At 46.5% G+C, this 253,953-nt stretch overlaps 2 protein-coding genes across 4 annotated transcripts; both read left to right on the plus strand.

Moving 5' to 3' along the window:
- Positions 1–8,373: 8,373 nt before the first annotated feature.
- Positions 8,374–78,827, plus strand: PAMR1 (peptidase domain containing associated with muscle regeneration 1). The gene is made up of 11 exons (XM_046017199.1): positions 8,374–8,630; positions 23,144–23,320; positions 28,717–28,845; positions 42,655–42,769; positions 46,920–47,137; positions 49,578–49,685; positions 68,099–68,311; positions 70,049–70,115; positions 73,411–73,643; positions 74,587–74,879; positions 76,148–78,827. Exons 1-11 carry the CDS (start codon positions 8,558–8,560, stop codon positions 76,682–76,684), a joined length of 2,163 nt encoding a protein of 720 aa, XP_045873155.1. The 5' UTR covers positions 8,374–8,557; the 3' UTR covers positions 76,685–78,827.
- A 12,821-nt stretch (positions 78,828–91,648) lies between these two features.
- On the plus strand, positions 91,649–236,341 carry SLC1A2 (solute carrier family 1 member 2). Of its 3 annotated transcripts, none has more exons than XM_046014959.1 (11): positions 91,649–92,234; positions 177,470–177,609; positions 179,468–179,620; positions 181,861–182,111; positions 188,890–189,058; positions 193,401–193,527; positions 202,053–202,286; positions 207,190–207,384; positions 211,102–211,236; positions 223,565–223,796; positions 226,904–236,341. In XM_046014959.1, exons 1-11 carry the CDS (start codon positions 92,218–92,220, stop codon positions 226,973–226,975), a joined length of 1,725 nt encoding a protein of 574 aa, XP_045870915.1. In that variant the 5' UTR covers positions 91,649–92,217; the 3' UTR covers positions 226,976–236,341. The 3 variants fall into 3 exon arrangements, with proteins under 3 accessions (XP_045870915.1, XP_045870914.1, XP_045870916.1); XM_046014958.1 differs by lacking the exon at positions 91,649–92,234 and adding an exon at positions 104,729–104,918; XM_046014960.1 differs by lacking the exon at positions 91,649–92,234 and adding an exon at positions 139,431–139,501.
- The last annotated feature ends 17,612 nt before the right edge of the window (positions 236,342–253,953 follow it).

The raw sequence follows: 253,953 nt of genomic DNA on the forward strand, positions 1-253,953 counted from the left end.
TGTGCCCGACACGTAGGAGACACTCAACAGATTTTCCTAGATTGAAGAATAAATGCTTGTCTTCTCTGTCCATCAGAAAATATTCTCCTGGGTTCGCCTCATCCATCTCCCTATCGCTCCTTCTTCATAGCACCATAAGATAGAGAATTCTTATCAACAAATCAGACATATGAAAAACTTTCAGAAGATAATAGGTACCTGTGGATTCTCCTCAAAGATAAACCGATTTTAACATTGTGCTTTAATTTCTTCAGATTTGTCCTTTGCTTCCTTTAATTTTTTAGCTAAAATCGCGTACCCCATATTTTGTGACATCCTTCATTTTCAACTTTTTTGAAGGTAGTGTATATCACTTCTCTGTATGTTCTAACAGTTTAATGGTATGCATTAAACAATACATGCTATATTTATGTGTTCTGAGATTTTACACAAGTGCTTGCCTGCCAGACGCACCGTCTGGTGATTCAGCCCTGGGTATTAAACATTGTTGTTGGGTCACAGAATTAAATAACACCGAAGCCATGACACCTGTGGGACTTATTGCTAGACGAGGTCATAAAATGCCCTATTGTTTAAGCTTCGTGCACTGGGTTTGCTGTTCTGTGCAGCTAAACCCCTCTGTGATCATCTCATTCTGGGGACAAGTCTCACTGAAGCTCACTCATGCCGGCTAGCAGGTGTACCAGGATACAGATGGATTGTCCAATTCCGAAACCTCTCGTATTTGTAACTGACTGCTGTGTAACAAATTCAGCAGCGTAAGACTCCACGATTTATGATCTCCTCCGGTGTCTGAGGCTCATGAGTCTGGGAGCTGCCCTGCTGGAGGGGGGCAGTTCTGGCAAGGAGGGCTGTCCTGAGGTTGCCGTCGTGTTGCCCGCTGGGGCTGCGGCCATCGGGAGGGCTGCACAGTCCGCTTCCAAGCTCACTCACACCACTGTTGCTAGAGAGTTTCGGTCCCTTTGCACGTGAGACTCTCCGGAGGGCTGCTTGCACAACACGGCAGCTGGCTTCTCCCAGAGCAAGTGATTGGGGAGGGAGAACCGGGGGGCGCTCCTCCAGCACGCCCCCACACACACCCCCATATCCATGTAGTCATCAGCTGGAAGTCACCTCTGACAGCTCTCGCCATTAGTCCCACATACATCAGAATCACGGATCCTATCTGGTTGACTTCCGCAGCGCTTCTCATGTCTGTTGCTGGTGCAGGATGTAGGCAGAGAGAGCTGAGTCTGATGTACAAATCTGACCCAGTCACTGGTCCTCAAACTGGTTCCCATCATCCTGAGAATAAAGTTCATGGTTTTCAAGGCTAGCCTGCATCTCTAGCCTCTGTATTGTTTGGTCCTCTTCAGCCCTTGTCCTCTCCTCTTCCTACCCTCTATTTTTCTTTAGGTCTGAAGCTCCATGTCATGCCCTCAGGGAAACGTTTCTGACCCTCTACCCCTGCCAGTTACATGCTTCTAGAATGTTCTTTCCTCACACATGTTGCTCTTCACATTTGCTCAGTGTCCCATTGCTTTCTGGTCTATAAATCCACAAGGTGAGGGCCCACACAGGTTTTATTCAGAGCCATATTTCAAGGACCTGAAGTGAGGATGGATACGTAGCAGACATGCAGTACATTGAACTGAGTAAGTGAGCAAAGGATTTTTATCTGGTTAAGTATTTGTGCTTTCTTCTGGCTTCCTTCGGTGGACGAAGTCAAGTTGCTTTACATGCAAATTCTACTTATCCCAGTGAAAAATGTAGCAAGACTGAACCAGACACTCAATGCAAGGGACCCTCCCTCCTAGGTTTCTCTGGTCCCTTGACAAAGACTATCTCCTTAACTGAACTTGAGTCAGGATTCTCTAAGCTCCCCCCCCCTTTTTTCACTAGACCCCATCTTGAGTCTTATCCTCAAGAGCAAGAATCCCAATTTAGTGAGAATCTCCCATCATCAGTATCTGATCAACCTGGCCTGCTTTCGGCAAGAATCCTGTCAAATCGTTTTGTCAGAATCTTCCCCTTCCCCCTGAGTTTCCTTTTGGTAATTCTCCCTCGGCTGATCCCTACCCTGTTCCTTAGCTCTATTTCCTGACTTGTCCCTGTTGTTGAGCCTGATCTCTCCCTACTTCAAGGCTCCATTGCTCTGGTCTCTTGAGTAAAGTCTTCCTCGCTGTCTTTAAACAAGTATCAGGATACATTTTCCTTTAACGCCTGCCCCGGGTCCATTCAGGACAGGCCTCTCAACTTGTCTTCAGACAAGTGCACACTCTGTCCCTTGACCTCCAATGAGCAGCATAAATGTACAAGGCAATCTATTTTTCAGACATGAATTTGTTTCAAATTAATTTAGGAGCATAACCTGACGAGACCTGAGGAAAACCGTAGCTGTTTAATTTCAGTTGAACATCTGAAGGGAGGATTTTTTGAAGACTCTGAAGATTCGATGTCCATACATAGTTAAAATAGTCCACATCGACTGAACTACCATTATATACGCCAGCCTCATTTTAATCTTCTCACCAAAATGATAAGGTAGCTATTACCTCCTTTTTCACAGATGAGAGAAAACTACAGCTCTGAGGGGCTGGAGAACTTGCCCAAGTTCCCCTAGCCAGTAGCGGTAGAACCTTGATGCATACCGGGGTCTGAGGACTACACTGCCTTTTTGGTGCCGTGGTACCCTGCCCTGTGGCTTTTGTTTGGACTTATTCTACTTTTGTTCCCTTCTCCGCTCAAAATGGCTCAACTTTACATAATTTTTGAGCCAGCCACTTGAACTGTGGTCAGAATTTTTTTTTTTAAGATGCATTTATTTATTTTTAGAGACAGAGAGCGGGCATGGCGGGAGGGGCAGAGGGAGAGAATCCAGAAGCTGACTCCCCTCTGAGCGCAGAGCCAGATGCCCCGGGCTTAATCCCAGGACCCCAGAGATCATGACCTGAGCCGAAACCAGGAGTCCACCTCTTAACCGACTGAGCCACTCCAGGGCCCCTGTGGTCAGAATTTGTGTCAGTTTTCTTTACAAAGCTTTGCCGTTCAGTTGCATAGGTGACAGCGATTTTTTAAAAAATTGCTTTATAAACACATTTGTGGAAGTCAAGAACAGTTTCCCCAAGTGATTCAGGAGCACTTTGGTTCTGAAGGAGGGAAGCTCCCTGGTTTTCTGCAAGGAGCATGAAGAAAGACCTAGAGCAGGAAGAATGTGGCCAGAGAGAGAACTGCGGATGAACCAAGCCCCTAGCCTGGCTCTCCCGGGGAAACAGTGGAGCCGGGCCAGACCTGGAGACAGAGGATTATTGCTCCTGGTGTAGGTGAATAGCCGGGATTCATTAGCGCTGGAGACTTCCATGGTGGGCAAGTTCTAGCAGGCTCCAGGGGAAGGGCCCTTCGTCTTTCCTGCAGACCTACCCCCTCTCCATCTCTGGCCCTGGTTGACTTGAACTTTTGTGTTTTGCACAGCTGATGAAAACCAGACTTAATTACCCATTAGGCTGAGATGTTTCTATCAGGTTTGCTGACCAGTCCATCCCAGCGGTCCTTCTTCTGCCCTTCCCGGCTCTATGGCTGCCGCTCGCCGCTGATCTGAAGTTGCAGCTTAGAGACTGGGGCGCTGTTGGCGCTCACAAGACAGCCTTCCCTGCTGTTTCCTCCTGTGTACTCACAGGCGAGCAGCCTCCCGGGTGGGACAGAAGAAGGGACAGGTTTTGCTGGAGTGCCTTATCCTTTTGAGTGAAAATGAGTGGGTATTATGACTTGTAGTGAAATGGGTGACTTCATCTACTACAGCCAACGGTTGATTTCTGAGTGCTGATGGTAAGCAGAGAATTCTTAATTCCGGGTACCATCCCCTACTTCTCAGCATGGCACTTTGCCCTTTTCACCCACACCTTTCTAGTGATTTATTTCTGCCAGAGGTGGGTGTCCAGGAAGAGGGCAGGAGAGGGAGTGAAGGGTACTAAAAATAGCCAACATTTACTGAGTGCTTGATCTGTTATAGGCACTGTTCTGAGTGCTTGACTCCAACCCTCTGGGGGCAGGCTCCATTCTTCTTCCCGCTTAACAGATGAGGAAACTGAGGCCATCTGGGTGAGATTACCTGCCCAGGTGTACACGGGTAGTAAGTGCTCCAGCTCGATTCACCAAGAGGCAGTACGGACCAAAGCAAGTGCGTTTAAGGCAGAAATGGTGGGGGAAAGTCAGGGGGAGGACCAGTCCTTCAAATATCCATCGTGCAGTTTGTAGCCTAAACACAACTGCTGTGCATACAAAGCCACTTTCCCCAAATCCAACGAATATTTTGTCAACTTTTCAGTGTCAACTTATGAACACCAGTGATTGAAAATAAGTTGGGAGTTTGCAGATCCTTTCGAGACTTTGAAGAAGGCTACGGCTCCCTCTTACTCCAAAAACAATGCATGCTGGATTTTGTGTATAATTTGCGGAGGTTTGAAGACCCACCCTCCCGAGAGACACCATGCGATCGAGGTTAAGAACCTCTGACTTAGAACAATACTCAACTCTATCAATATGAGAAATTGAGTTGATTATAATAGGAAGAGAGGAAACTAAACTTGTGTAGGAAAATCGAAGTTTGTGTAGGGCCGTATGGCCTCCGGCAAACTCCTGACTTTCCCGTGTTGTAGTCATGGCTTCCCTCTCCCTCTGGGAACCTGGGTTTATTGTGAAGTTCAACAAGGTAATATTGGATCAGGGCTTTGAGTTCGCCAGAGAAATATGTTCTGCTTCTTTTTGAGAATTCCTTTCCAGACTCTGTAGCCCTAGGAAATTCATAAACCCAAATTAGACAGCAAATTAGCAGGGAAAGATTATACTATTGTGGGCATTCCAGAAAGAGGAGTGAGGGCCTGCTTCCAGGTTCCTAAGCCCGGAGGAACAAAGACCTGGCACTGGGAACTTCTTTAGGTTCATCACCTAGAGTCCCGCCCTGGTAGGGTAGAGTTGCTGTAGGAATGAGGCTGCTGGGTGATCTGTTTTGATAAGTGGCTGAGTGTGCGTGTGGGGGGTGGGGTGGGAGGTTGCGGCGGTGGGGGGATGGAGATGAGGGAAGAAGGAAGTGGTAATGTCAGCTGATGGTAGGAACAGACTCCTGAGAGGCTCTAAGACCTTAGTATTTGGAAACTAAGTCACCACATCCCCAGGCCCATTGACAAAGGACTAGGGCTGTTTGGCCAGCAATAAAATGAACCTTGCCTCTTCTCACCTCTGACCTCCACCCTGCAGATATGTGGCCCTTTGGTATTTTCCTGCCTTTTAAAGGCTATTCTTTGTGCTAATTTTAATCAGTTTTCACCTGAATAGGGAAGTTGAGGGTGAGGAAGAAGGCCCATGCCATAGTGTCAGACTCAGGCCCATAATACATATAAGAATATTTACTGAGCATTTAGTATGCGTTAGGCAGTGTGCTAAGGGCCCTATTATGTACATAGTCTCCTTAAATTCTCCTGTCTCAAAGTTTGACGATTATTTCCATTTTACAGATGAGAAAACTGAGATTGAGAGCGTAAGTTAGCTTGGTTTAGGTCATTGTATTGGGAAAAAACAAAACAAAAACCAAAAAACAGACCAAAAAACCATCCCAAGACCCTGTCCTTCTTTCTTCTGGTGTATCCCATACTCTCATATTTCTACCCCACTCACTTTGGACACTTCTGATATGTGTGATTTTTTTTCCCCCACCAAGCAAGTCTTTAACACCAGCTGGGTGTCCTACAGTTGTACTAAATTCTGACAATTCCTGGAGAGGATGTCACATCCCACAGGTCAAGGGCTCAGTCCCACAAGACTGTCCCCCCACTTCAGACACCAACTTCAAATACTAGGTCCTCAAGTTACCCACTTGGCTACAATATGGAGGGTCCCATGACATCCTCCCCCTTGGATTCAGTGACTTGCTTGAAGGGCTCACAGAGCTCAGGGAATCACTTACATTTGCCAGTTCATTAAAGGACGTGATGAAGGATACAAATGAACAGCCAGATGAAGAGATATGCAGGGGAGGTCTGAGAGTCCTACGCTTCTACCCCCGTGGAGTTGGGATATATCATCCCACTGATACATGGAATGTGGAAGCTCTCCAAACCTTATACTATTGGGATTTTTATTGAGCCTTCCTCATTGGAGGCATTACTCACCATTAATTCCATTTTTAGCCTTTCTCCCTTCTCAAGAGAATGGGGGGTGGTGTAGGGCTAAAAATTCCAAGCTTCTAATGGCTTGGACTTTCTAATGACCAACCCCAACCAGGAGCCCACCTGGCGTCACCTCATTAGGACAAAGACACTCGTATCACCTGGGAAGTAGAAGGGTGTCAAGAGCTCAGTGCCAGGAGCTGGAGGCAGAGACCAGCGTATATTTTCTATGATCTCACAGTCAAAGAGTCAGAAAGTGGTGAATCGCGGCTTTGAATACGGGTCATTGACGGCCGAGTTCTAGCTCACAGTCACTTCGCTGAGATGGGCCCCAGAGGCGTGGCTGATGTTCAGGAATTTCTCTCTGAGAGGAGCACCTGTGCCAGACCCCTGCCTATCCAGTCTGTCCTGAGCCCTGGCGGTTCTACCTTCCCTAAGTTTCTCCCACCGTTTTCCCCTTCCACTCCATTGCTTACTGTTCAGGCCACTGTCAACGGTCTCAGGGGTGCTCTTGGTGCCAGCCTTGGCCACCTCCATCCCTTGGTCTGGATGCCAACGTGACTTTTCTTTCTAGATCTTTCCTTTGGGTCCAGAACGTGCTGCTCCTAACTACCAGAGCCCCTCATTCCAACACAGAGTAAAACCCAAACAGTGTAACCACTTGCTTCCTCTTTTCCTGCCCTCTGCCACATCCAAACTATACATATTATCTATGTTGGCTTTTGTTCTGATACTTACATTCTTCTCAAAACTGTTTAAAATACGTTTTGGGGCGCCTGGGTGGCTCAGTGGGTTAAGCCTCTGCCTTCAGCTCAGGTCATGGTCTCAGGGTCCTGGGATCGAGCCCCATGTTGGACCCTCTGCTCAGCAGGGAGTCTGCTTCCCCATCTCTCTCTACCTGCCTCTCTGCCTGCTTGTGATCTCTCTCTGTGTTAAATAAATCTAGAAAAAAAAAAAAAATAAAATACGTTTTAATGGTACACGCTGACATGGATCCTTTGGGAACAAGAATACACATAAAACTGTAATATACACAGGGAAATACTCATCATTTCCCAGTGGCACTGGCCCAATTCAGTCCTTCCTCCTAGAAAGGCCTCCTCACACCCTTCCCTGGATTGAGATCCCCTCTCTCTCAGGCTCCCGGGGAAGCTTCCCCAGTTTAGGTAAATCTCCCACTGCCCCAGGCCGGAATATCATCCACTTCTCCCAACTTTTGTTCTTCATCAGACAGTACAAACGGGGACCAAGCATGGCCTGAAACCCCGGCACTTTCCTGCGTTAGACCTGGCTGTGAACTCTGCTCTGGCACTTCCTGCTGAGGGACCTTGAGCAAGTCACTTCATCTCTGAGTCTGTTTCTGTGTGGATAATACCATCACTGTCCGTGTACGTGTGATTAAATGCCATAATCACAGCATCCTAAGACGTGGTAGAGACTGGTGGCTAGGACGATAGGCCTTAGATCTGGGTTCAAACTCTGGCTCTACTACTTACTTACACGGAGACGGTGCATGAACTATTGAAAGCTTGGTGACTCAGTTTCCCTATCTGTAAAATGGAGACGATAGCCGTTTATTATGAGGACTAAATGAGTTGATACATGTAAGATACTTAAATGCCTGGCACGGAGAAATTGATTTTCAAAAATTGGCTATTATCTTGTAAAGCATCCTTTCTTGTTATTCAAGATTCCATTTGCTGTCCCTGTGCCTAGATGGCCACTGTCACAACAGAGGCAGTGTCTTATGTGTTCTTTTATCCCTGACCCTAATACCCTGCCTGGCATATGCACAGGATCTATTTATGCTGCTGACCACGCCATGATGGGCATCATGGGAAGATGCCTACAGATGCAAAGAGGAGGGTTTCCAAATTGTGCTCACCTGGAATAGATGCTTGAGGTGGGAGGAGAGGAGGGTTCTCTCCCTCCTCCAACCCACTCCAGCGCCGCCCACCCAAGCCATGACCTTAAAGGCCTCAGAGTGCCATCCCAGACTGGACTCCTCTGGTTGGGGTTGGGGTTGGCATTCCGGCCTCACCTGAGCGGCGCCACAGCCCCACCTACCTCTGCCCCAGCCAAGGTGCTGCCCTCTCCCCATGTCCCAGCGGGCTGGCCTCCTGCCCCGGGGCGTCCCTTCCAGCCGCAGCCCAGCCCGGGGGCCTCCCCGCGTGGCCACACCTCCCAGGCCCTGCAAGGGTTAAGGCAGCGGAGAGGAGAGGTTTGGGCTGACGTCGTCGCTCTGGCTGAAGGTGGTTCCCCTCCTATGAGGATGGGAGAGCCTGGCGAGCTGAAACCCGAGCTCCCGCTCAGCTGGGGCTTGGGGAGGTCCGTGTAAGAGCCGCCTGCCCCCGGCTTCCCGCGGTCCCTTCGGCCCCTCCGCAACAGTCGCTCATCTGGGCACCGGCTCGGGAACGATGGAGCTGGGCTGCTGGACGCAGTTGGGGCTTACTTTCCTGCAGCTCCTTCTCATCTCATCCTTGCCTAGAGGTACAGTGAGTGGCGTTTAGGGCTCCCCTCCCAGGGGTATTTCTCTCCTGGGTCCGGTGGGAAGCATGCCTGGGGCGCCCCAAGGGATGGCGCTGGGCGGGGGCGGGGGTGGGGGGGAACCTCCAGCTCTTCTTCTAGTCTAGTCTAATCTTGGGGGCTTGACTGGGGGTGCTGGAGCGTCTGACCACCTGGAGAATGTGACACCGTTCTATCATCCCAACTTGGGGGACTGAACTGCCTCAGGAAGGGGTACCAGCTCCAGCTTACTTTGCTGGTTTTCGTATTATCTTCGGAAAGCACAGACGGACCTCTGGGAATCTGTCCCGTCTGACTCACCCACTCTGGCTGACAAAAGGGAGAAGTTTCCCCCTGGAAAGAGCCCCCCCAGAGGTGAAGAGGGAAGGAGAGAAACCAATCAAAAACAAGGCTGGCAGCAAGGGGGTCCCTCCCGGGAAAGGCTGCTTGGTGAAACGCTGCTCGTCACGCCCTTCAGGACAGAGCCCAGCATGGGAAATTGACCGGCTCAGCACATAGGCACTTCCTTCCCATAAGAATGAGAAAGAAGAAGAGAAAGCCGAGGTTAAAAGTGCAAGCCGTTTCTGGGGACACACAGAGTTTGTTTAGAAAGAGCTCTGGGCTTGTGTGTTTTTCACTATCATTTTCTGAGCCGCAAACCCCATGTTGGATGGCTCCCTGGGCGATTGAGGCTGAAATGAGACCCAGAGCTTTTGGGGGCCTCTTGGCTCAAGAAGGGGATGGGAGGCTGGTCTTGTCATGGCTCGCTGGCAGGCAAGGAAGCAAGGACTTCTTAAGAGCATCTGTCCTATTAGGGCTCCCGCGGGGCAAGGGATCAGGAGGTGGGTGGGACCTCATCAGGGAAGGACAGGCTGACCGGTGCAGGTGTGACAAAACAGAGCAGCTTTGGTAGGAGCGTGGAGCCTGTGAGCATTTGCTACTCGACTTCCGTGCCGGTTACTTGTCACCTGTGTCCTAGAGAGGGACGTGCTGTGTGGCTGCAAGTAGCTGGTACACATCCGGAATGAAACCGGGTCAATGGGGGTGGTGAGGGCCTAAAATCAGTAGCCTGCTGCGTGGATGGGGGCCTTGACCGTAGGCACAGCCCTTCACGATGAACTAAATTTAAGCCAAGATAAATGGGGGGGGGGGGGCGAAACCCAATAAACCCATTTTGGTCAATACTTTCCATGTACCTAGAGCCCGCTGGCCCCAGGTGGAACCTTATCCCTCGAAAGCTGGAGTGTTTCGTTTGAATTTTGCCTGCACGGTGTCTGGAGCAGCCCACAGACAATAAACAATGAAGGAAGAAGGAGCCCGTGAGAGACTTGATAATCCATAAACCTAGATGCTCACCTAGGGGTAGGTTGAGGACTTTGTGTTAGGAAAGTCCTTTCTGTTCCATCTCTGCCTTCTGGAGCCAAGCCTCCCGGGCATGGTGGCTCTAGTCCAAGTCAAGGGGAGGCTGGTTCCTTCCCAGAGCACCAGGGCTCTGACGACTAGCTTCCTCCTCGCCACGACAACGCTTCCCTGCTTCCTTTTTGTTTTTGGTTTTTTTTGTTTGTTTGTTTGTTTAGTTTAGTTTTGTTTTTTTAGTTTAGTTTTGTTTTTTTTGTAATGTGGCAGGTGAGATGGCTTAAACCCATCCAAGTTAAAGAACAAAGCTCACCTGCCCAGGATCTGGAAAAAAGCCTTTACTCCTAACCCTGGAATCTCTTCTACCTTTTGCTATAAAAAGGCTTCAGGAAGGGTGCCTGGTTTCTTGGCAGTCACGCTGCTGACCGAACTGGGGAGCAACTTCCAGCAACTTCACATGTCTTTTTTTTTTTTTTTAAAGTTTTATTTATTTACTTGACAGAGAGATCACAAGCAGGCAGAGAAGCAGGCAGAGAAAGAGGGGGAAGCAGGCTCCCGTGGGGCTCCATCTCAGGACCCTGGGATCATGACCTGAGCCAAAGGCAGAGGCTTAACCCACTGAGCCGCCCAGACGCCCCAGCTTCACATGTCTAGTGAGGAGAGTTTGGTTGTTGTAAGTTCACCCTTGGAGGGGGAGACGGAGGAATAGAAGTGGAGAAGGAAAATAATTCCTCAAATAGTGAGTGAGTCCACTCCGGGCTGGAATGCCGAATCCGGCTGGAATGCCGAATCCGGCCGGCTCTAGAAAAAGCCCGAAAGCAGATTTCGTCTCGTTACTTGTTACTTTTCTTGAGAGGGTTTGCTGAGACGTAAACATCCGCTGGGATGGCATGGGAGGTAGTTGCTCACAGGCACGGGACTCCTGGTGGAGGGTGAGAATGCAAACGGGAGGCCAAGTGATAACCGGAGGTAAACAGCATGTGGGGGAGAAACCCGACTCCACTGACTCCACCAATAGCAGGAGCTCTGCCCACAGGATCCTGCCCAAGAGGAAAAACTCATTTAAAATATGTGGCTCTGGGGAACAAAACCGTAATATGGATAATTTTGCAAGGGTTGCTTCCAACAGACATTAGCTTGCGGCAAAAGAGCCTAAAGGCAACCGGGGAAGAGAATTTGAAGCCCAGATATTCAGAGGGCAGGAGAAGCCAGCTGAGAAAGGGGGTGTGGAGAGGAAGCGAGGGGGAAGGAGTGGAGTGGTAAGAAAAAAATTCGAGGTTGGTTGATAATGGCATGTGCTAGCAAATTCCAAGGAGAGAGTTATGAAAACTGGGCCATCTCTTGGCGAGGGTGGATTTTTGCGGGAACCATGAAGACAGTGTTCCCCTGATGTATACTCTGAGAGCTCTGGCTTCTCCACCAGGAAAATAATTTGATGGTGGCATTGTGGATTTTTGGAGCCGGGAATGACTTTGGAGATCATTTAGTTGGAGTAGCTTAATTTCAGAGGACCCTGAGCTGAAACATCTCTGAACACGGGTGATGGGCCCAGTCTGAGCCAAATGCTGTACACGGACATGCATGTATTCTCAGTCCACACTAATAAGGTAGAGCTGTTATTATCCTCAGTTTACAAATGGGGTTTAGAGAGGTTCTGTGACCTGTTCAAGGATACACAGGCACAGTTTCTCAAAAAATTAAACATTGACCTAGCAATTCTACTTCTGTGTTATATACACCAAAGAACTGAAAACAGGAACTCAAACAGATATTTCGTACACCAGTGTCCTTTGTGGCCTTATTCCCAATAGCCAAAAAGGGGAAACAACCCAAAAATGTCCATCAGCGGATGAACAAAATGTGGTATATATGTAAACAGAAATCTTAATCTGCCTTAAAAAGGAATAAAGTTCAGGCTACAGGGGCATCTGGTGGCTCAGTGGGTTAAAGCCTCTGCCTTCGGCTCAGGTCATGATCCCAGGGTCCTGGGATCAAGCCCCGCATCGGCTCTCTGCTCAGCAGGAGCCTGCTTCCTCCTCTCTCTCTGCCTGCCTCTCTGCCTACTTGTGATCTCTGTCTGTCAAATAGATAAATAAAATCTTTAAAAAAAAAAGTAAAAAAAAAAATTCAGGCTACAGCAGGGATGAACTTTGAAGACATTATGCTAAGTGAAAGAAGCCAGACACAAAGGACAAATAAATACCATATGATTTTACCTATATAAGGTACCGAGAGCAGTCAGATTCATCAAGAAAGTAGACAGTGGCCAGCAGGGGTGGGGGGAGGCGGGCTGGGACACTGTGTGCTTAGCGGGTGTAGAGTTGCACTATGAGATGATGACAAAGTTCTGGAGACGAATATTGGTGTTGGTCACAAGGGCTACCGAATGGAAAGTGATTAAAACGGGAAATTTTACATTACTTCTATTTTGCTGCAATAATGATTAAAAAAAAAAAAAAAGAATACACAGGCAGATGAGCCTGGGTAAGCCCAGACCGTCCAGTTCCTGAGCTCAAGCTCGCCTGGAACCTGGCTGACTCAAACTCACACATCTCACAGAGGGATCCATCACGCCAACGCATAGGTCCACTTGGCATGGCTTCACGACACTGCATGTTAGGGGACGGTCTTGGCTAAGCCCAGTTTCGGGGGCACCGTTGCTCGGTCTTGGGTGGCAGTGGCAAAGAGGGAGACTGTAGAGCTGAAGTCTGGCGGTCTTTGGGTCAAAATGCCTGAAAAAGTATTTATTGGGACATCGTCCTGAAAATGTTTGGAAGCTGAAAGCTTTGAGGTGGGCTGGCCCTCTCTGTGGCAAGACACCCCACCTTTTCAACCCACACTTATCAGCCGCTCCCTATTGGCATTTGAGATTTTGACTGCCATTCTTGAGAGGGTGGAGTAAAAGGGCGAGCGAAAGCCAGAAGGTGGGGGGGCTGAGTGCTGAATGGGGAGAAACGGGAGAGAGGATGAAGAGCTTGACAGGACTTTTAAAAGAGGGAACGTAAATATATTTTAACTTGTGGGTTTTGTAGAACACGTGGAACCTCTGTGACCACCCACTCTTTCGGTCAAGGCTTTTATTCCCATAAGTGTCCTAGAGCATGAGCTTTTGGTGGAAAGGGAGGATGAGGCTGGGTGTTGTGTCTGGGTCAATAAGTTAGGGACAAAACATCTCTGGGCGTGGGAGTGTCTCAGAAATATCCCGAAGTCTTAGGGAATACCACTGGCGTGGGCTGAAGGTTTGATTTAAAGTCCCCTACATCTGGGATATGCTGGCTAGACAGAAACGGCCGAGAGAATGGTATTAGGGAATCTAATGATTGGCCTTAAGTCAGAAATGATTTCCACCTGCCTCACTAGGGGCAGCCAATCCCCAAGCACGAGAAATTCCCTACCTGTCTCTCCTGAGACCAGCTCTAGAAGCTGTGCTCAATTTGGGGCATGTGCAGGCTGGGGGAGGTGTCATTTCAGTGATAAATGAGGGAAGTCTGTGCCCCCTTCCCCCACGTGGGGGAGGACCTGTCACCCTCACTGTGGGATATGTGAAAATCACAAGAACCCAGCTCCCTCTCTCTCTCTTTTTGTTTTAAAGGGGAGAGAATTGCAGTGTTTACATTTTCCAGTTCCTGTTCGGCATAGAGGACCCAGAGGCCAGCTGGAGCTTTGAAAGCTACCAGATCAGTGGCAGAAAGTCTCTCAGATTCCAAGCCTGGTCTGCGTTTAAGGAATTCAATTTGTCAGCCATCCTAAGATCTGGGCGAAGCATTAAGTTTATGGTAGAGAGAAAATGTAAGAAAAAGCAAGCCTTATACCTGTAAACAAAACCACTCAAGGAAGATAGAGAATTAGAGTTGGCTGGAGATAGTCTACTCTCTTCATCAAAGGGACTCCCGGAACTCCCCACTCAGCTTCTCTCTCATTTCTTTTTTCCTTGGGTGCAATTATATGTGAGTTGAAGCAGAGTGGGTAGGGTTTGTACCTCAAAGGCTTCACCCTTGATGATGGGTGGCCAAACAGCCTCCCATCCTATCATAGATAAGGGACCTAACTGTAAGTTTCGCCACCCAAATAATTTGTGGCATTTGTGGTAAGTAGCAGGCACTGTCTTGTAGGCTTTACATTTAATTTATTTAATCACACGTGGAGGAACTTAGGCAGAGGGTGCTTTGCCCAGGCCCCATGGCTGGACATCCGTGTCTTGAACCCAGAGAGAGGGACTCAATAACCCACTCCTTGAAACACTCCGTACACCAACACGGTAAGTGACGGGTCCAGCTCGGGTCCATCTACTGGCTGTATTCTGGCCGAGTCATAAAGGAGCATGGTGTTAGTAGGGAAGTCTGGCTGTCTCTTGGACACTCTAGATGTCCTGAGGAAAACTGAGGCACTGGGCAGACCAAAACTCTAACCAGTTTCTGGGATAGCTGTCCCCAGGATTACGTGTCTTACTCTGATTCAGTGTAGGAAGTGAGAATTTCTCTGTCTCATGGTCAGCTTTGATAATTAGACTCATGTGTCTGTTTGCAGAACAACGGAATTAAGGGTGAGCCATGTTTCACATGTTTCACATGTCACATCCAGCCCTGACACTTTGTAGCTTAGCTCCTTTATGGGTTTATTCTGTCAAGATCATCAATGTGTAAACTCAGACTGTGGAACGGGAGAAGCAGACCTGGAATGAATAAAGGAAAGCATTTTTTTTCCCCTTCTTTTTTGGCATAACGCAGTTGATGGATCTAGCAGGGGACGGAGACACGATCCCCTTCCAGTAAAATTAAAGATGGGTTTTAACCAATTCATTTCAACGTCGAATGAGGACCTACTGTCTGCCTGACACTAATGTCAAGCAGGTAAGAGAAGTGTCCCCGTCAGCTGGGCAGCACGTGAGGATGCATATTTCTGTCACTCTTCTTCTGTCTCTGTAGTTGGGCAAATGTCCTAATCCCTGCAGGGCGGGCGTCTTCATCCCCATCCTCTCCGAGGTCCTGGCTGCTTCAGAGGGCGGAGCCGGTGGTCTGGCAGCAAGTTTCCCTGTGAGCAGAGTCTGGTCAGTTGGTTTGGTGATTGGAAAACCGGGGCTGCCGCCAGAACGGAGTGAGGGACGCATTCAGTCAACGTTAGCTCATGGGGAGACACAGCAATTGTCTTCATAAGCTGAATGCATGCTTGGTTAAAAAAAGATTTCCAGCCGGTTCAATGGAAAACCACTAAATGGAGGGGATGTTGCCCCAGTTTGCGTCAAATCAAATGAATCATTTGAAGACTCTGGGGAACTAAAGTGTCTGTGTTTTTCAGAGTCTCCCTCCACTTATTTCATAGATTCCCTTTGTAGGTGACAATGAGTCCCCTTATGCTGGGATCTTAACTCAGAATCAACAGTGACAGTGGGGCACACTGGAGATGTCCTGGGACAAGGAACCTGAACTTAACCTCCAGCTGGTCACATGTGCTCCCCTCTTTCCCACATGCCCTTGGCTCACCTGGGTGTGAGCAGAAGGAGGGGCTTGGCTGCCAGTAAAGAATCTTTGTTGCAGGACTTCTTGGTCTGGCTTTCTGCCTCCTAGTGGGTGGTTGACTGCCTGCTTCTCAACGGCGCTCAGCCTCCCTTCCGGGCAAGCCCAGCTCCCCTGATCCAGCCCACTGGTGGAACAGAACATGTGAGCATCCCAAGTCTTCGTGGAGATGAGCTACAAACAGCAAGAAACCAAAACGTTCACCAGGAATGGACCCAATGGATTCCTCATACTGCAAAATCGAGACTCTCACAGTGTCCCAGCAAAAGACGTTTCTAACACCACGCTTTGTCAGCACTCACCTTTCCCTGGACATCACATGGGCTTCCCATGCCCACAGTCACGAATTTACTCAGCAGACTTGCTCGTGTCCCGACCAGGTACCAGACCTGATCCTTGGTGCTGGCTGATGCCACAGTGAATAGGGCAAAGCCTGTTTCTGCAGGCACTTGCAGTCCGCTCAAGGAGCTAATGGTCCAGTCCGTTTTCCAAAGTGGGTTTCATGGAATTCTAATGTTGGAAGATCTTGAGCAAAAATAAACAGCCAAAACCTAGGGTTTTAGGATGAACAGAGTCTGGGGGAGGTGGCGAGTGGCAATGCACAAGTCATTTGCACACATTGCAAAGCCCCGTAATAAAGCAAGCTGTGATTAGCATTTTACAAGGTTAAGCCTAGAACCTCTTTTCATATCCTACCTTATACAATCCGGGGGAATGAGTGCTCCCTGGAATGTAGTTTGGAAAACTCTGCTCTCTTGCCCATAATGAACGCGACATTGCAGAATACCTCACCGTGACGGAGGAGAAGGGGAAGGAGGGAATGCGAGCTGTGAAACGCGGGTTTCTCTTCAGACTTCTGCTGCAGGCCTGGCTGGAAGTCTGATGCCCTCATCACTTACTGCTCTCAGAGAAGGCGGAAGAGCCGTGGAGATGCCCTATTCATGTTGAGAAACGTCCTCGCCAGCACTGACCAGCATGGATCATTGAGAAAACCCATTTCTTGTCTCCAGGTTGCCGACAGTAACGCGATCAGTCTTGGATCACTGGACAAAAGGAATCTGATGAGTTGGAGTACAATCGGGGAGTCCCAGGGCTGTGGCCTGACTTCCCAACTCGATGGTATCCTTGGTGCCAGTCACATGGTCTCCCCTTCCCAAAAGAGGGTACTGTCTGAGCATCCTTCTAACCCCCAGGGGCACCGACACCCACCACCCTTCATCACTGTCTCTTCTCCGCTCCACCTGCCTCACCGCACACCCGGAGGCTTGTCCCCAGTTCCCCCATTATTTACCCCGGTGTTTGCCGGCTCTGGTATAAGCCAGTCGCCGGGACCCTGATTTGCACACCCTGAAGCGGTCTGGGCTCTTCACGCTGGGGCCGTATCCCGCAGCGACAGCACGTGACTTGGAGTTTTGAGCTGCTCATCGACCTGTTGTTTGCTGTTTCTGGGAACTTCTTTGTTCCTGCCTTTGCTAAATATTGTTCCCGTTGTCATGCAACGCGGCTTCTCCCTCGGCCCTAGCACGGCCTGCCTCCTCTCTCTGTCCTGACTTGTTTCAGACTGGATAACCACAGTGGCAACGGGTGAGGCACAAAACCGGTTGTTCCTTCAAGGGCCATCCTGCGGAAGTGGACTCGAGTGGCTGTGACCTCAGTGAAGACTCAGCCCTCACGTCCCATAGTTGTGAAGTTCACCTTTGGTATGGATGTGCCCGTGTTTGAATACACAGGCACGCAGAAGAGGAGAGCTGTGGATTGGAGTGTCTGTGTGACTGTGTATATATGTGGGGTGTGCAGTATTGTGGTTTAAAGTATGGGCCAGGGTTTGACTCTGTCACTTATGGCTGCTTTTCTCGAGCAGGTTCCTTAACTTCTTCCATGTGACCTTCCCACCTTCCACCCTGAAGACTGAGGATAAATAGTGTCTTTTGAGTTTAGTGCTGGGGTTAAATGAGACAAGGCTTAAAAGGCTTAGTGGAGCATTTTGCAAAAAGGGAGCGCTCCAGCAACGAGAGCCGTCCCTGCCTTCTACTGTTCTTCCCACCAGCTCACGTTTCACAGGGAATCCAAAGGAAATACCGGGTGTTCTGTCTGTAGTAGGATGGGAGTTACGAGGTCTTGTGTCCCTAACAGGAGATGTTGCCCTTGACCCCCTGTCGTGATTCCAGAGTGGAATCCTCAGGCAGGAAGTTGCCGCAACCTCATCGGGTTCTAGCCTGCAGAGCTGGGGCAGGTAGCTCTGAGGAGGGCTAGCCTGCCCCGTGCTCCTGCCAGCTTAGGGCTTAATGAACCGGACATACCATCAAAAATGCATCATCCTCACTCAGTATCCGTCCACACTTGACCTGTGCTGTTGGCCAGCTGGCTTTGGTAGAAGGAAAATCTGCCTTCTGCCTGGCACAGTGACCGTGGATATGAAGTCAGTAAGACTAACTCTGGAAGCTATTGGCAAGGAGGTAGATGTGGCCGACCCAGACTCCTGTGTGGCCTTGACATGCTCTGATTCAGAAGGAAGGGTTTGGAAGTGTGGGAGATGGGGCTGGCGGGGGCTGGGGCTGGGGGGATGGATAGTTTGTAGAATTCATGGGTCCAGGGAAATCCACACTGGATGGGCTAGCTTAAGTTTTATTGTTTTCAACTTAGCCGTTCTAATGCTTCAGTTGATGTCATATTTGCTGAATTCTATTGCCAAGTGCTTTTAGACGCATTATTAAATGTTTTTCCTAGTAGCCAATTCTACTAAAAAAATAAGATCCAGGCAGCTCTTATTCCAACAATTGAAATAACCCAGAAGCAGCTGTCCTTCAAGGATTTCCAGCACCACAGTTGCTGAGGATAACGGCAACTGGGGATTCTGCCAAATGCCAGAGTTTAGGTTTTGTTCCCTTGGACTATGGATGTAGAATTTCTATTTCTAGATGAGAAACAGCAGGAGGTAAGCCATGTCCTATTTAAATAGGTGTCTGAAGAGGGGTGTTAGAGATCTAGAAGCAAGGGGAGGAGCTCAGGATGCCATGATTTCAGTATGAGCACACTGCCTAAAAATGCCGTGTATGTGTGGGCCTCAGGAGAAGACATTTTACTCACCCCCTTCGCTCCCATAGCCATCTGTGCCTTAGCCCGAGATGGGATGGCTTTGTATCCTGCAGAGCAGAATGGTAATGTCTTGATAAATCTGCGGCTTTCCTTTCAAAGCCCTTTCTGCTCATTGCCTTCTCCGGTCACAGGGACGTCCACAGCCCTATCGACTTTACATCTATCCACTTGCGGCTTCGGGCTAAGGCTCATTGTCTACCACGACAGTCCACCAGCATACAAGAGGGACAGACTCGGGATTAACATCCGGGTGATCTGATTCCCAAATATGTCCACCTCATCAGGGCTGCATTCGTAACACTGCGAAGTCGGAGGTGGGAACCCTCTAGAACCCAGGTAACGTGTTGGAAGGAATGAGACTCTGGCCCTAGAAAGAGGTGGCTTCTGGTCTTTCTTTCACTGGAAACGGAGCCGCGTACTGCACTGCGGTGCCCAAAGTGTACAGTGTACCTGGGGCAGTGTACTGACCCTGTCTCGTCCTCAGTTTCCTCATCTGTTAAGTGAAGAGACTCAGACTTGCTTTGAAGGCTGGCCAGGAGGACTCAATGAGTGGGTATAGGCCCAGGGCTTGGAAGCATTCCTGGGTGCCGGGACCCGGGGTGCTCAGAAGGATGAAGGCAGCGGCACAGTGGAGAGCAGCCTGCTTTATAAAGATGAGCAGGGAAATCAGGTGACAAACTGATTTTTGCCTCCCTGTCCCTCCCCACGGTACACATGCCCCCAAACCAGACCCCTATGGACTCCATTAAAAGTTTTATCACTCCTGGTACGCAGAGGGGGTGATGAAAACCTTGACTGCACAGCTGTCATTATCTCATTAACAAGAGGAGCTGTGGGAGGGGACAGCCAAGGTCAGGGAGGTGGGGAATCCAGCCAAGCTGGCCGACAGGAAGGTTCTCAAAGGTTCAGGAAGACACATGGAGTCTGCAAGCTTTCCCTGTCCCGTGACTCCCAGTCCTGCCTGCCTGGGGTTTGCTTGTCATCAATTCTGATCCTGTGAGCAGGTGGCCTGACCCTGGGGCTGTCAGAAAAGTTGTGGGCTGTGGAGCTGTCCTCAGTCTGGGGAGCGCAGATCCCACCGGAGGAGGGGGGCTGGGAGTGAGGGGCCCAAGCTGTCCAGTTGGATCTCCCGCTGAGGCAGACATCTTTCTTCCTCCCTCTGGTTTAGAATGCAGGATGGCAAAGACTCAGTAGAAGTGTTACTTACATGTGGTTAGCTGGGGGGACCTGGAGGTTTGGGTGGACAGAAAGGAGGAATGGCACAGAATGAAAGCGCCTTTCTTTGCCACCTTCTGGGGGTGGTCTCGGTCTGGGCCTTTAATCTGACAACCGATGTCTCAATCATGCGAGGAACAGGCTGACCTTGTTTTCTGGAAGAATCCTCTGAGGTTTTTCAGATGGACCTTAAAGGCCATCAGGGTCAACATATTTCCTTAAAATCTGGTGTTGAGCTCCTGGCCCTTGGAGACCACGCTCTGGGGGACGCAGTTGCTCCCCGCCATCCTGAGGAGGTGAGCACCTCCTGTTGGAGGGATCCCCTGCCCGCCACCTTGTCAGCTGGAGAGAGACAGATCAGGGCTGGCGGGCCTCCTGGCGGGCTCTCAGGCTGCGGAGGGACCCCACAACATTACCGGTGAAGATGACAGCAGCGGTTTTCTTCCAGCCCTTCATTTATTCGATGGCCGCTTTGTGAAGCCGCGCCTGCCCCAGCCCAGCTCCTCAGCGTGGCCGTCATGGCCTCAGGATTCCCATTGGCAAAGCAGGACCAGGAGGAAGTGCCTTCCAGTTTCCAAAGGAAGTTCTGGAAGAAGCCAAGTGGACCCATGTAAATGGACTCCCCCCTGGCAAGGAGACACCGGGGTGGCCTCTGCCCCACCAGCATGGCAGCTGAGAGGGCCCCCGGGGCAAAGCTCAGGACACCGATGTCCTTTGCAACTCTCTTGCTTTCATTGCCCTGATTTAAGAAAGAGGGAAGGGGATACCTACACACACAGAGTAATTATGCAGCAACTTAAAACCACTCTTGAAGACTACTCAGTGTCAAGAGAAGACATCTCCAATCTGAGGGAAAAAAAGGTAGTTTCTTTCTTTCTTTCTTTTTTTTTTTTTTTAAGATTTTACTTATTTATTTGACAGAAGCAGCCAGAGAGGCAGGCAACCTGGACCAGCTGTTCCAGGTCCTTCTCTATGGAGGGAGAGGTCCCAGCTCTGATTCACCAGCAATACACGAGGGTTCCAGTTGCTCCACATCTTGGCTAACTCTTGTTACTTTCCTTTCTTACAGACATCTCAGTTCTGTGAGGTGGTACCTTTTCATGGTTTTGAACTGCATTTCCCCTGTGACTTGTGACATCAACCATCTTCTTATGAGTTATTGGCCATTTGTTTAGCTTCTCTGGAGAATATCCATGCTACTTGCCTCCTTAAAATACTTGGGTTATTTGTCTTTTTGTGGTTGAGTTGTAGGAATTCTCTATGTATTTTTGATATTAAGCCCATATCAAATATTTAATTTGCAAAAATTTGCTCCCATTTTATAGACTGTCTTTTTATTTCCTTGACAATGTCCTTTTCTGCACAACATTTTAAAATTGTGATAAAGTCCAGCTTATCTGTTTTTCTTTTGTTGTTCATGTTTAAGTGTCATTTCTAAGGATTGATGGCCAAATACGATGGAAATGTACCCTTGTGTTTTCTCCTGCTCTTTTTCACTTTTAACCAGTAAGTTCTCATGTATATTTGAGAAGCCATTCGCGTCATCGGGCCAACATCAGAAACCTGGGAAACCCAGCTAAGTCTGTCCTGGTGTCTGTCCTAGAAGGGCCCACAGAGTAGTGGGGGAAACAAAATTTTGCTAGTGACAACAGTCACAGTAATTACTCCCAGTCATTCCCAAATGCCAGGGTGAGGATCTTCGCTGGTCTGCCGAAGTTTGTGGGAAAAGAAATGAGAGCATTTTTAATATAGCTAAATTTTTTCCATTTAAGGTACTGTCCCTTATGCAAGTGGTTTCTTTCTTTCTTTCTCTCTCTCTCTTTCTTCCTTTAAGATTTTATTTATTTATTTGACAGACAGATCACAAATAGGCAGAGAGGTAGTTAGAGAGAAGGGGGTGGGAAGCAGGCTCTCTGCCGAGCAGAGAGCCTGATGCGGGGCTCGACCCCAGAACCCTGGGATCGCGAACCGAGCTAAAGGCAGAGGCTGTTAACCCACTGAGCCACTCAGGCGCCCCATAAATGGTTCCTTTCTATGATGCTAGAATGTTCTTATGACCTGAGGCTAACAGGAGATGGTGATGGTTTCTCTAGATGCTTCTACCTGACAGATTACAGATGATCAACTCAGTGTCAGACTTCCAAATTTAGGGGAGGAAAATAGAAGACTAAACTGAGAAATTCGAGAGGTTAGAAGCCACCGCAGATGCTAGTGTGGGTTTGTGTGGGTTTGTGTGGGCCTGCAAATCATGTTGGGGGATCCCTGCCCAGGGTTTTAAGGGAAGCCTTCACAGAGGAGCCAGATTCACTTTCTCCCTCAAATATCTGACCTATTTCTTCTTCAATCATCGTCTTTGTGCAAAACTTTGAGACATGGAGAGTGGGGGAGAAAGAATAGCAAATCAAAGCTCAGTCTGTTTCTTGGACTGGGTTCCCCTGGGCAGCCGCCGACTGATTCCCCTTATAGATTTTACCAGATGGTTTTTCTTTTTCATTTACTTAAGGTATATTTTAAAAAAGAAAGAAAGACAGAAGTCCTACCCAGAAAGGAATACTTTTTTTTTTTTCTCATGGGAAAGAACACTCAGTTGTATTTGGGGATTGAATGAAGTTCTGCCAATGACTTCACCCTGGTAAAGCACTGAAATTCTCCCAAACATACTAATTAAGATACTTTTTGTCTTTTCTGTTGGTTTTAGCTTTGAAGATACGATAAAAATGGCATGCTGCGAAATTGAGGAGCCAAGTTTGGAGGAAATGACGTGGTCTTTATTTGGCAGTTAGACTTGAACTTGAATGACCTAGTCTAGCGAAGGTTCTCCAAATTTGTTTGATGGCCCCAGCACCTGGGCTGTGCTGGACAATCGTTCAGTTGAATGGTACTTCCTGGAGTTGTGCAGTGCACAACCTATGCAGCTGTAAGCAGTAGCCTGATATACCCCAGCAAAAATAGAAATGAGCATAGACACTCAAGAAATGTATGCTTGTTTATAAATTATTTTTGTGCATATCCACTTAGATTATATATGGATAAAACATGAGCTCTTTTCCTTGTTTTTTTTTTAATTAAAAAAAATAAAAATGAATACTATTTCCAACAGAATTTCACCTGTGTCCCAGGGGATGGTTTTGGACACCTTTCAGGGTAGGCCACCCTAGTTTGGAGACACCAGCCTATGAAGAATTCACATGGCCTTCTCTATCATTCAGGCAGGGCGATGCATTTGTATGCCAAGGTTGCTTTGTGGCTACAGAGTACTTACTGGTCTAACCCCTTCCTACCAGAACCCCTGTCCTCAGCTGCTGCTTCCTATTTCAGAGTACACGGTCATTAATGAAGCCTGCCCTGGAGCCGAGTGGAATATCATGTGTCGGGAGTGCTGTGAATACGATCAGATCGAGTGTGTCTGCCCTGGAAAGAAGGAAGTAGTGGGTTACACCATCCCTTGCTGCCGGAATGAGGAGAATGAATGCGACTCCTGCCTCATTCACCCAGGTGAGTGTGGAATGGAGGCCTCAGGCTGCCTTCTTGTTTTCTGAGGTCATTGTGAATGGGAAGTGGCCGATCACTTAACTTTGGGCAGGCAGATATCAGGCTGTGATGCCATGATACTAAAAGTGGCATAATCCTGATTGTTCTAACTTCAGGCAAAGGGAATAGAAGAATTAGGACCCTTTTCACCGTTAACATAATAAATCTGTGAATTCATCCACTCATTCATTCATTTGACAAAAAACTCGGCAGCTCCTGTGGACCATATCAGATACTGGGAATACAATGATTAAAAAAAAAAAGGAAGACACATTCCCTGCATTCCCGGAGCTTGCAGCCTGGTGGGGGAGATGGAGAAGTAAGCAGGCAGCTGGGGTACAGTGTAGTGAGCGCTGTGAGAGAGAAGTACAAGGTACCATGGGAGCGTTGGGGGTGTCGGAAACTTCCTGGTGGAGGCAATATGTGTGCCGAAGATGGAAACAGCAAACTGAACAGAGTGGAGGGGATCTGATAGAAAGATCAAGCCATAGAGGAGAGCATGTGCTAAGGCCCTGTGGTGAGAGAAAGCTTGGGGTTTGGGGAATTGCAAGTTCCTTGGTCTGGCCGAAGGTGTGTGTATGAGAGAGAGAGAGAAAGAGAAAGAGAGAGTGTGTGTGTGTATGATGAAAAACAGGGACAGTGATAGACAAAGAGAAAACATCATAAGAGAACAATCTCAGGAAGAGAACAGGGCCAGAGCCTGAAAGGTTTGCGTGTTGCGCTATGACTTCAGGTTATATCCTGAAGCTATTTTAGCTACATCAGAGATCTTTGAGTGAAGACATGAAAGCTGATTTTCTCTGTGGCTGCAGTATGGGGAAAGGACTGGAGGAAGGCCAGGACAGGAGCAAGGGAGGAATAATAGGACCTTAATGAATGTAGAAGCCCTGTGCATGGAGAGAGGTGGAAGGATTTCAGAGATACGCAAAAGAGTGGAATTGACAACAATTTGAGATTGACTGCTTGGGGAAGGGAAGAGCAGAAGTCAAGCATGAGGCTCTGGCTCTGAGCTGGACATTTAGGAGGTGGTCCCAGTAATAGGAGAGCATCTGAAGGTGAGACAGGACCTTCCCAGGTCACAGCCTGCATTCCCTTGCCTTCTTCCAAACCACCATATCTCCCGACAACCAGGAGACAGCAACTGTCCTTTCTGCCTGTCTGCCAGGAGGCCCGTGTGGACACTGAGCCTCAGACTGAAGGTGTTTCCAGCATGATTAGCAAGTCATGGAACAATTTCTAGGTGCTCTCCTATCTGCTGCTTGGAATATCTGACTTTTCCAGGGTGTCTTACATTTACCTTTTAGGCAGATCAAAAGGAGGACATAGAGAGCTTCCAACATACTTTCCTTAGGCTGAAGACCGAAAGGATGTCAAAAGTATATTGGGGGGAATTTCTCTCATTTCTGCCTTTCCCCTTCTTTTGCAAACACACAGCATGACGCACATAACTGCCAGGAACTTTCTTTTGTGGGAAGCTATAGAAGTAGAAAGCAAATGAGACTCAAGTAAACAAATAATACTTTTAAACCATCTTCCTTCTTAGATGAGAGCAATGCTGAATTTGAAAATTGGAGTGACCTCAGTATAGCCTTTGTACATTTTGATTTAGAAAAGAAATCCACTGCCCGAGTTCATGCTTTGTAGGGACATAGTGGAGGAATCCCTCCAAATTTTCTAAGGTCATTTTGAGAGCTCAACCAGGATCTCCCAACTAGGGGCCCTTGGCAGTTGTGTGGAAGTCTTTGAGCAATTTTCAATATTTTCAGGCATCTAGAAGTCACCTTTGAGGTGAGAGTGGGCTCACTCTCTCGCTGGAGAGAGAGCTCCAGAGGTGGTGTCTGTCCTTCTTACTGTATTGTACAGACAGTGGTCACCACCTGCCTCAACCGCACCCGACAACTTCCTGTTACATCATTCTGGAGGTGCCCAACATCACGCCCTTGAGCGGGGCTGGGAACGATCTCTGGATCTTAGTAGAGAAGAGCTAGTTACCCTGAAAGGGAAGGCTACCTAGAAGCTTCCTTTCTTTTTCTAATTTTCAAACCAGTGAGTTGATATCCTAGCAGTCCCTATTGGTGATCAGAGAGTGTGTGTGTGTGTGATTATGAACTCAGGTACTTTTACTGATGTGGTTTAACCCACTGCAATCATGATTCATTTTCATGCGTGTATCCCCCCACATCAGGACCCCAGGGAGCCTCTTGCGTCCCGAGTTCTTCAGATAAGACCACACTAGAGTTTGAAAACTTCCCTGATTTCCTACCTGACAAGATGTTTCAGACTCTTCTTGTGTCTTTTCTGTCCCAGATCTGGAATTGGCCATTTCTCTAAGGAATTCTGGTCTGAGGCCACACTCTGGGCTCCTAACGCTGTCCTTGTTACTGGACTGTCACTGTTTTACTCGGGCTATTATTTATTTATTTCAAGTGGGTGGGACTAAGAAATGGTATTTTTATTTTTACTTTATTTTATTATTATTATTCTTTAATTTTAAAAACTTAAAAAAATTTTTTTATTTGACAGAGAGACATCACAAGCAGGCAGAGGCAGGCAGGGGGGAGGAGGAAGCAGGCTCCCCGCAGAGCCAAGAGCCTGATGTGGGGCTCCATCCCAGGACTCTGAGATCATGACCTGAGCCAAAGGCAGAGGCTTAACCCACTGAGCCACCCAGGAGCCCCAAGAAATGGTGTTTTTAAAAAAAGAAAAAAATGAGTCTATGCTGATACTCGAGTTCAAATGTAATATTCCAAGGTTGTTTAATTAACTTTGTTGACTTTGTATTTGTATATCTCTTCTGTCATGGTGGGCAGCCTGTTTCCTAATAACAGTAACCTGATCACTTGTCGCTTGGTTTTATAGCATAATATAACTGCACAAAATAGCAAGAGCACTGATTTTGTTTGCAGTAGTACCATTAATACTAACAAGACCACTGATGGTGATGACTTTTATTGACCTTAGAATATATCCCACTCAATATGTATAGTCAAAATTCCATGTTTTGAAGCCAACTGATGTCCTTTTGTCTGTGGTGTTATACCACCTACTTGATATGTAGAAAGATTTATTATTTCCATCTGTTTTCTATATTTGACAACATAAGCAAATATATGTTTGGGTATGCACGTATATATCTTTCCCCTTCTTGCACAAAAGATAGCCTGTGAGAAACACTGCTAACTACCTTGCTTTTTTCTCTTGACAATCTCTGCTGGATATCACTCAGTGACAGTATAAAGCAATTTTTTTTCTTTTATTTTTACAGTTGCCTATAGCTGCATTGTGTGGATTGGTGTAGTTTATGAGTATTTGGGTTGTTTCCAGGCTTTTGCTATTATAAATAACACTACAGTGAGTAGTCTCATGCACACATCATTTAGGATTTCTGCAGTGTTCTTTGGGATAGGTCCCTGGAGAGAGATGCTGAGTCAGAGAGAGGGGCGTGTGTCATGTTGCCAACCTTTGCCTTGTCCGCCTTGCACTTGGCATTCACAGCAGCCACACGTGAGGGTGCTGTTTTCCCAAAGCCTGGCAACACAAATCGTGAATTTTTGCCAACCTCAAGGGTGAGAAATGGGATTGCGGCATGGTTTTAGAATTTCTGTTGTTTCTCTCGTCATGGTAGACAACCAACTGTCTCTTTTCCGGTGGCGGTGGTTGCAGGCGGATCAGCATCCATGCTCACAGTCGTGGGGATGTCAGTAGTGACGTCCAGTGGTCTCCAGCAGACCTGGGGCCCTCTCTGCACCAAGTCTGCTGTATATGTTCATGCGGTCCCGGGCTATGTAGCTCTGAACTCGAGCCTCTGGCTTTTGTGGCAAAGCTGTGAGCTCCCGAGTGTCTTTTTGTCATAGCCTTGCTCATCTTCATCACCTGCCTCGTTTTTCTGGCTTGGGACCTAAAAGCCTTGAAGTTACTGTGCTGAGAGTGACTCTGAGTCTGTTTGCTTCCTCAGTGGCGCAGTGGATAGGGAACCAAAGAGGGGCAAGGGCTACGTGGGGGACGATGGCCTTGAGAAGAGCAGTGACTCCACTGGGACCCAGCTGTGGGCCACATGAGCTACTGGAACTGGGTGAATCATATTAGCAGCTCTTTGGTAGGAGGAAGCACTGGGACGGGGAAGCCACGTCGGGGTGGTGTGCAAGGAGAGGACCACGAGCCTCTGTCCTCCAGAAACCACACAGACATACGCTGCATGTCTATACTACGGGTTGAGGAAATCCTCATTTCAGCCAAAATCAAAGACATGTGCTCTTAGCTCAGGGAAACGCCGGTTATCTCAAACAGCTGAGAAGCCCGGATTCACAGCTCATCCATCCAGCCACATGTCCGTCTTACTCATTCACCCAAACTGTATTTACTGAACACTGGCTATGTTGCAGGTATTATATTAAGTGCTGGGGATATGTTGTTGAACGAGATGCAGTTCCTGACTTCGGACTGTCATAGGAAAACAGACAACAGGCAGTTAAGATTGCGCATGTCGTATGCAACGGTGGGGATAAGACGAGTGGAGGCATGGGAGTGCAGAACGAGGAGCACAGTTCACATCTGGGGTGTACGCACTATGTGCCAGGCCCTTTGTATGTGTTAATTTAATTTTTAAAACAACCTTAAGAGGCAGGTACAATTTTTAACGCTTGTTTTACAGATGATGACATCGGGGCACAGAGACCTTAAGCAATTTGCTCAAGGAAACACAGCTGCACCATGGCAGAGCCTGAATGATGCTCTCCATTTTGATAAGTGGGATTGGATTATCTCTTTCATCACAGTCGCCCCTCCCCCGCTCCAAGAGACCGTGTTATAAAAATGACCCTTACCGGGGAACCCCTCAACTCTGTCTGGTGTGACCTGCTGGTGGGGGCAGCCCGGCACCTCCCAGGGTGAGCCCATTATTAGGCATCAGGGTTGTTTCCAGTGCCGTACTTTGGTTATAGAAGTATAGGACATAGAAGAATATTTAATGGAACAGGAAGATACTCTCTATTATGACCTGAAAAAATGAGCGATGAAAACAGAATGTATGGTATATAGTGTACGCCTAGTTGTTCCCAGGCGATGGCCCTTTAGGTGTTCTTAATGTCATTCTATTTGCTTGCCTGGATTTTCTCAATATTCCATGAGAAGCATGTGGAGTGTCTGCCACTGACTTGGAACACGGTTCAGACCACCCTGCTAGACTTCTTGCTGCGAATTCTGGTGACTCTGGCATTTTCCTAGGAATGAGCATTTTCCCCCCACAAGGGCTCTGGCACCTTTCCAGGTGAGGCCCTGAGAAAGTCCAGCTGCTCTCACACGCCGCCCATCAGAACCTGCCAGTGTGTAATCCGACCCCCTTGTGCTCGGACATGTTCCAGGTTGCACCATCTTTGAAAACTGCAAGACCTGCCGGAATGGCTCATGGGGCGGCACGCTGGACGACTTCTATGTGAAGGGGATCTACTGTGCCGAGTGCCATGCGGGCTGGTACGGAGGAGACTGCATGCGTGAGTAGACTCCGCACCCCCCACCCCCCCACCCCCACCCCGCCCTGGTACAGGCTGCTTTCAAGGCTCAGCTTGCAACAGACTGAGGTTTAGCTGGTTGCAATCTGAGTTCTGGAAAGCTGTGGCCAGAGGGCTTTCTAGGTAAGACTATAAAAAACAAAGATGTGTTTCTATCTGCTGGGTGTGGATTGCGGACATCTGTTCGGAATTGGCGGCAGGAGGTTTATGTCTGCTCTTAAATCTTCTTCTTTCTCCTAAATGCAGCCAAGACATTCGGCACACAGCAGGCCTCGTGTCCATTCCAGAAGCAGTTCTGTGTTAGCAGTGGTCAGCAAGCAGTGAATAAGGCTTCAAATATGCTAAGTCCTGTGGTGTGTTTTCAATATGCATTTCTCGTGGTGAATTTCTGGACTCCTGAGTTCAATTCCCGGAACCCACATCAAATTGTCAGCATGCCACTTATCCCAGGAAAGGGATTCTTTCTGGGTTCTCCTTCGTCGCTAAGAATTACTTAATCTTTATTAGGGTTCCCCGCTGAGTTTCAATAATCCTTTGAAAATGGAGTGGAAATCTAACCTCTCAGTTTCAAACTCCCCTCCTCAGTGCGGGGCAGCTGACTATCCCTTTGAGAGTCTGGGGCTGGAGCAACAATGTACAAACTGTTGTTTTGTTAAAGCCTATGTTACATGCTCCCTATTTGAATCAAAGCAGCGGGGGTGAGCTGACAGCCTGAGCAATTTTCCTCTTATGAATGAATGATATTCCCAGTTGGGGGAGATGGAGGATGGAATGCTATTGGTATTCTTTGCCTGATCCAACCAACCTGTAGCAAAATGCCATGAGCTTCGAGTGTCTCAGGTGAAGGTTGACCTGTGTGGTCTGCAACCAAGGACCTGAGCTCTACCTGGAGGAGAAGGAGTATAGTGGTTATTTTCGGATGAACCGGGAAGCCAAATTATCCAGAGTACAGATAATTTTCAAAAGTGCTTGTCTGGGTTGCAGGCCTAAAACTTCAATATCATTTTCAGTGGGTTCTGGGAAACTTAATTTAATAGTTGGTAGGTGATCTTATACATAGGTTAGCTTCCGGATTTAACCCTGGTCTTCCCTTGGCAGCTGTTCTCGGAAGGTGGCCTAACGTAACGATCTAGAGTCAGGAATGATGCAGACCTGGTTTAATGATTTTGCCAGTCACTAGCGTTGTGGCCTTGGCCAAGTCATTTAACCCTGCTCAGCTTCGTTTCCTTTTCTTTACAGTGGGTGTAACGCTACCTCCTCGGGTTGTTTCAAGAATTTGGTGAGATAATTCATGGGAAGTGCTTAATGCTTTGTCTGGCACATAGTAAAGCCTCAACAAATGCAGTAAATATGTCATTATTATTCTGTATGCTCCTTAATTGCCAAGCTGGTGGGTGGTCCGGAAATAACACTACTTTCAGTGAAAGTTTAAGAAAGACATAATTAGAGATATAATGCACCCTTTTAGATTTCACATTGACCTTTGCAGTATCGGAGATAACTTTGGGGTTTTCTCCCCTTTGGATGTGAGAAGTCGCTCTTTTCTTGTGTGAGTAAATGGGGGGAGGGTGGTATGTGGTGGGAGGAGCCATCTTTTGACCTCAGCTCCCCCATGACCTTAGAGGAAGGGCGAGTCGGTAAAGAGCTGAGATGTTATTCTGAGTACACTGGGAAGCCAAGGAAAACTGTGGACTAGGGTATGGTGGAGGGCTCCGAGAACACAGGTAAGAGAACAGCCAATCCCAGGGAGTCAGGGACAGGAGAGGATTCAGAAGGAGGTGATGGTGGAGCTATGCCTTTGCTCATCAGTGGGTAAGACAGGAAGATGCCGAAGTCTGTGTGATTCGAGACCCCTTGTTCTTAACCACAGTAGCATCCTGCCTCCACTGGCGGGGGCCCTCCCACAGCTCTGTTTTCATCAAAAAGTGGGAAGCAAAATCTTTGCTGAGGGTGAAGCGGATATATGGCTACAGCTTGAGAGTATCACAGGTTTGGGACAGCCACAGGAGGACCCAGGAGAGGCACCGGCTCATGATAAATTAAAGCTTGTCCAAGCAAGACTGAGGACCCCCGTGGAGGCTGGATTTCCGCAGAAGTGATGCCGTCCCGACAAGGCTCTCTAGCAGCATGGCAGCAGAGATGAACAAAACCAGTCATTCGGTGGCTCTAGGAGTTGACTGAGACGTGGTTGTCCCGACTGGGACAGACATGAAACCAGAAAGAGCCTGAAGGAGGGATAGGATGAGCAGTGTCAATGGGTTGGAAAAGCAGGCACAGTGGTAATAAAGGAGTCGAGCACGGAGGCAGGAGGGGTGTTGTGGTCATAGAACAGAATTTCCAAGTGGAAGCTTTTGGGAGTAGTGGTGATAATGTGTTCATTTATATTAGTCGCTTTTCTTCCATGTAACAAACCCATCTCAAAAGGACAAATGTTTATTTTCCTTTTTCACGGGTCTGTGGCTTGGCTGGGGTTCAGCCGATTTCAGCTGGGTGGGCCTGGGTTACACTCCAGCTTCCAGGCTTAGCCCAAGGGAGCAGAGCTACTTGGGACATGTTCTTTTCAGGGCGGGTTGCAAAAACACTAGGGCTGGAGCCAAACACACAGGTACATTCAGGGCCTCTACTTGCATCATACCCATGAACTTCCCAGAAAGAAGTCACGTGGCCAAGCCCCAGATCAGTCAGGTAGGGAAGTAGACACCATCCCAAGGAAGAGGGGTACAAATATTTCCTCAACAGTACTCCAGCTGCTCTGTATAAATAATGAGTTTGTTTAGGGGACAGGGCAGAGAAGGGGAAGAATATTTGCCTATAGGAGACTGCTAAAGTAAGCAGTAACAAGACAGAGGATAGCAGGAGCCTTTCCCAATAACACCCATTGGTTGAGTCTTGGGTTTGGCCTCCGTGAAAAAGTTGGCTGCATATGGAGTCTGACTGGTTGGATAGTGATGGTGTCCATATGTAAATTCACGGCTTTCTTGAGGCTAGCAAAACTGGCTCAGGCAACTAGGAAAGAGGAGAGGGAGCATGATTCCTTTTTCTATCCATCCATTCAAAACACACCGCCTGAACGGATGCTCCTAGGTGCTGGGCGTACAGTGAAGGGCAAGGCGGACATGGTTCTTGCCATTCTGGAGCTTGCGATTTAGAGAGGAGAGACCAATAAGTAAATAAATACATAAATAAAAATAAAAAAGAACTGGTATGTGGTCAGTGCTATGAAACAAACAGGATAATGGTCAGATTCCTGTCTCATTCTGCGACGGTTCCGGTACGCTTGTTAAATTTCATTATGTGGTTCTGAAAGCCTCTTTGCACACACTGGGTGTTATTTGATCCCTGCCATAAGCATTTATGATGCATTTCTTACGGGCTGGCCACCAGAGAGAACCGTGAGCCCTCACCGAGTTCACAGTCCATAATGGAAACAGGGCTTGACCGCTCGAAGACATCAATATGATGGTATTAGGTTCTTATCACCAACCCCTCATATTGGCATTAAATAAATGTGATGGGAATTCAAAGGAGGAAGTATTTCATTTCAACCATTTGCTGAATGCCTGCTTGGGGCTGGGCACGCACTGCCTGCTTCTACTAGGAGGGAGCTGAACCCGGGGAGGCCTGTTCCTGGCTGGCGCAGTGCAAGCATTTACCCAGTAGATGGCACCCAAGTGATCCTTTCAGGCTCTTTAATCCTGAAGGATGGCTTCCTGCTGAGCAGCCTCTGTAGAGCCCTGGCATTTTTTCTGGAGTGCCATATAGACCCTGGGAAGGAGAAGTGACAGGCAAACAGCAGAGAGGATCAGACTATTTTATACTTAATTATAGAACATGCAGTACTGAGCCAGTGTTAGAGCACCTTTATTTGCTTGCTGTCCTTGATAATCTTTGTGATCATTAGCATTAGCCTAACTTATGACAGTCTTCGAACCCATTATGTGACGGGGTCACTTATAACTGTTGACAGGTCATATTAACAAAGAGAAGAAGAGAAGAGCCCAAGGTCCCTGAGCCCAGGAAAAGGACTTTACTCACGTCCTCTTGCCCAGGAAAGATTGGTTTAGTAAACTCAGAATATTCTGGCTGTGGAAAGGAGCTGATTCTTTCTTCCTTCTCCCAACTTTTTATTTTGACAAATTTTATATTTACAAAGAGTTGGAAAAGTAGCACGTTCATATACCCTTCGCCTGGATCCACCAGTAATCACTTTCTCACATCTCACTTTCTTTCTCTTTTATGGTGTTATGAACTCATGAATTTACATTTTTTCCTGCATTTTATAATGTGATTATCATTTTTCTTTTTGATGCTCGAATGGTCCCAGAATTGGCCAGTGAAGATCCTTCAAGCCAGCTCCACAGCGTCGTTCTTTAGGCAATTGCTTGCTTTCCCTCTGCTCTCCTCTCCCCCCAAATGTTTCAGGTTCACGTTGATGGTTTATGCCTGGGTCATAGACCAGCCGTTTCTCCACGAATCCTAGTTCCTTTTTTGTGGAATGGTATTTTGGAATTGGGATCTGGATGCTGGTTATGACAGGGACTGATATTTAAAGTCAAAATCAAGGCTTTCTCCCAAAGCTTCGTAAATGGAAAATTAAAGTCTTAAGGGGAACCAGTCCATTGAGCTTCAGAGTGGAACTTATTCAACGTGGGCCTCGAGCTGAGTGTTTCAGCCGCCGAATGAGATGAGCAACGAGAGGGCCTAAGAGCTACCCAGGATAACACACTTCTAGCTCACATTGCAGTGACCCAGACTTTCAGGCTATGGGGAATTTAAGGGATGGAAGGTTAGCCAGCCAACCCAGACGACAGAGGATTTATGGGGAGAGATTATAGACCCTTAATACATTTTATGTTCTTAGCCATCTTTTGGATAGAGCAGAGGGGCTGGCCATGAGCCATGCCTAAAAATGTGGGGCTAGAATACCAGAGAGGGAGATGATTTGTGTAGGCTGGTCCTTGAGCCATAATGGGGAATGATCAAGAGCAAATTTTAAAGAGAGCGAGTGAGTGAAAAACCAGCAAAGCTGTGTATTACTGATATAAGGAGCTGTCTTCCTAGGAAACCGTAGAATCATCTGAGAGCAGTCACTGAAAACTGGCTTATCTTGTCCTGGACTTATGTATCCTGACACTTCCAGGAAAGGAACAAGGCCCATTTGGATCCAGATTGGGAACTGTATTATGTGGTGGTTAACCGTGGGGTTTGGAACCAGTAGGATCTGGATATGAATCCCTTACTCCCTCTGTGACTTTGAGCAAAGTTACTCAATCTCTGTAAATCTCAGTTTCCTCATTTACAAAATGGGATAATAATGGTGGTCCTCTGTGGACATCTGTGAAGTTTCAATGAAGTACTGTCTGTATATCCCTTAAAATGAAGCCTGGTTCGGGCGCCTGGGTGGCTCAGTGGGTTAAAGCCGCTACCTTCGGCTCAGGTCATGATCCCAGCTTCCTGGGATCGAGCCCCGCATCGGGCTCTCTGCTTGGTGGGGAGCCTGCTTCCTCCTCTCTCTCTCTGCCTGCCTCTCTGCCTACTTGTGATCTCGTCTGTCAAATAAATAAATAAATCTTTAAAAAAAAAAAAAATGAAGCCTGGTTCATAGTAAATGCTCACTAAATGGTGGCTGCTGTTCTTATTACTACTAACCCAGAGCCATGAAGGGAGCTCTTCTTTTTCTTTTTCTTGTTGGAGAAGAAAATCAGTGCAGGGCCAGAGAGGAAAAATAACAAAGTAGAATTCCCTAGGGACAAGACAATATATATTGGACATGGGGAGGTAACCTTCTCAGAACAAGGATTGTATGGTAAATAACATTTTTCATTTCATATAAAATTATATATATTATATCTACATACTATATATGTACATATATATATGTACATATATATATAAAATATATAGCTGAAGCTCTGACTCAGGGAATTCATGTCTGAGCCTTTGTGGAGGATTTTATGTTGTCAAAGATCTCAATCATTGCTCAGTTTCTGGCTAAGGTATAGGAGAACAGGAAAAGACCTTCCTTGCTGCTCAAACAGCAAGAAATCACTTGGTAAACCAAAGAAAATTCAGTCTTCTTTAAACCATCAAGTATCTGTGAACACAAAGTCTAGAAAAATCCAAACTCCCGAGGAGTAAGTTCTCCTTGTGTAAGCAGGTGACCCCAGATGCTTCACACCAGGGGCCAGCTGTGAAGCTGAGGGCAGGGCAGGTGAAGGGCGGGATCACCCAGGAAGGAGGCGGGACCAGCCAGAGAAAGAGGAGGGGTCAGTCAGACTTGCAATGAACCTGTGGGTGGTTGGCTGAGCTTCCATCTAAATGAGACCCCAGAGTAGAGACAGTCCTCTCTGCCAAGTACTCTCTTCAGTGAAGTCGTGCTGAGCAAGCAGAGACAAGGGCAAAGCAGATCTTGGGATGATGTCATTTTGCAGCTTCAAAAACTTGGTGATTTCAAAGCCTCCAACACTCATAGTTTCCCAGTCTTACTGACGAAGTTCTAGAACCTAGGTGAGGTTCGGTGGGCTGAGGTCCGGAGCCCATGACCAAGAAAGAATTCTCGAGACATCTTTGGTGCAAAATGATGGTTTATTAAAGCACGGGGACGGGACCCGTGGGCAGAAAGAGCTGCTGCCCCGGGGATGTGAAGAGTGGTTGGTTATATACACAGGAGTTGGGTAGGTGAGAACAAAGGGGATGATGTTAGTCTCTAAGGAATTTTGGAAGCAAGGTCTCCAGGACCTTGAGGGACTAACTATTGTTGGGAGAAAGGTTATTTATTACTAGTAGTAAAAATCTTCTTGTGACACCCTTTAGATGTATATCAGTGGGCCATATGCTTGGGAATGATCTCAACACTATCTTGGAGATCTAGAGATAAAGTTTCACATTTCTCCCATCAAGTGTCCTTGTTAGTGAGATTTGGGTTTTGAAGAAATCTAACTTTATTTAGGGCTTGAGGAACTGAGTTATTTGCCTCTGGAAATTGTGCTATTGTTAAAATAGCCTCCTTGTTGTAAATCTCTAGGACATTTGTAAACCAAGGGAGACTTGGTCTTGCAGGATTGTGATCTCTGCAAGTTAACTATTTGTTTTTCTTTTAGGGCAGTTAGAGGTGCCTGAGGAATGTCACACATATTACCGAGGGGAGCGGGTAGAGAAGGGGATGCAAGGTGCCAGCTTTTGCTTTGTCCTCAGCCAGACTCCTGCTCCCTCATCAATACCATTATGGAGGTGTAGGAAGTGGGGTGCGGATTGCGGAGAATGTTGGAAATCAAAGATGGATTTTGTTGGGTTTCTGGTGCTTGAATTTCAAGACCCCTCTAGAAGAATCAGCTTCGGTCTTACTTCATACTAGCTTAATTTCTGATTGGATCTAAAATGATCAGTCTTCGTCATCTCTGCCAAATATGGGAAAGGATATTACCAATCAAAAGAAAAAAATATTTTTTCTGTTGTGAAGAAGTAGAGAATATAACCTTCAGTCAAGAGAAAAAGAATCAATTGCTTCTCGGCCTTTTGGCTAAGATCAAGTGAAGAGAAACAGAATCAGTCAAAAGAGATAGATCATGCATGATCAAATATTGGAATTTTTCCACAAGGAATTAAAAAAAAAAATAGGGGTGCCTGGCTGGCTCAGTTGGTAGAGCATATGTCCCTTGATCTTAGGATCATGAGTTTGAGCCCCACATTGGGCACAGAGCTTACTTAAAAAAATAAAATAACTTTAAAATAAATATACTAAATGTTCTATAGGAAAAGGTAGAGAAGAAGATAGATGAGGCATTTCAGGGTAGATTTGGGAAGTGTTAAAAAGAACCAAATGGAAATTCCAGAACTGAAAACTACACAATCTGAAATCATAAAATATTCATTGGAGGAGAGTCACAGCCTACTGGTCACAATGGAAGAAAGGATCAGGGGCCTTAAACACAGATTTAATAGAAATCAACCAAACCGAAGCTCAGAAAAAAGGACTGAAATCCTTTTTTATGCAGAAATCAGAATTTTCTGTGCTACCCCAACCCAGATCCTCTCTTTTGAGTTGGATTAGCTCCATTATCTCTCTGCTATTTTTTGTGAAGATTCCAATGACAGCTGAGTGGACAGACCGCTTGAGGCAAAGAGGATGGGGCTTTAAGAATGGTTTGATTGGGCAGGGAGATCTGTGATTTTATCTGGCATAGTCATTCCGTTAACAATTATCTAAACACCCGCTCTGTCCCATAAAGGTGTGAACAAGACAGACAGGGTTCCTGCTCTCACATCATGGGGGAGGCAAACAATGAAATAAACCATCACTGTGAAGTACCCAGTTAATTGGGATTATAGGCCATATCATAGGGCGAGCCATGGAATTATTCACGGACATCGGACTGTCACGACTTAAGACCCGAGCCCCTGATAAAAGCCATCTCTTAGCACTTACTATGAACCAGGCATTCTAAGTGCCTTCGTGTATTAAGTCATTGATCCTCATCAGAATCGTTTTATAGGTGAGGACGCCGAGGCACAGAAGGGTTAAGTAACTTCCCTGTTGTCATACAGCTTGTACGTGTTATGCCCCAATAATGGGTCTGTGATTAAAGGAGCGAGACTGATATAAAGCGAAGGTCAAGCAAAGCTGTATTTCGCGCCAAGCATCAAGAATCAGACCGAACGTTCGGGCCGCACCTCTTACAAGAGAGGACGACCCTCCTCTGTTCCACAGACTAGCTTTTAAGGGCAAAGGCCATGCGGTTGGGCCTGGCCACGCACAGGTGGCCAATGAAAATGTAACACACACAGGAAACTCCACAGTGATGCTAGGTGACCAGTTGAATTACAATTTACCCTAGTAGACATTAGAACCAGCCTATTACACCTTGATTAGGATTGGCGCCAAAAAGGCTCCCAGAGGGCGGGGGGGGGGGGGGTCCCTACTCCTTGGTAACCAGGGAGACAGTATGCAACCCCCCCACTGATCGGATGTCTCCACCTGGCCTGACCCACCCTTGTTCTGGGCTTTGTTACCTGGAGCTGGTTTCTGGGATTTGTTTCCAAGTAAATCCCCTGGGAGAAGTGGAGCAGGGACAGTTTCTAAATATGTCCTTAGAGTACGCGGCAGAGGAAGTCAGATGGCACTTCAGAAGCCGGGCCCCAGAACCCTCTCTCCTCTGTCTCTCATCCTCTCTCATCCTCTGTCTTATATTGTCTCTCTGTGTGGGAGGCACTTGAGGTCCTCACTCCGAGTCCCTGCATGGTGGGATGAACAAAGTCACATGGAAGGTGTGCGCTCCCTTCCAGCTCCCGGCCTGGGATGTGGGTCGGCCTGGGATGTGGGTCATCCCCGTGTCCTCATCCAGGCCTTTGTTCTGCCATCCGTGTGCAGGCTCCTGCATCTGCTGGGTTTAGGGATGTAGCCAGGACCATAAAGAGGCACCTAGGAGCCCTGGAGCACGGGTCAGAACCTGGGATGTCCCTCATGAGTCTTGTGCTAAAATAGTGCCTCAGATCCAGACAAGACTGAAGAGAAATAACACCATTAGTTTACATATAGTGCCATTTATTGAGCATTTATGTATCCAGTACTGTGCCAATGGTATTACATAAATACCTATCTTATTTAATCCTTACAACAAATAAGAAAACAACAACATGGTAGAAGGTACTATTATTCTCTATTCTCATTTCCAACCAGGAAGCCTGGGTCTAGAGAATCTGGAGAACTTGCCTGGGGTCACACAGCTAGTCAAAGACTGACCTGCAGTGCCGACCCAGCCTGGCTTCAGGAAATGCCCCTTAATCATTGTGAGTCATGCCTCCAAGTCATCTCTGAAGGAGGAAAGGAAATGCAAATGTCTCTCTGTGTCTGAATGCTTGCTTTCTTTCATCCTTCCTCCCAATACCCCAAGAGGAAAGATTAAAACCAAACCAAACCCCAACTCCAAAGTGCATTGTGTCTCTTGCTCCTCCCTCCCCACCCCCACGCTGGAGATAGCGAGACTTTTGTCTGAATGCCAGGGTGTTCATTTTTGTTGGGAACCTTCCAGCTCTCTTGCCAGTTTAGGAATTAATGGAGATTTCCCTTCAGCTCTGCAGAAGCAGGGTCTGTCTAGCTGTCTCTCCTGTGTTGGCTTATAACACCAGAGAAGGGTTGGGGGGTGGTGGGGCTGGAGAGGAGTCCAGGATCTGAGAGCCCAGCGGAGAGTCTGGCCTTGCCGGCACCCCCCCCCCCCCCCCGCCATACACACACACACACACACACCCCACTTCCCCCGCAGCAAGACATTGTCAGGAAATCTGAGCACGTTTCTGGGCCCATTGCCTGCTCTGGTCTTTCAGACTCAGGACCACCTGCTTGGTTGGCCACCAGCACTTCCTTGGCGGGGACACTCAGCTGTGTTCACTGTTCTGCCCTAGACAGCGAGGTGCACTTAGTCTGCCCTGCACCCAGACCTCCCAACTCCCCGAAAAGAGGCAAGAGTGGACAGGGAGCTGAAGGAGCCCCTTGATGTGGGAAGGGAGTAGGGCGCCTTCTTCTTCTTCCCAGTGCCTCATACCCTTCCCCCAAGCACATTTCTGAGAAGTGTCCTCTTTGTGTCTGGTTGGTTGGAACTTGTCCACCATCTTGGGGCCAGTTCCTCTCTTCCCCCCCCCAGAGTGAGAAGGGGAACATCATGAAGAACGGAGCTGTGGCATGTGCTTTGGAACCCTGACTACTTCTGAGGGACAGCCCTGGGCCTGCAGGAACAATGGTCTAGAATCTCACGTGGCCAGGGACCAGCGCCTGGATAGGAATGGTGGCCGTCACCTCTCCAGAGGCTGCATGAGATCCTGTGTCTGGCTAAAGCCCAATGCTCCTGCCAGGAAGACCTGACAGGGGTGGGCAGAAGCTCCCCCGGACACAAGGAGAGGCCCAGTTTCCCTGTTGTCTGAAACCAGTTTCCATGTGCTGGGAAGCGGACCGACAGCATTTCCTGCTGGTTCTAACTTGGGGTCTCTGCAGGAGGTTGGCAGTGGGAGCTGGGGATTTAACACCTTGCAGGCTGGGAAGCTGCCAGTCCCCAAAGGGTGGAGGCTGAGCAGGAAGATTTCTTTTTTTGTCTCTCACACCCAAAGATCACTTCCGTAGCCAGCAGATGGGCGGATGGGGGCGATGGCGTGTGAGGTATGCAGGAAGAAGGAACGTGCGCTTCAAAAACTGGAACCGGGAGTGGGGCAGAGGGGGAGAGACGATGTATTTTTCTGGTGGGGTGGAAGAATCCTGCTGCTTCAAAGTGCTATGGGACGGGGCTGGGTCAGGAAGCCCCCAAGACCAGTGTATCAACCATGACCCAGCAGTGGTACTAGAAAGATCCAAGTTCAAATCCCAGCTCTGTCACCAATCACCAAGAGTTAACATTTACTAATGTCTCTTCTAAGAGCTTTCCACCGTGATCTGATTCAAGCCCCACAAAATCATATGAAGTAGGTGCCAACTTTATTCCCATTTGACTCAGGTTTCCTGTGGTTCCCAGAGGGAAAGTAACTTGCCTAAAGCCACGCAGCCAGTGAAGATAAAGCTGAGTCTCAAACCAAGCGCTGTGGGGCTCTGCAGTCTCCGTTCTTACCCAGCGCTTTACAGATAAAACAGTCACTTACAGTCTCTTGACCTTCCAGCCATTTGGCCTTGAGGAAGTCACTAACTTCTTACATCCTTAGTGTTGCACTGCTGGGAAATGGGGGAGATGAACATTTTTCTCCTAGGTTTCTCATGAGCATTAAATGAGAGGATGTTCGCAAATCTTTCAGCCAGTGCCTGACCTGCAATAACACTGTCATTCATTCAATAGCAATTTATTGAGCACATGCTACAAGCCAAGGTCCATCCTAGGTCCACAATCTAGAAGAGGTCCCAGCTCCACTACTGAGAGTAAGCAAATGAGCTAGATAATTTCAGTTAGTCATATGTGTTATGGAGAAAAAGAAAAATAGAGTAAGGACGGTTACTGTAGAGACATGAAGGTCTACTGTAGCTGGGTGGTCAAGGGAAGCCTCTTTGAAGAAGGGGTTGAACTTAATTCCCAAAGAAAGGAAATGTGGAAGAAAACAAACCTTCCAAGCCAAGGGAACAGCAAGGGCAAGGCCCAGAGTTGGGAACAGAAAGGAGGCTAGTTTAGCTGGGCAGAGGCCAGGCCATGAGCATCTTAGGAAGGTGTTTACATAGTGGGAAGCCTTTGGAGGGTTGAATCGAGAGAGTAATGCTTTCTGATTTGTTTATTTAAGAGGTGGCTTTGGCTTATGTGTGGAGAATCAAATACTGGGGAAATGGATTGCAGAGAGAGATGGCGGAGGCCAGGCGAGACAAGCAGTCCTAGTGGATAGTGGTAGACGGTGCTTCCCATTGGTGGACCAGGACCGCCCCAATAAAAATCCGAATGAAGACAGGACTTGTACAACCAACCCAGCAGTAATTTCCACAAAAGTAACAAGCATCAGACCTCACAGATTGCCGAAAGAGGAGCTTGAGCTCTTTTCCTAACATTGTATGAAGATCACCACTATCATCCTGCTATAGAGCAGCAGCCTCTGATGTTAGTATTTTTCTTTTAAACAATGAGAATTTATACTTTTGGGGGGTTATTGACTCTAACTGCATAGCTTAACTTTATGTTAAGCTGTACAGAGCAGGGTTAGGCAAACTTTTTCTGTGAAGGGCCAGAACCACTTAACTCTGCCACTCTCCATAGCTGTAGACCAACCATAGACAAGGCATGAAAAATGGGTGTGGTTCTGTGCCAATAAAACTTTATGTACAAAAACAGGCAGTGAGCCACATTCAGCCCATGGATTATAGTTTGATGTTTCTGGTAGGAGAGATCGTCTATTTATATGGTCCAGATAATTTTTTTTTCTATAAGACCAATTTGAGACCTTTCCTCCAAATCCTTCTGTAAAACTGGGGTGCATATCAAACACCTATGCTTAACACTAGAAAATATGATGTAAGTTAATGATGACTCAGCCCAGTGGTTTCTTGATGATTCTTTGGAGGTGACTCAGGGAAACCAAGGTGATAGTGAGGGTAGAGAACTTTGGACCCCCACAGCTCAAGCAGGAGAACGTCTTGGATGCATGTTTTTTTTTTAATTGGCAGCTTTCAAAAGAATTTGTTTGAGCTAGAAAGCAAACAAACAAACAAACAAACAAAACCAGTAATCCAATTCAAATGGTTGAAGATCATGTCTCTCTTTTGGTCTCATGGGTGAGGGACACATTAATTACATAATTGCCTATAGAACAGACTGACACATACCTTTTCTAACTCGATGGAAAGGGGTCAGGAAAGTTGCTTTGGGGTCATATCTGTGGGGTAGAGGATGTTGAGGGGACACAGGCCAAGGCTCTTATGTAGTTTGAGGCTTCAGACAAAGACCACAGTTATCTACTTTCTTAGGGCGGAGCCCGCAGGTTGGCCTCCGGCACTCTTGGAGAGGCAGGATGGTAAAGTGGCTTGGACTTTACAGTCAGACACAGGTTTGAATCTCTGCTTTACTGTCCTTATTGGCGAGACAAGCTATTTCTTTAACTCTCTTGTTATGCGTTTTACCAGCTGGAAAACTGGAATAATATTACTTCCTTTTTCAAGCTCTTGGGTGGATTAAATGAATTAACCTAGGCAAATTGCCTAATGCATTGCCAGGTGCTTGAGAAAGCAATTTCCTTCTCCACTCTGTTCTCGGGGGTGTGGGGGGAGCTCAAAGAATCTTTGAGACCTTCTACCCTCTCTTTCCTGTTGAATCCAATTTCCATGCCCCAATCTTCTCTTCCCAGGATGTGGCCAGGTTCTGCGAGCCTCAAAGGGCCAGATTTTGTTGGAGAGCTACCCCCTAAATGCTCATTGTGAATGGACCATTCATGCCAAGCCTGGGTTCATCATCCAGCTAAGGTAAGGGGCTGCAGTCAGAATTAGGGAGTTTGGGGTTATAAGGAAACACGGTAAAAGGACTGAGCACCCTAGATCCCAGTGATCACAGGCTAACCATCTGTATTTTATTCTTAAAAGCAGGTAATGTTGGGCACCTGGGTGACACAGTTGGTTAAAGTGTCTGACTCTTGGTTTTGGCTCTGGTCTGAAATCAGGGTCGTGAGATTGAGCCCCAAGTTGGGCTCCCCACTTGGCATGGAGTCTGCTGAGTTTCTCTCTCTCCCTCTCTCTGTGCACCTCCCCTGCTTGCACTCACTTGCTCTGTCTCTCAAATAAATGGATATATCTTTAAAAAATAAAAAAGAAGCTGGAAATGTACACTAGAGCCTTTTTTTTTTTTTTTTTAACCTCTTGGCAATTCCATGGGATGAGGCCTGGTCAAAACCATAGCGAGTTATATGTTTGTCATTCACTGCCCTACAATGGGGGTTGTGGGTTTAGGGAATTTTGACCCAAGCATAATACCAACAAAGCAAAATACTAATAGCTACCTACCCAACCCACAAATCTCTACCAAGTCTTTCTATTCACCCAGTACTGGGCTGGGTTCTGCAGGAGAAAAGGGAAGAAATAAAAGGCACAGATCTAATCTTCAAGGAATTTATACTCCAGATTGAGGTTTACGCTCATCAGCTTCTTTCACTGGTAGTCTCAGGAAACAACCACCACCCCATAACGAATAAACCCAATTTTCACACTTGTGTAGGAGATAAGCCATTTCTTCCTATGGAGCTTTGGCGTCCTCACAAATATTTAATTTATGCCATAGTACAAAGTACAGACCCAGTTTTATTGTAACACGAGATAAACAACACAAGAGAGCCCTGTTCTATGAGAACTGTTCACTGCTGCCACCTAGGGCTGGGAACAGCCAGAATGTCATCAGGCTGACGTGTTTGATGGGGCCGTACACGCCCCAGGAGCCTGAGAGATACTTGTTGCGTGAATAAATGTTGAAAGAACTTCTCCCTGCCGCCACTGTATCTCCTCTCTCCTGACAAATACCTCTCCTTTTCCTCTCCAGGGAAGCAGAGTGGCCCATTCCCCTCTGGGATTTCTAGGGACATTGTTCACTTACTTCTTTCCTTTCTACTCAGTAATGAGGTTGGCAGTGATGGAAATCCCTAAAATCCAAGGGCACATGTTTTCAATAAGCATTTTCTGGATGGATCAATGGAGTTTTCCACATTCCAGCTGGCTCCTCAGATGGCTCTCTGTCCTTCAGGAGGGGCAGCATATGGCACTCTGCCTTGAAAAGATCCAGCAAAAGAGGTCCCCTTCTCAATTCTCCTCACCAGAGCTGGCCCTCAGTGGCTGATCTCCCCATTTCTTGAGGATCTGGAGTTGGGAGTGAGGCTCATTAATTGAACTTTTCTAGAACGAGGTTGGCATAAGGAACACCTGAGGGGTCACACCGTTCTGTTAAGGGGCTTCAGGTGGGGTCTGCCAAGAATGATAAGGGCAGGTGTTAAATGCCACATATTAGTTCAGCACCTTAGGGACCAGGCCAGTGGTCCCCTTAGGAGCCTCTGATGAGCCTTTCCAAGATCCAAGGTGCAAAGGAAATCTCTCCGAAAACAAAAATCCAAACTGGTGGCAGGATTGGACAAGCACATCACATGCCTGGGAGAGGCCCCTAGGGAGGCTTGGAAATATACAGATTTCTTTTCCTTCATCAAACCTGGACCTGTTGGCCAGTGGTAATAATAATGGTACACTAATACACTAATGCACATTTACAATGGTCAGACCAAAAGCTGAGAGGTCATTCCTGGTGCCCCCCCCCCCCCACTTCTATCTTTCTATCTATCACAAAATCTATCTTCTTATGTGTAAAATCCTCTCAAGTCCATCCACTTCTGACTCCAATGCCACTATTCTCCTTTTACCACCATCCTCTCTCACCTTGCCTCCTGACTGGCTTCCATGTTTCCATACTTGCCAGCTCTGCTATCTTCTCTGTGACAAGAGTGATCCTTTAAAATCCTAAATCCAATCATGATTCTACTGTCAAAAACTCCCTGCTCATTCCCAGAAGGCTTGGAATAAAATCTAGATCCCTCACCATGCAGGATCTCACTTCTGCTTGCCTTCCGACCTCAGTTCATATCACTCTCCCCTTTACACTCCATTTTGCAGCATCTCTGACCTTCTTTCAGGTCCTCAAGTATGCCAAACTCATTACTGCCTCAGGGCCTTTGCACTTACAGAGTCCTCTGCCTGGACCTCTCTTCCTCATGACTTTCATATGGCTGGGTCTATTTCATCATGGGAGCATCTGCCCAGATATCAAGTTCACAGAGAGGTCTTCCCTTGACCACATTGTATAAAAAGCTTACCCTCCCCAGTCACTTTTTATGCTCTTATTTGGCTTATTTTCTTCACAGCACTTACTACTCTATGAAATTACCTTGTTTTCTGGTTTCCTTGCTTATTGTTCGTCCCGCAGATCGGAACTACTCTCTGTTGGGGCTGGCACTGGTTGGGTGGGTCTAGTTGGGTCACTGCTGTGTTTTTCAGCACCTAGAACAGCGCCCACCACAGATGAATGTTAAGTACTTGGACTAATGAATGTACAGATACAACTTGTAATATCCCATGTTTTGGTTTCAAACGTAAGCTGTGATCTCTGTTGTGTGGTGGCCTTGTCCCTGCGTCTTCTCTTTTCAGACAGAGACACCAATGTCCAGAGAAAGAATGGATCTGCCAAGGCCCACTGCGAGCTAGCCGTGGCATCTGGGTGAGAAGTCAGGTCCATAGATGTTAGACCACTTTGCACAAGGCATGATTAATGGGCCATATAGTCCCTTACAAAAGGTTTTGTGATAAAAGTTTTGTAAAATAAGTACTAGTTAAAAAGGTGTCTTTTTAGGAAGACCTTTAAATGTATTCAAAATATATTGATTGCCACTGTGGTCCAGTGTTCTTTAATCCTGGCACTTGAAACTTTTACCCAAAGTGGTAGAAGTAGGTCCTTGTCCCAGCATCTCAGATGGCAGATGTGAGCTTTTCTGCCTATTCTTAATTCTTCTCCAAAACATGAGGGAGAATATACAGATATACATTCTGTGACCTTGACATCAAAGCATTCCCTCTGCAATAATCTGAAAAGTGGCTTTTCCTTTCATTGTCTGGGATGTGGCTGCTTCTTATCCTGTCTCTTGGAATTGGATGCTTGGGGTCATCTTCTGCTTTTTGGATCTGATGTATTTAAGTGTTTCCAAACCCAAGATCCTTTTTGGATCTGATGTATTTAAGTGTTTCCAAACCCAAGACCCTTTAAGTTATAGATTTACCAGATCTCCCCCAGTTCTGAAATTCTGATATAGTGCTACCATTTTACTCTTTGGGCAAGAATTATTGCTACCCAGAAGATCATTGCCTTCTCATCCTTCTATCAAACAGAGGAATGTGCAGAGATTTTGTTCTTCTTTTGAGTTTTGCAAGACAATATGTCCTTTTTCCATCCTCCAGTTGTAAAATTAGACCATCGTATCCATTCAACCAACTACTCACCAATATTTGCTTGGCATCTCTGTATGCCAGACACTGTGTTGGGCAGCGTGCACACAATGGTGGAAGAAGCCAGCTGTTTTCCCCTACACTCAAGAAATTTACAGCCTAGTGGAAGAGATAGGCATGTTTACGTGTGCCTGTAGACACACACACGCACGCACACACACACACACACACACAAGATCAAGCACATAAATAAGATAAATTAAAATTTATATACCCATTAGGAAGAAAACAGGGGATCTCCTTTAGAAAGCATTGTCAAGGAAACCTCTTTGAGGAGAGGTTTTTCAGGGGAGGCCCGAGGATAGGAAGGAACCAGCCTTGAACCCTGGGAGGAAGAGAGGCCAGCATGTGCAGAGATGTTCTGGATGGAATAGGGACTCCCTTGGCCCAGGCAAGCACGCACACACTGGTGTCCCTCTGCTGAAAGGAATTCACCTGACCTCACATCGTCCAGGCCCCTTCTTCTTTCCAATGAGGCCAGTGACACCGCTCCTCTAAGACCTGTTCATCATCGGACCTGGAACTTGCTCAGGGATCCCAGGAGGGGCTGGTGCACACCTGTTTCCTGTTGTTCCCTCTCTGCCCACAGGTTCGTCATGCTGAGCTTGGAGTTTGACTACATGTGCCAGTATGACTACGTGGAGGTCCGCGATGGCGACAGCAGTAGCAGCCAGATCATCAAGCGCTTCTGTGGCAATGAGCGGCCAGCGCCCATCCGCAGCTCGGGCTCCTCACTACACATCCTCTTCCATTCAGATGGCTCCAAGAATTTCGATGGCTTCCATGCCATCTTTGAGGAGATCACAGGTAAGGGCCATGGAGACAGATGCAGCATTTTAAGGCTGTGCTCCTGGCAGGTGTTTCCTTTCTGTGCTCCTCTCCTCCTCCCTGCTCAGCCTGATTAAAGCCCTCTGTGCTGGTTTCTTGGAAGCAACCAACATGTTGAAAAGGAAGAAGGAGAGGCAAGGTGTATTTTAGAACTGTTCAGCCAGAGGCTTAGGTAGTTACTACGGATGCCTTTGTACACATGCTGGAGCAGAGGGAGGCCAGGCTGTGTGTCCGAGGTCACAAAGCAGTTGGCTCAGCCTAGGGGGCCTCTCATGGTTAAGGGCATTAGCTTTGGAGCTCTGGCAGATGAAGCCGTGTGACCTGGGGTAATTTCCACTTCTCCAGGCCTCAATTTCCCAATCTGTGAGTAAGGAAGAAAGGAGAGATCCTGATCCAGTAAGGAGGTTCTGGGAGACGAAGGAGATGAAGAGCTTGGCACAGCGTCTGGTACATAGGACATGCTCCGTGGCTGCCCAAGCACCGGGGTGCCCTGGGCCTCCCCCATCATCTGCAAAACAGGCATTAAAAGTGTTTCTCTCGGTGGTAATTGGCACTCACTTTGTGAGTAGCTCTAGGCCTGACTTGAACTCCTGCCCTGTCCATATCAGGAAGTAGGAACGGACCAAACTTAGCGAAACGTGCAGTCCTAGGGAAGGACCCTCAGCTCTCGCTGTTCTGAGATTGGACTGGATCTGACTTTCCAGACTGAGCTCAGGCTTCAAGTTCTGTTTTTTTAAAAATACCCGGTTAGGCATTGTAGTGGCATTTTGATTGCTGTGGCTTCCTACGGAAGGTAGGGTACCAAAGCCTCAGGAAAGGCGGTGGCATCATTGGGATGGGAAAGTGTGGTTGGGGTCAACCTTCTGCAGCCTTGTCCTTTCAGCAGATGTGCCCCACCCCCCACTGCCGCCCCACCTGCCCTTCCCTTAGACTGTCTCCCCTGAGCACTCAGCCACTGCTGCTCATCTGTGGGCCCACTGCCTTCCAAGGATATCCCCTGTGGGAGCCGTGCGGGCCTGGGGGTTCTGGTGGCTGTGATGCTGTGGTATGGGGAGTTGGGTCAGCCTGTGGGTGGTCCTTGCCCTTGGGAATACAGGGCCAGCCACAGCTGCGTAAGGGCACACTTGAGGCATGTATGGGGATCCTGGTGGCAGTCAGCAAGGCCGGCTGTCCGAAGCCAGGAGAAGCAGCAGTGGCCCACCAGCCTGTGACTCTGGGACTGGGGGAGGGTCAGGAGGGTCTCTTCCTCCTTGCAAGGGGGCTTCTCAGCCCCCGCCGGAGAACTTTGGGAAATGCTGGTCTGTGTTGTCAAGTAGAAGGTAGCACTTTCGGTTCCTCAGACACCTGTTCGTGCCCTTATACTTGGGTTTTTACCTCAGGCTAAGGTGAACTCCTCCACACCTGCCTACCCAATCCCAGCCCTCAGGGTGTGTGTCCCATGCGTCTCCCTCTGCTAACCCTTTTCTCCTCTTCCAGTGGGTTATGATTTTGTCCCAGTTGGAGCATCTTTGAACCCTTTCTCCTCTTTCCTGACACTAAATCTATTATGCTTCAGGTGACGGTCGTTGTGTATTTTTTGTCAGAAAGCTCTGGTTTGGTAAACAGAATGTCGGACTCTGGTGCCTCACATGGGGGGCACGCTCCGTACGGGCTTGTGGCACTGGGTCCGGCGGTGTAGTTCCACGTCAGGGTAAGTGAATGTAGGGTTAGAGTGGTTAGCCCGCAGACCTCTGTTTCCCCAAGTGTTCTCTGTAGAAAAATAGTCTTCTGTAAAGACGCGGTCTCCGAGGTCAGATGAGTTTGGGGAAGGTCAGGTGTTATGTGCAGTGCACAGTAGGACTTGGAACAGTCTGCGAAGTTCTGCAGGAAAGAAATCCGGTTAATTATCATTTAATGCCAGTAGTGCTTCCCCACCGTAGCTGAGCCCACAACCCTTTCTCCGCTGAACACATCAACATTTTGCAGGACTAATATGGACAGAACGCGTGCTAGGAAATTCTCAGGGACGTTTTCAACAGTGTCTTGAAGCTCTTCCAGTTTTTTCCCCTCCTTACCCAGAATGCTTTCTTGGAAAAAGATGATCGAAAATTCGCCGAGGCTGCCTCCCTCCCTTGGAGTCCCTATGGGAGGGGTCAAGGCGTGCCTCTGCCCTGATCACATGGTGGACCTATTTGTGTTGGTGTTAGGCTTTTCCGACTATAGGACCATACTCCTGGGGCCTTCAAAAATATCAAATAAGGAGATACGTACCTGTTTCAGGCATTCTCAAACAATGCTAACAGGAATCCAGTAAAAGAAAGTATCGTAAGAGGAAGACTTGAATAGGCAAGCAAAAGACTCTGGTCAAGGCTCCGGGCTTGAAGATGTTGACCTCACCACCGCTCAGTGACTTTGAGGAAAATTGCCTTTTCTCTTACAGCATGTTCCTCTTCGCCCTGTTTCCATGATGGCACTTGCCTCCTTGACAAAACCGGATCTTACAAGTGCGCCTGCCTGGCAGGCTACACCGGGCAGCGCTGTGAAAATTGTGAGTATGCCTCCAGAGTGAGAGTGAGGGTGTCCGTGGGGCTGGTGTGGAGAGGGCTCTGGGAACTTGTGAAGCCTGTTGTTGGTGATTAGCTTGGTCTGTCCAGGGCGGCACGTAATGTGGACAATCCCATGGAGGGTTTCTCGGGGCTGGGCAGCCTCTCTGACTCAGGGTGTCTGGAACCACCCAGCTTCCCATTGACATTTCCAGACCTCCCGTGCTGCTTATACCCCTCAAAAAGATACGCCTTTGATGGCCTCAGATCATATTCAGAACTCAAAAACATGGACAAAGGGCCAACAGGAGAAAGCCACCATCATAGAGGCTCCTGGGGCTCTCATCTGAACCCCCTGTCCACGGTAAGACCTGAAATTTGGAGTTCTGCCCCAGGGTAGCATTCGTAGACTCTGGGATGTTGTTACATGGTCTGAAACCTTGGCATAGAGGAACTCAACACTAACCGGAAGTCATTTCTCAGGGGTCTCTGGTCACCAAGCCTTGAATATGACACAGGTTCTAACAGAGGTTTGAGACCTCACACAGATGTCGTAAACGGCAGCTATCAGTGCAGAGGGAGATGGGCAGAAGAATGAGAAGGTTGAAAGTTTGGGGGCAAGGCAAAGGAGGACAGATAAGAGCCTAGGTAGGGCTTCCCCCCAGCAGATCCTGAGTGATGAGTGTGGGTACAGGTGGTATATTAGGACACAGTCCCAGAGAAGCTGGCAAGGGAGTGGGGAAGCTGGGCTGGGAAGGGAGGGAAGCCAAGCAAAGGTATGATTTCAGGCAAAATCCAGCCTCAGTGGAATCTGGCATGTAAATTACATCTCCGAGTGGGTCCTGGCTTTATAGCAAGGCAGCTGGGCTTTCATAGCCCCCCCGAGACCAGTCATTGGCCAAGAGCTGCCCTGGGTGAGTAGGAGAACATGCCTGACTTTCTATGCATGTTGGCAGAGTGATTTCAGTAAATCCTTGAATAACCAAAGAGATCTCAGGGGAAGGCCATTGGAAGCAAAACAGTGTAGACTGGAGGATGGGGAAGGCAAGCAACATCTGAGGGCAGATCACCAGCAGGGTCTGCTACTATCCTAACTATCATACATAGGTACTTCGGGGTCATCCTGTAAGAGACCCTGGTCTGGTAGCATTCTATACTTCTGGCTTATTTTTCAGTCAATTTCATGACTTTTTCCTTGTAAACAAGGCAGACGGAAGCCATGGTGTCACCAGTGTGTTCCTGGGTGTGTCACTGCATTCTTCCAAAAGCATCCCTTGCTTCGGCTTGGTGCAGCTGACTGGTGTGGTTATGCCCGGTGCTTAGAAAAAGATGTTCTGCTTCATGGTTCCTGCCTTGTTTGAATCTGCTGTGCTGTGTGCAAGGCAGAGAAGAGAAATGCTGCTTTCTCTTTGTTTTAAAAATGTGTGTATAGAGCAAATCTGGAATCTTGACAACGGCAAATCCTGGGCTTTACCCTTTGAATTCAGAGGGAGAAATAAAGGGGAGAAGGGAGAGGCATAATTTCTTGATGAACTAACTGATTGCACAATAACTAGAGCTTTGAAAAAAAAAAGGTGAAATTGGAGACAAGTGAAATATCACCAAATAAGCCAAAATGCTTTAAGAAGCTGGGTCAGATCAGGGCAGGGGTAAGGAATGGAGGGGGGGGGGGTGTGACAGGGAGAGAAATTGATCAAAAATTGTGACTAAAATATTAAGGAGTTGCTTACAAGTTAACATTGACTTCTTAGCATTGTCATTCCATCCAGAGAACAAAGGAAAACAAAACAAGCACGTGTAATGAAAAAGAATGTAAAATGTGTCATTATGAGCTGATTCATAACCTAAGTCATGAAGTGTCTCAAATCACTTCTGGTCTCAGAACACCAGCCTGGATGTAGAATTCCCTCTAGGCACTTTTTAAACCGTCACTCAAAACCCCAAATTCGAATACCGTTATGCTGAAAAAAATAAATTAATTAAAAGTTTAAAAGAAAAACAAAACAAAACAACAACCCAAAATTCCCTTAGTATCTTGTAGTCGTAACTAAGTGAGGGTATTGGTGGTGGACAGATGGTATCTGATGGAGAGGTGCATATCTGAACATTTGCTGGCATTCATGTGGGGGGCTGAATGTTTTATTATTTTTTATAAGATTTAGGTTTGTTTTTCCTTCTAGGAAATTCAGAAGGAGTTCCAGCTAACTCCATGAGGGAAGCATCACAAAAATTGGCTGTGGCAGTTTTATCTTGTAAACTGTAAACCAAAACCTTAGTGGTTTTCTAGAGTAACCTATTAGCTAGAAAAACAAAAGGGGGGGGGGTAATATTTACTTTGTTGTTTTCTTCGTGAGTATACCACTGAACTGGAAAAACATCCCTGGAGGAAATTGCTTCAAAATGAACAAGAAACTCGAGTATTCTGGGATTCTCTAAACTTTGAAATGCCCAAATTGAACCAGGCATTTGTTTTACAAAATTGCTTTAAAAGCACCAAATCAAATATGAATGAGAATTCCATCTTTTATTCAAGCGGTACCAGATCTGACGGGGGAACCGCTTCATAGATGCTGCTTTAACGGTCTGCCCTCCCGAAGTCTTGCGGGAAGGTGGATGGATGTTCCTTTTAAATCCAGATAAAAGATTTAGCAGATAAAGCAGAGAACACAAGTCACCCGTCCCCATCAGCCTCAAAACTCAAGGCTAGAATTTCACAGTTCCCGTACTGTTCACTGCTTCCCAGACACGGTTCTCGCCAGCTGAACAATTGACAAGCTCTGGGCATGTCAGTGTGTCCCATTATCTAGTCCTCTCAAAGGACTTTTCCTTCCCAGGTAAGCTCTGCCTGTCGTTCTTTTCCAAAGAGAATCGCGGTTCTCTGTCTCTTGATGTAGCTATTCTCACTCTTTTCTTGGTATATATTTAAGAATGTGAGTGGGATTGGAATAGAAATAGATTTTCTGCTTACTTACAGAAGAAAGATATACATGTAAAAATCATCAAACAATCCAGCAGTGTATCAAATTAAAAAAAAAAAACACACAAAAACCACATTATTTCCCCTGACCCCTCCTGGTTCCCAGTGGAATCACTGTTATGGTGGTCCTGCTGGACTTTTTCTATGATGTGCAAACCCAAGTTGTTGATAAATCAGTATTGTAAATCACTGATTCTCTGTTGGGATTTTAGCCCCTATTCTGGCCCTCAGGGGCCTTTGGCAACATCTAGAAACATTGTTGATTGTCCTCATTGCAAGGAGGGGAGACTGCCTCTGGCATCTAGAGGGTGGAGGCCAGCCACGCAGACCCAGAGCAGAGAGTGATCTGGCCCAAGTGTCAGCCATGCCCAGTTTGAGAAACCCGGTTTCAGACAAAAGTGGATTAAAGTACACAGGCAATTTTTCAACTTGTTGTTTTCGGTTCCCGCCTCATGGACATTTTCCCCAGGTCAGTCCATGTTGGCCTACGTCATTAAAAACAAGTGATTTTCTGAGTATTCCCTTGTAGGGATGTGTATACCATCGTATACCCTCATCTAATCTCTTAAGATGGACTTGATCCCATACTTAATTTATTACTCTAAAGAAAGGAGCGATGAGCGTCCTAACACCGATTTCTTGATTCATGTGTTAGAGGTATTTTTGTAAGAGAAATTCCTGGATGTTGAACTGTTAGTTCAAAGGGTCCATAGATTTAAACTCTGAAGAGGAACAGCTGAAATGGTCCCCAAAAGGCTTCACCAGTTTACAAGATGAGCCGTTACAATCACCGGTCCTCAAAATAAGAATCAGAACTCACATTTGAGAGACGAGGGTCTCTTCTTGTCAAGTTGAGAATGGACTTTTTTTCAAAGGAAGGTGAATGGGTCTGAGGGAAGGTCTGGTGCCCGGACTCCCTGGGGTAGTAAAGGAGGAGGAAGAAGCGATCTGCACAGGTCTGGCTCATTTGGTCATCAAGAGGCTGACGGTCCCCAGTGCGGTCCGTATTGCTGCTACCCCAGATCTCTCCTCCTGGTGTTTCCCAAGGGGGAGAAAACTTCCTCTGCTCCCAGGTGACCTCCTCTGAGAGCAAAAAACAGGGAGTTGGCCCCTCCTCAGCTCTGGGGCCAAGCTAGCCTCCTGCCAGCAACCTCGGTGACCCCAACCTCCCTGGGCCACCGTGTAAGGAACCACGGGTTCCCCCCCCAAATTTTTTTTTTTTTTTCCTCTACTCTGAAGTTTCCTGTTTCTTTGTATGGAACACAAGGACAAAATAAGTTCTTGAGTAAATGGTGGGAATCTTGTTTTGTACCAGTGGAAAGCGAGGGATTCATTGCCCCGCTCCAGTTTCCATGTTGCCTTTGTTCCCCTGGCCCAGTTATCAATGCCCGGGCTTTCCCCTGCATCCTAATGAAGGACGATGAAACGGGCTAAATCTTGGGGCACAAAGCTCACACTGCAGGCTCTGACGCGCCTTGAACAAAACAAATCGGCTTCCACCAATTAAAGAACACTGGGGAATCCGGATTCGTTTGGGGTTTGGAGCGTCAGGTTTCCCACTAGCCTGTCCCAAAGACTGGGAAGAAAGAGCCCCAGATGAGGGGTTCACTTTATACTTTAGCTTCAAAGGGGCAACCGCATTTCTCATCAGAATAAGTGATTAGGAACTTCAGGGTTTTCATGGGAACCGTAACCCTGGCGCAGTGGGAATGTGCCGAGGCCACCAGTAGGTCAAGATCACCTCTCCCGTGGTAGACGGGAGATGACGGGCTGCGGCAGGATGCGTGCGGATTGTCCCAAGAGCTCTCAGGAGCGGCGTTGTAAACATGAACTGTGTCTGGGCTTTCACACCGTTCCAAGGACCAGTCTCAGCCTTAATTTATGGAGGACAGGAGCCTCTTTGTCCGTAGTGGAATGGTACGTCCTGGGGTGAAGAGCTAGGGTTCTCTGGGCAGAGAGACCTGGGTCTGACTCTCAGCCTGACATTACCAACCAGACGACCTGAGCAGACCGTTTCCCTCCAGCGGGCCTCCGTTTCCCCATTTATAAAGTTCAGAAAGATAATACCACATATTTCTCAGAGCGTGTGTGGGGAACGGAATGAAATCATCCTTACACGTAAAGTGCTGAGTTGAGTCCCAGGAGCCATTACTTTTCTTTTTGGAGTATAGTTGACACAATGTTTTATTAGTTTCAGGTGTAGGACTTAGTGACTCAGTTTCTCTCTAGGTTATGCTAGGCTCACTGCCACTGTAGCTGCCCTCTGTGATGGTATCACTGGCTGTGTTCTGTGCCTTTCATCCCTGTGATTTACCCGGTTCCTACCTGGGAGCCTGGGTCTCCCATGCCCCTTCGCCATTTAGCCCATCCCCACCTCCTTCCCTCTGGCCACCACCCCTTTGTTCTCTATGTTTATAGGTCCATTTCTGCCCCCTCTTTTTTTTTTTTTAAGATTTTATTTATTTATTTGACAAAGATCACAAGTAGGCAGAGAAGCAGGCAGAGAGGAGGAAGCAGGCTCCCTGCTGAGCAGAGAGCCCGATGTGGGGCTCAATCCCAGGACTCTGGGATCATGACCTGAGCTGCAGGCAGAGGCTTTAACCCACTGAGCCACCCAGGTGCCCTTTGTTTTTTGTTAGTCATTTGTTTTGCTTTTTAGATTCCACATCTGAATGAAACCTTGTGGTACTCATCTTTCTCGGTCTTATTTCACTTCGCATACTATATCCTCTTTCGCCCCCCCTGCTACGGCCGTTGACAGTTTGGCAGAAAGTAGGGGGTTCTCCAGATAAGGAGTTGGGGGAGCAACACCAGTTTCTACAGACTAGATGATTATGACACACTTTTCTTGGGGTTCCAGGGTTTAGGAAAATTCTCCCCTCAACTTTCTCAGTTTCCTCTGTGAACTGAATTTTGCAGGTCATTGCCAGATACTAAGTATTTCTTACCATGGCACTTGGGTATAGGCAAGAAGGATCTGTTTTGTTTTTTTTTTTTTTTAAAGATTTTTATTGATCTATTTGACAGACAGAGATCACAAGTAGGCAGAGAGGCAGGCAGAGAGAGAGGAGGAAGCAGGCTCCCTGCAGAGCAGAGAGCCCGATGTGGGGCTCGATCCCAGGACTCCGGGATCATGACCTGAGCTGCAGGCAGAGGCTGTAACCCACTGAGCCACCCAGGCACCCCAGGAAGGATCTGGTTTTAACAGGCAAGTAGACGCTGCCAATGTCCTTGTCATGAGGAATCCTAGATCCCAGGAGAAGACACGCCCACTGGGCATGATGTTAGGGGAGCCTTTGTAACCAGGGCAGCCCAGAGACGGGGCTGTAAGAAATGATGAAGGAGTAATGTCCACGAGGGACTGGATTTGGACACTCCATGGTGGGTTGCCCAAGCATCATGTTATCTGGTCGGCCTCCCTTTTTCTTATAGGGTTTTTCAGAAATCTCTCATTTAACATGGGATGGGCTATATGTCTGTCTCCTGGTGGTCATGTAAGAAACTGGTGCTCTAGACTATCACTGAGATGTTTGATTAGAGGGACATGGCAACAAAGAGAATGAGCAGACTGGCATGAGACGGCATGAGAGGTAGAGAGATAATCCCATAGAAGAGTCCTGGGGATCCATAGCTGTTACCAAGTACTTGATAGCCCAGAGGCTTCAGAAATTGGAGGAGCCCCAAGAAGACCATGAGCTAATGGACAGCTACTTTCTCATACACCTCCTTATACCTAAGCCTTCCCTCGACTTCCCTCTCTAACACGGAAATGAATCTCTGACATCCTTCGTGGTGTATTTAGAGGGATGCCACCTCATTTAGGTTAAGATCTGAAAAGCAAGAGCTATTACTGAATACAGCAGAGGCTGCCTTTATGCAGTTATGAAGGCATTTGTTTGTTTTATAATTCTGGGGACGTGTTGCCTTTTGGTTTGGATCATTCCTTGCTGGGTGAGCCTGAGTCTGCCTCCATGAAGTCACATTTTAGCATTAACCCTGATGGGCTCCACGGGCCTCAAGCCTCTTAACAAAGCCTTGCTATACCCCATTCTGGGATATTTGGTGCTTGGTATAGGACGGGTGCGTTGGGCGAGTCAGCAATCCTTTTCATTATGGACACCGTCCCAGCCGATAATAAGAGGACCTGGGATGCTTCACTATGAACTTTCCAGCCTGACTTCTCCACGAGCTCGGGATGGAGCACCCCTCAGACTGGCAAGGGCCAGACCCACATCGTTTTACTAAGCATTTCCTTCCACTCACCTGCCCCCGACAGGGCCCTCTTGGCTTTTGCTTTGGCAGCTGAGGTCACCGAGGCGGGACCTAACGCCGGAGGCAGATTTTATTTTGGTTCTAGGTGAAGAGGTAATCCATTAGAGCAGGGGTGGGCTGGCTGCCACGGAGGGAAGAGGCTGGAGGGTGCAGAGAGTGGGAGAACGTGACAGCCAAGCAGAACGAACTTCTATTGGGGACAAACATCCCTGCCTTCATGGACCTTGAGACGGACACCAGCCCCTTGACAGAAGCTAGAGGACCCCCGCTTTTCTCTAAAAGCTCCTGCCTCCTGGGTTGTTTACTTCCTTCTCTCACCCTGCTTCAGAAGAGGAAACCTTCCTCTCCACAAAACAGAAGACATGTCCGCTGGCATCCAGGTACTGAAAACAACAACAGTAGTTTCTACTGTCTCTGTTCCCAGTGTAGGTCAGGCTCTGTGCTTTCTGTGACATTGTCTCATTTCATTGTTTCAGCGATGAAACCCACAGGGTAGGTACTGTGACCCTCGCCACTTGACAGATCCATCTAGCCAAGCAGTGTTGAGTGTCTGGTAGGCACGAGGCCCTGGGGAAATAAGGCAGGGCTATACAGCATATTTTTTCCCCTTTTATTTGGCAGAAACATAAAACAACTCCAATCTCAGCCTTTCTCAAGGGCAGGGGAGAGGTCACATACCACATGCTTCTTGGCCACACCTTCCTCTAGGAAAGCCTTGATGATGGTGATGGGGGTGATGAGCGTCACTAAGAGGGCAAAGTCTCTTGGGACTCAGATGGGCTCAGCAGCCCATTGTCTCTATCCCCAAGGCTAAACAGAACACGATTGCCTAGTTCAAGCGATTTCCATGATTTCCATGCTGAATAGTTCTTTTATTTTGAAAAGCTGACTATAAACACTGTGGGGGGACATTTCCCCTTAGTCTTTAGCATTATTATCCACCTCCCATCTCATCCCCAGTAGCTAACTCAGAAACCTGAGATTAGGGGAAGATTGTCACTGGGCCGATCCGCTAGGTGGAGGGCAACTAAGTTTCTACCCGAATACATAGGTTACTCACTTACTCCACCAGATGAGGATGTCAGGTTGATTTTGAACAAAAGTAAAACAGCCAGTACTTTCTGAACATTTTTCAAAGTTGACCTGTCCCTTAGACACAGGCAGTGTCTGCTGTCTTAGTAAGTAGGCTATCCAAACACCGGAAAAGTGGTATCCGAAAGACACAGTGTACCAGGGGCCAAGGACAATACTGATTAAGATCAAATAGCTAATTATGAGCCTCAGCCTCCAAACTGCTGCCGGATGAAGAAAGAGCAGTGTGTGCCATCCAAGCTAATTTCGCATGGATACGGTCTCATTCGCACCCACAGGGGGCTGGGTAACATCGGGGGACAGCGTTCCATTGGCTGGAAAGAGATAAAAAGGGTTTGTGGTGGGGACTCCTGATCGTGTCATTATGCCTGGTGGCGGAGACCTTTGTGGAGGTGAAAGATAATGGGTTTGGCCCAAAGGCACTACACTCAAATATAAGCTGAACAGGAGAAGCGAGGAAAAAGAGAGGGGGCCCATCCAGGGCTTGTCTCTGGGTGTTGCTCTCATGTTCATTCAGGTTTCTAGAATGAACAAAGCTCCAGTCAGAAAGTTAATGCCTTTTCCAAACAGAATGGAAATTCTGTCACAAACTGTTTCCTTGATTTTGGAGACCTGGGAGAAGGGGTGTGTACCAAGAGTGTGCTAAGAATTGAGACCAACATGTCCCTATCGCCCAGCCTCCAAGACCAGCTAGGTAAGGGGTCGCGAATAGTGTTGACTTTGGGATCTGTTTCCTTTGCCGAAATTCTCCAATAATCTTACAGCTTTTATTAAAAAGAGAAAGTAGCACCCTGGTTTCGTTTTTTTAAATTGGGGGGGCGGTCTGGCTTCCACAAGTATTTCATTCATATGCATATCCAGAAAAGAAATGTATGCTTTTTGATATGCAGTTTTTGTAAATGACGTCAAACCATTTCTGAAAGCAAGCAGGGTGTGAGTAATAGTAATGACAAGGAATCAAAATGATTTAGAAGCAGGGCAAGAAGGAGCAAAAGAGAATATTCACACAAGGGTGTGAAATGGTGCTTCCACGTCTTCATGCGGTGAAATGATCGGCCTCGGCTGTCTCTGATTCTGAATTTTCTGGCAGCAAAGGGAAACAGAGAAACGCCTTAGATGGTGTGGCCCTAATTGTATATTAAGTGAAAGTGAACACAAGTTCAGCTGGAGATGCAAATATGACCCATTTTATTATAACCCCTATTCCTTCCTTTCTCCTTATCTGAAGACACATGGGTGCTGGGGAAATGTTTTCCACTTCTGCCTTGTAAATAACAAATTTAACCTCTTTTTATACTAAATATTTCTAAAGGCTAGATCCTTCCACTTTCTGCCACTCCTGAGAAAATAAAGGTAGCTGGGCTTTATTGCACTTGTACCATTCACATGTATGCTGTCCCGCTGGCTCCAACCCCACACTCCCGTACTCTGGGTTTTCTTGGGCTCCCAAAGCCCACTGGCTCATGTATGTGGGCAGACAGGAGGTGCTGAGGAATTAATGTCAATCCCATCATCCTTCCACAAATGACTGATCGCGTTTGGTAGGTAATAATTCCTACCCCTTGATCCTTGGGTAGGATAAGCCGGAGGCAGGTTCCGCTGTGTCTCTACGAGTTTCCCAATGGCATCGACCCTCTGTGCCCCCCGCCCCCCTCCCGTGGCAACTTTCTTGATATGTGAATTTCCCTGTCTCATTACTGTTTGTCCTTCCTGGGACTCCCACCTAAACAAACTACTTGCATTCAAATCTCTGTCTCACAGCCTGCTTCTGGGGGAACTCAGCTTAAAGTACCTCACAGAAATATCTCTTTGAGGGGCTGACTTCATAGAGCGCTGGTACTCAGGTCAGCTAGATCAGCATTTGGTTGTTTCTTTACAGTATTAGGTAAGCCTTGGATCAGGGCTCAATAACATATATTTGGGTTGCATTGTCTGAAGGATGCTCAAAATAGGATTGTATTGTTGATTTTAGAAGATCCAGTGTTAGACCCAAGAATTGAAATCTTGCTCTTTCTTTCGTGAGCGCTCTCTCTCTGTCTCTCAATCTCTCTCTCTCTCTCTCTCTCTCTCACACACACACACACACATAGACACAAGTGTGTCTGCATAAGAACCAGTCCAGCTCTTTATTGGGTGAAGTGGTGGAAGTGAGTGGAGACTCCAGTAGTGTTTGTGAAGACAGCCCATAATATGTCCTGAAAGACTTGGAATCTTCTGAAGGAGTTGAGCAAACTCTGCCGTGTAGCATTTTTCAGACACGGGTTAGAAAGTGTGTGGTCCCAACCTGAGGAAATATTCCTGGGCCTTCACTAATGGTCTCATCTTTCGTAGTCATGCCCTCGATCAACTGCGATATTGAAGGGGATGGGAAAGTGGTCCACTTCCTAAATTAGGGATGAAGAGCGTGGACTTCCTTTTGTCATAGTCGGTGTAATTGACTGACCAGAGGGCACAAAAAAGTGGAGTTATTTGTGTGTACCGAAGAACTGCGTTTCCTAGAAATGTCTCCACGTTATCTTGACATATCTCAGATGTCTCCATCATCATCATGTCCATTCCCTGTAGACCCTCTGGACCTGCTCAGCTCGCCTACCTTCTATCCAGTATGAATCTTAGTGTACCAGTCAGGGGAGAAAAGATGTAACTTTTCTTGCTTTATGTCAGTTTCGATCCAAGTCTAAGATCCATAATTCAGACTTGTGAGAAGTTCTGTCTGTTGTTGTTGGGGCCTCCTCTGTACCTTCGGGTTGTAAAACCATTGCTGGTTTTACCCAGACAGCACCGAATCTTCACCTGGTGGATTCTGGGTCCATGCTGGTTAGTGTGGAGAAGCCTGCTGTCTCAGAGTGCCTGATCCCTGCTGGGATGGGGTGGGGCTGGCCGGCAGCCAGAGCACCGTGGAGGCTGCAGGCTCTTCTGATGAGATCTGCTCTCTTTAGATGCCCAGTTATCATCCTCGCCGGGATCTGCCAGGACCTGAAAGGCATGCAGAGCTTCATGCCCAGGACTGAGAAGACCACTCCTCTGGTGTCTTGTCACCGCCCCCCTCCAGGAGTGCCACCATGGGGAGGCCCAAGGGGCCCTGAAGCCCAGGGCTAAGAAAATAACACTGTCCTTGCTTAGTTTGTTCCCCAGGCCAGTCACTGAGCCAAGGATTTGGGCGCAAATGATTTCTGAAAGGAGGTACTCCCAAGATCAACCAGGGAACTGGGGAACTGGGGAAGCAAGATGGGAAAGAGGAGGAAACCAAGCAAGAGTGATTTCAGTCCAATCCTGTAGGGTGCTGGGGAGTGTAAACGATGCCTTGAGGAACAGGAGTTGAGTTATTTATACCCCTTGCTGTCATCCTCTATGGGCAACCCTGGGGTGGGCATGAGGTGATGAACATCTCAGCATTTTTCAGCTCTTCATATGGGCAAGGTGGTGCCCATGCCCAAGGGCAGTCTTCGAAAGTGGCAGGTGCCAGATTCACGTGTAGAAGCTGACCTGGGGAAAGGATAAGGATGGGGGCACCATTGGCTTTCACTACAAGGGCCATCTCGAAGCCCCCAGATATCTTTCAGTAAAGTGGCATCACAGAGAACCACCTCATCTTGTCTCCTTGAGAAAAAAAGAAGACAGCTAGAGAGTCGTTTTTTAAATGTTTATTGGAAGCAAGAATGCACTCCCAAGTACTGTTTCTGTTCATGAGAGGGTGTATAAAGGTGTGCAAAGCTTAATGGGTTGATGTCCCCGGGCTGGGTCCTGAAAGGACCAGGGCAATGTGCTATTGTTATTAACCCTGGAATATTTTACTTGGCAAAGCAGCAGCTGGGTTCTCCTTCAGGCCAGGGGTGCAGCTCCTTAACATGCCCACTTGGCTTTATGTGAAAACGTCCATCCCGCTGGGGAGAAAGGAAGCATGAAGCCCTTGAAAAATCAGAAAGGAATCAAGGATCTGTTTAATGGGGAGACACAAAGGATTCTAAAAAGAGAGCCCACAGGGGGAATAGAGTGTTTTTGAAATCTAACCCTGGGGAGTAGGCTTTGATGAGATGCAGGTGGGCTGGGGACCCAGCAGGTCAGCATCTAAACTGGAAGAGGTGGGGCGCCTGGGTGACTCAGTGGGTTAAGCCTCTGCCTTCGGCTCAGGTCATGTTCTCAGGGTCCTGGGATGGAACCCCACATCGGGTTCTCTGCTTGGCGGGCAGCCTGCTTCCCCCTCTCTCTCTGCCTGCCTCTCTGCCTACCTGTAATTTCTGTCAAATAAATAAATAAAATCTTAAAAAAATAAATAAACCAGGAGATAAAGAGATGTGCAGAGGAAGTCTTAGAATACTGTTTAAAAGTATCCTCGGAGAGTCCACAGCTTTGGCAAGTACGGGAAATAAATGAGAGAGAAGAGGAATGATGCCTGGTGGAGGTCTGATGCAAGAATAAATTTTAAGGCTTCATTTTGCAGGATTAAGAGAGATGAGTGTTCAGAGACTGTGGCTGATACTTGGAAGTCTAAGTCAACACCCTGAGTCCAGGTCTGGAAGCCCATCGTGCATAGACATTACCAAGAGGCCAGAAAAGAGAGTGGAATATTTGATTTATTTAATTGATTGATTGATTGATTTTTAAACTATAGAAATTTATTTTCTCACAGTTCTGGAGGCTGAAAGTCTGAGATCAGGGTGCCAGCATGGTTAGTTTCTGTTGAGAACTCTCTTCTTCTTCTTCTTCTTTTTTTTTAAAATTTCTTTTCAGTATTCCAGAACACATTATTTATTTTATATCCAAATGGACCCAATAATAGGACTTTAAATTTCCTTGTGGGTTTTTCTTTAAGGTGTATGAATTTGGGGAATTGATTTTTTTTAATGCTTATTTATTTTTATTCTAGAGAGAGAGAGAGAGAGAGAGACAGTATGAGCTGGAGTAGGGAGGTGGGCAGAGGGAGAAGGAAAGTGGATCCTCAAGCCGACTCAGTGAGGAACTCGGCACGGGGCTCAATCCCAGGACCTGGAGATCATGACCTGAGCTGAAATCTAGAGTCACACACCTAACACTGAGCCACCCAGGCATCCTGAGAATTGGGTTTTTTTTTTTTAAGATTTTATTTATTTGACAGAGAGAGAGAAACCACAAGTAGGCAGAGAGCCAGGCAGAGAGACAGGGAAGCAGGCTCTCTGCCGAGCAGAGAACCCGACTTGGGCTCAATCCCAGGACCCTGAGATCACGACCCAAGCTGAAGGGAGAGGCTCAGCCCTCTGAGCCACTCAGATGCCCCACGGAATTGATTTTTAAAAGAAGTTGGGTGCTTTGTAAATAAAGGCAAACAGGGGTAAAGGAGACTATGTATTATGTAAATTATTCCTCAAAACCAGCCCAGCCTGCTAAGTGTTATTATCCCGTTTTACAGACCAGAAAAGCAAGGTTTGGAGAATTATGTAACTTTCCCATGCTCTGGTTCATTAAGTGGAAGAATGAATACATTTTACCCTTACCCCTTCCATCTACTAACAAGTATTTATTGAAGACCTACTGTGTACTGACTCTGGACACTGGGAACCAAATAATTATTTGAACCTATGTCTTCTGATTCTGGCAGCCGTTCTTTGTTCCCCAGAGTCTAGTGAAAGAGCTCATTCCCTTCAGAGCTGGAGAAAAGTTGGATTACTCTATGATGATGGTAATGAGATGGCTACAGAGTGGAGGGTACGGGAATGTCAAACCGTGCATGGCAGACTGAAGGCTAGCTTTATGGGCTGAGCAGGGAGGACCAAAACCATTTTGACTGCTACTTTAAAAAATGAAAATAACGAACAACCACAAAAGCAATAAACAACAAAATTTTATGGTTGCATGTTCTGATTATCAAACATGGGGAAAAAGTATAAAGAGGCAAAAATCATTTTGACGTTACAAGCCAGAGATAATGACTGTAATTATCTCAAAGTATGTTTCTCCCTGTCCATTTTTCTCCCAGCTTTGGCAGCTTAAAATTTTTTTTCTCTGATTTTGGCTTTTAGCAGTTTTGGGTAATAGGTCTGTGTATGGTTTTCTTCACATTTCCCTGTCTTGGGATCTGTAGGCGGATGTCTTTTATCAGTTGGAGGGACTTTTTCTGCTGGTTTTACTCCATTCCTTTTTCCTAGAATGTCAGGTACATGTTTTTATTAACCTTCTCACTGTTTCTTTACATTTTCCTGTACATTTTCCACTTTTTTAACTCTTGGGCTTCATTCTGAATTCTTTCTTGTAAGTTATGTTTCCATTTATTAATATGCCTGAGCTGTACCTGGTTTGCTGTTCTATTCACCCACTGAGCTTTACATTTCTGCCATTGTCATGTTGCAATTCTAGATTTCTCCTTTGGTTAGTTTCTAAGGTTTCCAGTCTTCTACTGAAGTCCTCAGTTTTCTGTTTTATTTCCTGGAGCATGCTCAGCATATTTATTTTCAAGTAGTGTCTGGCAATGATGGCATCCGAATCCTTCCTAAATCTTTTTCTATTGCCTGTGTTTCTCTTGAATTTTAACCATATTTTTTTTAAAGATTTCTTTTCTAAGTAATCTCTACACTTAATATGTGGCTCAAATTTAGAATCCCGAGCTCAGAATCCCATGCCCTTGTGACTGAGCCGGCCAGGTGCCCCAGCCACATAGCCTTATGTCCCAACTCGGAAGCATCATTCGGCACTAGGAAGCAATAACTCAAAATCAGATAACAGTTCTCCATTCTAAGATCTCACTAAGTTTAAGGTGCACTGTTGATTTAATCATAGCTTCTCTGAGAGTTGGAAGTAAAGACGTGCTGCATGAAATGTACACATGTGACCTGACTTCAGACATGTCTCATTATAAAAGAGTAGGCATCTAAGAATTCTAGAAACAGGGCAGAATTCCCCAGCTTGGGCAGACTTGTTTACACATCTTGACTCGGTTTCTCTTTAAGTTTCCTTTTAAAGCCTCATCAGGGAGAATGACAGATAACCTGAATTGTCCTAAGGCTTTGTTACCTCCAAAGGCTTGCAAACTCTCCAGCATTCCTGCTGGTTAAACCTACATTAAACACAGTTAGCAATAGGATCCTCAAGAATCCTGCACTTAGGAAACATGGGGCAGGAGCCTGGAGGACCACAGAGTCCTTACTTCCAAAAGAAGGAAAGCCCACCTCTCAGGCTCACAGTAGAAGAGATTGCTTACCTTCTGCTGAGGCCAGTGTGGCTGGAGTGAAGTTCATTCTCTTTCAGTATTTCAGGACTGGCCTTGAGTATCACCAGAGTTCTTAGCCATGAGTTCTGGCAAATAAAACTCAAATTTTTTTTTTTTTTTTTTTTTTTTTTTTTTTGGAGGAACTCAGCTTGCATTGCACAAAGAATAGCTCTTTGCACAGAGCATAACTCTTTGTGAGGCTAACAGACCACAGAGTCTAGCCCTGCCCAGGCCAGGAGGCAGGGGCTATGGCCAAGGGAAGCCTGCAGCCCCCGGGCCAGCAGACGGCCCCTTCTCAATGGTGGCTGATTATTGCCATGTGGCCATACAGACCCAGGGTTGCCAGATCTGAATGTTTTCAGAAGCCGGTAATACGGATTTTTATGAGCTCCTGGTTTTGATGTTGGTAGTGAATTCCATTTTCTAAAACTTGCAGGTATGACACACCGTGTTTCTGAGATGGTTGCAGCTGTGGGCTCCTGCTGCTTGTTTCTGGGCTATGTGTTCAGCATTCAGTGAGCCTCTGCCTAAGAAGGTAGTCCCAGGGCACTTGGGTGGCTCTGTCAGTTAAGTGACTGATTCTTGCTTTTGCCACAGGCCATGATCTCAGGGTTATGAGATTGAGCCCGACGTGTAGGGCTCCACGCTTAGCATGGAGTCTGCTTGAGATTCTCTCCCTCTCCCTCTGCTCCTCTTCCCACTCATGCGCTTGTTCTTTCTCTCTAACATAAATAAGTAAAACCTGGTTTCAAAAAAGAAGGTAGTCCCATCACTGAAGTAATATGGAATGCTTTCTCCTTTCTCTGACTTCCCCACCGACCCCAACATCATAGAGGCTTTTCTGGAAATACAAGCACTGGGCTTTCTCAGTACACTTGAAATTTCAAAAAGTGCATTGCCCTCCGTAGGCCATGTTGGTATTTTGGAAGACTCCCTCAGTGAAGTCCATTTTTTACAATTAAAATGGGGTTCTGGAGTTTTCTCCCACCATGGAAACTGCTCATATGAAGTAGCCCTAAAGCACGCAGGATATCATTGAAATCATCGGCCACATGGTCTGTGGGCAATCATAGAGTAGACAAACCAGTAATTTGGTTAATATCAGCAACCTTGCCAAGTTGCCCATGGGTAAATTCGCTAATTTTTAGTTCTCAAATATTTTAGAAATGTTATATGGATGGAGATTCTTTTTTTGCCTGGAGGCAAGCACGCATGTTGCTTAAAAGGTAATGGGGAAGTTGTGGGAAGAAAAGCATGTCAGAAGCACGATCACATTGCTTGGGGACTGTTTCACAGGGATGAGACTGTATCTTAGAAGAAATGATTAAAAAGAGACCAGGAAGTCCGACAGCAATTGGTACCCAAACGCAGTAATTAATGACTGAATTCCTCAGGGGTCCTACTCTGTGTCCTTAGGGCATAATAGTCACCATTGTGCCATAATCCATTTGAGAAAAATATGTTATCTGATGGAATCTTTTTTATAAAGATTTTATTTATTTATTTGACAGAGAGAGATCACAAGTGGGTAGAGAGGCAAGCAGAGGGGCGGGAGGGGGGGCGGGCAGGAAAGCAGGCTCCCTGCTCAGCAGAGAGCTGGATGTGGGGCTCGATCCCAGGACCCTGGGACCTTGACCTGAGCTGAAGGCAGAGGCTTAACCCATTGAGCCACCCAGGCACCCTATCTGTGGGAATCTTTCCAGGATTTGTCTAGTATCCTGTTCAGTGCTCAGAATAGCAGGTGTTGCCTCTTCTACTTTGTGTGACTGTCCAACAGGAGTTAGAGAATAGAAATGCCTTTGGGGGGGCGCCTGGGTGGCTCAGTTGGTTAAGCATCCGAATCTTGATTTCAGCTCAGGTCATGATCTCAGCATCATGGGATCGAGCCCCGGATCAGGCTCCATGCTCAGCACAGCGTCTGCTTGAACCTCTCCCTCTCCTGCCCATCCCTGCGCTCTCGTGCCTCTCTCTCAAATAAATCTTTTTTTCTTTTAAAAAATAAATGCCTTTGTAATGAATATTGTTAAATGTTTAGATGGAAAGTATGTGTACTTGGAGATCAGGGGAACTTCTTCGTATCTCTGAATTTCTATCATCTGTTTTTTTTGTTTTTTTTTTTTAAGATTTTACTTATTTATTTGACAGAGAGAGTCACAGCGAGAGAGGGAACACAAGCAGGGGGAGTGGCAGAGGCAGAGGGAGAGGGAGAAGCAGGCTTCCTGCAGAGCAGGGAGCCTGATGCAGGTCCCGCTCCCAGGACCTGGGATCATGACCCGAGCCGAAGGCAGGTGCCTAACGACTGAGCCACCCGGGCGCCCCTCTATCGTTTGGTATTTTTGAACTATACCTTTCAGCACACTTGTGTCCCTGAAAATGAAACATAAAATCTAAATTCATTTCATCTATGCAGCCTTGTCTCTAGTAAATTCTGCTTTCTGGGTACAACGCAAATAGGAAACTGAGGACTCTAGTTTAATTGCCCCAACTTTAGGTTATGAAGGAGATAACACAGCGACACTGGAAAGCGATCATCCCTGTGAACTGATCCTAAAACCTAGGTGCAATGTTTATGCTGCCCAGGCCTGCCCAGCTCCCACAGCTCCAGAAAGAAATGAACAAGACCACAGGAGAGCCAGTTGTGTCGAATTTATTTATATGGGGGAATGAAATACTTCTTGATTTAAGAATAGATCGTTAAAACAAGGGGAGGACATGTCTAGCACATACATTTTCTGTTACGAGTTTTTTCTTGCTGATTCCTCTGGGCACCATCGCTGGCAGGCTCCACGTCGCTGCATTTTTAATTCAGTGAAACATGAAAAGATCCGGTTCTAAAATGGAATGCTTCACACTTTTAATAGTTCTTTTATTTTTCTCCCTTTTATTTTCTTTTTTAGTCCTTGAAGAAAGTAACTGCTCAGACCCTGGGGGTCCAGTTAATGGGTACAAGAAGGTAACAGGAGGCCCTGGGCTTATCAACGGGCACTACGCCAAAGTTGGCACAGTCGTGTCCTTCTTTTGTAATAACTCGTACGTTCTTAGTGGCAATGAGAAGAGAACTTGCCAGCAGAATGGAGAGTGGTCGGGGAAACAGCCCATCTGCATAAAAGGTAATGAACGAGTATTTGTGACATAGATGGTGTGGTTGGACCTCCTGGAAGCTCCCTACACAGGTGTGAGCCCCTGAAAAAAATGCCATTCCCTCTTAGGTTCTCACTGGAACCATCTATGACTCCTAGGTGGAAAGCCATCCCTGAAAACATATGCTTCCCTTTTGGACCTCCAGAAGACCTGGTTCTCCTAATCACCACTTCTCCCTGTGATCAAGAAGAGTTAGAAAATTATCGGAGCAGTTTAGGAAAGATGACAGGGCTGGGTTTTATCTACGTGAACCCAAGGTCAAAATCGAGGCCATCCGTGGGGTCCAATATAGATACATTTATCTACTCTCTATGAAATAGGAAGTTGGTGCAGGAAATAAAAGAACAAAATAGGCACACTATCCCTGCCAGCCTGCGTGGCGGGAGGTTTAAGATGTTAACACAAAGAAAAACATCTTACTAAGATGACAAGACCTCCAGCATTCAAGGCAGAGTTAGAGGAAATGGATGAGCAGTGTGTGTTGAGAGAAAGGGACGATCACTAGTGCTTGAAACAGACACAGTTGTATGCAGCCTGTGTGGGCCAAGCCAATCTGGGAGGCGGGGAAGCGTTCACAAGAGGTGCAGAGCAGCTGGGACTATGTTCCTGTCACAGAAGACAAAGGAAAACAAAAGGTATAGGCAGAAGTGAAAGGATCATGGTAAACTCAAAGTAGGGCCAATAGGAATTCTGGGAAGTAGATTGAAAAGGTTGGTTTGGGACCAGAAAACATGGAACGTTGTATAGAGAATCTTTAAACTTACCCCTTAGTGATGGGGATGCATAGTTTCTTACTGAACCGGGTCAACAGCCCCTGTATTTTGGGGGCAGATCACAATTATCTGGCTGTTTCCTAGGAAGAAAAGCATGTCCTTGGCCTAGATTATCCAGATAATTGCCTTAATCCTCCACTTTCCCTTCTGGGTGTTTGTCAACAACCCAAGTCATGGGAAAAGAAATGAAAGAGGAAGGTTTGTGAAAAGAATAAATCACTTTAGACTTTAGCCAGAAGCGACCTTCCTCCTCACCAACACAGACTCCGATTCTTGATTTCATTAAGTATGGAAACGGTGTTTCATATGTCCTTGGAGATTTTTGTCAACTCTTCTCTTACAAATTAATAACAACCAAAGTTCTCTAGTTTGCTAATTAGATGAATGTTGGCCGCTTGATTGGGAAAGTGAAGAAAGAGACACTTCAGCAAAATTAAGCCTGGGCTTTGAGGTGCCCTCAAATGATCATTAGGAGCCTCGATTTCAGAGGAAGGAACCAGAGGGATCAGCTACCCAAGACTACCCAAGATGACGCTGCCATCTGGTCTTAAATGAGAGCCTTGTAGTTCCCTGTGTTGGGATCTATTTTAGAACCTTCATTTTTGACTGTGACTCCACCTTCCATCAAGGTCACCATGCCATTTGTGGGAACAGATAGTCCCAATCTAATGATGGCCAAGGTTTCACCTCACCCAGGTGGAGTGGCTTTTCAGAAGTGCGCCCCCCCCCCATGGGCATTGTTCAGAGGGCGTTGTCAATTTCGACAAAAGGCAGTGAGCTCTTTTGCTAGGGAGCTTTCCACACCCGCTGGCATACCTCCCCCTGAGACTTCTGGGGGTGTTCAGAAAGGGCGGTCAGGGATGAATCTGAACCAAATGAATGTGAGCAGTTAATATGGCAAAAGCTGATACCCTCTTGTCTCCTTCATTCTAGCCTGCCGAGAACCAAAGATCTCCGACCTGGTGAGACGCAGAGTTCTTCCCATGCAGGTTCAATCAAGGTGAGGTGGAAACACCTGAGCTCTGCTTCCAAGGCGAACGCCTTGAGTGTGTATCCCCTCCCGTCCCTTTTCCCCCACTTGTGTTTGGCCAAAGACAGTCCGGGGTTTCTTAGGGACACTCAGTGCTGACTGCTCATGAAAGAATAGGGCCTGTTAGAGAGAGGCTGATGAGCCAGCTGCCTTTGGCCAAGAGGTAGCAACTGCTAGAACATGGGCATGGTTCACGGGATCGTGGGAAAGTAGGTGGCTGGTGGGACTCGAGACCTGAAGATGATCCTTGAGGAACTGGGTTTTAACACTTGAGTCTTCCTAAAATTGCTCTGTGTTTACTAGGGCAGCTTCTAGGAAGATGGCCTTCCTGCCCCGTGCAACCAGCTATGGCTCAGGAAGATGTTGGTGGTAATCAACTAGATGAGGCAGGTCGCTGGCCCCCAGGAACTAGAGACAAATGACCACCCCTGATGAGGGAGGAGAGCACTCAGATATGCCTGCCCAGACTTCCTCCTGGGAAGACAGAGGTGGAGACCACTGTGGGGGTGAGGGGGGGCAGAGAATCGGCCCAGTTCTATGTCGTCTCTCCTCATTTTGTAGAAGAAACTATTCTCACCTCATCTCCTACTATTCTCTTCCTCACTCTCCACTGTGGCCCTGCAGGCGACCCGACTTGTCCCCTCCCCTTCCCCCCACAGTGCTGCTTCAGAGCCTTGGCCCTTCTGTCCGGACCCCACTTCCGCTGCATGTCCGGGAGGTTTAAAGCCTCGCTCTGTCTGATCCCCGCTCGGTGTCTACCTGGCAGAGAGACCTTCTCTGACTGTCCTTTGGAAAACAAGAACCACCCCCAAATGTTGTAGTACTGGTTAATGTTTTCTCCTTTTGCACTTCGTTTAAAAAACAAAGCCATCATCAACCTCAGAGAATCGATCAATAAAAAGAAGGACAGTTACCCCACCCGAACGCTGGCTGCAGAGCTGGCTTCTGGGCTTTCGTATTTGGTGAGCCTTGGGTCCCAGATTCACTCTCAGCCCTACCTGTCGTCTTACCTATGGGTTTTTGTTGTTGTTGTTCAATTTCTGTCTCCACCTAACCCCACCAAAATAAGTGCGCAAAAGTTACAAGTGCAGGAACGTTTTCTGTTTTGTTCATGTTCAAGTTCTGGGGCCAAGAGCAATGCTTGCTGCAGAGGAGTCACCCCCCCCCCAAATACAACCACCCCAAACAGCGAATGAATGAATGAACGAACGGGATTGACAAATAATGGCTCGAGACTGGGTTTGGGCTCTCTTAAGCACTGTATTTAGTATTCTTTGGCAAGTTCCTGAACTTGCTAAGCATTTAGTCTCCTCTTTTGAAAATTAAGGGCAATCCTGATAACGCCCATCTCTGGGGATTGCTGTAGGGATTAGATGCAGCAGGCGGAGCAAACTAGCACTTACCCTGTGTTCGCTACATGCCCGTTCCTCTTCTGAGTGCTTTGCACCTGTTAGCTTGTTTAATTTTTCCTGCAACCTCTGAGGTAGGTATTACTATTATTGCCATTTCCTGGTAGGGTTTCTTACCAATTTTAGTACCGATGGGTAAAGTAAGGCCAGGAGAAATTCATTAACTCGCCCCAGATCACATTGTGGACTGTAGATCCAGGATGCAAATTCAGGATCTTCATAGTGTTCAGGGTCTTCAGCACTAAGCTGCAGCCCAGACTGATGGAAAGGCTTCAGCAGAACACTTGCACAAGTGAACGGCTGTGAGTAGCAGCTTTTGCTTTCAGAACTGGTCACAATGAATCCCAGTGATTAGAACTGACCCCAGCCAAGTGACCTGAAATACTCCTAAAGCAGGAGATTCCTCAATCTCTTACTTTCCCCCTGGATATTTCCTTCTATCTCTGTCTTTCCCATTTTAGGCCAGGCATTTCCTTGGGAACAGTGACGGTGGAATACAAATTCCATCTTTTCCTGATCTTTATAATTTGCCTGGAGCTGGACTCCTCATTAAGTGGGATGGACCTGTTCTTTCCAACAACACATCCTGTAGAGGAGCCCCTGAACTACTAAAAGACCACGTACTTTGCATTTTTAAACCAATTATAATGGGAGGCTAAGTGACAAGGTGCCAGGTGGCTATAACTTGGTTTTAAGGATCTTTCTGGAAGACAGGCTGCTGGAATGTGGATATACCTATCTCCAGCAGCCTGGTCACCCAAGGACCACAAAAGGCGGTGTAGTCTTTCAACAGATGGACCAGAAGATGACCTAGCTGGTTTGCCGGTTTGGAAGCTCCTTGAACCACAGACCTTGTTATAAACACAAGCTAAAGATTCATTGAATGAAAACAGTGTGGATGGAACGTTTGCTCTGAGGGAAGCACTGAACAGACTCATCAAATAGATTTCTTAAGTTGACATCAGACGGCACAGTAGAGACACCAGGTTGTGAATCCTAATTGCTAAGTGCTGCCTTGAGGACCATCTTAGCTTCCTGTGTGCCCGTCTCTAGTCCCACTTCCCCCTCTGGGCTTCCTTTCCCCATTCATTAAACAGAGGTGAACACATTGTTTCCTAGAGGAATTCTAACTTCTCAGTTAGTGGTCGTTAGGCGCTGATATAAAATGAACGCAGGCTGTCCAAGCGGTGTACATCTCCCCCAAGAATCCCGGAGGGATCTCTGGGGGCTTCAGCTTCCAGGGCTCATTTGAAAGGCCTTTTCACATTTACACACTATGCTCTGAATTTCTGCCAATCAGCGCGCTCTGAGAAAGCCCCACTCTCCGAGGTGTACTAATTACAGACTCTGATTGCTAAATCAAGCTACTGTATCCACACAGTTTAGTTCAAGTCAATTCGTGATATTGCTCCATTATGATAATGTCTGGAGAAAAAAAGACTCCCGGCTTCAGATGAATTTCCTTTCCTGTTTAAATCACAGTTAATTTTTCTCTGTGCGCCTGTATCGCCTACCCTGGGATAGCTGCCCTTATGCCGGATAGTATTCCCTGGTTAAAATCCTAGACAGCTGGAGGCGTGCCAGAAATGGAAATAGAGCACGGAATGAAGGTGGAGGGGTGCGAGAGAATTTACTCGGTGGGAAGTATGTGTGCGTATGTGCTTGAGAGAGAGAGAGAGACAAGGAGAGGACGGGGAGTGGGGGTGGGGGCAGGAGGTATGGACACATGCAGGGAAGAGATAGCCGTAATTTTTTCTGCCGTGATCAGACGTCTGCGTGGGGCTTGGCACGTAGACTACAGGGCCATGGTGACCGTCTCTTGCCCTGCTCTCTCTGGGCCCTGGGTCCCCATGCAGGCAGACACCTTTACACCAGCTCTACTCGGCATCCTTCAGCAAGCAGAAACTGCAGGGTGCCCCCACCAAGAAGCCCGCCCTTCCCTTTGGAGACCTGCCGCCCGGGTTCCAGCATTTGCACACCCAGCTCCAGTACGAGTGCATCTCGCCTTTCTACCGCCGCCTGGGCAGCAGCCGCAGGACGTGCCTGAGGACCGGGAAGTGGAGCGGGCGAGCCCCGTCCTGTGTCCCCAGTGAGTCAGGCCTCCTCCAGGGACAAGGGCCGGGGCGGTGTCTGTCCTAAGCTTCCTCGGCGGGTGGGCCTCCAGCTAATTTCGTAGCTTGGTTATATCTAATGGTCCGCAGCTGGAGCTTCCTTCCTTTGGCACAAACTTCGAACTCAGGAGAAACGGACTCTTTAGGTCTTCGATGAATTTTTTTGGAGGGGCCATACTTCCTTGTGGATCGTTATTTTTTTATTTATTTTTTAAAAGATTTTATGTATTTATTTGAGAGAGCAAGCGCCCCCATGCACGGGAGTGGCAGAGAGAACCATCATGAAGCCCCAAGTGGGGGAAGGGTTAACGGTATCAGAAGACTTCTACTTAGGCGGTCTTGGATACCCTGTCTTGGATAAGCTTTCATGCTTATCATCCCATGGTACTGAATAGGCAGTTATTGATTAGGCAATGAGGTGTTAAGTACCCATATGATTATGGTGATAATGACTAAAGTAATATGTGGAGGTCTCTGGAAAAGGGTCTTGCACATACCAAGTTCTACCTTCCCCACCCGCTTTGTCAAAGGACAACAGTATGGCTTAATTCATTGTGGTCAAGTTTATCATGATAGGCATAATATTTTGAGTCTGTTTGCATAGATCCTCATCCAGTCTCCTCAAGAACCCTATGAGACAGATGTGATTACTAGACCCATTTTGCAGGCAAGAAGACTGAGGCTTTAAGAGATCGGGCAATTTGCCCAAAGTCCTATTGATAGAAAGAGCTTAGGATCCCAAGCTTTCCATCTTAACCCCAGACTTTATAGCCAACCATGTCAAGGTGGCTGATTACTACATAGTGGTCACGACACCCACGGACCCACCTTTCCAGATCTGTGTTCTCTTGGTTGAGCAACACATTCCCCTTTGCATGGGAAGGTCTGAGTTTTTCTTACTGAGCTGGTGTTTCTCCGCAGTCTGTGGGAAAACAGAGAACGTCACTGCTCCCAAGAGCCCGGGACTGCGCTGGCCATGGCAGGCGGCCATCTACCGGAGGGCCAGCGGGGTACACGGTGGCAGCCTGCACAAGGACACGTGGTTCCTTGTCTGCAGCGGCGCGCTGGTGAATGAGCGTACTGTGGTGGTGGCTGCCCACTGCATAACCGAACTGGGGAAGGTCACCATGATCAAGACAGCAGACCTCAAAGTGGTCCTGGGGAAATTCTACCGGGATGATGACCGTGATGAGAAGACCATCCAGAGTTTACGGGTGAGAGAGGGCTGTAACCTGGAAACAAGGTGTTGGCTTAGCAAACTCCGGGGGGCGGGGGGGGGGTGTCAGTGGCGGTGGGGGGCGGTGGCTGTGTCCGGCCTGACGCCTTGACACATTAGCACCCAGCCCAGAGCCTGGCAGGGAGCAGGCGCCCAGCATTTCACATACATACTAGAAAGGCGCATCTAGAAAGACTATGGAGTCTTTTTTTTTCCTTTTGTTTTCAAAATAAGATTATAACAATATCACCTATCACTGCGGTCCTCAAAAGTTAATCTCCTATTATGTTTAGGGCATTGTACGAGGTAGGCTTCGGGACTTAGAAAGGTTTTATCCAAGATACTCCTAATTAATCTTTAATATTCTTCTGTCTTTCTCTGCCTATCTCCCTCCCCCTCTCTCTTCCGTCCACCTACCCACCCTCCTCTCTTTCTGTCCACCCATCTGTCCATCTCTCTGCTCATTGTTGAGCTCCCACAGAATGCCATTCACAGGAATGGATACAGAACTGAGTAAGGCATGGAATAAGGCACGGTCTTTGCCCTGAAGATTCCACAGGCCAGTGAAGAGACAGACCAGCATATTGTGATTAGTTTGACACAAGAGAAACCCCGAGGAAATGTACCCAAATATACTTGAAGTAATAAAACCTGTGCATAAAAATGTTAGACTGTATCACACATGTGAGCTCCTAGAGACCCCCATCAAAGACAATGATCAGCAAGGGTTGGGACAATCAGCAAAGACTGTGGAAACGTCTTGTGGAACATTCTGGGTGTGGCTCTGTTTACCCGGAGCCAGAGGTTGCATTCTGGTAGTCTTTTCGGGGTTTGTGTTTGCATAATGCAAGCACACGTTTTGTTTTTAGCCAGTTATTTGCCAACATTTAAAAATCAAGAGTTTCAGATGAAGATCTGGCATCTCTTTTTTGAGAAAATCAGAAAGTCGGCCCCCTCTTGGCCTGGCAGTGGCCAGCAGAGCCCAGTGGCCACTACCGACTTCGGATGGGTAGGCACCCCTGTTCTCGGCAGCCCCATCTGCCACCCCACTTAGTTAACACCACCTGCCAGGCGGCAGTGGGCATTTCACTCCACAACCCCCCAAATAAAGCCATTGTTTTCTATGATCCCTGAAGCAAAGTCTCTCCAAATCTTTGCAGCTGTCCCCAAGACACTTTGTCCCAGTAATTTAGCCCCAGGGCTTGCCTCTTACTCCTCGTGCGGTGGAGGGGGCTCACCACTGCTGTCCATCTCTTGCATTTGTAGATTTCTGCAGTCATTCTGCATCCCAACTACGACCCCATCCTGCTGGACACGGACATCGCCATCCTGAAGCTCCTGGACAAGGCTCGCGTCAGCACCCGCGTCCAGCCCATCTGCCTGGCAGCCCCGCGGGACCTGAGCGCCTCCTTCCAGGAGACCCGCATCACCGTGGCCGGCTGGAACGTGCTGGCAGACGCAAGAAGCCCCGGCTTCAAGAACGACACGCTGCGTTCAGGGGGGTTCAGGGTCGTGGACCCACTGCTGTGTGAGGAGCAGCACGAAGAGCACGGCATCCCCGTGAGCGTCACGGACAACATGTTCTGTGCCACCCGGGATCCCGCCGCCCCCTCTGATATCTGCACAGCAGAGACGGGAGGCGTCGCCGCCGTGGCCTTTCCCGGACGGGCATCCCCCGAGCCACGCTGGCATCTGGTTGGGCTGGTCAGCTGGAGCTATGACAGGGACTGCGGCCACAGCCTGTACACAGCCTTCAGCAAGGTCCTGCCTTTTAAAGACTGGATCGAGAGAAACATGAAGTGAGCCTCGGGCCCGTGGAGACGCTTTTCGGGCATCGGTCCCATCCAGACGTGTGTGGCACGAGGCAGTGTGGGCCGGAAGCTTGACTCTGCCCGTGAACTTGGCTGGGTCAGGGCTTCTGACTTCAGGATGGAAACTCAGTGGAGAAGGAGCAGAGCTCACCTTCTGGGAGGCCACTGCGACCTTGGCTGCTGAGAGCATTCGGAAGACAGCAGGGCTGCTAGCAAGAACTGAGTTCCCTCCAAAGAGACTATGCAAATAGCAAAGCCGTGGTCCCCATTCCACCAGCCCGGTGGCCCTGCCTGCCTTCCCTTCTGTGGTGTCAATGTCAGGGCCAGCTCTGGTCAAGAGGTGTGGCCAAGAAGTCTGAGATTCATGAGGTCTCTTCCAAGACTCTAGCCTGACCACATTCCAACATTCCAAGGAGCCGCCTGTGGGACCGCCCAGGATACTAGAGCACGGATGCGGCCTTGGTTCTGTGTACATTGCTGCAGTAAAGCGTGGTCCTTCTCTTTGTCAATCTCCTGTATATATTTTAATAAAATGAGGGTTGGCTTCTGACCTACAGAACAAATGGGCTGTTGTTCTGATTCGTACATGCTGCTTCTCAGGGCAGTGGCTTGGTGACAGCCCTTTAGAAGAGATCAAGTTGTCGTTTCCAAACAGTGCCTATGGCAAAACTCATGATGGTATCTTTTCAATACCAGCCCCTGACTGTGCTGGGTTATGGGCTGGAGGAGGAGCGACATGGGAGGCCATCAGATAAGGCACAAACAGAGGAAAATACCAAGGATTGGATGATTGCCAGTGTCCCCTCTGGTTCTCATGTTCTCAATCTAGCACAAAACTCAGCTTTGAACTTCTGTGTATCTCAGTGACACGTTTTCATGGCATCTGAATCCTTATCACCTCTTTACACTAGATTGAGATATGTCAAGAGGTGGAAGCTTCCCTGGTTTCTGTAACTGACGGGATTTTCCTTTCAAGCTCCATCTGGCTCCCCCTGGATAGTGAAGAGGAAAAAAAATGAATTCAGTCCAGACCCCAAAGTGATCTTTTGAGTCACATTCACTTTTGGGGTCAGGGGGATGGGGAGAGATTCACTCTTTTATCCTTTCTTCCCTGCTCTCTTGGCCAGTCTCCTGCCTCCCAGACAGTGCTGGGAGGCTGGGGGACTTCAAGCATGGGGACACAATAGGACTCCCGAGGGCCTGCCGGCTTCTTGGGCGTGGTGGTGGGTCTTTCCGATTCCTGGCCATTCCGCTGACACCGATCTCGGGCACTGTGGCTGCAACCACTGACACTTGAACTGTGTTCTCTCTGCCTCCCTGGGGCCCAGAGGGGCCTCCCTCTGGTGTGGCTCCTCCTCACCCCTGGCTGACACCTCCTGAGATGTGGGGGTGACTCCCTTTGACCCTGGTTTGCGTCTCACTGCCCCAATGAGAGCCTTCTCTGGCAGCCACCCAGCCAGACTCTCGGTGACCTCTGTGGCTTCGCGGGAACATCTCGGTCTTATTTGCCCTTCATGAGGGCTGAGAGCCCAGGACTGGGACAGGGAACCCTGGAAGACATTCACCTCCTATACGCCCCAATAGGAACACTACTCCTTCTCAACACGTTAGAGAACATTTTGACCTTTAGGTCTTTAACCCCAACACAGGAGGTTAAGACGCATTCGTCTTCCAACCTGCCTTGCCATCTCTGTGTCTTTACTTAGTCCCCAGAGCCAGGAGACAGTTTCTGGTACTTTATGTTTCTGTCAGGCTTTCTTGGGGCTTTCCATAGTCTGTACCCACACCTCCTGTCTCATGGCTTAATCTTAGAGCAATGTACTAGTTACCGACTTCTGAGTAACAAACATCTAATGCTCGTGGGTTAGAACATTATTTATTTATTTATTTATTTTATTTATTTATTTTCTCCCAGCTTCAGTGGACCAGGAATTAGGGAGCTGAGGTTGGCATGGGGTTTTAGTCATCTGAAGCCTTAACTGGGGCTGGAGTATTGGGTTCAACAAATACTGGGTTTGACTAGATTGCTCAAAGGTTTTTTTCCTCCTTTTCTCTAAGCCTAGAAAACTTGGATCTTGAAAGGCATAGCAGAAGTTGGAGCAAAAAGATCTAAATTAAGATTTTTTTTCTTTTCTCTTTAAAGATTTTATTTATTTATTTTGAGAGAGAGAGAGAACAAGCAGGGGCATGGGCAGAGGCAGAGGGAGAAGCAGACTCCCTGCTGATCTGGGAGCCCTATGAGGGACTCAATCCTAGGAACCTCAAATGATGACCTGAGCCAAAGGCAGATGCTTAACCCACTGAGTTGCCCAGGCACCCCTAAATTTCTGCTTTTCAATTCATTTTCTGAATGACCTTGGGCGACTTACCTAACATCACTGCCTCATTTTCACCAACTATTAGGCCGACATAATAAAACCAGTCCTTTGTGATAACTGGGATGATCCAGTGAGCTGTCACGTAAAACGTTGAGCAGGGCATGTGGCTTAGAGCTGGTGCCTATGATTCCTGGATCCCCCACCTGGACCATCAATTCCCAACCCTATACAGCTGTGGGCAGTGGTGGGGAAGTCGGTGGGAGGCTGTTGCCTTTGCATCTGGTGTTGAACCTGAAGTCAGTAGGGCCAGAAAGCTGGATGGGAAGTTGACAAAGCAAGGACAAGCTGAGACCATGTGTTCCCTCGCTGTCCCCTATCTCAATGACCTTCAGGAGAAGTTGGCACCCCTTGCACGTAGCTGTACACACACCTGATTCAGGACACTTGGAGAAGACAGAAGAGGATTTCCAGCACATGCTAGAGGAGCTGTGGGCCTGGGTGCTGTCCCTCCCTGGCAAGGCAAGCTGGGGGATCATGACAGTGTATAGGAACTGTCCCAGTTACTCGTATGCTACCACCTTTCAGAGCGTGGAGGTAGCTGCTCCACTCCCCTCTCCAAATATCATGTAAGTTTCTCTGCTTCCAGCCCTCCCTGCAATCACACAAGGAAGGGAATTCTGCAGAGTTCCAGCTTCCCCTAAGTCGACCTAGAACAAAAGCCATCGCAAGTCGTGGAATATGCCTTCTAGGCAAATGTTTGTCAACTCGGAATGTATCTGGGGGGAGCCTGAAAGGACTCCTGCTTCATCCAGAATAGTTTGGTTCTAATTCCTTTTACAGTAGTTCTATTGTCTTTTACGCACACACAGCCTCCTACATTGAACGTTCTATTGGCGAGGCCTTGAGGAGCTGGCCTGGTACTTGCAGCTAGGCTGTGGTGCTCTCCTGTTGAAGGTCACTAATTTCACAAAATGCCAATAGCAGTCAAGATCAACTGTGATTGGGTACCTGTGGCTCAGTGGGTTAAGCCTCTGCCTTCGGTTCAGGTCATGATCTCAGAGTCTTGGGATCGAGCCCCTCATCAGGCTCTCTGCTCAGCGGGGAGCCTACTTCCCCCCTAGCCCCCGCCCCTGCCTGCCTCTGTGCCTACTGTGATCTCTGTCTGTCAAATAAATAAAATCTTTATTAAAAAAAAAGATCATCTGTGATTGTGATGGATGAAGATACCAACAAGACCACATCATCTTGTCTACAAACAGACAAAAGCAAGGTCACCATATAAACTGCAAAAATACCAAGTATTCCCTCCAGTTAATACATACAACCGCTACTTCTGCCAGTTACAGTTTTAGTCTTGAGCTGGTCTTCCTTCCTTTTGGATAAGGTTTATTGTGGTAGCTGTTACAGAATTGCGTCCGCTGACTGATAGGACCCAACTGAGAACAAAACCCTACTTCCTTGAAACCTTCCTCAAATCACCTAAGAGAAGCTCAAATCCTACACATTTCTTCTGACACTATTCTGGTGATACACCCCAGAGCTCCCCGTGATATATATATTCCCTTGTATGTCAAAGAGTAGTTAAATCTGACTTGCTTAACTGTTGGTGTGCTTCTGATGGTCTTTGGCTAGAGGTCATTGAAAACAAAAAAAAAGGTATATACTCACATATATACTTCCACGTATAAAAGGAGAGTCTTGCCTAAATCCTATAGATCTTAAATTTTGTATATCATATGATGACATTTATATGATACATAAAATGTAAGCAAAGTCTGTATGACTTGGGCAAGACTCTTACCTTCCTTAGGAGCGGCCAGGCTTAAGCATCAAGCGAACTGACTGGTCAGCTCACACTGTATCCTCTTGCATAAACTCCCACGGGGACTGAGACCAAGGGTCAATCCATGCTGGCCAGCATTTCCAGTTACCCTGTCATTCACAGGGTTCTCAGCCCCTCAGCTGAGTCTTTGGAGTGGTGGATGGGAAGGAAGTAGGATGTTCTAAGTACAGAAGGAACTTGGCAAGTACATAAGTTTAAGCATGGAGAGGGATGGCCTGGAAAAGGGCCAATTATTTCCCAACACGAGCCCTTTATTACAAAGAAGGGTGAGTTGGCCAGCTAAGGCAAGGGCAGTCAAGGTGAAGTCCATTGGTGGTGGATCTCAAATGCTAGTGTTTAATAATTGGGCTTCTTATTGCCCATTGGCAATATCAAGCTCACAACCATATCTCCAGGAAGGAAAGAGTAGAAGTAGAATCCTAGAAAGTCCCATCTGGCTGGATGTACGGACAGAGGCAGTGGTTAGAAGATGCAGCCTGATGTCTAATTCCAGTTCTGACAAGTTGCACACTATGACCTTGAGTGTGATGCTCCATCTGTCTCCTGCTGTTGCCTCCTCTGTAAAGGGGAGTGACATGATTTGAGGATGATGCATATGTGAATTCAGCATGTAAGATAGTGTCCGACCCATTGCACTCTGTCAACGTTGACCGATGTTATGGTCGCCGTTTTGTTGTTCTTCACGAGCAGGAGATTGGAGATCTAGGACCCCATCCGGAGGAAATGCACAAGGGTCCGAGAGGAGAAGAGAAGTCTTAGAATCCCAGCATGTGGAAATAAGTTTGATAATCTTCGGAGTGGGGTTGATCGCAGGAAAGTGTGGGCAAAAATAAACGGGGCCGTGGGTTAGAAGAACCGAAAAGGTTGAGAACAAGGGCGGATGGGATTGTGTAAGTGGGAGGTATCTGGATACATTTCTGAGATGAAATGCTGGAGTTTACAGTGTTTTGTTTTGTTTTGCTTTTTACTTTTCCCATCTGCATGTGTGTATGTGTGTGTATTGGGACCGAGTGGGACAGAGGGGCTGGATTTATTAAAAGGGACCGGGCTCCGCTGGACGGGTAGGAAGTGTTCAGCTGTCCCACCCCCTCTTCCAGCATCATACATATTGTCCTCTGAAGTTGTGGATATGGGGCTAGCATATGAGTCTTTATGGTTCTTTGAGATTTCAGAATTTTCACGCTGTCAAATCACACCTACTCTAAACTTCATGGACCTTCCACATTTACATCCTGTGTCGGAATATTAGTCGATAAAATCTCTTCCAACCTGAATTCAATAAAAAATTGTGAGTTCATTGATTTTCCACCTGCCTGTCATTGGTTCAAGCACAAACATTAGTAGAGCGCTTACTATGTGTGAAGGACTGAGATGCTAAAGGCAGATAAAACAGGCTCAGTGTTTGCCCTCAGTCGTGTGACCCCCGAAGTGAGAAATCACGGTAAGGACTAGGAAGGAGAATACGAGGTGCCGTAAGACCATATGGCAAGGGGGGCTGATCTAATCTGGAGGGTGGGGTCAAAACTTGCCTCCCTGGGTTGACTACCACCAGTTGGAGAAGAGCATTCCAGAAAGGGAGAAGAGCATGTGCAGAGGTGTGGCGAAGCAGGCCTCCTGGCAGGTTTGAGGTAATTCTAGAAACCAGGAAGGCTGCAGATCAGAAAGCCTGTGGAGGACCATGGTACAATGTGAAGCTGGAGGTGGAGTCCCATGGTCCCTGGCCACCTGGAGGACTTGGGGGAGGAGGCGAGTGGGCACGGCCAGGATGCCCCATCTGTGTCAAAGCCTGTGAATTCCTACATGTGCACTAGCAATTATTAGTGAGGTCATCAACTCGTCAAGTGTAACCTTTGGCTTTGACTTGGGGTTTTTCCACTGCACTTCTAACCTGGACAGGAAGACCTTGAGTGTCATTGCTCTGACACAATCACATATTGTTCTAATAGAGAATGATCGTAAATGGAGGGGAGATAAAAGAAGGCTGACAGCCAATGCAAGATGCAAAGAAGGGAGACACTTCGATTTGGGATTTCTCTCCCGCCTGCTTTGTATTTTTCTCCTTCTTTAAGTTTAGAAAATTTTGCGTGAAATAGTTTGGATCCCTAGGGCTTGGGGAAGTTTATCTTTTCAGGGCTGTTGGAAAGACAAGAACATTTTGGAGTGGTTTGGTAGCAATTTGTGGTTTCTCTTTGCTTTTCTTGGCAGGAGAGCTTGCTCTCCCTGGCAGGCTCTGCCCGGATGTGGCGAGGAGGCCCCACATTTTAAGAAGACAGTCTCAATGGCTGAGTTTTTTAGGGCTCACTTCCCATTTGTATTCCGATTCGCTGAGTGTTTATGCAGATGCTTGTGGACTCGGTCTGAGGGAGAGTGTTGTTAACAAAGAAAAAAAAAAGTAGTAGATAAAATTAGGGAATAGCTTTCTTAGGTGAAGAATAATATTAGAAATTGAAATCTCAGAGGAAAAAAAAACAACAACACAGTGTTCTGTTCCTGAATTTATGGTTTCTAGGAAAAGGTAATTCCAGACCAAAAAGAAAGAAAGAACATCATTACTCCCCATTTGCAAAGAAGAACAGAGTGTGTTACACATAAAACAACATCCATGTGCTAAGAAATGAAACCTCCAAGTGAATTGGGTGGCTTCTCATGTACCCATCTTATGCAAAGGCATAATTCAGACTTCGATTTAAAAAAAAAAAAGATCTCGGAATCTATAATCTCAATTTAGAAGTAATTTCCTAGTTGCTGTCTCTCATTCTCTTAGTAAGGAAAATAGCTTTATAAGAAAGATACTTTTGGGATTTGGTACAAAGTCTCTCTCAGAATAATCATGCAATTTCATATAGATGCGAATAGAGAAAATAGAACTAATCCTATCACTGGATTTTCTGAGGTCACGAGAGCCTGACTTGGGTACTTGATTGAGCCCTTAAGCCAAATCATTTTGCATTTAACCACGGTGAGCTGGTGTCAAGTGGAGAAATCACCTGAAAATAAACAGTTTTCTCTCCACCCTTAGTGCAGCAGAAAGATGTCACTACGGAATCCTGTAAAATGTCCCAGTGGAACAAAAGGAAAGATGTGTAACTGGCATTCTTTGCCATGATTAGAAGAAACTGGGGGGGGGGGTGGAAATGGAAACACTAGGAATCACTTTCACAACGTACTTCCACTTTATATAGGAGCAAGCTACTAAAAATGAGACAGGCACTCTAATTCAGATTTTTATGGTTTTCATGGTGGGCATAAAGAATTTGCGCCAACCCTGACATTTAACCTCCAGCCATGCCGTACTAGGAGATGCTGATATTCCGGAATGATATACCAAGAACTCACAGTTCGTGTCTCCCCATTGTCTCCTTTTCTCTTTCATCCATACCATGAACACAGAATGAAGTCACTCCTCCCATTAGAATCCATCAGGAAGTAAGTGTAGCTAACAAACATTTTCGTCTTCCCGAGCTCTCTACTTAATGAGATGGTTTCTGCCTCAAGAATGGATTATATTTAGACCAAATTCTCAGTCTGAATTGAGATTTCTATGAAGTAACATCTCTTTCTCATCAGCGTAGAGAGCGAGTAAAAATAGAACTCCCTCCTCTTGGACTAATGTGTGTTAACGAGAAAAGAGTGAATGAACTCAATGTGTGTTCATACTGCTCCAAACACCGGGGAGATGAGTGATTTCCTTTCTTCTCTCCTCGGTGACCACAGCGGGACAAACAGAACCACAGGCAGGCTCATCTCTCTCTGTGCTGTGTCCCTGGATGCAAAGGGTCGCCGCTATCAACCACCTTTGAGTGAGGAGAGCAGGGGACAGTAGCTATTGCTGTGTGCCAGGAACAGTGCGGGGTGCTTTCTGGAAAGTTACCTCCCTGGGTTCTCCTCTAAGCCCAGTGGTGGGGGGAGGGTTCATCCCCAACCCATTCTGGAGGATTAAGTGATTTACCCATCCAAGATGGCAAGAGAAATGATGAACTCAACTTGAAGCTCACTGCTCCAAACACAGACGAGTGGTTCCCAGGTCAATCTAATTCTGAAGGCTAAGCTCTAGCTTCTGCTGTGAGCCCCTCAGCATTTTTTTTTTTTTTTTTTTTTTTTTGGAGAGAAAGACATACAGCAAGTAGGGGGATGGGCAGAAGGAGGAGAGTGAGTATCTTTAACAGGTTCCAAGTTCAGCGCAAAGCCTGACACGGGGCTCAATCTCATGACCCTGAGATGGTGGCCTACACCGACCCATCAAGACTGAGACACGTAACGGACTGAGCCACTCAGGTGCCCCCACCTCAGCATTCTTAATACACTGATCTAGGGCATTCTTGGCCATGGGAAAGTTCTCCTCCTACCCGTTGGTTACCTGTCTAAGCCCCCTTCTCTTTCCAACATCTTTTCATTTTCAATTTCATGTCAGGCTTCTCTAGTTTTTCTAATGCTGTTGAGAATACTATAATTCCTCTAAAATAGGAACATTATACGATAATTTTCATTCATCCTAAAAATAGCTCACATATTTGAAAAGTCAGCATACCCACATTAATTATCTGGATGAAAGGCCCCCCAGTATATCCTCTGTGTTAAATATATATATATATTTTTTTTTTTCTTTCTTTCTTTTTTTTAAACCTAACCTAACCTTTGGGGCACCTGGGTGGCTCAGTCTGACTCTTGATTTCCCTGAGTCTTGGTTTCAGCTCAAGTTGTGGTCTCGGGGTCATGAGACTGAGCCTGGTGTTGCGTTCTGTCCCAAGCATAAAGCCTGCTTAGGATTCTCACCCTTTCCCTCTCCCTCCTCCTCTGCCCCTTCTCCCCTACATTCTCTCTCTCTTTAAAATAAATTTTAAAAATCTTAAAAAAAACCCTTTAACCTAAAGGTGTCTAGTCTTGTAGTCTTAATTATCAGACCAAAGCTTTATTTATTGATTTTTAAAAAAAGATTTATTTGAGAGAGAGTGGGGGCGGGGGAGGGGCAGAGGGAGGGGGAGCGGGACAAGCAAACTTCCCACTGAGCCCGGAGCCTGGAGTCCTACACAACACGGGGCTCCATGCCAGCACCCTGAGATCATGACCTGAGCTGACGTCAGATGCTTAACTGACTGAGCCATCCAGCCGTCCCAGTTATTAGGCCACAGTTTTAAAAGACAGATCCAGACGCGCAGCTTAGGAAATTGAGGAAAGCATGGGGCAGACAGTGTGTTCGTTCAGCGTGTGCCATCTGCTTTATAGATACAATCATTGCCGCTGCAAGAACGGCTTCTGTTCTACAGATGAGGGAGTTCAGTCTCCAAAGGCTGAGGTGGCCCACTCGGTGCCATGTGGGGAGGAGCTGGGCTTTGAACACAGGTCTGCCTGACGCAGCACCCACACATGTTTTACCAGAACAACTGCGTGGCACCCAAGAAGGCAAATTAGTTCGCTGGGTGGTTCTGACTTTGCAAAGAGCCCTAGCAGTGGACGGCTCACCTAATGAGATGATGGTGGGTGGTTTTCTCATTCCTGAGTTTTAGGGAACATCAATAATCTTTAAACACATGTCTGATGAAATGGTCATTGCATTCAGGGAACAGAAGTCGAATTTAGATTTCTCAGGCATTACTAAATGGCCATCCCTTTTGGAGGGGGCAACCCCCCCCGGGGTCACTTGGCTGCTATTTCTCTCTCTAGGTCACTTTCTTCTGATAAACTTTGAACATTGGAACATTTCTCCTCTGTTGTCATCATGAGAGGGAATGGGCTTATTTACAGCCTTTTATGGGAAAATGGTGTAGGACTTTTTTTTTTTTTTTTTTTTGCTTTTCTCTATTAAGAGCCTCCCCTACCCCTCACCCTACACTGAGATGCAGTAACCAATCTCAAGCAATCTGAAAGAGAACCAAGACGGGAAATGCATCCCTTGGGAGAACCTAATTGAAGAAGGGAGAGCCTTTATCCCTCCTTTGGTGCAACCAAGCTCCAATAACGATGTAACGATTGCAGAAGAATGCTGAAAACTATGGAAGTTAGGACTGGAAGCTTTGAGGCCACCTGGGGACTTTTCTAGCCAAAGGTAGCTGAGTCTTCTCTGCTGGAAGGTCCCCTGAGTTGGGAGGTCCCTGCATGTCAAGGGGGCAGCCTGTCCCAATGACAATGGCACTGTTATTACCATAAAGAGCACTGCAGAGAGGTTAAAAGAGAGGTTCTGCAGGAAGATTCCCTAAACTCACCTCCTTGCTCCCCCCCCAGCTTCAGCCATTTGTCCTGGGGATCCATCTCCCACCTTCCTCCGTCCTGCTGTGCTCCCCCAGAGACTAGGCTTTTCAAGGACTGCGCCCCGAGATGCTTCAGTGTGCTTTCCAGCTTCCAGCTTTGGCCAATAGGGGGGCCCAGAGGGGAGAGAGGAACAGGAGAAAGGGGGATCAAGTCTGTTATTCCCAGGTCCCTTTCCAGCAGGTGGCTGTGGCAGGAAAGGTGCTGTTCTGCATTCAGCACTGCCCTCTAGGTTCCAGTCACCTTCAGGATGAAGGCAGATAATAGTGCTCTACTGTTACCAGTCCAGGGGATCCGCGCTATCCCTTGGAGTTTCCCGACACCCTTCTCGTATCCTTCTACGTAGTCCCTTTATTACACTCTGCACAGTTACTTAATCTGAATATGCCACCTTATTCTGGCTAACACCTTGACTGATATGACCACTCACTATCTATGTAACATTGAGCAAATTCCTCAAACTCTGTTGCTCTCAGTCTTTTCCTCTGTAAAAGGGGGTTAATAATAATATCTTCTGTAGGAGGTCATTGAAAGGGTGAAATGAGGTTATACATAGTACGGTACTTTGAAGATACAGCAAGGACTCAGTAAGTGTAGGGTACTAGCCACGAACACTGTGCAGTTCCTAGGCACTACCTTGATTCAACCGTGGTAAGTCACTTCTCATAACTTGGGTTAGACCTTAGGTAACCAATCGATAAGGCAAAAGAAGCAAAATCCCTTATGGTAAAAATTGACTTTACAAGTCTTTCAGTCACCTAACAGAGTAGGGTACAGTGTATTGTGTCTGTGTGTGTGTGTGTGTTCAGCCCTGCAGAGTAGTTCTTATTCGTCATATTTGAGAACCCTTGAGCTAGATCTGAGAAAGAAAAATCTATGTGCAAACCTCAGAGCACCCTATGCCTTCTGTTTTAGCCATAACCATGGAGTCCCTAGAGGAGACAAAGAAGCTAGAAAATTCAAAAATGTTCCTGCTAGCTTGTAGGGTTAAGCTTTTTCTCTTCTTTTAAGTCTCTATCAACTTCATGCTGCTGGCTAGGAGACTTGAAAGAGAACCAAGATGGGTCTCAACAGACTTGTTGTGAGGACAGAGGAATCTATGGGATCAGACTTCAGGTGGCTTAGCAGAGGCTAGGTTTCAAGGGAGCTCGGTGGTACGCTGCACACACCGCTGCTCCCATGTGTGAAGGCTGACCCTTGCCTGAGCACCCAAGATGCGCCAAGCTTAGTGCTAAGCATTTCCCACATATTATCCCATTTACTCCCATGGCAATCCTGAGGGGGTATTACTACGTTCTCCAGCTTTTAGGTGGAGAAGCTAAGAACCCAAGGTGCCCAGCCTAAGGTATCTGAGTCTAACATGGGTTCAGGGCAGTATTTAATGCGGGTCCGCCGGACCCAGAGTTGAGTTCTCATCTAGCATCGAGGTCATGTGGTAGAGTGGCTCACTCTCAATGTTCTCTGTGTGTGCAACCTAAGAAGAGAACTCTGTGTTTGCCTGGATAGATTTTTTAATTCCCTGTATGTGAAGAGAGGAGGGTCCCCTTGTATCATGTCTTCCTTGGTTTTGTCTTTCCAAAGGCTAAAACATCAATTACCTCCAAGTACTTCTGGGTGCCATTTTGTTGAATCATCTCTAGTCCAGTGGCTACGGTAGAGTCAATCACCTGGGGAAGTTTTTTTTTTTAAAAAAAAAAATACCAGTTAAGGCCCCACCACAGGCTGATGGGACCCAAATCTCTGGTGGCCTGAGTGTGGTTATGTTCTAAAGGGGCTCTCTCAGTGCATTCTAATGGACGGCCAGTGGTGGAAACCATGGATCCAGTTTGCTTTAAAAAAATGAAGACCTGATGGGAATGTTGGTAAGGGCTCTCCAGGGCGAAGAAAGAGTGTTTTTTCCTCCTAGCTAATGGTTATTATCTAGAATTATCTGCGCCATATTCCAGATGATTTAATAGGCCTTGTCTCCAAGAGCATCTGAAGGCAATTGTGTCTCCAGTGTAGGATGGGATGGCAGGTCACGTATAGAGAAGTACATGGTCATGTATAGAGAAGGTGGAACCACTTTTCCCATGGAATTTGGCCATGCTTGCTTATTCAGGTGCGTTCTCTTAGGTCCTTAACACCGAAAACCCACGAGAGTGGGTTTTCAAGTTTATTTTTATTGAGATATAATGGACACATAACACTGTTTAAGGTTAAGGAGGGCAACTTGTTAATGTGATACATTTGTATATTTTGCAAAATGATTACCACCTCGTGTTAGCTCACACCTCCATCGTGTCACGTGATTATCATTTCTTGTTTTGTGGTGGAAATAATTTATGGTCTCTTAGCAACTTTGAATATATAATACAGTCCTGTTGTCTATCATTACTTTGCCGTGCATTAGATCTCTTGGTTATTTACCTACTGGTAGCAAGTTTGTACCTTAAATAACATCTTCTGGATTCCCTCACCCATGAGCCCCTGGTAACCACTATTCTACTCTGTTTTTATGAGTTCTGCTTTTTTAATTAAAAAAAAAATTTAAAGACTTTATTTATTTGTCAGAGAGAGAGAGTGAACACAAGTGGAAGGGGGAGTGGTGGGCAGCAGGCCAAGGGGGAAGTAGATTCCCGGCTAAGCAGGGAGCATGATATGGGGCTGGATCCCAGGACCCTGGGATCATGACCTGAGCTGAAGGCAGCCACCCAATGACTGAGCCACCCAGGAGCCCCTCACTTGCAAATTATTTCTAAATACATGTATCAGATTGCCTTAACTGAATGCAGATCAATGTATTAATTTAATAATTGCAATTTTAAAAAGAAAATGCAAAATCAGAAGGGTTGTTAAGGGTCCTAGGCTGATGAAGATCTAGATCTGTTGATCTCGTGGGCAGGCAGGAAGAGAGGAGAGCAGAGTTTGGAAAGGGACATGTGGAGCAAGGTATAGACGGAGGAAGATGTTTGGACTCATATTGGGAAGGGGGGTGAAGGGAGGAGCTGAGCAGAGATAGACTTATTTATTTAACTTCTATTTAATTCATTTCTCCTCTTCGTGGTATTTCTCTCATCTGCCTATTCATCCTTGGACACTGTGCTCAAGAAACGTTCTCTGGGGACCCTTAGATTTAACGGAACAATCTTTGAGGGGTTTTAGGAGCTCAGACTTTAAAGCGCTTTGCATATCTTTTACATTTCATTTCCTTCTTTTAGCCCTGGGAGGTGGGGAATGTTACTCCCAGGCTGCTTATGGGATGAGGAGAAGTTGAGGAACTTGCCCCGATCACTCCACTAGCAGGCGGTGACGGACCCAAGCTCTGGCATACCAGTGCCTGGCATGCAACCACGCAGCGGTCCCTGAGGGACTCCGCTCCCCTGGCCCGGTCCCCGGGAAGAATTCCTACAGATTCCAGGTGGCCAGCCGCACCTGGCGTCTGACAAGAGTCCGCAGAGCCGCGGGGCCGAAAGAGCACCTCCCCCAGGGCAGGAATCTGTGGAGGCAGCGAGGCGCTGGGGTTCTGTGACCCCGCCCTGAGGAGCCTGGCAGGTTCCTAGCGACAAGCTAAGCGCCGCTGCCATCTCCAGGGCTCGTTTACACCGAGCAAATCTCTCTATCGAGAGGGCCTGTTTAATTCTCATCGCGGCCCTGCAAAAGGGGTTATTTTTGGTCCCATTTTCCAGACGGAGAAAAGTGAGGTTTCGCCTCCCCGACAGTCACAGCGTGCGGCAGGTGGTGGAGCTGTGCCCCAAAGATAATAAAATCGGCAAGGATTTCGTCATTATTATGCAAAGCCGGCGGGAGGCTCTCCGACCCTCCCTCGCCGGAGCCCATCTGTCTCCGTACGCCGCCCCCGGGACTCAGAAGGCGAAGGCGAGCGCGAGTGGGTGGAGACGCGTCCCCCAGCCGCTAGCCTGGGCTGTCTCCCCACGCCTTGCCAGCCAGCGCCCCCGAGGCCAACCTCCCAAGGCTTAAAAAAGACCACGGCCTCCCCAGCACTCCGCCTGCCCGCCCGCCGCCCCCCGGGAGCTGCATTAATATTAATCCCGATGAATAATTGAAGGCCAGAGATTTATTCGGGCCGCGGCGGGGGAGGGCGCGCAGCTGGGTTTGGCTGGGCCCGGCACCCGGGACGCCGGAGGATGGGGTGGGTGTGTCGCCCGTGAGGGTGAGCGTGCGGGTGAGCGCGGCGCAGCAGCGAGCGTGCCAGGGAGCGAGGGGGAGCGCCGGGGGCTGCTCCAGCGAGGCGAGGACGGAGGGGCATCCCAGGTCTCCGGGCTCCGGCCTGCGCTTCGCCCGGCGCGGGGTGACCCGGGGCCACGATGGCTTGAGGGGGAACAATAGCGACTCCTTAGATCCTGGGCTCCTGCCACCCGCTGCCCAGGCCTTCCCGGCGACCAGCGGGGCCTCCTTTCTTATTTGGCTAATTTATGGCGAGAGGCCTGGGGGGCGGGGTGGGGTGGTGGGGGAGGCACAGCCGAGGGGGGACCGCGTCTGGGGACGGGGGACGAGGGGGCGGCAGTTATAGGAGTCTCCCGAGGCGGCGGCGCGGGTGATGTCAGCTCTCGACGAAAATAGAGAGGGATCGCCTGCAAATCCCCAGCTGCGGCGGGGCTAAACCTCGCAATCCCTCCCCGGCGGCGCCGAGCCAGGGCGCCGCGGCCACCACCGCCTCCCCCGGCGCGCACACACCGGCACACGCGCGCACGCACGCACACACTCTCTTGCACACCCGTGGCACACCCCCTTCCCGGCCTCCCCCGCCGCCCGCCTCCAGCCAGCGCTCGGCCCCTCGCCGCGTCTCGAGCCCCGCGGCACACGCAGGTGGCGGCGGCCTGGCGGCCCGGGGGCGGCGCTGGCTCGGGGAAGACACCCCCAGCCCCCCGAGCGCCCCGCCGAGCGCTGCCGAGGCGGGACGCGGGCGGAGAAGAGCCGAGCCGCTGCTTAGCGCCCGCCGGAGCCTCCCTCGAGGGCTGAGGCGCTAAAGGGCTTACCCGCGAGGGGGGTGGGAGGCGGGGAGACGCTCCCCCTTAAATAGCGCGTTCCGCCACTCGCAGGCTCTCACGCCGCACCCGCTCGCCCCGCGCCCGCCGCCGCCGCCGGACCGCGCGGAAGAGGAGGGGGCGTTCCCAGACCATGGCATCCACCGAAGGGTGAGGGGGCTCTTCTGCGGACCCGCGGGGAGAGGCCGCGCGCGGGGGGGGTGACCCCTCATCCGGGACGGGGACCCGGGGACGTCGGCGCCCGGCCTTGGTGGCTCGGCTGGGGTTGCGGGATGGTGGGGAGGGGATGGGTTTTCCTCGGCAAAGCTAGCTGCTTAACCCTTTGGAGCTGCGCGGGACAGACGACGGTTTTATTTGATTTAAAAGTGTACGGTGAAGGTATGGAGAAGAGTCCAACGAGAGAACCCTCTTGAGGGTACATTGCTCGGGGTAGCAGCGCTTGGAGCGAGGCGCGGGGTGGAAGGTGGGGACCGGCCGGGAATGAATGAGCCGGGACCGGGACCGGGGCGGGGCGAGGACCCGCGCGCGCGGCCTTGAATGTCAGCTTTGCAGAGTCGTGGAGTAGATGCCCGGCCTGCACAGATCGCACCTTGTTCTTGGATGGCGGAATCTCCCTGGGCCGCTCTAAGGAAGAGTGGAAGAGATTTGGGTACTTCCCGGGAAGAGGCGGGAAAAGAAGTGATTTGGGGCAGGGACAGGAGTCCTCAGATGCTAGCGGGTGAAGCGCTGGCTTCCCCATTCTGCCTGAGGCAGCGGAGTCCTCTCCTGCCTCATGAGGCAGCAGTCGGAGTGAGAATGTTCCCAGAGCGAGTGACAGCTGCCTTCATCTAGAGGGAGACGGGGCTGCAAGGGGCAAAAAGATCCTTTGAGTACTCACCCCTAAAAGGAAGGGTCCAGAACAACGTCCCTGGATCAGTATCTCCCACGAAAGTTTTCTGGCTTGGTAGAACCCGAAATAGGGACAAAAGGACCGGTTGGGGAGGTCAGCTCTGGTTAGTTAACGAAATTGTACTGGCTGCTTGCAAGAGATCACTGGATCCAAGCCGGGGGTGGGAGGGGAAGCAGCTCCTCTGGGCACCGGTGAAGAATCCTTGGTCCCGGTCCTTTCCATAATTTCTCTCTAATAAATTTTACTAATGCCCCAGGCTTGATTTTGGGGAAAGGCTCTCTAAATAGGAGTAAAGCTCTGGTTCCAAAGTCAGATCTTTAGATTCCAACCTACAAGCAAAGAAAGGTATTTCCAAAACCATCTCCCTGTGTTCAGGAGAAGGAACTCATCTCTCTTCTGTCCCCGGGAGTCCCTCCGAAGGAGTCTGGCACCTTGTGGTAGCGTGAGATTTCTTCTCTCATTTTATTCTAACATTTCAGCGGTGTGGATTTTTTTTTTTTTTTTGGATGGCTATTTCTCCAAAAAAAGATACTCCAGAAAGACACGCGTGTACAGAGAAGGTGGTACATTGTGCTAAAACAAGGATCTAGAATTAAATATTAAGAACCCATATGGCTCAACCTCAGAGCTTTTCCCTGCTGATTCAATCTTTCATATTAGAGAAGACATAAAGGCATTTCTGGCAGCCTTCGTGGCCCTTCTATTCGACTTACCGCTGCATGTAAAGGCTAGGTTCAAAAACATCTGTGAAAGAGGTGGAGAATGGTCATCTTTCAAATCCTGTACTCAACTCACTCCCTTTTTTGATAGCCGGATAGGGAAAGGAAAGGTTAAGGCAGTAACAAAGACCCCCAGATGTGTGTATCTCACCTCTGCCCTAAATGAGAGCTGTGAAATGTGACATTAAATAAAGAGCAGAAGTGATTTTCAGTATTTTTAAGATTCACACTCAATTAATGCCGTATCTGTGCACCGTGCATAGTTAAGAAAAGATGCCCCCCCCCAAACCTTATATTTAGGAGATGAAAGAACTGAAAAAAATTGAAAGGCTGAGAAACATATAGCAAGATCTGTGACCCACTATCACGTAAGAGCAGTAACTGAGGAGCAGGTGACATTTTCAGAAGCTCTGGTCTTTATCTGTCTCTTCCGTTCTTCCAGCTTTTCTTCAAGGAACATGCACCGAGTACTTGGGTCGACCTCATGTGGAAGGCACTCTACAGGGAAACAAACATATAAATAGTCTGAGAGCTGGCTTTTAGAGGGTCAGCTGCAATCGACGACTTTGATTAGTAAATTGTTCCTGTGGTTTGGTGAGATTCTCTTGCCTCTTCTGACATCTTTGATTAATGTGCCTAAAAACAGAAGTTCACAGAGAATCCTCAGGCCAGTTGCCTTTGTTGGTTTTTGCTTTCCACCAAGGCTGAAGCTGTTGCTTTGAAACACATTGCTGAGAAGGAAGCAAAAATAGCAATACAGTTATATGCTTTCGGTACCTGTATTTTCAGCAAAACTCTGATGGAGAATGAGACATGAGAGTATGGTAAACTGGCCATTCTGGTTACCATTCCTTTGGTGATACGGTTACTTGTCAATTACATATGCCAATTACCAGTTAGAAGCAATAGTGACATCTCATGTTTGTTCAGCACCCACTTGCAAAGCTCATTTATGTATATCATCACATTTGATTCTTCCAATATCTGTGAAGTAGCTCGTCCAGGGAAAACAGACTTCAAGAATACAGGGGTATAGAATGTAATGTCGTCTTTCCAGGAAGATTGCAGGACTTGGCAGAACTTTGGGGTTATCACCTGGAAATGTCAGTTATCATCGATGAGTGTACTAGACTTGTCTAGCGGAGACAATTACTGGCTTTCTCTCAAACGTTTGGCATATACACCCTGCAAACTGCCTTTTGGAATATTCTTGGTATCAGCCTCTGCACTCGGTCTTTGCCTTTGCAAAGTATACTCAAAAGCTGCTTTGGTTATTTGAGGTTTCTGATTATTTGGAACTGGGATTATTAGTATCCAGTTTCCATAAAAGTTAACAGTGGACTCTTTGGTAGTTCCCAGGCCCCAAGAGGTATTTTCTTGTAAAGCAACATCTAATTTGATAGGAAAATACTCCTTCTCTACCCTCCCCCATACCTGGTTCCCCAGACATGGCTAGAGTAACGGTTTTAGGTCCCTGACCCAAATTGGAAAGCGATTATACGTAGCTGGTGGCAGACAGGCTCGGGTCAATTATGGACTGAGTTATACCGGAGCGCCTAGATGTTGTGGAGGTGGGCATTTTAGAAATGCGTTCTGGGGGGGATGAAAGAGTGCTGAATCTCCACGTTTGTCAGGAACCCGCAGCGATCTGTCTTCTGATCAGTTCCCAGGAGCCAAGGGGTCAGAGCGAAAGCCAACCACGAGGGCTCGGGTTTCAGTTTGACTAAGGAAGCAAATGAAACAGAAAACTGCTGACAGCAGAAAAACCCTGGCAAGGGAACCCTCTGGATTTATTATTTCAAGCAAACAAAAGCAAAACAACCATTGCCATCTCCCTCCTCCCCTGGGGAATGAGGTTGAGGTCAGTGGGAGGAAGAGCTTTCGGACTGGACTTATTGGAAAACCAGTGGAGGGCATGGGTTTCGGGTCCAAAGGGGTTTGCGTATTGCATGCCTCGGGCTTCGCTGCCGTTTTCATTTCTCATTTTGAAGAACATAAAAATCAGCCTCCTTGGGTAAAAGAGATAATAATGGAATTATGAAAAAGCCATTTCGTGTTTATTGAGACAGCCTCTTGTGAGTGACTGGAAGCTCAATTCTAACAAGAAACAATTTCCAAATCCAAACGAAACTGGATTTTCACCAATGAAGCGGAAGTGCCAGGGTGTTAAAAAACCAAAAGACGGGTCTGCCCGTCAGTATCAACGGCCCCTTCTTGTGCTCTTTTATATAACACGATTAGGTGCTGTCTCCTTTTGCTTCAAATTTAAGGAGATTGTCAGACGAGGTAAAGTGCCTAAGAGGTAGTGCTTGGGTTGCAGAAACCAGCAATATTTAATAGCTCTGAATGAAATTTCTGGGTCATTGTGCCATAAATCCTGGAGATCCCAGATTGCAAAGCTTTTCCCTGTTTGAGGCTCAACACAGGTTGATTTCAATGTAAATTCCCCGTCCCCACCCTCCTCCATGACTGTCTGACCAATGCCCAGATGTCTGGTTTTCCCCCATTAAAAGGCAAACTAAACAGTTTTCCATGCTGATTTTCCCCCCAAGGGACTGGCTAGCATCTCAGAACTGAATCTACTCTCCGTTTCAATGACCTACGATGATTATTTTAATCGAATAAGACACCAATAATTTAAAACCTTCTAGCAATAGCAGACAGGAGAATACCTCTCTAGATAAAATTTTAGCTTTGCTCACATTTTAAGAACTTGTCCTTGAAGTCTGGAAAAAAAAAAAAATCGAACAAATGCCATATACCGCCTTGCTTGCAGACTTCTCTCCTTGCTCTTAACAGCTTGTTGGGGGCAAGCAGGATGTTTCATAGCAAGGGTTTTAGAACCCAGATTGTGACAAATCTCTTTATTTACCAGATCCCGTGCGTGCTCTCTTCTCCCTCTGCCCACCCCTCACCCCTCAGTGTACCAAGTGCCAAGTCCTTGGAATAAATTCATTAAAGGAGTATTTAAAAATACCTCATTGCTCCCATCTCCACGTGTTCCATCATTGATTGGAGGCAGATGGGCCGCATATTTGTCAGTAGAGTAGAAAAGGACTAGCATCTCGTTATAAATCTGTCTGGTTGGCTTCAAGTGATGGCAGAAAGAACAATGGGCCAGCGGTATCAAAGACAAATGGACATAAGGGAAGATCCTCAAACTTTTAAAAAGAGCAACTCATTTTCTTCGTGTTTTGCTTTTTTTTTTCTCCCCAAATGGTTGTTTTTCAGGTGTTGCTGTTTATTTACTTATCTCTCACCCATGTATCTATTTCATTTTCTGTGTGGATGAGCAGGTACGACTTCTGTCTGCTGAAACGCCACCTGGTGTTTTGGGCAATCTTGGTAGCTCCTTGGGATTGTAGACTCATTGAGCAAGCGTTGTCCTTTAAAGATGGACTCAACTCTATTTTGGTGGCTGGACTTGGTCTGTGTGAATCCTGGCTCCCTCTAGGATACGTGACGGCTCATGTTCAAGACCTTGAGTGAAGTCCCTGGAGACAAGAAGGGAGGTGTTTCCCTCCCACACACCCCTGTGTGTTAGAGCCTTCATTTAAATCACCGAGAGTACTTTCTTCTGTTACATTTGGTCAGAGGTGCCATCTGTCACTCGCCCTTCGTCATCTGGCACGGGACTGACTCGCGTGCGCTCCTGCCGTTCCGGGTTCCCAGGCACTCTGATCTCGGGATCACAGGGCTGGTGGCAAGGTTGGATGGAGGTGGGTCTGAGGCTCATCTGTGTCCCAAGCATGGCTCTTCCGACAGCACTAGCCAGTAGGTACTGGATCCCTGCACACTGTATGCGGCCCCCAGACAAGAATGTTTCGGGTTACATAGGATTTTGAAAATTTTAGAATTATTTCCCTATAAACCTCTTTCACCTGAAAAAGGAATCCTGATTCTGGCTTCTGGCAAACATTGGGAAAGTTGATGGCAGGGGGTCTGTCTTTTGTCTTCGTATAATTTATTGAGTGATTACAGCCCTGTGTTGTTTTCAATATTTTAGATGTATGAATTTATTTACTCCCCACAACAGTGTGATGCATAAGGACTGTTATCATTCCCATTTTACAGGTATAGAAATTGAGGCATAGAAAGATTAAGGAACTCGCCCAAGGTTTCACAGTTAGTGAGTGGCCGAGACAAGCTGTAAATCCAGGCAGCCAGGCTCTGGCACCCTGGGCCCTAACCATTAAAGGGCACTGCTTAGACATACAGGACTGAGGTCCACTGGGGCCAAGTGGCTGTCCCTTGAGATAGGGCACATGCTTTCCGGGTTGGGCAGTCTTTTCTGAGACTCCTGGCGCACGTCGCCTGCTCGACCCCTTACCTCTCCAAGGCAGCCTTTGAGAGAATGAGAGCTTGTGTTCTGTCCTCCTCCAGGATGTCACTGCCCAGTGGTTGTGGATTGGGAGAATTCTTTGAAACCTATCTCAAGGACATGAAAGGTAATTCCAGATACTTTTTCTTGTTAAGCCTTTAACCACTACCTTCTTGTTATTTCCTTTAACTTTGCTCTGGGTTGTTCTCGATGATCAGTTCTTTTGCGATTATTGGTTGTCAGGATGCCAGACACACAGTCTTACCTGGACACAGTGCTCTGAAACAGCCCAGGCCGGGCATGACCACACGGGTCCCACCCTTCAGAACACTGAGCCCTGAACATTCATTTCTTAGCGGCAAATGTAGCCGAGTCTGTGGCAGCTCTGGCGTTTATCCTTTCCTGCGTGATTTCAAGTGTATCAGTTTAGGATTTTGGCTTTGCTTCCCCACTTTCCTGAAACAGCTGTTGTCCTGCCCTTTTAGGAGTAGGGCTGATATTGTCGTGGGTTTTTTTGTTTGTTTGTTTGCTTGTTTTTTTGTTTTTACAACATATGCAGACAGTGATGACTAGAGATGTCTTTTAAGTCGAGGAAAACACTTTCCAGAGGTCATATTGCTGTGTTATAAGCACAGTTTGTTATCACTCAATAGATGGCAGTAGATGTGAGCGCTTCATCCGACTGGTGGTTTGACTCCCTTTGGAAGCCCCCGGGTTCTTAGGGACTCCCAAACCCACAGTGTTCCATTCTTTTTTCATTGGAAAGAAAAAATTGTCTCCACCAAATCTGTCATTTAGTATTTGTGAGCCAACTGTCCTACGTCACCAGTGTTCATAGAGATCACCATAAACAAATATAAATAGGGCCATTCGTTTGAATTTATTCCCAGTCTGTGTGGCTATACATATAAGATTTCATTAAATCCTTGGAAAATTCTTGTGGGATATTATGCTTGTTTTACAGATGGAGAATCTGATGCTTTGAGGAATTTTGATTTTATGCTGTTATTGGGTGCTTTTTTTTTTCACGTAATTCTAATGTGTTTCAACGTATCCACATTTTGCTGTTAATTCACATTTCCTTAAAATTTCACAGTCGCTCCCTATGTTTGTTTTAGCGGCAGCAGATGGATGAAACATTTTGGTTAAAGGAAACAAGATAGCCGAGTGTCCTTGCAAAAAGGGATGATAAAGAATTTAAGAGGCAGTGCACAATGGCAATGATTATGGAGACGTTAACTTAACATTGAATGGAGATGTGACATTCAAGAAGATGCTGCCGCTAAAAAAGAGAGGGAATAAGTTGAGGCAACTGAGAACAATGGCGAGACCCCAGCCAGGACATCAAACAATTTCAAGTTTGAAATTCTCTTGAAACTCAAGAGAATTTCAAGTAGAAGAAGCCGTTGCCTTGCACGGAGGGAGATAAGGTGAAAGAAGACAGATAAAACAAGCAAAGTGTTCTTTTTCTGTTAGGTATCAGGCAAAGCCAACTGCTGCAGACCAAATGCATTTTTGTTTTTGTCTCAGTCTGTAATTAAAAGGGCAGTTGTGATCTGATAACCAGCTTTGTTGGGAAAGTGGATGGAAGTCAATGTGAACAAAGCTTAATTAGATAACTTGTCTAGAGGTGAAATGGACGGATATCAGCTGACAACACTCACCTCAGACACTTGGAGGGGACTCATGGTCCCCAGGGAATGGGTTCTTCTCTTACTGTTTTATAAGGAACATATGGTCTGGGAAAAGTGTCAAAAATAAGTTTGGGACTAATTTCTCAGAATCGAATAGAGAGTAATGGAATTATAGACCGAATCTATTTCCCTGGTGTTTCTCTGGGATTCAAAGTCATCAATCAGCAGACATTAGTAAAATCATTCTAGGATAGAAGCTCCGAAGGGATCATTGATTTTTTGATCATGATGAATTGCTAACATTTCAGATGAAGAGCTAATCATTTGTTTATCTGTTAGTCTGAGAATATTCAAATTTGGCTTCTCTTCAAGACACTGATACATTGGGTTTGAGGCAATGCTGTTGGTTGGCTGGGAGGCACCCCGAGGTGGAGAGGTGGAGACTTGCCTGCATGAAGTTCATTGAGGGGAGCTGGCGGCGTAAATCCCTGTGGAAGAGGGAAGGGAGTAAGGATGGGCAGGGAAACCGTCCCATCAAAGGGCTCAGCCCATCCCAGAGGAAGCTCTGGCTGGGGATGTTTCTTCAGAAAGATCCTGCATTGAGAGAAGAGGTCTGGCATTTCTACCCCTGCATCTGCACTGCAGGCCCCGGCAGGGGGCGGGGGCAAAGGTGGGGGGGTGCAGGGAGGGGAGGGGGAATAAATCTTATAGTCCTGAAGGTGGGGAGCATGGGAGTCTCGGTGGCACACCACAGTATCCATTAGTGACTTCCAATACAAACATTTCAGACATAATAAAATAATGGATACAGTCACCTTCGATCTGAATATCCAGGTCTCCACAAAGCTATTTCTGGAATAAAATGCTATACCTTCAAAGAGTATGTGGTTGGGGGAGAAGGGTGAGGAGAAGATGCGTTCTGGTGGGCAGAGATGGGGAGAACGAGTAGACATCACCTTACCCAGGTTTAGCTGTCACCCACGCAGCCCCCAGGGACAGATGACAGAAGCCCTTCTCTGCACTCCAGATCTGCCAGAGGTTTCTGGAAGCAACAGGAGGATGGTTATCTGAAATTGCTGCCTAGGAGAGGGTTCTCAACTCTTGCTCTTGGAAGGGTCCACAAAGAGCAATAGATCAATACGTAGGGAGTCAGAGTATAGTTATTATTTGATACTTCCAGTGTTGGCAGCAACTGTTTCTGAATTCCTGCTAGTGTATTTCCCATGGAGTGCTTACCTTGGGGAAAGGTGGGCGGTAAACTGGATAACCACTTGGTAATCAATTTGGTTTAGCGCACTGGGTTAGAATTTTTTGTGGGACATCAGGTGGGACCTGAGCAGCTGGCTATAAGAGATTCTGGGGGGCCTTGATGGAGTGGTATTTATGATCACAGTCATAAGTGAGCTCACCCGGAGAGATCCTGAGGCTAGAAGTGCTCGGAGAAGAATCCTGGGATGCTCTAGTGTCTACAGATGGGCGGGGGCGGGGGGGGCGCGATTCAGGAGTTGCAGGGTACTGAGAAATAAGCAGGGAATCAGAAGAGAGCAGGTGTCTTGGAATGGGAGACAGGGCCACACGCTATAGAGAGGTAAAGTAATAGAAGTACTGAAAAGTATCATTGGATCCATCAATTTCAAGGCAATCACTGACCTGTGCCAGAGCACAGTCAGCAAAGTGGTGGTTACTGTTACCATGTTGGTGTGGGTTGAGAATGGATGGAGAAAAGAGGAACGTAGTTGGTTTTTGTTTTTTCAGGAGTGGCAATCAAGGAGAGGATGGGAATAGGAAAGTGGATGCAGGAGAGATTACATTTTAGCTTTTTTTTTTTTTTTTTCAGTTTTAGGACGGATTATGCTAAGGGAAAGGTTTGATTGGTGATGGCAGTGTCTTCTTGGGTTCCCCTTGTGGAAGCTGATGAAAGAAAGTATTGCAACTAGGGTGTAATCATTGCTTGTCCTGGAGGTTCCTGCAGGGGAGGGCAGGGTGGCTCTGTGACACTTGGCCATAGTTCTTATAGACTTCCCGTTTGCCAATCCTACAGCCCATGGTGTGGGGTAGGACAACTTAGCACAGAGGGCGAGGAAAATGTCACCTGCCTGGCCTGTCCAATCTGGGCCTCCCATCCCGGTGATCCATGGAGTGACAGATGGGGTAGACAGCTAGAGTGGGATAGATTTTAGTAATGATTGTCTTTATTTTTTAAGATTTAACTTCTGGAAGCCATTCTAAGTCTTCCTAGCTGGGATTCTTCTCTTCCGCCACAAGGGTTCATTTGTACTCTTGGGGAGCTAGTGAAATATCTTTGGACTCATTCTTGATCCCCATTTTCTCCACTATGCATGCTCTTTGGATCACTTCTTGGGCCTTTTCACACCACATGCATATTGAACACTCTAAAACGTCTATTTCTAGCTCAGACCTCTTCTCCACACTCTGGATTCATATCTCTGATCATCTAATTGACATCTCCCTTTGTGCGATGCATAGACATCTCCAGATTACTGCGTGGACAACAGAACTCTTGATACTTTTTTTCCTGCGAATGTAACCCTGTGCCTTCCCAAGTTTCTCCCTTCTCAACAAAGGGCATTAGCATCCATCTGGCCATTCAAAGTGAGCGTGTAGGTATTCCCCTTGTTTCTTTTATCTCTTCCATCAGCCCCAACCTACAAGCTGTCTCAGTCCCATCTCCTAAATGGATCTTTGCCACAACCCTCACGTCCACTCATGGCTCTACTGGAAACCTTTCAGTGCCTCAACTACCCCCCAGTCCTGTCCACCCCTTTAGGGTTTATTACCTTTGTCTGGACCCCTTCCTACCCTCCACCCACCGCCGTTCTTCAGCAGGCTGGCATCCTTTAATCCTACAGCATCCCTCAGTTCTCCGTGCAAACACCATTTCCCAGAGAGGTCTTCTCCCATCCCTCCAAAACCCAGGTCTCCCTTTCTTAGCTCCATGTCATCCCCTTCATTTGCTTCCTTCACGACCTCAGGAATAGTGTTTAAATATTGTATTTATTTACCTTTTGGCTTGCCTCTACCTCCCTCCTGGCATGTAAACACTGGCGGCTGGTCCATCATCGCCTCCCCTAGATCCTGACAGCATGCACTCAATAAACATTTATTGATTGAATGTGCATCAGCCTCACCCAGCCAGGGGAGGCAGGGAGGGCTTCTCAGAAGAGGTGACATTTGGGCTGGGTCTCTTCCGGGGAGTGTGTTCCCATTACGCTTTGTTCAGCCCTCTCTTAACAGCTCTTCGTGCTAACAGGGTGTGCTGTTGCCTTGTCTATCTGCTCACCATCCTGGTGTCTGAGATCAGGACTGTTCATTTCTTTGTGGCTTGATTTATTACCATTATCACAATGCGTGTGGGTGTAATTGAGTTGTCTAGCTTGGGAAGGATACCTGCTAGGGCATTCAAAGGCCAGAGGAGATGGTTATTTAAAATTTTTTTAAAAAAGATTTTATTTATTTATTTGGCAGAGAGATTAAGCACAAGAAGGGGGAACCGCAGAGGGAGATGGAGAAGCAGGCTCCCCACAGAGCTGGGAGCCTCATGCGGGCTCCATCCCAGGGCCCTGGGATCATGACCTGAGCTGAAGGCAGACACTTAACCCACTGAGTCACCCATGCACCCCCAGAAAGGGATGGTTTTAAGAGGGCATCCGGGACCCCTTAAAATGTAGAGAGATGTCCTTTTGCTTCTTGGGACATGTCCTCTTTTTAAGGTTCTGCCCAGAAATCAGTAACCAGACTTTTGACTGCTAAGTGTTGCTAAGGTTCAGGTAGGTTATAAGAATAACTAGTTGGGCAACAGCTCATCTTGCGAAGCCTCAAATGTATTTGTTATACCCGGTCATGTTCCTGTGCTCTTGTCTGGGAAAGATTACACACTCCTGTCACTGCTGCTGTCTTAAAAATGCAGGAAAGTTGAATCAGGTGAGACCTATGACCCCTAGCTCCCCATCTTTCCCAAGGACCACCTGCCTCCTCTCAGAATGATGTCTTCTCCCCCCTTTTCCTCATGCCTTGTGGAGGAAAACAAGGAGAAGCTAGCATGGTATGATATTCACACACAAAAAAAGATTTCTTAAGTCATAGGTGATGTTTAAATTACATCAGTGAATAAAATCCAAGGTTCATTAGTTCAACTGCTTATAGAACTGATTCAGAAAAAAAAAAAAATTTCCTGAAAGCTGACAAAGTTACTGTTAAATTGATGCTTTTTCACTTTTAAAGAGATTCGGTATGTATTTAATCATCCCAACAGAGTTCTCTCTGGTTTCCTATTGGGGTTGGAAACAAGAGCAAGGAGTCCAGAAATAATACATTTTGTAGTTGATGTATGCATTTTCTGGGAGCCTAAACAAAAGCATTTGGTGTTTCTCTATTTCCTGGAGTGAAGTTCTCCTCTGAAGTTTTCTGGTGGCGGGACACGTTGAGGGGTATTTTTTGTGTCCTTGGTGGGATGAGAGAATGAAAACTCTGGCGTCGTCTTTCTTGACTCTCAGTGAGAATTCTGAGATTGGGGGAAGGGCCAGTTAGTGAAACCCTCTTTCCGAGCCTTATGGGAAAGTCTTCAGCTGAAACCACCCCATCATCCTAATGGCAAATGCTGGATTCCTCCTGGATTCTGGCCAGGGCGCTCACACCCCGGTGTTGGAGGTAAAAGTAGAATCAAAACAGGACATTGTGTTTTCCAGTTTCCTCAGGCATGGAAGTCATTATTAATGGAGAGAAACGAGCAGACACGGATCATGTTTTTACTTTATTTGCTTTCTTTTTCCCTGTGAAGACGCTCAGTGGGTTTCCAGGAAAAGTAAACCCCAGATCCCACGCAATCTGCCCATAATTGTTCTTCGGCGATCAGAAGGACCAAACCAGTTTGTCCGGAAGGGGGCACTGTGGAGCCCACGTCGGCTCGCCAGCCCGAGAGTGGTAATTTTCCTGCAGTGCTGAAGCCAGAGCCAGAGGGCAAACTGTCTCTTTCCCAGGCCAACACCAGCTGTTGTCTTGGTTTTTTTAAAGAAAGGAAACCCTACTGCTTGGATTATTACATTTCAAGTGACCTGGAGTTGCTAAGTCACCGGGGGGGACCAGAACTCCCCAGCCCCTGGGGTTACCCCTGGGAGGAGAGGTTGAGAGAGAGTTGACGGCGTCTCATTTACCATCCTGGTCCGGGGTCCTCCTCCCTGTCATCAGCCACCTGCCTTCTCCCTGAGAGTCATCGGTGCCGATGGAGAAAGACTCACTGGTACCAGAGTTCCGGTATGTCCAAACTGGTTTTGTCTGGGTTGTTGTCAGACTTTTAAGGTGAAGGGGCAACCATGGGGAAAAGGAGAGGCCTTTAACCAGGGAGAAAAAGACACTTGAAGGATTGAAAAGTACATTTTGAAAGGGCTGAAAAGGACATAATAAGCAACACAAGAATGGGAGTATGGCAACAGTAACCCCTCTTTTCAGAAGGTCTAACCGACCGCCCCAGGAGGCCAGCTTGTATTCCAAACCCCATTGGAAGCAGGCAACAAAGTTAAGACAGGCGTGAAAACGCGGCGTGTTTGTTACAGGGAGCACTCCCTTGGGAGGAGGCCGGAGAAGGGTCAGGGACTTGGGTCCATATGCCTGTCGGAAGAGGTCTTCCCTCTCCACTTTGGAGCTAAGCCGCTGAGGCCGGCCAGTGAGATGAAGCCGGTCGCGTGTTTTCAGCAGCAGGCAAATCACCGTTCCGTCCAGCTGTGACTGCAGTGATGAATCAGAGGGCGTTTTAAATTAACCTTTTGAGTTCTCCTCTCATGGAACCACAGGGTGTTTGTTGAATAAACAAACGAAAGCGGTCAAAAAACTCCCCGGATGAGTTCTTTACGATAATAATTTCTTGTTCCTCCTTCCAGAGAATCTGGGATTGAGTACAAACCAAGAAGTTCAGGGACGCGGGGCCAGCGTTAGGGGCCTGCGATGGGCAGTAGCACAGGGCCTGAGCTCACAAGGGACGGAGATTTGGTTTAACCCTCCACCGTCACCATCTTGAAATTTTTTTTTTTTAAAGATTATTTATTTATTTATTTGTCAGAGAGAGAGAGACAGAGAGAAAGATCACAAGTAGGCAGAGAGGCAGGCCGAGGCAGAGGGAGAAGCAGGCTCCCTGCCGAGCAAGGAGCCCGATATGGGACTTGATCCCAGGATGCTAGGATCATGACCTGAGCTGAAAGCAGCTGCTTAACCAACTGAGCCACCCAGGCGTCTCACCATCTTGAAATTCTTAACAAGGGGCCTAGTGTTTTCAGTTGGCACTGGGCCTTGCGAATGATGGGGCCAGTCCCGCAGGGAAGGCACCGATGCGCGGGCCAAATGAAATACTACATGTGGTGGCAGTGAACGTGATGGAGAGGATGACCCCGAGGACATCTCATCTCTTGCTGTGCACTAAGACATTCCAATAATGACATCCTTTGCATAAAACAGCTTATAGAAAACCTTATAACCAGCGTTGCACAGCGCTTGCAAGGGTGTGTTTTATCCTCGGAAAGAGCCCGGCGAAATTTGCTGTTGCGCCCTTACGTGCAGTATAACTGCAGGAAAGTTAATTAACCTCTCTGAGACCCCGAGTATTTGTCTATTACATAGAGACAGTATCAGTCAGTTGATAGGGCTCGGGAAGGAGTAAGTCATGTGTATGCGGCACTTGGGATGGTATCCAGGACATGGAGGACACTCCGTAGTGCAGGCTGTCCTCCTTGAACCCCACTCAAGTCAGCGGAGGCTAGATCAGTCTTCTGACTTTCCGAATTAGATTGTGAACACTCAGTTCATACCCATAGGTATGTTTGCTAATTCTTTCTCCTGGAGCTACAGGTGATAAGCTGAGAAAGTAGGTCCTGGACTTCTTTGATCTCACCAGTGGTGTGTTTGTATTAGTGTAGGTTTGTTTGAAGGCTTTTCTCCTACATGCTTTTAACCCTTGAACTCGAAACACCTCCGACTCCAAAATGCAGGGTGGCTTTTCCAGTGTGCCTCTGTCTGACACCAGCAGGTGCCCCACAGTTCAACTTAGTTCTGACGCTACCTCCCTGGAATTAGCCTCACATCCCATAAGCAAAGGGCTCAGTCCCATTGGACGGCCCCCACTTGGTTGCCAGTGGGAAACCCACATTGTGCTTCTCATCGACTGGATGAACATCCAGGGGCTTCCCACGGCCCCCTTCGCAGGTCTGATAATGCGCTAGGATGACTCGTACACAACTCAGGGAAACGCTTTGCTTATGTCTCCCTGTTTATTACAAAGGACGCCACTTAGAAGCAGCCAAATGGAAGAGAGGCATGGGACAAGGAATTGGGGACGGGACGTGGTGCCCTCTCTTGGCTCACCACCATCCCGGCACCTTGATGCATTTAGCAACCCAGAAGCTCTTAAAGCGTCCTTGAGGGTTTTCGGTAGAGGTTTTGCTACATAGGCTGATTGAATCACCACCCGTTGGTGGTTAACTCTGTGTCCAGCTCTTCTCTCTCCCCAGAGGTCGGGGGGTTGGGGCTGAAACATAAATATATAAAACATAAAAAATCGTACGCAGCAGCTCAGCCCTAAAAGATTTCTATATGGTTTTAAAGGGAAATCAAGTAGTTAGGAAGGCTTTTGTGTTTTTCTTTTTTAAAAAATGTTATCTCGGGGGCACCTGGGTGGCTCAGTGGTTTAAGCTGCTGCCTTCGGCTCAGGTCATGATCTCAGGGTCCTGGGATCGAGTCCCACATCGGGCTCTCTGCTCAGCAGGGAGCCTGCTTCCCTCTCACTCTCTCTGTCTGCCTCTCTGCCTACTTACGATCTCTCTCTGTCAAATAAATAAATAAGTAAAATCTTTTAAAAAAAATGTTATCTCTGTTAAATTTTCATGGGACTCTGATTTTTCAGGGATGACCCTATATGATTTGTGATGGGAGTAAGCCATATGAAGGCACCATTCCGTAACGGTGGAGTGTTTATCCATAACAAATGTATTCATTATGCAGGAAATCCATACTGGTTAGACACAAACAAGATTAAAAAAAAAAAAACACCTATTCTGTCACTAACCAGCGATAAGTATCTTTCTCGTTGGTATATTTCCTTTCAGACTAAATGTGTATTTGCACATGAATACATTTGTAATAAGCATGGAAATGCGGTGTACAGATTGCCCTATAAAATAATTTTTGACCTGACAGTGTGTTACGAACATCCGTTCATAAGTAAATCGATATACACTTAATTAACTGCTATAGTTTCTGTTTAGTGGATGTATCATCACTTGGGAAGCCAAGCCTGCGTAGTCTGCCATTAATGTGTGCTTCAGAAGTTACACTGTTACAAACGTCCCTGTGTATACCCTATGCAAACCTGTCTGTCTCCTGATTTCCTCGGGGTAGATAGCCGGCGGTGGCATCGCCGGGTCAGATGGTACACACGTCCTCTCCCCACATAGCTCCCAGCTGCAGCGTCTGAGCAGGGATGGGAGGTTCAAATGACCGAACGCACTTGTCTTTTTTGAGTCTATTTCACCGCAGTGTCTATTAATTGTAGTTGTAATACAGAATGGCTCTGGGGTTCGCTTTAATTCCCGGCAAAACAGCTGAGCCTGGTGTAGATGAAGAAATGTCTTTTCTTGGCACTTGGTTAAAAAAATTTTAACTGTCTTGGGGGGGGGTCATCCTCTTTCACATGCCACGTCAGTCTAGATGGAAATGATCCTGTTCTTTTTGTTTTAAGGGCTTTTACACACAGTGTAGAACATTCTTATGATTTCCTTTTCTGGTAACTGTGTGGAGTTCATACTGCGTTTTTAAGCGGTTAACTTTTCTCTAACAAGTGCTTTCTGTAAGTAACAAGGCGGGGGGCTCTTCTTACTGGCGTGGGCTTGTTCCTTTGTGCCCTGTCCTTTCGCTTCCCCTGGAAGGAGCTGAATACTTCTTCTGGTCTGACAAGCCACGTACAGCTGGAGAAAGGCATCCTCTCCAGTGTGGACATTGCCATGTTGCCTCACACGTCCTTAACCTTCCTGTCTCAAGATCCAGCTCTGCCCCTTACCCCAGCCCCCTCCCCACCTCTGGTTGCGGTCCTCTGGATTTTACACCTCAGTTTTATGCAGATGACACCTACCTAACAATCAGGCAGGGAGAATCTTCTGATTTGGCTTCATTATCTGGGAAGGTCAAGCTCAAGGTGCTGGGTCCGAGTAATGAAAAGTGTTCGCTTTGGTTTCCCATCTTGGGAGACACCCGTAGTGGGCTAAATGTCTGTTAAAGGCCAACTCTTGACTTCCTTTCGGCTGATGGGAAAGAGGGCAATTCAGGGAGTAGGGGAAGAAGAGAGGGGGAGCGATAAAGACATGCTAAGGTGTCAGCGTAATGGGGTTGCTCTTTCGGCCTGGGAGACACAGACTGTGGCTGAACACTTTTTATTTGGGGAGTAATTTGCCGGCTGCAAATAAATGCTCACAAAGTCTCTCCTCGAATTGGGTAGTGACCCAGGCACCGGCGGGCTCTGCTGGGCTGATGTGGCGTCCTTCCTTCCTGTCGGAGAGGCTCTGAATGGGCTCTCTCTAAAATGCAACATACTCTGTTCTGGTGGGTTTCACAGCTCCATGGAGCTAAGTAGGAGGCTATGCCTTTAAAAAAATTTTTTATCTCTCTGAAGATGAGATAACTCACATCACCTCTTAGAGTCGGGCGGTGGCATTCCTATTTATTACCTGACAAACCACAGACCCCAGGTATCTCTTTGATCAGGCTTCACTTCATGCTATGTGTGATTGTTGTAGGCTTAGTCTCCTCTGGACTGCTCACCATGGGTTGCCCTTCAAGTCTGGGCTCTGTTTCCTTGGCCAAATGCAGACTGTATTTTTGTTCCATCCCTTTCAAAAGTAAGAGTGGTCAGTGCAGGTGAAATTGTACTGGAAATGAATGCCCAATGGGCTTCAATGGCGTGTTAAGGATAATAAAGTGTTTCTACTTGCTGTTACCGTGGACTCAGAATGTCCCAGAACATTTGGCCCAGCCCCCTCATTAGGCTGAGCCCCACAGTCAAAGTAGGTTAAGGAGACCTGGGTTTTAGCCCTCGCTCTTCCACCGACTTCTGGACCAGAAATCTATTTATTCTATCTCATTTTTTCTCCCTGCCCACGATGTGAGCTTTAGAAGGCACGTTGCCCACTTTACCTGTGTTCTTCCCTGCACCTTGGACCTCAGGTCCCCAGAGTCTGGCTGGTCTGGGACGCCTGGGACGGTTGTCCCTCAACACCGTGCTGCTCCCTCTGTAGTCTTGCTGGAGGGGTGAGGTGGGGGAAAGCCAAATTTCCTTTAGTTTCTCTGCCCTTAATGCCCCAGAGCCTCTCACATATGTGGGGGTTGTGAATGGACAGACTTTATCAAAGATTCGTGAACAGTGAGAAGCAATGATGATTTAAAAAAAGATAAACATAAAAATCACTATTCTCAGTGCTTAAGAGAAAAAGAATCCAAAACATTTGACAGGAGGTCTCCTAAGAGATGAGCTCACGCCCGGTGCCAGCTTGAGGTCTAAACTTAGAGGAAGAGCTCCTCCGCCGGTCTCCCTCTGGGCAAGACCCCTCCTGCACAGTGTGCTGGGTGTTGTCCTGGGACCTCATCTGCCCTCCCTGCTCAGGACAGCTCATGATTGTTCACGGTGGAATGTTCCTGAAGTCACCATGAATCACCGTGGAGGGCACAGCCATCAGCAGGGGAGGCATTCTCTCTGGCCCTTGGGGGAGCCTCCTCCTGAGTCTCCAGGATCCCTGGGGTCCTTTCGGTCCCTATTAACCACAGCCTGTGTTCACCACCCGAGGCCCGTGGGCTCCTGAGGATGGCAGGTCCCCGTGAGCAGTGCACCGTACCGACTGGGAAGAGATGTTCTGCTCAAGATGCAACATACTCTGCAGCTCTGTCCTCCATGGGGCACGGAGACATTTAGCTCCGCTGTGCATCACCTTCTCCCCACCCTCCCGGTCACGCCCAGTGGCGTGGCGGTGCAGTTGAGCTGGGACTCCGCACCGTGCCTGACCGCACCAGGGGCCGATTGGGCCTGGTCGCTTCCATGAACTAGATCAGAATCCCCAGGCCTGGGTTTTCCTGGAATTCTGTCCTGTTCTTGGCTGGTGGGACGGAGGCCTTCAAGCAGAGGAAGAGGAGTCCAGGTGTGACAGTGACATGAACTCTCCAGGAAGAGGGAGGGGGTCAGCCCACCTTGCTTGTTCTGGCTTTTTCGGCTGAGTCGCCCAGTCATTTTCTACAGGTTAAAAAAAAAAAAAAGTTCATGCTCCTTTGACTGAAGTTCAGGAATTTTTATTTTTAATCAGCAGAGTTGAATTAGCTATTCACACTGTCATGTATAGCCTTTTGCCCAAGTGGGCTCAGGCTCGCGGATCGGCACGTCCAGCATCCAGGGGTATGCGCGTCGTGGGGGGCCGGAGTGAGGCAGTGCTCAGCAGTGTCCGACCCGGCGGCTCACGTGTCTCTGATGCCCCACACCTGGCCGAGGGCCCGGTCAGGGGACGAGTGTGCACCTCAGGCCTTCATTGCAGTATTGTGATGGGGGTCCACCACTGTGTAGCTGGGTGGTGGCTAGAAGGATCGTTCCTAGATAAGGATGAGCCTTATCTAGGACAGAGGCGTTTACCTCTCCAAATAAGACCCCTGGGGTTTGCTTGAGATTTATTCAGGGGCTGGGGCAGGAGCTAGTGATTGGAAGGGGGTGAGCTTGCAAACGGCTGAGGGAGGGAGGGAGGGAGAAAGGGAGGGCTCCATGGGGTGGGCTGGAGAGCCCTGGGTCATGGTTACAGGAGATTCTCAAGGGTCATGGGCCTCCTTCCAGATGTTCTCAGGAGGATAAAGCCGGGCTGGGGTGGAGGTAGTGGGGAGCAAGAGGAAATGTGTAGAAACACATAGTAATGAAACAGAGTCTCTGTTCTCTCCTAACTTTTGAGCTGAGAACATTTTATTTTATTTTATCTTACTTTATTTTTGAAAGGTTTTATTTGTTCATCTGAGAGAGACAGAGAGAACACAGGCAGTGGCAGGAGCAGGGGGAGAGGGAGAAGCACAGTCCCGGCTGAGCAGGAAGCCCAATGCCCAGAACCCTGAGATCCTGACCTAAGCCAAGGGCAGAGGCTTAACCAACTGAGCCCCCCCGATGCCCCCAAACCAGAATGTTTTAAATAACAAGTCTTCACAATGTCTTTTAAATATCCACATGCCATTTTAAGATGCATATTTTATTCATATTTATAATGATTTTCATATTTTTGGTTTGGGAGGGTTCGTAGATTACTAAAGGGAATGTTCAAAAGTCAGAGGAAAAGTGGCCGGTGACTTTTTTTTTTTTTTCAAATTTGTAAAATATCCTTTCCATTTTATCTGAATGCTTCTTTTTGGTTACCAAATCCCGATTTGGTTAAAAGCTTAGCAATGAGTATCAGTTTGGAGATTATTTGTGCCGTCTCTGTCCCAGACAGTAAGGAGCAGAAAGAAGGGAAGGGTGGACTGTGCAGGCTGTGGGTCACCTGCAGCCAGCTGGCTTTGCAGGACCAGAGAAAGGACCCCTGTGGCAGTAAGATCAGGGGCTGGACTTGCCTCTGTCTTCCACCAAAGCAGCTTTAGAAATCAGGGCTCTCTTGGAATAGCACACCGACCCCTAGCTCAAGTCCAAGTAAAATGTGGTGCCATTCACTGATTTAACAGACGCTCCTGATCCTCCACTAAGTGTGAAAGGGTGGCCTTCTGTGAGTCGGTCAGATACAGCCACCATCTGGCAGCCACGTGGAGCCTGGGAGCCTGGTGCCCCAGAGATAATGCGCCTCAGTCTTCTGCTCCCTGCTTTCTTCTTGCCCTAAAAGAAGTACAAGGCACCTGGTGCCAAGAAGGAGCCAAGGACGGTTGAATCTAGGACCAGCTACTTCCTGCATGAGTGACTTAGCCTCAGAGCCTCAGGATCTGTCCCTACTAGAAAGTAGAGATGAATAGCATCTACCTGCAGGGCTGTCATTAAGGTCATGTGTCATAAGATCGGTGCTGGAACAAGTAGGTGCTCAGAAAAAGGTTGCTTTTTTTTTTTAAGATTTTATTTATTTATTTGACAGACAGAGATCACAAGTAGGCAGAGAGGCAGGCAGAGAGAGAGGAGAAAGCAGGCTCCCTGCTGAGCAGAGAGTGGGATGCAGGACTCGATCCCAGGACTCTGGGATCATGACCTGAGCCGAAGGCAGAGGCTTTAACCCACTGAGCCACCCAGGTGCCCTGTGAAAAAAAGGTTGCTTTTTAAAGACGTATTATCACTCAAGCACAGTTGTGCTTTTATTTATTTGGGATACCTCAAACTGAGCCTCGAGATAGAAAAACCCTGCAAAATGTGTCAATGCTAGGCATGCCCACACACCCCAAGTACACATGTATACCCCGCTGCTGCCAAACCTTGCAGAAAAAGAGATCCCGAGGATGCCAAGTCTGGATAGACCCTGTAAAGGACTTGGGGCTTCCTTTGTAGATGGCTTTCCAAGCACCCCCCCATGGCCACTGGGAAAAGACTCAGGGGGTCTTTACTGAGCAGCTAAAAGGTGGCACGTGGAAGCTCAAACTCTCTGATGTGCCAGGGTTGCAAGTACAAGTAGAACAACGACTTCAGTAAGCGGAAATACTCTGGTCCTGGAAATTTCTAGTAGTTGGTGTGGGATGACCCTGAGCAGCAGCAGAGGCAGGCTTCCTCTGCCTACAGCTGGTGACTTCCACCACCCAGGACGCAGGGGGGCGCTGCAGCCCCACTTTTCCTCCAGGACTAGAGGGAGGCCGTCCTTGGGTTTCCCGACTGAGCCTTGAAAGATCTCAGGTTTCCTTTGCGCTTGCATGATTTCACATTCTCTGGACCTTCCTAGGTGGAAATCCCCAGGGTCCTAAGAAAACACACGAAACACCTAGAAAATGTGCGTGGTTTCTTTAAGCCAGGGAACTTAAAAAATTTTTCAGGAAATATGTTTTCCTTGAAACAAAGATTTATAAGTATGTATCAGCCAAAAAGAATTCCATACACCCCTTGAGAACAGTCTTCAACATACACACAGACACACACAGACACACACACGTGTGCACAAAACAGTGCAGTTATAAATGATTTTTATTTATTTACCAACATGAGGCGTCACTCTGCAAACTATTCTCTTATTTGCTTTGTCACTTAACAACAGCCCCAGGAAACTTTTTCAGTCTTTCCCACACGTATTTATTTATTTTTTTCCAGAGTGACTTTGTTTACATATCTGGGACCATCAAACCTGAGGTTTAGAGTCCTAAGGCATTATGATCGAAAGATGAAAAACAGGGCCTCTGAAATGAAAGTTTCGAACCCAAGTGAAGAGAGGCTTGAAATGATTATGGTTTGGTCACTCCAGCAGCATCTGAAGAGTCTTTGTTTGCATGAGGGGTAGAAGGCAGGTGCATTTCCTAAAACAAGAAGAGACTTACAACCTTCAAATCCCCTGAGGGCTGGGAAAAAAAAAAATTCCCTGAGGGAGGTTTCCTCCTACCTCCCCACCCCACCATCCCGTCTCTTTCTGGACTGGCTGGCAGTCACACGGGCCAACCGGTTCTGCCAGCAACAGAGGTACAATCTAGCACTGTGTCTAGCTTGGAAGGGGTGGTTTGGGGTAGGGGACATGCGCAGAAGGTAGAAATGATAACAGGCTTTTTGTCAGAGGGGTACAGGTGCAAATCCCAGCTGTTTCTTGTTGCCCAGCTGGGTGACCTTGGGCCAGTTACTGAAGCCCTCAGAGCCTTATTTGTAAAATACGGTAAGAAGAGTCCTCTGGCAGGGGTAAGCCTCTGCCTTTGGCTCAGGTCATGATCTCAGGGTCCTGGGATCGAGCCCCGCATCGGGCTCTCTGCTCGGCAGGGAGCCTGCTTCCTCCTCTCTCTCTCTCTCCCTGTCTGCCTCTCTGCCTACTTGTGATCTCTCTGTCTGTCAAATGAATAAAACCTTAAAAAAAAAAAAAAAAAAGAGGAAGAGTCCTCTGGCAGAATGGCCGTGAGCACCAAGTCAGGGCCTTGTTAATGTACACACATGGCCTGGTACAAAGACCAGTCGATGATAACCGCCCCGTGCTCTCTTAGCGGTCAGCAAACTTCTCCTGCAAAGGCCCAGAGACAAATATTTTAGGCTTTGCAGGCTGCAAAGACTCTGTTGCAACTGTTCAACAATAGGTAAATGAGGGTGTGAGGACGTATTCCTACAAGAGTTTATTAACAAAAACAGATGGCAGGGTAGGGTGGACTCAAGGCAGGGGTTTGCTGACCCTGCGCTGGGTCCATACCGTCCCCTGGAAATAGAATGTGAGCCTCGTCGGTCGGTAATAATTTTGCTTGTAGCCCCAGGAAAAAAAGTGAAATTCGTTTAAACGAGAGAATTTATTTACTTTAAAGGATCCGAACTATGACTGCCCTGGGATGTAATCCATGAGAACAATCACGGAGAAGGTATTTTACTTTAAATCTTGGTGTTATTTAAACACATCTCGGGGGATTTTAACCTTACGGCACAACCTCATTTCATGGCGGTCACGTTTCACGTGTTCGCTAACTCCACCGCCTAGTTCAAGGTTGGTCAGCCCAGCTTCTCCGCGGGCAGGTCATACCACTTCGTGGGCCGAGAAGTTGACTTATTAGACAAAAGTCAAGTTGCAAATACGAACTAGAGGGGAAAGGAAACTATCAGAGTCTGGAGCCTGTAGGAAGGAGATGGCTCATTTCCGCAAGCTCGTGTGTGTGTGTGCATGTGTGTGTGCCGGACCACGGGGAGAAACACAAAGATGTCTTTCCTTCTGCGGCTTGTTGTCAAACATGTTTGAAATCCACTGCTTTATCTACTCAAGTGTTTTGTGTTTTGTTTTGCTTTTGCTTTAAATCAGGCTCACTGTGGTGTTTTGCTTCTTTCTTGCTCGGGCCGTGCTTGGAGGTCTGCCCAAGCTATCCGGTGATGGAATGAATGCACGTCTGACACCAGCCAAGCCAGTTACTAAAAGTCACGCTGACCATTTTAAATGCACAAATCATGAATCATGGAGCGCTACATCAAAAAACTAATGATGTACTGTATGGTAATGACACAACACAATTAAAAAAAACAACAAATAACTCCTCCCAAGAATTTAAAAAAGTGTACAAATCACCCTCCCCAACTTTATTTTTTTTTATTTGTTTATTTACAGCATAACTTTAAACCCTATTACTTCCACATTTCATTTCAAAAAATACCCATTTCACAGAGAGCAAAGAGAAGCCCAGACAGGTGACAGGTTCAATCCGGACCCATACCCTCAGCGGTGCTTTGGAATGAGAATTTGGCAACTCGGGAGCCTGGCTTGAGGACAGCTCCTCCTGCCCCGGCGCTGCACTGCTGGGCACGAGGGGAAACGTGGGTAATTCACTCGGTGGTTTAAGTGTCATGAGTCATGTTTGCTTGGAATTTTTGAATATGCAAAACAAAGTTATAGAGATACTGCTTTCAAGTGTTTCGTTCTCTTCTTGATTTTTTTTTTTTCATTGATTCCTCCACAGTTTTTTCTGAGCCTCCCAAAACAAAGGTGAAGAAGGTTTCGGCTCTGTGTTCAAAGAGCTCACAGCGTGGGGGCCGGTGGGGGAATGTTGCCTTTCTGTAAAAACATATCCAGGATGATTCAGAGTGAAGCGCAGGAGTTTGTTGTTGTGTCTGGCTCTTATCTCCATATGAGATGAAAGCAGGAAATGGATAAAACTCACCTTTCTCCCTCCTGTTCTTTAGCTACGTGATGAAAGAGATTTTTAAATATTTCTTATAGTGGAATTTTTTTTTAAGATTTTGTTTGAGTTTATTTGACACAGGGAGAGAGAGAGACACCACAGTAGGCAGAGAGGCAGGCAGAGAGAGAGGGGGAAGCAGGCTCCCCACCGAGCAGAGGTCCGATGTGGGGCTCGATCCCAGGACCCTGAGATCATGAGCTGAGTCGAAGGCAGAGGCTCAATCCACCTGAGCCTTCCAGGTGCCCCAAGTGAAAAATTTTTAAGGTGCATTTTCCTGAAATAAATTCTGAGTAAACCCCACCCCCCCAACTGGATTCTGTTTTTTCCCTTTCCTGCAGGATTGGTATGAGGGACAATACAGATTTTGGAATCAAGTTGACCTGGGTATACCAGATTCTACCTGCACATTTCCTAGGCTTTGACTTGGCCATGGTCTCTAAAGACCCAGCTTCCTCATCTGTAAATTGGGGGTAATTTTGGCCTCATAAGGTTGTGATGAAGATTGGGGGGTGCATATGTTAAGAGAAAAAAAAGTTCAAGTGTGGGAAAATGCTTTTCTGGATGGAATTTTGTTAGGAATCCGTTTTCAGAATGTAGCAAATTGAGAATAGAAGTGATGTCATATTTCACTTCCTCCTCCTTCCAGAAGGGTGCAGTGTGAAGCCAAGAAATGGACGTGGTGTCCCCCATTTCCTTGTCCTGATAGTTAATGACTTAGAGACGGCATTTTAAAGATATTTTTTCTCTGCCCATTCACCTCTCACTCACATATAGACCGTTGCTGTGAGGAATTCAACATTCATGAAAAAATAGCCACATTTTTGGACACTTTTTTTTTTTTTTTTAAACAAATAAGGTCTATCGGTTGTTGCCATGACAGCCAAACACTCTGCTGTCAGCTATCGGGGTGAATTATTAAGGATCTTTGTTCAGGACATCATCAGTAAACACACCCGTCCTCCAGGGGACGGTAACAGGGATCTCACAGCAAGAGCGGTCACAGTGCTGGGAATGCGGGGGCTGCTTTCCTCCTCATCCTGCCCACGGGGAAAGACCTGGATGAGCCAGCCATTTGCCTGGGATCCTCTTCCGCGGCCAAAAAGCCTATTCTTCTGGCATTTTTTTTCAGGTTATGTAAAAGGCTGGGTGTCCGAGTCATTTTCCCAGAAGCGGGAGTCTTAAACTGGCACTTTCTTTCATTCCCAGAAATGTTTGACCCATTCCTGCTCAGATAATCCTGCCCACAGAGGCAGCCAGCCATCTATGGCGACTGGTTGACCAGGAACAGGTTCATATACTGGTTCTGTGAGAGAATGGGGGAGGCCACTGAAAGAGGGGAAAGTCAAAAAGTGTATGTTTGGAATTTATAGAGATATACATGGCTAACCTCATTTTTATTTAAAAATAAGAAGCACAGCATGTTAGTCGTGAATAAGCTCCTCAGAGGGTAATTTTAAGACAACTTACTGAACCTTTCTGAACCTCAGTTTCCCATATATAAAATGGGTTTAGTAATAGAATTACTGTGTAGCTCCGTCGATTAAGCATCTGCCTTTCGATCAGGTCATGATTCCAGGATCCTGGAATCAAGTCCCGAATCGGGCTCCTTGGTAAGTGGGAGTCTGCCTCTCCTTCTGCCTGCTGCCCCCCCCCCCCCCCGCTTGTGCGCTCTCTGACAAATAAATAAAATCTTAAAAAAAATAATAGAACCAAATCTCTGAGGAGTGGTTGTGAGGATAAATTCACAGAAAGTGTGTGGAGCTTTCCTGGCACAGCAGACCCCTTGCTCGGTTAGCTGTTGTGATAAAATGATTGATCTCGAAGTCATGTATCAATATTTCTCTGATGTAGCCAAATCCCCTGAAATCTATTAGGATATTCAAAACATAACCATTTAAAGCTGGTTTTATTTTCATTTTCATGGGAAAACAGTGATTTTCTTTTGCTTTCTTCTATAAGAAAATGCTTGAAGCTGCCATCCAAGTAATACCATCTGCCCGTCTTCACTTTTGCACTGAGATTTGGTTGACATGAACATCCCTGAATTTCGTGGCAGTGGTGGCTGAGGGCGTCCACGTCTGAAAATATCTAGAAAATGGATATGTTTTAAAAGAGACAGTTGCTCGGGACGCCTGGGTGGCTCAGTGGGTTAAGCCGCTGCCTTCAGCTCGGGTCATGATCCCAGGGTCCTGGGATGGAGTCCCGCATGACCTCCTTGCTCGGCAGGGAGCCTGCTTCTCTCTCCACCTCTGCCTGCCTCTCTGCCTGCCTGTGCGCGCGCTCTCTCTCTCTCTCCTTCTCTCTGACAAATAAATAAAATATTAAAAAAAATAATAAAAGAGACAGTTGCTCTTCTGAGACCGTGAACGAGTGAGGCATGAGAGGAGGCAGGATGGCTGGTATATTCCATGGAGAGAAAAGCCTGGTGGTGTGAGAGAAACGTAGCCAGGAGTGTAACGAAGACCCAGAGAAAGTTTTCACAGGTGCTTCTATGCCTTCCTTTCTGTCCTCTCTGCCTAAATTCTTTGAATTCTGATGAGATAAATTCCTCTAGGGTAAAGATTTAAAAAAAAAAAAGATTATAGAAGTTTGGTTAGAAGATGCTAAGAAGAATCCGGGAACCAGAGAGAAATGAAACCAAGGTCTGTGTCTTTGAAGGAACACACCTGGGGAAAGAGCCAGTCAGGAAAGCAGGTGGGTTGGCCTGCTTCCTGAGGAACTGGCCTTCCAAGATAACTTACAGGTCCCCAACGATGGATCTTTTTTTTGCCTTTTTTTTTTTTTAGCATCTTTTTAAAGATTGTGTTATGTTAGTCACCGTACGATACATCATTAGTTTTTGATGTAGTGTTCCAAGATTCATTGTTTATGTATAACACCCAGTGCTCCATACGATCTGGGCCCTCCTTAATACTCATCACCAGGCTCAACCCCCCCTCCAAAACCCTCAGTTTGTTTCAGAGTCCACAGTCTTTAATGGTTTTTCTCCCCCTCTGATTCTCCCCCTTTACTTTTACTTTCCTTCTCTTAATGTCCCCCATGTTATTCCTTATGCTCCACAAATAAGTGAAACCATGTGATAATTGACTCTCTGCTTGACTTATTTCACTCAGCATAATCTCTTCCAGTCCCGTCCATGTTGATAAAAAAGTTGGGTATTCATCCTTTCTGATGGAGGCATAAAACTCCATTGTATATATGGACCATATCTTTATCCATTCGCCTGTTGAAGGGCATCTCAGCTCTTTCCACAGTTTGGCAACTGTGGCCATTCCTGCTATGAACATTGGGGTACAGATGGCCCTTCTTTTCACAACATCAGAATCTTTGGGGTAAATATCCAGTGGCGCAATGGCAGGGTCATAGGGAAGCTCTATTTTTAATTTTTTGAGAAATCTTCACAGTGTTTTCCAAAGTGGTTGCTCCAACTTGCATTCCCACCAACAGTGTGAGAGGGTTCCCCTTTCTCCACATCCTCTCTCACATCTTTTGTTTCTTGCCTTGTTAATCTTTGTCATTCTAACTGGTGTAAGGTGGTGGTATCTCAATGTGGTTTCAATCTGGATTTCCCTGATGGCTAATGATGATGAACATTTTTTCGTGTGTCTGTTAGCCAGTGGATCTTTAAGGTGTTGGGAAAAGACCATTTCACAGCCAGTTATCCTCCTCTGCAGGGTCCTCTGCCTGGGAAGAATGGGAGGCACACCACTTCGAAAACTGTGGGCTTTAGAACCCAACAGACTAGCTGTGTGACCTTGGGGGAGATGCCTAACCTCTCTGAGCCTCAATGGGCTCATCTGAGGAAAGAGAGACAATCGTATTTTCCCAGCAAGGTTGTCATGAGGATGAAATGAGAACCACTCTGTGACACATCTGTCATATTGTAGGCCCTCGAGTGTGAGTCCACTTCTGTCTGTTGAACAAGCTGTCTTCTTCCTAATTTATAGAGGGGAGGGCAGGGATGGCGTGAGCTGGGAGATTTACTGGCCTTAGTTACAAGTTAGGAAGGGGTGAAGGGAAGAGCTTTCATTTCTGAATATTTCTATTTCACTCTCATTAGTTTCCTCTGAGGCCCATATACGGTATGACCTTGTCAATCCTTCAGTATGTGGCTAAATTTTTATTATCACACTTCTTTAGTTTATCCTTGTATAAACCATGGATTTCCGGGAAATTTAACCAAGTGCCTCTCTGTAGGCAGATGGTTATCTGTTCAGCTCACAGTAGTGTAGGGAAAGCCATGTTGCCCTGAGACTCTGTAGCTGGAGGCTTCCTGGCTGTGGCCTATCACCTTGGCCTCTCTAGGCCTTTTTTCCTTGTTTCATATGTAAAACATAAGGCTGATGACTAGGTTTTAGAAATCCTTTTATATTCCTTCCTCCCAATTCTGTGGCTCAAGTCCTCGGTTCTTTAATTTTCCAATAGCACCATTAGATAAATGGCCCGACTTCTGGGATGGTGTTTTTCTCCCCCAAAGTTGGTAAATCTGAACATCCAGAAGTTGGGACAGTGGGGACTGGGCTGCGGTGGCCAGTATGAATCTAACTCAGCAGGCAAGCTAGCTTCAGTGAAGAATCCGGGTTCTCTAGTCCACGGTGCCCAAAGCTGAAACTGTTGGAGACTCAGTTAGGATTCTTGGATGCAACACATGTTGTCATTTCGAGTTACGCCCCTATGCTGTGCAGATGGCCTCTGGGTTGGTCCTCCTTATTCGAGGAGGAGGAAGGGCCTACTCACTTACCTATACATGACTTTTCTAAAACTCACAGGATCCTAAGGATGAGATCAGAATTCGGACAAACCAGGAACAAAGCCACATGGATGAGAAAAATCACATCCCACGTGGGATCTGAGGTCATCCAGAGTTTGGCAAATAAAGGTTTTAATACATTTCTGTTAAAATATTTCTGGTATGACACTATTGTTTCAAAGAATCATTCCCAGCTCAACAGTCATCCAACCACTGGTCCAAACTGCATTTAACAAGAGAGCTTCTATTAGCTTTTTATCTCTTGTTCTTGGATCCGATGAGATTTGTGTACCTGACAATACCATGTTCTCCTTTTTAGTCTCGTGTGAGTGCATTTTTTTCTTTAAAGCAACCAGATAAGTCCTGAGTGGGACAGTGGAGGAAGATGATGGGCTATTACTAAACTTTATTGGGTTGTGGTAATACAGTTTCTCAAAGGTCTTCTCCCCCTTTTTAAAAAGATCTTATTTATTCATTTGAGAGAGAGAGTATGAGAGAGAGAGAAAGAGAGAGCACAAGCAGGGTAGAGGGCTAGAGGGAGAATCAGACTCTCTGCTGAGCAGGGAGCCCAATGTGGGACTTGATCCTAGGACCCTGGGATCATGACCTGAGTCGAAGACAGATGGCCAACCAACTGAGCCACCCAGGCGCCTGTCAATGGTCCCTTTTATCCTATTGACTGTCAGTGCTCCAAACATGCCACTGGACAGCTGCCTTCCCTTCAGCCTTAAGAAGCTCCATGGGTCTGGTCTAGAGGGAGATGTCACCAGTGAGATGGTATCATGGTGGCCGTGCCTCAAAACACAAGCACTGCCCTCTGGAATCCAACTGGGTACATTCAACAGATACTGATCAAGCATGGTTTCTGCATCAGGCCCTTTGATAGGTGTTAGGAGTAAGATAGGGTACTTACTTTTAAGTAGTTTGTACCATTAAGAGAGCAACAATGTGTACAGAACATACCCTATGCCAGGCATTGTTTTAAATGCTTCATGTATGTTCATGGGACATTTAGAATGACCCCAAGAAGGAGGTAGAATTATTATCATTCCCATTCTAGATGGGGAAAGTGAGGCACAGGGAAGTTAAGTAACTAGCTTATGTATGTAGTCTGCGAGCTGTAGGGCCTGAATCCAGACCCAAGCAGTTGACCCGAATCTGGGCTCCCTCCCCCGGCTCACAGGTTCCTTTTCTCCGATGACCCCAGAGACATCATCTCCTTAATCCTTGTCACCATTTTCTTCAGGCTGCTTTCTTTCATAACACAGGTTAGGAAAATAATGTTGCTCAAAGCAAAAAAACAACAAACACCTTTCCATCCAAAAGGCACAAAGCAAAAGTCTAAACAAAAAGTAAAATCATTCATCATCCCATTCTGGTTCTCATTTTAGTTTATGTCCTTTCAATCTTTGCGATTTGTTTTTTTTTTTTTTTTAAAGATTTATTTATTTGACAGAGAGAAATCACAAGAGAGGCAGGCAGAGAGAGAGGAAGGGAAGCAGGCTCTCCGCTGAGCAGAGAGCCCGATGTGGGACTCGATCCCAGGACCCCGAGATCATGACCTGAGCTGAAGGCAGCGGCTTAACCCACTGAGCCACCCAGGTGCCCCACGATTTGTTATTTTGGTAGGAATCTACATTTTCAAGTCTGCACTTTCCATTGAGGATTATGTCAGGTTTTCTTTTTCTTTTTCCCACTATATTCTTTTTTTATATAACCCTCATGACTTCATTGGTTTGCGTGTTTTGAAATCATAGTTACACAAGACATTGACATCAATCCCTTCTTGCTGGGCATTTATGACATTTTATTGTCATAAACCACACTGTCTTGCACATCTTTGCATATACAGTTCTTTTTTTCCGTATACATTTGATAATTTCCTTAGGTGGTTGGAGGATTTTAACTTTTGTCATGTTTGGGTGGAGAAAGTAGAATCAGATCTCAGAATCAGGTTTAAATGGACCATCTAAGTTCTTTTCACTCCCAGAGAGCTGGAAATGCTCATTGTAAGTGTCTGAAGCATGCGATAAGCCAGTCATTTCTCTTCTGCTTTTTAAGAGAAACGGGAAAACTTATGATTTTGGGCTTTTGGAACTATAGGGCATCTTCTTCCTGACAAATGGATTCATGATTCTAGCAAGGGTTAACAAAACCAAGACGTAGCTGGTCCGGTTGCCTCTTCTCACCCCTCTTGAAGAATTACCCAGTGGGATGATGGGAAATCGAACACATGAGGATCAGGAAGACACAGAACAGGTTGAACAGGAACTTTGCAGATGTGGAAATACAGAGAGGCTGACAGGCCAGGAGGGAAAACACAGTCTGGGGTAAATGGAGGTAAAGGTCCATCAAGCAGCAGGTGACTCCATGGAAAGGACCCATTCATAGTGGTTGAACACTGACTTTGCAGCTACAGAGAGTTGAGTCTGAAGCCTGACTTTCCTTCTGAGTTGCCGTGTGATCTCACAGCAGATGAGTTATTCAGTCTTTCTGAGCCTCAGTATCTCCTTCTGTAAAATGGGCATGTTTTAGTTCTTCCTTCACAAAGTAGTTGTGAGTGTTTAATCGGATTGTGTGAGTAAAAGTTTAACGACTGTGTGTTGGCTGCTTTGTGCAAGGCAGTGGACATACCATGTTCGTATGTTTGTCGGCATCAACATCACTCAGTGGGGGGAGGGGATTATGTGGGGCCAGTGCTTGCACCCTGTTGACGACCATGCAAACCGTTTTGCTTTTTTGGGAAAGACAAGAACTTAAAGGGTGCCATATGACATTTATGAGGAACGAATGTTACACTTTATCTTCCTGAAGCACAAGGGAGGCTCGTCTTAGAATTTCCCATCTGCTTTCTGAGGCAAAAGAGAGTTCAGGGGCCTCTGCTGAGGGGCTGGTGTCCGCTTCAACAACAGGGTGGGCATGACTGGAGAGGCTTATGGCTTCTACTTCAACATTCCTCTGGTGTGTGTGTGTGTGTGTGTGTGTGTGTGTGTGTGTGTGTGTGTGTTTTAATTACATTTAGAGTTCGCTCTGTATTAAGATTCTTTTGGGGGCTTTCCTCAAAGGGAAAGAAGGGGGAAACTTTATTGGCTCAGGTCCCTGGGATTTCTAGGGAGTCAGTGGTCACAGACAGAGCAGGATCTGGGGCTCACATGCTGCCATTGAGATGCCGTTCCCCTTCCTATCTCTTGGCTGGGCCTTCCTGGGCATCTTTGTTTCGGGGACCAATGTGTCCTGCAGCCTGAGGCTTACAGCATCCTCCCAGGTAATGATCCCAGCGATAACAAGTGCCTCGTTTCTGCTGCTTCCAGGAAAAGGCTCAGGGAACCATCTCTTGACCTGGATTTTTCTGGAGTCGCACCCCCATTCCTGGGCTGGCCACCGGTTTTCTGATCGGCCAGGTCTGGATCCCGGCATTCACCTCTGCAGAGCCAACAGAAGGGGGGTCCCCAAAGGGGTGCTGGGAAGACAAAAAAGCCAAGAAAAGAGGGAAAAGGAAGGAAGGGAGGGAATTAGGGAAAAGGAAGGGAAATACAGGACTTCTGCAAACTCCGAAGTTTCTCATAATTAGGTGCCTTACACCTGCGCTCAGCAGCGCTGAATCCCAGCTTTTATCAACGACTTTTTTCCTTGTCTTTTCCACCTACACCCCGACGTCTGTGTGATTTTTAAGACAAGTGTTGCTTTTCATCACCTCAGCTTCCGCGGTTGCTGTGAAGCCCGCTTCTGGAAGCTCAGGGTGTCATTAGTAGCATACCAGCCACCCCGTGCCGCTTAACTTCTCCCTGCAGACTCTAAAAATACCCAGAGCTCTCAAACAAACAGCGAGGCGCTGTGCGCGCAGGCGCAGGCTCATCCCGCCGGCCGGGTCTCTAAATTGCCTTAACACCGCTGCTGTCCGGAGAGCCATCGGCTCACACGGCTCTATCCTTTATTTTTTACTTTTCGTTTTGGCTCACCTATGCTGCTGTTGATGCAGAGGAGAAAGAAAAGGTTACTGATGCAACAGAATTGACTGGAGGAAAGGGAAAGAGGGAGACAGACACCAGGCTTGTTCCCACTGTGTTCGCAGCTTGGTATAGACCTGAACTAGGATGTGTCAAGAGATCAGACCAGTCCAGGGAGCCGCAAAGATTAGCTGGGATTTAAAATAAAACTCTTTAACAGGAGGTCATCTAGAATAACGCTCACGTATGTATCCGTGAAGAGGCCTGCGGACCATATCCGGAGAAGGTTAGTGCTTACAAATGAGCCCCAGGGCCACAACCCGGGGTGGTTTTTCAAAGGCAAAGCAAAAATCGGTCTCCTTTCTGTGGAAGTCTTAGGTGCAGTTGGGCTCTCCAGGGAACCGAGGTCTTTCTTGTGTCAAGGAGGGTGTCCCATTTTATGGAGCTGAGTTGGCGTCACCTGTCCTGTGTCTAAGAGTTTGGGGACCTGCCTGGTGCTGGTTGTCTTATCAAACCCATGAGCACTTGAGTTTTTTGAAACCTGGCCAAGGGATTAAATGATAACATTAGATGGGTTATGAAAATATGTGAGTCATTGCAGATGTGACCTTTTAAAGATTGCCTGCAGAAATCAGATGTCTCCTCAACAAGGTAATGAACCTGAACCCAAGTAAGCATGCAAGTGAAGCCTTTTGCTATCGTGCTTCAGTGGAATCTATTAGATGTCCCTCATGATGATCATGGAAAGGAGAAAGAAAACACACAGCTTTTTACCAACTCTATGGATGTGTGCACTACAGGGACATAAAACATTTGTTTTAGCTATTGGGGACTGCCACGCGATGAATAGATTGCCCAGAAGTCGCTCTCAGAACAACCTTTCAGTTGGCCGGTTTTATGGCAGGATTCTGGGATTTAAATTAAAAAGCTAAGCCTTGCAGGGTAAGCATGAGTAAGTTCTTGGGACAGGATGTACTCAGCATTGTTTCCATCCATACGTGAGTGGAGGAAGCGTATGTACCCCGGACATATGCTTCTCATTGGAAAATGCAATCAAATGTCTCTCTCTGGACTGGCTCTCCAGGAAAGTCTTTGGCACCTTCTCAAGTCTTAAGTGAAGGCTTCTAAGCTCCCAAATTGCTAGGTGGTCTCTCCCAAGGAACATGTCACAGGCAGGGGTGCCTTTCTCTTTGTGGGTGGGAGTTTGCTCATCCAGGATCCCATGTCTGCCTTCTTTAAAAAAACAAAACAAAACAAAACAAAAAACAAACCTGCATTGTTTATTTCAGAGGAATTGCCTAAATGTGGCAGAAGCTTTGAACAGTTTTGTGAATCTGGGCAGCTGTAATCACAGTGTTAGTAATAATAGCAGCAGCCGTAACAAGAGCTGATTTTTTTTTTTAAGATTTTATTAATTTATTTGACACAGAGAGAGAGATCACAAGTAGGCAGAGAGGCAGGCAGAGAGAGAGGGGACGCAGGCTCCCTGCTGAGCAGAGAGCCAGACGCTGTGGGGCTTGATCCCAGGACCCTGAGATCATGACCTGAGCCGAAGGCAGAGGCTTTAACCCACTGAACCAACCAGGTGCCCCAAGAGCTGACATTTCTATGGCGCTTTCTGTGCGCTGGGCTGTGCTCTGTGTTACAGATGCTAATGCACTTACTCCACAAAGAATGGGGCTATGGATTTCTCCCTCCGTCCTCCCCTGCTCCTTCCATAGCTGCAATAAACCAGGCTGCCTATGCACCCTTCCCAAGACCAACTTGTAAATGCGCCCCTCAGACCTGACTTTGCACAGGGTTGGGTTGAAGAGAACCACAGGTTGTGCATTGTTGGGACACACGCTTGCTTTTCACACTCTTGTGGGTTTGGGGAGCGGTAAATCCAAAGCATACTATTTCTCAGTCCCATCAAGAGATTCCGTTACGGGGAAAGACCCCTTTTGTCCTCCTCCCCCACCCCCCGCTCTTCTCAAACACATTTGAGAGCTTTTTGTTTTCTGCTAAGTGATTAAACTTCATGGAAAAGAAGTGGACTGTGAAGAGTTGCTCATAAAGACACATGTGGCCCATGCGAGTGGGAAGGGGGAGCTGTTTTGGAGAGAAAGATTTTTCCCGAACCCTACTGGGTGTCTGACAACCTTAAACCTCTTCGGCTCCGTCAGCATTAATGTCCTCCTTTTCTGGCCTTTCCTCTGCTTTTGGGCGAAGATGTGTGATAGGCAGCAGCGAGCTGCTTTAAGATTTCAGTCTTCCCCGGAGGCAGTGCCCCCGAGCGTCTTGCGTGTCATCATCCAAACAGTGTTTCAGGATAATCAGTCCCTGAAGTAACACTGTGCAAAGGCATCAGGTCGCTTCCATGCGAGCCCGCGTCTTAGGATCTGGGGAATCTGTCCTTTCCTAAATTCACGTATTGCTTTTCCTTCCAGAGTGTGGAATCCTAAACCAGGACTGGAATGTGTTTTGGGGGTGGGAGGCAGGGGTATTACTGATCATATTTCCAAGTGTGAAACCAGTGGACTCGGGCTGGATGGAGGGGAGTTTGCCTGGTTCCGTGTGGCTTTATTCTTCTGGCTGAAATGACTAAGGGAACTTCAAGTGCAATGCTGGTTTTGTGCACCCCTGCACAGGTGTTTTCATTTAGGAATACCCATGTCATGAAACAGCCTGGGAACCCGGGTTTCTTTTCTTCTTCTTCTTTTTTTTGTAAATTAACATATAATGTATAATTTGTTTCAGGGGTACAGATAAGTGATTCATCACTCTTACACAATTCACAGCCCTCACCATAACACATACCTCTCCAATGTCTATTGCCCAGCCACCCTATCTGACCCCCCACCCCCCAGCAACCCTCAGTTTGTTTCCTGAGTTTAAGTCTCTTATGGTTTGTCTCCCTCTCTGGTTTCGTCTTGTTTCATTTTTCCCTCCCTTTCCTCATGATCCTCTGTCTTGTTTCTCACATTCCTCACATCAGTGAGCTCATATGATAATTGTCTTTCTCTGATTGACTTATTTTGCTTATCATAATACCCTCTAGTTCCATCCATGTCATTGCAAATGGCAAGATTTCATTTCTTTTGATGGCTGCATAGTATTCTATTGTGTATATATACCACTTCTTCTTTGTCCATTCATCTGTTGATGGACATCTAGGCTCTTTCCATAGTTTGGCTATTGTGGACATTGTTGCTATAAACATTTGGGTGCACGTGCCCCTTTGGATCACTACGTTTGTATCTTCAGGGTAAATACCCAGTAGTGCAATTGTTGGGTTGGGTTGTAGGGTAGCTCTATTTTCAACTTTCTGAGGAACCTCCATACTGTTTTCCAGAGTGGCTGCACCAGCTTGCATTCCCACCAACAGTGTAGGAGGGAACCCAGGTTTCTTAAAGAAAAGCCCACCTTGGAATAAAGGGAAGGGATGTTTGTAGTTTCCTAGATAATTTAGATCATGTAGATCTCCAAAATAGATGACTGAGGTGAAAAAACAAAGAAAGTAAGCAGAACAAACAAAACAAAACAGACCAACCAACAAGCAGAAACTACTCTCCTTGTCCAGGGTCTAGATGATCAGGATTTGGTAAACAATGACAGGCACAATCAGAGGGATGGGGCAAAACCTGCATGAATATGTCCGCTCTAACCTGTCTTTGAGGGTTACTTTTCAGGGGTCACTGAGAGGAGGTTCATGTCTTCTTAGCTGTTTGATGATTTTTTTTTTTAAACCGTGCATTTTTTTTTTTTAAACCTGCATTCCTTGGATGCAGGAAGAATGGAGGGAGCCTGGGCTTCGCCCATCCAGAAGATCTGGGCTTACATTCTGATTAGGCAACCTTTCTGAGCCACAGTTGCCTCATTTGCATACGGAGTTGGTAACCACACCCCTTCGATATTGATCAAATGGAGCCATGAATTTAGAGCATCTGGTCCCTAGTGTGGAGAGGATTAAATGAGCTAATGCAGGCAGAATGTTTACCGCCTTGCTGCACATAGCTGGTGGGAACCATGCCTTTGTTTCTCCTTTACCCCGTTGGCTGCCAGCCCTTCTGACCCTCATGAAGACCCTTATGTCTCCCTGGCCTGCCAGTTGGTCCACGTGTGCCAACCTGCCACGTTTCTGGAGGCTCACTCCTGCCTGCAAAGTAGTTCCTTCAACTTCCAAGTGATCCAAGCCTTTCCTGGCCAGCAGCCCTTGAAGTGTGGGGGTCGAATAAATTTGCAGAATAGCATCGCTGAGGATTTGAGTCCTAGAGAAAGACAATAGAGTCACATTCAAGCACATGGATGTAACCTGTTCTTCTGAAGCAGACCCAGGTTTCGAAATCGAAGTGCTGCCAGCTTTTTGCGTGGTTGTTGTTATTCATAATTTAAAACAGAGCTGATGCTGAATCAAGATGAATACTTATTTGCATAAATAGGTGGAAACAATATAATTACAAAGATCAATGCGTTAGTTTCTAAACTGAGAATGTCAGTGGTTTTGATCCTCCTGTCATTTGAATGTTTAGTTTGTTTTTTCAACACGTAATTAAAAAAAATTTTTTTAGATAATTTTAGACTTAAAAGAAGAATTGCAGAAGTAAGACAGAAAGTTCCCAGGCACCCCTCTCTTGGCTTCCTGTAATGGTGATATTTCACACAACCATAGAACATTGGTTAAAATCGAGAAATTAACTCTGCTCCAATACAGTTAACTTAGAACTCTTTTGGATTTCCCTAGTTTTCCCACTAAACTCTGTTCTGGGATCCAATTCAGGGTCCAACATTGCACTCAGTTCTCTGTCTCCTCCCCAGTGACAGTTGCTTAGGTCTTTCCTTATCTCTCGTGACCTTAATACTTTTGAAGAGGACTGATTGGTTATTTTGTAACACACCTCTCAATTTGGGGTCATCTGATAGTTTCTCCATTCCTAGCCTTTTAGTTGACTGTTCTGCATATACTTTGGTGTCCAAGCTGGGGATCCAGTTACAAAAATGGAAACTTCAAGTCCTAAGAAATTATCGACTCATTTCTGAGACTAGCCTGGCTGGATATTATAGATCCTGGAGGTTAAGAATATAGTCTCCAGAGTCAGAGGACCCGAGTTCTCTTACCTGCTTGCTGTGTGACCTTGTGAATGTTACTTGACCTCTCTGTGCCTTGATGTGCTCACCTACAAAATGGGAATGATCTAGAATTGACTTCTTAGGGTGTGGGTGAAGATTAAGTGAGTTAAGGCACAAGCACCTAGAGCAATGCCTTACACAGTGTGATCACCCAGTATCTCTTAGCTGTTACCTCTGCTGCATCCTAGGGAACCCCACCCCACCAAGTCCGGGTCCAGTGACCTCCTGATGTCACTCCTCAGGTCTGCACACTTAGGCGTGGCTCTGGCCACAGTGATGAGTTTGCAGCAGTGCCCTGGGGTTTGGGGACACAGTCGTCATGTCCCATCTAGAAAACCTGTTTCCATGGCGGGGGGGGGGGGGGCGGTGTTGAATCTGGGCTGCCAGGACCACATGCAAGTTCAGTCTCCAGGGCCTCCTTCCTGTGTGCTTGTTGCATCCAGATGCCCTTTCTGTCCTCTGCTTTCCTGTCCCTTTTGTTCTACATTCCCCTGGTGGCATCCTGTCTTCACCTTGTTCCTCTGAATTCACAGAAGACAGTGAGGCAGGTGGGTTGTACACCCAGCTTCTCTAGAAGGACTGACTGGGCTTGATTCCCATCCCCACACTTAAAAATTTACTTGCTATCTGTGCTTTATCATTATTATTATTATTATCTCTGAAAGGGCTAATGTTAGTAGTTATTACCGTTAAGTTGACAGAGGCTTTAACATTCTGTGAGTCACCACTGTAAATGTTACCCCTACTGTTCTATTTAATGCTCATCACATCTGTGTGACATAACTATTTGCATGATCCCATTTTACAGATGAGGAAACTGAGAAGCAGAAAGTTTAAGTAGCTTGCCCGAGATCACAGAGCTAAGATATAGAGCAGTTGGGATTCAAACCCAGCCTGGCTTTGGAGCCCAGGTTCTTGCTTAGTAGGCTCTTGGCCACAAGGGGTCTCAAGGGTTTCTGCAGGGGTTAAATAAGATCATCTGTGTAAAGCACTTAGCAAAGTGCCTGGCTTAGAGTTAATGCTCAGTAAACTTTAGCTATTATTAACCCCATGATCTGATTTCTGTGCCTGTGGCTCGTGGTTCACATGATTCTGGGACGCAGCTTCTCAGTATTGGTTCACGGACCTGGTGCTCTGCACCTTTGAGGACTGGGCCCATGCTGTGTTGGCCCTATAGTCCCCCGCATAGCCGATGGGATCACCCATAGCCCTCTGCCTTGATACAGCTGAGCCTCCTGTCCTCTTATCTATCTCTAATCTACTCAGTTTCTGGTGTTTTCTCTTTTCTTCTGCGTAGTTTCCCCTCGTACCTCCAACCTTTGCTTTTGTTTTTCTGTCCCTGGTTTTTCAGGCTTCTTGCCCTCACCCACAGGCTGGCCTCATGCCTGCCCCAGACCAGCTGCTTCCTGTCCCCATGCTGGGTCCCTGGGATTTGTCGTGTGGCACAGTCTGGTCCAGGTCCTTGTGACTGGCACCCCTGCGGGGTCTGCCCAACTGAGAAGGGGCTGTTATGGAAATGGCAGCCCTTGGCCGTGGGCCTTGAGGGCTGAAAGAAGGTATTCAAGGAGAAAAGAGTGCAGAAGGACAGCTGCAGGAGGGACAAGGCAGGAGGTGGCCAGCATTTTGTTCTCTGGTCCCTGGACGCCCTTTCCCTCATTCTGTGAATGGAAGCCCTTCATGTTCCCCTGCGCTCTGTGCCAGCCACTGTGCATGCAGGGAGGCCTTCTCCAAGCCCTGGACGCAGCCTAGGTGCGGCTTCGATGGGTCCCGGTGCTTCTAGACCCCACAGGCCTGAATCTCTGACTGCGCTGTAAGGCGGGGAGACATCCTAGGCACAGTCCAGATGCTCCAGCCAGACTGCCTGGGCTTTCATCCCCAGCTCCCAGGTGCTAATGAACTCAGGCAAGTTCCTGAAATCCTCTAGGCCTCAGTTTCTTCATTTGTAGAATGGAGCTACTAAGGGCACGAACCTCACAAAGTGGGGCCTGAGACTCTGAATTGGCATCTCCCAGGGGGTGCTTGCTTAAGTGTCCTTTCATTAGCAAGAAGTTGGGCACATTAAGGGAGCTCGCTGTACTTCTGACAGTTCGGTAAAGCATGAAAACTACATGAGTGATGCCTCCGGCATCATTGAAATGGTGCCTCTCCGAAAGCCCTTGAGTGAGGTCTCAGAGCCTTCCTTTGCAAAGATTTCTAGGCATCGTTGCCATATTCTCTAATTTGCTGGGACTAAGAGAAACAAGGTTGCGGGTTCAAATCCAGCTTCTCAGGAGACCAGGCGGCTGTGTTTGCTCTGAAGATGTAGACTGTGACTCAGTAGCCATCGGCCACCGAAGTTGTACGACAGAGTGGGTGAGGGAATGAGACTGACCCGCGGGAAACCGAGGGCTGAGGTTTGCTGACTTTGCCAGAGAGGCCCAGCGAGGCCGTGTTGCAGCAGGACTCAAACCCATGCCTGGCCGGCTAGAAGATCTGTGCTCTCAGTAACTGAGCCCCATGTGGTCATGATCCAGGCAGACGATAAAGCCTCACCACAGGTGTGAGCTGGATGTTCCATGAAATGAGAGATGATTTCAGGGGGCACAGGAGATGACTGGAGGAGCACTGATGGCAAATTCAGGGACATCACATCATATGGTGAGACGGTCATTTCCTTTTTGAATTCTTTAAACCTTTTTGATGAAGACAAGATTAAAACAGGTGCTGCTGTGTTTTGCTGCTGCCCCCAAACCTTTCAACTTCCCTTTAAATTTGTGTATGTGTGTGTGTGTGTACACAGCATGCTTAGTGTGGAGCCCAGTGTGGGGCTTGAACCCATGAACCTGAGATCAAGACCTGAGCTGAGATCGAGAGTTGGATGCTTAACCGACTGAGCCACCCAGGCGCCCCTCAACCTCCCTTTTAAACAGAGAGGGGGCTGGAGGCAGAAGACTCAGCAAGCAGACCTAGTTGAAAGTCAATGAAAGTGTTCTTGGGCATGCGCATTTTCGTAGCCCCCCTTGTAGTTGTCAGTGCTACTGGTTTTCCATGGATTGAAGTAATGCAGAAATTCCTCCAGGGATGCACGCGTTTAAGGACAAAGGATTGGTTAGTGTTAAGCACTGGTAAGTGACAGATAGCCGAGATGGCATTCAGATATGGCAAAAATAGCTGTGTGGCCTCTGTGAGTGACCCGGGCGTGGGAAATGCTGTGACAGACCATGAAGACTTTCCAGCCTGATGCACGACAGCACGTGGTGCATACGCAATAAATGTCATGGACAGAGGGAAGGGGGAGGGCAGCTCTCGCTTCTGACATGTGAGTAGGAGAAAAGAAATGAGCCATTTGCAAAGTGGATGAGACAGTCTTTCCCTTGAGAGTTTGGGCCTGGACTTAGCTTGTTCTTAAGGCTGATGGATCAAGTAGGGGAAGGAGAAAATGAAGTTGGCTGTGGTCCTTGGTGAATCAGAGGGCGAGTGCTGGGAATAGAGCATGGTTCTCAGGGTCAGATCTTGCATTGAAAAGGGGGAGGCTCCAGATGGGGGGAAGGGATTTTCCCCGAGGTCGCCTGGCCACTGTGTGACTAGTGCTTTCATCTGTCTCTCAGCCCTGCACAAGGCCCTGTGAGTTCTAGAGAAAGAGAAAAAAGTAAATAATCATATCCCAGCCCAAGGAGACCCAGGCTATGCTGTACAATTTTGCCCTCAGACTAGCACCATTTGGAAGGTAGGTAGCCTGGATCTCCTATGACAGTCAGTCAGAAAGGTCCCCCAGGAGTGACAGGCCCTGTATCAGTCAGCTCTCACCAGGTTATGCTTCTGTAACAACAAGCCCCAAATCTCTGTGGCTTGCGACTACAAAGTCTCCTTCTTGTTTCTGTTATATCTGGTTGCAGGACACCCGTTGCACGTGTCCTCCCTGTATCCCCCACGTAGGACCCTGGTGGAAGAAGCAGCCCCTACCTGGATTGTCCCTATCTTATAGCAGAGTGAGGAGATGAGCCATGGCAGAACAATGCGAAGGTTCTCGATGCTGCTTCTGGGAGGGATCACGTGTTCCTTCTATTCTGTGTTGGTCTGGGTTCCTAGGAGAAGATTCTAGATCCTAGAAGTGGGGAAGTGGAAGACAGCCAGAAGAAGGTGGGGTGTCAAGTTCGCTACCAGTGTGGGCAACTCCTGTTTAATCCCATGGGGGAAATTCACAGAGATGGGACAAATCACAAGCTCAGAGGAATAAGGGAGCCGGTATATTTACACATCCAAACCTGCCTGTCATTGGCTGAGGGTTTTAATTCCCCAGCACTTCCGGCCTGTGTGGGGGCAGAGAAGCCTGCTAGCTTCCGAGAAAGGCCACAGGCAAAGAGACGCAGAGGCTGGCAGGTGGAAGGTGCTGGAGTGAGAAAGGTGGGTGGGGCACCCCAGCTTCTGCCACATGCTGTCATGTCACTGGCCAAAGGTAACTGCAAGGCAAAGCATGTGTTTAGGGATGAGGGAGGTACACTCTTCCTTCAGAGGTGCCGCAGATATCTGGGGACCAAAGCACAAGTTGCTGCAGGCCGTGAGCCCTGGGTAAGAGTGAGGCCTGAGAGCCACCGGGTAGACCAGGAGCCCGACCTCAGCACCACTGACATCTTGGCCTGGATAATTCTTTGCCGTGGAGGGGCTGCCCTGTGCATTGTGGGATATTTAGCAGCATTTGTGGCCTGTGCCTTCTGGTAGCATCTCCCACCTCTAGTTGTGACAAGGAGAAGTGCCTCTAGACATTGCCAAATGTCCCCTAGGGTGCAAAATTGCCCCCGTGGAGAACCCCTGACATAGATCATACACACGTTGCTAAGTCCCAAAGAACTAAAATAAATTGTGGGTTCCTGGATTGAGTTGCTCACAGCCTAATGGAGGACCTTGTGTTGCAGTGGTTCGAACTATGTAAAGAATCCAGAAATAGAGCAGGAGTGGGAGCCGTCTGTTCTGCTGAGGGGAGCGGATGGTCAGGGAAGGCTGTATGGAGTCAGAGATAACTAAGCAAGGGTTTTTTTGTTTTTAAGATTTTATTTATTTGCAGAGCACCTGGGTGGCTCAGTGGGTTAAAGCCTCTGTCTTCGGCTCGGGTCATGATCCCAGGGTCCTGGGATCGAGCCCTGCATAGGGCTCTCTGCTTGGCAAGGAGCCTGCTTCCCTTCCTCTCTCTCTCCCCACCTCTCCATCTACTTATAATCTCTGTCTGTCAAATAAATAAATAAAATCTTTAAAAAATAAAAGATTTTATTTATTTGAGGGAGGAGTGTGGAGGGGTGAAGATCAGAGGAGGAAGGACAAGCAGACTCCATGCTGAGTTCAGAGGCTGATGTGGGGCTCGATTTCACGAGTCAAAATTACGAGTCGGATGCTCAACTGACTGAGCCACCCAGGGGCTGCCTGAACAAGGTTTTGAAGGATGAAGAGTTTTCCAGAGGAGTGATCCCCATACATGGAAGTTAAATACAGTCTGATGATCGGAGTGACTTGGGAATGCTGTAACAGCTGTTGGGAAGTGCTGACCGCAGAGTCCTCTCACGCTCAAAGTAAGACTTCAGGATGGTAGTTAAACTAGCTTACCACGTGCTCTGTCGTGTGCGAGGAGCAATGCCAAGGGCTTTGCGGCTCTTAGAGGCGGTGCTCAGTGCAGTGGCACGGATACAGCTCCCCCTGAGAGAGACCAGAAAGGCCATTGCTCTATTATCTTGGTCAAGAGAGAAGACTGGGTCTTCCTAGTCGCCATTGGTTTCATTTCTTGTCCCATCCACTGTGCTGTTCTCAGCGCAGTGTCACACAAAGAAACTGGACATGCTTTCGTTACTTAGCCTCTCTGCCTCAGTCTACGCAAGTTACATGGGGACCAGCAGGTTCTCTCTCTTGCCAGTCTCATGGTCTGGCACCAACCAGACAATGAAACTGCACAGTGTTGCTTGTGAGTTTGGCTGGAACTGGTCTCAGTCCTGCTGCGCCATCCACCAGATGGAGAAGTCTCTGACTCCATTTTCTCATTTTCCCACCTGTAAAATGGGTAAATACCATTATATATATATTATATTATAATAATATAATGGATATAATATCATTATATATTACATTATATATAATACCATTATATATATTATAGTATATTATAATACCATTATATATATATAATCATGGGATTGCCTGGAGGACTCAACCGTGCAATGCCTGCAAGCTCTCAGCCCTGCCCCTGGCACACAGTAAGCATAAATGACGGTCATGACCGCAAATATTACAAAGTAGATTGAATTTGCAGAATAGCTCACTTGTATCGAGTGCATGTTATGTTCCAGGCACCGCGGGATTTAGGGGTCTGTGTATTAACCTATGAGTACAACAGGAACTGTGATTATCTCCATTTTGCATAAGGAGAAACTGAGGCACGGAGAAATATGTGCAGCTTGTGAGTGGTACTCAAATGCCAGCAGACCGTCCAGGTAAGAAATTGCCTTGCTCGATTGTCTAGTCCCGGCGTTTACCTGTAGTTTTTGAAAAGAAATAAGGGTTTTGTTATCAAGTTCTCTTTACCAGATTGTCAGAACCAATGTAGCCATTCTGGGTAAATGAACTTTTCTCTCTGTGGGCCGAAGGTCCTTAACACACATACAGAATATTAATAAGAAGATGGTGAGTGGAGATTTATTTTTAACCACAGTATCTGAGCTGGCTTCTCAGTGCGCGTCGACTTGGGTAAATGATGACTCACCCCCAACTGACCCCTTCCAGAAACATCTGTGAGAGCCACACAAAGGGGAACTTTCAGCTGCTTATCTTCGCCCACGGCTCCCACCCATGGCCACCCCCGGAGGCCAGCCTCCTGCACACCGGCTCCAGAACAGCGAGGTGGTTGTCTTCTCACCCATGGTGCTCTTGGTGTCGGAGGGAGCAGAAGGAAGGAAAGGTGTGGGTGCTCGTCTTGTTCAAAGGGGGCTTACGGGGGCTGAGACAATGGCTGGGGTTTCTCCGCTCTTTGGCTCGGGCCCTGGTTCCAGGCCTGGGCAGCCCCGTGTCCTGAAGCATCGTGCTGTCCCTCTCGAGGCCGCGTCTGTAAGGTGGAGATGAGAGCCCTGTGCAGAGCGGTGCTGGGAGCTCTCAGCCCAGTGCGCTAGCCGGGGGCATGCCCGGAGGGCTGGCTCTTCTGCTGGTCCCGAGGAGGTGCAGTGAGATCTGTGGGAGATGCCCCCGTGGGGACTGGCATCCTGCGGCCCCACCGCCTGAAAGGGATCCTCAGGCACCCTCTGGTTCTGGATCCTGAATCTGTCTGAAACTCTCTGACGAGCCCCTGTTTTACAAATGTCCCAAACTCTTGGCAACCCAGAAGAAGCGGCCTCTGTCGCAGCCTTGTTCTCGTTAGTGTGTCCCATGCTCCAGCTGGGTCCCCTTCCTCGCTGCCAGGGAACAGCCCGCGGCCTGCCTCCCCCCTCAGACATCCACGGGGCTGCAGCAGCCTCAGAACATTCAGAGGCAGAATGGGAGCTGGGCGCCGGCTACGCCTGACTAATTGAGTGGTTGGTTGTTTGCTCCTCATGACTCTCCAGAGACAGACTTGTACCCACCGTGCCTCCCCCATGCCCACCCCCCACCTCGCCTGTTTCTCGTCCCTTGTCACATATTCGTTCCTGGTGGTGTGCTGTTTCTACTGAGGTAGTAACTCCAGGGAGAGGCAGGGTGGTAGGGCAGTCATGGGCACGGGCGCAGGGTTGAAGTCCCAGCTCTGCCATTGAGCCACTGTGTGAACTTGGGCAAGTTACCCAGCCTCTCTGTGCCTTTTCCTGAAGGGAAGAGAGGGGAGTCATAGTCGTGCCTGCTCTCTGGAGTTGTGGAAGGATTCAAACAGGCCAGACACCTAGAAGGTCCTTCCAATGGGCCCGGCACACAGGGAGTCCTCCATGAAGGTTAGTCAGCGTTACTATCCCATGGGGATAAATGTCACCAAGACAGGATGTAGGTGTGGCAACTAGAAGGACGTCAGCGGAGTAGTCCAGCTTCCGAGGAGAGCTGAGATCTTGCGTGGATTCTGCTGGCAGCTTTCAATAGCAGAGCTGTTCGGAGGATGTTAAAGGCTCATAAAGGCAATGACTGCTTTGCCTAAGAAATATTTGTGGGATGGGGCTCCTGGGTGGCTCAGTTGGTTGAATTACTGTCTCTTGATCTTGGCTTAGGTTTTGATCTCAGGGTCATGAGTTCAAGTCCCATGTTGGGCTCTGTGCTGGCTATGGAATGTACCTAAGAAAAATTAAAAAAAAAAAAAAAGAAATATTTGTGGGACCAATCAATAATGGTGATAATAAATAATCATAGTAACCATGTGTTGCATGCATTTATATGCATGTTGACCGATTTAATTTTCACAACAATCCTATGAGATAGTATTATTACTATTATTATTACTATTTTGAATGACATATTTGAGGCTCAGAGTTGTTAAATAATCTGCTCAGCACCACCTAGTTCATGAGTGGTGGGAATGGAATTGAGAAGTGGTGCTCTTGTCCATGGATGCCACTGAAGGGGACTTGGGGACTGGTGTTCAAATCTATCTCAAAACAAGTTGATCTTCCAATTTATATTTAATTAGAAGACAAAATAGAGGTTCCTCAAAACCCAGGAATAAATTAAGCTGCAGAAACGTTTAGAATTTAAGCATAGAGAAAGGATTGGAAGGCCAGAACATCTCTGGACCTTGAAAGGAGTGGGTTTCTTTCATTTACATTGGCAACTAGAAGTTAAAGACCCAGTACCTTGATGGGTCTGGGTTAAATGTCCGGGAGCAAGGCTACCAGGGATGAAGTTGTTAGTGGTCATGGGTGCCCGCAGGGTTGGAAGATGGCGGCGAGGAGGTGGCCGAGAGAGGATTGTTGGGTAACTCAGCGACTGGCTCAGGGCTCTGTGGGCAATCTGTTGGGAGAACTACATGGAAGCTGCTGTAGTTCTTGCTTAAGGAGAGGAAAGGGACATCGGAGAGCCAAGATGATCCTGATGAGGTCTTTGATTCCCATAATTACACAACGTTCAAATAAACACTTAGCGACCTTGAGCTTTCCAGCCAACTGACAGCAGTCAGGAGGACAGTGTGTTACTCCTTTGACATCAGAACACGGGCTAGGTAAACTTTAAAGCACCTGACAGATTTTCCTCTGAGGTACAGCAGGACCGGGATGGAAGACAGAGCTGGCTGTGGCGCTAGGGGGCCAGTGCATTCCTGGAGAGCAGATGATGGTCAGGTCAGAAATCTTGGGTAGGATGGGGGTGGGCAGGGAGGGGTGATGGGAAGAAGGAACTTACCATACTCCTGGAGAAAAAGGAGAAATGGGAAGGTGGCACAACAGGTTAGTGTAAAACACTCATTAGAGCCTCCTTTGGTATGACAGTTAGCAAGGACACCTGCTTTTCCTAGGGGCTGAAGTAATGGGAGCTTCCTCTCTCGAATCAGCTTTTCTCTAGACATGTAGTTTTGGAGAAAGGAAGAGTAATCATTGGGAAGTGTAACTGATTTATCAGAAAAGCAATTGGCTCTGAAAGGACTTAAGATGGTGAATAAAATGCACAGGTCCTTGTACCCTCAGTAATGAACCAGGCCCTGGTATGCTTCTTGATGGATGTGTATTGAGTGAGTCAGTGAATGAAAACCTGATATTTGTATCTTCCCATAAGCAATCTCCCCCCTTGAAGTGCTTGTTTAAGTAACGCATCCACCCACATCCATGGGTAGTCATGCGTTGGAAAAGTTGTCTCTTTTACCCAAATCATCAAAATTATAAAAATTTTCAAAGTCATCAAATCATCAAAATCCAGATGGAATTTCCTCTTTTTTTTTTTTTTTTAAAGATTTATTTATTTGACAGATAGAGATTACAAGTAGGCAGAGAGGCAGGCAGAGAAAGAGAGAGAGGAGGAAGCAGGCTCCCAGCTAAGCAGAGAGTCCGATGCGGGGCTTGATCCCAGGACCCTGGGATCATGACCTGAGCTGAAGGCAGAGGCTTTAACCCACTGAGCCACCCAGGCGCCCCAGATGGAATTTCCTCTTGAGGAACTTCAGCACCCAGAAGTAGGGGACTTCGTCCTTAATGAGTACATCTTCTGCATTCAACCCCAGACTCTGCCTAGAGGTTCTAATGGTCCCTGTGTTCAGCAATTACTGCTGAAGAAACTGGTCCAGATAAAAATCCATGAATCCCAGCCCCGCCATTTCTCCCCTGTGCGAAGCTGTATTTCCATTTGCAAGTACGGAATAATGCGAATGACTTCATTAAGATGGTACTGTTGACAGTTAACCCTGCTGCAAAAGCTCTTGGGTCCAAATATTCAAAAGCAAACATGCACACGATAGTGCACCGTTACTGGTACTCGGTGTGGTGGGAAAGCCAGCAGGCTTGGTTTGCATAGTGGGAAGGTATTTTCTGATATTGCTAAATACAGAAGGTATTTTGTACAACATTCTGCCCTGCGAGCCTGGTAAATATTTCTCCTTCTTGCGGCACAGAGTGTAGGGTTACAAAAACCACCAAGTTCTTGCTGTTTCTTCCCTTCGGATTATTCCTTTTTATCCCTCCAGAATTGGAGAGAAAAGGGCTGAATATCATTTTTATCCATCGAATGCTCACTGGGTTTTGGGAACAGGTGGAGGGTTTATCCGAACTGAGATAATATTCAAATACTCTATCCTTCTAAATGTTAATTTCTGTTTTCAGAAGCCCCAAAAGATGATTGAAAAAGAGTAATAAGTCAAATGAAGTAGAAGCTGCTGATAGCAAAAATTCAGGAAATCAGAAAGAATAGATCAAGTGTGGGAGAGTAGAATTTTGAGGGGAGGACTTCTTGCATGGGCTCCGGTCTATGGCTGTTACCAAGCTGGGCAAAACACCACGGTTTTCCCTTTTTTTTTTTTGAAGATTTTATTTATTTATTTGACAGACAGAGATCACAAGTAGGCAGAGAGGCAGGCAGAGGGAGAGGAAGGGAAGCAGGCTCCCCGCTGAGCAGAAAGCCTGATGTGGGGCTTGATCCCAGGACCCTGAGATCATGACCTGAGCCGAAGGCAGAGGCTTTAACCCACTGAGCCACCCAGGTGCCCCACAGTTTTCCTTTTTCACAATAATTCTTATTCTGTCTACATTTTGGCCCACGTCTCTTCACTATTTAAGACTAATTCCTTAAAGTTCCTTTGTTTATAGTTTTTTAAAAAGGCTATCAATACTATGATTTAAAAATTCTCTATGCTCATTGCAGGAAATTGCTAAACTATTTAAAAGCATAAATAAGGGAAAACAGTCACCTGTCATTCCATGAATCAGAGGTCGTCAATATTAAAATGTGTTGTGTTGTGGTCATAATACATGACCATTGAGATCTTGGTGCGTACCTTTATCCCTTATATCTGCTTTTGAGGGTAACAGCCCCTCCTTTGTTAAAGAAAAAGGAACTTAGGAGCCCCTGGGTGGCTCAGTGGGTTCTCCCTCTCTCTCTCTCTGCCTGCCTCTCTGCCTACTTGTGATCTCTGTCTGTCAAATAAATAAATAAAATATTTAAAAAAAAAAAGAAAAAGGAACTTAAGTTACTTTCCTACAAATTCTTGTTCTAAACTCCCTTCTTATGGCCACTCTTACATCGTGTGGGACCTGCTTTATGCCCAGCTTTATGGACATGCGCTCGGTTGCCATATGCGAATACGGATAAGAAATTAACATCTTGTAATATCTCTGTTGTACTTTACCACTGTGGTGGCATCGTTTGATTAACTTTTTGGGATGACTGAAGTGGGTTGTAGCCACTGTGTGTGCTTTATAGCAGCACCGCAAATGACCGTCTCTGTCTGACTTGAACTTATTTTTCTTGGAGCTTGAAGTTCCAGGCACCGTATTCCCAAGTTGGGCTGACCAGTTCTGTGAACAGAAAGGTTTAAAATATTTGTTACTGATTTCCGGAACGACTAAATCCAAGTCAGTAGAGCTGCCCATGCCCACTTGTGTCGGTAGTGATATTTATGAAGGATTATTGAAAGGAACTTTGGATCCTCTGAGATGGGAATCAGTCATTTTTCTTCTAGCTTTATGGTCAAGACTCACATTTACTCACAAGGCACAAAGCTGTTGAAATTCTTATTGTGCCCCTGACCGGTGATTTTTAATGGTGTGTGTGGGGAGGCCCAATCCTGCCCCCTTGGGGGGTACCATCTAGTGGGGGACAGTGGACATTAATTCATCACACAGGTGGAATTGGGCAGTTAGACTTGGTCCTGGTAGGTCAGGGAGGCTTCCTGGAGGAAGCAGCGTTGGAGCTCAGATCAGGACAAGCAGGAGCTATTGGTGAGGTGGCGGGGGTGGGGTGGGGTGGCATGGCTTCCGTGCATTTGTACACATGGCTGGAGGAGTGCAGGCCTCCGCAGTAAAGAGATGAGTGAACGGGCCGTCTGTGCAGTGACAACTGCTTCCAGCAGAAAGTTCTTAGCTCTTTTTCCTCCCCCCTAAATAAGCCTCGGTTGTAAGCTGCCCAAACAATGTAATAATAGTTTTTAAAGTGAAAAGAGAAACACCATGCAACCCAATTACAGAGATTTAAAACATTAAAAAATGTTTAAAAAAAAAGGGGGGGTTATCTTAGAACCAAGGAGATAAAGCACCTAAATTCAAGGGTCAGTCTGGAAATTTTGCAAATCCTCCAACCTAGCTGCTAGGCTCCTGTGGTCCATTTGTGATTTAAGTGAAACCAGCTTGAAGCCACATCTCCCATTCAGAGATCGGAGAGAGTCTCTTCCCCTTCCCAGGGACCCCTGGCAGCCTGCTTTTCTCCAAGGCACTCCCCATGGGGCTGCCTCTGCTGACTTCTTGTTCTCCCCAGCATCACCTTCTGTTCAGGCTGCTTTCCACAGTGCACCCACCACCCCTCCTGTCCTGTGCTCCCGGGGAGCATCTTGATCCCCCCCTTCCCCAAGCTCCCGCCCCCGAGACTGCAGATGCTGCTGAGGTGACCCAGGTGGCTGAAGATGCCAGCAGCTAAGGGACAGGGGTGGCTCGCCGGGCAGAGCAAAGCAGCCTGCGGATTACGACTGGAACGTTGGAACGCTGGGCGTTGCTGTTCTGAGGGCAGGCCCACAGTGTTAAGCGGTTGAGAGCAGGGTTGGTGCGGTCGGGCGGAGATTTCAAAGCCCAGCGCTCCACTCGCTGCGTCACTTTGGACAGACCACTTCTCTGTCGGTGCCTCAGCTGCTTCCTCTGTGGGATGGGGATAAGAGAAGAGTAGTACCTTCCCGACGGGATTCCCGAGGGTCTGGAGGACGGTGGTTGGAAGGATGCCTGGAGCAAGTGATGTGGAAATGTGAGCTGTCCTTACTATCCACATTATTATTACTGCTGTCAGTATTGTTGAAGCTCCCCTGGCCACTCCTCCCAGCCGGGATAGTCTTCACTGGCCATCATTTGACTCCACGGACTCCCCTCGGTACAGACAGGACCTCTTGCTCCCTGCTCAAACCCCTCCTCTGTCTCCCTCCCCTCCCCCAAATGCCCATTTATTTTCCTGCGGTGCAGTTCATCTCCCCGAAGGAGCTCACCCCCTGATCCGTGTAGTGAACCGTGTCCATTAAGGTGCATTACACAACAGGGGCTCCTCGCTCCCTCGGCCCGGTCCCGCACGTGCCGGGACATTTCATAGCCCTAGCTGGGGGCGGGACACACACACACACACACACACACACACACACACACACACACACACACACGACACACAATACTATAAGGAGAGACAGTGCCAGTCCTTGTGGAGAAATGAGCTGGGGGCCGGCTGGTCCCTCAGGAGGCAGGACTGGAGTGGCTTCTAGAAAGACAGGCTTGGCACCGGGACAGGATGAAAATGCCTCCTCTCTGTGACCTCTGAGGCTCGGCTGGGCCAAGGCAGGAGTGGATAAAGAGCTAACCTGTCCCGCCTGCAGGCCAAAAATAGGCTGACTGCGTCACAGAGCTTTCGGTAATTAAACCTTCCCTCCGCAGAAGGCCACGCGCGGACTGGAAAGGCGCCATGGACGGGTTAAGGTAATTCACTCCCCACGCTGCCATTCTTAGCATCAGAGGCAGGCTTGAAATCTGAGTCGTGTTCGATGGAGGTGGAAATTCATAACCAGGGCACGATGTGGGAGCCGCAAGGTGAGGGGATCTGTGCCAACGACGTGACTTACAGAGGAAGTCATTCTTTGTCTTTACTCTGAATCATGTAGACTTTTTTGGGGGGGGGGGGCGCTGTCCATCAGCTTATTTTTGTAACTGCTTTGGTTTCTTATTATCAAGGTTAATTTGTGTTTGTTATTGAAAGTTTGGACATAAAGGGAAGAATCCATAAGGAAATAAAAACCATCCATCATTCTACCCCGTGACAAACAGCCACTGGGGACCTTTTGTGTCCCCCCCCCCCTTTTTTTTGCATCTTGAGGCAAAGCACAATTTTTCTAAAATTGGACAATATTCATGAAGTTTCTGTCTTCGTTTTTAAATGTACACACGAGGTACTCACAGTGATCTTGTAGTTCATGAGGTCACTAAGCGTTATGTGCGGACCAGTCCGTTTTTAGCTTCCTCACCTCGTGGCCAGGACCGAGTGGGATGGAATGGCAGGGCCACGTGTCCATGTTGGTAGGAAAATGCACTGGTCTGGAGCGTTCTTCAGACAGACACCCCAGTCCCAGCAGGAACCGTTGTGCCATCTGTGAGGCTGGAGATGTGCTAGTCGCTCCGGCAGGTGGAGAGGGAGTGCAGAGTTGCCCGGGCTTCCCTGGGAAAGCATTACACAGTGCGTAAAGCAAAGTTTTTCTGGTTTGCCTTCTGTCTCTGCCACTAACCGGTTGCCTGACTTTGATTAACCTTCCCTCCCCTCGAAACCTCCGTTTTCCCATCTGTAAAGTGGAACTAATGCTCACATCTAAGTCACTGGGTTACTGAAAGGCAATGCCTGACTCCAGGTCAAATACTCAGTAATTGTTAGTGATTATTTGTGTATTATGATGATTAATTTCTCCAATGAGGACCGGATCTGCTGATTCCATTGGATGACCGTTGGCAGATAGGTTCACTCAGTAAGAATGGATCTCTAAATGGAAACAGAAATGTTGGCAGTCTTTAGTATGGTTTCTCAGAGAGCTGGTGGGTTCAAGATCTAGGATGGTCAAAAGAATGGAATCTTGATGCTCTCTCCATTACAGTTTCCAGGCCATGAGTTTGAGGGGGCCCCCAACACCTGGTAGGAGTTCACTCACCCCAGGGCTGGATCCAGACCAGACACTCCAGCCCCAGCCAGGCATCGTCCCAATCAGGCTCGACAGGACAGCTAAGAGTATTGGAATAAATCATCAAAAGTTTTGCTGCTTCAGCTGAGATTTTTAGAGCACTAAATCAAAAAGCTGGGATCAAATCTTACCCTGGTTTGCATTTTTGGAAGGCTCTCCTGGTGCCTGGGGTTGAGGTCTGGCTCAGGTCAGGAGCTGGGAAGCCACGGAGGTGTTCTGTTGGAGATCCAGCCCTGCATTCCCGGCAGGACCTTGGGTCACTTTCATTCTTTGCTTTCTCTCTCCATCTGGGATAAATATTTGTGCCTTCGGGGCTGTGAAGATTAGAAAAGTTGGAGTGTCTGATGGGCCTAGCACCATGCTGGATGCAGTGTATGCTCAGGAAATGTCAGTGCTACAGTCCACCCCCCACATCCTGCCAGATAAGGGCAAGGTAGAAGAAGAGAGGTTCTCTTGGTGGTTTTATCTACAAATAAGGAACCGGAACAAGGAATGTTCAGGAGACTCAAAGCCCTGCTCAGTCTCTGGGAGATGTCCGCTTATGATCTGAATCCATGTGCATTTCCTAAAAACCAGGAGTGAGCCTCTAGTATTTCCTAACATCTTGGCAGATAGTTGTTGAGTTTATACCTTGTGCCAGACACTGTACAGAGCCCGGCACCGTACTGAACCTGCTGAGGGTTTCATCCCCCAGAGGACAGAGACGGAGGCTCAGACATCAGGAAACTTATCCCAGGTTTCTTAGCTGGTAAGTGGAAGAGGTGGGATTTGAACTGAGGTCTCGCTGCCTCTAGAACCTGTGTTCATGTCCATCCCAGGTATGTGGATCTCTAACTATATAGGATTTCGCCCCACCCCCCCACCCACCACTGGAAAAGATAATGTGCAAAACAGACCAGAATGGCCTTTTCAGCTGCTAAACTGTGAGCCCCTGAGCCCAAGGACTGTGTGTTACCCACTCTGTCTGCTCCTGGGGGAGGGGGTTAGCAGATAGGATATTGGGGATGAATGTACTGGAAATCTAAGCATCTGGGTCAGGCCTCCTTTAAAATGCAGATGTGCTAAGAGGAGTAAATGCATTAGAAACTTACCCTGCTACGGAGACTCGAGGGCTTCCCTGGTCCCTGGGGGGCTGTCTGGAGTGAAGGGCACTGGAAATCTAGGAGGGCTGGGCCTTGCCCCTCTTTATTTTCCCATGAAGCAGAGGGAGAATGAGGAGCCCACATAAGGCGGGCTGCTCCAGGCTGCACGAGAAAGAGCCACCTAAATACTTGATTTCCAGGTCCTGGGCATTTGCCAGACAAGGCAAGGTCTGATGGTGTGTAGACCACATAAAGAACCTGTGTTTCTAAGGACTCATGGACAATGGCTGCTTTATCCATCTCTTTAATTTCTTGTTCCTGGTGGCCTATGGGCCTTTGATTCCCTTGGCACTTCTGATTCCTTCCGATTCTCCCTTTTCATGTGGCCTTGCTTTAATTTTATTTTTAGGGAGAGCGTATGTGTGTGGGGGGGGAGGGGCAGAGGGAGAGAGACTCCTAAGCAGGCTCTATCCTTAACATGGAGCCCACCTGGGGGCTCGATCTGATCTCAGAGCCCCCTAGATCATAACCTGAGCCGAAATCCAGAGTCAGATGCTAAACAGACTGAGCCACCCAGGTGTCCTTGGCCTTGGCTTTTAATCTTTATTTTCCTCTGCATGATCTATCCCTTAGTTGAGGCCTCATAGTGGACCCCCCAGGCTCCTGCCATACCCCCCATTTCGTGTGTCTGACTCTAACCTCACTCCCTGCATTTCCCAGGCTCGTTTCCATGGATGTTCCTCCTGTTTCTCAGCTTTGCCTTTCCCTTCCTGCCTGTGAGCTGTGTTCTCCGTTCTTCTGCCCGGTGCCTCTTCTCCCCTTCTCTCTCCCTATTCAAAGTCTGCCTCTGGTTTCCAGACTCCCCACATGTGCTTCTCCTCTGTGACTCTGTCCCAAACTTTTCCTTCAATTTCTTTGTCTTCTTGGTCCCAGTAGCAGTGATGTGTGTCTGTGTTGGTTCCTTTTGTATTTCCTCTTATCCCCTCTTAGGGTTTTTGTTATTCACCTCTTTTTTTTTTTAATTAACATATAATGTATTATTTGCTTCAAGGGTACAGTCTGTGAATCATCAGTCTTATACAATTCACACTGCTCACTATAACATGTACTGTCCCCAGTGTCCATAACCCAGCCACCCTATCCCTACCCGCCCCCCCCAACAACCCTGTTTGTTTCCTGAGATTAAGAGTCTCTTATGGTTTCTCTTCCTCCCGGATCCCATCTTGTTTCATTTTTTCCCTCCCTTCCCCCCACGAACCCCCACCTGCCTCTTAAATTCCTCATATCAGAAAGATCATATAATTGTCTTTCTCTGACTTACTTATTTCGTTCAGCATAATAACCTCTAGTTCTATCCACGTCATTGCAAATGGCAAGATTTCATTTCTTTTGATGACTGCATAGTATTCCATTGTGTACATATACCACATCTTCTTTATCCATTCATCTGTTGATGGACATCTAGGCTCTTTCCATAGTTTGGTTATTGTGGACATTGCTGCTATAAACATTCGGGTGCACGTGCCTCTTCAGATCACTACATTTGTATCTTTAGGGTAAATTCCCAGTAGTGCAATTGCTGGGTTGTAGGGTAGCTCTATTTTCAACTTTTCGAGGAACCTCCATACTGTTTTCCAGAGTGGTTGCACCAGCTTGCATTCCCACCAACAGTGTAGGAGGGTTCCCCTTTCTCTGCATCCTCACCAACATCGTCGTTTCCTGACTTGTTAATTTTAGCCATTCTGACTGGTGTGAGGTGGTGTCTCACTGTGGTTTTGATTTGTATTTCCCTGATGCTGAGTGATGTTGAACACTTTTTCATGGATTATTCACCTCTTAGACCATAACTTCTCACCTGTTTGCCCTCCTCCCCATCTGTTCTAGCGTTTTTAAAATGCGATGTTTCTGTCTTATCCACTGAGTATCTCCTCGGTGCAGGGCATCCTGCTGAGGGCCAAGGGACAGCCAAGAGGAATATTGGGTCTGCTCATCACGAGGGGAGACCCTCAGAGTGAGAGTCTATTGGCTTAGCCCAACTCTAGATGGTTCTTTCAGCAATCCCAGGAAAGACCAAGGCAGGCATATGTCTGCCTTTTTGTATCCCGTATCGTCTTTTTGTAAAAGCAGATGTCCGAGGAATGCTTTGGCATCTTCCTGGGTCCATAGGCCCTCTCCTAGTGAGGCTCAGCGCGTGCATTCCAGAATCCATTGGCTGTGTTAGTAACAACGCCTCCTGGGGATTCGTGCTGGAACACAGTCAGGGCCCAGACCTGTCACAGGGACTTTGGCACAGGGCACAGTCAGGATGGAGCACTGGCTTCAAAGAAAAAGGCCCTTCCTGCCGCTTCCAAACGCTCAGGCCATCTGGCTCCTTTGTCGTCAATTTTTCGGAACAGATGAGTTTGATCATTCGCTTAACAAACAATTTGCTGAGTATCATAATTTCTGTTTACTCAGTGACCACCTGGCACAGTGCCTAGCACAGAAATAAAGGGACTGTCTCTGGTCTACATGAAGCCGCATCAAGAGAAAATCAACGCAAATTACTGGAAGCAGGGATGGCAAATACGGGCGCCTATGTGGCCACCCCTCAGATTTGTGTCCATGGCAGATATTGCTAATTGATCATAGTGCTCGTTCACTTTGAGTGTGGATTTAGCTTCAGAATCCATCTTAACCCATTGTTTGGGGCAGGGAGCCTTCACGGATTGGACTGCGCCCAAGGGACGAAAGCGGATTGGAAACACTCTTGTCTTGATGGTCGTCGACAGGCCATGGAAATAGAAGGAAGGGCCAGTGAATTGAGTGACCACAGCTGGCCAGAGCAGACTGTGAGACCCCTTTTGTGGGGGTGCTTGACAGGATCAGTGCTGTGGGGATGTCCCCCAGCATTGCTCCTGGGGACCTTTTCATGCCCCTCCTGCCCCCTCATGATGTCCTCCTGAGTTTCTGAGCATTCTTCTTCCTCTTCCTTCCCCACAGAATTAGCTATGAGGCAAGATTCAACTCTCATTTCCTTTAAGATCTTTTTTTGTGCCCCTTGCCTCAGGTAGCTCAGTGGAGCATTAAGTCTCAAGTCTCTGTCTTCAGACACATCTCTCTGCCATGTCCAGATGCCTTCCTTTGGCCTCGGAGCATGGATTGGAGCCTGTTTGTCTTCCGATGTTCCCGTGGTCTCTGTTCCTTGCCTGCAGACGTGGCGTCTGCCGTGGGCACGTGGCCTTTCTCCAGCCTGGAGGTCAGTCATGTGGAGTCCTGCTCCCATGCCCGGCTCACCCATAGCTTCTTCCCTCCACCTTGGCAGGTCCCGTCTGGTGAATACGGAGTCCTCAGTTGGGAGGCTTACAAAGGCGTGGAGGGCCGGCAGGAGGAGGGGCAACCCATGGAGAGCCTAAGAGAGGGAACCTTCCGCACTCTGTGTGGAGAACCCGGGGGCAGCAGGAGCTGGCCTAGAAAGAGACCCCTCAGATGGAAAGTGGTCATGGCTAAAATGCATTAAGAACCTGGGTCTGGGTTTGAATTCTAACTTCTCAGCTTGATAACTGTGAGACCTGGGGAAGTTCATTTCTCTGTGCCTTAGTTTGCTCATCTGCAAAACAGTGCTGGCTGCAAGCATTGACTGTTATTAGATATCCCGGGCTTTAACTGGTGATTCTCACTTTGGTTTTTACATCTTTCTATAAATAAAGTGCATATTATTTATGGAATCTGAAAAAAAATACAACAAAAATCTTTGTTTTAAGATATAAGGAAAGAGTCTGGTAGGTAAGGAGGTCATAGTTGGCCCTCCCAGCCGCTTGTCCTAGCCCCATGTGCATACTTCTTTTTTTAAAAATATTTTATTTATTTATTTGTCAGAGAGAGAGAGAGAATGAAAGCATGAGCAGGGGGAGCAGCAGGCAGAGGGAGAAGCAGGTTCCCGAACCCTGAGCTGGGAGCCCAATGCAGGACTTGATCCCAGGACCCTAGGACCAAAGTTCTGAGCCAAAGGCAGACGCTTAACTGACTGAGCCACCCAGGTGTCCTTCCCATGCATGTACTTCTTGGTGCATTGGTGCGGGGGTGATAAGCTTCCGTGCCCCTCTCCCCTGCATGTCCCTGTTGATCTTCCCCGGTCCCAGGAGCCTCATAGCCTAGGCTCTAACCTTCCTGCGTGTTGTCATGGTTGGCACCCAGCGAGTCCTGCAGGAGCCTCAGGGAGTGAAACCAGCCAGTGGTTCCTCCCCAGAGAAGATGCGATCAGCAGACAATGCAGTAGCAAATGCGCGGGCTGGGGTTCTTGGGCCTGGGCAGCGAGCTCCGAGAGCAGAACGGTGCTGTGCCTCGCCAAGGCGAGAAAGGAGAGAGGGCAAGGTTGTGCTTGCAAAAGCAGGAGCAAAGTCCACACGTTTTATGAAGTGTTTTATGGCCAAGCTGCACTTGGAAGCCTGGTGCTTAGCAAGAATTATTAGGTGTGATGGTCTTAACATGAGATCTGGGGGCGGAGCAGGAGACACCGGCGAGGTAAGCAGCATGGAGTGGGGGTTGCTTGGACTCAGCAGGCTGCTTCTATCTGCCTGTTTATTGTTTTGTTTTTGTTTTTTTTTAGAATTACTCCTATTACTTTTTTATTTTATTTTATTTTTGTTCTTGAGGCATCCAAAACTCAGCTTAAAGACACACCAGAACTATTTGTCAGTTACTTGCTCTCCGTCTGAAACAGAGCTGCTATGCACAATTAAATGGTTTGATTATCTTAATTACCTTTGGAGACTAAAAGTGCCTCTAGGTCACTTCCAATTCGGGGCACAGGAATCTGATCCAAGCAGGGTGCTTGGGACTGAAGAAGCCCTTATCAGTACTGAGGGAGGGACAGTGAGCCGAATGTGCCCCACGGGGCCCCATGTTAATTTCTCAGGCCCCCAAACTGAGGGACGGGCCTCCCATTCTTCTGGAAATTCAGAACCAACAGATGTCTAAAGAAGGGATGTGGTCTCCTTTTTGTCTCTTTCACCCCGTGAGGGTGGCAGTCAGGATTCAGCCTTCTGAAGCAACAGTCTTGTATGGTTGGAGCAGAGTAGAGATTCTTAACCAGGGACCACAGATACAGGGCCTCATGGGTCTTGAGTTGAAAGGAAATTTTTTCTGCAGATGCATTTTCAGGGGGATCATCCTTTAATTCCATTAAGAACACACTTGTGTGCAAATGGTGAGGAGATCCTTCTTGCTGTTCTTAGAATTCACCAGCTTCCCGCTGCCTCAGGGCCTTTGCACTTGTGTTCCCTCTCTCAGAATACTTTTCTCTAAGCTCCTACATGGTCACCCTCACTTTCTTCAAGTCACTGATTAAAGTTCACCTTATGTAAAGCAGTATCCCATCACTATCCTGTTCAACACCGTGTCACGTCATTGTTCTTTATAGAACTTATTGCCATAGGACATTAATTCTTTGTTTATTAGCTCCTGACTATAGCTTCTGTTGTGTTCACTGCTCTTTTTGTTGCATCTAGAATAGTGCCAAGTTCAAAGCAGATGCTTGGTAGATATCTACTGAGCAGATGAGTGAATGAGAAAATTAACAACATTGATCATATTTGGTTCTTAGATATAAATAGAAGACAAGGGTCCGAGTTCTCAGTGGGATCACATCTCGGCCATGTACCTTGGGTCCCAAACATTTGAAGTGCAGTGAAACGATCCCCGGAGCACTGCCATAGATGTTTTGGCAGGAGTCTTCTAGTGATTTCTCCATGTTGACACATCTGTCCGTTAATTTCATCAAACCTTTGAATACACCAGGTGTGTGTGTGTGTGTGTGTGTGTGCGCGCACGCGTGCATGCATGCATACATGTGTATGAATGGAGAGGTCCTGGTGCACAGATCTCACCATCTTCATTATTATGAGTTATTACCTCCGTGCACAGATAATGGATTATCCCCACGTGCAGATGGGCTGCTGCCATTTCTGACACGTCGGTGAGCGTTCAGTGACTTGTGTGAGGCCTCACACAGTGGGCAGTGCTGCAAGTCCCACTTGCAAGCTGTGGTCCCACCCTGTAATCATTATATGCTGGAGAAGATGTCCCAGCGGGTGGACTTCCGTGACCAGGACCAGCCTGGGGCTAGTATTGTCTGATGCATGAGCTCCTATGTGAATGGGAGGCAATTGCCTTTTTTCCTGGTCCAGACAAAGTGGAATTAAGACTAGGAAAAGAGGTTCTGCATTTTCCTCTCATTTTAAAGGAAAGAACAAAAGGAACCACTGTCTTCTGGAAGTACATTCCTTCTGAGAGGGATAAACCCTGGTCTCTCATGGATAGATTATGTGCTTTGCTTCTTTCTGAGCATAAACTTCATAATCATTTTGCAGAATTTATCTTTTGATACTATCTGCATCAGGTAATCTTGGAAGTAAATTCAGCACCTAGAGCTTCTGCCTCCTGGAAACCTCTTTTACAAACAGAAGCTTCAGAGTCTCATCTTTTAAAATGTTAGTGTTTCCTTGCATTAAAAAACAAAACAAAACAAAACACTGTCCTTTTCCAAACATTGTATTTTATTTTTTAATTATTTTTAAAGATTTTATTTGTTTATTTGACACACAGAGATCACAAGTAGGCAGAGAGGCAGGCGGGGGCGGCGGGAAACAGGGAAGCAGAAAGCAGCGGGGAGCAGAGAGCCCAATGTGGGGCTCAATCCCAGGACCTTGGGATCATGACCCGAGCTGAAGGCAGAGGCTTTAACCCACGGAGCCACCCAGGGGCCCCTCTTCCAAACATTTTAGATGGCTGATTCATCATTTATCAAAAGAAATTTTAATTATACAGTGTAATAATACATGAACATAACATTGTTTTAAAAGCCAAAACCTACCAAAAAACCCTACACAAACATAAAAAGATCCCTTATATACTCGACTCTAAAACCTGATCCCATTCCCAGAGGTAAACCTCTGCAGTTTTTTGCTTCTTCCAGAATTTCTCCCCATGCATGATAAATGTGTATGTGCCTGAAGAATTCTTAATTATCTCTGTTTTGGACATTTTCCCGAGCCAGTTCATATAGAAATGCATCGTTCTTTCCGACAGGAACATAGTCTTCATTGCATCAAAACGTACCCAAACGGAGCCAGCCACCCCCTTACTTGTTGGAAGTCGGGTTACTTCTTAGTTTTTACTATTACAGACAATTCTGCGAAGAACAGGCAGCTCTGTGTATGCACACACACATTTCTCTGGGACGGATTTTAAGAAAACTACATTCACTGGGTGGAAGGGTATTGCAGATTTTTAATTTGGTTGGAAACTACCAAATCAACCCTCCTGCCGGTCCAGCCTTACCAAAATAGAGTCTTGCACTGAATTTCCTGTGCCCCTGCCAATCATAGATGTGATGATGTTTGAGAAAGTTTTGCCGATTTGATGTGCAAATGTGCTTTTGATTTACTTTGCTCTGATTTCTAAGGTGGTTCAGAATCTTTTTGTATGTTGCTGTATATTGGTGGTTTTTGGACATGGTTTCAAACATTTTCACTAATAGGACTGTTTCAGAAATGCCTCTCCTCCAGGGCAGATATGCAGCTGGTAGTTAAAGTGTTGAAAGACTTTCATACTTGTAGGTAAAATGCCCCTGCCCCGAACTCAGTTCCCTGGCACCTCCCCCTACCCCTCTGGTGCCTTGCCCGGACCTCCCAGCGAGGTAGCAATTAAGAGGTTAATAGGCAGCCTCACAGGTGACCTTCAGGACCCTGCTCTATTGCAAAATCAGCCTCTATCCTGATTGTTTGGCCCTCTGATACACCATTTACAAAATATTTCCATGAGTCCCTCCTGGACTCTCAACCGAATGTACTCAAATTGTGTTTTATCCATTTAGCAGTTTGAGGCCTCCGAGATTCACAGTAACATTCTGCTGGTTTGCTTCTTGAACTGCCCCTGTTCTGTATGCCGGTTTCCTAGGATTATGCTTACATAATTTCCTTTTGACCTTAGCCTGCACACTGTAATCCGAGAGGGCACACTGGGGGAGTAAAATGACCCTTACGTAACTTACTACGTTAGAGCCGGGGGACCTGACAATCACTGGAGCGTCTGCAGAGTTTTCCAAGAAGTCTGAAAGTTCATTCTGGCAGAAGTTTACGTTGTCTTTCTGTCAGTTGAGTTCTTTAAAAAGCACTCTTTTATTTCTGAAATAGCCAAAGGGAAAGGGGAAAGAAGGAAGGGCAGTCTTGCTGTTAACAGGGCTGGCACGTTGCAGAAATGCATCTGATTTAAACTTCTCTACAATCCTCTTTCCGTGTATGGGTATGGAAACAGGCTGGAGGGATCAAGGCTCATTGCTGAAGTTCATTCAGCTAGAGAGCAGGAGCACTGGTCTATAAAGCCCACCAGCTTCTGCCTGTGGAATGCACCTGTGCATGTGTGTCTCTGGGGTGGGGGACATGGAATGACTCAATCATCTTGGACAGTCTGCTTTTTGTCCCATTCTCTTGAAGTCTTATACTTTGCCCTCTGGTGGCAGTAAGGTCGATGGGGAGCTCAGACCATTCCAAGAACTTCGAGTACCTTAAAGTCCAGGCAGACGGAGGCCAGCTCTTTGATCTCTGGGCCAGGGAAACCCTGTCCTGTCCCTGGCTGTGTGCAGATGGACCAGAAGCTTTGTGGCTGGAACTTTGGACTCCCCAATGTCACCCTTTCACCTTTCCCTCTGAACCAGGGCAGACCCCAAAGCAACAGGTCTCAGGTAACGTGTTTACCTGGCACAAGCTGGGTCCACTAGCTGCTTCTGTCTCTTAGGGAAATGACACGTGAGCAGAGCTCACTGCTTGGTCAGTGGAACAAAGCCCTAAAGGGAAAGTCCAGGCAGCCCAGGGCAATGGAGTTCTGGTCATTTAACTTAAAGAGACATTAGAAGGTAGAGCGAAGAGGGATTTGTTGTTAAATATATTTGGGGGGAATTCCCTCTTCTTTTTAATCCTCCCATTGAAAAAGTAATAAACACACATGGGAAAACACTCAGACTATGCTGAAGAGTACACAGGGATTGATGAGTCCCCGTCTCACCGGCGATGCCTACGTACTCATTCTTCCCCTCAGAGGTCACTGCAATTAACAGTGTCCTGTGATCCTTCCAGAAATATTATCTGTTATCTTTGTATAGACAATTATGAATGTGTATATTTCCTGTCTATCTATCTGTCTATCTACCTCTGTCTGTCCGTCTGTCCATCCATCCTTCCATTTCAACTTGAGCTTAGCTCTTATGGTTGAAAATCATTCAAAATTATCAAGTTCTCTCTCTTGGTTTAGTGTGTTGGGACCAGTTACACTCCTGACAGAGGGTCTTTTTACATGTCCCCGAGGGTGCCTGCCTGAGGTCCAGTCCCGATTATGAAGTCCTCCAGCTGGCGAAGGCGTACCATTGCATCACACACCAACCAAAGACCTTTCTGAGAGATTGGGTTTCCATACCCTGCACTGTATTACTTCTCCTAGAGTCTGTCTTTCTCTTTAAAGCAGAATATAAGAAGATGCAGTAGAGGAGGAAAACTATTTTTTTCCCTCTACCTTTCTAGGTTCTTGCCTGGGACCCCCTCACTCCCCATAACAAAAAGATTAATAGGAGAAAAACAAATGTAACTATGTTTGTATGTTCAGAAACGCCACCAAGCTATGAGACCCAAAGGCAGCCAGGCAACTGAGACTTAAATACCACCATCCTGACTAAAGAAAGATATGGGGTCTGGGGCTTCGAAAGGGGAGAAAGGCAAAAACCAGGAAGAGAAGAAGAACAAATGTTTGGCAAAAAAATATGTATATTTTCCCTCCCAGGCAGATAAGTCTTTCAGATGAAAATGTTATCTCTGATAGTAGTTCTCTTTCTACAAACCCCCTTTCTAAATTCTTTTTTTTTTTTTTAAGATTTCATTTATTTATTTGACAGATAGAGATCACAAGTAGGGAGAGAGACAGGCAGAGAGAGAGAGAGGAGGAAGCAGGCTCCCTGCCAAGCAGAGAGCCCGATGCGGGGCTCGATCCCAGGACCCTGGGATCATGACCTGAGCCGAAGGCAGAGGCTTTAACCCACTGAGCCACCCATGTGCCCCCCCTTTCTAAATTCTCTTAGGCAGTTTAGGAGGAGGTAAAAAGCTTTTCTGGGTCTGTTAGGTCTTGACTGTCTTCAGCTGAAAATAATCCTTGTGCCTAAGAGGCATAATTTGGGGTGGCATCATCTACTCCCTTACAATGTCCCATGGGATGGATGTTTGAGTCAGGAGCGATTTCACAGAATCTGTGCTTCTTCAAAGGTTGTTGTCATTCATTCCCTGCCTGAGAAGGGCCCTGACCCACAATCCCTCTGCTCCCTGCATTAAAACTGCTTATTTACATATGTTGATTGCTGGGCAACCCAGAGCTTCAACAGGAGGAGGTCAGTTTTCTCCACAGCATCATTCTTCCCTGTTAAATATGACAAGAATGAAGGGCTGAGAAATGGCTACAATACCACTTTTCATGATAACTTCCTCCAAATTACCACATGAGAAGTACTCTGCTAGGCCTTGTCTTGGGATAGTCAGAAGTCGAAAACAGGATGATCTCCAAGGAACTGCTCCCTGGAGAACAGAGATGTGGTTTGAAATGTACCGTCCTCAAAGACGGGAAAATAACCTGTTGGTTCTGTCCCTGTCCTAACCAGATCTTCTGGAGAGTTCTAGATACTGGTTCCTTCATCTTGCAGAGCTCAGTGTAGACCTAGATCCTAGTCTTTGCCACTCATGGCTATGTGGTTTTGGGTGGAGAAGTCTTAGTGGAGAAAATGATTATGTCGATTTCAAAGGATTGTTTTGTTTTAGTTGCAGGGCATACAAACCTAACTTAATCTGACTTAAACCAACAAGAGAACGTATTGACTTATTAGCTAAAAAGCCTACCAGTAGCTTCAGGCATAGTTGGATCCAGAGGCTAAACTCTTACCATCAAGATGGTTTTTTTTTTTTTTTCCTCCATTTCTCTTTGTTTTCAAACACAGGCAAGTAATTTCCATGAAGCTTCCTTCGCAGTTCTGAACTTGCATCCTAGTAACTCAGAAATGTCAGCAAAAGAGAGCTTTTTGGCCACTATTTCCAGCAAAAGTCTTAGGATTGAATCCCACATTCCCACCCCTAAATCTTCACGATCACGAGGATGAAATATCTTGATTCTCCAGGCCTGAGAGGGGCAGTAGATCAACTCCACCCAAACTACAGGATCAGGAGTAGTAGAGGAGGGGAAGGAGGTACCCTGAGGGAAGTCGGGAGACTAGAACCAAAAGAGCACTAAATGGATACTGGGTAGGCAAGAGCCTTGCCATATAGGGGCTAAATGAGGTGGGTTAGCAATTTTTTTTCTGTAAAGGGCCAGATAACAAATATTTTAGGGTTTCTGCTGCACTCACTTACCTTTGCCCTTGTAGTGCAAAAGCAGCCATAAGCAATAGTTAAATGATGAGCTTGGCTCATCATTTATTATTATTATCATAATAATAAAACTTTTACAAAAATAGCCAGTGGGCTGGATTTGATCTATGGCCTGTGGTCTAAAAGATTGTACATGCAGAACATAAAATCATCTTTTCCCACTGATTCCAGAGACTCCAACAAATGACATCTGACACATATAAAATACTGAACAAGTGCTGGCTATTATTATTACTTATGTGATGAGTAAGGCCAATAGCATAACATTAAGGATAATTATAACAATACTGATTGCATAATGAGATATGATGAATTATGAGTAATATGTCATCAAAATCATCACAGGTTGTTTCTATACAACCCTTGTTGTATAGAACAAGTGGAGCTTCCACTCTATATACTTATCGAGCTGGAAGGCACCACAGAGGCCTCCAATTCGAATACCTCATTTTACAGATGAATTTGAGGCTCACATAAGAGATGATACAGGTACAAGTTTACAGAGCAAACTGGTGATTGTTTTGGAATTGACAGCTGTTTCCTCCAGCCCTTCCCCCGGAGCCTTGAACTACTCTACCTGAAGGACACATGGTATGCCTAGTACATTTGAGCACACAGGTAGAGTCAGAGCATAAAGATTCATTGATTTTTTTCATTGCATCCGAAGTACGTAGTGTGGTGACTTAGTATTGGTATGATTCTAGACATGCTCCTGAGCCAGCAGAAAGACCTGGTTCTGGACCACCGTGAGTTTTATGACTCATGAGAACTCTCTGCTGCCGGCATGCCTCAGATGTCTGTTTTACACGAAGATTACTAAACACCTCTTGCTCCATTTGAAAACAATGAAGAAAATGAATAGTTACTCATTGCCTTACTTACTACCTCTTTATCACTGTTTCCTTTGGCTTAGCATGCTGGCAGCCGTCTAAAAACAGCCTGTCTTCAATTTGTTTACATATTGATCAAGACTTCCTTTCAAATCCTCCAATAGCGTGGACAGGGAGAGACAGACCTGTGGACACTTTTGTCTACACTCTTCAGGACAGGCTCATTGGCCAAATTCTTCATGGTGGATAAAACTTCTGCTGGATTTTGGTTAACCAGCAGTCATGCATGATCTAGAAGGTGGCTATTTTAGAACCATAGCTCTTCAACTTCTCCCCCCACCCCCAGATTTATTTCCAACTCTTATTACTCAGCGTCACTTACATAAATCAATGAAAAGAAATATTTTCATGAATCAAAGCTGTGTCATGGAATTCTCTGGTCTCACGTACTACAGAGACCTCAGTAAACAGAATGGAACATGTGGGATTGATTTACCACTTTTTAAAGCCAAAGGTTAGCAAACTTTTCTGCGCAGGATCAGATAGTAAATATTTTAGGCTTCTTGGGCCATATGGTGGACTGTGATTCACTGACTTCTGCTCTAAACTCTAGTCACTGATAAAGAACAGACCAAAAGATGGAATATTTGAACTGACTGCCCAGTTACTTTAACGTAGTCTTTAAAAACTTGGGCTTTGGAGCAGGAGAGATGTAAGTTTAGACCTGTGGTTCTGTGCCTTCTCTGCTGTGGGTGATTTAAGGCAGGTTAGTTCCCTTGGGTTCTTTATCTATAAAATAGAGACAGTAATAATCCCCTTTGTAGACCTGTATGGAACCAGCAAAGGAAGTCACTTACCACAGAGCTGGTATGCTACCTAAAGAGAGTAGGAGAATCACTACTGTTATGGATAACCAAGCCCAGTGGGTGAAAAGAGGTAATTAATAGCATACAATTAAGGAACTGATCTCTCTGGTCACCTTCAAAGGTCGGATGTGCCAAGAAACCTTTTCCATCATCTTCTGTGGGGTAAGTCTGGGACTGTACAGATTGGCTTTTCATCTTTGCAAGGATCCTCATGCTAACTCATGACAGACCATCTTTCCTTCTCTGAAAAATGAGGTCTCACATCAGTCAGAGGAAAATCTCAAATTAGAAATCCTTTGCTGAACATCCTCTTCAGCCATAGAATTAGGCCATGTGGTCTTCCCTGAGTCAGGATCATCATTGTCATCTGAGAACAAGGAGTGAGGATTGACTTCAGGCCGCAGGAGCTCTGGGACCTTGGCTCATTAGTTCCCAGTGACTTCATCATTTTGCCTCCTGTTGCTAAGGCTGATGTTAGAAATAATATGGACTGAAGCCATATATGTGTTCAACACCCTTAGGGAATAGAGTTTTCAAAAACTAAGTTTTATAGAGATAGATTTGGAAATATAGATTTTTTGGAGAATTACGAACTATGAAGTTGAGATTGGGCATGTTGGTGAGACTGGTGAATGAGAGGTTTACTCAAGAATGGCAAAATAGGGGCTTCTGCATGGCTCAGTCAATTGAGCACCCTGTCCTTTATTTTGGCTCCGGTCATGATCTCGGGGTCCTGGGATTGAGTCCTGCATCAGGCTCCGTGCTTGGTGGGGAGTCTGCTTGAGGTTCTATCTCTCCCTCTCCCTCTGCCCCTCTGACTGCTTGCACTCTCTCTCTCTCTCTCTTTCTCTAAAATAAATAAATAAATCATTAAAAAAATAGCAAAATAAAACAATGAAAAACAGCAACCCTTCCTTCTACACACACCCACACATATATGCATATTCTCTCTGGGACAATTCAAGGTCAGGTCCATGATGTAGGAGCTAAGGAACATCTAGGAATGTCACTCTCATGAGGGTCCAGACTCTCGCAGCCACCACGTTGCCATGAGAAAGGATTAGGTTTTCAGTACAGATAGATGGGGATGTGATTCCCCTCTCTGTCCTCTCCTAGCTGTTTGACAACAGGCCACTTACTTAATCTTGCTTCCTCATCTGTGAAATGACTAACAAGCCCTTCTCACGTGGTATAAAACGTCCATCTTAAGAGATACTGCAGATAACTGCTCTCTTCCTGACTGTACGGGCTGGTGTCCAAATGGCCAAAATGGCACACCCTGTCCTTCCCCCCATGGTAGACTTGTAAAAGTAGACTGAAGTCACTCTCTGCATTTTAACACATGCTAAGTCATCACTCCAGAGAGTTATGATCCTGAAGCCATCCACAACAAGGATGTCTGCTGAGAAGACAACGAAAGCCAGTTCTCCCCTCTGCCATCCACGAGCCAGTCCTGGATTGTTTCTCAGGCACTGTTTCTGTCTGCTCTCAGGGAAGGTGAGGCTGCGGGCCACCGGCTTCACGCTTTCACGCTTGCCCCTTGGGAGACTTGGCTCCAAGTTGTAAATTATGTGACATCCTTGGTAACAATGTGACTCACTCTGTTGAATCACCCTGTACCTACTTTGTAATGTGGGAGAGAAGTATTCACTCCTTGTTTGGGGATTTTATGGAAGCGCACAGGGAAAGTGCCCTTCTCTAAATGGGACGGGGCTGCTAACGCAGTAGGAGCCAGGAAGGTATGTGACCGAAATTAGGGAGCAGTTCACTTTTCTCCTAACACTTCTTTCAGAAATATAGCAGTGCAAGCACAATGACAAATGGTATTTGATGCTTGGCCTTGGTGTCAAGGAAGTAATAGGGACTGATGGGGTCTGTGGCCAACTGGAAAATCAGTGTTTGTCTATAGAAGAATCACTTCTCGGTTCAAGCTAATTGTTGCCATCAAGAATCCAGGTTTTGGACTATCTAGATATTCCAGGACTTTGATCTGAAATCGACTAGCTTTTAAATGTTGTGAAATGATTCAAATGAAAAAAAAAAACCTACCACAATGACAACAATCTTTAAAAATATATATATATATATATATATATATATTTCCTAATTTATTTATTTAACACAGAGAGAGAGAGAGAGAGATCACAAGTAGGCAGAGAGGCAGGCAGAGAGAGAGGGGGAAGCAGGCTCCTGGCTGATGCAGGGCTCGATCCCAGGACCCTGAGATCATGACCTGAGCCAAAGGCAGAGGCCTAACCCACTGAGCCACCCAGGTGTCCCTGACAACAACAATCTTGTGTTGTTGTCAGGCCCACAGGGAAACCTGGTGGGCAAAAAATGAAGTTGGAAGGGGTAGAAAGGGTTGTGTGGACCAACACCTCAAAAATTGTGTATGGAGTTATTGCAACATTCCCCAAGTGAAAAAGCTTGACTTTGTCATCCGAGTTTTATCATGTTGGAAGGTGGGTAAGCACTGTTAGTACTTTTAATACAAGGTTAAAAAGAAGAGCATGGATATTCAGTTAAAATCTTAAACTGAACAATTTGTAGGCAGTTATTGTTGCAAATTAAAAGAGGTCTCAGAATTAATACCCAACTTGTTATCATTAACATTGTTAAAGTTACTACTTATTAAGCTTAGCTGTAAAGAAAGTAGTGTAGATTTGCGGACTTCTCTCTGTTATTCTGTATAATGGTATGGGACAAGGTCATAGGTTCTTAGCAGCAGGGAAGAGACATTGTGTGAACACTTGATAAGTGGGGAGGGATGGGGACCAAGACCCACCCTGAGAGCATGTGTGAGGGCAACGTGTAGGCAGCTGTTGGACGATCCATCAGGCTGTTTTGCTGATTGGGCTAAGGAAGCTGCAGTGAAAAAGGAAGTAAAGAGAAAGGAGAGATACTTTGGGCATATGTGGGGGAAGAAGAAAGATGCCTACAGTGAAATTTTATTATGTGTTTGCTGGGTGATGTATGATGGGAAGCCTCTTCTTCTTCTCCCCATCCTGTATAATAGTGATTTCTCAGGACTGGATTGTGGGGTGGGATCTGTTCTCAAGTCAGGCACAAAGGGCTGAATGTGGGCTGAATGCAGCCTTAGGGTAGACAGGGAGAAGGTGGGTAGAGGAGGAAGGCAGGACTGCCAATGGCAAAAGAGCCTGCCACTTCTGTGTTCACTCAAAGCTCTAGGATGTGCTGGAGTCCAGGGAACTCATTTCAAGGAATACCACAGATCTTATCCAACCCCTAGTCCCATATTTTGTCAGAGCACTTAATTTGATCTACTGGTTCTTACTGAATACATTTAGGTGCCTGGCATTGTACGGGTCATTATATAGTGGATTCAAACAAAGACAGGACACGGTCTTGCTTTGATGTCATGATTTAAGAGACAGCTAGAGAAAAAAAAACATGCTTAGAAATAAATCAAAGATTTTACAAGTTGAGCAAGATTAAGCCTTTCTTCCCAAGCATCTGGGATGAAGGGCACTCACCTCCATTGCCAAGGGAATGGAGCGGTGTTGGTGGTTCACGGCAAACACACTGGACCACTTCCTGGCTGTCGAGGGAAGGCGGGGCTGGAATGCCTTCAGTAAGTGCATAAAAAGTCAAGTTGTGTCCCCTTGAGCTAACTTGAAGCTGCAGTTACTTTTGGCAAGGTCGTTGGGTGTCAGTTCGAGCTTTGGGAGACTACAGGCTAAGGAGTCTCATGCCCCCTTTCCTTGCGCTTTGTTTGGCTCCGCTCCAAACCCATATCCATGGGGTTGGGGGCGGGGAACATTTTACCCAGTGCCCCACCCGAGCTGGGCAGACTCTCACCCAGGGCACTTCCCAGATCTGTAGAACTGGGTCCCTCTAGAACCTCCAAATCATTACCTCCCCCCAGATAGTGTTGAGCATCTAATACATATTGGGTCCCAGGGTAGAGACGGGCCCTTCCACTGAGAATCTAAAGTCTTCTGCGGAAGACATTCAGATATGAAGGAAACAGCATGAATGTGATGAAATGTGAAATGCAGTATCATTGAGGCGTGAAAAGTAAGCCGGGGTTTAGGAAAGAAGTATTCGAAGGAGCAGCAGCTGGGGCGCTTGCGTGCCTCAGTTGATTAAGCGTCTGACTCTTGATCTAGGCTCAGGTCGTGATCTCAGGGTCGTGAGATCAAGCCTTGCGTCAGGCTCCGTGCTCAGTGGGGAGTTTTCTTGGAGTGTCTCTCTCCTTCTCCCTCTGCCTGTTCCCCTGCTTGCACTGTCTCTCCCTCTCTCTCTGAAATAAAAACGAAAAACAAACGAGCAATATCAAAGAGTGCAATAAGCGTTCAGGTTCGAATGTGAGAAGTACTCAATCCCCAAGCACCAAGCAGGACATCATCTATTCAAAGCAGGGGAAGTGGGTGGGGCGCCTGGGTGGCTTAGTCGGTTAAGCGTCTGCCTTTGGCTCAGGTCTTGATCCCAGGGTCCTAGGATGGAGTCCCATATCTGGTTCCCTGCTCGGCGGGAAGCTTGTTTCTCCCTCTGCCTGCCTTTCTCTCTGCTTGTGCTTGTTCGCTCTCTCTCTGACAAATAAATAAAATCTTAAAAAACAAACAAACAAACTATGGGAAGTGGGTAACCACAGAGGAGTGGACTGCTGGTGGACCATGCCATGTCCACGCCCGGCACTGCAAATCAGCTCTCTCAACGAGTGGCCCATGTAAGAAAGTCACCTTCTCCTCTTAGGAAGCAGCTATCCCGAGGAGAGGATTTCCCTGCTGCTGGTGATGGGATGGCTCAGTTTTTCCCTTGTAGAATCATCATATTAATTAGTTGAGAGGTGCTTGGGCCAGAGGTATGCTGAGTTGACTGGTGGAGTCAGCGGGGGCTGAATATTTCGCTGACTGATCGGTAGCCACAAATTTAGTGGCTTGTGAGAAGAACCGAAGTAAGGAAAGGCACAGGTCCCTGTCGGGGGAGGTCCTGAGGTGCTTCCCCGGGTGATGGAAGACATCAGAGACATGACATTGGCCAGCTTTTGGTGGTTACCAACTGGCGTGTGGCAAAGGAGAGAAAGCTGTGGCTTCGGCCTCTGTCTAACTCATCCCTCAGAGCTGGGCGAAGGGAGGAAGGGTGTGCTGAGGGGCTCAGCCTGCATCTCAGCCTGGGAGGCTGAGAGGTACGAATCTGGGTTCGCTGCATCTCTGGACAGAGCTCTAGAAGGTGGGGGGTGGGCCCAGAGAGGATCTCCGTGTTTGCCGCCGTGCCTCTTGGGCTTATTATAAACATTAAGTGAGATAGTATAGGAAACACTGAGCCTAGGGTCTGGGACCACATTTGTTTTCTATTGTTGCTGTAACAAACTACCCCAAGTTGAGTGTTTTGAAATAATACAGATTTATTGTCTTATACTTCTGGAGGTGAAAAGTCCGAAATGGGTCTCACAGGGCTAAAAGCAAAGTGTCCACAGGGCTATCTTCTTTCCTGGAGGCTTTGGAGAAGAATGCGTTTCCTTGCCCTTGCCAGCTTCTAGAAGCCACCCACGTATTCCTTGGTTCATGGCCCCTTCCTCTATCTGTAAAGCCAGCAGTGTGGGGCTGAGTCTCTCTTGTGCTTCTGTCTCTCTAATTCTCTCTTACCCTGGCTCCCTTCCACTCGTAAGGACCTTTGTGGTTACACGGAGCCTGCCTGGGTAATCCAGGAAAAACTCGCCACCTCAGGGTTAGCAAACTTAGTTCCTTTTTGCCACAAGTCATTCACAAAGTCACAGGTTCTGGACATTCTGCAGGTGGTGGGGGGTGTTATCATGCCTACTATGGGCACATACTAAAAAATCAGCCAGTGGTCCCTGTTTATTACCAGAGCTCCCTCAAATGTGGGATCAAAGCCTCGACTCTGGCAGATTCTGGAGTTCTGCATGCAGAGGGCTAGAATGCCTGCCTTGCCTCGCTCCAGGGAGCAAGAATGTGACCAGACCCCAGGTGGAGGGGTGCCTGGGAGGCTGGTGGATGGAGAGGGAGGCAGGCTCCATGTATTGTTAAGTGTCGTGTTATGGTGAAAAGCATGATCCTTTTGCTTGGGGAGAGCTGGCTTCAGATCCCAGCTCAGCCCTTTACCAGCCCTTGGGCACATGATGACTTCATCACTGATCCCCAGTTTTTTCATCCATTAAGAAGCAATAATAATAGCACCTGCCTTGTGAGAGTGTTGGGAGGAGTGCACAAACTAGTGCACGGGAAGCAGCTAGCACATTGCCTGACGGTCACTGTCGCCGCTGTTCCTGGATGGCTCTGCAGGACAAAAGAATACCAGTGGGTAGAAGCCCCAGGGAAAGAGATCTAGGTTTATCATGAAGGAAGAACATGGTAATCGACAAAGCTGTGCAGTGACAAGATGGTGAGGCGTGTCATGTACCAGGTCCCCTTCCCTGCAACTGTTCGGTCAGTGACTAGACATCCACACGTGCGTGGACCGCAACAAAGTCACCTGGTGCTTTTTCAAAAGCCCAGAGCTCTAGGCCCCACCCAGATGGGCTCATTTGGGATACTCAGAGATGGGGCTTGGAGATCTGTTTTGTTTTTGTTTTTGTTTTCTAGTAGCTTTTATTTTCTGAAAGCAGCAGCTTTAGATTGACAGCAAAATGGAGCGGCAAGGACAGAGATTTCCTACACACCCCCTGCCGTGCCCTTAAACACAGCAGGATCTTGGGGCTACCCACAGCCCCCCACCAGAGAGCTACATCTGTTACAACTGAGGAACCACCTGAGGTCCAAGATTGACATCAGGGTTCATTCTTAGTGTTGATCATTCGATGGGTTTGGACAAATGTTTAACATGTATCCACTACTCTAGTATCACACAGAGTATCCCTGCTCTAAAAATCCTTTGTACTTCACCTAGTGACCCCCCAGCCCCCCTGATCCTCTTACTAGCTGTCTAGTTTTACCTATTTCAGAATGTCCTATATAGAGCATGTAGCCTTTTTGGATTAGCTTCTTTCATTTGGCAATGTGTATCCAAGTCTCTTCCATGTCTTTTCATGGATTGATCGCTTTTTTTTTTAAGTTCTGAGTAATAGCCCATTGTCTACATGTACTACAATTTATTGATCTATTCACCTACTGGAAGACATCTCGTTTGCTTTCAAGTTTTGGCAGTTTCATAATTTTGTAATTACAAAGTTGCTATAAACACCCATGTGTGGGCACACATTTTGGAGGTCTGTGGTTTTCGCAAGTAATTCAGAGACTGATTTAGGGTCTCTTGACCAGATAATCATTTGTCCTGAGGTGGATGGAGGTCTGGAAGCCTCTCCACTTCTGAAATTCTGTGAGGATTCTGTGGAGACGGTGTGGAGGCTCTGGTTTGGACTAGACATTTTCCTTCTTCCCTGGGGACTTTGCTCCCCCTAAGCAAAAACCCCCTTTTGCCTCCAAGTTCAGTGTCCCTGTTCATTGCTAGCACAAAATTCCCAAAGGTAAAGAGTGGTTTTTCCAGGACTGGAGAGAGCTGACCTGGTTTTCCAAGTTCAGGACTGCCTGCATTCAAATCCAGACGCTACAAACCACAAACAGTGACATTGAACCAGTAATGGAAACACCCGGTGCCTCCATTTCCCCTCCAGTAAAGGTCGCCAATAATAGTATGCACCTCATGAAGTTATTGTGAGAATTGAGTTCCTATATATAAAAGGCTTAGAAAAGTAAGCTTTGCATCAACGTGACTTGCTATCATTGTAGCCATCAGAATTTGTATCCTTCTTTGTATCCTGTTACCAGAGAGTTCAGTCCTTCTGAGGGGGCAGGAAGGTGTGTTGGGGGGGAGTCCTTCCTGGTGAGGAGCCCAGGGTTATTCCACATCAACACGTGCTGCCTGAGGCCCCAGGAACAGGATGACACCTGTGCACAGTGGTTGTCCAAAGGGAAAAGTCAGTTACAAGGGACCCCCTTGCCCACATGGTATCTCTGAGGCCAGGCACCAGAAGCAAGCCTCGTCTAACATATGTCACAAGGTGATGGGTTCCCGGAGCTCCTCTCACTCTTTTCCTCACCTGGCAGCACGCTCCTCTCTCTGCTCTCCTTGTCTGGGTTCTCGGCGGCATGTCTCCGAAGTTCATGTGCCTTGAGGGACTCGGGAGTTTGAAGGTGTCCGTCACTCGCAGATACCCCGAGAAAGGATGGACCCCAAGAGTCCTGGCCTCCAAGGCAGATGGCAACACAGATATAATCCTGGCCGCACAACCACCTGGCTCATGCCTGGCTCCGTTGCTTCTAAGTCTTGAGCTCTGGCAAGTTTCAGGATCTCCGTTTCTGAGGTGGGATCATTCCTCCCCTCTTAGGGAGGCCGTGAAGACAAAACAAGGCAAGGGATAAGACAGTATTTTACCAAGTCTGCACGTGTTAACATATCATGAAATTACTATTAACTGACTTCTTAATCAGTTCAACGGAGAAACTGTTGGTGATTGTTTATAAGTTAAAAGATGAGCACAAGAAGTGTCTCCATATGGAAGGGAAGTTGATGTGTGGAGGGATCTTGGCAGCTATGGGCATGGAAAATCAGAAGGAAGGTCAAGACCACAAACATCTTTTTTTGGTCAGGGAGAGCCCTCTCTTATAACCTGGGCCACCCCAAATCCCTCCATTTCTGTCTCATCTGAAGGAGACGATCACAGGTCTCCCATGTATAAGGTGTTTTTGGGCAAAATTAGCACCTTTTCTTTGCTGGCAAAGCTACTGCTACAGAAATTGGCCACTTGGGGGCCAACAACATAATCTAGTTTGCCTGTTTATTTTCAGCTTTTGATTTAAGTCTAACGCATAGAAAAACACACCAATCTTAAGTGAACCGCTTGATTAAGTTTCTCAACTTGAACACACATGTGAAACTAGTATTCAGATTAAAAACAAAAAGAAAAAAAGAAAAAGGAGATTAAGAGTATTCTAGAAACCCTGTTGAGGCCACGGAGTTTAAACACGGTTGACTTCAGACCTGACCCTAGGCACTGGTGTGCTCCTGGCCAAGGTTATATCCAATGTCCTGAACTCCTTTCCTTTTCTTGGCTCCTAGGTGTGGTTCTGGCCAGGACCTATGTCAAAGGGTCCCCCTCAGCACATCCTGTTTTTAGGGAGAGATCTGAGAAACTCCTTCACATTGGGTTGTCAGGGAAGAGGTTGCTTTTTCCATGGCCTTCTGGCTTCAATCTGAGGTACAAAGGGTGGGACTCTCAAGGAGGAATTTCAGGCTCTGGAAGTCAGAAGTGGGCATCTTTGAAGCTCCCCAGAGAATATAAAGGAAGTCCAAAAACATTTCCCCACAAAAGCACAGTGTGGCATTTCCAGGGCCAGCCTGAGGAAATCTCACCATTTGCAGGGTTGTAATGATCACTGGTCTTCTTTGGAATTGATACTGCATTTCAAGATTGGCTGCCTGGTCTAGAAGGAGAGAAAAGGCACATAGACTGCTCTGCTCAAGACAGGGAAGGACCACACTAATGAAAAGCAATTGTGAGGTGTGACCAAACTGCCCAGGAAGTCCCAGCCACTTGCTGTGCCTGGTCTCTGCCTGGTGCCTGAAGGCCCTATGGCTAATGAAGCGACTTCGTCAGCATCCCAGCTGCTCCCCTGCCTGGCAGGCTGGGAGGGTTCTGCTGGGAAGCTCCAGGACTAGTAGAAGAACTTCCCATGCTTGAGGGCCAGATCCAGAGCTCTGCTCATTAAGAGTGCTTCCAGAAGAGTCCTTCTGGCAAAGGAAAGAGTGGTCATGCTCTTTGGTAGAAGGACATTTTGGAAAGCCCAGATTAAGAGCTGTTGATTTTGGCAGCTAGATCCTAAGGCGTCTTCCTTCAGTTTCCCCTGAAGGCCTCATTAGCTGAGCCCAGATTGGTTCATGGCTTCATCTTCCCACGAGGACACTGGGAGCGCTGGGGCCACCATGCCTTGGGCGGGGCAGCTGCCTCAGAGTTGCCAGTGGGGAAGGGCCAGTCCTACCTGGTGTTGACCAGGCTCTTCCTGTTACCTACAGGTTTGCCTAATGCAGGCCTTCCCTGGGACTAGAACATGCTTTTTGTCGCCCATTCATTCATTCATTCATTCAACATGCAAAAACGGAGCTTCTACCATATACCAGGAACCGTGCTGAGTGTGAGGGAGAGTAGGATAAGGCTGAGTCCTCAGAGTTTATATTCTAGTGGGGAAACAGATAAATCACTGTGATAATACCTCAGGAAAGGTCAGGGCCGGTCAGCACAGGTAAGCTGCAGGGGGAGCAGTGAAATGTCAACCAAGACTTCCTCGGGGAAGTCCTTCTTGAATTGAGCTTTGAAGAAGAAGTAGAAGTTAATCTATTGGTTTGGAGGGGAAGATGGGGAGGACGTTTTCATCAGAGGAAAGAATTTGCTTCAATGCAAACTGGGACGAGGGCCAAGTTCCCTGTGGCTCAAAACCCAGAAGGCATGCCCATGAGTTTCCCCGCTTATTGGAGTTATGCGATGTTTTTCAAATGTATTTTCATGTTGTCCGATGAAACGGAGGTGGGTGGCAATTACTTCAGGAGTGATGTGCCCCTGGAGACTGGGCTGGTCAGAGTCCTCCCGGGTCATGGCATAATCTTTATTTTTAGAAGAGGTTCCCAATTTGAGATGATTAAACACTCCACCCCAATCCCTCTACCCAGGCTGGGAGGGTCACTGTTCCTTGGCATCTTATGTCTATTTTTGGCAGCGTGTCTTTCTGGAAACAGGCAAATCTGTTGTGTCCCTAGCTTTAAGAAGATATCACAAAGGTCCAGAGGTTTTATATTTAAGACTGTATTCCTGATGTCCTTTGAGAGGTTGCCCAGTCATTCCACAGTGTAGATGCTTACAGAGTGGGAACCTTCCAGGCCCCCACCCACTCTGGCTTTTCTGGGACTTTCTTTTCATAAAAAGCGCAAGTACTATTTGTCCCCAAAACTCAACTCACTCAAACTCCACTGTAAAGCAACTGTCTTAATGGTCATTTTGCACCATTTTAGGCATTTAAGACAAAGAAGGGGAACTAACCTTGATTATCAATTACATGTTACATATTCCGTGGTGCTTTCCTAGTATTCTCTCATGGAAGCTCTATGCCGACCCAGTGAATTGGGTGGTGTTGTCCAAGAAATTAACATATTGTCCCAGGCGTGGCAGGGAAAGGAGATTTTAATGAAGAACTCCATGGCCATGGAATGATGTAATTGTGTTCCATACAGTCACCAAAAGTCACCTTTTGGCACCTGCTAATCAGTTGGTGGCTGGTGTTTTAATAGTCTCTTTCTGGGAGAAATGGATGTTTTTATTTACCTCGTCAGAACTCTGTCTCCTCTAACTTCTTCCTTGCTCCTTGTGTGAGGATACCCAAAAGCCCCAGTTGGCTCTATATTTGCCTTTGGTTATGTTAGCCAGTGGGGGCCCACTGGTTTGGGAAACGGTATGAAGAAAAGACTTTTTCCTGCAGTTTCTCACCCGGAATGTTTCTGTGTGTGAATGAGTCTCCGAATCCGTGCAAGTTGACTGTGAACAATATGGGTGGTCTCTCGGTGAGTTAGGGATCATTTTGGCGATTGGCTGGTCCCAATGCCAGTCCACCTGTTTGACTCTGTTCCTGTGACATTGACCTGCCCATCTCAGAAATGTAGGCTGAGACCTGGTCAAGGGTGGAGACGGGGGATTAAGAAGATGCCTTTGTCTGGGGGTGCCTGGGTGGCTCAGAGGGTTGAGTCTCTGCCTTCTGCTTGGGTCATGATCCCAGCATCCTTGGATCGAGCCCCGCATTGGGCTCTCTGCTAAGCAGGGAGCCTGCTTCCCCCCCGCCCCCCGCCTGCCTTTCTGCCTACTTGTGACCTCTCTCTCTCTCTCTGTCAAATAAATAAATAAATAAAATCTTAAAAAAATTGTTTAAAAAAAAGAAGATGCCTGTGTCTGAATTGTGGTAGTGAATCTGAGCCCTAACCCAGCATTACTAGTGTTACTAAGTCATGCTTTTGGAAAGAGAAACACAGGTAAGGACAGAAAGCAATGGTGGCTGTTCTATCATTGGTGTGTCTCTTGTCTCTAATGTCTCATGTCTGCCTCTCCCTGTGGGGACTGACACGAAGCAACTGGGCTGTCCCCTCATGGTCGGGCATGATTCATCCCTTGGTAAACTCTAAGCTTATTCAGTCCCGAGTGACCAAAAATGGAGGCGGCTGAGGGTGGGGAAGATCCTCTTCCTCCCCACAGAGAATCACAGAACCTTAGAACATTAAAGAATTTCTAAATCAACCCTTTTATTTTATAGGTTAAGAGCCTGGGACACCCCCACCCCCAAAATCGGCCCCAAATGATACCTAAACCCTATTGGTTTCTGACACTGAGTTTGTTTTCATTGTTTCGTACTACTTTATCTCCCAAGCAGCTTTATAGCCAGCCAAATTAACCCCCGTGCTATTTCTAACACAACCAGGTAGCGGCAGGCCTGGAGTTTGAACCCAGACCACCTGACTACCTGTTTTATTTTATCTTCAGGTCCAATCCTGTCACAGTTTGGGAAAACTATAAGCCATGTTCTTTGGCCAGACCTCTGGATGCCTAGGAGAAGGCCATAGAAAAGGAATATCGTTTGTGAAGAGGCTCACCAACAGGTCCTTTCTAGAAAGTGTTTCTGGGATCTGAGAAATGGACATAGAAGCTCAAAGATGTACAGAAGAAGGGACTGAGGGAGATTTGGGGGTTGTAAACCTTGAGTTTCATTCATGGAGTCTTTGAGGACATAGTGGCTGTCAGAGAAAGAGAGAGAGAGAGAGAGAGGTAGTCTTATTTCTTGGTCAGTGAGCATACTTGACCTCGTTCCAGCAGGTCTTATAGGACCTAGTGAGGGCGGCGGGACTGGCAGGCTGGCAACGCCCCCACTGTCTTAGAGTTCCAGTCCCTTTTACGGCAAAGGTGGTATTCTTTAGGGAGCTGGGGAAATCCCGGATGTGGGGCGATCACAGCTATAATCACCACATCGTGGTGTTCCATGCTCTGAGCTCCCGGCCCCAGCACACCAACGGCTTGAGGAAAAGCCCCTCAGTAGGCTCTATTTCTGTTCTTGAGGCTCTGACCTAGGAGTCCCCCAATAGGGCAGTTCCTGGGTGCTGTCCCCTCAGGGCCTCGGCCCTGGGCAGCAGAGGGCTGTGTGCTGACGCCCCTTGGAGGCTCTCACAGCCTCTAAGCCAAAACACGTCCGTTGCTTTTGGATTCCCTGAGAATGTTCTGCTGCCATTTCACCGGGCCAGTGGAGGAGGAAGAAAGAGTTTGGTGGCAGATATGGCAACACGGAAGGGTGCAGGCAGGAACCCTGAATCCGACCCCACATCTAATGAGCCTATTCTTAGAGGCTCTTGACAGAGCACAGGAAATTGAACGCTAATGAAAAGCAGGTTCCGAGAAGAGCTTGAAACTCAGCACCATCCCAATTACATGTTCCCTTTTGGGCCACAGAGGGAGTCTTGAGCCATGAGCTGAGCACGCTGGCGAGCCAGCTTTCAGGGATCTGGACGGGACAGTGACAGCAGCGTGAACAGCCGTCGACCCCGTTCGGTGGAGAAGTTTAGGCTGAAGGAAATTACAGGCTCTTTCTTCCAGTTTTCAGTTATCCAAACGGCTGTCCCATCATGTGGCCGTGCTTTGTGGGGCTGTGGGGAGCGATTCAGCAGATGTCGGTTTACAGAAACGTCCAATGTTAAGGAATTGTCTTGCTAAACCTTCCATCCCAAAGGCCTTCAAGGAGAACTTGAAGTGGTCAGCGGTGTTGGCCAGCATCAGGATAGATGGATTTGGGCCAACCAAGGCACACCTGGGCTTTTCAATTCCTTCTCGCTTGGTTTGGGGTGCGCCCCCAAAGCTGTAGGAAGGGAGGATTGATAAGGGGCTTGAGATGACTTCCTGTGCTTATCCAGCATGTTGATGTCCAGAGTTGTATCTGCTGAGAGCTTCAGGCTCAAGTTTGGATAGACAGGGTTCCAAAGTGTCTATCTTCCGCTTTCCTTTTTTTCTAATGTCTCCTTGTCACAGAAGCCTTCCCTGGGCCCCCAAGGCGGAATCGCCCTGATTGTGTCTCCACTTGAAATATGTGTGTTCATTTATTTGGTCTTCCACTAAAATGCGCACTCTTTGAGAGTGAGGCATTTGCCCTGTTTATCGTGGTATCTTTAGCACCTCGAACAACATGGGATCTGTCATATATGTCCAGGGGAATTCTGTGGCATAAATGCAAGCCTGGAAAGAGGCTTGTTAAAGCAGGCTGCTACCAGTTTGTCCATGAAAGGGCCTCGTTCCCAGGAGAACGTAAGGTGCCCTTTGTCGTTGCTTTCTAATTCCTCATTTCTCCAAGCAAACGTTCATCAAGCACTTGGAGCCAGGTGTGAAAGATCACAGCCCGGCTCTCCCAGGGCTCGCAGACTGGTGGCGGATGAAGACGTTGGCATTAAATCCTTCCTTTAAGATACAGCTCTGGTATCAGCCCTCCAGGGAGCCTTTCTTGAACACTCTTGTCCCACAAGGCGAGGTTGGGTGCCATTTTTCCCATGGCACAGAATGCCCTGCAGAGCTTGACCATGACCCACAAGTAAAGCAGACAACTACTGTACAGAGGGCTTTCTGTTTCCCCTCACAAGCTCCTTAAGAGCAAGGATTGCCCCTTACTCTTTCCTGAGCAGAGCGGCTGACATGCAGAATACTCAGTAAGCGGGAGGTATCCTTGCAATTGCCGCTGTGACTGTGTGCTTTCAGGAGCCAGCATTCAAATAGCCGTGTACGTGGATAATCTCATTTAAGATATTCTGAAGCTGTATTAGGCTTGGAAACAGCTCTGTACTGTTCTATGGTATGATATAATGCTGTTTTCTATAATATTTGCCGTTTCGTGCTCTCCTTGTGTTCTGGGGATGCAGTGATCACTCAGGCTGGTGTGGAATCTTTACCAGGAGTTCTTAGGGGACTTCGGGTTCCTAGGTGCAGGCTGGGATCCTGAAGTAATTTACAAATCATTCTTTACGTGCAGATGTCATGGACTCCTATGAGCCTACAGCATTTGTTTCATTTCAAGCACGGAGGCGGGGGTGAGGACGTCATAGGAATCCTCTCAGTAAATACATGTGGGTTCATGGCATTTTGGCGCTGCCCCTTTGATGTGGCTGGTTTTTGACTCGGGGTTGCAGGGACATTTTGTCACAGCCTGAGAATCAGACCAAGGATCATGTGCCACAGGCCCCCAAGCCGACTGCTGGACTGAGTGCATGCGTTAAACCAGTATCTGTTTTCACTTTGACATGGCTGTGTCGATGCCTGACACTTTTGTTATATCCTATGGAATTTGCCAGAACATTTGGTGTAAATACTTGTTAGTCTCACTTAAATACCAACCATGTGCCCGAGTCTAACATCAGTGGCAAAATGGCTTCAGTTGAAGCAGAAGGCAGGGGAATACAGTCTCCAGGGGATGCCGTGCATTGCCAAAGGCTGGCTGACGGATCCCTTCTCTAATTCCGAAACACACATGGCTCCCCTTCTTTTTTGGCTATTTCTTGATTTAGAGCTTCAGATGACTGGCTGGAGACGTGTTTAAAAATATCAAAAGATCCCAATGGAAACATCAAAATGTGGTCTATCCGTGTTAAAAAAAATCGTTTTGATCATTTTCCTCTGCTGTGTCGTCCAAAGAGCCCTCCTGTCTGTTTCGCTTGGTGATTAGAGGAAGCACTATTTGTTGCTTGCTGATCAGATTGGCCTTCATCTGCTTGCTGCGAGCCATCCTGTCCTACTTTCTGAGAGATCGTTAGTGTACACATGTCAGCTAGTCAAGGTTGGCCCCAAACGAACCAGATGAGTAGATAATCAGGCCACTGGGAGACCAAGGTGCTTATATTTTGGGCTAAGAGTTTCAGTTGGGTATTCTAACCAGACCAGGAAACATCATTCCTAATTTCAAAGTATTTTGGTAGCAAGTGTATTAAGCAGCCTGTTATAAAAAAGTATGTAGATATGCTTGTGTCCCTAGTCTTTAATCTGAGACTCTGGGAGCTAAGCTTGGCGTCTTGTTGGAATGGAGGTGCGAATAGGTAGGTCCTTTGAGTTACGTGTCACCCTTGTCATGAACTTGATGAAGACTGTGTGTGTCCATGCTCCCTGCATGAAGTCACCACAGACGGGTGCCATGGCAGGCCCCTAACATACATTGTCACGTTCATTTCCACAAGTGAGGCATCAAGGCCTTCTTTCTACATACCACACAGCTAGTAAGCAATGGAGGCGCGATTTGAATCCCACGTTCCCTGTTTACAAATCCCACGCTATTTCTGTTACAACCAGTGATTCCAAACCACGAGTTTGCAGATTGATAATGGTCCCCAAAGAAGGCTTTACCAGTCTGGGGCAAGAATGTCGGGGTAAGGCTCACACCGCCCCCCATCTTGGAAGGTGTTGCCATTTAGTCGGAGACTGTGACCCGTCTTTCTAGGTGTTAAAGATTACTAAAAAAAATCTGTAATCACATGATGGTGATTGGAAATGTCAGCTGACAAAAGTGTCTTAAGTTGTCAAAGTAAAAAAAATAAAAATTGAAAAAATATAGGCCTTTCTATGTCAAACTCCAAACTTAAATTTGAAATCTTATTGGCCTGGCAAATGGCAAAGCTGGAAAAAGAGGTAGTGTGCTTATTACCCCATCAAGGGTTCCATTGCAGACCCTCACTGTGGTTTGGGTTCACATAGGATTTATGGCTGTCTTGAGGGATGAAGGTGATCATGTGATTCTTAAAGCCATCCTTCTTGGATGCTGAGTAGCATGACTCGGGCAGCTTAGCGTGGCCCTGGTCATGCAAATGACCTATTAAAAACTACAGTAGATTCAATTTTTAAATAACTGGGTAAAGCATCTTTTCCAAAAGAGAGGCAAAGCGTGGCCTACCCACACTGATGACTGGCATGACCAGGATGGGGAAGACTTGAGCTCAGAGGCATTTTAATGTGGCATGATTTAGGTCATGACTCTTCTGACTTCAGATCTGATTCAGATCATTCAACATCACCTTTTTGCCATTGATCCAAAAAATGGAAGAGTTCAGGTTTTGGAGGCAGACATATCTGGGTTTATATCTCCATTTCTTATAGCCTGTGACCCTGAGGAAGTTACTTTCTGGAAAACAGGGCAGAGATTCTTGCCTCTCAGAGTTATCGTGGTGGGCAACTCTGAGACAAAATCTTTACATACCATTGCTTGTGGTATGTCTTTTTAAAAAAATATTTTATTTTTTAAATTGAGACAGACGGGGGGGCGGAGAAAGAGGAGGGACAGAAGGAGCGGGAGAAGCAGACTCCGCACTGAGCAGGGAGTGGGACTCAGGGTTTGATGCTAGGACCCTGAGATCATGACATGAGCTGAAGGCAGACCCTTAACCTACTGAGCCTCCCAGGGGTCCCCTGCTAGTATGCCTTTTCTTTACCATGATGATCCAAGATGGTAGGGGTTGACGTGCCTGGCACGTGGGTGTTCAGTATGTCCTGGTGTCCTGCTTACAGGCCAGCTGGAATTCAGAGTACCCTGTGTTGCTCTGGTTTTTATTTTCCTACCCTTGGTTCCAGATACCCGCTGTGTCTGAGGGGGGAGGCCTGTTTCACCTGCTATTGCCCGAGCGCCTCCAACTATATCTGGGAGGCACCCAGCAGGCTCTCACCACCCCTTGTGCTTCCGTTGCAGTGCCAACAACATGCCCAAGCAGGTGGAAGTCCGAATGCATGACAGCCACCTCAGCTCGGAGGAGCCCAAGCAGCGACACCTTGGCCTGCGTCTGTGTGACAAGCTGGGGAAGAATCTCTTGCTCACGCTGACCGTGTTTGGTAGGTGACAGGGGCCTTCCCTCCTCCCTGGCTCTCTCCTGGCTCTGGGCGGAAGCTGGGTCGCACGGCCAGCCCTGCTGCAGGATGAAAGCCTCATGCCTTCCCTAAGGCCTCCTTTGCCCAGACACGGCTGCCTTGATGGCATAATGTTCCCCTCACCTGCCCCAGCCATGCATTTTTCTTCCTTGGGATTCTAGTGGTCCTTACAACTTCCCGTTTTTCTTCCTTGGGATTCTAGTGGTCCTTACAACTTCCCGTTTTTTCTTCCTTGGGATTCTAGTGGTCCTTACAACTTCCCATGAGTATGTTAACACGCGGATTCCCGGCCCTGCACATGGAGACTTTGGGCCATCTGCAGTGAGGTCTTGGAATCTGTGTCTTAACTGACCTTCTAGGTTATTACTAAGCAGATGATCAGCATAGCACATTTAGAAGAATACCTGCCTGAAGATAAAGGCAGCTGGTGCTGAAAACCCCATGAAGGGGGCTCCTGAGGTCTATCCTTTAAATAGCCCATTACCTTAGATTAGCCTAGCACATTAGCAAATGAGGTCAGGCTGGAAGAGCGTTCACCTCCAAAGTCTGATTCCTCTGCCTCAGAGCTCGCCTGGTCTGTGGTTGTCCTTTGGTGTGACTGTTGACACAATCTTGGTCTTGCTTTTTCAACCAGGGTTTGTTGAAAAGCGGGCAAATTGCCCAGTCTTGAAATGACAACCACACCATTTCCTCTCTTGATCCCTCCTTGTTCTTCAGCTCTCTCCTAGGCTACACACAGAAGCAATGAACAACTCCTCACCTCCAACCCTTTCCCCACTGAGCTCCCTGGTTTCTCCTCCTCTGAGTCTGTCATCCTGGACATCAGTGGACCAGGGTCAGAACTGCGGGCTTGCCACAGTTTAGTTCACTTAATGAAAGAAGACAGAAGTGTGGTAGGGGTTTCCAAAACTTACCTTCCACGTAAAGAGATTTCACTCATCGTAGGTCATCAAGAAGTATGTTTTCCTCCTGTAAAAGTTAAAAAAAGATCAGGCTTTTGACCACAGTGCTCCCTGCACACCCCTGCAGTTAACACCCCAGCTCATGGACCTAGGAACTACCCCCCTCCCTCTCAGCTAGTGGTGCTATGTCTGACCTGATTTGTGGTTTCTACAAGATCTTTGATATCGGCTGCCTGTTTGCAGATACCTGGTTTGTCTTGTGGAATCCCCGAGTATGCAAAGTGAAAGGCTCCCACCAGCAACTCTGCCCACATTGTTTCCTCCCAAATTATACACTTTGAGAGACGCCCCCTAATCTCCCATAAAAGTCTCCCACAAAGGCGAGTCTCAAGATTATGTAAAGGAACATAGAAGTCAAGGACAAAACTTCTTAAGAATGATCCATGGGAAAATCTTTGGGAGCCAAAGAAAACAGAAGGAGAAAGGAAACTCACAACCAGCTTGGTAGATCGAACGTTCCTTTTATTTGGTATGCAGTTAGAATACATGAAGCACCATGGCACTGACCAGGCCAATGTTGGGAGAAGGGGAAGCAGTATCTGGCAGTAGTGAGGGATTATTTCTGCTGCCGATCTCTGAGGATACAAGTGAACAGTATCCTCAAAGAAGTTAGTCAAGTCAAGGAAAGAAGGATCTCCTAGACCTTCCCAGTGCTGCTTGTTAGAATAGACAGAGGTACACAATATTCTCTCCCTAGTATTAAAATCAACTTGACTTATATAATGGTATTTTCGTAATGTGTTATTCATCATCCGATAACGGAGAGGTATGAGAAAGGTCAGTGTCACTGAATCCCTAGAGCTATTCATTTGACTCAGGCAAAACATAAACTCAGATATTTCCCCCCCTCTCCCTTCTAGGTGTCATCCTGGGGGCAGTGTGTGGAGGCCTTCTTCGCTTGGCATCTCCTCTCCACCCTGATGTGGTCATGTTAATAGCCTTTCCCGGGGATATTCTCATGAGGATGTTAAAAATGCTTATCCTGCCTCTCATCATCTCCAGCTTAATCACAGGTAAGACCATCTCTCTGGTGCCTGGCCACAGGGAATCACACCCCTGCTCAGGCTTGTTGATGGGCCATTGAATCTCAGTTTGGTGGAATGAATGAATGGGATGATCTGTGTCATTTTATTTCAGAGCCTTGGTTTTTCTGTCTCTCAAATGGAGATTTTCGATCCTAAAAAAAAAGTTTTCCATCTATTGGTCAGTCTGACCATCTCTCTGTCTAGCAATAAGAGATGAAAGGGAAACAGCCACATTAAAAGTGATGATAAACAAACAAAAGAGGTTTTAATTTTGAATGTATATTTTTCTAATTTTCCAAATTATACTTGGCTCAGATATTGATAAGTAAAAGTAACAAATAGGAAAGGAAATTTTCTCTTAACTGTTTAACTGGGTATAGAGGGAAGTGGGTATTAAAAATAAAATAAAAGATTAGATATTAAATCCTTTGAGGTTTTTGAGAAAAGCACCCTTAATGTGTAGGTCATGCTTGCTTGTTTGGGGCTGAAAGAATTGTTTTATTTGAAAGAATTTGTTTGCTTCTATGGGCTTATACTGGCAGTTTTTTCCTTACCAAATAATATTGCTTGAATAGGGTATAAATTCATGGAGTTTAGAGACTGAGCTTGGAGTTAAGGATGAAAGCTAGGCTTTTTTTTTTTTTTTAAGATTTTATTTATTTGACAGAGAGAGAGATCACGAGTAGCCAGAGAGGCAGGCAGAGAGAGAGGGGAAAGCAGGCTCCCTACTGAGCAGAGAGCCTGATGTGGGACTCGATCCCAAGACCCTGAGATCATGACCTGAGCTGGAGGCAGAGGCTTAACCCACTGAGCCACCCAGGCACCCCGAAAGCTAGGCTTTGATTGGTATTTGGGTGCCATCTGGGTGATCTTGAGAAAGCCATCCCTCTGGACTCTCGACCTTATGAAGAAAGTGAGGCCTGGAAACACTGAGAGATTCAGATGCTAAGCCCATTTTTCTAGAGTCTCTGGTCGACCAGTGAGCCCGGTGAATGCAAGGTTTCATTATTCAGCCCAGACTGAGTGTCCCCTTAAAGGCTTCTTTGCAAACCAGAGAAAATGTTCTCCATGCCCGTTTAACAGAACATAGACAGGGCAAGCTGGCCAGGAAAGTGAGCATCTGTTGGCCAGAATCCGACTTTTGGTTGTAAGGAGAAGTGGCTCAAATGCGGGTCAGCCCAATTCAGGAAAGTTCACACCAACGACTTCCTCCCCCACAGCAAGGGCTACAATCTCTCTTGTCTAGTAAAAGCAGAAACTGAAACCAGGAAGTAGAAAACTAGAAGAAACAACTGGGAAAAAACCCAGTGAAGGTAGGAGTTTTTGTGACTTGGCTTGGAATTTCCTCTAGCAATCACAGGACCTCCCACAGTGTAGATGAAGTCCCATCTTTGTGTTCTCTAATCCCTGCACTAGGTTGGAAGATGTAGGTCTTCACCTACATTTTGTGCTTCACCTTGGAGGAATGAGGGCTGTGCTAGATCACTAGGCTAGACTCTTGATATCAGTCACCAGGCCTACTAGCTTTTCATTTTTTTTTTTAAGTGAGGACATTAACAACAACAACAACAACGAAGTAAAAACCAGCAGGTACTAGCACCATCACTTCATAAAGAAAAGCTGTCTTGGGGCTCCTGGGTGGCTCAGTGGGTTAAGCCGCTGCCTTCGGCTCAGGTCATGATCTCAGGGTCCTGGGATCGAGTCCCGCATCGGGCTCTCTGCTCAGCAGCGAGCCTGCTTCCCTCTCTCTCTCTCTCTGCCTGCCTCTCTGTCTACTTGTGATCTCTCTCTGTCAAATAAATAAATAAAATCTTTAAAAAAGAAAAAAGAAAAGAAAAGCTAAATCTAAAAAAAGAAAAGAAAAGCTGTCTTAATACAAAATATATGGGAAGGACATCATCTCGGAATTAAAAATGGAAAATATTCAACTTTAACTCACTATTGCAGACTGACAAAAAGTAGTTACCGATCAGTTTATAAACTGAACGAGAGAGATCAGCTTTATAAACTCGGAAGAAGAGATCATCAACTCTCCGCAGTTCTCCAGAACCTCAAAAATGTCCTTGGCAGATCAAACTGTAAACCATAGGATTAGAATCTTCAGTAGCAGCAGCTGTAATCAACCACGAATGCATTTGAGAACTACAGAGCCATGTTACGGGGATGCAGAGATGGGCAGTTAACAGAGACATCACAGGAGTCCTCTTTCCAATGTCTTTTCAATGCAGGGTTGTCGGGCCTGGATGCTAAAGCCAGTGGGCGCCTGGGGACGAGAGCCATGGTGTATTACATGTCCACAACAATCATCGCTGCGGTACTGGGGGTCATCCTGGTCTTGGCGATCCACCCGGGAAACCCCAAACTCAAGAAGCAGCTGGGGCCTGGGAAGAAGAATGATGAAGTGTCCAGCCTGGATGCCTTCCTGGATCTTATTCGCAATCTCTTTCCTGAAAACCTGGTCCAAGCCTGTTTTCAACAGGTAACCCAGCATTCCAATGCTATATGCCCCTTTAGCCTCCTAAGTGAGCAAGATAGTAACTTGGGGAGTGTTTCAGTGAGCCAGCTCTGGGGAGTCATTTCCTTATATTTAATTACCCCTCTCTCTAGAGCTTGTTTGAGATGATTTGCAGCAGGATTTTGGGATTAAAGTCATGATTATTTATTTATTTAGTTTTTGTTTTGTTTTGTTTTGTTTTTTGTTATTAACCTTCTTTTTTTTTTTCCAGCTCACTTAACAACATCTCTTTGCTCTGGGATTCCCCTTTCTTACCTTCCCCCCCCACCCGTTACCTCTTTCCTTGTTTGTGGTTCCCCTCTGCATATTGTCCAAAGACACATTTTTTTAAAAAAAATTATTTATTTTTATGGCAGACAGAGATCACAAGTAGGCAGAGAGGCAGGCAGAGAGGGTGGGTGGAAGCATGCTCCCTGCTGAGCAGAGAGCCCGATGCAGGGCTCGATCCCAGGACCCTGAGACCATGACCTGAGCCAAAGGCAGAGGCTTTAACCTAACACTGAGCCACCCAGACACCCCTCAAAGATGCATTTTTATCACTTTTGCCCACAACATCCTAGAATGCCGAGTGGGTCTCAGTGTTGGTAGTATAGCAAAACCGCAAGGGGTAGATTTTAAAAATACACATGACCTACAGAGTCAGAATCTCTAGTGTGGGCCCAGGAAGTGGGTATTGTTCAAATTGTGGAAGTAATACACGAGGGTTGTAAAAAGTTTAAACAGTCTAGATGCACGTAAGGAGTCAAGTCCTCACTTCTGGTCCTTAGAACTAATCATGCTGGGAATTTTATTACTTCCTGAATATATAGTATGATGCATGCAACATCTTTTTTTTTTCAAGATTTATTTATTGTAGAACAAGAGAGAGCAGGAGAGTGAGAGAGAGTGTGCGAGCACGGAGAGGGCAGAGGGGGAGAGAGACACCAGCTGACTCTGTGCTGAGCTCGAAGCCCAACATGTGGATCGATCTTACAACTCTGAGATCATGACCTGAGCCCAGTCCAAGGATCAGACGCTCAACCCCATGTATGCATAATCTTAAAAAAAAAAAAAAATCCACCCAAGGGAACTGCATTACCCATGCCATGTTACACTTGCTTTTTATTTAACGTGGTTTAGCATTATCTCTCTCTCTCTTTTCATGACCGTGTAGTATCTCTAAAAAATAAACTCTTGGGTGCTTATGTCTTGCCAAAGAGTTTCATATTTCAGATTTGCTGGATGTTACAAAATGGCTCTACAAAAGTTTGTACTAATGTCTATTCCCACCAAGTGCATACAGGAAGATCAATTTTTTAAAGCATTATGATTCTTAAAAAATGGATGATTCTGCTGAGTGGAGCCACTGTGAGAGGCGCCGAGGCCCCCCTCACCAGTCTGTGGTCTAGCCCCAAGGTCAGGTTAGGTCAGAATATTCTCCAGCTCCCAGTAACCCAGGGAGCAAGTCAACTAGAACCAAAGACCCTCCTTTAGTCATTTCCGGGAAAGCGCAGAAAAATGAACTCAAGAAAGAGGCAGACTGGAGGAACAGTTTGCCTTCCCAGCTGCCCCCAAAATACTGTTGCCAGTCACTGGGGAGCCCAAATGAGTCTGGGTTAGGATGTGTTCTCTGATTTCTGATGCCAGTCTGCTGGCACCATAGCACGGCGCTATGTTAAAGAAACGCATCTCCAGGATAAAGAAGATGTGTATAGGGGCGCCTGGGTGGCTCAGTTGGTTAAGCATCTGCCTTTGGCTCAGATCATGATCCCAGGGTTCTGGGATCAAGTCCCGCATCGGACTTCCTGCTTGACGGGGAGTCTCCTTCTCTCTCTCCCACAGCCCTGCATGTGCTCTCTTGCTCACTTGCTCTCTCTCTGATAAATAAATAAATAAATTAAATTAAAGAGAAAAGAAGATGTGTATATATACACAATGGAATATTACTCAGGCTTCAAAAAGAATGAGCTGTCACCATTTGTAACAACGTGGGTGGACCTGGAGGGTATGATGCTAAGGGAAATCAATCAGAGAAAGACGAGTACCATATGATTTCACTTATAGGTGCAATCTAAAAAACAAGACAAACAAACAAACAAGCAAAAAGCAGAAGCAGACTTACAAATACAGAGAACAAACTGATGGTTGGTAGAGGGAAGGAGAAGGATAACATGGGCCAAGGGGAGACGGATACACAGGCTTCCAGTTAATGGACTGAGCAAGTCACAGGGACGAAGGGCACAGCAGAGGGAATAGAGTCAGTGCTACTGTGGTAGAGTTGTGTGGTGATGGAGGGCAGCTGCCCTTGGGGTGAGCGGGGTCGAATGGACCAACTTGTCCGGTCACCATGTTGTATGCCTGAAACTAAAGTAATCTTGTTGTCAGCTCGACTCCAGTAAAAAATAAAAATAAAATAAAATTTAAGAAAACAATAAAAAGCAAAACCAAAATGTTCCATTAAAAAAAATAATGAGGGCACCTGGGTGGCTCAGTGGGTTAAGCCGCTGCCTTCGGCTCAGGTCATGATCTCAGGGTCCTGGGATCGAGTCCCGCATCGGGCTCTCTGCTCAGCGGCGAGCCTGCTTCCCTCTCTCTCTCTCTGCCTGCCTTTCTGTCTACTTGTGATTTCTCTCTGTCAAATAAATAAATAAAATCTTTAAAAAAAAAAAAATAAAAAAAAATAAAAAAAATAATGATGGGTTAAAGCCTCTGCCTTCGGCTCAGGTCATGGTCCCAGCGTCCTGGGACGGAGCCCCTCTCTGCTCAGCAGGGACCCTGCTTCCTCCTCTCTCTCTGCCTGCCTCTCTGCCTACTTGTGATCTCTGTCTGTCAAATAAATAAATAAAATCTTAAAAAAAATGATGACAAAAGTAAAAGAAACCATTTCAGCCCAGGAGGTTGGCTGGGGAGGGGTTCTTTCTGGCACTCCCTCTGTAGAGTGGACTTGGCCCTCTGCCAGCCCACTTAGAAAGATGCATTCGCCTGCTTTGGGGAGAGAGACATACGCGGGTGCCCCGTCTGTTATTAACATTCTGAAAAGAGCACTGTGGAAGTGTAGCTGTGGAACTGGGGAGGCGGGGATCGGGGCTTCCTTCTTGGGCCCTGTCGTGTCCATGTTCCATACAAGGCCACCCCCTTTGGTGCCCTCGGCAAGGGGGCACTGAAGCAGGCATCCCCCTGGAGCTGTTGTTGTGGGCTGCGGTGAGCCGTGCTCTCACTAGGCAACCTGTCTGGTCAGTGGGCAGTCTCGTCTTGGAGCTGTCCACGGCAGGACCACTGAGGGCTGAGCTGTTTCCCGCCCCGCCCCCTCCTGGGACACTCCCTCCCCACCCCCGCTGGCAACGTTCATGAGGAATGAACCCCCAGCAAAGCCCAGGGTCACTGTCCCTTTGAGTTAGGATAATCAGAGGAAAAATTCTGTAGAACTTTTTTTAATGATTTATTTATTTTAGAGAGAGAGAGAGCAGGAGCAGGAGGGGCAGAAGGAGAGGGAGAGGGAATCTCAAGCAGACTCCCATGCTGAATGCAAAGACCCACACGGGGCTCCATCTCACGACCCTGAGATCATGACCCGAACTGAAACCAGGAGTCGGATGCTCACGTGACTGGGCCACCTGGGCACCCCCGTGTTGGTCATTCATTTACCTCAGGGCAAGGGAGCATGCAGATTCCTTAAGCTGGACTTCAGGCAGCCTAGAAGAAAGGGGTCTTAAACCAGGAGCCATTCATGGACTCAGGAGGACCTCGAAGAGGACTCAGAGAAAGGGAATTGTTATACAGTGACATCGCATTGCTGGAGAGAAATGGTGCCTGAGGGGTGCCTTCTGTGCCCTTGGGATTCAGCTGGAAGTGATGACGAAAAGCCCGTCTTGGGTGTGGGGGGCCTTCACGACCAGAGTTAGACACAGGGGTGGAAAGAGGAAGGTGCAAATCCCCAGAGAAGAGGCTGCCTTTCCCCAGGCTGCAGGCCCGGGGTCTTACAGAGCAGGGAGGTGACCCAGGCTGAGGTTTCCAGGACAGCAACGAGCAGTACGTTGCAGCCAGACCACAGGAATCTAACCCGGTGACAGGAACCATGTGGGTCTTCTCTTCCGGGGAATCCAGTGGTCTGTGTTCACTCATCCACTCCACATTTGTGAGCACCTCCTGGGTGCCAGGCTTCCTACTATGCAGGGGACACCATGGGCAATGAGACACTCTGGGTCCCTGCCCAGGGGAACTTACATTCAGGGAGTGGGGGACACAGACCAGAGCAAACATCACGTACATACACAAGCTATTCAAAAAATTAAGGTAAGTGCTCTCTAAGCACTGGAGGCAGGATGAGGGGCTCTGCAGTAACGGGAGAGACACCTGAGCTGAAAGAGTGAGGGACGAACTGAGCTAGGCTGAGGATGAGGCAGAGCCTGCTGGGGACTGGGGGCAGAGCCTGCCTGGAAGAGTTGCCTCCAGAGAGAAGGAAGGCCAGTGTGTGGGAAGTAGAGCCAGCTGGGGGAAGCAAAGCTCAGCTCAGGCAGGACCTGGTAGGCCACGGTCAGTCTCAGGAACTTACTCTAAGAGAGTTTTAGGCACAGGGAGACAACTGTTTTTCTATTTTTAAGAAATCAACCCGGCAGCTTTAGATGTAGACAGAGCTCTAGGGAGCTAGACTTACCTGGTGTTTGCAGGTAGACTAGAAGGCGGGTGGGAATAGCAGTGAGCAGGCTTTTGCAGGTTGTAAGGTGAGAGACCCTGATGGCTTGGACTTGGGTAGACTGGCGTTGGCACCTAGGTGGCGCTGTCCAACCCAGGTAGGCTCAGATCAAGAAGTCTCACTTATTTGTGGAGCATAACAAATAACACTGAGGACATGGGGAGATGGAGAGGAGAAGGGAGTTGAGGGAAACTGGAAGGGGAGATGAACCATGAGAGATTATGGACTCTGAAAACCAACCAGAGGGTTTTGAAGGGGCGGGGGGGGTGGGAGGTTGAGGAACCAGGTGGTGGGTAATAGGGAGGGCACGTACCGCATGGAGCACTGGGTGTGATGCCAAAACAATGAACACTGTTATGCTATTAATAAACAAATAAAAAAAATTAAATTAAAAAAAAAGAAGTCAGGCAGAAACCAGGCCCGTGTTCCTGTATCCCTAGCAACTTGCCTGCAACTTAAGCTACTGGTCTGTGCTGTTTCGAAGCTGATTTTGGAGTCAGACATGCCTCATTTCGAATCCCGCTTCAGCAACTAGTTAGCTGTCTGCCCTGGAGTTAGCCCTGGAGCCTTAAAGGGCTACTGTTGACCGAAGAGATGATAGATGGCAGGCTGTGCCCTTGACCCTGAGAGCCACCATTTATTTACCACCAGGGCCACTAGTCTTTTGAACTCAAGCTTTGGCTTCTTTAGCATTCCCAGGACAGGTCCCCAGTTGGCTTCTGGTCTTCCCATTTCCCCTGGGAGTGTGACTCTGTTGCTCCCAGAAGCTTCCCTTTGGATGGTTCCTGTGTTCTTTCTTCATGCCGACGTTGCTCAGGCCAAGGGGGCCAGGAGCTTCCTGTTCTCCCCTTGCACACTCAGCCTGACCTTCCTCCCTCCCTGCACAGGTGCAAGTGGTCAGGCTAGAACAGAGCATATCCTGCTTTTCTCCCACTTTGGACAATGGTCCGTTTGGCATTGCTCACCGTTTGGCCCCGCCACAGTGAATTGGGTCCATGGAGCCTAGGGAGTAGAAGAATTCAGTGGTGCTCAAGCCCTCTGAGTTCAAGTCCCAGCTCTGCCAAGAGCTCTATTGATTGACAAGTCATTTGAGTTCCCCATGCCTCCCCTTCCATATCTATTCAGGGTTCAGCCATCTGTTGCCTACTACGTACCAGCACTGACATTCTAGGATTCTGCATGAGTTCTATTTTAATACCCTTGGAGGTATTGTTTCTCTGGGCTCCAGTGTGAATTTTCACAGCGCTCTGCATGCAGGGCGCCTGGCACCTTTAAAAATAGAATGGATGTCACAGATGTCGAGGAATAGCGTGAAAGGTTCTTGGGAGGCCATTTCCATGGAGATGCTTGGGAAACATTGAGCAAGGCTTGGCATCACTGTCTAGAAGGAGTGGGTGTCTTCTTTCCTTACATTTTGATCTGAAATATAAGCCAACATCCCTGTCATTGTAGCTGCTGGCTGCTGGTACATCTGGTGACCAGATGGAGATGCCCAGCAGAGCATGATTCTGGAAGGAGCTCAAATGAGTGGGTCTGTGAAGACTCTGCCAGACAGGAACCAGGCAGGAAGGAGCAAAGCAGGTGGACCATGAGGTCTCACCTGATCCCTGCCAAGACCCTCACTCTCCTACCCTTGACCAGATCCAAGGCCCCTCCCAAGGGACAAGAAGGGTCATCCAATTGGTTTCACCATAATGAAAAGCAGCCATGTTGGATGCCGGATGTTGTCTCCAAGATGCAGGGCTACCATCATGGGAATGTAAGAAGTAGACGTCTGTCCCCCACCTTGAAGGGTGCGTCCCATTACTGAATCACACCACATTACAAGTGAAAGTTATAAATCCTGTAATTATCGCATGATGAGAACAATTGTTTCCCACTATATTTGTGTCATAAAATGTCACTTTGTTAAACACAGACATATAAAATATTCTGCAACCTTTGTAACCTTGTTTTTTGACAGTTCTTAATTATTTTTTCACGTACTGGGAACTTTATAAACATGTAAGTGTCTAGACTTTGGGTGACCAAACCTCTCACGTTTCTGTCCCCCCCCCCCCACTCCGTTAGATTCAAACGGTGACTAAGAAAGTCTTGGTGCCGCCTCCGTCAGACGAGGAGGGCAATGCCACCAATGCTATCATCTCCTTGTTGAACGAGACTGTGACAGAGGCACCTGAGGAAGCGAAGGTGGTTATCAAGAAGGGCCTGGAGTTCAAGGACGGCATGAATGTCTTAGGTAGGCAACCTGGTGTTCATCGCAGGGGGAGACGATGGCCAACCCTTCCTGCTTCTCAGCACCCAGCACCCCTGCCTCCCTTCTCAGAAAACCCGCCACTGCTGTTCTGTAGGTGGAGCAGGAGGCTCTCTCTAGAGAGCGAGTTGAGGGTCATGGAGACCGGTAGTTGAGAGATTAAGGAAGAAAGAGAGGGCAAGCAGGACCATGAGGGAACATGGCAGCTAGGGGTCGGTTATGGTAAAAGAGGGCACTAACATTCATTGGGCACATTCCCTGACTCTCTGTGTGGAGTTGACAAGTAACTTTCTCTGACTGTCCATTTCATGAAGTTACATATCCAAATTTTTCATTTTTTAAGCTTTCATATTATATTATTTTTAAGCTGTTCTTGGGTGTTAATGTTGTGCTAGGCACAGGGGCAGCCCGCCCCGGCTTTCACATTCTTCAAACGAATACCATGCTATCAGGAGTGTAAAGTGTTGGTATTGGTGCTCCAAAGGAGCTTATACAAAGGAAATGACCTTGTTTAATTTTGGGGGATTCCAATGAGCCCTTTTCCCCTAGTCTGGAGCCTTCCTAGCCTTCCATGGCTTTGGGTCTTTGGCTCGGCAGGCTGACCAGGTTTGGATCCCTTATGGACTACTCACAGGTGAGCTGACCTTGGCCGAGTTGCTCCACTTCTCAAGCTTCATGTGTAAAGTGGGGTTGGGATTGCATTTCTCTGGTAGATTATTATGAGTATTAAATGAGACTGCACCTGTGAGGCACAATAGCCTATGCCCCATGCTCTGCTGGTGCAGGCTACGGTCGCTATCCAAAGTGGATGGAGAGCTGAGGAGCTCAATAAGAAAACAGCCCATAGAGAATGAAGACTCCCATCACATGAGTGACTCCCATTTGCTCAGTTTACTCCCCAACAACCCCCTGGGTCCACCCTCCAACATACCCCACACCCACTGTTAAATTGATGTCCCCTACATAAGAAAGAGGGACATTTGGCCCTAAGCTGGGAGAAACAGGGAAGCTGGGCAGTAGAAATAGATTGATCCATGCAAGCAAGATTACTAAGGATTTGAGGGATTGCTGGCTAGAAGGGGATCAGCTCAATGGTCCTTCCACTTTACCATCTAGGAGATCAAATGCCCTTGTCTCCTTAGTAGGGTTGTCAGAGAAGGGACTGGACACCCAGTTAGGTGTGAATTCCAGGTGAACAACAAATGACTTTTTTAGTGTAAGGTATGTCCCAAATATTGTAAGGGACATACTTATACTAAAATAAAACATATTCGTTCTTTATCTGAATCCACATTTTAACTGGGTATCCTATTTGTTTGTTTGTTCTAAACTTGCTCACCTGACACCTACTTTACCCAGAATGGTTGAGAGAAAGAGGTAGAGAAGAAGGATTGTCTTGGCACTGAAAAGCAGAAGCTTCAGTAGGGATCTTCTTAGTTTGGCCTGCGGGAAGCAGGTTGAATAAGTGAGAGCATGGGAGGAGAGGCAATGGAAGATCAATAAACATTGTTGACAGTCATTGTGAGGTGACAGGAGGAAAGAGAGAGGACAGAGAGGGTGAGTTCCTCTGAGGGGAGCTTGCAAATACCCTCAGATCCACCCCGGATCCACCCCTTCTCGCCCATTGCCCAGATATATGTGATCCTTTGAGGACCTTCCCAGCCATACTCTGGCCCTGAAGCCCCATGGGCAAAATGAACCCACAGTCTGCTACATATTCTGGAGGAGGTTAAGGCCATGAGTCATGAGGCCAAAACTTGGGGTGAATCATTCAGAAGACTTTCATGGTCGTTTCCAGATTCTCGGTGGATTCTGGGAAGTCATGTTGACCCTGGGCTGCACTGGGGAGTTTCAACACAACTCACTACTCTCTCAGCCCCATTGATCCAGTCTAAGGGGGCTTTGTTCAAGCAAAACATCCCAGTTCCAGTAAGTGACTTTAGTGAGGTGATGTTGACAGAGGGTAGTGACATGGAAGCTGGACATGGGTGGGCAGCTGCAGACGGCACTCTGGAAAGCCAAGGGAAGTTAGACTTTTGAGAAACTTTCCATGTACAAATCCCTTGGTCTTCTAAGGGTGGAGAAGGTGGCTTTTGTTTTGTTTTGGAAAGTCCCAATGATCAGGCATTGCAGTAAGTGAAGACAAAACCTTGGCTCTGGGCTCCCTCTTCTTGAGGTACTCATTTCTCTCCCCAGTAACCTCCAGACCACTTCCGAGCTCTCTGCTCTAACCCCAACCATTAAATCAATTCCTGGCAGAGTTTGCTCCTTCCAACTTCTCTCTCTTAGTGATAGATGTGGCCCAGTTTCTGCTGACCCCACAAGGGGGACTTTTTTCTGCCAGCTCTTTGAGATTTTGAGACCTCGAGTTTTTTCTCTTAAAATCTCCAAAAGGAATTAACTGGGTAATATTAGCTCTTCTCAGCCAGAATGTTCACAGATTATTTCTCACCAAACACCTAGCAAACTCCTCTCCGTGCGCTTGAGAGAAGGGCTTGGAAATAGCCCAAATTTGGTTCCATGCATGATGGGAGAGCTAGACCACTCTTCCCTGATCACTAAATTTCATGAAGCCTGTCTCTGTGGCCAATAACTCACTTGTAAGGCCCTTGCCAGTCTTTCTAGCTGAGATCTGAAAAGGAGAAGTATTCACTACTGGGGATTAACAAGCCTGGGTGCACGTGCTGGGTTCTTTTTGGTAAAGAGAGAGGCTCCAATGAAGGATAGTTGCACAGTCTGAGTTGATATGTGCTTGGTGTGGGGAAGTGAGTGGTTTTGGGGGGGCTAGGAAAAAGGTAAAGTCAGAGGTTCAGAGAAAAAAGAATTCCTCCCCAAGAGAATCAAACTATAATGCTATAATTTTCCCAGTATAATTCAAGACTCTGGGCAGAACTGGACACAATAGGAAACTGAATATAATAGGGAGGACTGGCAATTAGGTCTGCCAAACTGGGATAAGGCCGGTGTAGACAAGAGGAAGGAAGGAGAGGGTATAGGGGATGGGCCATACTGCATTTCAGAGAAAATGTCAGATGGGTAAGCAAGGTCCTATGGCCAAAGGGACACTAGCATTGACTGACAGTTCATGCAAGTAGTCAGAATTGGAGCCCCAGGACTGGCAATCGTGGGTCAGAAGTGTGGTGAGGGCACAGCCTGACTGGGAATCAGAAATTCAGATAAGCAGTAATGGGGATGTCTGTAAGCCATGTTGAGCCCTAGTCCCTGGGTAGGCCTGGGTGAGACTTCAGGCTGGGGGTGAGACTCTGAGGACAAGAATGGGAAGGAATGGTGAGGGGAAGGAATCTTGTGGGGAGAGAGAAGCCAGGCCCAACTTGGAGGAACCAAAGTATATGGCAGCTTCCCAGGACAGGTACTCAGGTGGAGGGAATGAGGCAAAGACAATACAGAGATAAGACCCAAGGTTGGGTGTTGGAGCTGCTTCAGGACCCAGCGCAATTTGATGGGGACAGAGTTGTTCACATCCTTCCAGCCCGGGTTAGGATTGCTCTTACATGCTGTGGTGGGGCTGGATTGAGATTGAACTGAAGTGATGTCAAGTGAAGGGAGAAGGAGGCTAAGGGGCTAGAAAGTTATAAAGTCTATATTCTGCCTTTATGATATTGCAAAAAAATGCAGTAAAAAAGGAAGCATTCTACCAGATTTGACCATGAAAAGAATGATGAAGAATTAATAACAAGTTAAATCCAAACGAACTGGGTCAATTGGGGTTCCCCAACTGTTTTTGATTTCTCATTGCTTTCCATTTGACTTTTCAACATTCTTCCTCCTTCTCATGTTAGGCATGTAGCAGTAGAAAAATACTTTTATGCTCAGGATTTTCCTACAGTGAAACATACCAGCTATGCATGAGTTTAGGATAACACCAAACTAACATAGACATAACCCTGGCAGGGATTTTCTTGGCTAATTGGTCTCTGCAGTTCTAATGTAGGCTCCAAAGTTTGCACGATAATCCCCAAGTCCCAACAAGCCTTCTTTCATTAATCTATGTACTATGGAATTGGTTTACCCATGATTTCATAAGTGAGGAGGAGAGAGAAGAGAGCACTTTTGAGTTTAGAATGAAATGGAATTCATTTCCTCCAAGGAACTAACACCACTGACAGTTCAACTTGCTGTTGTGGGAAATGTTAGGGGATGCCATAATTATCCAGGAGAAAGGTATTTTCAGTGTGAAACCGAATGCCTAATTCACAGGGCAACAGGCAGGGGAGAAGGTGGCTCCCTATGTCGGGAATGGTGAAGGAGGGAGAAGAAACACATATTTCTAATCTGTCCTCCTGTGTAATGTGATTTCCCCCAACAGGTCTGATAGGGTTTTTCATCGCTTTTGGCATCGCCATGGGGAAGATGGGCGAGCAGGCCAAGCTGATGGTGGAATTCTTCAACATTTTGAATGAGATTGTAATGAAGTTAGTGATCATGATCATGTGGTAAGAGGCTTGTTCTTCCTTCAGTGTGGTGGGGGTAGGGGTGTCCAGAGGTCTTGGGATCCTTGGAAGGTCATAGATCCTTCCTAGCAGGAGAGAGTGGGTGGCCGTGGACCAAGCAAAATGCTCTCCAGAAAGACTTTGAGAAAGGGATGAAAATCTCTTTCTGGGAGCTTCCCCTGGAAAATGGTTTGGAAAACTACAGCCCATCCTCAGGCCAGATCCTTTCTGCTACTCATTTAGTGGCCTACAGGACTAGGTTTTATGTTTTTATGTTGCTGGGGGAAAAAAAATCAAAAGAGTAATAATATTTCACACACATGAAAATTACAGGAAATTCACATCTAGGGCCCATAGATAAAGTTTTATTGGCACACGGCCACACCTATTCATTCACATATTATCTAGCATTGCTTTATGCTAAATGGCAGAGTCAAGTCGTTCTGACCAACACCATGTAGCCCCAAAGACTGAAGTATTTACTATTTGACCCTTCATATAAAAAGTTTGCCAATCCCTGCAGTGGGAACACAAAAACAACAACAACAATTAAAATGAGGGACAAGCTGAAAAAACCAACTTGTAATTCTGAAGCCAGGAGTATCAGAAAACACTGAGATAAGTCCAAGATACCAGGGATGATATGGCCTGACCCGGGGTGTGTGGAAGGACCGCCACTCGAATATTCTGGGATCCAAAAGCAATGTATTGGAGACTCTTGATTCAGACAGAAGGAAAAAGAGGCAGTTTTCAGGCCATGCAAGCAAAATGATATCACAGAGGACACATTAAAATTATAAGTACTCTTGGAAATGTGGTTCCACCCTCTAGTTGTATAGAAGAGAAGACTCTGGTCTAGAGTGACTACATCTTGATTGTACAATATCACAATCATTAGAACAATAAAAACCTATCAATTCTTGATTTCCTTTTATCTGTGAAGAGCCATGGTAAGTGCTTAATACTTACCTATTGTAACTCCAATAACCCTGCAAAGATGGTATCATGACTCTCATTTTCCTGAAGAGGAAACTGAGGTATATTGAAGTTGAATACTTTGCTTAAGACTGTGTATCTGGGTGGGGGAGAGGAGCTGGAGTACCTGTTGATTTCACAATCCTTGATGCATAGTTGGGGGGCTTTTTTGTTTGAATTATCCAAGGAATACCATCTCTACTCCATTTCATGTAGGTTTATGGTCAGTGGTTCTGAACTCTAGGGCAGCCCAGGAGAGCAGGGGCATCCATTCCTTTATAAAGGAAGCTATACCACCTTCAGAACTTTCTAGTGCCCCATATCTCTCAGATGGAAAGATTTTTTTTAAGATTCTTTATTTATTTATTTGACAGACAGATCACAAGTAGGCAGAGAAGCAGGCAGAGAGAGAGGAGGAAGCAGGCTCCCTGCTGAGCAGAGAACCCGATGCGGGGCTCGATCCCAGGACCCTGGGATCATGACCTGAACTGAAGGCAGAGGCTTTAACCCACTGAGCCACCCAGGTGCCCCTCAGATGGAAAGAATTTTACATGCATTTGTTCCAGATCTCTATGATGGTCTGGTACGCCTGCCTGGAAAAAAAGAAAACCATTATTAGATCAAGCGACATCTGTGTCCTGTCACAGAAATTCTGGATTACAGATTCCCTGTCTCTGTGTGCTCCCGGCCTACCCACCTTCCCCAATCCTCCTCTGATCTTCTTTTACTTCTGTGTGGCACCTTCCACTAAAATTCTACCTTCTTTTTCTCTTCTTCCTCTTCTTGGCCCCTATTCCCACTTTACAAGGACAAAAATCTGTTTTTGACTTATTGTTTTTACCTCCACAGAACCAAACATTGTGTCGTGCTGGTAGAAATTCTTACTGAACCCTCAGGAGTGAGTAGGCTAGCTGATGGGCCTCAGATCAAGAAGATGCGCCTTGTGATTTCATGAAACATATTTACTAGACTTGGCTTATTTCAGATCATTGCTTTTTGTGCTTTTAAAACACACACAGGATGCCGGTAAAATTGTGTGTGTGTCTGTTGTGCTGATTCTTCAACTTCCCAGGCAATCCTCGATTTCTGAATATTTCTTTTCTATGAAAATCTAAAGTCACACACAATGTGATGCTCTAAAAAAATATGCTTAGAAACTTTAAGATCCATCTGTGGTTGCTGAGACTTTAATAGATGATAATGCCTAAAGTAGGATATGCCTCTTGGTAGTAAACATTAGGATTTGCCCTGGTCTCCTAGAATTTTTTAGAATGAGCATCCTTGCTCTAAAAATTCAGTTCATATTTCTGTATGATGATACTAGTGATGTGGACTGTGTCATTTCCACTGAGCCCATGAAGAAAAAGAATCTAGGAGGTGAGGTCAGTCATGGGATGAAGGGCATGATCTCTTCTCCACAGGGATGAAGGGTGTGGATCAAGGTTTCCTGTTCACTGAAACCAAACCTCCTAAAGATTTAGCATCAAATTCCAGGAGACGCAGAGCAATTGTGAATCAGGGACAAGGCCTATGGAAAGATTTCTGACAGCTGTTCGGTGACCTCATCTAGACAAACAGTCAGGAGGGCGTTCTACGACACAAGATGCCGTTTCTACACATTTCCTTCATTCTTTAGCTGTCTCGTCAGCGCCAGATAACGATAGTGTGGGAAGGTTTGGGGTGAAACACTCAATTACTCTTTAACTGACCCCCTCAAAGCTAAATGATCAGTTCTTTTGGATTCTTCTCTGTGTGGTAGTCAGAATAGTAAAATAGCAAAATAAAACATTGCAGAGGTGGCTATTATTGTTATAGGGATTATTACTAAATTATAACTTAGAGTTACGAAATGTTTGCTATGTGCTCAACATTACCTCTTTTATTGTGCTGCACCTATTTATTACTGAGGAGCTAATTATTATTATTATAATTGTCATTAAATCATAGCTAAGATTTGCCAAATTCCTGCTATATGCTGAATACCGTTCCACTTGCTTTACGTGCATTAACTGACTTAATTGTCTCAGTAATACCCAGCAGAAATAGGTAGTTTTATTAGCCCCATTTTCCAGATGTGAAAACTAAGCACAGAGCTTAACTTGCCCAGTGTTGCACAGTGCCGTATTAACTAATTAATTAATTGTATGGCACCTTATCCAGCTTCTGTCCGACTTCACACCAGAGTGAATCCAGGACACTCTGGTTACTAACTGTGTGACTCTATGCAAGTTAGACAGATCCTAAAGCCCGTATCGGAATGGATTGATCATAGAATCACCTCCTAGGATTGCTGTGAGAATTAAATGAAATTGTGACCAATGGTTACCTAGCATTTCTCATGTGCTGGGACCTGCCTAAACATTGTCTATGAACCAGTATTATCATTGCAGTTATTTTGTGATTATCATTACTGTTATCATTCAATCCATATCCTCTGTTTCTCTGTGTTCATGGACTCTTCAAGAAGCCTAAAAGGTCCTCTGATTCACCAAAAAAAGAGAGAAAAACCCTTAATTTCAGTATGATTTTCATATCCTCATTTTTTGCAAATTTCTTTAAAATATTTTTTTTCAAATCTGAAAATCTAAACAGAAAGTAAAACTTTGCATACTCTCGCCACTATAGAAACACAAAGCGAGAAGTGAAATCTCTTCATTCTTTCAATTTTCCCTCCCTGTTAATCTACCACCACTAACACCCATCCATCCATCCATCCATCCATCCATCCATCCATCCATCCATGCATCCAGCTGTCCATCCATCCATCCAATCATCCATCCATCCATCCATCCATCCATCCATCCATCCATCCATCCCTGCTTTCACTCCACAAATATATTTTGAGCCCCTCTTCTATGCCAATAATAATTTTAGGTGCTGGTGATATAATGGTGAATGAGAGAGAAAAATTCTGGCCCTCATGGAGCCTACATTCTTTTGGAAAAGGAGAAGAATTAAAGGAATAAAAGGAAACAAATCAGAATTCAGACAGTAATCACTGCTACAAAATCAGTAACCAGGACAGTGGGACTGAGAGTGATGGGGGATGGAAATATGCCTTAGACTTGATCCAGAGGACCCAGGAGGGCTGTCTGGGGAGGTGACTTTTGATGAAGACCTGAAGAATGAAAAGAGGTTGCTCTGTGAAGAACCAAGAGGAGAATTTTCCAGGGGGAGGTAACAGCAGGTAAAAGGTTTTCAAGGATCAGAATGAAGATCAGGAGTAGCTGTAATGTGGTTGGTTGGTGAGGAGGTAGAAATCTGTGAAGTTGGGGAGGTGAGCAAGAGGCAGATCCCATAGGGCCTTGCAGGCTACCATGATGAATTGGGGTTTATTGACTTGAAAAATGAAGTCCATAGGAGGCTACAAGCCTGGAGGCTCTACATACTGATTTTCAGCCTATCCTGATAAAAATTTCTAATCCACACAAAGTAACTCTGAGCACAGTCACACCTTGGATAGTCAGGGCACCTGTCTAGATCTAAGTGGACTGGGAAAAATGGAGAGTTGTGTTTCTTTTTGAACCTGAATGCAGTCAACACCCCTAGGTAACTCTTAGAATGTATATTTAGCTCTCTATTGACAGAATCTCCCATTTCTTAGCTCTCCTGGCTTCTGTCCCAAACTGGAAGGCTAGTGTTGCTATTGGCAACCAATAGTAGTGTGGGACAGAACCAGAGTGGCTTTATGGCAAGCCTGAGAAAGTCCCTCCACTAATTTCCATCTAAGTGTCTGATCCACCATGGGTCCTGTGACTCAGAGTCCTGAATTATTTACCTTAATGGGTTAAGACTAAAGGTCTTGAATCGGTTGGGCTAATGGAAGTGGTTTCCAGAGGCTAACCAAGTAATATCTGCATTTCATCAGTTGTAGAGCAGATTTTAGCCCTTGAAACACTGGTTTCCAAACACATCAGGAATTACCTGGAACTCGTTTAAAATATAAATGCCCCCTAGGTCAGCTCTAGGAAATTCTAATTCAACTGTTATGTGGTGGGCCTGGGGAATCCACATTGATACCAGGCAGGCCAACTTGATTGTGAAGCTGGTGTCTGTGAACGCACAGAGACACTGAGGTCTGGGCATGTTAAATTCTGTGTATGAGTTTGTGTTTGTGGAGTGGAGGGCAGTCTTGGCAAGGGCATCTTGGTGGGAGGGAACCTGAAGATGACAAGGGCAGAGGTACCAAGTGGATGGAGGAAAGAATGGTTGATGCAACAGGAAGAAAAAGACTTGACAGGCCAGTCTTAGATTAATCAGTGGCTTTGACCAGTGCTCAGAGCTACAGATACAAGCAACCCAACAGCAGTGTGGAAGATTTTTTCTCTTCCCACTCTGCAATCATGTCCTTCTAATTTAGAAGCGGGTCCAGTTATTCCTGGGCACCATTTGCCTTCAGAAACTTACTGGAGTCTTCAGCCTCTTCATGCACTGCGGTTTATGGCTTTGATTGCTTGTGTCATCTCAGGAGCTTTGTGTGGTGACCTCGAATCCTGGGCATTTGCCCTTTCTTTTCCACAGAGTGTCATTTTCAATGAGATAATTATGTAGAAACCCAGGAGCTCAGAAACTCCAGCTCCTGAGTGGAAGATTAAGCCACTCATTTTGAACACAGGTGCAGGGACCCTAGAAGACCCTAGAAGACACCATTGAGGACAAAGGCTCTTTCCTTCTTCGAGTTAATGCTCATTCCTGTTCTGGAGACCAAGGCGTTTCATTCCTGCTCACCATATTTATTTGCCCTGACACTCTACCTTCTGGCCTTTGAGTAACATTCTTCATTGACCTTGGAAACTCACGTTTCTTCTAGTGAGCTGAGTGCTCCGGAGGAAACATGTTTCCTCTCTCTGATCCATTTGGCTCTGGCTCAAATGTGTTCTCCAGGGGGACTAGATAGCTGGTCTTGCTTGGCAAAGTGCCTTGAAAATCCTTTTTCTCTATTCTGCAAATTGCATGTCCCAGAAAAGCAGGGAAATCGAATGTCACCCAGAACAGCTCGTGTTTGTGTTTTACTGGACATCTTTAAAGGGTGGTTGGTGCTTGGGAAAGAATTGATCTCGTGGCTTATGAAGATAAATGCTTGTTGGCTTTATGGGAAAGTGCATTGTGCTCAGTTACTTACAACTTCCTGGCACAAAGGCCTGGCCTCTGAGACAACCCCACTCATCTAAGAGATGTTGTGACCATGGGTGCATCAGGAGAATGTAAAATGGTGGGAAATCCAAGGGTTTAAGGACATAGCTCCTTCATGCCTGCAGAAACAGCCCTCCAACATTGCCAGCCTTCACCCAGGGGAAAGATGTGGAGGCTACAGGCTGGATACTCATCAGAGAAGAGAGTTATTCTAAGGTTTTCACTAATTCTTGTCATTTACCAATCAGCTCTTTCAGAAGGTTCCTCTTGACAAAATATTTTGCTCATAAAAACATCTGCCATTGGTTGGCAGTAGTCTATGCATGGGTTTAGAAAGCCACATTAACGCAGACCTGGCTCTTTAAGAATGGTGGGGGAGAGGACATGGTGTACATGTGTGACCACAGAACGTAGAGGATTCCTTGGTCAGCAGTCAGACTGGTGCTCACAGGGACGGGGGAGGGACTTTGACAGGGCACACATATGCATGCTCAAATATGCAATCCTCACAGCAATCCCGTGAGGTTGGAGTTAGCCTAAGCTTCAACTTGTACATCTATAAAATGGGACTAAATCACTACAAGGGTCATGTGGCTGGGCAAGCTCCATGTCTTACGTAATTGCATATATAATTCTCCTTTGCCCCCTCTTTTTTTTTTTAAGATTTTATTTATTTATTTGACACAGAGAGAGAGAGAGAGAACACAAGCAGGGGAAACAGCAGACAGAAGGAGAAGGAAAAACAGGCTCCCCACTGAGCAGGGAGCCTGATGCAGGGGTTCAATCCCAGGACACTGGAATCAGGACCTGAGCCAAAGGCAGACACTTAACCGACTGAGCCACCCCAGGAACTTCTACCCACATCTTTTTTTACCCAGGAAAGGCACAATTGCAAAAAACAAAAACATAAACAAACAGATAAACAGAAAACACCCGCAAATCTGGCTGGGCTGTCTGTTTCCCTTTGCTGACTCTGTTACCTCAGTGGGGGCCCTTATGTTGGGACTTCATTTCCCCCATTCTTTTTCTCAAATACGTTCATAATTCTTACAAAAGTATCAACTTCCCCCTCAAACATTTTCTTTCCAATCGGAAGGTGTGGCAGGCCGAACCAGTTTCTGCTTCAACCACTACCAGATTGGGCAATAAAAAAAGGCTGTTGCCCAACATGGGAAAAATATACTCAAGAGGAAAGAGAGCACGGTTAGGGCCCTCACAAGTGAGGACAGCAGTAAGTTGTTGCCAAGCTCCCGATCAAACAATAATAAGATAGAAGCATGAAAGAAGTTTCCGTAGAATAAATCGGTATATGGAAAGCTGTAAGGACAAAGAGCTCCGATTGCTCATTAAAGGAAAGTGGTTTGGCTGGGGGAGGGGAAAACAACCCTCGGAGAGTCATAGGCACTGAGACTGTTCTCCTCCTACTTCCTGGTTTTGTGGTCTTGGACTGGTCTTAACTTTTCTGAACCTCAATTTCCTCGTTTGCCAAATAAGAATAATGATACTTTGATTTCAGGGTTGTGGTAAAAATGAAATGAGGGGACGTGTGCAGAGGTCTGACTGTATTGCCTGAGACACGGGGCAGGGAAGCCAGGGTCCCTGGTAAGACAAGGATGGAAAGAAATACTTTCAGACTGAGAAGTAATAAAACCACGTCTCTCTAAATGGACTCTCTGGCTCAGAGGGTTTTCTTGTCTTGGCAGGTCTCTCTTTTTTGCTCCCTCCCTCTCTCTCTCTCTCTCTCATATTTTAATAAGCTTCCTATCGTCCAAGGTAAAAACAAAGCAAATTTACCAACACCAGCTTAGAGGTGGGTGAAACTCTCATGAGCTTTCTGGGGAGCTCAAAATGGATTCCTAGGGGTACCTGAGTGGCTCAGTGGGTTAAGCCTCTGCCTTCAGCTCAGGTCAATATCTCAGGATCCTGGGATCGAGCCCCACATCAGACTCTCTGCTTAGCAGGGAGCCTGCTTCCCCCTCTCTCTGCCTGCTTCTCTGCCTACTTGTTAACTCTCTCTCTGTTAAATAAATAAATAAAATATTAAAAAAAAAATGGATTCCTAGTTTTCAAGGACAAGGTTGAAGGGGACAGGGAGACCAAACAAGATGCTCGAAGATTCTGTGCCTCTCCAGCTTGGTACTTACCTGGGGGATTGTAAAGCTTGCATCTGCTCTTCCTGAAAATCACCGGACCCACTCATGAGATTTCAGATGATGCAGTTAGTCTGAAGTGAAGGAGAGCAGCTATGGAATCTCGCAGCTATGGAATTCCTCCAGTGAAACTCTTGGTCCAGAAATAGGAAGGGTTTTCCTCAGGGTATGGTACATGTAAGGCCCAGATAGAAGTTGTGAATTCCAGAAGGATGTCTTCAATGGTTTTTTTTTTTTTTTTCTTGTTTGTTTTTCTTTTATGTTTTCCAGGTACTCTCCTCTGGGTATCGCCTGCCTAATCTGTGGAAAGATCATTGCCATCAAGGACTTGGAAGTGGTTGCTAGGCAACTGGGGATGTACATGATCACGGTGATCGTGGGCCTCATCATCCATGGGGGCATCTTTCTCCCCTTGATTTACTTTGTAGTCACCAGGAAAAACCCTTTCTCCTTTTTTGCTGGCATTTTCCAAGCTTGGATCACTGCCCTGGGTACCGCTTCCAGGTAGAGAACATAAGAAATCACCTTTCTTTCTCTCTGCTCATTCCTTTCCCCTCTCTGCCACTTCCCCTTTGCAAAACTCTTTCATCATAAAGTTCAACGGGAATGAGTTTCACGTATTATTAAAATACTTCTGAAAAAGGTAACTGTTATGTATTTTTGGCTCCTAGGAACTCAGGAGCCTTCTGATGAACATGTTTGCTGATAAGCAACCATCCTGGAAATACTTAATATTAAATTTCCCAGACGAATGCATGCTGTTTATCTGCCTGTCTAATTTGGCATACCTAGTATTGATTTCATTTTAAATGTTTTCCAAAAGGATGTATCAGGATGTTAAGCTATTTAAGAAATTCTCTCACCTGTGATTTGAAAAATGCTATCACAAAAGATCACTCCTTTGGAGTCATTTTTCAAAAGTAGAAAAAGTGAGCTTTTTCATGGCAAATGTGTTCAGTGAGATGTTTTTTAAAAAACCAAACCAGAAGTCAGTCAAGTCTGTGACTTCTGTATGAACTTCTAGTGGACCATTCTGCCCCAGTGATTTTGAGAAAATCAGGTTGGCATTGATTCAACTTGACATTGACTGAGAATCTGTTCCTTCTTCGTTAACTAAGTTCCCAGGCATCTGAAGCCAGTGAGGACTCCAGAGATACACGGAGGAAAAAAATATATTTTTTAGATATCTTCTGAGACTGAATTTAGCAAAAACAAACAAACAAAAACAGATACATAAGAAACACCTGGCAATTTAGAATTTCAAAGATTAGAAGAGTTTTATTGTTTCAGCCCGCACTAGTTACTGGTATTTCTGCACAAAACTAGGGTCATGAAACTAAGACTGAGAGGCAGGTGGGAGGGAGGCAAGCCAACTCTGCAACCACTAGCTCAGCATTGTCTCTGGAGTCACAGGTGGAAGGTCCTTGTTGTCGAGCCTGTGACCATGCTCTGCAGGTGGGATGGCCACTCTGTTGTGACACAGCATGACAGTTGTCCCAAGGCTACTGAGAAGGCAGTCACCTTTTCCCGACAGGCCAATAGTGGTGACCACCTGAGAAACCAAATTTATACTTCCATCTTGCACATCAGTGAGATTTTGGTAGGAGTAGAATGTGGGATTTCAGAAGATGCTAAAATATATATATATATAATCCCGGGGATCTAGATTCTGCATTCAGTTTCCCAAGATGAAGGGAAACACCCCAAAATTTCCTTTGTCCCTCTTGGTCTGATATATTTCATATGGATAAGTATCTTTATCCATAAAGATCCCCCTCTCTTTGGAGAAAAAGTAAAATTCCATCCCCCCGAACAATATGTTTAGTTTTATATTTGTTTTCTGTTTATGAGTGTGGTGTTTGCCCATTGTGAAAAAAGCCAGACAGTGAATAGAGTTTTGAAGAAGAAAATGAACATTACCAGTTCTTCTATTACCCAGGAATAATTAATAGTAACCCTTTTAGTTAATCTTAATAGTTCTATATTTTTCCAGTTCGTACCATGTATAGGTGTTATAAATTGCTATCACCAGTCAACCTATCATAAAAGTTCTGTCAATATGATCTCCCCACTCTTTTTAAATGACGTAATAATACCCTGTGGGTGCCACAACACAACCCCACCTCCACTGTGTGATATACATGTAAAGTGTGTTTACTAAAGCAAGGCTGTGACAAGCATCCTTATAAACACATCTCTGTAAGCTTGTTTGATGATCCCCTCAGGATAATTTATAGAAGTAGAATTTCTGAGTCCAGTGGTAAGTACACTGTATGTTTGAAAACGTACCACCAGCTTGCTGCTCAAAAAAGTCGTTAGTGTAGGTCCGTACTAATGGGGTGTGTGAGACTGCCTTTTCCCATCTATTCACCAGCACTAGATATTATCACTTTATTAATTTTTCAATCTTATTGGCAAAAAATGATCTCACTGATTTTGCATTTCTTTGATTATTAGTGAGGGGAAACATCTCTTCGCCTTCTTATTGACCATCTTCCCCTCCTCTATCTGACCTTGTGAATTGTTTGTGATGGTCATTTCCTATTGGGGAATGCATCCATTCCTGATTGGCTTTAACTCTCTTCATGTATAAAAATATTAACTCATGTGTCCCATGTTGCAAATGATGTTCCTCTCTGTCTGACACTTGTCTTGAAAATTTGTCATGCTTTTGCCCCTAGAAGTTTTTCAATTTGTTTATCATTGAAGTCGTCAGTATTTTCATTTAGTATTTGGAATTTCGATTTTTTTCCTCAGGAAAATCACTACCAAAAATGATAAAATATTACCTTATATTTTCTTCCAATGCCCTTGTGGTTTTGATCTTTAAATCTTTCAAAAAATATTATTACCTTTCCTTTGAATGTCTAGACAGTTTCCCCAGTACTTTTAATTAGATAAAGTAAATCCTAAAGGCATATGGGTAGCCCAAGTTTATATTTATTTATTTATTTTTAAGATTTTATTTATTTACTTGACAGAGAGAGATCACAAGTAGATAGAGAAGCAGGCAGAGAGAAAGAGAGGGAAGCAGGCTCCCTGCTGAGCAGAGAGCCTGATGCGGGACTCGATCCCAGGACCCTGAGATCATGACCCGAGCCGAAGGCAACGGCCTAACCCACTGAGCCACCCAGGCGCCCCCCAACTTCATATTTAAATCAGACAGATGCTTGGGTTATCTGGCCAAGGCCATGAATGCTAGACACATTTCTCCTCCTTACCCTGTATTTCAAGTGAATTAATCTTTGGTTAAACTGTGGCTTTTGCCGGGATGTGGAATTTCATTTGTTAAAAGAAAACACATTTAAAGAAAAATCTGTGGCATGAGTCACATACTTAGAACTAACTCTGCCATTATGACCAGAGGGAAAAAACACAAAGCCACAGGATGGCCAGCTAACTATTCTTTCTACCTCCTTGGACCCTGATGGAAGAAGTAGAAGGAGCTGACTCCCTTTTCTCAACAGGCTGGTGTCAGGGAGGACTGATGGAAGGGGGCAGCCTGGGACACTCCTCTCTGCATCCTGCTGACATCAGTCCATGCTGTTGAAACTACTCTGGGAAAAGAGAAGAAGACTATCAAGTATCTGCTAGTTATTATAAGCAATATTTGAAAGCTATCATATGGTCATTGAGACAGGAGCCAAAAAACCCATGTCAGAATGTCAGATGGGGCAGGAAAGAGTTAAAATTCTCAAGTTCCCGTTTGGATTGGTTGAGTATATATGAATTTTGAGAATATTTTCATGATTTACCAATTATTTTCTCCGATCTGTTTAATTATCTGAAGACCTCTTGATGACATTTTGGGAAAGTGGATACAATAATAAAAATTGACATATTCCAGTCCTCCCAGAAATGTGCTCAGACTCTACCATTTAGAATCCCAGCCACCTACCACAGCTGCTGTTTCAGACTAGTCAGGGTGTCCTGCCAACCCTTCAAAAGGGTCCGAACAAAGGGTGGGGTGGGGGAGTTTCGTTAAACAGTTAGGACAGCCAACTGGGTAGAAGGTACAAGAGGGCTCCAAACATTCATTTCCTCTACCTAAGACGAAGAAGGAGGCATGAGACCCCTGGCCTGAAATCACGAAGAATGTTCCCAGAAGATGACTCTGGCTTCCTTAAGGTTATTACTGGGAGCCTGTGGGTTAGTGGTTTAAGAAGATGCCGACTTAGGTGACCCTAAGTTTAGAGTTTCCGGTTTCTGTTTCTGAGTAGGCCTTGGAATCTGCATTTTCTATAGCTCCTCTGAAGCCATAGAAAGCTTCTCCCACTCTTGGAGTAATGGAAACCTCTGGCAGGGGTCTATGTTAAGCTTGGCGGGAGCCCTAATTCTGACTAGTAGAAGGAGGGAACCGGGACTAAGCCTGTCAATGCATGACAGAAAAAAGTATGTCTGCACCCAATTCAGTTTGCTAAGGTTTGAATGGAAAAAAAGGCCCCAAAAGCAAAACATAAAACAGGACAAACAAACCCCAAAGAGAATGGGCCACAAAGCACTCACATGGCAATTCAGGTGTTCTACGTTTCTTTCCATATTACTTAAATTTTGAAGCAAATCCACCTACCCCCCCCCACGCGCCTCTCTCCACATGGAAATAATATTTTGGCCGTCAGCAACTTTTATCCTTACAGGTCTCCTAATTTAAAAGACACACAAACATGTCAGGAGTTCTGGCCCTTGAGGCTGGGTCATGTGGTGATGAATTCCCGTCCCAGGCCTGGGATGAGAGTGGGAGAGTCACTCTGTCCACACCGAGTCTTTAATTAGCTAGTCAGACTATATGCTTTTTGCTCTATATTGTTGCAAAGACTGTACAGTTGGCCAGTGACCACGTATTAGGGAGTTGTAGTGTCTGTGAGGGTCCCTAGTGAATTTCTAGAAGCTCAGGTTCAGGCTAAATGGTGTTTCACATGTTTGTCCAGCTTTCTCAAAATTAGCTCAGGGCAATTCCCAGAGTCTGGAGGCAGCCCATGTAGTCATCTTGTTGGAAAGTGTTTCCAGCATGAAATTACGGGTCATTCAAAAATCTCTCTTTCCACTTCACTGTTGACAGCTTATTGTTTTCTGACACGTTGTTTTTTTTGCAGCTCAATGAATGTGGGTAATCAGATGGTCTTTAATATAAGAGGGACACACTGATCAAAGGAACAAGAATTTAAAGTTCTAAATAGATCTCAAAAACCAACAAAAAGAGCTTGCTACTTATGAGCATCTTAATAAGACTGAATTTGAAACGCCAAACAGCTGGTCTCTAATTTGGCTCTGGGCACTGTTTTTTTCATGTCACATTGCTTGATTGGAACAAAGAACAAACACTTTGTGGTGGCATTTCAGTTTGAGTTTTGTCCTGCTTCTCTACAGCAGATATAAACTCTTGTGTTTCTCTCTCTTGGTTCCTTAGTGCTGGAACTTTACCTGTTACCTTCCGTTGCCTGGAAGAAAATCTGGGAATCGATAAGCGCGTGACCAGATTTGTCCTCCCAGTCGGAGCAACCATCAACATGGACGGTACAGCCCTTTATGAAGCGGTGGCCGCCATCTTTATTGCCCAGATGAACGGTGTTGTCCTGGATGGAGGCCAGATTGTGACTGTGAGGTGAGTGGGGATTGGGTGGAGGAGGCACTGAAATGACCTTTTGTCCTCCCCCCTTCCACACTAACTCCATTTGATGGGGCCGCTTGAATTTCAGGTCCCCTGGTGGAAGAATGATGAAGGAAATAACACAGAAGGGGAGTTATTGGCAGTCTCAAAGGGAAAATATTGTGACAGGAAAGAAGCAGACTCATACTTGGGCCTTCTGTTTGTATTGCACATGTGAAATTGGTTTGGAAGTTTGGTATTACGTGATTTTTAACAATCCTGTGATGTTGCAAGGCAGTGACTTCTACATCCATTTAATAGATTGGGAAGCACAGGCTTCCAGGGACAGGGTGGTTGGTGAAGGCTACCCCGTTAATGAGCCAGGAGGGCTGTAACAGGCGCCGACATCAGCTGACTCTGACTCCACGTTTCCTTTCTTTAAAATCTGTTCCCTTCAGCATTTCAGAGGGTGATGGCAGAAATAACCAAACACTGGAAGGAAGAGATTTCTCAATACAACAGAAACCATTTTATTACAACTAAGTAGCAAATTTAGATACGTACGTTTTACTAAATCTGTTTTTACCCTATGTATTCATCCTTGAAGAAATTTAGGAAGAACGCTTTCCCAAGAGATAATTAACAATGCATTGCTTCTCTGTAAACTTACAGATCACACTTACTTGCATTTGCTAATTTCTTGAATGCTTACAGCCACGCTGTGAGACACAGGACTTGTCTTAGCTCAGGCTGCTATAACAGCATACCACAGACCCACGGGTGCTTAGACAACAGACATTGATTTCTCACGGTTCTGGAGACTGGGAGGTCCGCAATGAAAATGCTGGCAAACTCAGTTCCTGGTGACTGTCCTCTTCCTGGCTAGTGTTGCCCTTCTTGCTGTTTGCTCTGGCCTTTCCTTGGCAGGTGGAGAAAGAGTGAGCAAGCTTTTGTAGGTCTCCTCTGATAAGAGCTAATCCCCTCATGAGGGCACCACCCTCATGACCTCCTTACCACCGCCCCTTACCCCTCACCCCCCAACCCCCCACCCCCCCACCCCGCCAAAGGCCCTGCCTCCAAACACCATCACCTTGGAGATTAGGGCTTGGACAAATGAATTTGATAGTGCGGGGACACAACTCAGTCCATAGCAGCACTATAGGGGGGCTCAGTTTCCTCATTGGGTATATTGGGGACATCCTAGGGGGTTAAGTGTATTATCCCTGGGACATACTCACCTGTCAATAAATGTTAGCTACTAGTATTACTGTATTAGTGATGCTCAATAACATTCAGTACTTCTAGAATACGAAAGAAGAATGTGACGGTGGTGTAGTGAGTGCCATGATGTCACTCAGGGAAAGCGTGCTTCAGATCCGGGTATCACGCCTTCTGAGTCACGTGGTCACAGAATGCACATAAGACTGCCAACCTCTCTTGCTTTAAAACTCAGAGACCAACAAAAGGAAAATCCCTCCTTTTGAAGCCAAGTGAGATGATTTCTGGTCCCTGAATTCTTGGCCCCGAGGGCAGCCACACTTACCACCAAGTTCACACCGTTAGATGAAAACTTAAGAGACGGGAGGATGGACTGGCGACCAATGATTGGGATTGATTAATGCAGAGTTTTCCGTGTTGGAGGGATCGGGGATGGGGGCATCGGGGGCCCACACAGCATTGGAATCAAGCAGATGAGTGTCCCGAGCCCAGCAGATGGTGGCCAAGCAGTTCAATGTTTCTCCATCCATTCGGTTCGTGGTTTCCCCCGTGGAGAGCAGAGGCAACCATATGTACCTTGCAGGGTTACTGTGAGGCTCTGCTGTGACAATGTGTGTGTCATGCTCTGTACTGCGTCCAAGAACCAGCCCTGGAGAAGTGAGCCAGGGAGCGGAAGGACGGGAAAAGCGGAAAGGGATGGAGAGATGGAGGAGAGATCACTGTCCCCGGGAAGCTGTTGCAGGCTGAAGGGAGAGTAGGGGACCAGCTTGCAGGAAGAATATCCTTTATAGGCTTTTGTCTCGCAGCCCACAGGGGCCCAGACCATGGGGCCACAGCGCAGAGGGATGTATAAGAATGACTCATAACAGAAGCAACTGATGTTGTAAATAAAACGGCTGAGGCCTTGACTGTTAGAACTTGGCAAGTCCCCCTTTCCTGATGTTCTATCCATGCCAGGGAAATGGCAGAGAAGTCCCACCTTCTAACTCTCGGGGCTTTAGGGAAGTTTTTATTTGCAAAGCGGCCTCACCCTGCCCAGACTTCCTGATAACAGGAACGGTTCACATTTACTGGGGGCTTGCAATGTGTCAGGCCTCTTCTGTGTGCTTTCTGTTTATTAGCTCCTGATGACGCTTTCTTAAAGATAAGGGAATCATGGCACAAGGAGGTAAAGTAAGTTGCTCAAAGTCCTGTAGTTAATAAGTGACAGAGCTGGGATTCGAATTCAGGTTGTTCCCTTCCATAATCTTCATCAATACCCACTCTATACTCTAACCTCCCATGACCCAGAAGGACCAAAAAAAAAAAAAAAAATGGAGTTCTTTAAGCCTTGATAGCAGCGCCACATTGATGGGGGCAGAAGAGTACAGATGGGTTCTGTTGATCCCACCTAGGGGAGGTGTCCTACACCTGGAAGGATGGCAGTATGGAAAGACCAGTGCAAACCACAGAACCTCCTAGGGTCTTCCTGTCCTCATATGTAAGATTAGGTAAATTTAGGTCCCTCCCCATGGTAAGACCCAGGATTCTGTGGTTGGTCACAGCAATGGTCTGAGATCAGTTAAACCAGTTTGGGAGCCCGACTCTTAGTTTGGAGCTCGAGGACCTACTCTAGAAACCCTAGCTTTGTCTAACTACAAATAAAGCACCCACTTTTTCGTCACTGTGCCCACAAAAGCAAGTTGGGAATCTACATTTTCAGAAGCATCTTTCCATTTAGAAATGACAACGTTCAGAAATGGCATGAGAAAAGAGGAGGAAAAAGCGACTGCCCTTTGCTGGGCCACAGAGACCCCCTGGTGTCTAGACAAGGCACTTGAACCCTAGATTGAACCCTCTTCCAGAGACAACTTCAAAACGGTACTGGGTGTGCTCTTGGCTTTGCAAATGATGAGAGGCTTTAGAAGGAAAACCTCCTGTTATTGCATTATCTCTCCTTGGCGCCTTCTTTCTGAATAATGTATTTTCCAGTCCATGGTGAAATGTCCAGGCGTCTGAAGCTTAATGTCATTTGGAATCTGTTGATTTGTTCCCCCGATGTCCACTCAATCGGGTCTGGATATTTGCTATTCTGAGTTCTCATGTTAACATTGGCAGTGGCCTCCTCAGACTCTTGCCATGGAGTCCAGATGTCTCTGGGGCTCCCAGAGACATAAAGGCGTAAGCAGAAATGAATGCAGTGGTATTCCCATGGGAGGATTAGGGTGATTTGTTTTCCTTCTTTATTATTTCCCTGCCTGCTTGAGAGCGATGCTTACCTTAGTTGAGCCCTGTGATATGTTAGGCTAATTGGCTGTCCTGCTGAGCAGAAGGCTACAATCCCTGAATTTATAAACTCCCACCACAGCTGAGTAGAATCCAAGGAGATCCTAATTCCCAGGTGCTGGCACTCTAGATTTCTCTGTTCTTTGAGAAACAAAAGAAATTTTATGACTGCCGGGAAAATTGAAGCCAGGGATGGTCTTGCCAAGTCCTCTCTCTCTTCCCCTGACCCGGTCTTCTCTGTTCGCTCAGCCTCACGGCCACGCTGGCCAGCGTCGGTGCAGCCAGTATCCCCAGCGCGGGCCTTGTCACCATGCTCCTTATCCTGACGGCTGTGGGCCTGCCGACGGAGGACATCAGCCTGCTGGTGGCCGTGGACTGGCTTCTGTAAGTGCCTGCCGAGGGGGCTGGGCTGGGGATGTGAGTCCAGCCTCCGGGGGCTGCACCAGATGCAAGGTTGCAGCCAAGGTCTTTGCAAGTCCCCATGACAACTTCTTCCCTCCCTCCTTCCCTCTGACATTTACTGAGTGCCTCATTGGGAACAGAAGGTGAAAAAAGCATGCTGAGGACCTCACAGTCTAGTGGAGGCATCAGATAAATTACAATACAAAGTGAAAAGCCCAGCAATAAGGAACCTGCCACGGATGCACGGGGAGTCCCGGGACATTAGGCTGAATGAACAAAGCACAGAGGATCCCATTTTTACGAAGCTGCAGGAAAAGCAATATAATCTTGGCAATAAAAAGAGATCAGTGGTTGCCTGGGCATGGACGGGGTGAAGAGACTAATTGGGAAGGGGCACAAGGAAATCATTTCAGGTGGTAGAAATGTTTCATAGGCACAGGTACACACAGGTGTCTACGTTTGTCAAAACTCATCAAACCACACACTTAGCATGAGTGCCTATTACCTTATGTAAATTATAACTCAATAAAGTAGATGAGAATAGCTCATGTAGGGGCGCCTGGGTGGCACAGTCAATTGAGCATCTGACTCCTGATTTTGGCTCACATCATGATCTCATGGTCCTGGGATGGAGGCCCACGTCAGGCTATGTGCTCAGAGGGGAGTCTGCTTGAGATTCTCTCTCTCGCCCCTGCCCCTCCAGCTATTGCTGGTGTGGTCTCTCTTTCTTACTCTCGCTCTCACCCTTGCTCTAAAATAAAGAAAGAAATCTTTAAAAAAATAGAGCACACAATAAAAGGATGTGCTAGAAAGAGGCACTCACCCCAGTCTTGGATGGAAGGGCAGAATGGAGGAATCAGGCAATAATGAACATGGCGACTGAATTTGCCTGGGTACTAGATGCCAGCCACAGCACCAAGCATTTTACATCTTCCACTTTCTAACAACCCTGAGGGTTTGGTATTATTACTCTTGGTGTATAGATGAGGAAACTGAGGTATAGGGAGGCAAAGTGACTTGAGAGTGAGGAGAGATTTGAGTCCAGTTTGGCTTGGTTTGGGAGGCTGCTACATTCTTCATCATGGCCGTATTCAAGAAGGCAGTGAGAGCTGAGCTGAATTGTAACTGGTAGGTAGATATAGATAGGGGAGGAAGCAGGGCATTTCAGTCAAGGCCAAGGCCTGCCTGTGCAAAGGCACTGAGGCAGCAAACAGTGTAAGGACCTATGAGTGGTTTAGTAATACTGGAGCACAGAGTGGGAGGCAGGGTCTGGTGAAAGGGGGGGCAAAATGGAAACCTGGCATGGCCATGCAGAGAAGTTCGAACTTGACTGTGTCCACATAGCTCAGCTATCTTTCCCAGTATATTTACCAGTGAAGGGCATTTTCATACTGTAAGACACTCACTGCCCATTCTCGGGGCAAGTCTAGCCAGATGGCCCCCAACAGGGAGATGGGAATCAATCCTTGCTAAGGGCCTACTCAGTCTCTGATGTTCTGTGTGGTATGCACTGATGTTTCCTGTCCAGTCTTGGAGCTAAGCGACAGGGGCTGGGGGATGCTGTTGGGTTCAATGTCAGGGACACAGAGGTCCAAGGCCAAAGTGGCCACACAGTTTTTTTAAACTTCTCTACATGGCAGGGGCAATTGTTCTGACATCTATTGGCATAGATTTTAAGAGCCAAAATCCATCTTCAGTGCATTTGAGTTTCCTGCCTCTAAAACAACAGTTCCTTCCCCCTCCCTTCGCCCTTCCGAAGGGAAAAACATGCCCGTGACTGAAGGGAATGACATCTGGCAAGCTGGAAGGAAGACTCACCTCTCCACAGAGCTTGCCTGTTGTCAAGATTTAGGTTAGAATAGAGAAGTGCTCCCCAGAAGTAATCTGTACACCTCGGGAGGGCTGCAAGGAAGGTCATGATCTTCCTGACTGGATCCTCATCGCCAGGGAAATGCTCCCAAAGTACCTTTAGAGGGAAGGTGAAGAGTAAGCAAAATAGCCTCTTCTCTGTTGCTGCTAGCCTCTCTCAGGGGCTGGAGGTGGGTCCTCTGCACTAGCTCAGTTGTTCTGGGAGCCTGTGCTAGCCCCAAGGCAGCTTTTCTCATGGTGTCTGTCAGACGAGGTGGTCATCATGGCGGCTGAGATTCCACAGTGGTTTATGGGTGGAAGGATTGGGAGGGAATGGGATGAAGGAGACAAAGGAGTGGGGCTTTGGTGGAGAGGATGACAAAAGGGAAGTGAGGGCATTGGCAATACTTTAGGATCAGTCGGAGCTCAATACATGTGTGCTAAATTTCACCACAGAGTTGCTGTGTGATAACCAGGGGCCTTTCCACACAGGAGGAAAGACCGAGGAAGCTATTGAAATGAACTGTGTTTCCCCTGTGACTTTCACTTCCAGAGTGCTCTGCCCCTTGGCTCCTTGAACCCCCGGAAATGGCATACTACTCTTGTCTACATTACCTGTCTCTTCTTGGGCTTATGTCTGAGGCCTGAAATCCACCATTAGAGACTGATCTTTTTATAAAAGATCATTGCAGAGATAACCTTCCCTCATGATCATGCAAATGCCTTTCTTTGAGTGAAAAAATCTGGAAATGGAGAAAGGGAGCTGGTACTTGGTGGATTCCGCCATTTTCTTTACATGTGGTAATGATTAATGCCAGAAGAGCCCTAAGGAGTGTTTCACAGATGACGAAACCAGAAATCAGAAGAGTTAAGTGTCTTGCCTGTGGGCACAAGAGAGCTTGGGTGGTCAGGTCAGGACCCTTTACCACTACCCCCATCCCTGACACAACTTCCTACTTGACCAGGCAGATCTAGCGGTGGGCAGAAAGCAGAGAGGCGCTCAGTCAGAAAGGTTTGGGGAAGACAGACCTATTAGGGTCACCCCCAGTTCCACAGAATAACCAGGGAATTTTTCGTTTGACCTGGTTTTTTTTTTTTCCTCCTCCCCAGACTAAAACAAAACATCAGAAAAGCCTAAATGGGGACAAATGGGGTCCAGTCAAGGTTTCTGCTACTCTGAGAATTCAAGCCCTCCAGCCATTGTGGGCGCTGGACTTCTTGGCAGTCATTTGCTTCCAAGCCTGTTGGATGAGAGCCATTCCATGAAACGTCTAAGACCCTACCCACTTCTGACCTAAATGCTAGCGAATGGAATAGGAGAGCTGGGTCCTCCCCATCACCCCACACCAGCGCTCACATGTTCGTACTTGCGCCAAGAGCAGGGCGTCCTAACTCCAGGGCAGGAACGTGCCAGCAGAAGGGAGTTGGCTGAACCCAAAACTGATGATACAGTTGGATTAACTATATTGATGAAACTCTATATGAAAAAACTCAATCCCAGGCTGGCGTGGGAAGGAAGGAACAAATGAAGAGCTGTCTTCTGGTTCTGGGGTTGGATCTCAGGTGCGGGAGGGGGCGGGGGCTCTGTGCCCAGAGAAAAGAAAGCAAATAGTCAGGAGCCCTGGATCTGAGCTCCGCACTTACTCTTTGTGTGACTTTGAGCAAGTTACCCTCCAGACTTCAGCTCTGTCATGTGAACAGTGAGAATAATGACTTGTCAGCTTAAAAGCAGAGTCTAGACTCCATGCCCTTGAGTGCCCTACTGGTTTTAAGACCTGAACTAGGATTTTGCGGGTGATGGATGTTTGTATACAAATAAGCCTGAACGTTCCTTTTAAGAAGAGGGGGAAAAACAGGGAGGGTAGAAGAGCCTGGGAAAATGTGTGTAAGGGTCTGTAGCTAGGTCAGATCTGCTTTGAATTAGTAATGGCGGCACATTCTTGCTCACCAGCAAGTGGAGCTCTGGAAACACACTCTTGGTCATGGGCTCTGTGGCCACTGGGTGCCCGTTACAGTGTGAGTAGGGTCAGGGGGAAGAGGTGACTCAGATGTACAGGGGGAGGCTGGCCATTCCCTAGTGAAGTAGTCAATGGTGGGGGTGGGGGGGGAGTAGAGAAAAAGAAAACGTGAGGGGATTTTCTTTTTTTTCTCTCCAGGCAAAGCTTGTAAGCTCTCATAACTCTAGCAATTTTTCAATTTAAAACCAAACAAAGCCTGCAGTGACATTTAATGTGCCGCAGTGCCTGCCAGCTGCCGGAGACTGGCCAGCCTCATTACTGCCCGCCAAGCCCTGGATGCTTTTCGATGGGCAGGCTTGGCTGCTCTGTAAATGTCATGGTGAAAACGAAGATTCTGGGCCCCGAAAACTGCCGGAGTCCTCGAACACCGGATGGGCGGGGCTGGTAAAACCAGAACCTTCCCCAAGGTCCAAGAAGCCCTTTGTGTCAGGAATCCTCAGCACCTATTTCTAAGAGAACTTGCTGACACCCCCGTCTCTTGGAGGGAAGCAGGAAGGAGCCAGTACCAGGAAGAGGTAATAAATAACCAGGTCTGGCCACAGGTGGCAAAAGGAAAGCCAAAATACAGTGAAACCCAACGGGATCCATGACCCACTTATCACGTAAGATTGCTGGAGAGATCATTTCTTGGGACATATTTACTAGCTGGGGGACAGAGTTGAAATTGAACTTACTAGAAAGACTTATGGCCTCCCTCCTGCAGGGGGAGCTCCGGAACTCCCTGTTAGCATCCCTCCCCAGAGGGACTAGAGCAGTGATGCTCAAGCTTGAGCATGCGCCGAGATCTCCTGGAGATTCGGGAGGTCTGGAGTGGGGACCAAGAATTAGTATTGCCAGTGATGCTGAGGATACAGGCCAGGGACCTCACTTCCAGAAGCCATGGATTAGAGACAGGGAAGGGAGAGTAGGAGTCCCTGATTTGGGGATACCAGCACTTCGATTCTTTTTCAAGCAGGGCTTCAACTCATGACCCTGAGATCAAGACCTGAGCTGAAATCAAGAGTTGGATACTTTACTGACTGAGCCACCCAGGCACCCCTCAGTTCTTCTCTGAACACCAGTTGGCCGTTCTCGCATCTAGTCAATAAAAACGATGGAAAGGACTCAGGATACCAATAGCTCATACTCAGCAAGTACCCCTTTAATATTAGACAGTATTCTAAGCACTTTACTTGGACCTGTTTAAAAGTTGCCCCAAATCACGAGGCAAGTAATGGTATTATCCCCATTTAACGATTGAGGAAACAGAGGCTCACGGAAAAGTAGCTTATCCTGATTGAGTGTATGTTGAATGGCTGATCTGGGACTCAAACCCAGATGATCTGGCTGTTCCTTGAGGGTCTGGGCCCATCCACCTGGATTCTTGTTCTCTTATTCGAGACACACGCATACACGTATACACACAGAAATGGTTGAAGCCCTATTCCGTGTCTGGTAGAAGAAGAAACGAGTTCCTACATCTGCCATAGCTCTGAAGATTCTAGGGGCTTATGTTTAAATATTTGCTTTGATTTTCCAGTCCCATAGAATTCTCTCTATGTTACCCATTCTATGTCGACCTTGGGATGGGTTGTGACCCTTTCTCCTAAGTCCTTCCCTCTCCTAACAAAGCATCCCTGGCTCAAGGCGGTGAAACTACAGATCAGGGGTGCGGTGGGGGTGGGGCTACAGTTCTGCACAGCAAAATCAATTTTTAAAGTATCACAAAAGAAATACGGAAAAACAAGGGGAGGCGCAAAGCTCAGGAGAGTGATAAGATGAAAATGAGAAAATGTCCCTTTATCTACAATTGAATCTTGAGTTTAGTTTCACTGAAGTAATCACTTAGTTTCAGGTAGCCTGGAAACAATATGAGGCACCACTTTTCTTTTCAAAGAAGTCCTTTAGTGCCCTCCCCAGTCTCCTCTCCCTGCTCTGTTTTGCCCTTCCATCCCTGTCTCTCTATGCCTTGCCCTTCCCTTCACCTTGTGTTCGCCCCCAGCAATCAGGACACCTCTCTGGTTTTTGAAGGCGAGGTAATTTAGGCTGTCTGCGTCTCCTTCCTCCTCCCTCTACATCTTGCCCTGGTCCTAACTTCTCACCGCCAAGACAGCCAGCCAGACATTTGCCGAACAGAGAGACAATTCTCTTTCTAGAGTTTTTCCGTCCTCTTCAACAACCCATCCTTGCCCTTCCTCCCTCACATGCCTGCCCACCCCCCTCCCTCCACCTTGCCCATGTCACCAACCGAGACCACGTGGTATCAGCACTCAAAGAGCTGATGGTCTAGTAATGGGGACAGATGTGGTTAAAAAAAAAAAAAAATCCCAGCCGAGTTGTGCTAAGTGCAAAAAGAAGAGTGTGCAAGACTTGGTGGAGGAAACAAAAGAGGAAGTGGTTTACTCCCCTTTTCACTTGGACTCCTGAGGAGGAGGAAGAGGAGGAGGAGGAAGAGAAGGATGAAGAGCCTGACTGGGTTTGTATCCTGTGCTCTTTTATATGCAGAGTTTGGCAGAGGCCCCCTTGATGACAGACGTTCAGGACACATTAGCACTTACTATCTTCTCAACATGCTTGGAAGGAGGGATTATTTCCACAGTTGACAAATGAGAAAGCTGAGTAGGAAAAGCTACGTTCCTTGCCCTGCTAGAGCCAGGATCGCAGCCCGGGCTCCCATCCAAAGTTCACGCTCTTCCCCAATGCTTCGGCGGGCCCTCCTTCCCTTCTCATCCCCATGTGGCTTTAGCCTTCTGATGGTTCGGGTCGTGCCAGCTGTCTTAGGTCTGGGGCCTCGGTGACCCCTCTGCCACGCTGTGCACCCTGCATTCTAAGAGGCAGACATGATGGTTTGTGTCTGAATGCTAAGTTGAATCACATGAAATTGCCAATGTTTGGCTTTAGGGAACTGTCAAAATGGCAATTTCATATGGCTCAGCCCAATACAGGGAACCAGATGGATTTTGGGTGACCTTGCTCCCTTGGCTCTGTTAGTTCATGAGAACCAGGACTGTCAGACAATTCTAACACCCTCCTGCCAGTGGATTTAGATCAAGAGATAGAAAAGAGAGAAAGAGGACCGTGGCAATTGCCTTTCTCCCAGGGAAGCAGACCAGGTTTTTTAGTGTGAATAACGAAGGCAAGCCCATCTTTTGTCTTTGATTCCTGGTGGCCCCAAAGCTAGAGGACCTGTGGGGAATCCCCTTCAGTGAAAGATTCTGACCTCCTCCCCCGGTCTCCTCATCACAGTTCTGATACACAGTGTCCAGACCCAAGGATAGCATCAAGCACTCCAAAATTCTTTTTACCAAGTAACCTTGAAGCACTTGAGGTCAGCAGGGTTTCCTGAACAGTCAGGACTGGTTGTGAGACAAAATGAAAGTATTTGCCTGTGGAGAAATTTCCACGTGGGAACCGCAAACTCCCATATCCTGCTTTTAGCCAGACTTGGACTTTCCCAGAGTTGGTCAGACATTCCCCCAGTGGCCTCTGCAGCAAACTAAAAATTCTATCTCCTGTCTCCCTCCATCGTCCCTTCCCTCCCTTCACCTTCTCAGTCAGTTGTCTTGAATACATTGATAACAAATAATGGCGCCACTTTCTCTTTCTCATTCAGTTTCTTATCCATGGTGAGCCATCTTCTCTCTCTGCCTCTGGCTTGTACCTGCCCTTCAGTAATGGCCTCTCTGTCGCTAAGACCAAGGGGCACTTTTACTTTTCTTCCCTGACCTCTAGGCTGTAACTGACATTCTCCACCACACCTTTATTTTTGAAACACGCTTCCCCCCAACTCTTCTATTTTTCTTCCATCTTTACAGACTCTTATGCCTGTGCACATTCGTTGACTCTTGGTCACCCTCAGGGTCCTAGACAAGACTGCCTGCTCTTCTCACTCTCCATTCCCTCCAAGGATGGACCAACACACCTGTGCGTGGCATCCACCCATCGCCTCTTTAGGTGTCGACTCCTAACTCATTATGTCTCTCCTGATAGTCCATATTCCCAACCACTTGTGGGACCTCTGCTTTGCTGGCTCCCAGATTTCAGACCTGGTATGTTCAAGCTGTATTGAGAACATTTCTCATCCCAACCTTTTGTATGCCTTACATATGGTGGCACTGCTCACAGACTGCCTAAAACCAGAAACCTGAGAGGAACACTTGACTCTTTTCTCATTTATTTTCTATAACCAGTCAGTCCTCAAGTCCTGTAATTCTGTCTTGTAACCTTCCACCACACCTTCACTAAGCGGATTTTGCTCTTTCAGACTTGCTCTCCTTCAGACCATTCTTCATACTGGAACAAGCATGGTCTTGCTCTCCAGTGACTCCTCATCACTCTTGGGATAATGACCTGACTCTTGAACTTGGCTGACAAGGCCATACACGATTTGGTCATTTCTTACCTTCTGCCTCTCATGCTACTCATTTGCCTCCTGAATGTTCTTAGGTGTTCTTATCCCCTCAATTTTACATTATTAATTTCTTTTCTGCTGCTTTATCTCAGACTTATCCTTAGGACTTAACTTGAGATACTTCTACTCAAGTCTTTCCTGGGGCCCAAGCATAGTTAAAATGTCCTACCTACAAAATCCCACAGCACCCAGCACTTATTCCTACAAGAACATTTATCTCACTCTGTGGGGGACACAGAGAAGTAAAGAGAGTGTGGGTTCCAGTGGGAAGAGGAAGCATGGGAAGGGCTTTTTCTTGTTCTTTGTTGCCAGCGCACTGGACATAATGTCCTGCCCACATTAAGATGCTCATTGTGCATCTGTCAAATAAATAAAATGAACTAACAAAGAACTCACCAAGTATTAGAGTCTGTGTTCTCTTCTTATTTCCACATAGCCATTTGGATGCTCTTGTGCTCCTGCAGTCAATCTTTAATGAGTTCTTAAGGCATGCCGGATATTTCTTGAGAGGTGATTTGCTCTAGGTAAGACAGTCAGAAGATCTGGGTTAGGTTTCTAGCTCTAAGTCTAGGGCCCTTCCCTTCTTGATTTTGGTGTCAGACATCAGTATGTTTTGGTTCTACCCGATTCCATTCATTCCTGGCCTGATAGCTATTTCCTCTGGTCAGTTTATTTTCAAATTCAAGGAGGCCTGAGGGTATGGGAGAGAACAGATATTCTATTCCAGAAAGTCGATTCAGTGGCTGTGCTGGAGAGTTGGGATCTGATGTCAAAGAAAGTCAAGGGTTGAGGAAATGAGAGTTTGTAAACTTATATCACCCATTTGGGTGGCAATGGATTTGTTAAACTGAAAATTCATTAACCCTTGAGTATAGTGTCTTGTGTTTTTGCCCATATGAAGGGGGTGATGGCTCTTCCCAAAAGGGAAGGAGCCAGCATATAATGAATATTCACTATGGGTCAGGAACTGGTTATATCTTCTTGAAATCCTATAAAATAGGTATTTTGCCTGCTTGAGAAAAATTCTGGTGGGGGAAATGACCCAGGTTATACAGTTAGGAAGTGGCTGAGCTGGTTTCAGAATCAACGCTGTCTGGCTCCTGGGCACTTTGCATTGTGGATTCTGGAAGCACACTGCCTGTGCTTGAATTCGGTTCTGTGAATTTATTAGGATGTGTAACTTTGCGAAGCCCCTCAGAGTTTTCATTTCTTAAATATGAATACTAAGTTTGGAGGTTCCTTAAGAAATGGAAAATAGAACTACCCTATGACCCTGTAATTGTACTACCAATATTTACCCCAAAGATTCAGATGCAGTGAAAAGAAGGGCCATCTGTACTCCAGTGTTCATAGCAGCAATGGCTACAATCGCCAAACTGTGGAAAGAGCCAAGGTGCCTTTCAACAGACAAATGGATAAAGAGGTATGGTCCATATATACAATGGAATATTATGCCTCCATCAGAAAGGATGAATACCCAACTTTTGTATCAACATGGACGGGACTGGAGGAGATTATGCTGAGTGAAATAAGTCAGGCAGAGAGAGTCAATTATCATATGGTTTCACTTAGTTGTGAGCATAAGGAATAACATGGAGGACATTAGGAGAAGGAAAAGAAGAGTGAATTGGAGTAAATTGGAGGGGAAGACAAAGCACAAGAGACTGTGGACCCTGAGAAACAAACTGAGGGTTTTAGAGGGGAGGGGAGTGGGAGGTTGGGTGAGCCTGGTGGTGGGTATTAAGGAGGGCACGTATTGCATGGAGCACTGGGTATGTTGCATAAACAATAAATCTTGGAACACTGAAAAAATTAAATTAAATTTAAAAAATACTTCTTGCAACATTTGTAGAGAGATTAAACAAGGTAATACCTTGTAGAGCATATTTCTAGACATATTAAATGTGATGTATCAACTGCCATTCTCATCACCATCATCACCATCATCAGCATCATCTCCACCACCCCTGCCTTTGGTCCATCTGCTTGCCAGTAAGGTAGATCCTTCTGGGCCATGATATAAATGGATACTCAGAGAATTCCTCTTCACCTGAATGCTCTTTGGAATTTAACAATTGGTCAAGGATGTTGGGTGCATGGCTCAGGACACGTGCCGGGTGGGACTGAAAGTAGAGTTGAAACACATCAAAGGCGACCAATGCTATATGATGGATAAATAACTCAGCAGGTTAGCTGGGATGCCACCGTAAGGATTGTTCTGCAAATAAGGTTAATGTTTCCAGGGGGAGATGGTAGCTTAACTCGGCGTGTTTGGGCATTCTACCCAGTTGCTGCCAAAAACAGACTTAAATTGACTTGATAAGATTTATAGTAATATTTAGAGTACATATCGTGTAATAACTAATGTTTTGTGAGCTCTTGCTAAATGTCTCAGAGAATTCTGTGCTAAGCACTTTCTTATCTTATTTAATCTTTGCAACAACCCAGTGTCACAGACATTTTTATTATTTTGATCTCACAGGTGAGGCCACTAAGGCTCACAGTTAAATGTTAAGTATGATCAGTGCTGTCCAGCAAGTAGAAGGAAAAGCTGGCATTTGAATCCAGGCTGTCTCTAGACGTATATATCTTAACTATCATCATGAATACCTTCTCATCCCTTCACGCCAGGTCTTCTTACCAATCTTGGCTTTAGGTGCTTAATTTTGTGGAGGACCTCAGGCGCCAGTCTTCATTCCTGTTCAGACTCTATTACCCTGAGGCAGATTCTCCAAAGCAAAAGGGAGGAGAGGAGCATTCTCAGATGGAGATATGCTCCTGAGAGCTGAAGTTGGGTTCTGATCTTTATTTTTGCATGCGGAACATCTTTCCATTTGAAACCAGAGGCTGGCAGGCTCACAAGCTTCTTGCAAGGAAGTCAGGCCAGATTCCTCCTGGAGTGGCTTCATTTCTCTAATGAGAAATAGATTTAATAGTAGCAACTAGAATTTATTTTAGGCCTTTGTTCTAAGAACTAATTAAAACTTCCACTTTGCCTTGAACTAATTCTAGGATCCTTATGATTTTTTTAATTAAAGGTTAGAGTGTCCTGGACTATGACGTCTTTAGCAACACTTTTGCCTAAATTCTTTCTTTTTTTAGAAAAAAAGGTTTTGATTTTCCAGCATCCTTCTTTTTCAGACTTCTAGTATCTCATGCACATGGTTAAAAGGACTCTTAATACTAATTGTACTAAAGGACTAGAGAATGCAATTTATTCCTAACAACTCCATTTTCCTGGTGTTGACTTTCTAAGAAGGAGAGTTCTGGACCATCCAGTTTTTTCAAATCAGAACTTGGGGAAAAGATTTGAGAAAGGGGTTTTCTTGACACTTCCTGATTCAAGAGGCACTCTGGAAGATTTAATTTTTTTAGGTTAATAGAGAGAGCATGGCAAAATATTCTGGTTTTTCCAGGACCCACAGCCTCTGCCCATATGGGTTAGGGAGAAGATTGTGGCTGGGTTTCTCATCCATTAGCTGTGTCCGTGTGTATGTACGCGTTGGGGGAAGAGTGAGGTACACAGGGAAAGGTAGTGTTAGTTTCAATCCTTACAAAGAGATGAATTCTCTATTACAGGAGAATTCACAGGTAGAATTAATAAGTAACATAAGAGGAGGTAATCTGGAGTCTTTGAAGAATGGTTTACATCAGGAGGGATTGCTGGACACCACTAGTAGTGTCCTTCTACTTGCTGGAGCCTCGATACCAATTCTGAGATCTGAGAACTATTTTCTTCCAATCCTTCCTTCTCTCCTTTTTCTTTGCTATTGTTTATTGGGGTTTTTTTTTTTTTAACCATCCATCAGAGATTTTTCTAAACCCTTTATGTACATGATCTCATTTAATTTTCATACAAGCTGATGAAGTATGATTGTCATCTCCAATTGACCAACAAGGAAATCAAGGCTTGTAAAAATTAAGTAACTTGCCCCACATCAGACAGAGGGAAAATCAGAGCCAGAACTCAATCCCAGGTTTCTCTGGTTCTAGACCTTGGCCTCTCGGCCACCGTGTCATTCTTCACTAAATGTTTTCTGTTCTTTGTTCCCAGGGACAGGATGAGAACTTCAGTCAATGTTGTGGGGGACTCTTTTGGGGCTGGGATTGTCTATCACCTCTCCAAGTCTGAGCTGGATACTATTGACTCGCAGCATCGAGTGCATGAAGATATTGAAATGACCAAGACTCAGTCCATTTATGATGACGTGAAGAACCACAGGGAAAGCAACTCTAATCAATGTGTCTATGCCGCACACAACTCTGTCATAGTAGATGAGTGCAAGGTACCTTTCCCCTTCATGGATATTGAGACCTGTATATAATAGTGCATGCTCGATTTCCTAAGACAAGCACAAAAAATCCCTGCATGTATTACTGTTACATTTATTTCTCTGAAGGATCATGTAACCCAAGCTTCTGTGAGTCCCAGATCATCTAACTCTGTGTCTAACATGCCAGGAAATCATCAGGTCTTACAGTGGGGAGAGCCGATCACTTGCTTGGTTCATCCATGTGATGTAAAATATTCATTCTGATCCCCCCCCATCCAATGACTCCACAAATGTGATTGGTTTTCATGAACATTTTGCCAAAGAATTTGTGGTTTCTAAAGCTTTGCGGGATTTCAAATATTTTATTCCTTGAACAAAACACCAAGAGAAATACCCAGAATCGCTTACTTTACATAGCATAACTATTCCTTCTTGCTGTATATTAATTACATATTGGTCAAAAATATGCCCACCCAACTTTGCACAACTATCTTTCCCTTAATTATTTTTGTGAGAAGGTGAGTTTTGAACTGGCAGTCATTTTGCTCCCAAGAATGGGGGAGCTATTTCAAGTAAAGGACAACCATACTTCAGGACAATTATCCATAGATAACCACGTTTCCTACAGTGGCAGCCCTATCTTTCCTGAATCATGGATGTTCTGGCCTCTTTCACAAGCTGTTGGGTACTAAGACTTCAAGCTTGATGAGCTCTGTCTAGCCTTCATTGTAACTAACTTGACATTGTCAGAGACAGAGTGTCATGACCAGAGTGAAGCAAACTTGGAGAAACCCTGGCAGGTGAGCAGAGTCAACTCCGGGGCTGGGTTACTAATATGGTTCTGGGAAGCAACTGAGGGCGATCTATACCCGATACAGATTTCTGATCCTTTTTGACTCCTGTTGACAAGATCTCATTTAATACTTAATTTCTTCCTGGGTTCCTTCTGGGTCATTCCAGATATAAACCATGGCTTCTGCTGGACAATTAAGGGTAGCATAGGAGTGATTCTCTTAACTGGCCTGTAACATAGACCCAGAAGTCTAATGGACCAGCAACCATCTTTTGCTCCTCTCCTCTATATCAGGTACATGAGTGGATGAGCCGAGGCTCCAGTACAAATTAAGTTGCCCATCAAGTGACAACTGCAAAAATTAATTGACTCAGTGAAAGTGATTCAAATTTTTAGAAATTCAGATGTACCTAAAGCATATATTCTATTCTCCTGGAAAGTTAATGTTTCCCACATCTAAATGAACATGCTGAGTTATTCCCCATCAAAATGTTAGTTTGGGCCAACAAGGGTCCACATTCCCATGGAATGGCTTTATGCTCTATTTAACAAGTATTTATTGTGTGCCTTGTGGGGTTTCGCTGAGCACCTCCATCTCGTTCCTATGACCTCCTCTATTTTGATCATTCATCAAATGTTTTTTGGGGGCCCATTATCTGCCAAGTCCTGACATGGGCATGGGAGGACAGCAAAGTGAATGTATAATTTTGTAGTAAAGGCTTAAACCTCCTCTGGTCCGTTCTCTGCCTCACTATTTTTAAACACCAAGATGGGAGACATCAATGCTTCCTGCCAGTCCCCCACTCCTTCTTGCTTTTCTGTTACCCAGGAAGTTGGAGGAGATAGAGATGGGATGGACTGGTGAGTGGAGCCCTAGCTTCCTTGAACCCAGCCAGAAAAAGAAAGAAATGTTAAAAAACAAAAAGCTGCTGTCCCAGCTACTTTGGAAACACAGGTCCCAGTATTCAACTGTGATGACAGCAACCGGGCCCACCCCCGAGTGCTGCCTGGTGTTCCAGAGGCACCTGAACTTGACCTATGATTCTGGACAGCTCTTGATCTTGTTCATCACTCAAAGGCAACTAGGCACATTCAAGGTCAGAGTGAACAGACAGCAGATAGTTTGTTCCTGGCAGTCTTTCCTGACAGTTCACCGAAGGGGAAACAAATTTGCTGCAGCTCTGGTCAAAATGTTAACCGCTTCAAGCATCGTCGCGTCCTATTGGCCTTTTCTATTTTCAGACTCTTGCCTTTGTCACTGTAGTTGAAGTTGTGCGTGAACTTTTACATTTTTATCAGAATAACTGCATGTAGGATGGTCATGGCTTGTTGCATGGTCTTTCTAGAGGAATATGGGGGGCCTGCTGGGGTTTGGAGGAGGAACACAACGAATAGCTTTTATCTTCACACGCTTGGTTTCGTTTTCTGTCCCTGGCATGTTGTGTGTGTTCCTAACGCATGTGTTTCACTTCCACTCGGGTAAGAAGAAGCTCGGATTTCTTTCAAACATTGCTGCATTTGTCATATTTCCATATCCTAATGCTTCCATAAATCCAGTCTCTCCATTATGTGGAATATCAGTCGTGGGTTTAAGTTTGCACATGACGTTGAGGACAGACAGACAGAAGGTAAGCTAGGAAACGACTTAGAAGCGGAGGGGAATACCTCCCGTTCGGTGTAAGGGTTCAGTTCGCTTAGAGCCAGGGAAGCCCTGATACAGACAGGCTGGTGGGGATACCTGATTATGAAATGTCTGCGTTGAAATCACTTAGGTCTGCTTGTCACGGATCTCTGGCTTTTAATCCCTTCTTTTCTTTTTTCACCTTTAAAGCCTGGATAGCGTATCTGGTATCCAGACCCTCTCGATCTCTGATTTTGCAATTGGGCACGTATAAACCGACCTGGCCTCCTTGGGACTGAACCTTTCACACGCATGTGTAGAACTAGCTGTCGAGTTCCGGGGGGTTTTCTCTGGTTGTATGGAGTAGCACAAGGACACTGTTTTGTTAAGGGCTGCATTCTTAGATGATGGGTCCGTGCGCAGCTTAACACGCCCCAACCCTAAAATCAGAGTGGAAGTTATTCTCCAAACTGCAGACTGTCTCTAGCTCCTCCATACTCCCCAAGGCCAATGTGGACTTTTCAGATTTACAAATCCATGTTGAAAAGCAAGATGGGCTCCCAATCTGCTGGGAAAGAATGACATTTAAAAGTAGTAGGGAGGTCGTAGAGTGAAGCTTGGATCTGGTGCTCCTCCGTATAACCCGTGGGGGAGGTTTTCTGGTTCGTGGCCTGTTAGCTGGATGCTGATGATAATTATTTTCAGGTGACTCTGGCAGCCAACGGAAAGTCCGCCGACGGCGGAGTCGAGGAAGAGCCGTGGAAACGTGAAAAATAAGGACATGACTCTCAGCAAAGTTTTGAACAAACTCCCCAGCGTATCTTATGGTAAAAAGAGAATATAAACAAGCTGTCTTTAAAAAGGAAAAAAAAAAAAAGCATCTATTTCTGTGTTTACTTAATCTGTTAGCCGAGGCTTCGAGGATCTGTCGTGAGTCAGTGATAGGCGCGGTGCGGCGTCTTTGCCAAGTGATGCTTTGTAAATGCCTCATTTTCTCACCTGTGTTACTGTCTGAACGGAGGCTGCTGGAGGAATCCGTTTGAATTGCAGACGCGTTTTGGCCAGCTTCCCTTTACTCTCTAAATGTAGAGCCGCAGATCCTCTTTTCCCAGGGGACACGACTAAAGTGATGTGGTGCATCCCGGGGACTTGGGATAAAGAGCAGACACTCAGTGTGTGATTCCTTCAGGTGGCGTCCCTGCTTCTGCTTTGGTACGCACAAGAGATTCTGTTAGAAGCCTCTAGACGTGACTCTCTTGAAATGTCTTAGGGGCGGCCCATGTGTTGATTAAAAGCAAACCCCTGTCTTCGGGAACTCTGAGAATCTACCTTCTGTATACTCTTTCAACTGAATATTTCAAAGAGAATGGTAGTGGGAACCGTGCTCTTCAAGTCAGCCGATTAAGGAACCCACTGAGTTTCTGCTCTGCGCTATCCAGTCCTGGGAAGTCATTACTGAAATTTCAAAGGAGGTCTCGTAATTTGCTCTCAATGATGATAATGGATTAGGATGCAATCTGCATAGCGCTCCTGTGCATGTGGACAAACGTGAGAGAGCACAGCCAACGTCAACTTTAATCAGAGTCAAATGTTCCAGTTCGGTTGGCATTCACCTGGCAGAATGAAATCGAGTGAGATGACTTGATCGATGCTTTACTTTCTTTGTTCCAGTCGTAAAATTCTTTTTTGGATTTCCAAAAAAAAAAAAAAGACATTTTTAATCACAAATTATTTCAGTCACAATCTCATTAACCTAGAAGGCCTAATCATTCTACTCTCCTTACAGGTAGAGAGGACAGCTATGCTGGCTGTGCTGCCTTTAAGTCCATCTCTCGATAAAAACAAAACACTGTCCATGATCTAACACATAGAGAGCTCTCTCTTGTATTCTCTCAAAGCACTTGAATCTAGTTACAGGGCACAGTTGAAAGCAGAGCCAATCTGCTTCCCAGTCTTCTGTGTAGCAAGGAACAGGAAACAAACGTGCAAAATCCCATAAAGGTGACATTCCTATGGCAAAGTCAAGACAGCCTTGAGCCATGAAATGGGAGCAGACGATGGCTCCTCACAATTTCAAGATGGCGTCTTCAAGGCTATTATGGTTTGAGGAGTCAGTACTGTAAGGGGATTAGCACTGTGCCTTGTAGGCCGTAGGCACCCAACGAATCCCAATGGTGGATTGTGCAGACTAAACTTATCAGTTTCTCTGCTATCCTTTTCTGTTGAATAACTCACAGTATTTTCCTAAGGTTGCAGGCTCTGGGAGGTTTGTGGGAACTTGAACCTGAATCACTGAGAAATAAAGTACATTGACTGACTTCGAGAAGTGTGTAGAAACTTGGTCTACACATAGGAGTCAGGTGGTCATCAGAGACTTCCAGATGGGTGGTGGGTACACCAAGAGTTGTACTGTCCAAATGCTCTGAGAAGAGGTTGTACATAGACATCACAGACCCTTTATTGCCCATTCCTGGTGACTTTTCTCTTCCAAACCAGACACCTTCGGAACATATGAGAGACATAAGATTCCGATTGCTTTTGTCTCTCATACCCTCGTTATTTTTGGATAAGGACCACCATTGAGCAGTATTAAGCAGCTTTTTGCATTTTTTTCTTTTTAGTGTCATTGGTCTTCTTCATTTTCATTAGATGGACGGTTAACTGGGTCACCAAGGACGTGTGAAATGCAGTAGTGGACAATAAATACACCCTTTAGAGCAGATATTGTGGGTCAGGGGGAGAGGTCCTGGATTTAGCTGTGAAACTGTTATGGATTGTCTTTAAGTGGTGCTCCCAAGAGCTTTGTGATGGAGAAGAGAAGGGTCTAGACAAGGCACCAAGGAGTTTGTGGGTTTTGCTGTTTAAGGCCAGCTTAGCACTTGTAAATACTGACATGTTTCTCAAAAGAGTAGTCTTAGGATCATCTCCCCAAGACTCTGCCTCAGTGTCTTCCTGCTTTGTTTTGTCTTCCTAGTTATCCTATAAAATATATAAGGGGACAATGTGTTCAGAAGAAGCAAGGTGTACAGCTTAGCAAAACATGTTTTTCTGGTTTTAGACTACTTGTAATACATCTCATGAGAACGTACTTAGGAAATCACTTTCATCTGGAAATTCACATCATATTACAAATGAATAATCTGTCAAAGTCAGGACTAACCCGAAAATCCAGGATGTATGTAGAGCTGACGTATGACTGTGATCTCTATTTTTTTTAGGTCTCGTTCATTCTTCTTTTGCCATGCCCACTAGGGCTTCCCTTGGCCAGCATGAGTGCCATAAACAGGACAAACAGATCCAGAGTATACCTCTAAGAACCCTTTTCTAAATAAGATACCCATAATCTTTCCGTTATGTACACAGATTTATATTAATAGGTTCACCACAGTTGTAAATGCTTGTGACAGTCCATTAATATTTGATGATGCATAAGTTATATATGGACACAGGAGGCCAGATCTACATGCTGCATCCCATAAGGTCTATAAGTCAGGGCTTTGGCAACACCATTTTGTTACAAACTCATTCACTCTTTTTAGGAATCCAAATCATTTTGAGAGAAAAATCAATTAAACAGACTTTCATCCTCCCCTTTATAATTTTTGCCCACAGGAACCCAAGTAGAATCACCATTTGATTACCAACTACAGTTCAATGAGCTAAATCCAATCAGCAGGAAGAATGGCTTCTCTCTCAAGCTAAGGCTTTACCTTAGGTCTTTGAGAATATGCCTCCCATGCCTAGCATCAAAGAAATCAAGGCAGTCGTCTAGATCACAGAAGTCCAGGTCTTCAGGTAGTAAGATCTGAACCACATAGACATCAGATTCAGTTCTTTATTTCCTACTGGGTGTGGAAACACAGCCTGTAGTCTTACTGCCTGAAGAAGTTACCTTGTCCCACAAAAGACAAGTATTCGCTTCTCCTCTGCAATATTGGTCGGCGGAAAGAAAGGGTGCCAAATGCCTCAATCTTGGATTTAGGCTTGTGGAAACTGAAAAAGGCTTAGGGGAAATTCAATTTATGGAGATATGTATTCCTGGTAGGAAATCTCAGGAATCCCAATGACTGAGTAGAGGGCCTCAGGCCATTTCCAACCTTGCATGGGGAATTACGTCACTTGCAAGTGTATCTAGTCAAGAAAACCTTTCAGGGTTGGGTAACTCATCTACCAGCTCCCTGAAAGGAAACCCAATCCTGCCACGTTTTGGCAAATACCACACTTCCTTTTGTTCTCAAAAGCAAACATTATGACAATATTTTACTTTTTTCAGAATCAAGGAGTCTATCTGTGCTATAGTTTCCCATGAAATACAGCAGTAAGTCCGAACAGGTACACAAATGCTCAGAGAGAATTTTTCTATGGTTCAGACCCTTGAAGGGAAGGTCTTCGTACTTCTCACTTGGCTTGATGGCCAAAAATGCTCAGCACTTTTACCCAACGGAGGTGGCTCTTCTTCCCTGATTTTTGATTCTTGGGGCCATACAGTTGTCTAGATTGCTGTTTTTGCCTTTCTTATTCTCCAAATAAATTCATCCCAAGGCAAGAAGAAGGACCAAGGAGATTTTTTTCAGTTGTCGTAATACCCACCTGGAATATTAGGGTCATGCTATGTGTCTTCTTCATCCCCTTCACCTACTTCACCCAACCCCCACTCTGGCAACCGGCAGTTTGCTCTATTTTTTCATTTTATCTTTTTATCTTTGCTCCTTGTTTTGTTTCTTAAATGCTCCATATGAGTGAAATCGTATGGTATTTTTCTCTGACTGGCTTATTTCACTTAACTTCATATCCCCTCTGAGAACCTAAAAAGAGTAAGTTTAAGCAAAGAAGGTGAAGGAATCCTGAAGTGAGAGTTTTATAAATCTAGTTGCCAGAAATGAGTGGCCTCAGGATCTCTGGTACTTTCTGGCTGAAATCTAGAATAAAGGCCATCGAGTGCCAACCCCGGCAGACACCATAGGCAGATTGTTCTCTTTAGGTGAAGCGAGTCCGAAGCTGCTCATACTATAGCTGCCCATGGTTTTCCCAAAAGGAAAACCCACGTTCCCGCTCCTCCTTCTCCTTTCTCATTCCACCTGTCATTGTTGCTGCTTGAGAGACTATTTAGTAAAACACCACATATGTTAGGGCAAGGGTTGGTTCTAGAAAAGATGACAAGGAATCTTCTTTGAGTACTATCTCATTTCATAGCAGAACATTGTGAATTCACATGATGACATAGGGAGGATGAGAAATAACGCCATTGGATACAACAAACTGACTTAGACTCTGCCAGTGTTGAGCTGTGTAACTTAGACAAGTTACTTGATGCCCAAGCCTCATTCTCTCCCATACCTAAAGCAAAGGGGTTGGATTAGGCGATTAAAACCCTCTTGGGGCCCTAAGAATCCATGATTTTATGATCTCTGCTTGAATTTCTTTTTTCATAAGAGGCTTACTACTGTGAAGTATGACTTGCTTACATTTTAAGTCAGAGTGGCCCACAATACAGAATAATCAATTTGGATTTTTTTTTTGTCCCCTTGGGACGATATTAAATTCAAGTCTCTCTCTTCCTTTGATGTTTTCCAACAAGCTTGGAAGATGGCCACGTTAATCTGTAGTTTGGTGTTCTGGGATACAAACAGACATCCTTTGACAAAACGGCCCTTGGCCTCACTCGCTGTCTTAGTAGAAGTAGTGATTCAGCTCAAAGAAGACGGTTGCCAGGGAGGCAGGGGGAGCATAAAGCCTCCCTCAGGGGCCGAGAATGTTCCTGCTGTAGTAACAGAACCGACTCCGAGCCCAAAGCACACAGTTTTCTGCACACCGTCCTAACTGCCAACCCACTATGGGACTTTGGGAACCTTTGGCAAATAAACTTGAACACTCTTAGGAGATTTGGTGCAAGACTTATACACCAATACCTTCCCTCCCTGCCCACACGCAGATGCGCATAGCCGAGCACAGGCTAAGCCTGGGCTAAGTCCCTTCTCTGCAGGGATATTTGCATTCATTTTCAAACGATCCTCTGGTTTGTTTTCATTGTGGACATCCTGTCCCAGCTAGAGAAGCTCTATCTTAGAAGAGTGGAGTTGGGCTGGTTTCTAGGGTAGATACGAGGCATGGTCTGTCTGCAAGGTGCCAGCCACCAGCACGGATTTGGAACACCCCCTCGCACTTTGTGGTACGGCTTCAATGGCCCCCTGCTTTTGTCCTTGCTCTGTGCTCATGCTTCTGCTAAATATGGAATAGGTTCGGTATTTACTTGGTTGCCAAAGAAGCCCAATTCTTTAGATTTGGGGAAACAAGATGTAAAAGTAGGACAGAAAGGACTGGATCAGGGTTTTTGCTGTTGTTTGGTCTTCGAGTGGAGAAGGCCTGAGGCAAGGGCAGCAAGACAAAAGCTAGTTCTCCACTGACCCATGGAAGAACCTGTAGACGAGCAAGAGAAGCCCGCACATTCTTACTTGATTCACTCAAATTATATCCTAAATTATTACTCATGGTTTTGTTCATTTGTTTGTTTTGTTTCTCCCTATGTCCAGCCTGGCTTCACCTTCCTACCTCCAGACCAAGTATCTATTTTGAGATTTTTAAAGTCCTTCTGATTGTCACACAGGGCCCTTTTGTGCTGAGACTAAACCCTGCTACAGAAACAGACCCCACTGTTTTGCAGAGTCAACACATGACTTAGAGCATGGGTCATCACAGGTCTCCAGTCTCTCCGGAGACACCCCTGATCCCTGGGTGAGTGTTGGAACATAACAGCTGACCGTGACCCTTGTCATTCCCGGTGCAGACGGGAATGATGCCGTCAGGGCCTTGCTCCCTCTGGGGCTCTGCTTCTCTCCATGGCATCCGTTCAGCCTGCCTAGAAATGGCCATTGCCTGTGGTAGGAGAGAATTGCATGTACTCACCAAGAAAACTGGTCTAGCACAGCTCTGAGGTTTCTCCCGCATGCGACGAATCCTCTGAGATGTGTGATCGGGAAGCTGGCCCACTGGTTGCTTACTTACTACTCCAGGAGAGTAATTGTCCTTACTAGGCACTCAACCTTGGGCATCCAGAACTTTCCATAAATCACCTTAACTTCCTCTCTTCTTCCTCCTCCCCCTGGGGAACCTCAGCATTGCATTCCCATGTTGCACAACACAGATCAGATTATCTGGTCGCTCTAGAGATTTGTATATAAAAGACTACTTTTGTGAGGATTTTTGTATATTGTTTTTCTATTTGTTTTCTACGGCTTAAGGAGAGAGCTGGCAAACTGTGAATCTAATTTGATCTTGCTGCCAGCAGATACATTTTGACTTCCTGATAAGAACCGATGTTACCAGGGACAACCCATTGCCCCATGATCAGTATCACACCCAGCGAAATTCCTCCAGCCCTGTGTTACATTCTTTTTTAAACAAATCCCTGGACTTCTTTGCTATTATTTATAAAGAGCATGAGGAAACGTATTTATAGTCCTGGATATTATATGTTTAATATTGATTTAGCCTTTAATAATGTTATAGGTTTGTATCTATTCTTCATAAATCACAGAGAGCTCAGTGTAGACTGAATTAATCTATTTCGTATCTGTAATTTTGCAGACAGATATTTTCTTATGGTATTTTCTATAAAACCACATAGGTAGAATTATAACTAATTAGAGCACAAGACATTTCTATGGCAACTTAGAGCCTATCAGTTGTTTCCTGAGCATATAACTGCGTTCGAAAAATTTAAGAATCTGGTCCTTCACGCTGCAATGAACAAAATGACCATAAAGAACGAGGAATCGCTTCAATCCCTTAGCTGGTTAAGATACGCATTTAAACAATCAGTCTTTTAAACTTGAGGAATGGTGCTAATTCCTTGTTTTTCCAGCTAAGCGTTCAAATTTCACCAAAGTAAGAAGACAAAAAATAAGGTGATGAGCATGGGATCATTTCTATATCAGAACTTCCCCTGCCTCCCCCCCACCATTTATGTCAAAATTGGCTTTGGAAAATCTTGAGTAGAGAGTTTGAGGGTGAGTGCTAGGAAGCAACTTGGGCCATATTTGTTGCAGTTCATGCTTGCCAAGCAAATTGCTAGTAAATGTCACACTGTTAGGTGAATTGAGCACATATTTTTAAGAAAAAGGTTATTAGTACTAGCTATGAAGCAATACCCTTAATCACTGGGGCTGGTTTGGGAGCTTAGAGTCACACTGAAATACTTTAGAAGGAGCCCAGGTAGATTCTGTCCTCAGGTGAATAACAATCTATGTAATTCCCCCAAAAGGCAAATCGATAGCCACTGTGAAGACCAGGGGGTCTTCCTTCTGCCAAACACACTTTCTGATATGGTTGTAGTGCTAGTATTTTTGCCATGTTTAGAGAAGATAGTCAATTCCATAGAAAGTGTACTGGTATGTATTTGAAACTGTTCCTCATTCAGCAAACAGATGAGAAGTGCCCTCAATTGGCAATGATTGTATCTGTGATTTTCGAGTCCATAGAGCTGTTCAAAGCATGAAGTTCTTGTGTGTCTATGGTAACTCTTGGTTCGCGCATGAAGAACAGTGCCTGTGCACTTTGTGTAGCTATAATGTAGGTATCTATGTGTAATTTCAGTGAAATGGTGTATAGATGTATTTTAATTTAATTTAAATGTTATTTTTGGCTATTCATCTAAATGCGGTAGACATGTCGATTGGGTGTTTTGGAAAACCCTACTTTTCCCTCGTAGATAACTAGTGAAGCACTTCTCCTCTTTTTAAATGTGATCTAGGGGTATGTATCAGTGAAGAATTTCTCTATGAATCCTTTGTACCAATGACTGTGTGAAAGTCTGGGCATCCAGCATCTTTGTAAATATGCAATTCCAAGCAAGGGAGGGTTGGGTGTGTGTCATGATTCTTAGTGAAAGGTCATCGGACATCTGTCTAATGCATGGCAAATACAATTGTGGAGCTTCTGACGATCTAGGCCTAAGTTGGAGTAGAATGAGGACACTTATCGACAGTCCTCCTTTGCTTGGTGGATTGGACTCAAGAGAGACAAAAAGTTAGCCTGCTTATGTGCATGCTCACATCCTGTCCTTAGGTAAAGGTATGCCTCTTTGGTTGCCAGATACTGATCAGGATGCTCACGACTTAGAGGTTCTGAAGAACCTTGTCCTGCTTGGTTTCTCGAGTCACGTTAACTAACTGCCATGTAGACAAAACCCCATGGAAGCACAGTTCTTGTAGTAAACTGTACAGATGTCCATATAAAGAACACTAGAGGCCCAGGAATGGTCAGTATAGAGCTTTGGGGTTGCAAAAAGACAACTGATGAGGCACAGATCCCACAGACGTGAAGGGAGTATGACCTCCACCTAGTAGGCTCTGTGTGCATGTTTTGAGTGATTGGAGATGAGGTAACTAATGCAAATATCCACTTTCCTCCTAAAACACACATTCTGTCTCATGATCACTACATGGAATGCCATAGCATCGACAGTTCCCATCACCCGTTTCTCCTCCCCAAGGACAGAGGAAAATTGCCGTGCACAGTTGGGAACATCAAGTGCCCCTCTCTTTTCACAAAAAGGGGGTGAAGCCTGCACGATCCTGTGAGGGCACAAAGCACACTAATTTTCAGTGGCTTCTCCAGTGATTGGAGTGAGGGGGTACGGATGGCGGAATAGGCACATTTTTCCTGGAAAATGTGGCCTCTTCAACTTCTGTCAGATTCCGTGTGGAAAACCTACTGAAAGAAAGCCAGCCTTTAGGCAGGGTTTCCTCGGAAGGTTCCTGTGTGTCCAGAATGAAAGATAAGAATAACTGTTTCCCTCAAGTTCACTGTCCCCATTGGTCTAAAGTCATGTAGCCCAGAGCACTAATAGCACATAGGTGTTTAAAGACTAATGAATGAAAACATAAGAGCTTCAACTAATTTTGGGGTTATTTCTTCAATATGGTACTAGGAGATGCCTCGTTGGCAAAGCACATTTGGGGTAGTTGAGATCTTTTGTTTTCACCTTGAGCTTTCTTACCATGTGGACTGATTACTGTAACATTTCATGTGTAAAATAACTGGATTTTCTTTATATACTGGAAGAAATCTGTGAATCCAATATTTCACTAAGTGTTTTAACTTTCGTGTATATATCTCTCATCAATAAATGTGCATTCTGATTTCTCTTGGTCGTTGCCTCTCCTTCAGTTCCCATTTTAAAGTAGCGTTGGTTCCATAGTGGGGGAGGGGTGTCTTTCCAGAAGTGTTCCTTCTGGAAAAACTGTGGACCGAAACGTACAGTGTCCAAATGAATATTTTCCAGAATGCCTAGGTATCTATGGGAGTCATGTCATACCTAAAGTTGGTGAAGTGGACAAAAATGGGATGCAATCCAAATTTTCCCGGTGAATAACTTGAGCTATCTCCCAAATCTTGGGGCTTGATCCAAGGTTTATTTCTCAGTTATCTGGAATGCCCATCACAAGTTGCCTCAGGGACTCTGTTGTGTACCATCTTCAGTGAGGGAGTCTGAGAGAGACTTCATAGCCATATTTCTGCAGGTGCCAAATTCAGGAGAAAGAGAACATGGCAGAAGTTACCCTGAGTCTTAAAGCTTCCTCTCACATGTCATGGACCTCATTTGTGTTCATAGTTCAATGACCAGAGGAAGTCACAGGGCTCTACCTAACCTCAGGGGGACAGGGAAATGCAGCCATACCAGGAAGAACACTGGAAATAGTTGCTGAATAGCTCTGGTGACTATCGGGCCAGAAGAGTCCTTAAATCATTCATAAAGGCTAAAATATGAACATATCATCTTTCAGTAGGTCCAACTGCACATTTTTTTCTCTAGTGCTGGAAAAATCATTGCTATGAAGGTGAGTAGCAAGAATTTGTCAGTCATGTTGTAGAAATAAAATGCATGGTCTTCAAAAGTAAGACCAGGCTCAGCATAATGGGATTCTCACACAATGAAAGGTATATATATATATATATATATATTCATATATCTATATATATATAGATATAGATATATGAATGGAGGCCCACCAAGAGAATGGCAGGTTCTTTTGACACATGGGGCACCAGAATACTGAATAGAATGGCTTAGATTAATTGAATTTTTCTCTCTCATTCTTTTTTGGGGAGATGAAAGGAAGCAAATATTTTAAATGAGTGAAATAGATAGATGGGATACACCACAATTCTTATGAATGTCAGTGATTTCTTTAAACATGCTTGTGAAAATGGACATTTCTTTTTAAGACACACTTTTCCTTCTTCCCTGGGAGTGAAGTATATCTCACATCACAGCCATCTTCAACATGTTATTAAAATTTCATTTACAGAAAATATGCTTGTCAGTAAGTTTCTGGGTGGCCATTTTAAGACCGATTATATGTGATTATTGTAATAATTATAATTATTACTCATTTTGGGGGTGAGAATAGAAGGATGAATAATGGACTCAGGGTTACAAGACATGAGTTCTTTTTTTTTTTTTTTTAAGGACATGAGTTCTGATCTCCATATAGTCACTAAAGAGTTGAGTAAACATGGTCAAGTCCCTTTGCAATTTGGAAGTTATTTTGGCATATTTAAAGATAGGGGTTTAGATGAGATCATTTCTAAGCTTTTGAACTCTGAAATTTACCTGTCGTCCTGGCTGACAGGTAAATTTATGTATATATGTATATACATCTTGTATGTATACCTACTTCTATCAAAGTGATGATGCCGCATGACCTAGAAGCACAGGAAGATATTACCATGTGCGAGAACTACAGCATCACCAGTGGTTTCCCTTGACCTTGTGCTCCTCCCTATCCCTGTGATCTTCTTCACTACCCAGGGGAAACTGACCCCAAGGAGCTGTGTTATCATTCCCCTGCTTTGAAAAAATGGTTTGATCTCACAGGTATGTGTGCCTGGACAAGCTTTGCTTATTTAAAGCCTTAGAAAAAGGGCTACATGTAGTCTTTTTGGACCTCTTTGTTACCTAATGTTGGGTTTTTGTGTTCATGTCATTACAAGTAGCTGTGGTTCATTCATTGTCACTGCTGTATAATGATACCGGTGGAAAATATGCCACATTTTGGTTATTCGTTTTCCTGCCAGTAGAGATTGCCTCATTTCCAGTTGTTTTTGTGTGTCAGACAGTGCTGCTGTGAACATTATTGTATATGTCCTTGATGTATAACCCAGGAGGCTTTGACATATGGGCTCCTAGATACAATAAAAAAAAAAAAAATGTGTGTGTGTGTCTGTGTGTGTGTGTGTGAGAGAGAGAGAGAGAGAGAGAGAGAGACTGGAAAGTACCTATTCAAATCTTTTATGTGTCCATGGCTCCTTCAGTGGGCCCATGTGTGGACCACCACCGGACCCCTGCTAATCCACTCACTGTTGGCTGATTAATGAAGCCTGTGTCACTAGTAGGAATACTGAGGCAAATGAAACCAGAACGTTTTGGGGAGGGGAATTTAAGTTTAAACTGAAGCGGGGTGCCTGAGTGGCTCAGTCTGTTGAGTGTCTGTCTGCCTTTGGGTCAGGTCATGATCTTGGGGTCCTAGGATTGAGCCCTGCATCAGGTTCCTGCTCAATGGGGGGTCTGCTTCTCCCTCTGCACCTCCCCCTCTCATGTTCTCTCTCTCTTTCTCCCTCAAATAAATAAATAAAATCTTTTTTTTAAAAGGTGAAAGCGGATGTGTTCTTTCCTCAGACTCACATGGTCCAGCCTTTAACACAGCTCCGAGGTCAGCTAGACAGGACCCACTAGATCTTTCCTCTCTTCTTTACCCACAATGCAGTGGGTCTGGCAAGCTCCGCCAGATGTTAGCAGGCTGTTTGTTATGATGCCAACCGTTGTTTGAGAGAAGTTACAGGAAGTCACAGGAAAACTCTTCACCTGCCCCTCTAACTGCTAGCAGCCCCTGGAATGTTACGCTGTGGTCCCACGATGGCGGGCTGTGGAACCATAAGGGGCCATGTGTCTGAAAAGGGCAGCTGCGTGACTGCCACCCGAGGCCCCAAACCTTGGCACCTCTTATCCGGGCACAATGACCTAAAACAGGAAGCCAGGACTTTCTACTTCAAAGAGCCACAGGTGATGGAAGGTTCAGGCACCTCCAGGAAAGCTTTCATGAGTACAGGAAGGCATGGGTGGAGATGCCCACACATTTGACATGGGCTGTGCAAGAACAGAAGAATGTGGAGTCCCTGGAAAAAAAGGCAGCGTTTTTAGCTTAGTACTTTTCTTCCTGGTAGTTTTTAAGGTTCAGTTCATTCATCCTCCCACTGAAGCAGGGAGAGGCAAGAGTTAATTCCTGTGTCACTGTGAGAAAAACTGAGCCAGAGTCAGGCTTCAACTCAGGAGTTTTGGTTGGGTCCGCCTCATTTGTCCAAAAAGAGTGTAAAGAGTGTAAAACCATCCAACATACATACCGTTCTTGCTCACAAACACTGAAAAGCAACAACTTTAAATGCTTATGAATTCCATAAATCAGACAAATAAATTGTTACTCTGTCCCTTTCCCCCTCCCCCACCCATGCTCTCTCTTTATCAGGTCAGAATAAATACACAAAACCTCAAGATCTATTTTGGTTGGTGATTCGGGGTAATCAGATGTTAGCCTTCCAAATACTGTCTGGAAAAATCTAGTGGCCTCCAGTGAAGGAAAAAAGGGCAAATATAGAACAGCAGTCATCTGTGGTAGACTCCTTTTGTTGCATGACTTGGTTCTCCTGGAATTCTCCAACGGCCTCTGTCACTTCTCAGATGTTTTCCAGGCCTGGACGGCATGCTGCTCATGGAAGGAGGGGCCCTGGAATTTCCAAATTGCCTTCATCTGAGTGAAAAGTTCAGATGGAATGCAGTTTCCCTTCTCCAGTTGCTTTTCTTCTCATCTCAAACTTTCCCCTCATCTTGGTGAAGGAGAGAGAGGTTATGCCAGACTGTAAGGCCAGAAAGGACCTTAGAGGGCGAGTATTTGAAGGCTAGCCATGCCTTTCTCAGATGAGGAAAATGGCCCCCTCATTTAAAATGAACTAGAGGTAATGCAATGACAACCCAAGGTTAAATCCTCGTTCTGTACCTCTTCTAGCTCTGGGCCATGGATTATTTGCTGCCCCTTCTTCATCTGTGGGACGGGGCTAACCCTGCCCATGAAATAGGAGATCGGATGAGAGGACAGCCACAAACTAGTTGGCACAGCACTTGACCCATCAGTGACAGCCATCACCACCATCACATGCGTCATCTTCATCGTCACTATTGCCACCCTTAGCATTATCAATAATAACTCCTTAGTGGCTAAGCTGTAGGAAACCATGCTTCCTCTTTCCCAATTTGGCCCCTTTTCAACCATATCACATGGACACCAGCATTTAACCCAGAACTCAGAGCTGATCTTCCAAACATCTGAGCTTTGTTGATAGACCATGACCCGGGCTTTACTCTCCTGACCCGGGCTTTACTCCTTTACTCAGCCTTTTCTCGAGGATAATCATTCCTTTACTTCTAGAGAAGCTTCATGGACATCACGAGACGGTAGTGCCAGGTGTTCCAGAAGGCCCTCTAATACTTTCTTTTATAACTTACCAAAGCTATGGTCTCTAGCAAACACCCTAGATTTTTTTCGGGGAAAGGAAGTCTTAACCTGGCTAAAAAGGCCTCTCACCAGGACAAGAACCTGTGTTGGCTCTTCCAATGGGAAACAGAACATCAAGGAATGAATCAATTCTTTCTTTACTGGAAAAGCCCCTCAGGGAGTCCCTAGCTCACAGCATTGTGTATACTGGTAGAGCCCAGTGTCATGAGAAAGGCCATTTCTGTGGAATGTGCCCAACTCAGCAGCACCCTACAAAACTCCCTTGGCTGGGTCTGTTCTCAGCAGTTTTCTTCCCATCACCCCTTTCTCTTTTGCCTTGTCTTTTTTCACAAATGATGTTTGCTTTCTCCCCCAACAGTTTCAAGAACACAGCTTGGAGCCTTTTGGAGCCTTTTGGTTCGGGGAGCTCATCCATCGCCATGCTAGAATCATCTCAAAATGGTGGCCCTCTACACTTTTCAGAAGCTTTGAGGCATGACCACATCTTCGGAGCTTGCTATTTATGATTGATCATAGCTACTGTCTTAGGTGGGATCCCTAGAAGCAGAACCTGAGACAAGATTCAAATCCCCACGATTTTTCTAGCGAGTACTTTTCACAAAACCTTATAAAGAACTGAAGGAAACAGGAAAGGGAAGAGAAAGAGTGGAGCAAGAAGACAGTCTCAGGGAAAGTCTGAGTTGTCCTTTAAGGGGATTTTGAGCACCCGGATCCATCAGTCATTGGCTGCAGGCTGCTTGTGGGAGGGGAGAATAGTCTCCAGGATGAGGCAGTTCCCTTCTGCTGAGAACCATTTTCTAGAGAAGGGGGCAGCTGTGAGTTGTTAGTTGTCAACACAGCAGTTAGGGGATGGATGCATCAACCCAAGAAAGGGATCTGAGCTGAGAACCAACAGCATCATCTTAAACTTTCATCCCACGCATGCCTACTACACGGCAGGCTCTTGTGTACTTCAGCTCATATGGTTCCCACAATTCTGTGAGGTAGGTGTTATCAACCTCCCCCTCCCCCTCATTTTACAGATAACACCACTGATGTTCAGAAACGTACGTCCAAAGAAAAAGCTGTCCTGGAGGTATTTCTAGTTCCAATGCCTTTCATATACTGGCTCTGTTTTCTCAAATAACCCAACAGAGTCTACTGCTATGTTATGAATGTTTTATGGCATTTGAACCTCTATGCTCCGCATAATACTCCGTGATGTCTAATCTTGAAGCCCAGTCACGCATTCAAATGAGATTGGCCATGCTTGTCATCCCATATGGTCCTGCATCACCTACTTAGTTGCCCTCTGCAGTCACGTAACCCACATTTGGAAAAGAGGAGGTCTCCAAGGATGCCCGGAGCCCCAAGCTGCATCCATACAAGTTGACCCAGCTGGTCAGAACAGATTATTCTCTTCCTTAAAGTGTTTGCTAAGTCAGCAGGACAGTGAGCACCATCTTGAGTGTGAACTCCAATCAGTTGAGAGTGAGGGAGACTCTTGGGCACTCTCTGTGCTCGCTATGAAAGAATGACATTGATTATCAATGACTGCAAAGAAACTGGGAAGAGGGAGAGATTCCTGTCTGTCTTCTGTCTGCCATTCTTGATTGTATGGTTCAGGATGAGTTGTAGGGCAGTGGTATCAGCAAGATGAGTTTATTAGGGGCTCACAGCTTAGTTGTACCATGGGTTTGCAGGGGTCATTCTCCTCCGTGTACTTTCTCAGGAACCCTACATTGATAAACCAGCTATGACCTTAAAGAGGTTTGTTGCCATGCCAGAGGGAAAGACAGTTCTAGGGAGGTTCTCAAACAGTTAAAGGTCACCTCAGCTCACAACTCATTGGCCAGAATGAGCCACATGGTCCTGTGCAGTTTCCAGGGATAATGAAATGCAACCCTGCCTCCCTCCATTCTCAGGATGGAGGAGATCCAGAAACACTCGTGCCAATAAGTTACCCTAGTCTCTGGTCACCCAATACTTTGTGCAAAATGTACTCAGAGCCCCTCCCCAAGGGGGCCTACACAAAGTCTCATCCATTGACGGCATCAAGCTCAAAGTCCAGGATCTCAGACTGTCACATGGAAGTTAATATATACAGTTTAGAGGTGGCTCCCGTTGCCCCAGAAATCGGTGAAAACAAAATGCAAGTTCTCGCAGCCCCACCCCACCCCTGCCCTCCACCCCTCACATACAGACGCTCCAGTGGCCGAATAGGGACAGTTTAATTACCATAACATACTCCCATCTGGAAGGGGGACAAATGAAAGACTTGAGTCATTGAGTCATAGCATTCAGAAATCCAGGTGGGCAGACATTAGAGGGCCCCCTTCATTTTGCATAAGGGACATTTCTTGATTAGGTCCTAATCTGGCTCCCTGGGAGGGCTTTCCCAGCTTCCCCCCACCCACCCACTATGACATTTCATTCCACCCTCAGAAGCCCCTCCTTCTCCATCACACTCCGTTGCCGCATGTGAGGAGAGCAGATAGGAATAATGTCTCTTGCAGTCACAGTGTCTGCTTTCTGCTCATAGAAAGTTAGGGTTCAGGGCTCCTTTTAATTCTCCATCAGGTACAGGGTTTTCTAGTTGAAGTCCACAGTGTCTTGGGCAACTTGACTCTTAAAACCTTCACCAGCTTTATAAGTTTGACACTACTCAGCCTCACGTGCCAAGAGCCACACCCTCAAGCCTTCTAGAAACACATCCTTTTCTCATAATTGTGGGGACCTTGAGCCAATCAGGCTTGAGGCAGAGAGCCCTGTCCTTAGATTTCTTGTTCTTTGAACCTTTTTTTTTTTTAGAATAAAAGGATATGCTGGATGGTCCCATTAGCTCCTGCAGCGGTTTTAGCAATAGATAGGATGACCATGTTCTCAAACTGATTTTGTTTCTGAAACTGAGTTAGGGCATAACACGTCTAAATATATCTTTTATTTTGGGGGTTCAGAAGTACTTGTCTCTTTCGGCTCTACAAATGTTCACATTTCTAGAATCTTGAAGTAATGAAAATATTTGAAGTGGTGACTGCACACCGACCACTCGGGGTCTCTGATTGTGGCAATGAAGCCTGTCAGGACCCGTGATGGCCACATAGCAGGAGGGAGAGATCAACTTTGTCATCTGTGGTCACAGAAAATTTGCAGCTTTCTGTACTGCAAACAATCACCTGATATATTAGAGAAACGTATCTCCTACTCTGGGGTTTCAGCTTAGATGTTTTCTCTTTGTGGCAGCCTCATTTGGAGGCAAAATTAAACCCTCCTTATGAGCCAGATACTACCTGATGATGCCAATGGAAAGGATATATATTTGCCCATCCTGAGAAAAGAGAACTCAGTCACCAGAGAGGCTTCTGAAGGCAGGCTGGAGGAAAAGAGAGCACACATCAAAGTCGTCTCGGCTGACACAATCTAAGAGTATCATTTTTCTAAGGTCGAGCTGTGGAGAGTTTAGAAATTACTCTTTTCCAAAAAAAAAAAAAAAAAAAAGAAAGAAAGAAATTACTCTTTTCTGCACCAATTTCAAATTAGAGGTGAGGTTTTTTTTTTCTTTTTTTTTCTAAACAGCTGTGTTACTGAAAGCTAAATGATGAAAAAAAAAATAACCCAAACTGATATATTATCTTTATTTCTGCCCCCACGGAATGGGTTTCCAGCTGTCGTCTGAAGAGATGAGTCAGGAAGATGAACTTTTTCCTTGGTCTAGCCGGAGTCTTGTTGTGGGGAAAAGCTCACGCTGCCTAGTAGGGTGTACTGACTCCATTTCACAGATGAAGAAACTGAGGCCCAAATATGTTAAGTAAGGGGCCCTCAGGCATAATGTCTATTCAGTTGTCGGGTATCAGGAAGGGAAGGATATCCCACCTCTATTTTCTTTTGGGTATGTGGAGGCTGGGAAGCAGATTAAGTTTGCAAGGACGCTGCCATCAAGGCTTCCCTTGACCAGTTCTGCCAGCGGACGCAGCTGCCACGTTCCTACAGCTGTGAACCTGTCTCCACTTCTCACTTGTCTGTGTGCTGTGTGCTCAAGATTACAAGTCCTGGGGGTCCTTTGGACCAAGCTGGTCTAGCTCAAGTTCAAGTCATGCTTTTGTGCTCCTCAGTGCCACTCTGTCCACTTGCTGAATCAGGACCCAGGCGTCTCCTACGGGACATGGGTTCTGCGGGAACTCCTCTCAGAGACACTCCCTTGGCACCCCTACTGGCTTCCAGCTTTCCACACCAGCGAGACCAGGAATCCCGCCATTTATGAGCCGTCTTCCCAAATCTGCTGAACTCCCTTTTCCTGTTAATGGGCTTTCTTTCCATGCTTTTTGTGTTTGTAGATCTATACTCTGTTGATACTTTGGCTATCATTTGAGCGAGTCTTAGGAAGGAATATACATAAATGAAAAATAGACATAAATGAGTCTTAGGAAGGAATACACATAAACGTTGACTCAACCTGAAAGTCTGAGATGGAAGATCCGGTCTCGAATGGAGCCGTCCTGCGTGCTGCACCCCCTCCCAGTGGGCGGGGCCAAGCCCTGCTAAGCTGGCTCGCATAGATCCCTTGTTTAGATAGGGCGTTGTGGAAGAAACTCTAAAGTGCACGGTCACCCACTAGCTGGCCAGCTTCCCTTTGACATCTTGGTGACATCCTGCTATCTCTTTAGCAGCCTGCCTGGCTGCTAATCCCAGCTTAATGCTAGGTTGTGACTTGGTTTGGAAATAATCAGACATCATTTTCTTAGGCAGATATTCTGGAAAAGCTTCCAAAATATAACCAGTGAATCAGGTTCCTCTTTTTATCTCATATAAGATGTGCCTCTTTCTATGATTCATGTGGCTCTTTAATCAGCATATATCATTGTGCACCTGCTGTGTGCCAGAGTGCTCCTCTAGGTGCAGAGGCCACTGCAGGAAACATGAGGCTTACTAAGAAGGTTATACAACCAGCTCCCGATTATCTGAAAGTCTTACACAATTGTAAGAATGGAGTGGGGAGAGGGAGATGAAATATTGTGGACTTGATCTACCTTCCTGTTTTCTTGCTTCAAATTTTTGTTTAAATTCTAGTTGGTTTACATATAGTGTAATATTGATTTCGGGAGAACTGATCTACCTTCCTTATTCCCAAACCATACAAGCCGGTGTTTATGTGTGTGGGGGGGAGGGGAGAGACGGAGTTTCATTCTGGGGTGGGCAATATGAAATGCAACTTTCTAAGATTTTCTCTTTATCTCTTTTCATTCCTGTTCCTTATCCCTCTTCCATGAACCCCATCTATATCTGATATCCTCACAATCCTTCCTCCTGGTATCTGACAGCTCTGCCCACAGAAAAAAATCAAATCTCTGCCCCTTTCAGGTCTAATTCTCTCAGCGTTCCTAACCTTCCCTGTTGGATGTCAATTGATTTTCTCCTCCTGCAAGTAATAATTGTGCCACAGGGGATGGTGGGCTCTGTCTCCATGTCCTCTGCATTCTCCAGAAATGAGCCCTTGTCTCTGAGAACTGGAAGAATGGAAGGAAAAACTTGGTGAGAAATTGCCACCCTGGGTGGTGGTTGGATTTCCCCTCGATTACCCCAATTCAAACATATCTCATCACTTCCGGGTTTGATTTCCTTCAGAAACCCCTGTCCTGACCTAAATAACAGATACCATTTTCTCCATTCATATTGACAGTTCTATTAGCAGAATGAATACTCTGGACTTAATATGCCTGAGGAACATTTGCACCTGCCTTACCACTAGGGTAATTTACCAGACACATTACTCTTACTGGACTACAAAGAACATCTTATTCAAATCATGTTTCTCTAAATTCTAGAAGCAGGAGGAAATCAGTTTATCCAATCAGACTGATATGATTTGAAATTCAACTCATTTGTGCAGCTGGTTACCAAACTTAGAGGATACTTTTTGGGAGAGAAAATACTTCCAGCTTAAAACTTCAGGGAATAAAGAATTTTACAGAAAATAGATGTTTGGTTATCTATTTACCTTTTTTGAGAAAAAGGTAAATTCGAGTAGATCATTCATTCTGTACTTTTAAAAAGATTTTATTTATTTATTTATTTGCCAGAGATAGAGAACGAGCGCACAAGCCAGGGGAGCAGCAGGCAGAGGGAGAGGGAGAAGCAGACTCCTGGCTGAGCAGGGAGCCTGACTCAGAACTTGATCCCAGGACCCTGAAATCATGACCTGAGCCAAAGGCAGACACTTAAACAACTGAGTCACCCAGGTATCCCTCATTTTGTATTTTTTAAAAGATTTATTTATTTATCTCAGAGAGAGGAGAGAGGAAGAGAGAGAGCAAGCTTGAACTGGGAGAGAGGGAGAGAGAGACTCTTCAAGCAGACTCCTAGTTCAGCTTGCAGCCTGACTCAGGGCTTGATCCCACGACTCTGAGATCATGACCTGAGCCGAAGTCAAGAGCTGGTGCTCAACCAACTGAGCCACCCAGGTGCCCCTAACTTTGTATTTTTTATGTTAAATTACTTTTAAGGAAAAATAAAAGACTCCAAATAATCCAATCTCTTCTTTGAGTAGCCCTGAATTCTTCTAGTGAATCCATTTAACCAAAGGGATAATTCCAAATCAAATAGAGACAAAATCTGGTATAGAATTGAACTTATCCCCAAACACCAAACAACTTAATATGTGCTGCATTTAGAACCAACTAATGGACATAAAATGTTTTAAAGTTCCAGATGATTTTGAAACTCATTTGATAGTTCATCAACGCTGATGCCAGCCCTCTCCAGGAATTGCCACGAAAATCATTCCCGTTAAAAGGATCGGTGTGGGGGTGCCTGGGTGGTTCAGTGGGTTAAAGCCTCTGCCTTCGGCTCAGGTCATGATCCCAGGGTCCTGGGATCGAGTCCTGCATCGGACTCTCTGCTCCGCAGGAAGCCTTCTTCCTCCTCTCTCTCTGCCTGCCTCTCTGCCTACTTGTGATCTCTGTCTGTCAAATAAATAAATAAAATCTTTAAAAAAAAAAAAAAAGGATCGGTGTGTTAGAGCAGAAGCAGTACCATGTAGGGGCTCAGAGACAGCCCCGAGTCTGTGCTGTTCACATTGGCATCCTGTCTCTGCCACTTCCTGAGTGACTATACTCCCTGTGTCTTAGCTTCTCCATCTGTAAAATAAAGATAATAAAGTACTTTATTCCATGCAGAGCTCCTGAGTCTTGTTTTGTTTTCCTATTGTAGCACATGCTTATTTATGGAGTGCTCTGGGCCAGGCTTTGCTCTAAAGCCCAAGATGTTGATTCATTTAGTTTTGATAACTCTATGGACTGTGTTCTATCATCTCTTTAACCACAGAGAGGTTAAATCGCTTAATCGGGTTATTGCGCTCAGCAGGTTTTAAACAGTCTCTGGAAGGTAACAAGTGTCCAGTCAATGTCCACCATCGCAGGTGGCCACCCTCCTCTCCATCCCCACTCCCCCCCCCCGCCGCCCCATTGTGGAAGGTATTACAACACTTATTTGTGTCTCTCAGATGAAGGTGTATAACCCAGTACACAGCACCGTTTTCAGCACATAGAAGGTATTTGATATTACGATTAAAGGGCCGGTAATTAATATTTCCTTCTCTTTATGATCTTTTTTTCAAAACACAACGTATTGGGCACATGGGTGGCTCAGTTGGCTGAGCGACTGCCTTCGGGTCATGATCCCGGAGTCCTGGGATCGAGACCTGCATCAGGCTCCCAGCTTCACGGGGAATCTGCTTCTCCCTCTGACCCTCTCCCCTCTCATGCTCTCTCTCACTGTCTCTCTCAAATAAATAAAATCTTTAAAAAAACAGAAACAAAAACCACAAGGTATTGATTAAAAAGAGAAAATGTGGACCATCCGTTGTACCCTGATCCTTTGTCCCACCATAAAGGCAACCCAGTCCACTCCCACTCTACACTAAGACTTTAGTGCAAGGACATCCACCTTCAGCCTCTTCTTTCTGGTTTTACTTGGAGGAGCCAAGGACCAAAGTCAGGTGGCAGGATCCACCTTCTCCATGGACAGGAGGAATGTTCTGGAATGTCCACTAGGGGGCGCATTATCAACGGGCCAGAGAAGGCCAACCAGCTGGTTAAATAACAGGGAAAGAACAATTTCTCAAAGGACATGAACCTAGATGGGAAAATTCCCATTGATCCCATCCTTGGCTTGCCAGGTGAACATGCAGGACTTTTCTTGATTGGGTTTTACACAACGCTCGAAATTTTGCCAGAAGAGAAAGTGATCTACAACAGAGGGTCAGGGAGTTGAGAGCTGTCCTCTTGAGAGATGTCCCAGCCCGGTGCTGCCCTGAGACAGAGTCCAGCATTGCCAGTGACTCTGCCCCCTAGGCTAGACCCTATGGGTGATGCAGGTGTGGGTCCCAGCACCCAGGGAGACTGGCTTCAGGGGGCAGAAGAGCAGGGAGGTCAAGTGTGGCCAACCCAACCTGCACTGGACTCGGCAGCCAGCCAGCCTCACTGGGAATTAGAGGAGAGATGCTGTCCTATTGGGACTCATGGGGGATTCTCTCTCTGCCATATACAGAAAGGCCTTATTAAATGAGCACTAACTTGCTTTTACTACTTTGTTCAGGTCTTGATGTTCTTCGTATTCCTCTTACTTCTATTCTTGTCCTTCTGACAGCTTTTCCTGCCATTTCTTTCTTCATTCCTTAATGAGATTTAAAGAATCCTTGGAGGGGGAGAAAATAAAAGGGACCGTTCTTTTTGAACTCTAGTAACCTCGCTCAAAGTTGGAATTGCCCGTAAGCCTTTACAGCTGAAAACCTGTCTCTCCACTTCTCCATTGGAGGGTTCCCAAGGCGTGGGCTAGGCTCTTGGGAGCGAGCCCCTAGAATTCCAATCCCATCTCCTCTCTCTCCTCATCCAAAAGCTGAAAAAAAAAGCCCCATTTTTGTGGGGTCTTCGTGTAGTAAGATGTTGGCAATAATAAGCATGAATGCTCCACCCTTCCTCGGAAAACAGGAGGGAAAATCTCTTTTCCTTTCTAAGGGTATTTGGGAATCTCAGAGCAGGAGGGCTTTTAGGAATCCAGTTCTTGCGAGGGTGGAAGGGGCTCAGAAATTCTTAGAATACCCCTGACATCCCCCACACCATGGTTCATATGCTATCTGGGTCCCTACTACAAGTTCCCATGAGAAAAAATGTTGAAGATGGGAGGGAAAAGGGGAAAAAAACCTGTGTACATCTGCTGTACCCCACGCATTTTTACATATATGATCTCATTTAATGGATCATCTGTCTTTTTGGTAGTAATAACGGTTCCCATTTTACAGATGAGGAAACCGAGGCTCATAGCCATTCAAACTTATGTAAGGGCATATAGGGAGTAAGGGGTAGGGTTAGATTTGTACTCAGAATTTTCTTTTAAAGACAGCCATTTTCTAACTCAACTTGAGCTGCCTTTCCTGAGGTTCTTGCCATTCTTCTGTAGGGAGTGAAGAAAGAGGAAGTGGTTTGGACTAGACTTCTGGAAAACAGTGGTCATCACATGATGAGGCAAACAGTCTGGAAGCCTGAGGGGGTAGGTTGAGGGGGCGGGTTATGGGGAGCCCTGACGGGCAAGCTACCGGTGTTGAAGCCCAGATGTCAACACGGGCAAGGAATGGGGCTGGAGGCTGGAAAGCTGGTTATTGAGAAAGAAGGACAGCTCCGCCAGACTTCCTGTTCCCCTGACCCTTTGCCAGGCAGCATGGCAGAAATCATACTGACATAGGACCTACTTCTCTCCCTTCAATAAACATAGCATCTATGAGGTTGTTTACAGTTTCTGAAGTTAATTCTATCACCAATGTGGCCTAAGTGGTGAGTGTACCTTCACCTACTCATTCCCAAGCCCTTCCTGTGGTTTCTGGAAGCCTCCTTCAGTCCCACCAGACCCAGAGAATGAGGGCACACCGACCTGGTTTACAGCCTTCAGAGCTGACCTCTTAACTTGGACAAGTTCAGTTTACCAAGCTTCTGACTACAGGCAGCAAAGCACGGGAGGTCAGAGGCTCTGGACAGAGCTGAGCTCCGTTCCAGGCTCTACCCCTTTCTACGTGTGTATCTTAGGGACAATAATTAACTCCTCTTCACCCCCAGGTGCCTCACCTGTTAAAAACAGAACGCAAATTCTCCTTCATGGGTTATAGGAACGACTCAGAGGAGTGTGACTCCAGGAATCTGTAAGAGCTCCATAGAGGGCTGTCGGGGCCATTATTGATCTTGGCCTTCTGATGTGCACTCGAGATCCAGAGCCGGATCCTGCCCTCAAGCTTGCTCCCTTGTGGAAAAGACAGGCCCAGGAGCCAATTACTTAGGTGGCACAGTAAGATGTGTGTCGGTGACACCTGGACAAGGTAAAGGGGTGGCTCTGGAAGAGGAAGGGGCTTGGCCTGGGGAGGGGTGTGGTGAGGCAACTTTCTGGAAATCTTGATCCAAGCTGTGGGTGGAGCCACCAACTTGGTTAATCCACAGCCACAGCTTGAATAGCCAAGATTTCATCAAGGGATGCCAGCTACTTGGCTTGCTGACTCCTTGCTCTTTAGAAACAGAAGACCTTCCTGTGAAAATTGAAGAGGCTTGGAGCCCAAAATATTCTGGTTCCAGGCATCCCAAGTTAAGACCTTAAAAGATGATTAGAGCTCTGGGAACCAGAGAGGATGGTGAAGAGAGAAGTTAAGTGCCTACTGTGTGCATAAGGGACATGAATTGATATTCACTTAGGAATCAGTATTTTTGAGGACCTGATGGAGGCCAGACCCTGCCAGGTACTATGACCTCATTTAATCCTCAGAGTGGCCCTGTGGAATTTTCATGGTCCTTCTTTTACAGATAAGAAAATGAAGGCTCCATGTATTCAGGATGCGTGGACAGGGTTGAAGTTAGCTGAGCGAGTCAGTCTTAAAACCCAGGTTTGGGGGCGCCTGGGTGGCTCAGTGGGTTAAGCCTCTGTCTTCGGCTCAGGTCATGATCTCAGGGTCCTTAGATTGAGCCCCACGTCGGGCTCTCTGCTCAGCGGGGAGCCTGCTTCCTCCTCTCTCTCTGTGACTGCCTCTCCACCTACTTGTGATCTCTCTCTCTCTGTCAAATAAATAAATAAAATTAAAAACAAACAAACAAAAAAAAACCCCCAGGTTTGTCTGATTCCGAAGCTCATGCTCTTTCTACTGTATTGGATAATCTCTGGAACATAGATTCACACAGGATGCCGCTTCTTCCTTTTCCAATAAACATGGCATTTATGATGTTGTTTACGGTTTTCTAAATTAATGCTCTTGCCAACATGGCCGAGAGAGTGCGTGTACTTAAGCGTAAATATGAGAGGTGCCTCCAAGCACCAAAGCAACTTTCAACATATCACTCATAGACTGATTACACTAATGACCCCAATCATTGGCTCCTTGTAACCACACTTTTGCAATGTCACTTTGCAGCTCCTCCCATTCAGGGGTGAAATCTGTTTCCCACCTTTTAAGTCTGGCTGCCCTTGCACTCTGTCTGGTCAGTAGTACATGGAGGAATGATGGAGATCCAGTTCCTGGTCTAGGCCTCAAGAAACCTTATGGGCATCTACTGTTACTTGAATTGCCGCCAAGGCTCGATCAGGCAGCAGGGAGCATTGTGAGGGACACACAGGAGGAGACCACCCTCCTATCTTCCCAGATGACGCCATCATAGATTCTAGTTGACCTGTTGTTAACCACAGCCACATGTGTGAGTATAATCATAGCCAGCTGAGCTCTTCCTGGGTCAGCAGCAGCACCCAGTCAAGGAGGAAACTCCTGAGAAATAATAAATGTTTGTTGTTTTAAGTTACTAGATTTTTAGAGTGGTTTTTAATACATCAGTAGCTAACTGCTGGAACCAAAAATTTAATTTTCTTCTTAATTAGAGGTCCATTCATTTATTGTCAGTACTTCAGTTTGGACGGATTGGTCCCTGTGCAGCTGCCATCTCGGGATCTCCCCTGGTCATCATTGTAGGAATTCCCTTTACTTTGCTCTCTGAGTCCCATGCCCTCCTCTTTCTCAGTTAACTCCCTTGTTTTGATGGAGTACATCCTGTGGGAGTTGCCTGAAAATGGGTGGATAGGTTTGGAGACAATGCATACTTGAAATGCCTTCATGCTACACTTTCTCTTAATTTGTGGTTTAGCTAAATTCAAGTTCCAACTGGGAACTATTTCTCTCAGAAATTTGAGGGCACTGTTTCATGATCTTCTATGCGGCTCTTGAGAAATCTCATTCTATTCTGATTCTTAATCCTCTGTATTATCAATCTTCCCTCTCCAGAGGCATATCGAATGATCTCTTTGCCTCGACTGTGATGAATTTTTAAGATGATGTGCTTTAATGTGGGTCCGTTTTCACCCGTTGTGCCAAGGACTCACCTGTTTGTTTTGGTCTAGATATTTGTGTTCTTCAGTTCTGGGAAACCTTCTTGATTTATTCTTGAATGAATCCTTCCTCTTCATTTGCTCTTCCTGCAACTCCTATTATTTACAAGGTAGATTTCCTAGAATGGTTCCCTACTTTTATCTTTTCTCCTCTGTTTCCTTTGCTTTGTTTTTTCTCTCGTTTCTGGGATATTTCTTTAATGTTATTTTTCCAAATCTTCTATTGAGTTTATTATTCAATTTGTGGTTTTGAGTTTAAATTTTATTTTGTTTATTTTTTAAAAGATTGTATTTATTTTTGAGAGACGAGAGAGAGCATGAGCAGGGAGGGAGGGAGATAGAGGAAGAAGCAGACTCCCTGCTTAGCAGGGGACCTGATGCAGGGTCTCCATCCCAGGACCCTGAAGGCAGACACTAACTGACTGAACTACCCAGGCACCCCTAGAGTTTAAATTTTAAAGAGCTCCTTTTTTATAGGTGTTCCCTCAATGTTCCTTTTCAGATTAGCATTGTGTTCTTGTTTCATTGATATATGATCTCCTCTTATCTTAAGGAGGTTATTTATGATGTTTTTTAAAGTTTTCTTCTCTGTGAATCATCTCCACTTCTGATGTGTAAGAGGGAGCCAAAGGAAGCTAACTGTGTGCCTGGTGGGGGTTGAGATGTGATCTTCACGACAGCTTGCTTTGCAGGGCCATTTCTTCGGCAGATCTCTCACGTTAGTATCTTCAGTGTTTTCTTTCAGTCCTATCAGACTCCCCAGAAAGACTGAACTTCTGCCTGATGGATACATGCTTGGCTGCTGCCACT

Source organism: Meles meles, chromosome 8 (genome assembly GCF_922984935.1).
Source record: "Meles meles chromosome 8, mMelMel3.1 paternal haplotype, whole genome shotgun sequence".
NCBI lineage: Eukaryota > Metazoa > Chordata > Mammalia > Carnivora > Mustelidae > Meles > Meles meles.

Bases quoted from the DNA above. Each gene is read 5' to 3' on its own strand.
- SLC1A2 (XM_046014958.1), top strand. From the start codon at position 104,887: ATGGAGAAAGACTCACTGGTACCAGAGTTCCG. The intron at 179,621-181,860 runs GTAAGACCATCT...TTTTCAATGCAG, and splicing joins CATCTCCAGCTTAATCACAG to GGTTGTCGGGCCTGGATGCT. The intron at 211,237-223,564 runs GTAAGTGCCTGC...CTTTGTTCCCAG, and splicing joins GTGGCCGTGGACTGGCTTCT to GGACAGGATGAGAACTTCAG.
- PAMR1 (XM_046017199.1), top strand. From the start codon at position 8,558: ATGGAGCTGGGCTGCTGGACGCAGTTGGGGCTTACTTTCCTGCAGCTC. The intron at 28,846-42,654 runs GTGAGTAGACTC...TTCTCTTCCCAG, and splicing joins GTACGGAGGAGACTGCATGC to GATGTGGCCAGGTTCTGCGA. The intron at 42,770-46,919 runs GTAAGGGGCTGC...CTCTGCCCACAG, and splicing joins GGGTTCATCATCCAGCTAAG to GTTCGTCATGCTGAGCTTGG.